At 36.2% G+C, this 286,928-nt stretch overlaps 12 protein-coding genes and 2 long non-coding RNA genes across 72 annotated transcripts; 9 read left to right on the top strand and 5 right to left on the bottom strand.

The window, feature by feature from the left end:
- The first annotated feature begins 18,499 nt into the window (after positions 1–18,499).
- On the top strand, positions 18,500–28,617 carry mien1 (migration and invasion enhancer 1). Its single transcript, NM_194417.4, has 4 exons — positions 18,500–18,586; positions 22,485–22,582; positions 22,659–22,735; positions 26,184–28,617. Exons 1-4 carry the CDS (start codon positions 18,558–18,560, stop codon positions 26,265–26,267), a joined length of 288 nt encoding a protein of 95 aa, NP_919398.1. The 5' UTR covers positions 18,500–18,557; the 3' UTR covers positions 26,268–28,617.
- Positions 28,618–30,615: 1,998 nt separating this feature from the next.
- Positions 30,616–33,091, top strand: selenow2b (selenoprotein W, 2b). Its single transcript, NM_194418.3, has 4 exons — positions 30,616–30,770; positions 31,589–31,686; positions 31,835–31,911; positions 32,311–33,091. Exons 1-4 carry the CDS (start codon positions 30,742–30,744, stop codon positions 32,389–32,391), a joined length of 285 nt encoding a protein of 94 aa, NP_919399.3. The 5' UTR covers positions 30,616–30,741; the 3' UTR covers positions 32,392–33,091.
- Positions 33,092–44,878: 11,787 nt separating this feature from the next.
- On the top strand, positions 44,879–70,976 carry slc4a1a (solute carrier family 4 member 1a (Diego blood group)). The gene is given in 21 exon segments (NM_198338.1): positions 44,879–44,927; positions 48,186–48,263; positions 48,345–48,400; positions 50,639–50,736; positions 51,242–51,288; positions 52,914–53,079; positions 54,907–55,042; positions 55,644–55,713; positions 56,446–56,488; positions 57,439–57,623; positions 58,402–58,603; positions 59,658–59,861; positions 61,704–61,852; positions 61,941–62,135; positions 62,237–62,485; positions 62,968–63,057; positions 64,217–64,383; positions 65,418–65,659; positions 67,901–68,070; positions 69,974–70,147; positions 70,288–70,976. Coding segments are annotated over 20 exon segments (2,718 nt in total). The 5' UTR covers positions 44,879–44,927; positions 48,186–48,236; the 3' UTR covers positions 70,336–70,976.
- Positions 70,977–73,197: 2,221 nt separating this feature from the next.
- Positions 73,198–94,918, top strand: ubtf (upstream binding transcription factor). Of its 4 annotated transcripts, none has more exons than XM_087242294.1 (22): positions 73,198–73,228; positions 74,024–74,122; positions 78,400–78,450; positions 80,053–80,225; positions 80,362–80,445; positions 80,550–82,291; positions 82,440–82,706; positions 82,783–82,906; positions 83,869–83,979; positions 84,065–84,198; positions 85,531–85,672; positions 85,992–86,033; positions 86,268–86,381; positions 87,003–87,158; positions 87,236–87,382; positions 88,564–88,674; positions 88,786–88,874; positions 89,284–89,473; positions 90,709–90,756; positions 90,925–90,990; positions 91,104–91,214; positions 92,788–94,917. In XM_087242294.1, the coding sequence occupies exons 7-22, from the start codon at positions 82,684–82,686 to the stop codon at positions 92,893–92,895; spliced, it is 1,716 nt and encodes a 571-aa protein (XP_087098420.1). In that variant the 5' UTR covers positions 73,198–73,228; positions 74,024–74,122; positions 78,400–78,450; positions 80,053–80,225; positions 80,362–80,445; positions 80,550–82,291; positions 82,440–82,683; the 3' UTR covers positions 92,896–94,917.
- Positions 94,919–96,200: 1,282 nt separating this feature from the next.
- Positions 96,201–112,927, top strand: atxn7l3a (ataxin 7 like 3a). 2 transcript variants are annotated; one of them, NM_001040341.3, is given in 13 exon segments: positions 96,201–96,420; positions 97,048–97,161; positions 98,496–98,628; positions 98,708–98,879; positions 100,500–100,597; positions 100,721–100,743; positions 100,829–100,874; positions 100,961–100,998; positions 101,361–101,429; positions 103,324–103,367; positions 106,932–107,003; positions 109,836–109,972; positions 110,050–112,927. In NM_001040341.3, coding segments are annotated over 12 exon segments (1,104 nt in total). In that variant the 5' UTR covers positions 96,201–96,420; positions 97,048–97,110; the 3' UTR covers positions 110,271–112,927.
- tmub2 (transmembrane and ubiquitin-like domain containing 2) lies at positions 103,621–123,965 on the bottom strand. Of its 4 annotated transcripts, XR_015479599.1 has the most exons (5): positions 123,821–123,962; positions 121,087–121,593; positions 115,297–115,753; positions 107,036–107,107; positions 103,621–106,231 (listed from the first exon to the last, which is right to left on the bottom strand). XR_015479599.1 is itself a non-coding variant. In NM_001005573.1 (3 exon segments), coding segments are annotated over 2 exon segments (876 nt in total). In that variant the 5' UTR covers positions 121,578–121,593; positions 123,821–123,965; the 3' UTR covers positions 115,366–115,368.
- Positions 123,966–125,072: 1,107 nt separating this feature from the next.
- On the bottom strand, positions 125,073–157,627 carry asb16 (ankyrin repeat and SOCS box containing 16). 50 transcript variants are annotated; one of them, XR_015480005.1, is made up of 13 exons: positions 157,517–157,627; positions 156,453–156,762; positions 156,274–156,372; positions 156,019–156,169; positions 155,507–155,543; positions 148,165–148,247; positions 134,958–135,308; positions 133,105–133,372; positions 130,665–131,084; positions 130,077–130,175; positions 128,478–128,561; positions 128,245–128,358; positions 125,078–125,544 (listed from the first exon to the last, which is right to left on the bottom strand). XR_015480005.1 is itself a non-coding variant. In XM_087243319.1 (12 exons), exons 7-12 carry the CDS (start codon positions 135,292–135,294, stop codon positions 125,359–125,361), a joined length of 1,398 nt encoding a protein of 465 aa, XP_087099445.1. In that variant the 5' UTR covers positions 135,295–135,308; positions 148,165–148,247; positions 155,507–155,543; positions 156,019–156,169; positions 156,274–156,372; positions 156,453–156,762; positions 157,517–157,627; the 3' UTR covers positions 125,078–125,358. The 50 variants fall into 50 exon arrangements, 14 of the variants coding, with proteins under 14 accessions (NP_001035458.2, XP_087099445.1, XP_087099444.1 ...); XR_015480001.1 differs by having other exon boundaries at positions 156,453–156,635; XR_015480014.1 differs by having other exon boundaries at positions 130,676–131,084; positions 156,453–156,635.
- Positions 140,180–148,624, top strand: si:busm1-163l24.3. Its single transcript, XM_088649564.1, is given in 7 exon segments — positions 140,180–140,281; positions 140,370–140,569; positions 144,240–144,346; positions 144,447–147,227; positions 147,327–147,544; positions 148,140–148,209; positions 148,211–148,624. Coding segments are annotated over 6 exon segments (3,396 nt in total). The 5' UTR covers positions 140,180–140,281; positions 140,370–140,385; the 3' UTR covers positions 148,247–148,624.
- si:busm1-163l24.4 lies at positions 156,087–156,923 on the top strand. Its single transcript, NM_001005315.1, is given in 1 exon segment — positions 156,087–156,923. A coding segment is annotated over 1 exon segment (837 nt).
- A 7,520-nt stretch (positions 157,628–165,147) lies between the features above and the next one.
- Positions 165,148–222,591, bottom strand: vat1 (vesicle amine transport 1). Its single transcript, NM_001007051.3, is given in 6 exon segments — positions 165,148–168,021; positions 174,417–174,658; positions 182,324–182,413; positions 188,908–189,078; positions 210,404–210,611; positions 221,860–222,591. Coding segments are annotated over 6 exon segments (1,455 nt in total). The 5' UTR covers positions 222,313–222,591; the 3' UTR covers positions 165,148–167,730.
- On the top strand, positions 167,667–174,658 carry LOC141381174 (uncharacterized). Its single transcript, XR_015480636.1, has 3 exons — positions 167,667–168,119; positions 171,470–172,700; positions 173,240–174,658. It is a non-coding gene; the product is annotated as an uncharacterized LOC141381174 (long non-coding RNA).
- Positions 222,592–237,018: 14,427 nt separating the features above from the next.
- Positions 237,019–286,246, top strand: rnd2 (Rho family GTPase 2). Of its 3 annotated transcripts, none has more exons than NM_001045364.2 (5): positions 237,019–237,384; positions 238,920–239,007; positions 267,565–267,674; positions 278,260–278,394; positions 285,743–286,246. In NM_001045364.2, exons 1-5 carry the CDS (start codon positions 237,283–237,285, stop codon positions 286,010–286,012), a joined length of 705 nt encoding a protein of 234 aa, NP_001038829.2. In that variant the 5' UTR covers positions 237,019–237,282; the 3' UTR covers positions 286,013–286,246. The 3 variants fall into 3 exon arrangements, 2 of the variants coding, with proteins under 2 accessions (NP_001038829.2, XP_087099455.1); XR_015480042.1 differs by lacking the exon at positions 285,743–286,246 and adding an exon at positions 282,508–282,768 and having other exon boundaries at positions 237,103–237,384; positions 278,260–281,716; XM_087243329.1 differs by lacking the exon at positions 278,260–278,394 and having other exon boundaries at positions 237,103–237,384; positions 285,743–286,241.
- On the bottom strand, positions 239,486–246,721 carry LOC147845591 (uncharacterized). Its single transcript, XM_087244209.1, has 3 exons — positions 244,688–246,721; positions 241,174–243,272; positions 239,486–241,081 (listed from the first exon to the last, which is right to left on the bottom strand). Exons 1-2 carry the CDS (start codon positions 246,525–246,527, stop codon positions 242,182–242,184), a joined length of 2,931 nt encoding a protein of 976 aa, XP_087100335.1. The 5' UTR covers positions 246,528–246,721; the 3' UTR covers positions 239,486–241,081; positions 241,174–242,181.
- On the bottom strand, positions 275,752–277,695 carry LOC141381175 (uncharacterized). Its single transcript, XR_015480639.1, has 4 exons — positions 277,602–277,695; positions 276,860–276,917; positions 276,680–276,744; positions 275,752–276,565 (listed from the first exon to the last, which is right to left on the bottom strand). It is a non-coding gene; the product is annotated as an uncharacterized LOC141381175 (long non-coding RNA).
- Positions 286,247–286,928: the final 682 nt, after the last annotated feature.

The following is a 286,928-nucleotide window of genomic DNA, read 5'->3' as shown; positions in this document are numbered from 1 at the left end:
TGTGGAGATCATTTGCACCTCCATGACTTACTGATGATGCGATTACAAGGAGATACTCTGTGTGGATTTATTCTGAGGTGTAAACTTATGCAGCAGGTTTTTACGCAGCGGATACCCTTTCAGCCGCAACCCATCACTGGTAAACGTCCATTCACATTCATTCACACACATACACATTATCGTTGTTGTTGTTGTTTTTATTATTATTATTATTATTGTTGTTGTTGTTGTTGTTGTTGTTATTGTTATTATTATTATTACTATTATTATTATTATTATTATTATTATTATTATTATTATTATTATTATTATTATTATTATCATCATCATCATCATCATTATTGTTGTCGTTGTTGTTGTTGTTGTTGTTGTTGTTGTTATCATCATTATTGTTGTTATTTTTATTGTTATTATTATTATTATTATTATTATTATCATCATTATTATTATTGTTGTTGTTGTTATTGTTATTGTTATTGTTATTATTATTATCATTATTATTATTATTATTATTTGTGAAATTGTGAAAAAAAATTAAAAATATTATTTAAATAATATTTTCATAAACAAAAAATGCATAATGATGCATTCACTATCAATGTGCATTTTATTCTGTATTGTATTTACAAAGTGGTGGTGTTAATATTTTGATATTAAATAATAATTACAAACTATACAATTATTGGAAAGAAAAATATAAAAAAATAGAAAGAGAATAAAATACAACATATAAAAAGAATACATGTTGTTAATATTGTTTAAATTAATAAAAAAATAAAAAAAAACACAAACACAAACAACACAACAACACAAATATTGTATAGATTACAATATTGATTTGCTAAATCCAAAAAGGCACAAAATAACAGAAGACTTTGTTAATACAATGTATAGTATGGGATTATATCCTACTCCTACTATTACGAGACCTAGTAGAATCACTTTCACAGTGCAATAGTGATAGATAATATTTTCATGAAAAACATCATGGAGTGTGGTTTAGAGAGTGGATTACTTTATAATGACATACCTGATCATTTACCAGTTTTTATTGTTTATCAATGTGAGTATAGAAGGTACGAGCATACTTGTTATTCTACATACAAAAGGTTACAGACAACTTCAACTATAAATGCATTTAAAAGTGAATCATTGAAACAAAATTGGAGAACAGTATATGAAGAGGTTGATAGCGATAAAGTATATAATACAATTTTTAAATATTTTTGCTTCATTATACGATAAACATTCCCCAATAGTACATTTTAATAATAAAAAAAAGCAAATAATAAGTCCATGGGTTACAAAAGGTTCATTAAATGCATGCAAAAAGAAAAATACACTTTACAGACAATTTATTTAGCATCGTACCCCAGAGGCTGAAAATAGATATAAAAAGTATAAGAATAAATTAGTTACTATTATTAGAAAAAGTAAAAAGGTATACTACAATAAAATATTAGATAATAATAGAAATAATTTGAAAGGCTTATGGAATATTTTAAATAAAATTATAAGAAATGGAACTGATAGTAAAAATTATCCTGAATATTTCATTGAAAGTGACCATAAAATAAATAATAAAGAAGAAATAGTAAATTGTTTCAATAAATTCTTTACAAATGTGGGACTAGAATTGGTTAAAAATATCAATTATAGTAAAAACAGAAGGGGTGGATATTGATGTGATTGAGAGAAGGCTAGCGCTGAAGCTCCATTGAATATACTGGGAGAAAAAAATGCTCATATTTTAAAGACATAGCAGTGGAAAATGTCACTTAATGCAGGGTTTCTTGTACAATCTGAAACCCACTATATATTGGATATCACTCAGCCAGTGGAGATCGCTGCTTTTTAAAGAAAACAGACCTTAAACGCGCCTATCTTGCAATGGCATACAGTTCATCAGAAGCGTTTAACCCTGGTTACTGACAAATTAAAAGTCCTTTAGCATACTTCCGCATATACCCTATTATTATTATTATTATTGTTATTATTATTATTATTATTATTATTATTATTATTATAAGTAGTATTAGTAGTAGTTGTTGTTGTAGTAGTATCAGTATTATTCATTTTGTTATTATTAATCTAATATTTTGATTTATTATTATTAATAATAATGATAATAGAAATAATAATAATTGTTATTATTATTGTTTATATTATTATTATTATTATTATTATTATTATTATTATTATTATTGCTGTTGTTGTTGTTGTTGTTATTATTGTTATTATTATTATTATTATTAGCAGTAGTAGTATTATTATAAATCTAAATATGATTTACAAAAATGAATAATATCTTTTTTAAATAATAAAAATTTTAAATAAATAAATAAATAAAAGCCTGTGGTTTTTATTGTCAGTGTATATTTATCTCTATCAAGATCTATTTCTACCTCAATAAAATGTTTTCTCTCAGTCTTTCAGAAAAGAGCTTCTGATTTGGCCTGACAACTGTTGTTTTTTAATGATATTCATTAGTGATGATGCTTCATTTCAAGTGTAATGCTATTATGCTATATAACAGTCTCTAATTGTACAACACCTTTTCATCCACATGAAAACAATTAAAACCTGAAATCAAGATCACTTTCTTTGCTGATTTCTCATTGAGGAAGTCTACCAGAAGAGGAATCTGCTCTCCGATTAGCAAGACACTGATTGTGAGGTCAGTTTGAGGCCACAGAATGATCACACTATCAGCATTAAAATAGTGGTCGCAGGCGTAACGTATCAGATGTCCATCACAGTTCATCTGACATTCGTCCTTTCCTCTTCCTTCCTTCCTACCTTCCCCCAATAACACCCGATCTCATGTCTCCAGTCCTCCTCGTCCATGCGTTCGTCTCTGTCCATGCTAACAAAGAGCTAACATTGTAGTTTGGAACGGCTGGTGTATCAGATGCTTTGATAGGTTTCCCTCTTCCAGATGAATTACACTCTCCGGAGAGCTCTAGTCCCTAATCAAACCATTAGTCGAGCGAACTTCAATGCTAATGCACTGTCTAAATATCAACAGACCAATTAGTGCAACTTTAATGGACATATATTCATCAGGCATTAAGTTGTTTAATATGTTGAACGATAGATTGCTGAATAAGAGCTCCTTTCAAACGGCATCAATCATGATCTTTTGTGTTTTATCGGCCTTCTGTATGCAGCATTAAGGAAAATGCACTAGGCAAGACATGACATGAATAGTTTACAAGATGAGTTTCCGTCTTAACAAGAAGCGCATGGTTTAATGTTTGCAAAACAGGGAAAAAAAGTGACTTAGGTCTTGATTAGGTTTCCATCAAGTTCTTAGAGTGGATAACTGTAGTATTGGTAACCTAGCAACCAACAGTAAACAATAGAGACAGCTGATTATTAGCGAAATCCCTTTAAAGTACCTATGAACTGGAAGCTGCGACCAATTTTTTTCATTATCTGACGCAGTTCCTAGGGAAACACAATATTAAATGAGAATATTGTGGGCGTGGCTTGTATTTTCTACTGCTAGCTGATTGGATGTAGCATCTACATTGGAAAGATCTGTTAAAGGGTTTCGGGAGAGTTAGTACAACCTAACAGACACCTAGTTATTATTAGTTCTCAGATCTCTTTACCTGCTGGTTTTTAGAATAATATATTTGGTGACATACACTGAAAACTCTAATATTGTCTTTACTTAAACAATCAAGTAGGGTTGACTGAACATTATTTAGCTTTTTGGTCCTGTAACCTAAAAATATGAGTTATTTTAACTTTTATACAATAAAATGCATAAACGCTCTGGTTACTAAAGTAACCCTCGTTCCCAGAGGAGGGGAACGGAAATGCTATAAGTGGATTTTATCCACGAATGGGGATTTCGTTCAGAAAGCCAATCGTCTGAAAGAGTATGTAAACGGGCCAATGAAATGCCAAATGAATTGGCAGCGTCAGCTTGCGCACATGATGCTTGTTGCTATCAATTTAGCATAAAAGCACAGCGAAAGCAAGAAGACACTTACCTTTTTAAGCTGAAGAGACTGATACCTACAGCTAAGGAACAATCATTATGGCGATGCAATATAGCATTTCCGTTCCCCTCCTCGGGGAACGTGGGTTACTTTAGTAACCAGAGTGTTCCCCTTTGGATGGGGAACTTCAATGCTATAAGTGGATTTAATCCATGTATGGGGAAATGTCTGGAAAACACCATAATGACTGCACCTTACCTTCGCCTCTGATGAGAGGAAATAGCCAGGCATAGCGCGAGCACTCCTGCATCATACTGAGGCGCAGTCTTCCAACGTGATCCCTGGCCCTTACTTATCCCACTTCAAAGAAGATTTACGGATTTAGATATAAATTTTGGGAGCCGCAAGCGTCTAGATAATTTCTAGAATTTAATACGGCAGTGCGTTGGGAAAGCGTGCAGTCCCGATAGGGAGGATGCTGCTGAGGCCACCTGCTACCCAATGAGGAGATATGATGATAGTATATATGGACTAGCCCTGAAAAGAGGGAGTACGCATATAGTAAGATGGTTAGCGGAGAGGGAAGACACGGGTCCGCCCGTGAGGGGGGACTGCACCGTGGCTGAATAAGCATATGGGATCGCCTAGTGGGGATCACGCATAGCGGGCACCTATACCCAAAACGCAGGCTGACCATAGGGCAGACCTACAACGTAATGGGCCAGCGAGTGAGTGAACTGGACAAAGTAATGAAAGGACTGGGTCTGCCTCCTCCGTGGGCAGCGCTTGCAGGCTCACTACCTGGTCTTTAAACGGTGTGGTAAGAACCTTGGGCACATATCCGGGCGGGGTCTCAGGACCGCCCCCCCCCCCCCCCCCCCCAAACACATACACACACATCTCAGTTTGATGTCTATTTGGTGCATCAAGCATTAATTATGGGGGTCAAACCCCTATGCAATATTGCAGTCTGTGGATGTTTCAGAAGTTTGCAAGTAAAGAGCTGGTTGTCTGAATGTGCTTCACTGATGCTCATCAAAGCCAATGTAACCTTTAGGGAGCACAGTCTGCACTCACGCTCTAGTGAGTGTAAATGCTCTGGAAATCCTCTGTGTGTGTGTGTGTGCGTGCGTGCGTGCGTGCGTGCGTGCGTGCGTGCGTGCGTGCGTGCGTGCGTGCGTGTGTGTGTGTCTGTCTGAACTGACATATTCATTCAGATTACTCAAGTTTTTGTAAAATAATATTTTGTGTAATAAACAACTAAGGCTCATGTGTGCCTATAGCTTTTGTTTCTTTTCTTTTTTCTTTTCACACCTATTATACAGGGACATATTTGATGAATATAGAATTATTTTGGTGGATTTATTTATTTTTTATTTTTTGCAAAGCACCAAATAAATACCAAAAAACAGCTGAATAATCTCTATGATTTGTAATTGAATAAGTTTGCTCTGTAGCTCACTTTGTTGCAATTTAGGTGCCATAGTGGAAAACATTTTAAGAAAAAAAAAAACTATTTTGGATATTGTCTCATTCAGTTTAAAGTTCTTCATATGCTTCTTCACTCCGTGTAAATTCTGATTGACATTCCGGTTGAACCAGATCAATCCTATATATATATATATATTATATTTGGAGTTTCCGAAGAATTTTTGAGACTACAACGCGAGTACAACAACAGTTTGTTTCACATAAGTTGATCTCTGCCAAAAAAAGAAGTTCTAGCTCTTAAATTGTGGTTGACAGAGTTTACGGGTACATTACATCTGGAAAAAATCAGGTATAGCCTAATAGACAAGATTTTGTTAATTGAAAAAAAATGTGATCCCAATTATTTACTTTCTACAAACTTGTGATTAACCTGTTTACAACGTTTCCCAGTGTTAGTTTGTGGCTGGAGGGACATCTGCTGCGTAAAACGTGCTGGATAAATTGGCGGTTCATTCTGCTGTGCCTACCCCTGATTAATTATAGGACTAATCCGGAAAAAGAAAATAAATAATTGTTTTCTACGCCTTTAGCACCTACTTTTACCATTGGATAGCACTGGTGGGTGGGTGGTTGGTTGGGTGGGTGGTTGTTTAATTATCATTTTTGGTTGTGATCATTTTTGGTTATCATTTTTTGACTGTTGGTTGTTTTTCATTGTCTTTTCCCTTTTTTAAATGTCTAAATGTTGAAATGTAAGTTTTATATTTGTATTTTTAAAAAGTGTATTTACGTTATTGAAAATGTCTGCTAAAATTCTTAATAATAAAAATATTGGCATGAACAACATTAATCTATTAATCTATTTTAATGTATTAATGTACTTACATTATGTAAATTAATATAAATAATCTATTGTGTAATGAAAATGCATAAAACCATCAATGTCAAAAATGTTTAATTAAACTAATGCAGCCTTGGTGATCAGAAAAACACAAGTAACTGACCAAGCATTTGTGTAAAATATCTCATGTATACTGTACTGAAGGGAATTAGATTTGCTGACAGTAATTCCTCTGTGCTTCAGGTGAAGCAGACAGCAAAGAACATGATCTTCACAGCAGCAGGAAGAGCAGGATAATGTTATACATGTTGTTGATTGTGCAGCCCGACTCAACCGGACACAACAACACGACTCAACTAATGCTGTGAGTATCTGTGTGTCCAAATAACACAAGACAAGGATGATGTTTTAAAAGTCGTTCAGTTTCTGGTCACACTTCCCCTTTAAAAGGCATGTGGCACAAACATGCTGATTCATCTGCATGTTTTGTATCTATTATAGAACAGTTGGCCGAGTTCAAAGAGTTTTGCACATTATTCCCTTATGATGCCTGGTTACAGTCTTTGTTAATCGTGGAACTCAAACAACAAGTTTTTATAGCCTGTCTTTTTCAGTGCATACATGCTGTTTTTATTCAATCTAAACTGTTTCATGATCATTTTCATATGAATTGTAAATAGGGGACATCTCGTAATGACAAGGACCAGTGGTGCGGGAATTTCCGTTGTACACTCTTAAAAATAAAGGTACTTTATTTGCATTGATGGTTTCGAGAAGAACCATGCAAAGTTTCTTTTGCCTTTTTATAGTGGGGAAAAGATTATTTGTGAGCCTGGACAACAAAACCAGTCATAAGCTTTTTTTTTTTTTTTAACTGATATGTATACATCACATGAAATATGAATAAATAAGCTTTCTACGGATGTTTGGTTTGTAAGGATAAGACTATTTGGCTGAGAAACTACTTTTTGGAAATTCTGTGGTTCAAAAAACTAAAATATTTCACTGGCTTGGAATGTTATCAATAAATGTGTCAATGATTTTTGGCATGAAATAAAACTCTATAATTTTGCCATTGCCAATAAATAACCAATGCAACATAAGACCTCTTTTTTGGTCCAGGTTTACATTTAAATCACTAAAATATTTATTGCTCTAAGATGATAATATTTGACAAAAAAAACAAACAATTACTGAAAGTAATAGTTCAGATCTTCTTGCAACACTTAAAAAACTATTTATTTTATAAAATGTTGAGGAAATGCTTGTGTACAGTACAAATTTATTATTAAACTATTATAAAAAAAAAACTTTATTATTAACCTGTCATAACCTGGGGGGGGGTCATGTTTTTTGTCCTATACATGAGCTTCCTTGTCCCTTTTTTTCTGCTACATCATCAAAAATTTAAAATAATCGTATAAGAAGCCAAAAATGTGTGCCGAAAAGCAGCCCTTAATTAAGATTATTTTAATACTAGGCTATTGTTGTTATTTATTGCTTTTCAAATTCATTTAAAAGGCTGAAAAATTGTGATGCATTTATTAATATTATGTTTGATTTATTTTTATTATCCAAAAAGACAAATTCAAGTTTTAAGGAGTGTTAAGTGCGCTGGCCAGTGTATTTGCCTAATAAATAACAATAGACTGCAGTTTAGATGTTCAACCAATTTAAATGTTTGTTTTTTTAATGACAGATTAATAATAAATTTGCACTGTACACAAACATTTTCCCCAACATTTCAAATTTCTTTATTAAACATTTTAAATATATATCATTATGAATATTATATATATTATTTATAAAGCATACAATTCAAATACATAATTAAATACTTTAGTAGTAAAATAATAGTATGGTAAGTAAAAATTTAGGAAATACTTTTGTGCATAAAAAAGCATGCATATTGTGATACCAGGAAAAGTATTTATACTTCTAGTGTAATTTATGCAAAAATTCTTTTCACCAAGCTGGCTACGGACCTGAACAGTATATGTTAAGATCATAACTGCTGCATCAAAAAGGAATAAAAAAGCGTTTCTCTAAAACATTGAATTTAAATGGGAAAATTAAGTCCACTCTAGCTAGCATTAGTCAGATTTGACATTTGCCCCGAATCGCCAATTCAACACATCATTGAACTAACGCACAGATTGTTCTGATTTATAAATCACTGACTGGTGCTTCAACTGAAATGCTGTTGGCAGGATTATGAAGCGCTTGATCCACCATTCGTGCCTATTCATTCAGAAAATCAAAGCTGGTGTAGTCTCTGCCATCACACCACCTCTAACCACCCATAATTGCTTCCTGACCTCTGACCCGACAGCCTGACCTTGACCTGTCACGTCCTGTTCTGGTTCCCCAGGGGTGTCCAGTTGGTGATCAGGAAGGGGGACCCCTGAGAACCAGACATGCAGAAAGTAGTCCCATAGGTTTAGGTGCCTTTAAGACCCGTTTACATCAAAAAACAGTAACAAAAACTTGGATGACCAGCTGGTTACTGTTGTGTAGAAGGTCAGCAGATGTGATTTTGCAGGACAATAAAGGACAGTGACAGTGGAAAGCTACATATGCTACTGTTAAACTATTGAAATATTGATTTACACTATATTCTTTTAAATGCCTGTAACAGTGCTATTTGTGACTGACTACAATCATACAATGTAATATCACTACTATCAACTGAATATAATACGCTTGTTTTCACTAGATTTAGTGCATGTTGAAGTTGTATTTTGTGTTGGATCTGGCAGTTTTGAGTTAGATATTCTTGTGCATTATGTATATTGGGTTAGGTGTAGTGTTTTTTATTTCTATACTATTTAAAAATTTGCTGTACATTTCAATAATTTTATTTTAGAATGCAAAACATCATCACAAGCACATAAAACGGGCTCTGATATTATTTATTAAAGCTGAATGAAACATTTTTATTTCTCATACAAACGTGTAGAGGACATCATTCAAGACTGTAAAGGGGTTACGTTCATTTTTGTATGACCCACTTTCCCAAAAACAAAACAACTTGCCTTTGTAAACGAACAAAATGGTATGTGTTTTCCATTTTTATTATTACTTTTTCCATTACTCCATTATTAATTTTCCTGTTTTCAGGGGTACAGGTACAGCGGGGAAAATAAGTATTAAACACGTCTCACCAACATATTTCTTAAGGTGCCGTTGACTTAAAATTTTCCTCGGATGTTGATAACAACCAACTGAATCCATATGTGAAGTAAACAATATTAATTACTTTACAAATTCAGTTATGCGTAATAAAATGAAGTATTGAACACATGAAGAAAGGGAGCTGTAGAAAGGCAGTGAATGCCCAGAACATTTTATATAAAGTATTAAATACATTTCGGTAGGTCAGTTCTTCGTCTTGTGCCATGTTTGAATTGTTTGGGTTTATAACAAAAACTGGTTCAATCCCAATTCAACAGCTCCTTTAGAAGCATTATTTCTAGGAAAAAAACATGACGTGTTTAATAATTATTTTCCCTGCTCTGTTGTTAATGCTGACGTTTAATATTAATTTACTATTAAATTTCATAATTTCACAGTCAAAAATAAAAAGAAACAAAAAACAAAAAATAAAAAGAAACTAACACCTCAAACTGTCATGTGTGGTCTTGCGTTGCTTGTGCTTTTGCACTTGTATAGTACATATAACCCACAACATGTGCTCATTTATTTATTTAAAAATTTTATTTTTGTTTTTTAGGAGAAGTACAAATTTACAAATGTGGTTTCAACATCCAGATGCATTTAGACCTGTCCAGTTTGTCTAAAATGCATCCCAGAACACCTCCTGAAGTTGTTTGACTTGGTCAGATTTAAATCTAACCCTGGCACATTCTGAAAATGTATCTGTATATACATTCCTGGAGAGCGCCAAATACGTCTTTTGCATTTTTGTTTTCGCGAATCCACCAGAGGGCTCTGTGTTCACTTTTTCAGATCTCAATTTCTCTTGAGAGTGCCATTCGCACCTGCTTGTCTCACATAAAACCACCAGAGGCCGCTGTCAACTGACTGACAGGTCAATCGACTGACCCACCCCCATTTTTCCCTAAACCCAGCCGATTCAAAAGCACCAGCGCTAATCCACTTCCCTAAACCCAACTGCAGTGTTGCCAACTTAGCGACTTTGTCACTATATTTAGCAACTTTTCATACCCCCTTAGTGACAAATTTTCAAAAAAAGTGGGTAGCGAGAGATTTTTATTGACTCTCATGTGTCCTTACTCTATTGTCCCTACTCTTCTCAACGAGCTGCGGGTGATGCTGTCGGCCCCTCCTCCGCCTCAGAGCACTGACAGTTGGCCCAATCCTCGTACAGCAGTCTCTCACAGAGCAGCCCAAGAGCAGATCACCCCTCTGCGTACCAACGGCAAATGATTTAGCACCGATAGTGTGAAGGTACAGTCAAACCGATCTGCTTCTCCTTTATTTCAACAATTTAATTTGACCTTGTTCACAATCACAGATATTTTAGTAACAGTTTCGGATATTGTCTGAGAGATTACTGCAAAATCAATACACATCTATATTGATATACTTTATTCAAACAGCAATATATTTTGTTAAATTGACATCCATATAAAGCGTAGTGCTAATATAAATACCCCTTTATTACCCATAGGCTGTTAAACAGTATAATGTGATGACGTCAGTAATTTGCAAATTTACATATGATGTAATCTAGCGATATTTAACGACTTTTCAGGCAGAGCTTAGCGCCTTTTCATTAAAAATAGTTGGCAAAGCTGCCCAACTGACAGTTTTAAAAAGCCATCCAGAAAATGAAAAGCCCTTGCATGGTTTTTACCATGTTTTCTGATTTTACCAAATTCTCACCCTGTTATTTACTTGTTCATTGTATTTTTTGTCTTCTGTTTTTGTCTTACCCACTTTGTGTCTTACTTTGCCGGACTCAAACTCCATCGTCATGATAAACTCCTCTCTGTCTGAAATGCCGACTTTAATTGCGAGCTAACTGGGCAAACTCATAACAGCAGGAAAGCTATCCATATGGAGGTAATCTGTCAGCTGGTAACACAAAAAGGAATGTCGTCATACCGCCCGTAACATTTGTTTTAAAGAAAAAATGCAGCCATACCTACTTCTGGCTAACTATTTAGCAATCTCCAGAAATGTATACAGGGCTACGTTTTTTAGAATGAGCCTATGTTGACTTTAAATACGTCTCGAATGCATTTCGGGGGGAAAAATGCACAAAGTGAGCAGCCCTTTAGTTACGCTTTTATTTTGTGAACACATTTCTATTTTAATTTCTCATCTATTTAGTTTCAGTTTGAGTAATTCTAGTTAAGTGCATGTACAGCGCTGTTGTTGAAGTTTGCCCATGTGCATTAAAACGAAAATATTCTTTGGGGTTTATTAGGATGAGAAATACGGGTGCTGGAAAGCATGCTGAGAGAACGCAGGCTGCAGGTGGTTTATGTGCAGGCCAGAAGCTTCCTGGTGGTGGGAAAAATAAGGGTCGACATCAATGAAGCCCCTCTGGATTCTGAAACCGGCGGGTTTTACAGGGGCATGAATGGGACAGGAGACGCAAACGCACTATTTCAAGTAGTTCTAAGTGAAGCTGGCCTTTGAGACGGGCCTTCCCTGTGGGTTGTGGCACAAGAGCGCAGACAGGAAACTCGGGATGGATGACTCTCTTTCGCCAGCGTCTAAATCATCCCTCGTTTCTCACTCCCTCCTCCTCTCCCTCCACCTGGAAAAACAGTGGTGAGAGAAATGCGATCCTGACGGAAGGGTAGGGTGCGGAGGGGTGCAGTTGTCTAAGCTGCTTTACGCCATTACGCTAATGGAGATGGATGCGGCCTGGACTCATCTTCTCCTCAGGATGGAGAGAGCAAGAGAATATCTGCTCTGATGAATGTGAGAGAAGGAGGGAGAGATGGGAATCTGGGAGTTGACGACTGATTGTCCATCTCCCATCGCACACACCTGCATTAGTCTTCACACCTTTGTAGAGAGAAAGAGAGAGAGAGAGAGAGAGAGTATGGCCCTGGTCAATCGAGAATTTGACTTCCATAAGTCTCAAACTAAGAGAAGCCGAGAAATAAGCCACTAGAGATGAAGATCTAGTAAACGTTATTAGTTCTGAGCCTCTCCTCAGCACTTAATCTGGCATATCATAATTTAATACACGGCTCTCTGGAATACTTGATTCTGATTGGTGAGTCACAATATTCTAAAGTATGTTATTCCAAGAGTTCCAAGAATCGCTGAGTTGTTTAGTGGAGACTCACTCTGAATGAATCATTTGAATCATTGAGTTGTTTTCTGGAGACTCACTCTGAATAAATCATTTGAATCGGTCAGTTGTTTACTGGAGACTTAAGGTGCGTTGGACATGAAGCTCAGCTGCAGCTGGTGATATACAAGATAAGCTGAGCGCAGGCAGAGGCGAAGTTGAAAACGGAGCCGTCAAGCCAGACAGCTGGACACTTCGGGGTTCAAAGTTGCTGCAGTCATGATGACCGATCACAATCATCATCATTTTTTATTTATTTTTTAATTATAACAAAAGATTTACAAATAAAATAGAATACAGTCTCTACAAACTATAGTTCATTTTCAACAATAAGGGAATTATGAATTAATTATAGAACAAACGCATGGGAGAAATAAGGGTAAACGAGAGTGTAATAAAAACATAAAAACGAACAGGCCCAATAAATACACAGCAATAAGCACAAATTCTGAGAGTTAAAACATCACTCTAGGCTAATACTTCTTGTTTGAATATGCTAAAAAAGGGTTTTACATTTATTTACATTTATAGATATCCGGACAAAATTTCTAACCAGCATTAAGACAGATTTCGATCGATCTGCGCAGCGCTGGATGAAGTCTAACGCACCTTCTCTCTAAATGAATCATTTAAACCAGTTTAATTGTTTACCGGATACTCACTTTGAACGGATCATTTGAATCAGTCAGTTGTTTATTGGAGACTCACTCTGAATGGATCGTCTGAATCAGTGAGTTGTTTACCAGAGACTCTGAATGAATCATTTAAATCAGTGGGTTATTTATTGGAGACTCACTCTGAATGGATCATTTGAGTCAGTGAGTTGATTATCGGAGACTCACTCTGAAAATATTATCTGAATCAGTGAGTTGTTTACTGGAAACTCGCTCTGAATGGATCATTCGAATTAATAAATTGTTTACTGGAGACTCGCTCTGAATGGATCATTTGAATCAGTCAGTTTGTTTACCAGAGACTCACTCTGAATGAATCATTTAAATCAGTGAGTTGTTTACCAGAGACTCACTCTGAATTAATCATTTGAATCGGTCAGTTGTTTACTGCAGGGGTTCCCAAACTTTTCAGCCTGCGACCCCCAAAAATGACAATGTGACTCACGACCCCCAATATCCTCTGAGGTGGTTATAAATTCAGAAATCTTGCATGCAATAGCACACACACACAAATAGACCCAAGTCTATTCTCCGTTAAATTTTTTAAATGTATGTAAGTGCTGTAAATGGGCCAGAAAGTTTAAGCTGGTGTCATAAAATCAATCTGCTGCATCTGACGCTATTGCTGTCTTTAATATAATGTAATTACCCCTGGGGGCGCAATCCAATACAACTAGTAACTACAGGAGGATAAGCTACTATGGTTACTATATAGCAGGGGTTCCCAAACTTTTCAGGCCGCGACCCCCAAAATGACAATGCCAGTGAGTCGTGACCCCCAATATATTCTGAGGTGGTTATAAATACAGAAACCTTGCATGCAATGCAGCACACACACCAATGGACCCAAGTCTATTCTTCTTTTAATTTTTTTAATGTATGAGAGCTGTAAATGGGCAACAAATTTTTACCAGGTGTTATGAAATCTGCTGCATCTGACACTATTGCTGTGTCTTTAATATAATGTAATTACCCCAGGGGTTGCAATCCAATAGAAGTAGTAACTATAAGCTACTATAGTAACTATATGGTATAAACGACTATTTTTTCTCTTCAGTAGGTTATGGATAAAATATGGTAATTCTTATGGTTTAATAAAAATAAATTGATTTTTGGAAATCACCAGGCGACCCCCCTTCATTGTCCCGCGACCCCTCGGGGGGTCCCGACCCCCACTTTGAGAACCATTGCTATATAGTATATAATAACTATAAATGACAATTTTTTTCTCTTCAGTAGGTTACGGATAACATATTGTAATTCTTATGATTTTATAAAAATAAATAGATTTTTGGAAAACACCAGGCGAGTGGAGACTCACTCTGAACAGAACATTTGAATCAGTCAGTTGTTTTTTGGAGACTCGCTCTGAATGGATAATTTAAAGTTTTTTTTTTTCATAGCTATTGTCGTTTACAGCAATAATATATTTCTATCTTTAATTAGGTAGTGTTAATAATAATAAATAAAATAATAATTAGCATATCACATGACTATTAACCTACAGAAGAGAGCAATGAATGTGTATACATAACTTAGCTAACAAAAGCCATTGTGAACCCCAGTGTTAACAGTAATATTTGAACTTAAGGTTTGCGGCTAAATCTCTTAAAGAAATGTTCAAATTTTGAAATATTGAGACATTAAGCAGCAATCCATTTAATCATTTTGCAGGCATAATAGGAATGTTAATGTTGGCTTTTCTCTGAATTCTTAACCAATAATAAAGTAGCATTTAAAAAACCAGTAGACAAATGTGCAACTATATTCCCAGAAGAATGTTTCCCAGAACTTTCTGAGAATGTTTCTTGTTATCAGTTATCTCTTTCTAGTAATTCCCCTCAGCGTTAGCCATGTAGATTTTATTCTTTTAATCATCATTTCTCATATTTTCATCATCATTTCTTGGCATTTGGATACACCGGACTATTACACCATTTGTTCATAATAAGATAAAAACGTTGGAAACTAGAAATGAAATAAAGCTGAAAATGGGATGCATCTGCGCCTCTCGTCCCTCTCAAACTTTTCACTTGTCCTGTCAGAACGACTGCGCTGTGGTGTCAGTTGTGAGCCCTGTATGACATCATCATAATGAGCCCATAATGGTGTAATGCGGCTCCAAATCACCATGTCTCATCTGAAAACCCACCTGGTCCTTAATAACAAATGACACAGCAAATCAGTGCACTATTCTGTGAATATGTTTTCAGGGGTGAGTCATCGGCAGAGGCGAGCCATGTTCAATCTTTACAACAATCAAGCTCATTTTAACAAAAGATTTGCCCTGTTATGTGCTTTTTTTACACAGGCAACGACAGAGCAAATGATCTGTTCATGTTTGAGATCTCTTGGTACTGTATGTTCTCTTTATGTCTGTGCCTCATGCATGTTGTGTATGAAATCCCAACTCTGATAACATTTGAAATAAATTAAAGAAAAACTATACACATGATGCATAAATAAAAAAATAAAATGTCAAATTTTTGTTTTATTTGTGTTTTCATTTTCTTTTAACATTTATTTATACAAATATTTTTTTAGAATAAATAAATACATTTATGGAGATAAATGTCCAAAGAAAAGAGAAACACATAAGTAAAAAATTAAATGACATTTTATTTTGAACAACCTTTGTAATGAACAGCAATATATATTTCATAATTACATGCCTAATAATTATTTTTTTTATTTTAAACTCCAAGTTACAATAAAATATTTATACCTAAATTTGAACTTTGATTGCTTTGAAATGCTCAGCTTTTTTTTTTTTTTTTGATGGTGTACTCGTGAAATGCTGTGAAGTTCTGCAAACAATCATATTGTACATTAATTTACAGATCCCATTTTTTGGGATTTACAATTTTTATTTAGGGTTAGAAATTGCATTATGTGAAGCTGATCTCTGCTCTGCCATTGTTTGAAGTTCAACCCTGCAGTTTAACAAATTGACTTTTATTGACAATTTAGCTTGAATTGATGAATTGTATAAGAAAAATATATATAGGGAATTGGGTCCATACAATAATATAAAAAGGCTCTAGAAGTTTTATTACCAGGCTTTTTCAACACCAACCCGGACAATATACAACTTCACTATTAAAAATGTCAATAAAAGTCTTTTACAGAGTTTTCAACAACAACTAATGCAATTCAAAAGAATAAATACATGGGGAAAAAAAGAAAGCTTAATTTGTGGATATTTAATATTTTTGTTTGCTTGTTTTTTGTACATTTAATTATTTCTATATTTAAATTTTTGTCTGGGGCGACACAGTGGCGCAGTAGGTAGTGCTGTCGCCTCACAGCAAGAAGGTAGCTGGTTCGAGCTTCAGCTGGGTCAGTTGATGTTTTTGTGTGGAGTTTGTATGTTCTCCCCTCGTTCGCGTGGGTTTCCTCCAGGTGCTCCGGTTTCCCCCACAGTCCAAAGACATGCGGTACAGGTGAATTGGGCAGGATAAATTGTTCGTAGTGTATAAGTGTGTGTGTGTGTGTGTGTGTGTGGATGTTTCCCAGTGATGGGTTGCGGCTGGAAGGGCATCCGCTGCGTAAAAACGTGCTGGATAAGTTGGTGGTCCATTCCGCTGTGGCAACCCTAGATTAATAAAGGGACTAAGTCGACAAGAAAATGAATGAATGAATGAATGAATGAATGAATAAAATTGTCCTCCATAGTGTATGAGTGTGAATGGGTGTGTATGGATATTTCCCAGAGATGGGTTGCAGCTGGAAGGGCATCCGCTGTGTAAAACATATGCTGGATAAGTTGGCGGTTCATTCCGCTGTGGCGACCCCGGATTAATAAAGGGAATAAGCCGAAAAGAAAATAAATTAATAAATGCTTTTCAGGCTGCAATTCACCCAGGGTTATCTATCTTCATGTTAATAATATTACTATTAACTTGAGGCAAAGCAAAATTTCATACCTGTAATTTAGAAGTGATGTTAGCACAGCTTTTTACTCATTGTTAATAGCTAATTTAGGCTACATTGTTAACTCTGCATTATGGTGCCAAATTAACAATATGTCATTAACATGCAACAATTGATGCATTTTTATAAGCACTAACCTAAACACCGCCACTTTTTTAAACTTTCTTTTCTATCTATTTAGTTAAAAACTTTGGTCCTGTTTGGGTCAAATGTGGACAAACTTAACTGTTGGCCCAACTCATGAAAAATTTTATATATTTATATGATATATTTATAGTAAATAACAATGTTTTTTAACTAGCTATACCAACTGTATTATACTGTATATAATATAGTATTTACAAAAATATAATATAGTATTTACAAAAATCATGAATGCCGAACCATACTTTAACATTAACTATAGTGACCTGATCAACTGTAATAATATGCATTAGTTTTTACTACAGTAAACTGTGGTGCGTTGTAATGTAATGTATAGAGCGAACTGGCTAACTTGATTGCTACTGTGATTGTAATACTACAGCACATACATTACTACCACAACAGATTATTACAACAACACTCAAAGATCTTAGACAATGTTTGACAGCCATAATTTATTTCATTTTGAAATAAGCTGTATATTGAGATGTGGTGGAATTGACATTTGTTCAGTTCACGATGGAAAAAATGGTTCTCTTCTTACATTTACATCTACATTTAATCATTTAGCAGACGCTTTTATCCAAAGCTACTTACAAATGAGGACAAGGAAGCAATTTACACAACTATAAGAGCAACAATGAATAAGTGCTGTAGGCAAGTTTCAGGTGTGTAAAGACAGTGTAAGAAGTAAAACATTAGTACAGGTTTTTTTTTTTTTTTTTTTTTTTTGTAGTTAGTGGAGGAGTCAGAGGGAATTGCATATTAGTAAGGAAAGTGGAGACAAAGTTTGTCCTCTTTGTCCTGAAAGTGGAGACTAAGTTTGTCCTCTTACAGATCTTAAAACTAGATAAATTGTTAAAATTTATGAGGCTATGTTACATTAATTTTCAACAAGATTTTTTACTCAACTTTACAAGGGTAAAAGTGCCTGTAGTTGAAGAATGGCCCATGTATTCTTTTAGTTTATCTTACAGCGGTACCTTCTAACACAAACCGGCTCTCTACTGATTATTAATTACATGGTTTTCATTCGTAAGTCGTTGTGGATGTAAGAGTCTACCACCAAATGATGTCATATGAAAGGTAAAATGTCAAACCAATATAAGAATGTTGGGTTTAATTGGTTAATGCCTGCTGCCATCGTGTGGATTTCGACGAAAGGTTTCTACTCTCTGTAGCGCTGCCTCTTCCAGCCGGTAGTTGGCGCTGGAGATTTAGATTTAAATAAGCGGTTTCACAGACGCGGAAGCAGCAGCACGCAGTGACGCAGCTCTGCAGATATGGGTGTACAAATAAAAGTTGAATATTGGTGAGTGATTTCACAACAAATGCATTAGTAAATGATGTGAATGTAATGTGATTTACAGACGCCTTTCTGCAACTGAGCACGATGTTCTGAGAAATTGGGTGACGTAGATTATCTAGATCATGCTGTGTGCTAGCTCTGCTCTTTGTTATTAACGCAAATTTACGGATAAATGGGATAACAGTTTGTCATGCGTCCGTTTAACACAGGGCTGTTATTTAAAATGACCAATGAGGCTCGAATAAGTTATTATAATGTTAGTTTGGTAGAGAATTGTTGTAAATTTGGACCTGGTGTTGGAGATTTAATGCTCTATGCTTAATACCTTCTCTCTTTAAATATATATATATATATATATATATATATATATATATATATATATATATATATATATATATATATATATATATATATATATATACACACACACACACACACACACACACACACACACACACACAGTGGTGTAAAGTAACTAAGTACAAATACTCAAATTACAGTAATTGAGTAATTCTTCTCAGGAATTGTAATTTACTGAGCAGTTTTAAAAATGTGTACTTTTTCTTTCCCTTGAGTAAATTTTTAGTGCAGTATCAGTAGTTTACCTACTTTCCTTCAACCTTCAGTCACTACTTTATTTTTTCCTGTCTATGGCGATTAGAAAAATCAGTCCTGTAATTTCTGTCCAATTAAATCACACATAGAAATCTCATCAACTACCTCAAGACATGGTTGATTTATAATTGAAGCAATCTGTTTGGAAGCATTAAAAGTGTCCAAGAAGATGTCAAAATTCTTTACACGCATTGACCCAGAGAATGTCTAGATGCATGTCACTGATTAGAAGATGATGGGTGTTTACGGTATGATGACCGAAATGGCCTTAAACACCCGTCAGGCACAAGACATCAACATTATGTCGGATTGAAGTTGTACCCCAACGTCATGAACGTTGCATTTTCTTTGGAAATAAAAATCTGGTTGACGTCAGAACTCAAAGTCAGGCCAACGTCAATGTCCAACGTCCAATCTAAAATCTATCAAATATCAACATCTGATGATGTTACAGCTTGACGTTGTGTGGAAGTTACCAATGTGACCTCTATCAGACATTGGATTTTTTTTTGCCATAAATAAATGTCAGTATTTGATGTCAATAGGATATTGGTTTAAGATGTTGGCTCGACGTTGAATTTTGGTCACTTTCTAACAACATAAAATCAACCAAATATCAACGTCATTATTGGACGTTATTATCATAAAAACATTGTCATTAGATGCTGGCTAGGCCTTGAATTTTGGTCACCTGACATCACAACCTAAACCTAACCTAATAACCTAATATTAACGTCTTATGATGCTCTGTCGGCTGGGCAATAATTAAATACACTACAGAATGTTACGTTTACACACATTCATAAGTTACATGTAAACGCATCAGCTTTTCACAGTGTAATACTCGCTACTCTTCAGTACTTTTAAAAGGTCTAGTGTTTACTCATACTTTGAGTAATTTTTACAACAGATACTTTTACTCTACTTCCACTACTTTTTTAGGCAAGTAATGCTACTTTTACTTGAGTATGATTTTTCAGTACTCTTTACACCACTGTAAACATTTATTATTAATATATAAGCATTTTTTAACCCTACTGAATAAATGTACTTTTTTGTTTACTTTTGTTTGCTCAGAAAAAAACAATGAAGGTATGCATTTTTAAAATAAAATTCAACTTAAAACTAAATGTTATTATTTTATAAATGCAAATCAATCAACCAAATTTAATTCTGTAGGTTTACAAACAGCTGAAAAGACAATCGTTTTAAAAGGTTTGTATATTAGTGCAAAATTATGTGTTTAAATGTTACTTTTTCTGTAATTTTGAGAGTGTCTGCAGGGTTTTAAAATGTATTTAATTTCTAAAACAAAATTTTAAGCCCTAAAAAGACTTAAATCCACTGAAATATTGGGTTGTAGGTCTTAAATCATTTTAAACGGGTCTTAATTTTTCTATGTTGATGTAAAGCTACACCTATCCAATTACTAACATTCTGTCTTAATAAAAGTTTTAACAAAAGTTTATTTATTAACTTTATTTACTAATATGGTTTAATTATCTTGCCTAAAATTACAAATGTTTTTAATGTTTTTTTATGTTTTAACTGGGACATTAGAAAAAATTTTGCGTTTAGCCTTGTGTAAGTCTGAAATTTCATTCATTATGGTCTTAAAAAGATCTTAAATTTGACTTGATGAAACCTGTAGAAACCCTGATTTTAAATGATCTGAACATTTGCTGTAAAGTGCTAATATTTATAATTCATGTACTGTAATAAATTATTAACAGCAAAAGTAAATTTAAAAATGTTTTTATTGTAAAAATCTTTAATTTATTGTTTAAGCTTTTAAAAATAAATAAATAAATAAATAATAAAAAGATACACTGGAAATTTGAATGTCTTTGTTGCATCAGGTATATATAACTTTACTAACAGATGGTTGCACAATTTTTGGGTTTGCCATTTCTAACCAAGGAAAAAAACTTTATATAAAAAAAACCTTATGATGGCAATAAAATCTGCCCAAAACCAACCCACTTTTTTGAGCCCAAAAATTTAGAATTTATTCAAACTAAACGCTAACTTACCAGAGTAAAAAAAAAAAATATATATATATAATATTAATAATCAGCTTTGTGCAGCAGGCTTCTAGTCTGGAGACCAACATATGTTTGCATAGCAGTGGTTCCCAAATGGTGATCAGGGGACAATAGAGCAGTGTTAATTTTGACAGCAGCTTTAGTCTTAGTCTTTTGACTAAAATTCCATTTCAGATTTTATTCAGCTTTTAGTCTTATGAATCCTTTTAGTTTTAGTCGACTAAATTTTGTAAGATTTGGTTGATTAGTTGACTTAAATATATTTGGTTTAATTTAAGTGTAATTTAAATAAATATTGTATACGTTTATTTATACAAAATATTCTAACCTAAAATTAAATGAAACAGTCTAATTAAAATGTGGAATATAGCTTTTCCATTGAAGACCAAAAATTAGCTATGCGTTGTTTATTTATATCATAAGTAATATGTAGAATGATGCATCTGCAATTTCATATTCCAATCACGTTCTCATCTTGTTTTTATTAGTCAACGAAAATGTCAGTATATATTTATTATAGTTGTCGTCATCATTACTTTTTATTTAGTTTTCGTCTGTAGAAACTTGTTCATCATAAAAATTATGACGAAAGTCTTTTGTCAACGAAATTAACTGATTGACAGAGGGTTGTTTGATTCTAATAGTCTAATTGTATTAAACTATTAAATTTACCATTTTTATCTGTAACCGACAGAAGATAAAAACTGTAGTTAACAGTTAGATAAAAGAAACATGCTAAACTTTCAATAATTTTTCTCATAAGATTGGTGTGTTTACGTTATATTAACAACACAGCAATAGCGATAGCTGCAGCAGATTGATTTTAAAGCACCAGGTTAAACTTTCTGGAACCTTTATGGTAATCAAATACATTTAAAATAAATACTGGACACAATTAAACATTGTGGATGATCTTTGAGTGGCGCTCTCCAAAATTAAACCCAGAATAGACTTGTGCAGAAAACGTTGTGCCCACAAATCTCTGTAGGTGAGGTTAATTGTAAATTAAACTAATTAATAAATAACTATAACAATTGTTAGAGTATTGCGCTTTTTTGTGTTGTCAATATGCCTGTGTTTATATATGCCTATTGAAGTGTGCACAACGCTTGTATATTTATAACCACCTCCAATGAATGAGGGGGTCGCAAGTCACTGGCATTGTTATTTTGGAGGTCGCTGGCTTAAAAGTTTGGGAACCCCTGGCATATAGCATAAATACATGGTCTATTGCTTTGCAGTGGTGGATGAGGGTACGAGCCCCGCTATCAGGAGCTCAAGCGGGTCGTCACTGCTGAGTTCACTGATGCGGATGTGAGTGGCTTCGTCGGCCGCCAAGGTACGTGGTAGATTTATTTCCATCTATGCAAAAAAATTCTTTGAATAAGTGCATCATCCACCCTTTCCTGTTCCAGGGAGCTTTGAGATCGAGATCAATGGACAGCTGATTTTCTCAAAGCTGGAAACCAGTGGCTTCCCCTATGAAGATGATGTGAGTAAATGCCTGCGTTTACATGGAAATCAGTGGTCTAATTATTTGCCTTAATCTGACCTAGACAATAATATAATTGAGGTGTTGCTGTTTGAATGTTACTTTCCTGTTCCCGTTTTATATGTTATAGTACATGTATCGATTAACACCGCATGGGTTGGTATAAGATTGTGGCAGTATGATAACGTAGGACAAAAGATCACAGTATTGTGACTGCTGCTCCAAAATAAAAAAAATGTAATGTATGGGTAAAAAAAAATTAAAATTTGACCAGTTGAACACAATATTTTTTTTATTTTAGAAACATTTAAAATGTTTTGGACCAGTAGCTTTTGATGTAGAGGTTTCTTTTCTACTGAAGATACTGTTGCCCTAAAAAACTAAATAAAATAGCAGAGAAAAAACAAGTATAAAAAAAAAAACTTGCATATACCATAGGAACAGTATAACAGAAAACGTTGGCAGTTTTAAAACCTTGACTTTTTAAACCGCGATGAACCTTGAAACTGGTTATCATTCCATGATTATTAACGTCCTTACGCCACCATTCGACACTAATTTCTGCTGGCGTTTCATGCAACAATAGTTTGTGTTCGTCATCGAACCATAGGGGTTTTTAGGTGTTTCATTGTTTAAAGTTTAACTGCAGCTAATTTCTCACACTATGTGAGCAAGCAGGCGATGGCGGATGCACATTCTCAAATAGCAGGCCACCTCTAAAGTCATATACTATTGGGTTTCATTCACAAGTTGTTTTATTAATGTGTCAAACTCTAATTTACTGTATGAAAGCATAGGTATCGTTTCCCACTCGCACCATAGATGTGCTCTCTTTCTGTAAACAAGTTGAACTCAAATTAGGGCGATAGTGTAGCTTATTATACAAACAAAAGAAATAATAATTATAAAGGAACAGAAGACTCAGCAAACTAACATGGCTGAAACAACTGAAATTTTGCTTTGCTGTTGCTTGCTTCTAGATTGAGTGTCACTGGCAATACTTTCAGTTGACTTTTTAGCAAGACACTCATCACTTAATTGTGCTCACTCAGTTGCCTTGTAAGACTATCACACACAGACGGAAGTCACGCATTTGCTTTCGGTGGGGGATATTAAATAATACAAATCTATTTCTTATCGCAGCCTCTTGCGATTTAGCTAATTGCAACATTTTCGAGTAATCGCACAGCCCTGGTGTCCATGTAAATGTACTGACTGTGTTAAAGTGGTTAGTTTACCCAAGAATTCATATTCGGTTATTAGTTCACCCTGATGTTGTTACAATTCCTTGATTCCTTTGCTCATCTTCAGAACACAAATGAAGATATTTTAGATGGAATCCGAGAGCTCCCTCCTTCTCCATTGACAGCAACAGTCCAGAGAAGTTCAAAGTCAAGAAAATGACAAAACTAAATTAAAGACCTATCTTTTTAGTAAAGCATACACACAGTGCATCACATAACAATATAATTAATGCACTAGACATTCCTTTAGAAACACTCCTATGCTTTACATGTTTGATTATATAAGTCAAGTAAAACTTTTTATTTATGGAGCACTTCACAAACACAGAAATATGCCTGTATATGAAGTGCTGTACAGAAAATACACAACAAAATGAGCATAATAATTTATGAAATACAAGATAAAATCTAGCAAATTTACCTGAAAAGGCACATAAATTAAAATAACCAGGTATTAAGATCAGGTGTCAAATGTTAATGAAAAAAAAAAGTTTTAAGAGCTGATTTAAATGAGATCATGGAAGAGGCCCGTTTTATGGGCAGTGGCAAATCATTCCAAAGCCTAGGACCTACCACAGCAAAAGCACGATCCCCTCAAAGCTTACGCTTTGTTTTTGGCACAATCAAGAGAAGTTGATCAGCTGACCTGAGAGAACAAGTGGGCTTAAGGCTGATTTATCCTTCTGCATTGAGTGATCGTCATTACCCACAGCACATGCTTTGCGTGTAGTCGTGCATTTATACTTCTGTGTGCAGTTTGTGTTTCTCTGCAATGGCACTTTTGAAACGCTAGTTGCCAGTAGGCTTTTATGTTCCTCTGTGTTGTGTTTCTTCTCTGGTGTTTTGTTTTTTCTAAACTCTACCCTAATGTACAAGAAGCTAAAACTTGCTCATTCTGAGGAGGAAATTAGTGGATGTGCGAAAACATTAATCATAAGGTAAACACACAACAAAGGTTTCCCTTTGAATTTACTTTACGGGACTCGACTCTTGTAAACACTCGCTCCAACAGGTTCACACAGCTCTCAGTCCCACCCACACTCGTCAGCGTTATCATGCCGACCAATCTCAGAGCTTGTGCTACACGTCGTTGTGACGTGTAGTTAAGTTTTTTGAGAGATGCACGTGGGCATCAGCCATTGTGAGGGCTATGCAACCGTGCAAAGGCTGTGCCGGCACATACGCGTATGCTTGTTGCAAGAGTATAAATCGGCTTTATAGGGGTGTATCAGCTTAGAGACATAAGGTAGGGCAAGAACATTTAGAGATTTAAAAACAAAGAAAAGAATCCTTAACTGTATTCTAAAATGAACTGGCAACCAATGAAGCGAAGCTAACACGGGAGAAATGGGGTATAACTGCTATTTTCGTTTTATAGCACTTTTTTGCACTGATATTTAATATATTTTGTTTAAATACACTGAGAATTACCCTCAAGACAGACCATATACCTTCAGTGGTTCAATTGAAATATTATGAAGCTACATGAATACATTTGTGCGCACATGAACACAAGGGCCCTATCATACACCTGGCGCAATAAGGCGCAAGATGTGTTTGCCCCGACGTGTTGCTATTTTTAAAACCCATGCAACCTTAATTTTCCTGTTTTCCGCCATGTTGTTTAAATGGCAAATCCATTTGTGCCGCTTTGTGGACTCATGAGTGTTACGATCTAGAAAAAAAGGTGTTGTGGCGCATTGTTGGCACGTTGCTATTTTGGTAAACTACAATAGACTGCGCAATAGACCAAATTAAATATGTAGGCTAATGGATGTCCTCAGTGGAGAATGTCCAACAACGTTTCTTTATCCATGAAAAAGACAAAGTGAAAGTAAAGATCAATTGGAGCTGATTGCCACATTCACAAGAGTGCTGTGCTCTTTAATCTGTTGAATAAAGTAGGATGTTTTTCTTTTTTTGTGCATGCGACTATTCCTGTAGCTTGTTAATGTTCCGATGGTGGGGGGGTATTTTTCTGTACTTGAACGAGTATGGATCATTGCTAGTCATTGCTGTTTTCGGAGGATAAGGGAGCTCTCAGAATTACTCTAAAATATCTTAATTTGTGTTCTGAAAACTATCTAAGGTTTAGAGGGTGATAAATTAATAACAGAATTTTCATTTCTCAATAAAACCCTTTAACATTTTCACATGTAAAGTGTTTTATCTTTGTTTATGCTTGCTTCTCCCCTCTATCTCAGATCATGGGTGTAATCCAAAGAGCCTATGATGGCCAGCCAGTGGAGAAGATCACCAAGAGCCAACCACCCTGTGTCATCCTCTAATGCTACACATTTTAACCCTTCACTATTGGCTCTCAATTGAACATCTTCATGTTAAAGAGATAGTTCACCCAAAAATGAAACAATGCTGTTATTATCTCATCCTCAGGCCACCCAAGATGTAAGGGACTGTTTTTTTCTTCTTCTTAAGTATAACATTAAAGAAGATTATTAGCTAAAACAGTTGTCAATAGCCCCTTTCATGCATACAGACTTCTCTGATTTTATTTTGTGGCATTTAGAGGTTGTGTAACATTACAAAATAATGTTCCGGTAATGTTACAGGAGTTTGTTCTGTCTGAAAGAGGCTTTGATGATAATAAGTGCAATTTCAATAAGTGCAAGACAGTGCTGTAGTCACTTAAAGAGTAAAAAAAAACACATACAGCCAAAACAAAAGTATTACCCATGGGCTGCTGATGGCACATTTATTGATCAGATCATCAAGGACCAAGGTTTCTGTTTAAAATCTTTACTGACAAATCTCTTTGATGACCTGGGATGACTAAGTTAACAGCAAGTTTTATATTTTTGGTTGCACTATTCATTTAAGATTTCAAACAATTCAGTCTGCATAACTTTATAAGGGAAGAAGTATAAACATCTAGAGATCCTTGAATGTCACCTGCTTCACTCTGCCTGTCTGGATGCTGGACGTAAATGATTACCGTAACTCTAAAATAAGCAGTTATGGTATGAGAACTAAAGTCCACGTATCCATTAAACAGAAAGAGTAAGACTGGTGATGGTGAGGAGGAGGCCAGTGGAAGGGTTAATGAATTAACTAAAAGGTTTCTTTTTAAAGTTAAAGCCACATTGCCTACTGAGGTCACTGTTCATCTGTGGCTGGTTGTTTTTTGTGTGTGTTTGTGGGTTTATATACAAAAATATATGCTATGATGCACTAAAGTACTGGTCACACTTTACAAGTAAGCTTCTTTTAGTAACTGTACAGAATTTATTAATCCTACTTCAACATCAACGAATGTGTTATTAAATTCCAATGTTTTGCTTGTTAACACGAATTAATGCAACTTGAGATAAACAAAGATTAATAAATGCTGTCATAAATCTATTCATGTAAGTAAATGCACTAAATAGAAACTTATTGTATAGTGTAACCAATGTACTGAATCTTTTGCTGCAAGAAAGGAATGTCTAAAACAGGGGTGCCCGAACTCAGTTTTGGAGGGCCGGTGTCCTGCAAAGTTTAGTTCCAACCCCAATCGGTTACACCTGGGCTAGCTAATCAAGCTCTTATTAGGCTTTCTAGAAACAACCAAGGTGTTTTAAGACAAGTTGGAGATAAAATCTGCAGGACACCAGCCCTCTAAGAACGAGACAGCCCTGGTCTAAAGCTTGAATGCCTGAAATCGCAATAGTTTAGTGTGTCTGAGTGGAAAAAATGGTCATTTTTCTAGTGTCCTTTTTTTTTCCATTATCTCATATCAGCATGAAAACATCTTAGATAAATTACTTTCATATTGGTGATTAATTGAAATGTAAGTGTCAAGTACTGTAGGGCATGTTTTGGGCCAATTTTGCTTGGATGTCAAAGCTCAGGGTATTGCCTCTCATAAGCATTTAAGTATTAAAGCATGGGTCGCAAACTCAATTCCTGGAGAGCCGCAGCTCTGCACAGTTTTGCTCCAATTCTAATCAAACACAGCTGATCCAACTTATCAAGGTGTTTTAAAGAGTCTTGAACAGCTTGGTTAGTTGCATCAGCTGTGTTTGAATAGGGATGGAGCAAAACTGTGCAGAGCTGCGGCTCTCCAGGAATTGAGTTTGAGATCCATATTACCCATAGTACCTCCAGATCAAACCAAACAGCAAGACTTGTATGATCTACTGCCCACATGTTTGTTTTGTGTTTTTAGAAACTACTGAAGTTCCCAATTATGTAATGTGAGGTTAGTAAAATAATTCGGCTCCTTAAATAACATGTTTGATGCATGATTTCATTAATTTGAAACAATTTAAAATCTCCTATGACCTGAATGTGCCTGTACCATTGCATTTTACATAATCTTTATTGTTACACATGTTCTGCATACATCATCATATTCTGTTATTCCAAATGAACGGTTAGTTTAATTATAGGGGTGCTGGCATTATGTTCACATGGTCTCATGCACAAAGATCTGTAATTACATGGGTTTTAATTGAAGTAGACTGCAATAGGAAATTACTGTCAGGAATTAATAGTCTCTTTAATTATTAAACCTAATTCAGTGTAGTGGAATGGAAGTTTCTTGTAGTGTTTGAGAGCATAGTGATGTTTAGATGCATATTTAACTTTGTTTTGTCTTTAAATATGTTGTTGATTTCAAATAAAAAGAACTGAACAATTTTCTGTGATTTCTGGTTTGTAGTTGAAGATTTTAAATTGGGGCATTTCTCTGTGGAGTTTACATGTTCTCTTTGTGTTTGCATGTGTATCCTCTGAGTGCTTCAGTTCCCCCCACAAATCCAAAGATATGCGCTATAGGTGAATTGGGTGAGCTAAATTGGCCGTAGTTTATGTATGTGAATGAGAGTCAATGGGTGTTTCCCAGTGATGGGTTGCAGCTGGAAGGACATCCATTGTGTAAAACATATGCTGGATAAGTTAGCAGTTCATTCCGCTGTGGCAACCCCTAATTAAAGAAAGAGACTAAGCCCGAAAAAAGAATTTGAATGAATGAGATGTTAAATTTTGCCGGCCACTTTATTGGGTACACCTTTTTGTTCTTTTACTGGGTTGGAGCCATGTTTTCCTTCTCTAATCAATCCACGCAATCCTTTTGTGGTGTAGATTTAATAACTAATAATCACCCATTCCAGCAATATTACAATAGTACTCGACTGTATCTTGTGACTGGAGGCCAATTGAGTGTAGAGCATTATAGCATGCTGCTCTTCTGCTGCTGTAGCTCATTTGGTTCAAGGTGAGTGGGACATGTTGTGTGTTCAGAGATGCTCAGTTGTAATAAATGATTACTGTGGATTTCTCCAAGATAAAACCATTATGCACACAAAACTGATGTTTACTCTATATTCTTTTTATGCTTTTCAAGCTGTGGTCACACTGGACTTTTCTCCCCATAAACTTTCATTCATACACACGCAAATGCATCAGAGCTGAAGCACAAGCTTGTGCGACAAGTTTCACAGTTCGCTGCATTTCAAAGTTCAAGCTTGGTGAACTCTGACTTGTGAAATTATATCACTTGACTGCATGAGACCAATCAAGGATCAAAACATGACCTCTCTGAACAGAAATTGTAAATATGAACCAATCGCTTGCTTTTTTAAAATGTCAAATCATCCTGTTTAATCGCACCCCTTTTCACAGGCCGTATGACAGAATTTCTTAAGATCGAACTCTAGTATGACTGCGGCATTAATCAAACACAGCTGATCCAACTAATCTAGGTGTTCAAGATTACTAGATCTCAGCTGTGTTTGATTAGGGTTGGAGCAAAACTGTGCAGAGCTGCGGCTCTCCAGGAATTGAGTTTGAGACCTATGCTGTAAATCCTATATATGGTTGTGCTTGAAAACCCCCGCAGATCATCCATTGTGAAATAGTCAGACCGGTCACGTGGCAACATTCCATGTTCAAAATCACCTTCCTTCCTCATTCTGAAGCTTAGTTTGAGCTTCAGTGGATCGTCTTTATCACATGTGTTCAAGTGGAATTTCTGAAATGTGATCAATTGTAGAGATATTTGCATTAAAGGGATGTAGTTCACCCAAAAATGAAAATTAAAATTACCTCACCATTGACTCATGAGGTTTTTAACATTTATGAGTTTCTTTCTTCTGCCATATACAAGATATGTTACGACGAATGCTGTCATGGGTGCTATCAACCAGTATTCTTTAAAATATCTTCTTTTGTGTTTAGCCATGAATCTCTAACAGAATTAATTTTAGGGTTAACTTTTCTTTTCTTGACAAGTTCCCTGATCACCCATATCACAAAAATTTCTATTCAATGTTTGTTCACATCTGAATGTTATATGAATGTTTCTGCAAAACGTCTATCAGATGTTTTTCAGACCAATAGTTTTTTATTATTATTATTATTCAAATGTACTTGTGCTAGCACACACACAAATTGACTAATAGTGGCAATTGTATGCAAACTATTGCACTTCATTTTTACATTCAGTGTCATGAACATTTCTGAAAAGGGCTTAAACAAGCCGGATGGTCTCGTCCTTGTAGGCAGAGTGCTTTAAATGATCTTAGTGTGATTTATTTGTGTTAGTATCATTGTTTTGGTTAACTTAAAAGAATTGCATAGCTAACATTAATTTGGCTGTGCTGAAAGGTTGCTCAAGAGTTGCAGTGTCATTGTGATGTGATCTAGGTGTGTAGGGCAGGTGCAGGGTGTTTCCTCTCACACAGGTGTCTCCAGTGGCGAAGAGTGCGTGTGTTGTTTTCAGTCTCCTCCAACAAGGTAACCAGCAACCTAAAGACAAGAATCATGGTCGTGAAGGTCAAAATCGAATACTGGTAAGCTGTATTTGCATTTAGACTACCTGTTTGTAGCCTACTGTTCAGTATTTTATGTGGTTTTAAATCATCTGTTAGCACTGTGAATACATTGTGTTCTAGCTGAGGTTTAATAAAAAAAATAAAATAAAGAAAACGATGTATTTGGTCATCAAGCACGTATTTTGAAGTGGCAGTCGTAACCATAGGACGTCTGTAGAATACGCTTGTTTACTCCGAATCGATTCTTTTGAAGAGTTTGCTTAAAGAGTCGATTCGATGACCGATTCTGTGCATGTTTACTTTTTTGTGTCGTGACACGTTTAGTCAAATATTTTAAACAGTTTAATCGTTCCTATTTTGGTGAATCTTTATGAAAAGTATGTCAAGTTTGTTTGCGTTGGCTATCTATTATCAGCTGTTTAAGTTTTAACGTTACTACAAATAAGCCTACTATGGTTATGGTCAAAACCATAGTTAATCTTCGTAGGTGCAACGTTAGTCTAAACGGTTAGTTGGTCGTATAAATTTTGTTCATATTAGTTATAATTATGAATACGGCCAGAGCATAACAATTGTTTTATTTATATTAAACAGTAGCCTACTCGGAGTTTATTTGGTCTAACGTTCATTAGCTACCAAGTAGCCTAAATGAGTTGACTTCAACCGCCTGTTGTGAACCGGTTCCGTCGAATTCTTTGGAAAAGGAGCAACTGTAAATGAATAGTGTTATCGTGCGATGTGGAAAAACCGGTTTAAGTGATCATGCACAGAAGCTTTTACACATGAAGAACGTATTGTTCATTTTATAAAAGATATCTGCTTTTCTATCACACAAGTGGTGCATGAGGTTACGAGCCTCGCTTCCAGGAGCTGAAGCGAGAAATCTGTGGAAACTGTCCTGATGCTGAGGTGTCCGGCTTCGTGGGCAGGAGAGGTGAAGCACTTTCTATATATATATATATATATATATAATTAGGTACAGTTTTATGTCATCATGTTTACTTAAGACCATACGTAAATAACAGGTAGGCTACTGTATGTGTATGTGGCCTGTAGGCTAATTTACTCTCTCTTTCCTATAGGATGCTTTGAGATACAGATCAATGACTTTTTGGTTTTCTCAAAGCTGGAGTCAGGTGGTTTCCCTTACAGTGAGGATGTAAGTATTGTGAAATATCATATTTTGGGTTAATTTGTTTATTTGAGTGGGTGAAATGTGCATAAGTGCAGACAGAGACATGTTTGAGTATTTTTAAAGTACTGTAAAATACTTGCTTGCACAAAAAGCTTAGAAACAGTTTCTCAATTGTGGTAAACTTTTTTTTTTCCTGGCAAGATTGACATTCGCATGGAATTGCTCATATTTTTTTAATTCTCTTCAAAATCCGGGACTGTCATTCGCTCCTATTCAATTGATTTTTGGTTCAGCACTGTGTAGTTTGTGTTGGTCTTCCTGATTACAAGCTAAGCCTTTAACTAAATAATGCTTTTAATAGCTGTACTGAGTGTTGTTGAATTCTTTTAATTTTTCTTATTTTTCTCTGTATAAATCCTGTAGATTATAGAGGCCGTTGTTAAGGCAAAGGATGGGAAGCCTGAAAAGATCACCAGGAACCGTAAAGAGTGCATCATCCTCTAAGGCTTTGACCTGCGATCCCCCTTACCATCTCAGCGGAGATCCTTATCAGCGTCTTATTGGTCCACTGCACAACATACAGTTTTAAAGCTCTTCACTTATCTGCTTTAATGCTCTAGTTTTTTTAGACATAAATGACTGCCTTGGCTCAAAGTTCAAAAGTTAAGGTATGAAGCTTCAGTCTCTAAAAACTAAACCTAAGAGTAATAAAGAAGAAAGTGAAGAGTACACATTATATTATTATTTGATTAATTTAAAACCAATGACCATTTTTGTTAATAGAATAATGATTTTATTCATATCCTACACACCTATAGCCTCATTCTTATACTTACAACTTTCCAAGCATGACTTAAATATATATTTAAAAGAATTTCAAAGATAACCCTTTTTAGCGCACTTGTTGTAATACTCATTGGGAAAAATCTGTAGCATGACTGGGTGTTATGACAAGAGTTTTATGACTATATGCACACATATATAGGCATATGATTGTAGTGTGGTCAGTAAAGTCATGCTATTAGAATACTGCTTAATTATTAAAAGACTAAATTAAAGTTCTAAATGTTTTTCATTCTTTGTAATAGACCAATAATTTTAACCATAGCCTGAAATATATATACAAAATAGAAATATAAACGTATATATGAATCTGTGAAATGATTTCTGTGCCCATGTAATCAATAAAATCCATAAAATAAAATCCTCTGAATAGATTTGCATGTTTTCTAATAGGTTAAGAGTCGTCACAGGCAAAAAAATAAATACACTTGTTGAACTTCTGCATTAAACTAATAAATGTACAGTATATATTTTTGTAAGATTTAATACTTATGTTTTTTAGAATTATGATTAATTAGACTTTTAGTTCAACTTAAAATAATTATGCATGTAAACATTTTCCACCAACAGCAGAGGGCATTTCTCTTTGCTGCTGTGTTTCAGTTCAGTGCCATTGTATTCATATACTGTACATGCATTAACAAAATGGAGAATGGAGCTCTTTTTAAATTAACTCATTACAGGCAATAGATCGTTTAATAGATAACTGGCAGTTAATTGAAGTGAAATTATTTAAAATAATGCTGTAGTTGCAAGCATTATAGTTTTTAATAATAATAGTGATTACAGTTGTATATTCTCAGACTCAATATAATATATATGTGCCTGTGTATTAAGGACATAATTTCATTATAAAATAAGCATTAAAGTACATGTGTTAATCATGATTTTATGCTTGTGAATAATGTAAGTAAAATTCAGTGAGGAGTTTCCAACACTGCACTGTAATTTTGTAAATGAAAACGCCCTTAAAACAGCCAGTGATGGTTTGTGTGTATGGTTATCACAGAACAGTCGAGTTGGTGTTTTATCATGAAACTCCAGAGACTGCAGGAGGGACACACCTACACACTGTTTCTGTAAAATATAATTTGCGCAATATAGCATCACCGCTGGGGAGTAATATCATACAAGGCCTTCAGTGTAAGGTGTTATTGTGAAGAGCAGAGATGATCAATTACTCTATTATTAAACAGTTGATCAGTTGCTCTTTTATTATTGTAATACTACACTCATTTCAGTGTAAAACAGTAGAATTTTGAGCAGGTTTTTAATTTTTTTTAGTCCTGTGTTTGTAGGCTCAGTGATTTTACTTTTATAGTGATAAGTTCCTTTTATTGCCTTTAAAGTGAAATAAATGAACATAAACATAGGGGGCTGAAAAAAATACATTTAGATGAAACATTTAGAGGTTTTTGTGTCTATACTCTTCATTTGCTCTTTAAAAAATAAGGTTCCAAAAATGTACTTTGTAAAGGGATTCAATGGAAAAACATCTCTGGTTTCCTGAAGAACCTTAAAGTGAAGTTCCTAAAAACAATTTTTTTTTTTCTTAGAGTTAAGAACATATTTAGTCAAAATCAAAATGCCTTTTTTACTATGAAGAACATTTTGTGCGATTTTTATATAGTAAGGTTTCACCTGTATATAAAAAAAAAGAACTTTTTGTTTTCTATAGAAGTACATCTCTGCTTATAACAAATGATTAATGAAAGATTAAAGAGCAAGTAAGATAAATAAAATATAATTAACAATTGGGTGGATGCAACATAATTACTAGGATTAAACAAAAGAAGAAGGATTGGTAACACATTATTTCAATGGGCCATCTGAGTATTAGTAGACTGTCTGCTTAATATCTGTTGATACTGCTGCCGAACAGACATTTAACTGACTATAAGAAACTTTGTATTGTACGTGTCATCTTAAACTAACCTCAACCTAACACTCTATTTATAATTTGTTGAGAATTAGTTGGCATGTAGATGCAATGTAACTTAAATTCAGTAAACGGACCATCAAAATAAAGTGTGACTGAAGGATTTGTTTGCCATACTTCCGTTTAGCTCTGTTTTCCATGGTGTTTTTTACATAGTTAACTTTGAGTTGACTACATGTAAACCAAGGTGTGGATTTGGAATCTGCATACCTCTAGTAAGCAAGCTTTAGGGTAAATTAATTAAGAGTTCACAGTAAATATGATGACAAATTCATGTGAATTTTGTACAGTTTCATACCTTTTAGTACGATTTGCCCCTCCCCCAGTGGACCTTTTTCACAAGATTGTTATGACACTTAGCAGTCTTTATAATCTTAAATCCTTGAAAGTTTTTAATATTTAGGTTAAAAAAAAAATTCTCAACTTTTTACGCATTTATGTTTGAATTTATGTCCAAAAAAGAATTACCACTAATATTAGGGCCCAATCCCAATTTTATTTTTATACCCCTTCCCATTGGCCCTTGAAACAGAGTGTCAAAATTTACCCCTAAGAAATGAGACACGTGATGACACACGTCATCGTATGTCATCACAATCTTTTGCTTCATATGAGATCGACGATCATGACTGCTGTATTCTTTTTGCGTTATTTTTTTATATTTATCTTCAGGAAACTACTGAATGCCTATATTATGTTATCATAATGATAAATGATTGGTAATAAGATCATAACTGTACTGCGCATTTACACAGTGGCCTTATTCATCTATGTAAACACACGAAAACAACAATGACATTATAGCAGACACTGTAAAAAGGTCATTCGCAGCCACTAGACTTTTCTAACAGGATATTCGAGTGTCAGAATGTTGTGGCACTACTATACAGGAGTTAATATTAGGGATTGTAGGTAGCGAAATTTTGCGTTTTTATATTAGCGGTTTTGTTCAAAAGCATGACTGGAAAACATGAACACTGTTATGAATGTTATGAATTTGTGGATTTCCTGACTTCCATGTGCAACCATGCTGCCGTTGTGGCTGGTGTATACTGTGAAATGTTCTTACCCCTCAGTTTTGAGTGTGGTCCTGAAAAATCTTCTTTTTTTTAGAGGTATAGCCCTTCCCCTTAGCCCTACGTCTTTAGGATGAAGAGAATTGGGACACCCCTATCTCTTCACGTGAACATGCAAAACGAGGGGTAAGGGGAAGGGCTAAGGGGTAGAATTGGGATTGGGCCTAGGTGTTTCTAATGCAGTGTCTATGGGGGAGTACAATACATTTAATGTTGTTTTCTCTTCTGGCTGCCGTTATTATTCTCACACTTTTTTTTTCCTTTTTCTGAAGGTCTTGATAACACCATCGTAGAGTTTTTCTTTCATTATTTCAGCAAATGGGACTGTAAAAAATGATTTGTTGTACTCTTCCATTTACTGCACTCTGAGTTTACCCCACTGTGATGACTTCTGCACACTTGTTCTCTTATTTTTATTTTTTCTACATTTCAATGAAAGAAAAATGTAGTATTTAGTCACTTTTCTGTCAACATGTAAAATAGGTGAGTTTCCTTGTTAGAGCAGGCTGCTTACTCTTGCTCTCTTGTATACCATATATTCATTTACTGTTGCATGTGCTGTCAAAATATTCCACAGCAACCTGGATTCTTCATGACCCCTGAAGATGTTCTGTAGTTTTTCCAACCAGCAGCTGATTCTCCACATTCCTTTAGGTTGTAAGGTGTAGCTTCCGTTAGATCAGCACATCATACAGGTGCTCACATGGCCAAACACAAATACAGGATAATGTTCTCTTGCTCCATGGTTAAGTTTTGATTCTTTCAATGTCAGTAGTAGAAGCTTTTCATTGCAGACTGAGAGGGCATGATTGGTCTGCAGCTTCATACGCAGCAGGTTTGATACTCTGTGTTTTGTGACACATTGATATTTTGTCTGACTTGTACCAAGGACTTTTTGTTGGTGAGACAGGAAGGGCTTTGCACATCAATGATCTTAGGCACCCATCACCATGGTGGCAGTTTGTGGTTTCCCCCCTCTGTTTACAGTTGATTAAATCTCACCACTGCTGACTGACAGCACAGTCATACAAATAAAGGCGCCAGGAAGAACTACAAAAGGGTTTTTTCAAAGGGAAGTAAACATTTTTGTTTCCTTAAGAAGCATTTTTAAAGAAGTGGTTCAACCAAAATTAGAATTTTATTAGTAATTGTTCACACTCGTAATGTTCCAAACCCCTTAGACCTTTATTCATTTTAAGAAATCCACAAATTAAGATACAGTATGTTAAGGAAATCTAAAAGTCAGCTATGGTTCTGAGATGTTAAACGTCCAAAAACATTTTATGTCACTTCCCTGGTTCAACTAATCAAAGTTCTTTCCAAGTTCTGAAGAATTTTAAATTTTAGGTAAACTAACCCAGTAATCAGGGGCGGACTGGGACTAAAAATCAGCCCTGGCACTGTAGCCACACCAGCCCATATTACCACACCGACACAGCCCTATCCACGAACAGGCACATTTACTACTTATATTGGTGCACAGATGGTGAAATAATATAAGCAGTACCTTTTGTAATATATATTTAAACTTTTAATGTATGTGACTGGAACAAAAACCCATTTATAACAAATTTATACATCAATCATTTCATTCATTCAATTTCTTTTCAACTTAGTCCCTTTATAAATCTGAGATCGCCACAGCAGAATGACCCACTAACTTTTTCAGCATATGTGTTACCCATATGTGTAACCCAATTCACCTATAGCTCGTGTTTGGACTTGTGAGGGAAACCTACACGAACATGCAAACTCCACATAAGAACACCAACTGACTCAGCCAAGGCTCGAACCATTGACCTTCTTGCTGTGAGGCGACAGTGCTACCCACTGCGCTGCCCCCTTTCGAGACTATTTCAGTTAATTTTATGCATCTGGCAGCGTCTGATTTTAGAGCAATCTTTTGCTTTCTCTGAGCTTTTCGGCAACACCTTTCCTTTTCTACAGTCCATCTCTGACAATTAGCTTGTGCTGCACTTACTGTTTGTTTGACATTCTTGACAGATTTTGATTACGTCCACGTAACCTCTGATTGGGTCGGCCCCTCTCGAAACCAGCCGGCCATTGCCGATTGGGCCAATGCTTAACATTTATTATTATAATAACTATTATCATTATCATATTCACTTCTTGCAAGAGATAAAAGCTGCCTGCATGTAAAAACAATACATAAAAATTTTTTAAAAATAGCACACCGGCCCACATTTTAAAATAAAAGGTCCGGCCCTTCTGGCATTTGCCAGAATTGCCAGATGGCCAGTCCTCCCCTGCCAGTAATGAAATGTTTTTCCATTTTTCATAGTTTATGATCTAAAGAGCTTTAATTTACTATAAAGAAGCTTTTGCAGGACAAAGTAATTTGATCGATGTTAAACCTTCATCATAGAAACATCGATGCGAAGAACACATGCAACCCACAAGCCATATCGTTTAGGGACAATTTTAGAAAAGTTTACAATTTTACAAAATTACATATAACGTTATTTCTTTTTCCCATTTTTACAGCCCACAACATGTTGACTATGAAAACAGGCTGTTAATTTACCATTTAAAATAAAGGTGACTTGACTAATCTACCCAGACTTTATCATGTTGCTTTGTTAGAAATGGTCAATATTCACTTCTGTAATTGGTCATTATACACTATCGGAAATTAAAGTAAAAGATAAAGGTGCTGTTGCAGTACAATTTTAGAAAGTGCAGAGTATCTTAAAGGTACACTGTAAAAGCTATAAGTCAACTTTATCAAATGAAATGAGTGTGGTTAACTCAAAATTGACTGAAAGTTAAATCTACTTATTTGAAAAGAGTTTTGAACTCAGTGTTGAAGGTAATGAGTTATGAAAATACCGCATAACTTCAGCTTAAACGGAGTAAGTACATAGTACCCTTAGATTACACTGAAAAAAATTATTCAAAGATGATTCCTTGAATTTACTCAATTTCTTTATGTTAAGAGGTGGTAAACAATTTATTTGGGCTGAATTTAAACAAACAAATTAAGTTGAACTTTACTAAACTTAATTTGTTTGTTTAAATTCAACACAAAGAAATTATTTGCAACAGTTCTGCATGCAACACTTTTTTCAGTGTAGTTTAACTCAAATGGTTTGAGTTGCCTTAACTTATTAGGTTTTACAGTACTCAGTTGGTTTACTCATAGTCAAATCAGGAAGAAAATGTGTGTGTGTGTGTGTGTGTGTGTGTGTGTGTGTGTGTGTGTGTGTGTGTGTGTGTGTGTGTGTGTGTGTGTGTGTGTGTGTGTGTGTGTGTGTGTGTGTGTGTGTGTGTGTGTGTGTGTGTGTGTGTGTGTGTGTGTGTGTGTATTATTTTGTATATTTTTATCAGAAATATTTCACTGTTTTATGAAAACAAATCCAGTAAAATGTACAGACTACATTAATATACAAATATATAAAAGAAGGTTGAGTGATATAAGAAAAAAAACAGCAAAATAAATTAATAAAAATACAAAAGGTGCATATTAGGATGGTTGTGCACCATGGCTATAATCTCTTAGGGCCCCCAAATAACTAAACCCGCCCCTGTATATCCTGTAGTATACATTTTCAATTGTGATTATGTTTTCTGAATATTTGTTAAAAAATAATCATTAATTGTTCCAAAACAATCAAATCAAATTTCCAACTCAAATGTGGGTAATATATGCACAAACAACTTTTTGGAGAACATTTTAAACCGACAATGACGTTTGCTTTTTGTTCAAACTGCTTATTACAAATTAGCTGAAACAACATAATTCTTAAGGTTTTTCGGGAGGACAACTTACTTGTTTTATGTTCAATCCCATTTCACTGTAAAAAGTGATGAGTTACCTAACACGAGTAAACCAATTGCTTTAAAAGAAACAAGTTGAAAAGTTTAACAAAAAGTAATGTAAGTAACCCCATTGTAGCTTGGAACTGTTAAGCTGACTTAATTGTTATTATTATGCAAATTGTATTCACTTTATTTTAAATAAAAGTTAACTAATCACTTATTTTCCAATACACCTTTATTTCCCAGTTTTTCTGTATCTAGCAAAATGACAGTAACCAATAAATCTGCTCTCTAGTGTGTCTTCTAAATTCAGAGCAGGCTATAATTGTAGATTTTATAGACTCAATGAAGCACCAATTAAGTAATATTGTAATGAATGTAGTAATTATTGAAAAACAAACGTGCTAAAATACTCTGACACTGTTAAAAGAGATTGGTTGACTTTTAAAAAGTGAGTACAATTAGCATAATTATAAAAATTAAGTCAGCTTAGCAGTTCCAAGTTACAATGGGTTTACTTGCATTATTTTTGTAAAGTTGTTTAAACTTGTTGCTTTTAAGACAATTGGTTTACTCAATTTAAGTAACTGATCCCTTTTTACAGTGTACATTTGTAATAAGTTAACTTAATTTCTTTATATTGTCCCAACAAAAACCGATTAAGTGCAACCCAACATTTTTTTTACGGTGCGGCGAATGGGATTTTCAACACTTTATCCAAATTTTGGACTAAAGTATAGTTTGTTAAACATCTTTACATAATAACCAACAAACTGAAAACAGTGTCTGCAGTCTGCATCAGTAAACAATCAGTACAGGATCTGCTCATGTGATGCTCCTCTCTGGAGAAGTTGTTTTTCCATCCATTAATAGGTCTCATAACTACAGCGCTGAGCATTAATTACTCCCATACTCCTAAAAAAAAAAAAAGTGAACGCGTGTGTTGTCAGTGGACTGCAATCATTGCCTCACGTCCTCAGAGAAATGCTACCCTAAAGCGCCTGCATTTCTCCCCATGGACTTAATCTGTAACAATCCATATTTATTTTAAATGAACACTTTGTGAATTACAAGTTGACAGTGAGTGTGTGCCTCTTTCATGCATTGTCTTTTCTGATTTCAGCTCTCTAATTGCAGACAGACCTGTCCTATCTTGCTCATAAAGACCAATCTTTGTGCAAACTTTTGCTTCAACCTGCCTGGAAGTTTCTGGTAATCTTAAAGACCTTCATTAGATGGTTCAGATGTATTTAAACTCTGCAGGAAGGTGGATTCTCATGAGAAGCATCACTTCACTGTCTTGAGGGCAAACACTGAAGATGTTTAGAGGGAATTTTCTCAATCTATGTCTGTCTTTGAACCTTTAGCCTTTCTAGATAACCCAAGGCCCTTGAACACTGGGCAACCATCCTCTCCATGCTTCAGGTAATTTATATCAGTATCCTAATCAATAATGATTATGATATGTCTTGTTGGTAGAGGTTCTTGGGGTCATTCTCAGTAAATGGTACCTTTTTTGCATATTTGTTTACCTGACATTGATATTTATATTAGATTTCTTCATTATTGACTTGCATGTTGTATGTAAAAACGTTATGAGGTAGAGTACAGTTAATGTAAAGTACAAGTTTATTAATTAACGAATGGTTTAAGGGTGGGTAAGGTCTAAGGCTCGATGTATGTAATAACACATGTAACAACAGAGAAACTTGCAGGTATTTCTTAAATGTATGACATGCAAACATGTATGTATCTAATGATAGGTGACCCTCATAGTATCCAATGAATTAAAATTTTAGTGCTTAGTATTATATATACTTTGTATATTATATATATATACAGTTGAAGTCAGAATTGTTAGCCCCTAATGATTTATTTTATCTTTGTCATGATGACAGTAAAAATATAGTACTAGATATTTTTTCAAGACCCTTCTATACTTAAACTGAACTTAAACGCTAAAACCTGAACCACACTGTTCCAGTTACTATGACCATTTATGTGAAGCTGCTTTGACACAATCTACATTGTAAAAGCGCTATACAAATAAAGCTGAATTGAATTGAAATTGAATTCTATACATCTTAAAGTGACATTTAAAGGCTTTACTAGGTTAATAAGGTTAATTAGGCAGGTTAGGGTAATTAGACAAGTTATTGTATAACGATTGTTTGTTCTTTAGACTATCGAAAAAAATATAGCTTAAAGGGGCTGATAAATTTGTCCATAAAATGATTTTTTTTAAATGCTTTTAATCTAGCTAAAATAAAACAAATAAAACTTTCTCCAGAAGAAGAAATATTATCAGACATGCTGTGAACATTTTGTTGCTCTGTTAAACATAATTTGGGAAATATTTAAAAAAAAAGAACAAAAAGTTCAAAGAGGGGCTAATAATTCTGACTTCAACTTACTATATTTAATATCTTGACTTAGTTGATCATTTGGAAAAGTGGCAGAAGGTAGATTTTTCTGAATTATTTGTTGAACTGCATCCCAATGTGTCTCATGAGGCATGGACCCAAGATTCTCACAGAAATCAGTCAAATTTGGTGAAGGAAAAATCATGGTTTGTGGTTACATTCAGTATGGGGGCGTGCGAGAGATCTGCACATCAAGATTAGTTTTTGAACTTAATTAGTTTGAGTTGCCTTAAATTTTTGGGTTTTACCCAAAAATAAAACTATGTGTAAATAAAACTATGTATCACAAAATACAGGCATCTGTTCATTACCTTATACGTTTAAAAAAAACAAAAAAAAAAAAAAATTTTTATTTGTTGACAGGTCTTAAAGAGCTCTCATTGGCTGAAGGGGCAGCAGTGTTTCCGTGACTCAGCGGAAAAAAGGGGCATATCAAACCGATGTGAGGGCCGTGCAGGGGGAAACCCCTTCAAACGCCCCCCAGACACCTTCGGAGGGGTGTCCACCATTTCCCCACGTGAAGGAAATCCCAAACCTACACCGTCTGATGTCAGAAGGCAAGATGTTGCTTTACTGATTAATTTAGCCTTTAACTTTAATACTTCATATACCCCTTACCTCTCTCTCTTTCTCTCCCTCTCGCTTCCTCTCAAAGAGTCATTTTTTATCCAAGCTGAATATTTCCTGGCAGTGCTACTTTTACTCATATGGTTTTTGCAGATCCCTCCTTTCCTCAGTTGCTTGCACTTAAGTTCAGAACTGACCTGAGCTCATGATTTTTATAAAGTCGGTCTAATAAAGACTAACTAGTACAGCTAACTGAGTCTAAACACTCTTAGAAAAGTCATTGGGATGATGCCTTTTAAACAGGTAGACCTTTGTATGCAAGTGCCCATCAAGCTAACACTTTAGTTTAAGGACCAATATTAACTACTGGCGTTTTACCTGCTTATTTTTATGATAGTATAGTTTTTAATAAGTGTTTATAAAATATGATGTTATTCTGTATCCTTAATCCTACCCATTACATAAACCCAACTAGTGCCTTAATAACTGTTGACTAATTTATTGAGCTATAAGGTTTGTTAATAGCGGGAACTGTAAATGTGCAGGTTTTTTTCATATAAATGCACATATAAATGACTTGATTACAGTTTTTAAATCGCTACAGCAAATGATAAAAAAAAAGTCCACATCAGCGGTTTATGAGGGAAAACCTGAGAAATGTCAAAATACAACAAATGAGCCATGATATAAGTGTGGTTACTGTAGTAGAAGAAAAATAATTGACTCTGGCCTGTTGAATTGTAAGAAAATAATGCCTAAACGAGGTTCGCTTTGCTTTATAACCGCATCTCTATTTTGCATATGCATTATTTTCTGGTATTTAAATGGCCTGTCATCAATTAGAATAGCATGATGTCTCCAAGTACATGTTTCTAAAACAACATTCCAGTCAGCCAATCAGATTCAAGGGATAGGTTTACAGTTTAAGTTAAGCTTAGGCTTACAGTTATGGTTGTGTGCTTCTACATCATTATCCAGCTATTAAAGCCCTCTGGTTAGGTATGGATTATATTTTTGAACAGAAATGATATCATTGTTCAACATATATTTTAATTTAGGATCACATTCTACTTGGTAAAATCACACCCATGCTTTAATTATTACTTGCATATTAGCAGGGCTTAACGGATTCATCAATCACAATCAAAATCATACTCCATTAATCTGCAACATTTTCTTTCATTCTTTTTCTTTGCAGCTTAGTCCCTTTATTAATCAGGGGTTGCCACAGTGTAATGAACCACCAACTTATCTAGCATATGTTTTATGCAGCTGATGCCCTTCCAGCTGCAACCCATTATTAAATCGATAATTATATATGATGATTTAATAATTCAATAATTTAATACGCTGTGTAAAAATGTGCTGGATAAGTTGGCGGTTCATTCCGCTGTGGCGACCCCGGATTAATAAAGGGACTAAGCTGACAAGAAATTGAATGAATGAATAAATGATTTAATTATACGAAGATTTAGTAATACAATAATTATATATGATGATTTAATAATACAACAATTTAATACGATGGTTTTATAATATGATAATTTAATACGATAATTTAATAATACAATGGTTTAATATGATAATTTAATACAATGATGTAATAATACAATAATTTAATAATACGGTAATTTAATACAATGGTTCAATAATACAATAATTTAATATGATGATTTAATAATACAATAATTTAACATGATTTCTTTTTACGATAATTTAATGCGATGATTTAATAATACAATAATTTAGACATTTAATTTGATGATTTAATAATACGATGATTTAATAATACAATAATTTAATACCATGATTTAATAATATGATAATTTAAGAAACTTAATACGATGTTTTAATAATACGATAGTGTAATACAATAGTTTAAAAATACGATAGTTTAATACGATGGTTTAATAATACAATAATTAAATCAAATCAAATTAACCTTATGATTCCCTTGAACTTATATTATAGAACATGATTAACTTAGTTCAATAAGTAACAATGACCAAAGCAACCAAAGCAACTGTGACTTTGGTTGTACCTTTATTTCTGAGAGTGCTCAGTGCTACAGGCCTCAAACGGTCTCTTTCTATGTCCGGCTGACAGTGTTTGGGAGTGGTCTTAGGGTTGGGGTATTCCTGCTGTCAGGTGGCCCCATCGATAAGACAGTTTCTCTGATGATGGGGCTCTTATCAATCTCTTCCACCCCTGGGTGCTCTACGCAAGCCATCGTGTTTCGGGTTGCCGCGCACTACGTGACTTGTTTTTTACGTCTTTAACTCTTTTTTTCCATTAGCTTTCCATTAACCCACCCATGCCTTCAGAATTGGTCCGAGGTCAGTCTTGAGTTGGCACTCGACGTGAAGACGTGGAAACCCAGCACAGAGACCCGCCAGGACCACCTGGGCTCAGGTAAGAGTGAGAAATTGACAAATTCTGTGTTTATGAGGTCTGAATGAAGAAAGTTGGTTAGAATGGGACAGAGATCACTTGTGTACAGGGGACAAATGCATAAAGGTCCAAATAAAAGCGGGACAGATCTGATTGTTAATTGTGCCAGTCATTTTTACATTGTTTTATTGTTGGAAGTGAATTAAGTTTAAAACATGTTTGTTTTGATTACAAATTTTAGTCCTGTTGTTATTTTTTTAATGCATCGAAGGCAAAAAGATGCTTTGAAGCATCAGAACTTTAAAAGTGTAATTCAGGATTTTCTGTACATTAGATTTTATTAATATTTTAGTTTCTTATTAATATGCTTTCAGCAAAAAATTATGACTTTCATACAGTTTTTTTGCATGATATACAGAAGACACCCCCCTGAATGTTATTTAGTGAAACATTAGTTTATACTTTCCCACTATTCACTACTTTTACTCATTTGAGTTTTTTAATCAATTTAAATGTTGTTATTTTCCAATGTTGACTTTTTATTTTTTTATATAATATTAACAAGTGCAGATAATTTGTATGTTGTTTTGTTTGTACATAAATTCATTTAAACTATGACAATTGAACATTATTTCACAATGTTTTGTTGAAAAAGTTATTTGAGACACTAAAGTAAACACTTAGCTAGTATTTCATGTCTTCTGTCTTTGTAAAGTCACATTTGTGATACAGGCACCAAAATGCTAGTTGAGTTAAGGTAACTCAAACCGTTTGAGGAAACTGATTGCTACAAACCATTAAAGTTCAAAAACTAATCCTAATGAGTACTGTGAATTTAACCCATTTGAGTAAACGAAGCAATTTTGAGCCCAGTAAAATATGATGAATGAAGATAACTCAAACCAACTGAGTACTGTAAAACCCAATAAGTCAAGGCAACTCAAACCATTTGAGGAAACCGATTGGTTCAAACCATTTGAGTTCAAAAACTAATCTATATAAGTACTGTGAACTTACTCCATTTAATTTGAAGTAATGAGGTATTTAATGAACTCATTACCTTCAACACTGAGTTTAAAACTCTTGTCAAATGAGTAAAATTACCTTGATCAGTAAATTTTCAGTTAATTACACTCATTTCAGTTGATTATGTTGACTTGGGTTTTACAGTGTGGGTGTTATGGGGTGAACATCTTCCAGTCATGACGTCATGACAATCTAAATGATGCTGTTTAGAGTTGCATGTAAACCTAAAAAAGTAATAATGTTATTCTTACTGAAGATCGGCATTGAAACATGCATGTCATGGCTTATGTGTGGTGTAATTTTTCATTCTAGTGCACATTTCTGTCTATTGAGGGACTTTCTCCAATGTATGACTGGTTACGAGTGGCACATTAGCATTTTAAAGTAATATGCTGCAGTGTTTCCTTCTCTCTTTACTAAGATAAAGGAGAAATTAATCTGCAATAAAACAGACAATGATCCTTGATGACCATTTCTGGTGCATACTTGTTACACTCACAGATATTACAGCTATAAAAATGGCCTAATTCAAAATATGGGAAAGGATGTAAATCAGTCAATGCAGAAAATGTCTTCATATGCACAGTGCAGTCTGGGTTGAAGTCTTTTTAAACTGAGAATTTAGAATTTCTCACAGGTTTTAGCACAAATCAGCCAACAGCAATTAAATGACTTAAGCACACATGAACAAATTTTACATTTCATTGCAAGTAGTACGTTTACATGAATTCATTTTTCTGTAAGTGAACTTTTTGTGTTTGCCGCCTTTTATCATTGTGTCGTTGTTTCTGAGCTAGGTTTGAAGTGCCAAGGCTGTTTTTCTCTCTATCTGCCTCTGTCCATGAGGGACACAAGAGTCCTTATCGCACCGTATAGAAGTTCAGTCTTCAGATAATTGTCTGTTTGTGGCTCTTCACGCCCTTGAGCTGGCTGGCTCAGGGTGGGCCACAGTCTTCAAGCTCTGAAAAACACCAAAACTGAGTCCTCAGTTTAATTCCTGTGGTCAAACTCTTGACCCTTATAACCTAACTGAACCAATCAAATATAAACAGAGCATGAAACGGTTTTCAGATTTAATAAGTTTAAGACAAAATTATAAGCTTTTCTTTGATTTTTTTAAACAATTATTTTTCATTTATTTCCCAATTTGTAACACAAAATAGCCATAATGACCAAATTCTGATAATTATTTCTTTTGTCTTTGCCATGATGGCAGTAAACAATTATTTTACTACGCTCAAAAAATAACTTAAGCTGCTTGTTCCTATTTAAAATGAGCTGAAACAACACAATTTTTTGTGTTTTTTTGGGACAACTTTATTGTTTCATATTCAATCCACTTAAATTAGTAAAAATTCCTTCATGTTGTCCCAACACAAATTGATTGTGTAGAACCTAACTTTTTTTCGAAGACATTTTAAAGGCTTATCTAGGTTAGACAAGTCTATATTGTTTAGATTGTTTAATGGAGCTTAGCAATTTTTTTCTCTCTCTCTCTATTTACTCTATTTATACATTTTTTTCTCAATTTGTTTTTACTATTCCAGCCAAATTAAGAGAAATAAAGAAAAATCTGAAGAAACAAAAAGTATAATAGGAAATGCAATGAAAAATGTCCTTGGTGCATTAAACATCTCTTGGAAAATATTTGAAAAAGAATTTAAAATTCGCTAATAACTTCTAATTCACTAATATCTTCAACCGTATATGGTAATATCAGGTTAATTTAACACTTTTAAATAAGATAGTCATCATTTTACCTAAATTTAAAAAAGTTCAGGTCAGAATAAATGTGTTACTTTTATTAGTACAAAAAATATTGTTATATTTTAAATTATTATACATTACTTTATTATTTTGATGTTTTATTCACACAAAAGTTGTCTGAAAGATTAAAGTAGACACTTTCTGTGTTTGTAAAGTCACTTTTTACATTTAATTTGATGTTGTCAATTCAATGGAATGTCTCATTTTTGACCAAAACATGTACTGCATTTCTCACAGCAGTTCAGAAGTAAATCAGTTTGTTTTTAAAAAAAAATTGCTTTTCCAAGTCTGTATATTCAAATTCTCTGATTATCCTATTTTCAAAACTATTACCAAAAAGAACTAACCAAAGAGCATAAAACACTGCATATTTTTATAAAATACTACGTATTTCAATATGGTTATATACGGTTAATTTAACACTTTAATGAATGAGTGATAAGCAGTCTGACTGTGTTTTGTTTTCTTTCCGTGTGTGATTTTCAGGTTATGAGCGAGACTTTCTGAAGTTTCAGGGACAGAGAGAAGACAGTCTCGATGATGGAAGCTGTTTCATTTGATGGGGTGAGCAGAGCATCTCATGTCACATAAACTAATTTATGTTTTATAGATCATTACATTAATTCATTACTTTTCTCCATACAGGACAATGACATGTCCTATGAGGACAGTGAGTCGCCTCTACCCTCTCCATTTACCTTGTGAGTATCACACAATAGAACACAGAAAAACTGTGGAGAAACTGATTTCACATTTACACCTTTAGACATTTTTAGTTTACAAAGCACAATTAGTGAGAAGCATTTTGAATTAAACATGAAATGCTTAGTTAACAATAATAACTAAGCATTTCAAAAGCATTTTATAAAAAAGTTTTTTTTTTTTTTTTTTTGGAAAAAGGGGCTTTCTTTGTAAAGCATGCTTCATTATTTAAAAAATATATATAAAAAGATATTGTATAGTGTATGGACATGCATATCATACACTGATAAAAAAGCAGCACTAATAAAACAGCAGCTTAAAACTGGACGGATTATTATCTTAAATCAAAAATTTAAAAAATGAAAGAAGAAATTTTTTTTCGCATTTCTTTTTTTCGACAAGCTAAATTAAGCCGGCTTTAATCATCATTTTAGTTTGCAATTTTTTTCACCTTGGAAAAAGAGTGAGATCTTTTACAGTACAGAATTGTTTTTGTTAATTTTTTTAAATGGTGATTTGCCATTGTTGTGCTGTTTGTTATGATAACTACAACTTTTTTTTTTTTAATTCATCAGTTATTTGTGAGCCAAATTAATTAGTCATCTAAAAAAAAGCATCTGAAATCTGTCAAATCCGTATACTGTGTTGTGACATCCCAAAAGTTATTTCATAACAAAATAACTAGTTTAATCTTTTTTAAACAATTTTGTATCTGATCAGCAACATCTTAATTAATGATTGAATATGAATCAGCGTTTTGAATGTTACCCTGCTTTTACTATGGTATTCCTGAATTTACCCCTTTGGTATCACTTTATTTTGATGGCCTTTTACATTGCATCTACATGCCAACTAATTCTCATTAGATTATAAGTAGATTGTGAGGTTGGGGTTAGTGTAAGTTGACATGTACTTGCAAAGTTTCTTACAGTCAGTTTAATGTCTAGGAGCAGTATCAACAGATATTAAGCAGACAGTCTGCCAATACTCAAATGTGAAGTTGGCTTGTAGTTGCAATGCAACTTTTAGTCAACAAAATGTGCAATAGGGACCATCAAAATAAAGTTTTACCACCCTTTTTTATTAAGCGAAAATTAGACATTCTTTGAAATCTCAATTCATTCATTTGAGGATTCAATTCAACATTTAAAAAAAAAAAGCCAACCAAAACAACATTGATACAGCATAAATATTACTAGCTACATTTCTTTTACACAAACGTGCACTTACAGATGTATGGGGAAAAGGCTGAATAAGTTTTTTGGTTGATAGTTTGGTCTGTTTGTTTGTTTTACAGTGATATATCTTTATTTTATTTTTTTCCTAGAAGTATTTTTGGCCCCCAGAGATACTCCATTAACACCCAGGTTTCAAATTACAATACAAAAGATTGTAAAATGTTACACAAAATATAAATAAAATAAGTGTTTAAATGGTTACATCCGAAGAGTCCTGAAGATTGTTTTTTATCAGGCATCCTTTATTTTCTTATGTTTAGATTCAGTAATTTCCCCTAATTGGTAAGAAAACGGTTGTTTGTAAGTTAATAAAAGGCCTTATTTTCATGCCATTAAAGTGAAATGACAGACTCCAAACTTAAACTGATGAAAACGATCATTTAAAATAAAAAGCATCAGACGAACGATGTTTTCACACACTCGAAAAAGAATGTTTGCTGCTGCTTCAAACTACTTATTTAAATTAAAATGAGCTGAATCAACATAATTTTTCAGTTTATGGGGAAAACTTAATTATCTTATGTTCAACCTTTTTAAATTTGCGAAAACTAAGTTAACAATCAATTTATGTTGGGACAACATGAAATTATGTGGAACCAGCATTTTTACAGTGCATCTAATCTCTTCGTCTATTCAAAATCTTGTTAGAAAAAAAATGAAAAAGAATAAATGATGAAATCTTATGATTTGATGCGCTCTCAAACTGAATTTTACTAAGGTGATGAATGCATTTGCCTCCAGAAATGAAAGATTCCGCATTACAGTAGGTCAGGCTCACAGACAGTAAATGTGGCCCCCTCTTGGCCGAGCAGGGCAGTGCGAGGGCTGGACAGAGTGAGGCTTATGTTTCTTGTGTCAGGAATGGCTTGAGTCGCTTTGTAAGAGGACGGAGCTCAGGCTGGCCTTTGGTGCGTAAGATCTGGTGAGTGTGTGGAGCTGAACAGGCGAGTCTTCAACCTGCTGTGTGCTGTAGTTTCTGTTCTCTGTCTCCCTCTGCAGGACGCCCGCGGCACACAAAGGCAGCTACGATCTAGAACAGGTCAGACAGCAAGGCGAGGAGCAGCCACAGACCTTCACCTTCAATAGAGACCTAGAGGGTGGGTTTGCCTGTATAACAAAATATAATTATATATTAACTATATACTAAAATTCGGCTATATGTTAATTTTAAATCAGACAATTAAACTAACTAAAATCATGTCCACACCGAGACATGACAACTAAAATCAAGCCCACACCGAGCACATTTTAAGTGTTTGTCTCAGAATTTCATATATTTAACCTTTTGTTAACCACAAAAAAAAAAAAAATCATAATATTAAATTGGTTTTGTTGTCCTTTGGAGTGACAACCTGTTAAAAAAAAAAAAAGAAGAATTTTTTTTTTCATAATTTCATATAAAACAAGTAGCACTATATGAAGAAAAGTGGTCAACAATGAAGGTGTATAATGTGTATAATATCATGTTGTTGTTTTTTTAAATTTCACAATGTCACACCATAGCATGCATTTAAGGTACGGTTCAGTAAAAATGTAAAATAATAAACAAATAAATTGAAAGCACCCCCATATATAATCAAAATGTTCTGTTTTTCCTTTCAGCCGCTAGAAATACCAACACCAATGCCATAAAGAGAGGAGATGCAGAGGTGATGCACATTCATTTACTTACTCACATGCAGTACATTACCATTCAGAAGTTTGGGATAATTGTATTTTTTTAAACAACCTTTTTTTCTCCTCACCAAGGATGTATTTATTTGATCATATATACAGTAAAAGCTGTAAAATTCTCAAATGTTATTATAATTTAAGAATGTATCATATTTTAATAATTTTATTATATTTCTATTTCATTATTGTATGTAGCTTCAAATTGAATTTATTCCTGTGATATAAAGCTGGATTTTCAGTTCTATTCCTCCACTCCTAAATGCAAAGATGCTTCTGTTCTGAAATCATTGTAAAATGATGAGCTTCAAAAAAAAATAATAATAATATTGGGCTGCTTCATTTCTTTGGGCAACTGTAATACAAATGGTATTCAAAAGTAACATTTTTTACAACCTTATTGAAGTCTAGGAGTTTTTACTTAAAAGGTGTAACAAAGAAGACCAAAATTTGGTAAGTAATAATGAATTAAAACCAATTAAAAAAAGATAAGCATGGAGAACACACTTCAATCCTCATCCCCAAAGTGAAGTCAACACAAAGTTTAGAAAAAGTAATTATGAGAATTTAATACAAACATAGGACTTTTAACAGAAACTAGAGTTCAAAACTGATTGAGTATAGCCTAAAACAAAAAAAAAAAGAAAGTAGCTAACTAAAGTTTAGAGGACTAGTTTACCTAAAGCAAAATTAAAGATGAAAATCAACAACACAAACTTCCCTGAGCTTCCTCTCTCTACCATAAACAGGCGAAAAGATATACAAAATAGTCACACTTGGAAGTACACAAAATAATAAATAGAAATGAAGGCACAATATAGTTAATTTGGCATTAAAGAATAATCCAACTACTGCAATAACTTGTGAACTACAACACAAGTGAAAAACATCACAAAAACCAACTGTTGCACTAAAGAGTTGGGGAGAAGTGTTCTTTAGCTCAGTAGCTTCAGAAGCCAGTATTTATAGCCAAACCACTCCGACTCAAGCAGGTTCACAATGATTAGCAGCTGGGAGCTAATTAACCTGAGAGCCGGGGGGAGAGAGAGAAAAGCAGGGTGGAGCACAACACAATATGCAAGGCCTGCACACAAAATTGTGTTTTTGGCTGTAACACATTAAAATGTATTTACACTCATTTTTAAGATGAATGTAAAGTCATTTACTAAGTAATAAATAATATATTTCTGATTAACCTTATATTTATTTGGGATTTAAATGAATTCTAAATGCAATATTTTTAATAAATATTTTTTATCAGGAATTAAAGTTTCAACATTGTTAATTATAAAAATGATTACCATTAAAATCAAATTCCAGTAATATTTGATCAAATTAGAATGATTTTTGCACGATCACAAGACACCAAAGCTGAAAATTCTGCTATGAATGTCAAAAATAAATTAAAACAAACTATGGAAACAAACAGTTTTTGGTCAATTGTAATATTATTTCACAATTTGTCATATAATAAATGCAGCCTTGGTGAGCAAAATATCCTTTTTTTAAAGATTTAAAATTTCCAGTAATCCCAAACTTGGAATCTGTAATGAATCTTCTTGTTGGTCAAACCCTTAACACTTACCTCTGCTCATCTTGTCAGTCATACGTGGAGCTAAACGAGCTGCGTGGTGAAATATGGCAGGAGACGGGCCGCTGGGTGGGTTTTGAGGAGAACTTCAGCCCTGCCACGGGACAGTGGAGCCAGTCCCATGTCTCCTACCTCACCTTCAAAAGCCTCATTCAGCTCCGCAAGGTCATGAGCACAGGTGAGACGCCAAACTAAAAGTCTAATGTAGCTTTACAATTTTCTTTCCTTTTCTTTTTTTCCATTAATAATGATACATTAATAATTATTTTATATTATAAATTGTCATTTATTTTATTCATTTCCCAAAATTAATGACCGTTATCCAGTTTGCCTAGATTCACAGAAGAAACTTGCTCAAACATCCTTCTGTTTAATTTAAATATAAAAATGATATCAAGTTACTCTAAGTATCACAGTGTAGACCTTTTTTTTTTTATAAAGTTACATTTTTATTTATGCTTTATGCTTTATTTATAACACCTGGTTTTGCACTTGTGAGCAACAATCATTTAAATTTCTAATTAAAAGTTTGAATTTCATTAAGTAACATTTACAGCATAGCATTGGTTAACGTGAAGTTACTTTTAAAGGCTTATCTTAATCTCAGCATGTATTAAAGAGAAAGTTCACCCCAAAATGTACATTTTATCATCATTTTATCACCCTTAACATGTTCCAAACCTTTATGAGTTTCTTTCGATGGTTGAACTCAAAATAAGTTATTTTGAAGAATGCTGAAAGCCTGTTACAATTAACTTTCATGGCATTTATTTTTCATACTATGAAAGTCAGTGGTTACATATCTTCAGCATTCTTCAAAAAAGAATCTGTGTTCAGCAGACACTCATAACAGTTTATACAGTGTTTACAGTGAAAAAGTTTTTTTTTTTTTTAGGTGAACTATCCCTTGAATACTGTACATATTTAAGATCAAATCTCATCATCTTCCTCTTCTTCTTTGGCCTTAGTCCCGTATGGTTGCAGGGTCGGCTCTTTGGAACAAGTCCTCCATTTAGACTTGTCCATATGATAACGACTTTTTTACACATTCCGGCCGGCCTGTCGTCTGGGCCTGTCACCCTCATACACTCACACACTCATACACTACGGACAATTTTAGCCTGCCCAATTCACCTGTAGCATGTCTTTGGACTGTGGGGGAAACCGGAAAACCCGGAGGAAACCTACGCGAATGCAGGGAGAACATGCAAACTCCTCACAGAAATACCATCTGAGCCGAGGTTCGAACCAGCGACCTTGCTTTGAAGCGACAGCACTACCTACTGCGCCACTGCTTCGCCCCTGTGTGTGTGTATGTGTGTGTGTATATATATATATATATATATATATATATATATATATATATATATATATATATATATATATATATATATATATATATGTGTGTGTGTGTGTGTATATATATATATGTGTGTATAAATACACACACACATTTTTCTAACACATAAGCTATTTGATACATTGAATTTGACAATTTCAGTGTTCATAAAGTCACTTATATATATATTTATATATATTTATACCATCACCTTGAAATTATAAGGTTCTATCTGCGTTCTGAATGATTTTAAGATATTGAGCAAACAGTATGTGTATAACATTTGTTTTTAAATAAAAAGTCCTAAAATGTTAACAACTTATAAAAAAAAACATCAACATCATTTACAACATAATGTAAATTAAATTTAATTTAATAAGAATATGTCAATAATTAAATTTTGACAAAAATGTCAAATAGAACTTTTTAATTCTGTGGTGACGAGATATGTACAGTATATAAAATGTAAAAGCGGTTTCCCAGTACTGGATTGCTTCTGGAAGGGACTAAGCTGAAGGAAAATGAATGTAAAGTGCATTGCTTCTTGCTAGTGTGTGTTGCTTAATACATTCATGTTTACAAACATAACATTATTGTAAATTAATGCTATTAAATGAGTTCACATTCATGCTGGTTAAATGTGATCTTGATTGTGGCTGTAATCAGGGGCTGTGCTGCTGGATGTTGATGACAGCAGTTTATCCAGCATTGGCCAGAAGATGGTGGAACAACTTCTGCTCAAAAAAGAGATCCGGCCCTCTGACCGTGACGCTCTCGTCACCATACTGCAACGCAAGCGCAGGTATGTGTGTGGAAGGAAGTCATTTAACTTTTTCTTATTTTCAGTGTTAGATTTTTTTTCTAGTGAGCCCCATTAATTGGTATATAAGTATACAGTTGAGGTCAGGATTATTAGCCCTCCTGTTAAGCTTTAATTATTTTATACACATTTCTAAACAGTAGTTTCATTTCTAATTACTGATTTCTTTTATTTTTGCCGTGATGACACTTCATAATATTTTACTAGGTATTATTCAAGACACTAGTATTCAGCTTAAAGTTACGTTTAAAGGCTTAACTGGGTTAACTAGGTAATTAGGCAAGTCATTGTATAACAGTGGTTTGTTGTGTAGACTATTGAAACAAATATTGATTAACGGGGCTACTAACGTTGACCTTAAAGAGGTTTAAAAAAAATTAAAAACTGCTTTTATTCTGGCCGAAATAAAACAAGTAAGACTTTCTCCAGAAGAAATACTGTGAAAAATTCCTCGCTCCGTTAAATGAAATATTTAAAAGAGTATAAACATTTGACAGGAGGGCTAATCATTTTGCCCCGCAACTGCATGAGTCACGGTTGGCCAATATTAATATTAGTATGACTCATTGTTTTTGTGTTACAGCCAGTTAGAGCCTGTTGTATCCCCTGGTTCAGCAGACCTTGAGCTGCAGACGTTCTCTGTCACCAAACAGGTATGTATGTATCGAAGTATCTGTCTGTCTGTCTGTCTGTCTGTCTGTCTGTCTGTCTGTCTGTCTCTGTTTGTATGTCTGTCTGTCTGTCTGTATGCATGTATGTATGTATTTGTCCTACAGAAACATTTCCATCAGTAAATCAGATTTTATTTTACTTAAAAGTGGCAAAGGCTGAATTTAGAGACCTGTACAGCTTATAAACAGTTAATTTTACCTCGGTTTTTAAGGCTAGTTCATGTTTTAGGGTGACATTTGTGATTAGTACTGTTAATGCAGGACCACCAAAATATCTTAAAGGGATATTTCAACCAAATTTGAAAATCCTTAACTTCTTCTAAACATTTGGATTTCCTTCTTTTGATGAACAACAAATAAGATTGAAACTGGCTTTTGTAGTATTTGTTTTTCTATTCTGACAGTCAAAAAAATATTATTTTTTGTTCAATGGGAAAAAAAACTCAAAAATGGCTGGAACCACATGAGAGAGAGAGGGTAAATTGTGAGTAAAGTTTCATTTTGGGTTGAACTGCGCCTTTAAGCCAGGATGTCCTGCTTATTAAAATCCTTAAACACCAAATCCTTGCCAACAAAACATTCAAATCTCAATGTAGACTCCTAATAAAAAAGAAAAAAATAAATTATTGTATTCACTTACCTTTTGTGTAATCTTGTCCAGTTATATCTTGGCTTTATTTCACATCAGTATGTTGTTCTGTTCCTCCTCCTCAGCGAGATCAGGTTGACCGTGTGGAGGGCTCTGTGGTTTTGTCAGGTGAGACTACATTTTTTGATTCTTTAAAAACACAAATGTGGCCCTGGTCTTATGTCTGACTGGTATATTTTGATAATTGTCAAAAGTACAATGTCAAAATAATCAACAATGGCTAAAAACATTACAATATTAATTAAAGCTCATGTGACATGAAGACATTTTGTATATTTCAAATATATAACTATATATACTCAATAAAATGTTTGGGTTTTGTGCATTCCTAAGAACATAATTAGGACAAAATTAAAGATGATTTTCTCAGTATTTTTGATTGTATTAAATCCTCAGATTGCAGGTTTTTAAATTGTTGTATCTCAGCCAAATATTGTTTTATCCTAACAAACCATACATCAATGGAAATCTTAATTATTTGAATTTCATAAAATGTAGAAATTGCAACTTCTAAAAATGTACATACACTTAAAGTCAGAATTATTAGCCCCCATTTGATTTTTTTTTTTTATATTTCCCAAATTATGTTTAACAGAGCAAGGAAATTTTCACAGTATGTCTGATGTTTTTTTTTTCGGGAGAAAGTCTTATTTGTTTTATTTCAACTACAATAAAAGAAGTTATTAATTTTTTAAAAACCATTTTAAGGATAAAATTATTAGTCCCTTTAAGCAATATATATTTTTCATAGTCTACAGAACAAAACATCATTTTACAATAACTTGCCTAATTACTCTAACCTCCCTAATTAACTTAGTTAAGCCTAAAAAGTCACTTTAAGCTGTATAGAAGGCACATTTATATATATTTGAGACCCAAAATGTCTGATTTAGCATTAATTGCTTAATTTCTCATGTTTTGTGGTAAAAATTCACAAAAATCTTGTAAATTTTTGGAACAAAAAGAACAATTATACTTGCATAATTCTTCAGACATTGATTTATTATTCAGCACATTTCATGCTCTCGATTTGTTTTAAACCACTTCTTCATCTCAAGGTGTGGTGGAGAACCTACAGAAACCAGTGGTGGCGTTTGCACGTCTGCGGGATTCGGTGGTGATGGAGGGGGTCCTGGAAGCTTCCATTCCAGTTCGTTTCGTCTTCTTCCTCGTGGGCCCCAGTCACAGCGGCATGGACTATCATGAGAGCGGCCGAGCCATGGCAGCACTGATGGCCGACTGGGTGAGGAGCAGCTACACATTGGGCAATAAGATGTTTTGAAAAAATTAATGAAGATGCAGGCTCTTCTAATGTCTCTGTACAGGTGGTGGAAAGAGTACTGAAAATCACACTCCAGTAAAAAGTACAACTACTTGCCCAAAAATGTAGTACAAATAGAGTAAAATTATCTGTTGTAAATACTCATACTCAAAGTATGAGTAAAAAGTAGCCCTTTTAAAAGTAAATAAGAGTAGTGAGCATTACACTGTGAAAAGTTAAAGCAATTGCTTGCATTTAAAGCATGTGTGTGAAAACGTGACATTCTGTAGTGCATTTAGTTATTGTTTAAGGCCGTTTGGCGATTTCAGTCATCGAACAGTAGGCATTCATCATCTTCTTATCAGTGACATGCAGTCTAAACAGTCTCTCGACCATTTCATGTAAAGATTTTGGACATCATCTAAAACACTTAATGATTCCAAGCGGTTTGCTGCATTTAAAAAGCGCTGATGTCTTGAGCCTGTTCAGTATGCGATTTAGTTTGTGCGATTTGATTGGACAGGAATTGCAGGACTGATTTTTCTACTCTGCCAATCACCATAGAGAGCAAAAAATAAAGTAGTGACTGCAGGTTGAAGGAAAGTAGTGGAGTAAAAGTAAAGATATTGCACTAAAAATGTACTCAAGGGAAAGTAAAAACACGCATTTTTAAAACCTCTTAATAATTTACAATTCCTATGAAAACGACCTAATTACAGTCATTTGTTACTTTACACCACTGCTCTGTATCCGCAAACAGGTGTTCTCTCTGGAGGCTTACTTGGCCACTAATGAGAGGGATCTGTACAATGCCATGGCAGACTTCATGGACTGCAGCATCGTGATCCCACCTACAGACATCCAGGATGACAGCATGCTGAAGCCAATTATCAACTTCCAGAAGAAGATGCTACATGACAGAGTCCGCCCATATGACACTCGAATCATGGTTGGGGGCAAAGGTCAGCTTTTTTATAGCATTTACCATGTGCAATTACACTGTTAAAAGTGTTTAGCAGACTTTACTTTTTAAAACCATTGCTTTTAAGGCGATTAGTTGATTAAAATTTAAAAAGTGAGTAAGCCTGTTACTATGAAAATCTTAAATAAATTAACTATGTGCATAATTTAAAAAATAAGGTAAGTCAACTTAACAGTTCCAGGTTGCAAGGGGTTTACGTTTAGATTTAGTCATTTAGCAGACGCTTTTGTCCATGGAAGACAAACTCGTGAGGACCCGTCGGGTAAATCTTCGTGGGAACAGTGTACTTTATAACATCATTCGCATCTTCGTGGCGGTTATTCCCTCTCTCAACACTAAAATGAAAACATGATACAACTGCCTGTGTTCATTTTGATATTAACAACATGTTAATTGTTGAGGTGTCATCCTGACTGTATGCATGTTTATAACATAACAGAGCCTACAACATTACTGCTTCCTTTCATTTTCATAGAAAAAACGTGTAACATACCATCTCTTTTGTTGAATATCAGTTTATATAATCAATAATGGCAATCAATAATACAATGAGTTTATACAATATAGGAAATAAAGGCAAGTGATCAGTCAAATGGTGTTAAGTGGTTACATATATTAGCTCATCTTTACACTCAGCCAAAACACGTTAGGCCAACCTGAGAACAAGTAATTGATTTAAAAGACCAAAGAGTCATTAGATAAAGAACAGATGAATTAAATATCCCGTTTAACAACTCAAGTGAGATAAAATCCAACAGTAGATCCTTGATGAACTGTCCAACGTGCACTGCTCTTACCTGAGAGAGAGATTCTACAGGTGGTTTGTCAAGCCCACTCATCTGTGTGAAGCACACTTCATAAATGCACAGTGTTTGTTTCAGTTATTGTGTCCATGGGATGAATGAGTGCATTTTCTACAGGTGATTTTTTTTAAGTCCACTCATCTGAGTCAGTCAGTCAGTCACTTTTAGTTAGTGCAGAAATCTGGAGACAACCCTATTCTGAAACTATATCAATCTGAATTGTTTGTTTAGCCCCAACTGGACCTGCAAAGCCAAGAGAGGATCCACTGGCCCGTACCGGCCTTCCATTTGGTGGTATGGTCAAAGACATTAAACGCCGCTACAAGCATTACCTTAGTGACTTCACTGATGCATTGGACCCTCAAGTGCTGTCTGCTGTCATCTTCATCTACTTCGCTGCCCTTTCTCCTGCGATCACCTTTGGAGGACTTCTTGGTGAGTGCTTTTACTGCATGCATCAGATGATCATTTCTGGAAATCCCGCCCACATTTGCTCTAACACCATGTCCTAAGCAGAAGTGATAAGAGAAAAGGCATAAAAATGCAGTCACTCAGTGTTCACATAAAAGGAATGCTCTACTCTATTTGGAAATAGTTGAGTTAACCATTTTTTAATCCATTCAGCCAATCTCTGGGTTTGGCGGAAGCACATTTACCTTAGCTTAGCATAAAAAATAGAATCAGATTAGACCATTAGCATCTTGCTCAAAAATTACCAAAGAGTTTTGATAATTTTCCTATTTAAAGCCTGGCTTGGTTACATTGAATGCTAGGACTGACAGGAAATGAAAAGTTGCTATTTTATAGGCTGACATGACTAGGAACTATACTCTCCAGCATAATAATCAAGGAACTTTGCTGCTATACCGTGACTGCAGCATTTAACATTACTGCATGGTATCATTGCTGCAGCCATGGCATGGCTTATGACAGAATGAGAATATAGTTCCTTGTGATATACTGACCCAGAAAATAGCTTTTTCATTTTTTTTTTTATCAGTCCCAGTACATGATGCAATTACAAAAGTGTCAAGCTTTAAATGGGAAATTATCTCTTTATTTAATTATTTAAACCCTTTTTTTTATTTTCGAGCGAGATGCTTATGGTCTAATCCATTTCAATAATCTATGCTAAGCTAAGCTAAAAATGTTCCCACCTATACCAAGAGATTGCCTGAATGGATTGAAAAAGTGGTAAAGCTCAGCCTCTAGTTTGAAACAAGTCTGTAAAGTGGGTGCAAACTCTAAGGGATATGTAAAATCATCCTATTTACCCAAAAATTAGTGTTCCATTAGTGCGTTGTGTTTTTGTTTTTATTTGTCGAGTTCTTTTTTTCCTGATTTCCTACATCCTTTGGGTTTAAAAAATTCTACAATTTAGAGTTTTTACATTTTGTTTTTATTTTTAATTTTACAGCATGTCCACTGTAGCGGACCACAGGACCATTTTAGTCGAAACGACCGCCACTCAGACAACAAAACTGTACAGGAAATGGCTGTAAAGGGATATTATTCCAATATTGATGTAACAAAAACAAAAGAAAAGCCATTTTTTCCTTTTGTATTGAAATTGAAACAGTTTAGTCTGAAAGAGAGCCAAACTAAAAAGAAAAAAAGAAGTGATGGTTATCCTAAAGAAATTTAACATAAAAGTGATTTAAAACAGATTGTCATTCTCTAATTTTCTCTAATTCTCTAATTGTCTGATTGTCAGACTCTAAATCAGAGTCTCAATCAGCTAAAGAATCCTCTCCGCTTCAGTTCTGCCCCCTACAACATGCAGTCCTTAATTACATTAAGATGATCCTGGTGTCTGTCCACTATAGTGGATATTTAAAAAAGGATGATATTTTGAAACACAAGCACGTTAACACTTTAAAAGCTAATTTTATTGTTAATGACACTTTAATAAACAAATATATATTTAATAATAATAATTAAAAAAAAAACATTTAAAAACCTAAACTTTATGCCTCTCTCTTTCTCATAAAATGTGCTTTTTTGTAAGTCGGCCATATTGGATGCAGTGCAAGAAGTGGTTCTTAGCATGCCAGCCAATCAAATGACATCTCACTAGAAAGCCCAGGATGTCCTCTGAACAGTACAACAGGACTTGGCAGAGAGCTTAAAAAATTAAAAGAAATTTCATGAAAATGCAATGTACAGAGGACACAAGTCAAAGGGCGGGGTCTCAGGAGGATATATTACATTGAGTAAATTCTCATTGTTTTATAAAACTTCTATATCTTTAACATTCAATCCATTCCTGTGTTTTAGCGGATAAGACGGAGCACATGATGGGGGTCTCTGAGATGATGGTCTCCACCTGCGTGCAGGGTGTCATCTTTTGTCTCTTTGCGGCTCAACCAGTTCTCGTCATAGGGTTTACTGGACCATTAATGGTGTTTGAGGAGGCGTTCTTTCAGGTGAGGCCTTTATCATTGAGAATTGAGATTTTAACAATGCGTTTTACTTTGCTCATCAATCAAAACACTTGCATCATCTTCCATTCAGTTCTGCAAGGGGTATGGCTTTGAGTACATCGTTGGCCGTGTTTGGGTGGGTATGTGGCTGATCGTCATTGTGGTGATCATTATGGCAGTGGAGGGAAGCTTCCTGGTCCGTTTCATCTCGCGCTTCACCCAGGAGATCTTCTCCATTTTGATCTCTCTCATTTTCATCTACGAGACCTTTTCCAAGCTTATCAAGGTATTTGCAGGAATCCTGATACACACATACTTCGTTAGATTAACACACATTATTTTTTCGTTCTCACATATTTAGTTTTTGTTTGTTTTTGTACTTCTCAGATTTTCAAAGCTCATCCTTTGATCTTGAACTACGAACACTTAAATGATTCCTTGGATGACCCATTCCATCCAATCAAAAAAGTTATCAACGTCACTCTTCATCCAGATGGCAATGTAACTGAACATCATGAAATAATAGAGAGGGCCTATCCTAACACTGCCCTGCTGTCCATGTGTCTTATGTTTGGCTGTTTCTTCATTGCCTTGTATCTCCGTGGGTTTAAAACAAGCACCTACCTTCCTGGTCCTGTAAGTATGCTTCTATTTTTATTTTATTTAATTGTAAATAAAAACTCTTCTACTGCTTAGCCTCCCAAAAATATTAAGTAAATAACAAATACTAGAAGAAGAAAAAATCTTATTTTGGCAACCCAAGAATGAAAATTACTTCAGCATTTTATGAGTTTCTTTTTCTTGATGAACACAAAAGAAGATATTTTAAAGAAAGCTGGTTGCTGGCACCCATTGACTTCTATAGTAAGTAAAAAACAAATCCTATGAAAGTCAATGAGTACATTCTTCAAAATATCTTCTTTTGTGTTCAATAGAAGAAAGGAACTCAAACAGGTTTGAATCAAGTGAAAGGTGAGTAAATTAAGGCACAATTTGAACTATACCTTTAAGATTTCCTTAATTTAAGTTATTTCATGCCATAATCAAGGCAGGGTGTAGAAAAATATAACAAGCAAATATTTAATTTGTGTGATTCTTACAACTCTGTACACCACCAGATCCGTCGGATGGTTGGAGATTTTGGTGTCCCCATCGCCATCTTCTTCATGATTGCTGTGGATATCAGCATCAGTGATGCCTACACACAGGTTCGACAAACACTGTTCTTTGAAATTCTTTGCTGTTACATTCATTCATTTATTTTCCTTTATTAATCAGGGGTCACCACAGCGGAATAAACCGTCAACTTTTCCAGGATATTTTTTACACAGTGCATGCCCTCCCTTTAAAAAGAAATTTCAGGAAAAAATGTATACCCACTAATGGGAAACATTCATACACACTATTCACAAACATACACTACAGACAATTTAGCTTATCCAGTTCACCTATAGCACATGTCTTTGGACTGGAGCACCGGAGGAAGCCCACGTCAGAACATGCAAACTCCACACAGAAAGGCCAACTGATCCACACGAGGCTCGAACCAGCAACCTTCTTGCTGTGAGGCAACAGTGCTACCCACCGCGCCTCCCCTCTTTGCTATTAGTTTTTCTTAATTACTTTGGTTCATTTATTCATTTTAAAAAAGAAATTTCAGGAAAACATGAATAACAAGACATTACAACCCAATGTCTGCAAAATGTTAGATAGTAACTTAGCCATATTCACTTTGTGCTTGTAAACCTTGTTATTATGTCAGGAAATTGGCCAACTGTAATTTTACAATTAAAGCATAACAACAAAAAAGCAAAAACACAATCATTTACATTCTTCTCTATTTATTTTATAGATTTAGAGTTAAATATTCTTTTGCTTTTATCAACATATAGGCTCATTCTAAAAATGTAGCCCTGGAGATCGCAAATTATGTATCCAGAAGTATGTATGGCTGCATTTCATCTTTAAAACGAAAGCTATAGGGCATTATGGCATCGTTCATTTTTGCACTAAGCAGCTGACCTCTTATCTCCATATGGACGGGTTTCCCGGTGTTACCAGTTTGTCCAGTTAGGGGTGATGAAAACAAAAAACTGCAACAAAAAAATACACAGCTTCTGGGATGTATTTGGCACTCTCCAGAAATGTATATAGCAGTAAGTTTTCAGAATGAGTCTGGATTGACTGGATCTTATCTTATTTTACATACTTTTAATCCTACAAAAAATTCAACATTTTCTTATTTACCAATTCGTAAATACAAACTTCCCAGAAGTACCTTAATTGGTGTAAGATTTGTGAGACGATTGTGGGGAAGCTGCTTGTGAAATAAGCTTTCATAAATAATTTTTTGTCCTCCTGCTTTAGAAACTGGTGGTGCCAAAGGGTCTGACCGTGTCCAACACTTCTGCCAGAGGCTGGTTTATCAGCCCGTTTGGTGAGAAGAAGACATTCCCTGTCTGGATGATGTTTGCCTGTGTTGTTCCTGCCATGTTGGTCTTCATCCTTATTTTCCTTGAGTCCCAGATCACCACGTGAGTGCCTTTCTTAAAAAAAATACCATCATATAAACAGTAGTTTGTACATTAGCAGTATTGGATGAAGACAAATATATTTCTGGTGGCGATCCACAATTTTTATTTTTATTTTTTTTCAAGTGTACAGAGGTGGCATTAGGGTAATGAGGGATGGCAACTCCAACACTGCATCTATACATAGTTCTTGTGCATCTATCACTAGAAATACTGACTTTTGTTCATGAATATACAAAAATAATCAGCGGTTTGCAAAACTTTGCAAGAACAAATCTTTAAATGCAAGGACTTTAAACCTTAGCAAAGTGCATTTAAAATCCTTTAACACACAGCAAGCTGCTCATTACACAGCTTGTTCCTTTGTCATTTGTCAAGTTGAAGATAAGTTAAAACTACTTTTGCTCTATTTGACCATGTTTTCATCAGTTATGACATGTTAGATTGCCTAGTCCCCTCTTTGAATCAGTCACAAGCAGATGGGGAGGGAGCGTGCGCTAGAGAGAGATCATGTGTGTGCATGTATATGACACAGGCATATCTAATAGCTCATAGTAACATATGTTAGCTACTTCTTCGTATATACTTCTGAGCATATTTGTTGGTTGATAAACATCGGCTGAGCTATGTTCCACCCTCTCTTCATGTTTCGGTTGGGACTGTGTCAAACATCGAATAAAAACCTTTATTGCTCCAGCAACTGTCACTGAGATACTATGGTACTATTGATGTTTATGCTTTTAATCCGAACTGTGATCAAAACTGACTGGAACTACCTGTGCATTGAACGATTTTATTGTACACCCTCCAGCCAATCAGATTCAAACAGACCATGGAATAATTATAAATATCATGTAGGCCACATGCATTATATATAGAACCCATTTTAGTACAGGAATACCTGCATGTATTTACATTTTAGATTGGAATATTTCCGGGATTGCAGATAATATTACAACCCTTTTACTGAGATCTACTCCTGAATTCATTCAAGAATCTTGGTCATCTCCCAACTTTTCCTTTTCCATACTATCCAGGCTGATCGTGAGTAAACCTGAGCGGAAAATGGTGAAGGGCTCTGGTTTCCATGTGGACCTCCTCCTGCTGGTGTTCCTGGGAGGAGTTGGATCTCTGTTTGGTGTCCCGTGGCTCAGTGCTGCTACTGTGAGGTCTGTGACCCACGCCAATGCCCTAACCGTCATGACCAAAGGCCCCAGACCTCAGATTGAACGCGTGTTAGAGCAAAGAGTCAGTGGGATTTTGGTGGCGGTGATGGTTGGTGAGTTCCAAACCCTTTATCTCATCATATATTTGTTTAAATAAACAAATGCTGCTTGCTTTTACTAGAGTACATTAGCATCTGCTCACTTTTTGAGAAATGACACTTCTGGAAGTATTTTGACCTGTAAAAAAAAATAATAATAATAATAATAATAATAATAATATATATATATATATATATATATATATATATATATATATATATATATATATATATATATATATATATATATATATGTTTTTGATAAGCGTTATTTAACTTATGAAAAAGTAAGCATATCCATATATAAAGTTGATAGCAAAATAATGCAAAACGAATTAATAATAATGAACTCAATACCAAACACAACTAATTTCTATTTACACATTTTTTTGTCTTTGCCATAATGATAATACATAATATTTACCAGTATTTTGCAAGATACTAGTGTTCAGCATAAACACCTTTAGAGAATTTTTAAATGTTTAGTTTTATTTATTTTATTTCAGTTATACGAAACAAAATAAAACCCCAAAAATGTAGTTTAATTTAATTTAATTTAATACAATATAATATATGAACAATATCACACGAGTAGCAGTGCGATGTGGCCGTGTAACGGCACTGGCTGGAAGCGTGTGTTGGCTCGAGGCCACAGTCCGAGTACCTCAGTGTCCCACCAGTGATGATATACACCCACATCGCACTGCTATGAGTGTGATATTGCATTTATTCAACAGTTCGACGGCATAATCGGGTGTATAAAAAAATCAAACGCGGAGAGTCATAAAATTCTTTTGTAAGAGGAACTACTTTCTTCCGCCATTCATTCACATCTGCAGCTGACGTCAGAACAGCAGAAGGCGTTGCTACTTCACCAACGTCACTTTAGAGCTAGTATTTGAATACTTATCTTAATTGAATAATTAAATTTAAAAATTTGAAAATATGTCTGTGATGACAAAACAGGTGATTTTGCTTACATTTTAATATTATAAGGCTGAACAGCATGAAATGCCATCAGTCTACAGACATTTCCCAGTATTTCTCTGTTGAAATCGGGAGATCACAATAATTAAACCTGAAAAAGCCAAAGCAATGCAATCCCTACCAGATCACTGTTATGTTTGTGATAAGGAAAAACGCTAAACACATGTGGCCATTTCTTCTTTCTTTCTGTTTTCTGAACTAACCTGCAGTAGCGAAAACGGGAGACGCATTAAAACCAGATGGCCATCTCTGGTTTTAAGTATTTAAGATGAGTCTCATCTCACACTTAACATACTACAATTACTATGGTATAAATACAGCACTACAAAAGAGAGAGATCGACTGAGAAAGTCACTTACCAGTTTCATAATGATTTTTTTTTTTTATAATGATTTGACTTGCTGTAGTTTCCACCTTTAAGGGCTTATTATGCGGTCTCTGTCCCCATCTTATAGATAGACAACGTCAACCGTCTTTGGTCTGCTCAATGACAGGCTAATGGCCGCTGACAGCTGTCTCTCAGAAATTGCAAGTATTTTAAAATAGGCACTACCCTTATAAATAAACTGCATTGTTGCAATCTAAACAACTACATACTTGAATACAAAAAGCCTCAAAAGTACATTATGTTGTCCAACAGCAGCAATATTTGTCAAACTGTAGAGTGTCCTCTGCTTGTTGCTGTATGTGGGCGGAGTAATACACAAGGGTGAAGGGTGAGGAGGCTGGACTAGTGTTGTTACTGGCAGAATATTGCACAGCTATTAGCCATTCAGATTCAAGAACCAGACAGAACTGTTGTATGATATGAAATAAAATAAAATAATATAATATAATATGATCAGTGGTGAACGGTGACTGGTGTGTGTGAAACGGGATGCTGGAATTTTTAGTTTGTGAATGACGTGTTGTTCACTAGCAATCTACCAGGAATAGATTGTTGGAGATCATGACAAATAAACAAAAATAAAATAGCAAATGCTGTGAAAATGTCCATGCACTATTCAATATCACTTGAAAAATATTTGAAAACAAAAAATAAATAAAAACTTTATAATTTTTTTCTTAATGATAAAAACATTAAACATTATTGGAGTATTTACTACCAGGTTATGACTTAAAACAACAGGTTTCTACTAAATGGCTTCTACACCATTTTGTGTAAAATTAAAAATGTAATAATAATAATAATAATAATAATACAATTTACATAAATAGCATAAAATAAATAAATAAATAAATAAATAAATAATAATTCCTCACCCACAGGTGTCTCAATTCTCATGGAGCCCATTCTGAAGATGATTCCTATGACTGCTCTGTTCGGGATCTTCCTCTACATGGGTATCACTTCACTGAGTGGCATCCAGCTTTGGGACCGCATGCTCCTGCTCATTACGCCGAAAAAGCATCATCCGGCTGTTCCATATGTCACCCGTGTAAGTTTTATTTATACACAGTTGTCTCCACATGGGGCAGTCCATGAAATAGAAAATATTTATTCAGCGAGTACTCACACAATTATTTAGTGCATAATGCTACTATTACAAAGTACTCCAAATCGAGTTATTCTGTCTGTCAGTAATTACCATTCCTAAAGCCAATGATAGTCCTGAGTTTTCTTCCAGACAATGCATGTCAGAATGTCCCAAATATAAATAATTCCTAACCAAAGTGTTAAGGAGTTGTGTTAGTGGTGTGCTCTTTACATATGCAAGAAAAAAAAAATTGTTTAAACTTTATTTTAAGTCATTGTTGTTACATTGTAAATATTCATTTAAAGGTACAGTAGGTGATCTGCCTAAATGCTAACTGGTTAGCATAATATCTTTAAAACACAGTGTCCCACCCTTGCTGTCCAAAACTATGCTACCTGAAATTGCAGATCATGTCTATTGCCTGTTAAAAAACAAAGTACTTTATAATACTACAATTCTGATTGAAAAACTGTATTATATCTAGCACACTTTCAGCTATGTAGTTAGCAAGCGAAACTTGTCATAATGTTCAATATGTCATGCAAGCAAGGATCACTTGGTTTCACTCTCTCACACTTTGTCCTAAAGCAACTACTGTATAATAGTGCTATTTACTGATGTTTTGTTGTCAAACTAAATAAAAATCTACATTATTGAGGCTGCTAAAGGAACCTTATGATATTGAAAATAGTCACATCAGTCTTTCACTGGAAGATTTCAGTGGCTGAACAGCACTTCTGTGCAGCCATGTGTCATCCTTCCTGGATGTTTTGTACATTTACAGTAATGTATCAATAATATACATTGCTGAAAACTTAATTTGAGCACATTTAAATGTGATTTTCTGAATAGATATTTATTTGAGCCCTCAGATTCGTATGTAGTTCTAAATATTTCCAAACAAACCGTTAATTAACCAAAAACCAAACTGAAATTAATCAGCTTTCAAATTATGTTTAGGACTGAACCTTAAGATTGGTATCGTGTAATTATGTAATATTAGTTCTGTAATATTTGTGTTATAATACACTCACCTGCCACTTTATTAGGTACACCTTACTATTACCGGGTTGGACCCCCTTTTGCCTTCAGAACTGCCTTAATCCTTTGTGGCATAGATCCAACAAGGTGCTGGAAATATTCTTCAGAGATTTTGGTCCATACTGACATGATGGCATCATGCAATTGCTGCAGAGTTAGCAGCTGCTCATCCGTGATCCGTGAATCTTTCATGCAATGTTTTTCAATCTTCTATCGTCCAATTTTGGTGAGGCTGTGCGATTTGTAGCCTCAGTTTCCTGTTCTTGGCTGACAGGAGTGCCACCTGGTGTGGTCTTCTGCTGCTGTAGCCCATCCACCTCAAGGTTGGACTTGTTGTGTGTTCAGAGATGCTCTTTTGCATAGCTCGGTTGTAAAGGTGGTAATTTGACTACTATTGCCTTTCTTACAGCTCCAGTCTGGCTATTCTCCTCTGACCTCTGGCTTCAACAAGGCATTTGCGCTTAGTGGATGTTTTCTCTTTTTCTGACCATTCTCTGTAAAACCTAGAGATGGTTGTGCATGAAAATTCCAGTAGATCAGCAGTTTCTGAAACACTTAGACCAGCCCGTCTGGCACCAACAACCATACCACATTCAAAGTCACTTAAATCACCTTGCACATTCCCCCATTCTGATGCTCAGTTTCAACTGCAGCAGATCGTCTTCCCCATGTCTATATGCCTAAATGCGTTGAGCTGCTGCAATGTGATTGGCTGACTAGAGATTTGCGTTAACAAGTGTACCTAATAAAGTGGCCATTAAGTGAGCAAATAAAAACCTGTCTGTTCCGCTATTGATCAATACATCTATCTGTTTCTTTGTAGGTGCCAACTATGCGTATGCACTTGTACACTTTGATCCAAGTGATGTGTTTGGCGTTGCTGTGGGTGGTAAAATCGAGTAATTTCTCACTCGCCCTTCCATTCGTTCTGATCCTCACGATCCCTCTGAGAATGTTCATGACCGGTCACGTCTTCACTGTTATGGAAATGAAATGTGTAAGTATCCGCTTTAAGACATTCACACAGTCACTGCACATAGACAGGATCTTCATAACCAACAGTATTCTAATAAAAAAACTAACTATATTAGCCAAATGAAATGATCTGATTACATATATTTCATTATTCTTTTGCAGCTGGATGCTGATGACGCAAACGTGAAATTTGATGATGAAGACGACTAAAAAAACAATCTCTAGATTCTTGATTTCTGATTCCAAACCACTATGAATTCATCTCACTGTGTGCATTACATGAGAATAATTTTGCTTATATTTTTTTAACTGTTGTACATTCAAATCCCTTAGTTTAACAGGTCAGAAATGTTGAAGAATGTGATCAATGCACACCTAAAGTTCATAAACTGTTCATATACATTCCGTAGTTGTTTATCCGAATAGTATGTTTTCTTACTTTTGCATAGAACATTGTGCTTAAGCTTTTGATTTTATTTTATTTTTGTGTGTGTGTTTGTGCCTTTTAAGATTTGGGATTAAAACATCATCCTGTTATTTATTTATTTAAAGTATTCAGGGTTTAAAGCAGGAAACTTCACGTTGGAGTGAGGCATGTCAACTATGCACCAGCTCGATTGTACCCCCGTCCTGTTTCCACAGGTGATGCCAATGCAAAATATGTGCCTTTATATTTCTTATAAGAAGTTGAATGTTTCTGAATTTCGAACATCATACCTGTAAATATATTAGGCTTATGATTGTTAGCGTAGGATAGATTTTACACAGTATAAATGATTCATTTGCTTTATGTATGCTTGGTATGTTATGGTGTGTGACTTTGTTTATTGATTAAAATTCTTTAAAACATCCTCAATAAGTCTTGTTAAACTAATATTAGTGAAGGAATGCAGACAAATCCACATTTCTAGAAGTCCCGGCTTTATATGAGGCCTGGGCGGTCCTGTCCCACCCAATCAAGAGCTCGGCCCACCCTGATATTCCACCCACATTCTCAAGAGTCCTGCCCATTCTGAGAGTCCTGTGACATACCTGAAGCTAGACCTTTAGTCTGACAAATGTGATTTCTTAATCTGGGGTACTTGGGGTACTTAGCACTTAGGGAAAGTGCTATTTAGGGTCTGTAAGATATTTAAAAGAAGGTTATTTTACATTTTCTCATTTAGCAGACGCTTTTGTCCAAAGTGACAAGTGAGTTATGCTTACTGATGCTGCATTTATTACACAAATATAGTGCAAACTGTCATAATATTACATATTCTTACCATTTAAAAGATCCATCCTTGATATTAAAAAGTAAGCTGGATTAAAAAGATGGATGAATAGAAAAGGCTGCATTTATTTATTCAATTAATATGTTTACAATTCAAAATATTCATGTACATGTTATTTATTTCTGTGATGAAATATTTCAGATTTATTTAGATGACAGCTGAAAATATTTATTTATTTGAAGTATATGTTTTTTGTAACAATATAAAAGTCTTTATTGCTACTTGGAAAAATAAATCCATCATTGATATTAAAAAGTGCATATATATATATATATATATATATATATATATATATATATATATATATATATATATATATATATATATATATATATATATATTCACAGACAGACAGACATAGAAGATAGATAGATAGATAGATAGATAGATAAATAGATAGATAGATAGATAGATAGATAGATAGATAGATAGATAGATAGATAGATAGATAGATAGATAGATAGATAGATAGATAGATCTGAAACTACATTACATTGGATAATACTAAATAATATTGCAAACTATTAAAAACATATGGCTAATAAATAAAAAATTGGTCTGATAGTGACAAACTATAGATTTAAAATTACATTTATTAATTTAGGCATACTGTGTTCATAAAATAGTGTTTTAATATGTCATTAAGTGATTTTTGTTTCTCTCTCTCTCTATAAATAAATATATAACTATATATAAATAAATATATTAACAAGTTGTCTTGTCATTAAACGATTACATTCTATACGTCAATAAACTTTAACTATAAAAGACACCAATCTATGCATATAAGTGTTTTTGGGGTGGATAATAATTGTAAATACTTCAATACAGCCTACTAGTTAGTATGTATACGTGAATCTCAATAGTGCACAAAAAAATTAAACATGTTAAATGATTTCAAGAGTTAGCATTACAGCTCACACTGGAAACTACAGAGGTGAACATTAAAGATCTTTAAAGTTGTCCTAAATCTCATCAGTTACCCCCAGTTTTGTCTTGGAATAATTTTGAACATTTATTTTGATCTACTTCAAAAGTTGACAACTGTTATACAAGGTTTGAGCTGTTCCACCGGCCTGTATTCGGTTCCCCGAGGCACCGGCGTGGGACTGAGGCGTTCATTCCGATGAAGTGCGCACGTCACCGCTCTGATGTTTAACGAATCCGCGCGCCCATTGGAAAATCATGTTTTTACCAAATCACAACGTCTTGATTGGACATTTCAGGTGACGCCCACAAACAGACAAGGTGGGGTTTAATTATTTAACGTGACAAAAAAGATGAAGCTGTCAGACTGAAAATGCTGAAAAGATGTTTAATGTACACAACAGTTCACTCTTCTTTCACACCGTGCACGCGCTCTGGGAAAGCAACCTGCTTGACTAAATGTGTCTTATAATGATAATAGTCATCACAAAACACAATGCAAGCATATTTAATAAAGTTTATTGAAATATGCATGATCAATCAAGAGAAAAATGTGTTCAAAACAAGTCCGAAGTGCAACACGCGCGCACCACTGGGTTTGATGGCGCCTCGGTAGCTCCGTGTTTATAATGCCGAATGGAGGCGAAACGGGCGAGCCGTCCGTGATGAGAGCGGCGAGCAGGGGAGAGATTGAAAATGCGGATGTCTCTTTGGAAAGAGAAATGAGCGGATCGAGAGAGCTGCGCGTTGACTGGAAGGAGAGCGAGAGAGATGGAGGCGGGGGGAAGTCTCTCAGCTCTGCGGGGACTGGAGCGCCCGTGCCCTGGACCGGCGGCGCAGTGCTGGCTAACATTCAACCCTCCCCTTGTTCCAGCACCAGTTCCACACACAAGCAGCGACAGGTAAGGTCTAACCAGCGCCTCATCCTACCAACCGTTGGGTAAACAAACATTGAGAAGAAAAACAACATCAAAAGCAAATATAAACATTTAAACTTTAGCTCACTGATGGGGTTTTTGTTTAAATTCGCGTTGACTCGGTGCAAGGCACGGTACATTCCGAGGTCGCCTTACCCGAATTTCCCGTCCTGTGACTCGGGGAAAAACATCCTCCGCTTTAAATACCAGAACCGTTAATTTTCGAGTTTAACTCCACAAGCCGTTAACCTCGTTTTAACGCGCAAAACGTGCATCTTTGTCGTGTTTGGAAGTAATCCGCGCGGTCGTCTTCATTTCCGAGTCAGGACTCCATGAGGCTCGTGGAGGGAAGAACCAGCCGCCTCTGGTTCGCCATCAGGGAGCTTGGTTGTCTCACCGTGTGGGCTTGTTTTCGCTTGTGCTTACCGTGAAATCATAGCTCGCGATCATATTTGATCGTTTTCCTCGGTTATCTGTGCTTGAGGAGCGAACCGGGTAAGTTATGGGTGATTTGTGGTCGTTTTTTTGTCGTTGGGGTTGATTTGGGCTTGCAGCGTGCATGGAGGATAGTATGGCGGCTCTAGAACAGTCGTCACGCCAGTCAAGCGTCCTCTCTCTCGGCTGTTGCGTTTTTCCATTGTGACCACGAACAAAATTACACGTTTGCACACGGGATTGAGTCGCTTCTCGCCGAGATGATTTCGTTTGTTTTAATTGTGCTTTAATCGCCGAGTATTGATTTACATTAACAGTTTATTTCTTTCATTTCTGTTTTTCAAGCCTTTGAAGAGACTGCTACCATACGGCTGCACACACCGTGCTTTCACCCCGCTATCCTCGACACTCGAAAAGTCGGGGTAAAAACCAGATTTCTTTACGGTAAGAGGACACTTTGGAAATAATTTTTAGCATTAACTAAATAACAATGGCTTTTTGGGTTTAATTAAACATAATTTCTGGATGATTTCTTTAACGGGAGCTGGTTCAGCTCTCACCAGAGAGACTGGCTGGAGGGGGATTCAATGCTAATTCTAGCCAGCTAGCTCCGGTGTAGGTCAAGTCGTAGGTCGGTTTAATAGTGTAACATTTTAACTTTATTAAAAGATAATTGATTGAAAGCTATCGTTTGTGGACATGATGAATCCATTTATTAAGGTTTTCACTTGGATAAATAAGCTAAACTGTTTTAAACATTAAACAGCATTAATTGTATGATTTAGAAACGTGTTTGTAATATCCGAAACCGAATTAAATGTATGAAACATGAATTTTAAATGAACCCTTATAAATACTTAAAGACTAACTTTGACGTATTTTCCTTGAACCTGGAGCTCCGTTACCAAAGCTTTTGTTCTTTAAAAATCTTATTAAATCAACCAGCTTTTCTGGACATTTTTGTGATTGTAAAACTCAATTCTGCTTGAACAGGGTCACAAAGCAATGCCACCCGGCTGCCTGGGGAGCATTTCAGTATGGTAAGAAATGCCCTTCAGTCAGGGTCTATTTTAAAGCTGGACTGAGCTGGCTCACGCGCCGCCATTACACACATTCAGCGCAGCTGCGACGCCTCGCCCTGGAAAAAGCCTCGTGCCATTTTGTGACTAATTCAGTCAGTGCACACATTTGCTAAACCGCATCAGATTAGGACGAGCCCTCCAAAACAGTCGAGCGTTTTTAATACTGTCGCAATGAGGCTGACCCAGAGCGCGTCCGCGGCGGAAGCGAAGCCCCGCGCCCTGTCCCGTGTGGAGGCAGACGCTGGTGCTGCATGCTGAATCAGTCACTCATGATGATGATCCATCCCTAGCTGTGTTTCCCCCTCTCGACGAACACCGAAAGCAGATCCCGATCCGTGGTCAGCTGGTCCGTGTAGAGGCAGCTGCCTGCCTATCGCCCGAAACGCTCCTTCCTCCTCCTGTCCTGTAGTACCTCCCAGTATCCACTCGTCCGCCGAAAATATACTCCATTTTTGAGGCTCCGCAACGAAAGGCTCGTGCCAAAAAACGCGAGTCGAGCGCTGGAGATGCCGTTTTAAGTCTTAGTTCAGTAGACAAAATGGAAGATTAGACGGATTGGCTGCTCTTGCTGGTGTCGACTGCAGAGTTATTTGAGATTTGAAACCGTCACAAGCAATGGGCTCTGTCTCACGATGGAGCGTAAACGCTTAGGGGCGGTGTAATGAACATCAACCATTATGTGTCGGGCTGGATTTTAATTCCTCTCTTTAGGCAGCAATTCCTGATTCGGGGAATTCGACTATAAATGAGGATTTTTTAAAAATATTCGTTTGAAAAGATTTTAAACGCCGTTAAAGCAAATACAGCCTTAGAGAGATAGAGATAACCAAATATAAAAGTTTTATTTTTAACTGCTGCATGCATTTTCACGCCATGAAAAAAGCCATAGAAGCTTTGATGGTTTAAAAACAGACAAACAAAACACCCATATACTTGTTTAGGTTAAATAGAAAGTCAGGACCAACAGTTGAAGTGTTCTTGTTTCTTTATTAATTTCACGAAAAAAAGTGATAACTATGTGGGCTTCACTTTTTTTGTCTCAGATGTTTGTCACAATTCATTAGTTTTAGTTTTTTTACTCGAGTGATTCCCTAGAATGAGTGTAAACACTTAGGGGTGGTGTAATGAACATCAACCATTATGTGTCGGGCTGGATTTTAATTCCTCTCTTTAGGCAGCAATTCCTGATTCTTGGGATTCGACTATATATGAGGATTTTTTTTAAATATTCTTTTGAAAAGATTTTAAACGCCGTTAAAGCAAATACAGCCTTACAGATAACCAAATATAAAAGTTTTATTTTTAACTGCTGCATGCATTTTCACACCATGAAAATAGCCATAGAAGCTTTGATGGTTTAAAAACAGACAAACATAACACCCATACACTTGTTTAGAGTGGGTTAAATAGAAAGTCAGGCCCAACAATTGAAGTGTTCTTGTTTCTTTATTAATTTCACGAAAAAAAGTGATAACTATGTGGGCTTTACTTTTTTTCTCAGATGTTTGTCACAATTCATTAGTTTTAGTTTTTTCCTCGAGTGATTCCCTACAATGAGTGTAAACACTTAGGGGTGGTGTAGTGACCATCAAACATGCAACATTTGACCATAATGCACATGTTCTCACTTTTAAAATAGCTATTGAACCTTAAATGGTGTTGAACACAAACAAACACTTGAAAAACAGCATTGAAAAAAAAGTGAAAACTTAAATTTTGTCTCAGATTTTTTAGTCATGATTATTATTATTTTTTTCTCAAGACTGATTCTCTACAATGAACATAAATGGGCTGGTGTAATGAACATCAACATTATGTGTGGGGCTGGATTTTAATTCTTCTCTTTAGGCAGCAATTCCTGATTTAGGGAATTCAACAAAAATATATATGAGGATTTTTTTTGTAATTCGTTTGAAAAGATTTCAAAGGCTGTTAAAGCAAATACAACCTTACAGATAATCAAATATAAAAGTTTTATTTTTAAATGCTGCATGCATTTTCATGCCATGAAAATAGCCATAGAAGCTTTGAGTGGTTTAAAAACAGACAAACAAAACACCCATACACTTGTTTAGATTGGGTTAAATGGAAAGTCAGGACCAACAATTGAAGTGTTCTTGTTCCTTTATTAATTTCACGAAAAAAGTGATAACTATGTGGGCTTTACTTTTTTTCTCAGATGTTTGTCACAATTCATTAGTTTTAGTTTTTTTTACTCGAGTGATTCCCTACAATGAGTGTAAACTCTTAGGGCTGGTGTAATGAACATCAACCATTATGTGTCGGGCTGGATTTTAATTCCTCTCTTTAGGCAGCAATTCCTGATTCTTGGAATTCGACTATATATGAGGATTTTTAAAAAATATTCTTTTGAAAAGATTTTAAAAGCTGTCAAAGCAAATACAGCCTTACAGATAACCAAATATAAAAGTTTTATTTTTAACTGCTGCATGCATTTTCACACCATGAAAATAGCCATAGAAGCTTTGATGGTTTAAAAACAGACAAACATAACACCCATACACTTGTTTAGAGTGGGTTAAATAGAAAGTCAGGCCCAACAATTGAAGTGTTCTTGTTTCTTTATTAATTTCATGAAAAAAAAGTGATAACTATGTGGGCTTTACTTTTTTTCTCAGATGTTTGTCACAATTCATTAGTTTTAGTTTTTTCCTCGAGTGATTCCCTACAATGAGTGTAAACACTTAGGGGTGGTGTAGTGACCATCAAACATGCAACATTTGACCATAATGCACATGTTCTCACTTTTAAAATAGCTATTGAACCTTAAATGGTGTTGAACACAAACAAACACTTGAAAAACAGCATTGAAAAAAAAGTGAAAACTTCAATTTTGTCTCAGATTTTTTAGTCATGATTATTATTATTTTTTTCTCAAGACTGATTCTCTACAATGAACATAAATGGGCTGGTGTAATGAACATCAACATTATGTGTGGGGCTGGATTTTAATTCTTCTCTTTAGGCAGCAATTCCTGATTTAGGGAATTCAACAAAAATATATATGAGGATTTTTTTTGTAATTCATTTGAAAAGATTTTAAAGGCTGTTAAAGCAAAAACAGCCTTACAGATAACCAAATATAGAAGTTTTATTTTTAACTGCTGCATGCATTTTCACGCCATGAAAATAGCCATAGAAGCTTTGATGGTTTAAAAACAGACAAACATAACACCCATACACTTGTTTAGAGTGGGTTAAATAGAAAGTCAGGCCCAACAATTGAAGTGTTCTTGTTTCTTTATTAATTTCACGAAAAAAAGTGATAACTATGTGGCTTCACTTTTTCTGTCACAGATGTTTGTCACTCTCATTGTAAAAACATTTACAATGTAAAGACCTTATAGAATATAACTACAACATTGATTTTCCCACCATGAAAATAGCCATAGAAGCTGGCATGGTTAAAGTCAAACAAACAAACCACTTTTATACACTTCAGATTTGGTTAAAATACATATATTTACCACAGGAATATAAAATATTTTTGTTTACTTAATAATTTGATGGTAACAAATTGCATTGAAATAACGTGAAACAGAATGTGAAGTGTGGGTTTTTATCTTTTTTGCATCTCAAATGTTTTAGTCATAATGCAATCTGTTTGTTTTTCTCAAGAGTGTTTCCGGACAATGAATGGAGAAATGGACTCCTCTGCTAAAGCCACTGGTAAGAAACTTGTCATTTAGTGGTTTCCGCATATTATTATTATATGTTATATTTTATTAATGGCAATAAATATGATTTTAAAGTCTTTAAAGTCATGGTTTTTATTTCTGAATGCATCTTTAATTATCTATGGTTCTGATTAATCTGATTAGAAACTTTCAATCTGATCAAAGACAAAACTGTTTTGGTGTCCATGTCAAGTTAGATTTACCAGAGTGTTTTTGTATACATGGCCAATTGTGTGCAAGTAAAGTATCTGCTGTAAAGGGATAGTTCATTCAAAAATGAAAACGACGTCATAATTTCTCCACCCTTGACCTGTTCCTAACCTGTTTGAGTTTTTTTCTGGTGAAGATATTTTAAACAATGTTGAAAAAAGTGAATCTCCATAGCATGAAAACCAAACACTATGCAAGTCAATGGCTACAGGTTTCCGGCATGTAGCTTATAAATTGTTTTAACAAGTCAGTGGGTAAGTAAATGATGACAGAATTAAATTTTTTGAGCAAACTATTCCTTTAAATATGAACTTTTCTAAAAACAAATGTGAAAATAATTGCCTTTAAGTTTAACAGATGACAAAAATGTCTTATTCTGATCTGTACTTACATACTTTTAAAAAAACTTGCTACAGACAAAACCTAGTTAATTACAAAGTAAAATATTTTAAATGACAAATAATTTAATATGTCATTTTAATATGTCATCATATGAAGATTATTCAGAATTTGACAGACAATAGTTTTTATATACATGATATTGTTGCACTTCATAGGATTTTAGTGTCTGCTGTTTTCTCTAAATGATGGTAACTGTGTTTAATAGTCTGGTCTAATCTAGTTAGATTTAATTTTGTTACCCTGTACTCTGTGACGATAAAGTTGAATCTAATCTAGTATTTAAAATATAAACTAAATATAATTTTTTAAAAATGTTTTGAAGGTCCCGTGACCCGTTTTTAATAATTTTTAATAAAAATTATTTTTAATCATTTAAATAATTTTTAAAAAGTGTCCATTTTTTAATTTGATGTTTGACGTAATCTCAACTAAAAATGATGAGAGGGTGGGACATCACCTGTTTAAAAATAATAGCCACTAGTGTTTTGTTTTATCATAGCTCTGCCAGTGAAAGTTTTTGAGCTCAAATACGTCAAATGAAAATAGTCTTAAAGGGGGTGGGACATGTCAGATGCCAGAGAACATTTGATTGGTCAAGATTTGATGAGAAAATGTGCAATTCTCATGTGAAAATTGTTGATTGATTTAGGTGGAAGTGCCAACTTGCAAGCTTTACACGCAAATTTTGTTGCTGTTTTTGGAGCACAATAGCTTATAAATATTCTTATAACTAACAGACTGAAACTAACATCTAAAAATATATACACTTTTCATCCGAGACCAATACCTTGAATGAACAATTTGAAAAGAAACTGTCCTGAAAATGACTCTGCTCAGCATAAACCATGTTTACTCTCACAATACAAGTAAATGTGTATTGATTGTTAGTATGAAATCTATAAATTGCTTTTTTTTTCTTAGATTGTCCGATGAGGAGTGTGCTAGTATTTAGAAATCATCATATTATGTTTTATTGTTACAGTTTGGGTGCAGGATGATGTGTTGAAGTTGTTGGATGCCATGAAAGTGAATCTGCCAGAAAAAGATCTGGCCAAATACAAGACATCCGAGTCCCATTTGGATTGGGAGAAAGTGGCTTTTGATGCTTACTCTGCAGAAGTGTGCAAACAGAAATGGCAAGAAGTTTCCCGTGAGGTACGTTAATCAGTGACCAGTGGGTTTTATCCAGGACTTTGATTATCCTAAATGTTTTAGTGATCAAAAGGCATTAAATTTAGAGTTTATTTTTAGATCATGCAATTGTCACATAAAATTCCTGTTCTTTATATAGATACGCAAGTTCCGCACCCTCACCGAGCTGATCGTGGACGCACAGGACTACATTAAAAATCCATACAAGGGAAAGAAGCTGAAGGTAGATTGGCTTATGGCTCAGTACAGAAACAGTGGGTTAAGATTTACAGAGCTTGTCCTTTGTGGCAACTGTTGGTTAACTTTGTTTATTTGTTTTCTCTGCAGAAACACCCAGACTTCCCCAAAAAGCCATTGACACCATATTTTCGTTTCTTCATGGAGAAGCGTGCCAAGTATGCTAAGCTACATCCAGAGATGAGCAACCTGGATCTCACAAAAATCCTGTCCAAAAAATACAAGGAGCTCCCAGACCGTAAAAAAGTGAGTTCAATGAGATTAAAGGAAACATGGCCAAAGTTTGGACAATCATTAAAGAATTTCAAGAAAGGAGATCTGACATGGACTTTTAAAACAAACAAATTGAAAATATGAGGAAATTGTAGGAAAATCTCTTTTTCCTTTTTAGTTTTTCTTTATTTTAATGAAAGAATGCATTTTAATATTCAAAAAGTACATCCAATTTATTCAATTCAACTAAACCTATTCAATAATTTAAGGAACTCTGAGTATGTGTACATGGACACCAATACTCTGATTTTAATAAGATTAGGACAATGCTCTGATTAAGAATCTACCATGTAAACAGCCTTTTTTGATTACCTTGATCCAACTAAAGTCATAATCGAGGTAAACAGAAATGGATTAAGACATGTGGAATATGCTGATTTTAGTTGCATTGTTGAAGTGCAGCACAAACATGTAAACACCTTGATTGAACTACATTCACTGCATTTTTCGACAGCATAGTTTATACATACATGGTTGTTTAACACAATTTTCTGCACCTCCTGAGTCAGAAAAGGACGGCAAAATGCAGAGCCCCCCCATACAGCATGCGGTATCAAATTCTATTAAAACGCCAGTCCTTACTTCGTACTCTCATCTCAATACCTCAGTTTGTCTCGGGGGATTAATGAAATGCTCCTGAATGAGAGTGACTGCCAAGCTACAGCTAAAGTCGACAAATTAAAAATCAAATACCTGAAACTACAAGAAACTCCGGAGGAGATATGGATGGTGTAATGACGTACTGACGTTAATCGAACTATGTGCCATAACATGTAAAATGGAATCATGAAAAGAACATTCAAAAAGCAACTCATGTAAACACCTTAATCATATTATTGTTACATATTAAGGCAAATAATTTGATTACTGATATCATGTAAATGTAGGCAATGATATTTAGGAATTACGATTTAGCAACAATTAAGAATGCAACAATTCAATTTTTTTTCCAGTTGTTTTATTCTTGTTAAATAAATTGCATAATTATTCTCCAACAATTAAATCCTAATTTTATGATATAATATTTTAGTTATTATTTCTGTTAATTTTTTTTATCACATAAAATGGCTAAATGCTTGCAAAGTGAGCAGCTCTAGTGATAAAGTTAATCTAAAAAGTTTCTAAGAAGTTTGTCAGTAAAATCATATAAGAACCTCAATACAGGAGATTTGCAGTGCTTTCCACATATTTGAAAAACTTGTGGTGAGTGGATTGAAACACACCATTTACCCACATCACATAAATAGTTCCCTATATGCGACAAACAGTACATTATTTAATTTTTAATAATAATTGTTTATTATGACACTCTTTCTTTTTAGTGGTTTAATGTAAAAAAAAAACTGATTTTTAACAGATTAAAATAATAAAAGAAATACTTTTATGCTATTCAGAAGCCATGTGCACCCACTGACGTTTATAATCTGGTTCCTTCTCTCTTTCAAGTTCAAAGCAAACTTGAATGCCAAAGCATTTTAGATGTGTATATAAAATAGCCCATATGTAATAAATTAGCATTATCAAGAAGTTAGGACGATTCTAAGGGCCCACACATTTTGGTGGCCCCCCCAAGACATTATTAAGGGCCCACGACCCGACACCAACCCCCTCTCTTTATTCCACCTGTTACATCAAATATTAGCGGATCACCTGACAGGTACCAGCTTGCATGCAGGACTCTAGGGTAAATGCTTGTAAAGTGAGTAGCTCTGGAAATGAAGTTTAGAGACATTAACAGGTATAATTTGCATCTAGTGTTCAGTGGATTTCAAATCTGTTGCTGCTGTCCAAATATTTTGTGTTTGGTCTAGATAGCCTGTTGTTTCGAGTGGTACTTTCTAGATCAGTCAACAAAGCGTGCATTGTTTAGACTAACCCCGTCTGTTCTGACTGACCTTTTTGTCAACAGGAGAAATACGTGAAAGATTTTCTCAGAGAAAAGGAGACTTTTATGCTGAGCATGATGAAGTTCAAGTAAGTGATGCTTTCCCCTGACATTTACATTTCTAAATCAGCACTTTTCTCAAGGAAAATGTTTGTGTGTCATTAGGCAGGAACATCCTGACCTTTTGGAGAACGTTAACAAGAAGTCCAACGTTCCAGAGAAGGCCAAGACACCCCAACAACTGTGGTACAGCCATGAGAAGAAGGCTTTTCTTAAAGCACACCCTGATGTAAGCTCTACACAGCGTGTACATGCATGAAAACAATGATATTACATCATGTGAATGAGTTCCCAGCTAGGTCACTAGGTAACAGTGCTGCGTAATATGATTGCTGCCATGGTGCAACAGCAAAGTTCCTTAATTATTATGACAGAAAGAGTGTATAGTTCCTATCCATAGTGACCTAGAAAATAGCAACTTTTCATTTCCTGTCAGTCTTCTTACACAATATGACTAGAGAAAGAGTAGCTTTAAATAGGAAAAGTATCCTTTTTTTAGAGCGAGATGCAAATGGTCTAATCAGATTCAATTTCATATGCCAAGCTAAGCTAAAACTGCTCTCGCCAGACCAGGATATTGGCTGAATGGATCCAAAAGGGTAAAAATAAATGGTTTAACACTTGGGGAGTGTATTTTCAAGAGAGTGGAGTGGAGCTCACAAATGGCCTAAACACAAACCTAATGTCTCAGTTATATTTTTAGCTCTTATGCTGATTTTACCCAGCATTTAAACACATTGGCCTGATTTCTGTTCATTTAATTTCAACTTTCATTCACTGAAAGATTTCTTTACTTCAGATTAAAGCACATCAAAACAGAGCAAAAACTTTACAGTATGAGAGGAGGAAATATAAAGCAAACTTAGACACTTTCTTGACCCAAAGAATTAAAAAATGTGTTCTGAGCTTGTGGAGTTTAGGTGGTAAAAATCAAATGACACATAATATCATGAAAGCAATGTAGATAGTAAGTTTAACACATATTTTGCAAATTGTAATGCCTCATTTAACATGGCGACTAATAAAAAGTAAATACTCTGAGTTGGATTTAGAAGTTATCGCATTTTGCCAGCATTTTGAAAGAAATTATTTTATTAATGGCTCCTTTTATACATGGGTTACTTGCTTTGCTGGTTTATTAGTTTATACACCTGAATAACATAACATTGTGGCTTTTTTTTACCTCTCCAGGCGACCACCAAAGACATCAAGGATAATCTTGGCAAGCAGTGGCCACAGCTTTCAGATAAGAAGAGGATCAAATGGATCGCAAAGTCTCTGGAGCAACATAAACTATATGAGGTAAAGATTTTACCATTTTACACTGGATATTATTCATCACTAGCAGGCTCCTTTATAATGTGCAATCGTTTCTGTTTGTGTGTAGGAAAAGATGCGTGAGTTTATCCAGCAGCATCCAGAGATGAACATGACACAGGGAGACATCGTCAAATCCAGTCTGACCAAAGCAGAACGTCAGCTCAAGGACAAGTTTGATGGGAGGCCAGACAAACCACCTTCGTAAGTTCAGTTTTTTCTTTATGCAAAACATAGTCTGTTGTTTGTTTCTTTTTATTTTGAGGTAAAATGAGTTGAATGTTTATTTTATTTTTTTTTACAGAGTATTGCAGGGTCTGAAAGTCCTTAAAATGTCTTTAAATTTCAAACACAACATTTTTAGGCCTTAAAAAGTCTTACATTTACTGAAATTTGGGGTTGCAGTCTTAAATCATTTTAAAGGGTCTTAATTTTCCTTTGTTTATGTAAAGCCAATTAGTCCAACACACATCCAATCACTAACAACATATCTCAATGAAACTTTAGCAAAACTATTTTTTTTAAGTTATGTTGATTAAAAAAAGTATGTAAACAACTATGGCTTGTTTTGACACATTATTTAAAATATGTGGCTAAGAAATGACTAATTAGATATTATTTTCTGCTGGGCCATTAAAAAATCCTTGGCATTAGCCCTATAGCAGTCTGAAATTTCATTCTTCATGGGCTTAAAAAATCTTAAAGTCTTAAATTTGATTTGGTGAAACCTGCAACCCGGTTTTAATAGAAATTTAATTATTGTAACTTTCACACAGATCAAATGCCTACCTTCTAAATTGCAGGCTTGTGACTCACAGTTTTGAGTCTATTATTTAAATAAAGTGAGAGCCTATAAACTAGCAGTTCTGAGACAATAAAGTCGATGAATTATGATGAGAATTATGAGATGGAAACTCTATTTGCAAGAGCAAAAATCAGATGCTAGAAGCACGTTTTTTATTTCATAGTGAAAAAGGGCAATAATACAAATGTAACTTGTTTTTTTCTGTTGCCTTTGTAGTGTTATTGTGTTTAATATTAATAAAATTATGTATTTCAAAACATTTTCTTTGATTTTTTTTTTTTGTATTTTTATTAGCCCTCATTTTTATTTTAGTAATTGAAATGCTTTTGATTTGGTTACATGGTTTACTTTGAATCCTGTTTTATTCTGATATGTCGGTAACATTTTTTTTGATGGCCTATTTGAGTATTAGTAGACTGTCTGTTTAATATCTGCTGATATTGCTCCTTCAACAGACATTTAACTCACTATAAGGAACTTTGTAAGTACTTGTCAACTTACACTAACCCCAACCTCACAGTCTACTAATAATCTAATGAGAATTAGTTAACATGTAGATGCAATGTAACTTAAATTCAACAAATGGACCATCAAAATAAAGTGTGACCAATATTTCTTATCTTTCAAATGACCAGAATTGTTTTTTTTGAAGTTTTAGTTTTTGTACAGTGTGTATAAAGTCAAATCTCTCATCTTTTTTTTTTTTTTTTTTTTTTTTTTTTTTTTTTTAGAAACGGTTATTCTTTGTTCTGTGCTGAGCTGATGTCCAGTATGAAGGACGTTCCCAGTACGGAGCGTATGGTCATGTGCAGCCAGCGCTGGAAACTCCTCAAACAGGCCGAGAAAGACGCATACCAAAAGCGATGTGAACAGGTCTGTAATGCACTCATTCAAACAGTGCTTTTATTTGGCACACTTCCATATGTTTGTCACCAGTTGATAATCTAAACCAGAGGTGCCCAAATGCAGTCTTGGAGGGCCGGTGTCCTGCAAAATTTAGTTCCAACCCCGATTGGACACGCCTAAACTAGCAAAACAAGCTCTTTTTAGGTATACTAGAAACTTCCAGGCAGGTGTGTTGCAGCTTAACTATGCAGGACTCTGGCCGTCCAGGACTGGATTTGGACATCTCTAAACAAACCTACGTTGGTGCATAAAAAGTAATTTCTTGCTTTAAATTTGCTCTACACAGAAAAAGAAAGAATATGAAGTTGAGATGAACCGCTACTTGTTAGTAAGTATACCTTAATCATAATCATTTTTATTCTTTGTTTTTATTTTCTTATACTTCTCTCTTTTATTCCTGTTTATGTAAAGCACTCTGAATTAGCTTTGTGTATGAAATGTTCTATATAAATAAACTTGCCTTGCCTTAATGAGTATAATAGATGCTCGCTTCTGTTGGTGTGTTGTTTGTACAATTTTGCTGCTTGGTTTGCATTTTAAACATGCTGTCTGTGCGTGGCAGAGTATCTCAGAGGAGGAACAGCAGAGAATACTGTCAGAACAGAAGATGGGCAGCTTCAAAAAGGCCGGCGGAATCAGCAGCCCGGCTTCAAAAAAGAAAAGCTCTAAAGCAAAGGTCAGAGCACCTGTCAATCATCTTGAATTAGCTTACAGTATGGTTGTCACGATATTATCAATTCAGGCCACGATACCATACCAGCTGAAGTATGACGATACCAAGTAGTATCGCAATACTGTGTTAATTCATAACTCAAATCTATGAAATAAAGCAAATTGTCCGAAATACTATTTTATATGTCAGAATACTTAAATTCAATTCCCTTATTATTGAAAATAGATTATTTGTAGCAGCCTTTCACTGCTTTTTTTGAATATACTATGACTATAATAATTGATCACGCCATATGATCCATCATGACCGCAGCAAACTATGACCCGTATGCAAACAGGTAAAATGAAAGTAAAATAAAGTGGTCTATTGATTATTTGCTTGCACAAATGTTTGAGCATTTTAGTTTGTAAGTTTAGTTTAATGTTTGATTTTTTTTCCACATGCAACATATTGTAGAACCGTTAATGATAATACTACCGTTTACAAACTAAAGGGGTGCCACCAGTATTTTGGAGCCATAGTATCGATGTGCTACCGAAGTACCGGTAAACTGTGCAACCTTAGCTTACAGTAAGATAAACTTAATTTCTGTAATGGCCTTTTTTTTTCCTGTTATCCTAACAGCCTAGCGCAGAAAAGCCCAAGCCGCCCATTTCTGCAATGTTCATATTCTCTGAGGAGAAGCGTCCAAAACTTAAGCAGGAAAAACCTGAGCTTTCTGACATGGAGCTCACCAGACTGCTGGCCCGCATGTGGAATGAGCTTACTGACAAGAAGAAGGTAACGTTACCATCTGGCATTGTCCTCATAACATCGCTGTATTAGTTTACTTAATTGTTTTCTAATCTTTCTAATAGGAGAAATATAAAACCCTGGAGATGGCCCTGAAGGCAGAGGCTGAAAAACAGAGCAGAGAGGAGAAAGGGAAGCTACCAGAAACGCCCAAAACAGCTCAGGAAATCTGGCAACAGAGCGTCATCGGAGACTATCTGGCCCGGTTTAAGGTATGCAGTTATAAATGAAATTCACTAAAACAGTGTTTTGTTAAAAAGATTGCACTTTCTTACTAGAGTTGTCATGTGAAACTGACAAAATGAAAAAATTATATTTGTGCATATACATTAGATTAGTCAGTACTGAATCCAAATCTGGAGCTTATCTAATGAAATAACTTAGGAGAACGGTCCAAAAACTAGAACACCCAAATGTATATGTTTTACAAAAAAAAATGGATAAAATTTTGTAGTTTGTCATTTATTTTGCAATGTTTTGCTTGAATTCAATTGTATTATCTTTAAATTGCTAAATATGTTTGGTTTGTTAAAATATTATTTTAATAAATATATGTTTAGTTTAAATGCACCAAAATACATTGCCTATATTCAGTGAGAAATGGAGAAAAACATTCATTTTCAAAATGGGGTGTACTCGTTTATGCTGAGCACTGTATACCTGCCTGTATAATCTTCATTTAATTCTCATCTTTGGTTACACATTTTTAAAGTCTTAAATTACTTTTTAGTAAATTAAGTTTAATTTTAAATCATAGTAACAAGTCTTAAGTTCGTTTAACTATAGCATTAGTTTTTATGAGAATTTCATTTTCCTTGTGCTTCATAATAAAGCAAAGCGCTAGCATAATTTCTGCACTGAGGCTCATTGTCTTCATTACTGGCACCTTCAGTGTTCAACATGCTCAAAATTGAGCTGCATTACAGCTTCATTCAGGACATCATTCAGAGATGTTTCTTAAAATTGCAGATTTCCTTATTTATTTTTTTTAAGTCTGTGGAATGTGCTGTGTGTATAATCATGCTGTAGTGGTATATAGATATGCAATGAGTCACAACAGAAAGTAAAAGATAATTTAAATTACTCAAGTGGATGAATCAGGAGTGTCCAAGCCTTTACATACTTTATATATAATTAATTTAATTTTAAGTTAAATAATGTATTTGTATGTTCCCTTTAAAATATTTCTACAAACAAAACTCTTCATGTGCTCTTTGTTATATGTAGTTTGCAACATATTGGTGTTGTGTTTTCCCTTCTTTTTTCCTGTAATGTACTTTAGTTGGTCTAAAAAGGATTTTTAAAAAGTCTTAAAATGACCCTCATAAAACCTGCTGAAGCCCTGATTATATACTAGTATATAATATATTAATCTCCCTCTTTTCTTTCACAGAATGATCGGGCGAAAGCTCAGAAAACCATGGAGGCCACCTGGAACACCATGGAGAAGAAGGAGAAGATCGTGTGGATCAAGAAAGCTGCTGAGGACCAGAAGAGATATGAAGTGAGTTCTGAAAAATTCCAAGAAATTAGTGTCTGCTGCCTACATTTTTTCATAGAAATGTAATGTGTGAAAGTATTCACCCCCCTTTTTTTATTCTTCTATCTTGAACAGAGAGAGCTGAGTGAAATGCGATCCCCTGCCCCAGTGATAACCCCTGGGAAAAAGATGAAATTTGACGGCGAACCTAAGAAACCACCCTCGTAAGTTTATTCAGTGTGTGTGTGCAAGAACTGATTATTTACAATTCTCACATTTAGACCTCCTAAATGAAGAACTACTAGTGTATGAGGAAGCTTAATTGACATGCTTCATCTATCTCACTGGTTCTACTTAAATCATTTGTACAGTTAAGTATACAGTTCTACCATACAGTTCTACCACTAACAATGTTTAGAATATTTAAATATATTAATACATATATTAATCAGTAAGTTACTGGTTTGTAGTGTATTTAATATATTAGTTTTATTTTGTAATTGAAGCTAATATGGCATAGTTCACCTTCTGTTGAACTGAAGAAAGCTGCAGATCTGTAACCATTGACTTCCATAGTAGGAAACATAAAGATGTACCAGTCTTCTTAATAATTCTCTCTTCACGCTTCTACAGGAATGGTTATCAAAAGTTCTCTCAGGAGATGCTGTCGAATGGCGAACTCAACCATCTGCCCATGAAAGAGCGCATGGGTGAAATCGGAGGCCGCTGGCAGAGACTCCCTCAGAAAGACAAGGACCGCTACAAACGCATTGCAGAGGAGAAACAGAGGCTTTACAAAGTGGAGCTTGAGCAGTGGCTCACGGTAACTTCATATCTTTACTATTATTTACTAAAGATTTCATATTTTTTTTTTCCTTTGGCTTAGTCTCTTATTTATCAGGGGTCACCACAGCGGAAGGAACCAGCAATTATTCTGGCATGTTTTTTTTTTAATTAAATTTTTTGCAGACACAGAAAAACATATATAAAACATATGACCTATAAAAAGACACAGCAATGCATATAAAGAGAGAGAGGGAAAAACTTACAAATCTTTAGAAATTAAACAACACTATTAGTCTTTGTTTATGGATCCCACATTTTATCAAATTTTCCCAGAAGAGGTCAATCTAATTCTTTCCAAATGTGAAGTGGAGTTGAGTCCAGGATGCCAGTCAGAAAAAAGAGGCCTAACATTTTTCATCCAGAAACAAAGGATAGCTTTTTTTTTAAAGCTATGATCATGCCATACTGGACAGGTAACAGTACATTTCAGTTCAGAGTCTCCAGAAAATCTGACCAGCCAAAAATTGCTATCATTGGGTCAGGGAGTAAAACACAATCGTAAACCTTAGCAAAGAACTGGAATATTTCTAACCTAAAACTCTGAACTTGAACACACTGGCATATGTTTTACGCAGCAGATGCTCTTCCAGCCAATACCCAAACACTTACATTCAAAACTCATGCGCTACTGCCAATTCATCCAATTCACTTATACCACATGTATTTGGACTGTAGTGGAAACTTATGCCAGCATGTAGAAAACATGCAACCTCCATACCAGGACTTGAACCAGCAACCTCCTTGCTGTTAGGCAACAGTGCTTGTTACTAAGCCACTGTGTTGCCTTTACTAAAGACTTTTCACCCAAAGATAAAATTCTGTCTTTTGCTCATCCATCACTTGTTGCAAACTTGTTTAGGTTTGGGTTAGGATTAGGGTCAGATATTGACTTCCATTGTTCCTATTTTGCTTTTTTTCTCGCCAAAATTATTTAGGAGATTTTCATTTTTCTTAAAAATGAAATCTTAAACCTTTTTAGATGTTTCTCTTGTGTATTATTTATTGCTGTTTATGTTTTAAGTGATATTTATAAAATATTGTAAATTTGATCTGGTTTTGCAATTAAATAAATAGCCAGAGAAGCTGATGTGGCAATAAAATTCAAAGCTCTCACCGTTTAGCATATATTTAACCATTTGAGGATTAATTTCTAAAATTGACTGTTTAAATGTGTTGAACTGAAGAATAATAAAATGAATTTCTCCCCCACAGAGTATATCATCACAAGAGCGAGCTGCGTATAAAGAATACAATTCTCTGGTGAGTGAGAAACATATTCCTTCTCGAATCAGACTTGAATCATCTACCACTTAAGAGTCTTTATTATTATTATTTACATTTTTATTAACTATTAAAGGCAATACTCTTAATTTAAATGTGACTATTTCTGCCTATTGATTGATTTTTATTTCCCCTGCTTTTCTTTAGAAACGGAGGAGTACAGCAAAACCAGGTGGCACCAATGCTAAAGTCAAACCTAAGGCTAAAAGATCGGTGAGTTTGATCACACGGGCTATTAAATCACTCTTTATTTCAACATTTCATTAAATCACATTTTTATTGTTGGTATGGTTTTATGTATTATTTCATTTTGTTCTTGTCAAAAGGACGATGAAGAGGATGAAGATGAGGACGATGACGATGAGGATGATGATAAGGACTCTGACGGATCATCCTCTGATGACAGTGATGATGACGATGATGACGACGATGAAGATGTAAGATTCATAGCTTAGCTTTCCTCGCTTATGTCGGCTCAGACTTTCATTTTTACTATAAATTACTTTAGGATATTTTCATGTGGGTGTCTCACAACTAAAAATAGATCTGGTACTGGATATCGTAGCCTCTGTTACTTTTTACCTAGCACTTTTTTTTGTTAACATTTAATATAATTTACTTAGGATATGCGTTTTCACATTCCAATGCCTAATTATTAAATAGTTAAAATGACTGTAATTCAATTAAATGTTCTCAAGAATAAAATATAATGTGTTCTTTGGAACAGCACACTTACATTGTGTAACTACCCGCCGGTTATTAAAACAGTCCACGCTTCCAAATACTGATGTCCATCATACGTTTTATTTATTGAACACCGTGAAAACTAAAAGATAAACAAATAAACAAACCAAATGTTTCACACAAACACAATCAAAAGGACCTCAAAATAAACAAATAAAATATAAAACTATGTTTAGTTTACGGTGTTGGCCTGATAACCAGCTGTAGAGTAAACAGGAGCATTTAACAGGTGCTTGCATTGAGATCTCACTATGCTGAGTGACCATACAAACTCTCGCAGGTTAAATCAATCAAAGAAAATCATGTGACCTCCCACTGAAGCTAACCGGAAACAAAGAAATTAGTAACATAAACGTATACCAATAAACATTTAAATACTGAAATACAAATCAGTAAACAAAAATACAAGCTGACCAATCAGCGTCAGCTACACATTGTGAAGATCAGTGTTGTGCTAGTTACTGAAAAATTGTAACTAGTTACAGTTACTATTTACTTCGTTCAAAAAGTAACTCAATTTCTTTATCGATTACTTACGCCAAAAAGTAATGCATTACTGTTAGAAGTAATTTTTGAGTTGCTTTTCCAAAGAACATTTTTAATGCTTCCATTAATGTCATGATAATGTGACTTCAGTGGTGCATGGAAAATACACTGTTGATCAGCTTCAGTTCCAATTAATTTGCATTCTCACAACCAAAACACAAGACCGATTTAAACAAAAGGTCATTTTAGACACTAATTCATTTAAGTCAGACCAGCAGCATTTTTAAAAATTACAATGTGATAAAGCAGCTAAATAATAAATTTGGAAACAAAAAAGCCAAAACTAAAGCTGGGTTAGGAGTGGGTCCTGCTGCCGATAATGTCTCTCGGGCCCCCCTAAATGTATGGTTCCTTAGAATCGTCCCTAGCGTCGCCCCTGTTACAGTAGTAGTTACTGTCAAAAGTAATGCTGTTACAGTAATGCATTACTAGTAACATGTTATTGCTCACCACTGGTGAAGATATTATATTGTCATTCTGGCATTATTTAGTGAGTGGCATAAAATGGTCTTAAAGTGACAATAATATTGTTTAGCGCAATATTTTTGGTGCAATATATCATACAACAAAAATAGACATCCTGACAGGCCTAGTTATTTTGGCTGAGCACACTTTTTTTTTTGTTTGAAGTGCATTTTCTTACATTTAAAATGAATACATCTGTTTGTTTTTGGTGTGAATGTGCCCATCAACATAATCATCTAAATTATTCCCTTCCAGAATGAAGAAGACGTAGAGGACGAAGAGGTGGACGACAAGGAGAACAAATCTGAAAGCAGCAGCAGTTCTTCCAGCTCTGACGATTCATCCGCTTCAGACTCGGACTGAGCCGGAGCCGAGTCAGGCTGAGCCCACAGACTGCCAGAAACGCTGTGAACTGAGCCATGAGCCGAGGGTCTGAGCCTGCTCCCGCACTGCGCTCCTCCCACCACAGGAGGGAGCTGTCACACATCTGCACACCTTCTCTTCTTTTCACCCCTGCACTTCTGCTTTTATTCCTTTCTCCCGCATTCAATTTGCTTGGCAGGTTTTTAGAACTAATAGTCTAAACCGACACCAGATCATTGGGAAAGAATCAAAAGGCTGTAGTGCTCTGCTTTTTGGCTTGACGTGTTATCAGGACGTCCTGCGTTTAAAATTAGAAGAACAGCAAGCAGCAGGCACTGTTGTCTTTTCAGTGAATGAGCCAAAGAGTCTCTTGGTTTTGCAGATTTTATCTTTTCGTTGTTGTTCAGGAGGTACAGGGGACCAAATACTTGCACTCTGAAGAATGTCTGCTTTCTTTTCCTCTGTCTGTACCTCTCCTGTGTTTGCCAGCTGCGTCGTTCCGCTCCCATTTTTGCTTTGGCGTTTTTGTTTTCCTTGCTTTGTCGGTTCAAAACAAATGTGGTATTTCAGGAACAATGAAGCCATTTTTTTGAATGTCACCGCATGGACCCCGCTGGTCTCGGTGCTTGTTCGCAAGGCGTTTGTGCCCTTACCTGCACCCGATGAGGGGGTTAAAGGTGAAAATGGACTACTTTTTTTGTTTGTCCTCTTATAGGAATGCTGCCCGTAGCCGTTTCTTTGTGATGTGGTGAAGCCACAGAGGATTTTGAGTTGAAGTTCTCTGTTCATTCAGACTGATGTTACATATTGAGGACTAGTTTATCAGAAGTTCGTTAGCTTTTTTGTTTGTTTGTTTGTTGGGGCACCAAACTTGATTCCCTCCTGTTTGTTAAAAATGGTTATCTGTCGTTTGAAGCTGACTTTCGTTCCTCTTTCCAACCACTGTTTATTTGGTGCTCCAAAAACCTAAAACGTGATTTGATATGTTTTAAAATATGATGGATGTGAGTTACCCCACAATTCAGTGCACTTATGATGGAATCCCTAGTTCACTATTGCCCATTTATTATTTACATATTCAGTATGCCTCCTGCATTTCACTCATTAGCCCATAATGTCGACCACTTTACAGATCTTTCATGCACCAGCTCAAGGAATGTAACGGAGAAGTTTTATTTAAGAGAGGGGTACCATTATTTGTTGTGTGTGTGTGTGTGTGTGTGTGTGTGTGTGTGTGTGTGTGTGTGTGTGTGTGTGTATGTATATACGAACAGTTTTGAGGGTGACTGGTATATTCTCTCGTTCCAACACCCTGGCCGGAAATGGCAACTAAGTTAAACCCACAACCCAGCTTCCTGCACTGAGCTAAAACCTTTTACTCAGTATTTTTTTTACGCATTGGGCCACTGTAATTTATTTTTTTCCTCTGATTGCGTTCAATGATTTGCATATGAATACAAACTAATTATTATTTACGGAAGATTGCTATCAAAATAGATGCTCAATTTGCTGAACCAGGCGTGCAATCTTTGACCGAGGCCTGTATCATGTGTGATGCTGCATTATTGGGGGAAAATAAAAATACCCGATGGTTCTAGATGATTTGAAAGAAGGGCCGGGATAAGAAACCCAGTGGAACTTTCAAGATTTGTTGATATTTTATAGGATTTTGAGACTTTCAAATAGATTTGGGTTGGGTTCAGTGCTGTTGTAAGGTATTTGTACATATAGATTTCTCTTTTTTTCTTTCTCCCTTTGTAATGAGTGAATATTATTGCGTTTGTATTTTCAGTTGGCTACACTGCCGTAGCCTCAAGTTAGTTTGTCGATCGGGGGACATGTTTTTAATTTGGTAAGTTTTAGTTTTTACGCCTCCCCATGTTTGTTTATTTGTAGAAATGGCAAGAAAAAAAAGCTTAAATTTGTACTGCAGATTTGAAACATTTGGACATTTTCTATAGCAAAAGATGTTATATCCCTGCAATTTACAATTTGAGCAAATAAACCTTCTCTTAAACAGTTCTTCTGATTCGGTTTTGTTTTTTCACTCACCGATTTGTTCTAGATCGTTTGGTCTTGTTCGTTCTACACTAAAAAAAAAACGTTGAGTTATTTATTTAACCCTTTTTGCTACCCCATCAAGAAAAAAATATTTGGATTGCATTTCTTAAGTCATTATGTGACTAATTAACACACTCAAAGCATTTTTTCACATCTCATAACTTCTAAAATATCAAACTTTACCAAATGGTTGATATGTTGATTTATAGTAAAAGTACCAGAATTAATATGAATCTGAAAAATATGAAGTGCAAGACAAATTTACTGAAAAACAATAAAAAAATAACACATTTTCGGATAATAATCTTTTTTAAGTATGCCATAAAATATTTTAGATTCTCATTTAACACGTTTAATTCATTTTTTCTTTTTTTTTTTTACAATAAAACCAAAATCAAGTTTAGTAGTGCAACAGGATTTTTTTAAAAAATTTTTTTTAAAGATTTTTTTTGTAAACCAACAATGCTGTGTGGTAACCATTATTTCAAACAGTCATACTTTAAATGACTTTAAAAACATTCACGAAATGTTCAACCATTTGGTAGAGCAGGCATTAAAAGGGTTAACTTAACGGTTGAGTTAAAAAAAAAACAATAGTGCTTGTTTGGGTTTTTACCTTTTTTGGTTATTTATTTATTTAATAACATTTATCAGTTGCGTTAAAAATTTAGATTTTCAACCGTTAACTGATTTAACTGACATATAAATACACATATTTGAGATATTCGGTCGTCATGCTCGCCGTTAGCTTCCTTGTTTAGTCCATGTTGTTTATTTGTTCTTTATATCATTAATTCTGCCTGTCGTCTTGGTATTATTTTCCAACTGTTTTTTTGTTTATTGTTTTGTATGTTGTTTGAGATTGTCTGTTGATTGTTCTATTATTCATTTCTTCTATTGTTTATGTTCTTTTGTTGATCTTGTTCATCATGTTATTAGCTTTTATTTTCCTTTGTATTTTTTTCCATCAATCATTTGTTGTGATTAGTGTTGTTGTATTTGTCTTTTTCTTTGTTTTTGCTGTGCCTTTTTGTTTGTCTTGTTGATTTGTTTCATCTGTTCATTCCGTTTTCTCTTCTTTGTTTATTTGTAGCTTTTCTTCGTTCCCTCATTCATTCTTTTTATTTTATTGGATTTCTCTTTTTATCTGTGAACTACACGTGTGCCTATAGGCTATACAACAGAGTGCATGGGAACGAATTCAAGGCGAAAGGAATCGATGGGTCACGTTGGCTCTGCAATACACTAGTGATGTCTGACAGGAGCCAAAATGGCAGCGTTGTTTTATTTCCAAACATCATTTTTTATTCGTGTGACCTATTCAGCCAGGCGCCTAACCGTGTTTGTTAAATAACGTTTCCGTTACCTTCATACGCACGTTTTGAGTAGGTTTGTTCTCTGTTGTCGTTAACCAGAGGAACGGCTGGTTTGTGAATGAGGCAAGACTGGGGCCGTTTAGTCTTGGTAAGTCGACACATATTAAACAAATGCGTTTCAATGAGCGCGCAGTCGGTTACTTTGTAGCTTTACTACACATCACTGCAGTTTTGAAACAATGTTATTAAAACCCGCCCGAACGGAAACGCAAATGTTTAGTCAGTCAGTCAGTAAATGCTGTGCTGTAGTCAGTACCTGTCAACTAACATTATGTTGACGTTGTTGGTACGTGTGTTCAACAGTTTTATTAAGTTTATGACGCGGTGGTTATTAATTACAGATCTTCATTTGTTTTATTTGCCCTCTGTTGAAATTGATAATCGCTATGCCCGTTTATTTATCCTAATCCCGTTATAGCTTAACGTTATATATCAACGTGGGTGTTGAACGAGCTTTTGACAGGCATCTACTGATAAGGATAAAATGATCTAGGAAATGGGTGTGCGTTTTAGATAGGGCCTTTAATTTCTAACAAATAATTTACTGTACATCCTTTTATAGCGCTACAGTTTGTGTATAGTGTGTATTACAATGCTCATTAGCATATTATTTTAGCTACGCATGTTTCGCCTTTGGCGCTAAACGACGCAGTTTCATTTAGACGACGATGCAGATTTGACCATGATGTAATGGGTTTTTGTTTGTGTTTTTCAGTGTTTTCCACTCCTCCTCCTCCTGTTGTCAACAATGACAGCTCCCCTACCATAGTTGCTGCAAATGAAAATGGAGGATATGTCTCTGTCAGGCCTGGATAACACCAAGCTAGAGGTACTGGTAAATGATGACAGATAATAAAACAGTTTAAAATAGCTAAAGTTGGGGTTTTATACACGTTCACCACTAGCATTCACAGGGTACACTCTAAATTTTATTACAGACTTAAGATTTTCTTTGTCAGTACAAATATAAGACTTTTAACTTTATTAAACTCTGTTACAAGCACTGAATAAGACAATCAAATGCAATAATCACATTGTAATACTTAAAAAATAAATCATAAAACCTTTTTCTTGGAGAATATCTTGCACAATACTGTATTTTATTTGCTTTTGTAGTCTTCAGTTATGTGTATAGTCAACTTTTTTTTTGTTTGATTGATTACTGCTCCACTATGTTAGCTATGTGTGATTTTTAAAATTGCACATCCTGTGTAGGAGTCATATTCATTCATTCATTCATTCATTCATTCATTCATTTTCTTTTTGGCTTAGTTCCTTTATTTATCTGGTGTCACAACAGCAGAATGAATCGCCAACTTATCCAGCATATGTTTTACACAGTGGATGCCCTTCCAGCTGCAACCCAACACTGAGAAGCACCCATACACTTCCATTCACACACATAAACACTACGGACAATTTAGCCTACCCAATTCACCTATACTGCATGTTTTTGGACGTCTAGGGAAAACCCACGCAAACACAGGGAGAACATGCAAACTCCACACAGAAATGACCAACTGACCCAGCCAAGCCTCGAACCAGCGACCTTGCTGTGAGGCAAACGTGTTACCCACTGTGCAGCCGTAGTCATATTTATTATTTTTATTATTTATTTTTCATGTTGCACTGTAGTTCTGTGAGACATGTCTTTTAATTTCACTGTATCTCCACATGTAGCAGAATACAATAAAACTCCACATGACTTGACGTATCTTTCCATTTACATGTTCAGAAATACAGGCACAGAAGTTGTCACTGAGGAAAACCATTTCTAAAGCTAAACATTTGTACCTAAAAGTTTATATTGATACCTTAGATTCATATATTAGTACCTACACATTACAGTAGTACAACCTTTGAACTTTCAGCAGTGAAAATGAAACCAAACTGAACTTCAACTCTGAAAACTGGACTGAAGCTGTTTCAATTTAATACAACTTCTATGTTAAGCTGCTATGACACAATCTACATTTGTGAAATAAAGTTTAATTCAATCCTTTGGAACATCTAGGTACTAATTAGCAATTTTAAGGTGTCATTATGAACTCTTTAGGTACAAATTTCCACCATTTTAAAGGGAACAGTCAGTGACAGCTTGTGTATCTTTATTTTTGAAAGTAAGTGTATTTAGTATTATCAATGATTTATTTATGTTTGTAGGCCTTGGCTCATGACGTGTACTCTGACCTAGTGGAAGATGCCTGTTTAGGGCTGTGCTTTGAGGTGCACAGGGCCGTCAAACAGGGCTATTTCTTCCTGGATGAAACGGACCAAGAAAGTATGAAGGATTTTGGTGAGTAAAAAAAAGACAATTTATTTTCTAAAACCTGGGTTACGTGCTTTAGTTTGACATACTTCTCTCTCTGGCGTAGAAATAGTGGACCAGCCTGGTGTGGACATCTTTGGGCAGGTGTACAACCAGTGGAAGAATAAGGAGTGTGTTTGTCCCAACTGCAGCCGGAGCATTGCGGCCTCTCGCTTCGCTCCTCATCTGGAGAAGTGTCTCGGCATGGGCCGCAACAGCAGCCGAATAGCCAACCGCAGGTGAGCTCACTTTGGTGTCACAACATTTAGCATCAGAATTCATTTCCTTTTAAAATTGCTTTAACTTTTTCCTATACAGTTGACCAAACATTGCTGCAATATAAATAATGTTTTTTTTGTTGATGATCTGAAATGGGTTGACATAATTTTATGCAAGTACCATTCCACAAAACATGCAAAATTACTTTGGATTTATGTCGAATGGTCGTCTTTCTTATGTAGGCAAATTACATAAGACATTTAACTGCATAAAGACTACCTTACCTGCTCAACCCTCCATCGTACAATCATCCATCAACTAGCAATTAAAATATTTAGTGAAGGGTAACATGAACAAAAACCTATTCTATTTATTTCCCGTATTATTAATTTTGTAATATTTATTTCAGATATATATTTTTATATATATAATTTTTAAAGTGATTTGCATACAATACAATGTGTGTGTCTATATATGTATTGGTACCAATGGGCCCAAACTGTGCCAAGAAAATGTCCCCCAAACCATTACACTAGCACTACCAGCCTTAACCGTTGACAAAAGGCAGAATGGATCCATGCTTTCATGTTGTTGACTCCAAATTCTGATCCCATCATCCGAATGTTGCAGCAGAAATCGAGACTCATCAGACCAGGCAACCTTTTTCCAGTCTTCTATTGTCCAAATTTGGTGAGCCTGTGTGAATTGTAGCCTCAGTTTCCTGTTCTTAGCTGACAGGAGCGGCACCCGGTGTGGTCTTCTGCTGCTATAGCACATCTGCCTCAAGGTTTTACGTGTTGTGCATTTAGAGATGCTCTTCTGCATACCTCGGTTGTAACGAGTGGTTATTTGAGTCACTGTTGCCTTTCTATCAGCTAGAACCAGTCTGACCATTCTCCTCTGACCTTTGGCATCAACAAGGTTTTTGCGCCCACAGAACTGCCGCTCTCTTTTTCAAACCATTCTCTGTAAACCCTAGAGATGGTTGTGCGTGAAAATCCCAGTAGATCAGCAGTTTCTGAAATACTCAGACCAGCTTGCTGGCACCAACAACCATGTTACATTCAAAGTCATTAAAATCACCTTTCTTCCTCATTCTGATGCTCAGTTTGAACTGCAGCAGATCTTTACCATATTTAAATGAATTGAGTTGCTGCCATGTGATTGGCTGATTGGAAATTGGCTTTAACGAGAAGTTTGGTGTACAGGTGGTGTACCTAATAAAGTGACCGGCTGGTGTATATATATATATATACGTATATATATGTATATATATATATTTTTTTAATGGATTTGTGCTCTAAACCTTAAAACTTTTCAGCTAATATTTCTTTATTTTATTCTACAAAATTCTGCACAGAAATGACAAAAAAAGTCTGCAGATTCTGTCTGGCCTTGCTCATGAGTTGTGATACACCAATGAGACTTGTTTGGTTTTATTTAATTTTTAGTTTTTTGATTTTCTTTTCACCGGTGTCAATTTTAAAGCTCATTAATGTCCCGACGAAACTGTATGCTATTTTTTTGCATGCTATTTAAAAAAATCTATTTCATTGTAAATCTGTTGCTATGTACTGGTGGGAAAATTAGAAATTTGGTTAATAAAAAGTTTAAGGCCATTTTAACTGTTGTTTCTACAGAATAGCCAGCAGTAATAACACAAGCAAGTCAGAAAGCGATCAGGAAGACAATGACGACATCAATGACAACGACTGGTCCTATGGCTCAGAGAAGAAAGGTCAGCTCTTCCCTCTATCAAAACTTGCTTTGAAACATTTACCACATTTTTTTTAGCTGAACAAAATAATGCATTGGTTTCAACATGCATCGCTAACAGTTCATTATCTTCTTGTGTACACAGCCAAGAAGAGGAAGTCAGAAAAGGTATAGTATTTCTGAGACTTGAACCTGTTAAAAACAGAAGCCAAATATTCATAATTAAAATTCAAATGAATCTCTTGCGTCCCAGAATCCAAACTCTCCCAGGAGATCCAAATCCCTGAAGCACAAGAATGGTGAGTAAACGAATGTAGTTTATCTTTCGTGTGCTGTTCTTCACTTGAACGTGTTGCGAGTGTTTTTGTGTCTCGTCTCTCTGCAGGAGAGCTCAGCGGCGGTGTAAATCCAGACATGTACAAGGTGAGAGGATCAGCTGAATTAATTTATTAAAGGGATTGTTTACCCAAAAATGAAAACTCTATCATCGTTTACTCATTCTTCTCTTTCTGAAAACCTCTTTCTTTTGTTGAACACAAAGTAAGATATTCTGATGAATGTTGGAAATCAGTAGCCATTGACTTCCATCTTTATTCCCTACTATGGAAATCAACAGCTGCCAGTTTCTGTTTGGTTAAACAGAAAACTAAACTCTTAATGGTTTTTAATCAAATAATCATTTTTTCATTTTTGGGTGAACTGTCACTTAATCTTTTCTCTTGTTCAATTTTGCAATAATTCCTGTAGTATTACAGCAGTATTGTTTCACTCTGTCACTCATGCAGTATAACTACAGCTCTGGCATAAGCTACGAGACACTGGGACCCGAGGAACTGCGATCCATTCTGACTACAGTAAGTAGCTTTTTATACACGTGTTTTATATATCTGTGTTTTACACATCAGTCAGTGTATATACAGTCTTAATCAAAATTAAATGCACCTCTGATAAATATAAGCAAGGTAGTTTATAATTTTTACAAATATTGTATTATTAATCTCACTCAATGAAATAAACAATTTAATTAAACCTCATGATGAAAGATTTTTCTCAAGTACAAGTTGCTCAGAATTATTGTCATCTTTTTACTTAATATTTTTGTAACCTCCACTTGAACAGATAATAAGTCTGATTTTAGTACCAGTTGTGGCTGGTAAATCCTGGAAAATGCGAATTCTTTCATAACGAATATCTTTAAACCTTTCAAATTGTTGTTGGTGAACTCTTGCTTCAGTTTAGCACAGTTTCTGCATTGTTCATGTGGACTGGGCTGGCAATGGCAAAACTGTACTTTTGTGCTCAGTGACCCATTTTTGTATTGATTTCAACATTTGTTTTGGGTCATTGTCAGTGTACAAATATGGCCCATAATATGATCTCAAGCCGTGGCATTCAGCTTTGGATTTTTCTTTTATTATTTGACAGAATCCATAATGGCACAAATCCCAAGATGTCTTGGACCTATAAGAACAGACCCATAAGATTATATAGATCCTGCAGTACGTTTGATGCAAACCCTGGGTGTATTTGATGACAAAAAAAAAAAAAAAATCTTAGTTTGGTTTGACCATTGAACCTGTCCTTTCTGAACATCCACACAGAAACAATGTAGGAAAGAACTGAATATGCTGTTATTGATGGAGAGCAAAGAAAATATTTTTTGAAGCCTTTCCAATTAACTTTTGGTGATGAAGCTTGCCGATTGATTTTATTTTATTTATTTATTCTTTTTTTATAAAGGAATTTTAGCCCTGACAAGCAATTCATTTCTACAGTTCTCCAGCTTTAAACCTTGGAGTCTTTGGACACTTCTTTGTTCAAAACATCTTCCCTTGACTGGAGCTTACTTTTGGGCTTGATTTTAGAAATGGGAGTTTTCACTGCAGTTTTTTATAGACTTTGATGATATTTTATTTATATGAATTAAGGAATTCATTCAACATTTTTTGCTGCAGTTCAATCTTTGAATTGTTTAATGACAGCTAAAAAGTATAAGCAATGCAATTTTTTTACAATTTCTTTTTTTTAATTATAATAATGAATTCTAACTAAAAAGCTCAGAGGTGCATCAATTGCATATACATTAAGTACATTACAAATAAAAGTCTTATTTAGCAAGCCTTTTCTTAAAAATGCAGCTTAAAACAATAAAAAAAGCTTTGCATTTTTGTTATGTAGTAAATGTAATCATTTAAAGAGGATCTTCCATTTAAAGTTTTAAACTATTAAAACTTTGAACTATTTATAAATTAATATATAAACCTTTATTATATACCTGAATTAAAGATAATACTTTAACAGTGTAACTGTGAGCACTCTTAGTGAACCAGGCCGTAAAGCCTGAATTCTCTCCAGTTTTTTCCCCCTTTACTTTCATCAATTGGTGAAGTTTGTTCTTCAACACTGTCGCCACTGGCTTGCTTGGTTTGGGACTTGTGGAGCTGCACATCAATGGATTTGCTCTTCAGTGTTTGGACTCTCAGCAGTGAATATTAAACCACACTGAACTGAACTAAACTGAACTTCAACTCTGAAAACTGGACTGACACTTTACTAGAACTTTTATGTTAAGCTGCTATGACTCAATGTACATTGTAAAGGGCTACAGAAATAAAGAGAAATGTAATGTGTTTCAAGAGCACTTTTTGAAATTATTGAAAGTAATAATAATGAAAGTATTAAATTAGGCTATTGATTTCCACTGTGGTTTCTTTCTTGCTAACACACACTCTCTCTCTCTTTCCTCAGCAATGCGGAGTTGTGTCAGAGCATACAAAGAAAATGTGCACTCGGTAAGATTTCAGTCCATGCTAGTGAACTAACAGCTCTTAAACATCTGTGATTCTACTCGTGCAAATTCACACTGTGTGGTACACTCAAGACACTCATATTTAGGGCTTCTTTCCACTGCCTTAGTCACTGAAAAGATGCAGTCGCCAAGTTTGTTGTCTTTTCTTTGCCAGCAAAAGAAAGTAAATATTTTATTCCACAACAGCCAAAAACTATGAGGGGTAATAACTTTGAATCTTCATTTTTAGAACTATTTTATTTTTTCACCTCCAGGGCATCCGTGATGCAATTTTTTTTCTGAGCAGAACATTCATTTGAACTGAAACTATTTTTGAGAGTAAAAAAAAAAATGTGTACAAGCAAAACAATATTAAACCTGTGGCACCAGATAGCACATTGAGGTCTCATGAAACAATCAGTCTGTGCAAGAAACCCTGATTGCAACAGTGATGGGTGGGACATGTGTTGTTTTGTTAATCAAAATGGTGCAGCTTGTTCTGCAGGCTGCCATGAACACGCTCAGGACCGTTTGCCAAGGCTGAGGTTTAAGGGTAATAGCATTGTTCAGTGTCTTGCACAGACTAGATTGTTTGGTTTCAGATGACCTCAGGGTATTACCAGGAGCCACAGGTGTTCATTTTGGTTTGCCCTCCTCTTTTTGAATCTATAACATATCAGTATTAGCAGTGTTCTGTTTTGTGATTCCTGTTTTAATTTTTCCCCATTTATTTATGCTTTTGATTACATTACAAGACCTTGATTTTTCTTCCAACAACTTTTAACCTTGAAAAGTGTGAAAATTTGACTTTTTATGTAGAGCTGCACAATATATAGTTTCTGCATCCATATCGCAATGCAATGTTTGTATTCGCAATAGTCACATTGCAGGATTTGTAATCTGGATTCAGGGTTATTGTTGACCAATAGCCACAGTTGAAAAGCATGTGATTTATAGTTACATTTTGCACTGATCAACAATATTAATTTTAGCATTTGCATTCTTTCTTTAGGCCCATGTTAGCATTTAAAGCCAGTTCAAGCATTCGGGCATTATGAATTATAATGTTTGTTTGATTGTTTAGGAATAATTGTATTTATGTATATACTATTTTACATTTGATTATTCAGTTTGTGTTCCTTAATACTGCTGGACTTCAAGAAAACAGTAAAGCACTCTTGATTTTAGCTGTATCTTTGCTCTACTGTATTTATCAATGCTTGTTATTGGTTTATTATGGTTTCTGCAAATGCTCCACAAAATGATCCCAATTACCCTACCCGCGATAATTACATTTAAGTCATCTAGTGTCAGTTTTTTTTTCAAATATCGTGCAGCCCTAGTTTAAAGTGATACGTTGTTGGTGTTTTATATGATGCTACACAAACCATACATTTTCAGTACATTGTTATACAGTACACTGTTATACCAGTACATTTTCTGTTATTTTACAGACCAATTTCTCTATTTATTATTTCCAATACATCATTTCAAGCACTAAAATGTCAATAAAAGTCACTTAGTTAAACTGTAGAGTTGGATTTGCATCATCAGAAGTGGACAGAACAGAGATCAAGGTCCCCAAATGCAATTCACAACTTTAAATAAATGGCAAACACTTGTGAATCACAAAATATGGACACTGTTAATAAACAGATATTTTGTTTTACAGTGTGTAACTATTGATCTAACCCTTTTAGCTTTAGAACTTTTTAACCCAATATAAAGCAACATATCGATGCAGATGTATTAGATATAGATGCACTGAACAAAAGTCATAAACAAACAAGGAACAGTACATGGTCACACTTTATTTTGATGGTCTATTTGTTGAATTTAAGTTACATTGCATCTACATGCCAACAAATTCTCATTAGATTATAAGTAGACTGTTAGGTTGGGGTTGGGTTAGTGTAAGTTGACAAGTATTTGCAAAGTTTCCTCTAGTCATAGCAGTATCAATAGATATTAAGCAGACAGTCTACTTAAATGGACCGTCAAAATAAAGTGTTAACAAATACATTTATGACTAATAACCAAGATGAAAATGGATATTTAAAGCAAAAGAAAGTCAAAGCACTTGAAAAATGTAAAAAAGAAAAAGAAAAAATGAAAAAGCCTTAATGGACACGGCTATTCCTTAAAACTGCATCTAAGCATTTATCAGGGTAAAAGGATCAGGTGCAACTCCAGTTCTTTTGAACTGTGAGTCATTAGAATATCTGAAGAATACTAAAATAATATATTGAACACAAGGTCAACTCAACACAACCTTGAAAGAGAGAAAAAAATTAATGAAAATAAAAAAGATGATGAGTGTTATATTCTTTTGCTGTTTATTCTGATGAATCTCTTACCTAAAGAGCACAGATACATTAATTACGCAACCCCTGATCACTTTTTGTTTGATTTAAAAATGGTTATTTATTTGATTAGTTTGATGATGAATAAAATGCATTTCATTAGTGAGCTGTTTCCACACTCAAAACATGACGTTTAATGTTTGTTTAAAGTATTTACTTAAAATAAGCTGAAACAACACAGTAAGTAGTGCTGTCACCTCACGGCATGAAGGTCGCTGGTTCGAGCCTCGGGTGGGTCAGTTGGCGTTTCTGGGTGGAGTTTGCATGTTCTCCCTGCGTTCGTGTGGGTTTCCTCCGGGTGCTCCGGTTTCCCTCACAGTCCAAAGACATGCGGTACAGGTGAATTGGGTAGGATAAATTGTCCGTAGTGTATGTGTGTGAATGAGTTTGTTTGGGTGTTTCCCAGTGATGGGTTGCAGCTGGAAGGGTATGCGCTGCGTAAAACATATGCTGGATAAGTTGGTGGTTCATTCTGTGGTGACCCCAGATAAATAAAGGGACTAAGCTGAAAAAAAAGAATCAATTCTTGAGTTTTTGGGGGCACAACTTAATTGGTTTATGTTCAATCCACTTCAATTTCTAAAAATGAATATGTTAACTTAATTCCTTCATGTCATCCCAACACAAATTGTGTGGAACCCAGCCGTTTTATTACAGTATGTAATAAAGCTTGTGTCATGTGATCAAGGATATATATATATATATTTTCTTGCAATACAGATGTATGTTTGTAAAAGTGTTTGAGCTGCTGTAGAGGTGGAGATTGTGCATGTGATGTGTGAGTGCATGATCTTTTTCATTTGGGCAAATGGAAATGATCATGTTATGTTGGGACTGATTTTACGGAACACAACTGGCAACTCCATACAAACCACTACGTTTTCAATTGGTGTGCGCTTTTCAGTTTTCTGTCATTTCATTTGGCTTCTCCATTTGGTCTGTTAAACATTTTTCAATTGAAATAATCTGCCTACATTCCAATTTGACATGAGGAGTAACCCATAATTTCCCAATTTGGATGGGTTGTTTCAAAGCACTGCCTGTTTTTACAAAGCAAGAGATTTTTTGAGCATCAGCCAGCACTGAAGCCCCCTTCCCTAATGGCTAATATCTAACCCCTTCAAACACGGCTGCTGGTGCTCACTGAGTCTCTCGCTCATCACTGTCTCTGGTGCAGTGCGTAATGCCACGTTGTGTCCTGGCAGGTCCCAGCGGTGTCCCCAGCACACGGACGAACAGAGGAGGGCAGTCAGAGTCTTCCTCCTTGGGCCGTCCGCGTGAGTTTCACCCCTTCTCCCCGAACCCTTACCTCAACCAGTCCGAAAAGAATCCACATGCTTTCTTTTCCTTACATCTCTCCCTGTACATCCTCTTCGTCAAGCTTTTGATCATTTGTAGCAGGAACCAAAACAAATAGTGAAAAATGAAAGGGTCTGAGTATTGAGAGCTGCGGTACACCAACCATAGCTGCTTAGTTAGCTGCTTCTAGTTTTTGTGTGTGTGTCTGTTTTAACATTAGCTAATGCAAATTAACAAGCATTTATTAACCTTGGTGTTTGTTAATTTCCACATTTTCTAATAACTACTTTGTCTGTTAGCATAAGCTCATTCATTATGAACTAAAGCCTAGGATACACTACTTTCACCCCAGATTTGTATTCCAGTACGCAGTCAGTGAGTACATTTACATGGACACAATGAATCTGTTAATTTTAATATGATTAGGACAATACTCCGATTAAGAGTCTACTATGTATACAGTGATGCTTTAATCTGAAATGGAATTAAGACGTGGAGTATGCTGATTTGAGTCACATTCTTGAAGTGCAGTACAGACATGTAAACACCGCAATCATACTATTACCTTAGTGTAGGACTTTCGTCATGTTTTGTGACAGGATAAACGATACACACACGGCTGTTTGACACTTTTTTTATGCCTCTACCAAGTCTGTAAAATGCAGAGTTCCCCCCCCCCCCTCTTCCAGCACTTCATACTCTCATCCAATATCTCGTTTGTCAGGAGGGGCATGCGTGAAATGTTCCTGAATGAAGGTGAAAGTGCCAAACTGTAGTTAAAGTCAACAAATTAAAATTGAAACGCCCAAAATTACATGAAACTCCAGAGGAAATGTGGATAGCGGTGCAATGATGTTAATCGAATTATGTGCTATAACATGTCAAATGGGATCATGAAAGGAGCTCAAGTTATCATTAGCTTTAATCATATTATTGTGTTATTCAGATTATTCACTGATGTCCATGTATATGTAGTCACTGAACATCACAGATAGTCAGCAGATGTTGAGTAGATTTCATAAAACATTGCGTAATCCACAGACTTATACAATTTCATACAGTTGGAGGATATAAAACTGTATTTGGAGCCAATTTGGAACAAATTCCCTGTTAAATATGCCAGCTTCCATACTGTATAGCGAGTCAAGTAATATGTCTGAATTCATAGCATTTATTAAAGAGTTGGAGAAAAGTACCTGGGTAACCAACATCTCCCACTGATGCTGATGTGTGTAACTTTTAAAAACTTGGGATAAGATTGCCAAACAAATGTCTGAATGTTTTTCTTCTACACGATTTTATTTATCTAAAAAAGCTTTAAACCAAATGAAGTGCCTAATGTACAGTTGCTATATAAAGCAGCACTAATGTTTTTATTTCATATCCATCTCCTAGTAACATGGTGTATGTTTCTGTATGTGGTGTTTAGAACGATGTTAAAATGATCTTTTAAATGACTACAGAGAGAAACATACCCAAAGGCCATTTACAGGAACACAAACACAAAGTTCTTTGATAATTACACTGGAATGATAATATAGTTCCTAGCCATGTCAGCCCAGAGAAAATAGCATATTTTCATGTTCATGTAACTACAGAACTGTCAAGCAAACTCAACTGTTTAACTGTAAATGACTTGTGAAGTGATTTTCAAAAAAAGCTGGAGTGTTCTTTAGAAACTTGTATGCTTACATTAAGAGTAGTGTAATTAGTAAAGGTTATTGCACACAGAATCTGACATTTTCATCAATAATTTTTGCACGTAAAAACATTTTACTCCATGTTGTGTGCAATGCATTGACACACTGCCTGCAAAATTTGCACCTGTCTCTCTTTCAGCTGCTTTTTGCATCCGAAATAGCAGATTAAAAGGTATTTTGCTAAATACAGAATGTCGTCATTTGAGCTACAGATTACTTTATGCACTGTTTTTCATAAAGTTAAAACAGAGTGAGTGGCGGACAGTTAAGTTATGCTGGATTCAGTGACTGGCACATTTGACGTACTGCCCATGGCATTATCATAATAGACGGAGGCCGGACTGAAAGTGGACCATGCTTTATAATGTCTATGGTATTGCCAGTCTCCGTTCAGGATGTTTACGTACGTGAATGTGTGAAGTCTCAAGCAATGTATCAAAATTCCACTGATTTCCTGATAAATGTTGCATTCTGGGATAATCCAGCGCAGCTCTTTGATAATAAGCTGATCTCTCCTTCCTCAATGCAGTATTGGATGAACACAATATGCAGCCTATTCCTCTTGCTTTTTCTACTTTGGAGAAGACAGGAGAAGGTATCACTGCTTAAACTTACTCCGAAACGTTTTGCGTTTTTTCATAATGGATTAATGAATACGCGTCAGACTGGATATGCAAAAACGCATGCAAAAATGTCAGACTTCAGTGTGCAAAAGACCTTTAGGCTAGTATAAAAAGCTTCTTGTTAATTTGTTAGCTATAAAATAAGACCCTGTCTGTGTTTAAATGACCTCCTCATGCTTTGTGTTATGTCATGAGGAAGCTTGATTCCACCTCTCCTTTTCATCAACTCTGCATGTTTCCATAATCCGCACACTGATGTTGTGGTCTAGTTTCTATTTAAGAAAGCAGCTGTGAGTCAGATTTGAAAGATGTTAATTTCTCAAATTAAAGCGTTTCAACTCATAACATAATTGCTGACAAGAAACCAGGTCAGATCACTGGAAAATGTAGTTTAGGTGTCATACTCCATCTGTCGACTTTTTCCTTGAACTGAGGTGCCAATTCAGCGTTTTTGACGAGAGAGTCATTTCCTGTTTCTGTTTACCAGGTCAACACTACCAGACGCTGACACCATGCTGGAAAACGAGGCCTATGAACCCCCTGATGGCCAGCTCATCATGTCCCGTCTCCATTGGGACGCTTCCTCTGACATCTCCCCATCAGACTCGGCATCTTCAAAAGCCAGTGAGTTTCCTGAAGACTTTTTTTTTTTGTCAAGACGCCACATGTATCTGCTTGTCATGACATGATCTCGTTCTCAGGCACCAATAACTCTGAATCCAAGAGACCGAAGAAGAAGAAGCCCAGCACGCTTTCTCTGACTCCCGCAGGAGAGAGGGATAAAGCACAGGAGCGAGACAGAATAGCAGGCAGCGGGAGCAGCGGTAGCAGCTCCCAGAATGCTCTGGGTCTCTCAAGTCGGAAAAAGCGACCAAAACTTGCAGTTCCTCCAGCACCCAGCATCTATGATGACCTGAACTAAGGCACATGCATCCCACACACACACCCACACCCAATCATGACTGACTTGATGAGGTTTTATCTGGTCTTTAGTTTCCCCCATTTCAGTGCACGTGAACGTGACGTGTGTGTAAAGACTGGGCCCCTTTTCAGACTTCTGCAGGCATGAAGAGATCATTTGTTACAGCACAGTGTTGCACAGTGAGTGATTTAACTGAATATATATATATATATATATTGTGTGAATGGAACTAGCTTTATTTTGATTTTACTATGCAGTTCACTGTCATCTCTTAGGAGATTTGGGTTTACAGTGATGTGTGTGTGAGAGTTGGACAGTTTGTATGTGAATGGGTTGTTGCAAGTATTTTGTCCCTGGTGGCTCATGTAATTCAGTCAGGTGCTTAGTGGTTTTTAAAGGACGTCTCTGCTTCATGTTGTCTTGCTAATCTTTCTGCAACCTGATAGGCTCGGCTATGCTCTTTTAATGCCAAACAATATACTCTCTTTTGCTCTCCCTTAAAGGGACAGTTCACCCCAAAATGAAAATTCTGCAATCATTTACTCACCCTTGTTTAAAGCCTTTTTGAGTTTACACAAGAAGATATTTTGGAAAATGAGAGTATGGAAATCAGTGTTTTCCAGCATTCTTCACAATTTTTGTGTGTGTGTGTTTAAAAGCACATGAGCGTGAGTGAATAATGTGAATTTTCAATTGTGGCTGATCTGTCTCTTTAATGAACTTGGTTAGCGCTACCAGCAGCTTTCTGCCAAATCTGTGCGCACACAATCTTCTGCCTTGTGTGTTTTGGAGTTTGCTGTTCTTGTTTGCTGTCATGGTTAATATATTTTGCCTGTATTTATTTGATCTGCTGTGTGAATGTTGTTTTGTTTTAAATCATGATATGTGTATGCATTTCCTCGCATTATGGACTTAAAATGAGTTTGTTGATCTTCAAAGCACTTACTATTTAACGTTAGATGGTTTTGTATTAAATATAGTTTGTTAAAGTCTAATCAGAAATGCGTATAGCAATTGAAAATGCACTTAAGATGGATCAAATCCAGCCCCTATGGACGCCTTGTCTTTTTTAAAGTGAAAATGTTGTCATTGTTTGATCGTTAGTGAATTTTAGAGTTTGAAATGACTTGAGCTTTTGTGTTTGTTGTGAATGGACAGAATTGGTACAATTCACACTGTCCTTGCTGTGAGTGGATGTTTCGTCTGTGACGCCGAGTTCTTGCTGTCTCTCAATGCACTGTAGTGTCTTTGTAATGGTTGAAGTAAATATTCATTTTGAAGTAATTCACCATTTAATTTCTGAAGTCTGAGGAATGAAAGAGTCATTTGTTTGCTCACATTAAAATATGCTCAACAAGTGTCTTTCAAATATGAGCTATTTTATTCTCAAGCAAAAACAAAGCATTAAAGAGGTGCTAGTTGTCTGTTAAAGCAAACAGAATAGGTAGTTTCCCCTAAAACCATATTCAATTTCTGACAATATTGAGCAAAAAAAAGTGCAACCCATTCAAACAAGAACCAAAGTATCCAATGCTTTGTGGTTCCCACACACGTCTTGATTTATCTACAGTAAATACATTGCATATATACAGATTTTTACACAGGACACCAAATGTGTGGCTGTTATCGCTGTCATGTATTAATGCCTATCAACACAGTGAGTTTTCCCTATAGTCTACTCCAGTCCTGATACTGTTTGAGGGTTGCATGTAAAATCTTTATCAAGTATAAAACTCTTATAACTAGAAGCGGATGTGCTGAACCAGTGCCATGTAAAAGACAAAGGAAATAAATAGATTTCAATGTAACTGGCAAAAGAGAGAGGGAGAGGGGGGAAAAGGACAACTCAATAGTGACTAAGCAGTACATCACATATGGGTGTTTACAGTATGCTTTAACCGCATTATCGTCCTTTTTATGCTACTTTAGAAGATATTGGTGTTGTTACCAGTGAACATTTAGATGCAGTAAATAGTTAATTCACCCAATAAACGTCAATTCGGATATTTATGATCCTAAAGGGATTTTAAACTTGTTTGAGTTAACAGAAAGACATTTTGAAGAGTGTTGGACACCAGTGGCCATTGAGTTCCATCATAATTTTTTCCTAGCATGGATGTAGGGTAATGATTGTAACAATTTTTTTGTTGTGATTAATTATTGATTATATGTGGAGTTAACAAACATGCACACTATTGGTTAATGCAACTAAACTAAAGCTTGACTATAAAAGCTTTAATTTAGGAATCACCTAAGATTAATAAATGTCTAATGACACCTTCAATTTGTAGTCTTAATCGAATTACAAGTTGTGTTCTTTGTATTATTTTAAGTTAACTAACTTTATAGTCCTTTTGCAATTATAACTGGATTACTATTATTTGTAGTATTAGTATACTCTAAACATGTATACTATAAATCGGGTCTGCACAAAATATGGTTTCAGCATCGAATCGATATTGTAATGTGCATATCCGCAAGTCACAGCGCAAGATCTGCAATGTTTTTATATATAACTATAAGGAGCTACAGAACACTTGATATCTAGAGTTACTCCTTTTAAGTTTAACAACAAAGATTTATCATTTGGAAGTTTTTTTTTTTTTTAATAAAACCTGTGACTGAGCATTTCAAAAGAGTTATAAACATTTGGGCACAAAAATAATTTATAAAAAAAAAAAAAAAGGTTTTCTTATTTTGTCTTGTTTCTAGTCCAATTATCTACATTTCAAAGTGAAAACAAGATTATTGTATTTACCCTAATGGCAGATCATTTAACTTGTTTTAAGGACAAACTCTTCATTTTGAGTTATTTCTCAACAGTGAAAAGATTTTTTACTTAATCTAAGATTTTTTTTTTTTCGATATTTGAACTAGAAATGCAACAAAGCGAAGTAAGAATTTGTTATTACTGTACCTGAATAATGTCAGTCTTCCCAGAAAACTGCCAAATCGAGCTTTTCATTTTGTGCAATGTTTATCACAGAAAAATTAAATATCGCAATATCAGATTTTTCATGCAGCCCTACTGTAAATATATAATCTGTGATTATACCTGTAAATTAACCATTTTTGCAGCTCAGGTAAATATTGTGATATAACAATATATATATATATATATATATATATATATATATATATATATATATATATATATATATATATATATATATATATATATATATATATATATAGTGGTAAAAGCTTTAGCAATTATAATTTGATACCACTATAACTCTATACTATTGAAAAAAAATATGATGGAATGTCTAGAGGTTAACATTCTTCAAAATATCTTAAAATCATAATAAAAGTTTAGAACCTAATGGTCAATAAATTAGTACATTTTCGTTAAAATAATTAAAGAAAATTTAAATATACTCACATTCAAGTGGTTCCCCATTCAAAAAAACTCTATGGAAGTCAATGGCTTTTTTTCCTTCCAACATCAGGGTTTCTGCAGGATCTTCAATTTCAAAAAAACTAAAAGCTTTAAATCCACTGAAATATTGTGTTTTGAGTCTTAAATCATTTTCAATGGCTATACCCAATTGGCCCAACACCCACCCAAAAAACAACAATATATTTCAATAAAAGTTAAGAAATGTCTATTTACTTATTTAAATTGTTTAATCATCTTCCTTACAATAACATATGAAGAGTTCCGATGCAAAAACATCTTAAATGCCATCTGAAACTTCCATTGACAATGAACATTTTTCTCAGCCTCCTTTGTTTGTGTTGAGATATTTCATTTTACAGACCAGGAAAATTAATTTGCCATTCTTTGTCATAAGTGATCTTACTGAACATACACACAGGAGCCTGATAAAAAGCTCTATTTAGAGGAAACTTTCAGACGGCATTTAGAGGATTTTGCATATAAACTCTTCATTTATTTTAAATTGTTTCCAGTCTGAAGGCTGATTTATACTTCTGCGTCAAACACTGGCGTAGGCTACGGCGCTGACGCATAGCCCTTCGCCGTGGCCGTCGCCGTCACTGACGTGCACCTCTCAAAAATTGTAACTGCACGTCGCAACAACGCGTAGCGCAAGCTCTGTGATTGGTCGGCTTGCTAGCGCCGACGAGTCTGGGCGGGACCGAGAGCCGCGCGAATGGCGCGAGCGAATGTTTACAAGTGTGGAGTCCCGTGAAGGAGCTCCGGATGGAAAGTTTTGTTCTGTGTTTACCTCATGGTTAAAGTTGTTGCACGTCCGCCGGTTCCTGCCTCAAAATGAGCGAGTTTGAGTCACTTGTACATCCAGGAAGTGTTCAGAATAGCAAAACAGAAGCGAAGAAACTCGACACAGAGGAACATTTACACCTCACTGCCAACTAGCGTTTCGGAAGTGTTAATGCAGACCAACGGAGACAGCGCGCAGAAGTATAAATGCACAGCTGCGCGCGTTGCCTGCGCCGTGAGTTGCGCCGGTCACTTGACGCAGAAGTATAAACCAGGCTTGACGCATTTGCGTGCGTATGAATGAAAATCTATGAGAAAATTTCATTCATTATGCTATTAAAAAGTCCTAAATTTGACGATGAAACCTGTAGAAACCCTGTACTTGTTTTAGCATATAGAATAGAAGAAACTCGAACAAGTAGAGGACGAGTAAACGATAACAATTTTCATATTTGGGTGAACTATGCCATTAGATCAGTGGTCTCAAACTCAATTGCTGGGGGCCACAGCTCTGCATAGTTTAGCTCCAACCCTCACCTGCTTAATAGTCTCTAGTAGCCTTGAACACCTTGATTAGTGGCATCAGCTGTGTTTGATTAGGCTTGGAGCAAAACTGTGCGAAGCTGCGGCTCTCCAGGGATTCAGTTTGAGACCTATGCATTATATGACCAAATCAAATAGGATCGACACAAAATTCAGTTCCTCAAATAAAAAACACGAGAAAACATGGGATCCTGGCTAAAGATAGACTTCAGATTGAGATGAAATACTTAAAAAGCTAACTCTCTTTCTCTGATGAGCTAAACTATACAGCAGTGTTGAAGCTGAAAGCGCACACACATGACTGGAGTTGTCTAAATGGCACCAGAACCCGTGAGGGCTCCCTGAGATCTGTCTCTGACGGCTCGCTCCTCATCGACTGTGCATTCCAAAGATGAGAAAGCTGAAGAAGACAGTGACCCCAACCAGAGAGATGGTGGCCGGGGCAGTGAAGAGCTGGCGGTAGTTGATTCGGAAGTACCAGACAACGGCGAGCAGCACCACGAACACGGGGATCACCAGACCGCCGGTGCTGAGAGCAACACCGGCCGAACGCAGGCCTCCGCTGAGGATGGACACTCTGCTGGCTCTGGGACCGTCCTCTGCCGCCTCACGCTGAGCCTGCGCTTGAGAGATGTGGCAGTGCAGGACGCTGTTGTGGGTGATGTTGAGGGACAGGAGCGAGCGCTGGGGGTCCTGCAACAGCTGACCCTGGTAGATCAGCTTAATCTGATGCTCTCGGCCAGAGAAGTACTTACTGACAGAAACAAACACGGTGAAATCAGCAAATGAGTGCAAGAATGACTGACTTTAACCATTGTGTTTCTTAGTTTTACAACCTCCTCCTGAACTGCAGTTGTTGTAACACTAGGACAGATGTTCTGATTGTGTATTTATGTTCAAATGTGATACACTTTACGATACGGGGAACGTAGTCCATTTATTGACTAGAGCTGCACAATATATCATTTCAGCATTGATATCACACATCGCAGGAAGAGCAATGCTGAGTTTATGTGTTGGGATTACAGTTGAGCAGGAGCCACAGATCAGAACACACTCCATTTATGAGGTCACTGAAGAGTTTAACCATAACGGAGTAAAAGCTTATCATTTGCATTTGTTTTTAAGGCCTCTGACTGTGTAAGCAGAGACATTAAAGTGTTCAGGCACATGAAATTGTACTGTTTGTAACTAATAAAGATGTAATTATTCACAGTAATTATACAGTGTTTAGTTGTAGAAATAACTACATCTTGTTGTATAGTCAGTGTTGTTCCAGTGTTTGTACACTTGATTATTCTGTATGTGAATAATGCGATATAAACCATTTCAATGTGGCGATGTCATTGGCCATGAACATTTCCTGCTTGTTGTCAAGCTATTTTGTAGCTACAAGAGGCAATACAATCATATCAAATGTTAATGCATGTTAAAACAGCTACCATAACAATATTTATCAGTATCTGGACCTTTTTGGATTCTCTGAAGCAATAAAAATGAAAAAGCTAAAACAGGAAATAGGTCAGGGCCCATGGTTATTGTTTACATCCCTCAAAATGGTTTATAAAATATTTCACTACTATCTTTCCAATATAATTCCAGAACAATCCTATAAACTTCCAGAATAATCCCAAATAAGTCTAAATTAATTCATTCTTTCCAAAAGAGCTATTCAAGCTCTATTGAAATTGTATTCATATCACAATATGTTGCAGCAAAACAAAATATTGCAATGTCCAATAGTTTCAATATCATGCAGCAGTAGTATTTACTAATATGAAATGCTTTATTAAGATCTAACGCTGTGCTTGTTAACATTGTTAAATGCACTGTGAGTTAACATGACTAACATTAACAAATACTTCAATAAATAACTAGTATTAAGGTGTCACATATTGTAACGTGGTTTACCAAAATCTCAGTGGCAAGTTGAAACACAATTCATAAAGACAAGCAACAATTTAAAACAGGAGAAAAAAAAAACATGATTTCTAGCAACAAATGATACCCAAACTATTTCTTTCTTTTTTTCAAAAAGACATTGCAAAACATCAACAAAAGTAACAAAAAAAAGTAACTAAAATGCACTATACTTCACCAACTGACTGCAAGTGCATACATTTAAATATGCAAATCAATCTATTTTTATCTATTTTTGCTAAACAACAATTGAATTAAATATGTACTAATTTGCATAAATGTATAGCACTAAAAAGTTTAAGGATTGTCAAGTTAGGATGAATTTATGTTTGTTGATACTTTAGACAACATTTTGGCCTCTTCTTATCACTCCATCAATCAGACAGGATAAAATAATAATAATATTGCATGCAATAATGTCAAATATTGTATATAATCAGCCAAATGATGAATGAACAAATTCCTCTTTTGAAAATCTTTGATTTAGATATGAATAAAACTGCTTGAAAACAATCTTTTTTAAACCATGTTCTGTTTAGGACATTTTGACAAAAGATTTCATTCTGAAAGTAATAAATAATAGTTAATGTTGATGTGGTTATCACAGTGGACTTTATCAAAGGTTCTGACTTTGCCCACATGGGGGATAACCATTGTCATACTTTGTTTTGCAATTTTTAAAACAAGAAAAATTTCTGGTTGTCGATCGAGTTTGGCATGGGCCGGTATAAGATTCTGATGGTCTGATAACCTTGGATAAAAATATCAGTTATATGGTATTGTGATTGCTGCTCTAAAATATATTCTTTCATAATGTCTGGGTTAAAAACAACTACTTTTTCCTCCTTTGAACTTTGAATATATTTTTATTTAGAGAAACTTTTAAAATATGTAGCAGTAAACATATCAGCCTTAATAATCAACTAAATTATTGACTTCCGCTGTCTTCATTAGCTTCTAAAGCACAGATTTCTTTACAATTTAAATCAGCATCTTTGGAGATCTTTTCTGATGGAGATACTGTTGTCATAAAAAAAGAAAAAAAAAAAAAACAACTTACACATACTGTAGGAACGGTTTAGCAGAAAATTTTGCGGTTTTAAAACCTTGAATTTTCCAAACCGCAGTATACCCTGAGAACGATAATCATCCCATGCCTACGACTGAGTGTTTGAAATAAAAATCAAGCAGTTTTGATTTCTTGCCAGTTGACCGGGGTATCAATTCACAATGCATTTCAACAAGCAAACTTCTAAATGACATGTAAAAACAAAAAAGGTGCATTCCAGCCTGGTACAGCTGGGTTTCAGGGCATAATTGCCTTACATAACAGGTACATCGTGGCTGCATTTGACTGAAAGTGGTAGCTAACCCAAAAATGTCAATTCTGCCATCATTAACTCACCATACACTTGTTTAAAACATACAAACTCTTCACATTTGTTGTCACTTTCTTGTAAAAGGGTCTATTTGAGTTTCTTTGTTTTTTTTTCTTCTGTTGATCATAAAAGAAGATAATCTGAAGAATGCTGGTTGCTGGGGCTCATCAACTACTTTTTTAAATTTTTCTTCCTGTTTTGTAAGTTGATGGTTCCCAGCAACCAGGATTCTTCACAATATCTCCCTTTGTGTTTAACAGTACAAAGAAACTCATAGGTTTAAAACCACAGGAGGGAAAATAAATAATGAGGTAATTTAATTCAGGATGAACTATCTATTTAAGTGATTGCTGGATGACAAGCATGAAAGGAAAAATAATGTCACTAAAAATAGCCCAACCATAAACACCGACAAAACATAAAACAACGGGGGAAAAAAAAAAAAAAAAAATCAACATCACAATACACACTAAAATCCCTGATCCAAAACATAAATAGATCTAAAATCCCCTGACTTTCAATATCAAATTAGACTAGGCTTCTCCAGGTATCCAATGTTCATGCTATGATTAATTGCCGAATCTTTAATCACAGTATGCGGTATTATCATGACATTGATCTAAGTTGCAAAGAAGATGACTTTCAATACAGAGATATCACTGGCCAAAGAACAGTTCTTGTTTTCATACTATTGCAGAACTGTAAGAAAAGATGATTCAGTCATAACAAATAAAAACACAGCTGTCATATAACTTTTTTTAATCAATATGTGGACCTTTTTGGATTCTCATAGGCTTTAGAAATGAATAATCTAAAGCAGGAATATGTTAAGACCACTTTTATTGTTCACATCCCTCAATATAGGGTCTATAGTGTATTGCTTTATTGTATATGCATGTATAGAGTAAACAAATGCTTTAAATAACTCAAATTGTTTAAAAATTATAAAGTAAAAATCTCATTACTGAATGTTAGTTAATGGGTTAAAAATCAACAGTCAGAAATAGCCATATTGTAGATATGATAAAGTTAATTAAAAATACAACCCGTTATTTAATCTATTTAATAAAAAAATTACAACTTTTGATTTTAATGCATTATGACACACTAAGAAATCAACAAAACCAAAGATAAACAAATATTCTTGTAATTGCATTAACTTTAAATTAATTAATATTAAATAGCACCTTACTGTACAGTTAACAATCAAAAGGCCTATAAATATTTAGCAGAAATTTCAATGTCGCAGGACAGATTAACATGAGAAAAGAATTATATCAGAAAATTAATTACCAATTAAATCTTCAAGCATTTGGTGCTGTGATGAACAACCACTGTCAATAAAACATTGGATATTCTTAAAATACACTCTAAAACTTTGAAGGGCCACTATTTTGCATTATAAAAGGTGATATTTTAGTTTTGGGGGTCTCCAACAACAGTTTGATATGCATGCAGAGTAAAAAAACACTTTCATTGTCTTAGTATTTGCATTTATTTTTAACCATTTATCCCAACAACTCCTATAAGATTTGTTCAGTGATTCATTTGTTCCCAAACCCCTTGTGAGCGCGAAGCTAATCTGCGCTGATTGGTCTGATCACCCAGTCTGTTGTGATTGGTCAACTGCATTCAGCACGAGACAGAATGAATCGCCCACCACGGCTTATCAACATTGCTGAAGTAGTCAGAGTGCAGAGTATATATGTGAGCCCAATGCAGGAGTGCATTAAAGCATTGCAGTTAAACATCAACATATTGCTCTATTTTTAACCATAAGTAAAGTCACGAGCTCACAAATGCATTGAAATCAGTAAAGCGGCACTCGTTGCAGTTTTAACGTGGTTTAAGACACGATATGTGAATATAAAGAGTTAACCATATACAGTACAAGCCACGTGGAGCAGTTACAAGTAACAAAACACAATTAAATACATATTTTGCAAGCTAGAGAAAACAAGGAGGCAACCATTTTAATAACACTTACACTTGTGAAATGGAAGAAAGTGGTTCATGAACTGTACTGATAAAGTTCCATACATCAAGTCTTTTCTGATCCTTCCTTTAACAAACAGCTGACGAATCCCCCATTGCAAAGTACATTATTACTTTAATCACCAGAAAGTTCACTCATCTTCAGTCATGATCAGTCCCACACATCCACACTGCTAGTGTCTGAAGGGAAAGGTGTGTTCACGTTTTACCGGATCCAGTACTTTATATTTGGTATTGTTGTGTCATTGTCAATATGAACAGGCGAACAATCGGGATAAACTATTTTATTTGTTTTTCTTAGGGTAACGATATCTCCAGAAGAAAAGGAGCACCCACATCAAAAGTACTGGTTAGCCAATGTTTCAGCAAACATTTAAAAAACAAATCCATTCAAATCCCCAACATTCAAGCATGCTTTATGCCTGAACAGTGCAGTTGCTTACTTTATATCCACAGACAAGAGAGATCTCCAAAAATGCCTTTTCAAGTTGTAAAGAAACAAATGAAGACAGCAGAAGTCAATGATTGATTTGAATTATTTGGCCTGACATGTTTACCATTACAACATTTTTGAAATGTTGCTTAAAATAAATTCTATTATGTCCAAAGACGAAAAAAGGTTTTAATTTTTACCCAGACATTAAAAAAAAGCAGCAATCACAATACCGTGATACCATGAAATTTTTATCCAAGGTCATCATACCATCAGGATCTTATACCGGCCTATGCCAATGAGCATTTGGATTTCACCATTCATTTATAAAAGCATTTCATAAATAAAATTTCAACTGACCTCTTCAGCAGGCCGATGGTGTCCTGTGGTCTGAGCACTGCAATCTCCTCCGTGTCGTTCAGAAATTTCAGTCTCACAGTAATACTGCTGGCTTCATCCTCCACTTCCTCTTCCTCTTCATCTTTCTTCTCATGGTCCTGAAGGCAGCTCATCTTCTTCCTCCCGCTTTGAATGTCCAGCAGCTCTTCTCCAGCCACATCATCTCCTCCCTCTGGCTCCTCCTGCTTGTCCTCCTCTACGGGCTCCTCGTCCAGCTGCTCGCTGGCCTCTGAGCTGGACGGAGGGCTCGAGTAGCTGTCGTGACCCCCAAGACCGATGAGGGAGGCATGGGCACCCACGGTGAGAATGGTCCCCAGAATGTGATCTCCTCGGTCGGCCACGTGGGTGGACAGCCAGGCCAGAACCAAAGCCAGGAATAGGACGACCACACCGCCCAAAGCTGTGGCTTCCTCCCCGAGCCCGTCCAGCACAGTTAGAGCACACACCGCCATCCCTGCCCCACTCGACCTGCAAACATAAAGAGAAAAAAAACAACAAGACAATGTCAACAACAAATACAAATTAGCAATATGTGTTTAATGACAAAGTGTTTGATCCAATGAAATACTGAAATTAGGTGTTTTGGGGAAGATTTATTAGTGTTGTTTAGATGACAATTATGTGTTTCCGTGTGAAAATGAAACTACTTGTACCTGATACTTACCTAAAGAGTGGTAGGTCCCTAAAAGGGCTATTTTGTTGTTACTTTGAAATTTTGGCGACTCGTGTGTGTGTGTGTGTGTGTGTGTGTGTGTGTGTGTATATATATATATATATATATATATATATATATATATATATATATGTGTATATATATATATGTGTGTATATATATATACACACACACACACACACTCACTTCATTGTGGATTGTTTTTCACCTGCCAGCACTGTAAATAAAACTAAAGTGCTATTGAGTACACCATCATTGTACTGTCAACTGTAATTGAATTATCTAAAAATAGAAAGTAATCCCTTCACTTTTTCAGCAAAAAAAAGTAGTTTAATGAGAGTAACTAGATACTTTGGAATAAATTACACCCAACACTGTTTCTTGAAGATATGAAAATGTGTCAACAACTGATTTGGAGAATAAATTCTTTTAAATGTGACGTCACATGACCAGATCAGCTTTTACATGTTAGATCATGTAAGAATTGTCCATAATATATCATTTTCTAAACTTTTAATGAAATCATGAATATGCAGTCTCCCATCGGTCACTAATTTTTGATAAAACCTATTTTAACCAACATCATATCAAAGAAACATCAAGTTTGTAAGGTCTAATAAGAAAAATGTCAAAATTATCAAATTGAACTTGATTTAACAACAACAAAAATCGGCTTTAATTAGTGGTAACTTCTGTCATTTTAAATCTGGTAATTCTTATCTTTCACTATTAATTTTAAGTAAAATAAAAAAATCTAAACAATATTGTCTGAATCTTAAAGTGATAGTTCACCCAAAAATGAAAAATGTACACACCCTTAAGTGGTTCTAATCCAAACCTTTATGAATTTCTTATGTTGAACATCTTTAGAAGCTGAAAACCACTATGGCAGTGGTTTAAATTAAATTAACACTATGGCAGTGGTTCTTAACAGTTTTAACTTTTGAAAGCACATTTTAATTTAAATGTCGACCTTTTTATTTTATTTATTTTTTTCGTATAAGCACAGTACAGTCTCAACGTTCAGACTATTTGTAATGTTTATATAAATATAATAAATATTCGTAATAACAGTAATTAATCTGCCACGTTTTTGAACTGTGCAGAGCTGTAGTTGCTTGAGTTGGTCTACTACGCTACTGTATTTCAATACTGCTCATTATCCTGGCACTTGAAGAGACTATTTTTTTCAGAGGTGGTACTAGATGAAAAAATTTTGAGAACCACAGCACTATGGCAGTCATTGGTTACAGGTTTCCAACATTTTGTGCAAATGGATTCAAATCAAATGTCTTCTTTTGTGTTTAACAGACGAACCTCATGAATGTTTGAAACAAGTAAAGGGCGAGTAAATGACAGAATTTACTTCTTTTTTTCCATTCTTTAACTAATCTTGACAAACTATAGCTCTATAATATAACCTATAATTTTCAAGTGGTGTATCAAATTCTGTAATATTTGACTTTAAGTGTTAAATAGCATTAGCAACTCAGGTAGTTCATCTAGCAGCCAAAAGTATGTTCCTTAACGTTAACTCTGTTACCTAACATAAAGTGGCACACTTCTTAGCAGTATTAGGCAATAAGCTGATGACATAAACTACTGTGTCATATATACGCACACACATGCACATTGCACGTAAACACGAGGCTTTCTAACTACAATTCCTCTGTTACATTATATACAACTTCAATACTTATAAATACAGCGTTCTCGCACACTTTGTCCCGTTTTGTTTTGATGTTCGCTAGCGGTTTACGCTAAAGCCATGAAACCCTTAACAAAACTACACCGTTGTACATTTAATGTCTCCCACGAGGCCTATAAAGGAATAACAGTTAATCTTCAACAGAAACGTGAAAGTAAAACGAGCAGAAATGGTATTTAATGAGAGTATTTGCTTTGTTTGGCGTGTCTTGAAGGAAAGGCAGCTAATCACGTAGCGGCGGTGTATGACGACCTTGATTAGCGAGTTTTAACAACACAGACATGCCGCTTAAAAATATATTACAGCACACTTACCTTCGCCTTTTTCAAACCATTCTAAGTTGATGCCGTTTTTATCTCTACAACGGTTAAAAAGCACAACACTTGACTTGGAAGTAAATAAACACACGTATAGCCTCACAGGCACGCGCACGCACACAGCTGACGCCGTGGAGTCAGATTGGAAAGGTCACGTGAACGGCAAAACCAATTGTCACTGCGCAGAATCTCCCATAAACCTTTAAATCAGGGGTGCCCGAACTTTGTGTATAAAGGAAGGTTAAATATCATTGAGAGCTGATGGCCGAAGTATGTGTAAATAAATATATTAATTTAAATATATTTGAGATGTAGAACGCAGGGAAAGCGGCCGCATAGAGATACTGCAGTGTTGCTAAAGATTGTGGCTGTTTACAGGGGTTTGATGCACAAATATGAATTTGTAGCTATATTCTTAATGATTCCAAACAGCATTTCCTGTTGTTTACATCCTCGCTACAACATACCATTAACACTAGACACTGTGCATATAGTTGATTAATATTACCAAATAAAAACACTTACAGGTTGTGGCTCACAATCCACAGCTTCATCGGTTGGAGGAGTTTTTAGCTGAATCCAGCACTGAACCGGGAGAGATTCTAAAAGCTGTGCTGTCAAATGCTAGCTATATATTTTTATAATTCTCTGGAACATAATTAAAATTACATTGTAAGCACTTCTCTCTTTGCGTGTCCTCTGGAAGCACAAATACAGAAACAGTACAAGCTCTGCAGAAATTGCAGTGTTTGGAAGGCATATTAGCTTCCTCTGCTATAACATTAAAGGGCATCTGGCCATGCCCCTTTGCTGCGCCGCATGCATGGGGTGTATGTGTGTCGTGAATGTGTGTAACCTGAAGTGTTTATGATCTTATTAACCGGGATGTATTTTTTGTAGTCCCCAAACTTCGTCAGCTGTAGGCTTTGCTAAGCTAACTCTGTAAAAGCCACTGTCTCCCTTTGCATTGAACTTACATTCAAAGTTGTTTATGTCACCACAGCTACATTACACATCAACTAAAGTTTAAAATATGATATCGTAGTGGACCATCCTTTTAAAAACTGATGATGTAGGTTAAAAACTCCAAAAAGGTATATTTTAAATAACCGCTGCAATGATCTCAGAATCATCAGGAATCTGAGAGAAATACAGAAACAATAATGCCTCAGTGATGATACTGTAGATTTAGAAACACTGTCAAAGCAGCATAGGTTATTGCAAAGTAAACAGTGACTTACTGGAACAATCTGGTTCTCATTTGTTTGTTTATTTCACATTGTGAGAATAGCCAGTGGCACATTTTCAACCACTATCCATCAATCAATATTTGCAGTGCATTATTTCTGTGTGTCAGACCACTGTGGGCATCTCGGTATAACGGGTTAATGGACCAGTTCAACCAGGCCATTATTTCCCCTTAAATGGACAGTGTCTACTGAAAGCAGCAGTAAAAATCTGTCACAGCTGATAAAGATAGCTTGTAAAAAGATCCAACCCACTGTTTCCAGTCGTTTATGTTTTGTTTGTGCAACTCAGCGGAGTTGTCCGTCATTGTGCAGCAGCAGATAATCTTTTAAAGTGCTGGGGATGTTAAGCTGGCTAATAGAGATGTGGCACAGGGACCCCAGGTGGCGCCGGAGGGCACATCGGCAGAGGTGTTGAAGAGAGCGAAGCTGACCGCTCATCTGCCGCACCGCATCCAAAAAACACTGATGATCCTGACAACACAACACATGCTTTCATTAGGCTGAAATATTCAACTCAGAATGGAAAAAAGCCAATTTCCAGTTTTTCCAGTTTTATTGAACACACCGAAGATGCTTGAAAGGGCACCTATGATGAAAATCATCTTTTATAAGTTGTTTGGACTAAACTGTGTGTAGGTATAGTGTGTTCACTGTCATAATGAAGCAATATAAACCCAACAAGTATCTTTTAAAAAAATTTCTGATGTTTAATAGGATCCAAATCCCAGTGATTTTGAGGCTCACTATAACGTGACTTAGGAATGCGGATTTACACGCCCACTGAATTGATTGACAAGCGTCATGTCTTTATAATAACATGCATACACATATCCACAGAACATTTTTTTGCAAATAAACTGAGATTAAAGTATCTGTTTCAACTCTCTGCAATTTTAATAAGCTTTATTAGTTTAAAATGCTTTTAAAACAGAGCATATTTGTAATAAAGTAAAATTGCTATGTAATTCTTAACCGCTATAATCACCACAGTTCCATGGTGTCAGTAAACACTAATGTGTGTGTGTGTGTGTGTTTGTACAGCAAACGATATTTGTGTAAGACTCATCGTTTCAGAAAGGCTTGAATAAACTCCAATATAAATACATCAGATTACTTATTGGTATTTTTGAGTAATGAGCTGTATTTCAGCTTCATCCGAGTCTCTCTATCACTGACTGCTGTTTATCTGACGTAACGCATGGTGAAAAGCAGACATACACGAGGGAACAATGGACTGGGAGAAGCAGCTCATTTGCATTTTAAGCGACAGGCTACAAAAACTACAATGTACATCATGCTGTGGGGATGTTTTTCAGCAGCAGAAACCGGAAGACTAGTCAGGATAGAGGGAAAGATGAATGCAAGAGACATCCTGATTGAAAACCTGCTTCAGAGTGCTCTTGACCTCAGACTGGGGCAATGGTTCATCTTCCAGCAGGACAATGATCCAAGCCAAATATCAATGGAGTGGCTTCACCACAACTCAGTGATTATCCTTGAGTGACCCAGCCAGAGCCCAGACCTAAATCCTATTGAACATCTCTGGAGAGATCTGAAAATAGTTGTACACAGTCGCTTCCCATCCAACCTGATAAAACTTGAGAGGAACTGCAAAGAGGAATAGGCAAAAATTCCTAAAGACAGGTGTGCCAAGCTTGTGGCATCATATTTAAAAAGACTTAAGGATGTAATTGCTGCCAAAGGTGCATCAACAGAGTTAAGCAAAGGCTGTGAATACTTACGTACATGTGTTTTTTCAGGATTTTTATTTTTAATAAATTTGCAACAATTTCAAAAACTCTTTTTTTCCACATTGTCATTATGAGGTATTGTGTGTAGAATTTTGAGGAAATAAAATAATTAAATTAATGTTGGAATGAGGCTGTAACATAAAAAAGTGTGGAAAAAGTAAAGCGCTATCAATACTTTCCGGATGCACTGTCAATTTTCCTAAATTTTTTTTTTTTTTTTTTTTTTTTTACAAAATTGCACTTATTATTTTACTATTATTGTTTTTTATTTTATTTTTATTTAGTTATTATTATTTTTTTGCATGTATATAGTATTTGGTTACTAATACAGTATGTATGTATGCATCACATTTTTCTGAAACAATAAAAGTATAAAAGTATATATATATATATATACTATTATATTTACTCATATAGCCCTTCAACAAGAGACTTTATATGCAATAATTTTTGTGCTCCATGTGGTTCATGTGCACTTTTCATATAGCAGCAATACTATAGTTGTGAACTCATAAAGATAAGAAACAAAATAACAACTGAGCGAATGAGGAAATAATCATGCATCATCAGTGATGAGAGGTGTAGATTTGGAGAAAGCTGTCAAAGCTGCAATAATAACAGTTATTACTAAGTAAACAGCATCAACGAAAGACTGATGCCACTGAAAATACAATGCATGCTTTCATTAGAGCTAGATATTAATTTCAGAAAGAAAAAAGGGAACAGATAAAACATTGTTCAGAAAGAAATGCCAGAAGCATGGCCAAGGATGAAATACTACTGCTGCTAATAATATATTAGATTTCACAGTCATTTAATTTCAGACACAAAATGCAACCCATTATATATAGCTATATACACAGAAAATTACAACTCTGAAATCTTCATTCTTTTTCAAATATTTAAATATGAGTGGTGTCATTAACACATTCATTTGTTCATTTCATTCATTGATTTTTCTTCGGCTTATTTTCTCATTAATCAGGGGTCACCACAGTGGAATGAACCATCAACTATTTTTTTTTGTACACCGCAGATGCCCTTCCAGCTGCAACCCAGTACTGGGAAACATCCATACACCATCACATTTACACACTACAGCCAATTTAGTTAATCTAATTCACCTATAGTTATGTCTTTGGACTTTGGGGTAAACAAACTAGCCCAGCCGGGACTCGAACCAGCAACCTTCTTCCTATGAATGCATACCACTGAGCCACCTTGCCACTCAACACAATTTTTGTTGTTAAAAAAAATGAATATATACAAATTCTCCATGCTGTTTAGTTTAGATGGATGTGCTTCTGTGTCTGTTTTAACTCAACTCATTGTACATGTTGATCCTTCCCTTAAACTAAGTACTTGTGCATTCTCTATGATGGGATATATTTCCCCATGATCATATTTCTCTATGATTTACCTTGGTTATTTGGTCTGTTGTGTCTTCAAGCCACTCTTCACAAGCTGGAATGACTGGATAACAATTCAGCATCACCTCCAGAGTGGCAAGAGAGGGCAAGCAGAGTTTCAGCATCTGGGACATACACAAACACAGATTCATCCAATATGAATTAATTCCAAAAAGATGATCTGAACGGTTGTTTAAAAAAAGAAAGAAGGTAATAGAGGAGACACACAGCAGTCTGCACTTACTCTAGGGGATGGCGGCTTTGCTCCATAGTTAAGAAGAAACTGGGCCACAATCTCTGGCTGCTGCTCGGGATAATCCTCTATTACCTGCCAAAATACACAGTCGAATTCAAAATCTAAATTCTTCCAGATGAGACTTTGCTTTTCTAGCCAGTATATTATATGATGACCAAAAAAAACACTCTTTACACTGCGAAACAGATTTTTCTTAACACGTTGGTCTTGTTTTTCAGTAAAAAATATATCTTAAATGTTCATGAATCAAGATTTGCTTATGAAGAAAAATGACGCAAGATAATCTACAAGGTACTGAAATGATGTGCTTTCATTTAAAGTTGACAATAGAAAGAAGACTTTGCTTTACATTCGATATGAATTTTAAAAGTTTTAAAGTTTATTTTGCTTATTCCACAGGCATTTTTTTTTAAGTAGGGCTGGGTGTCACTTCCAAAAATAATTCAATAGGGAAAATTGACTTCTCTTTTCAATTTTTAGTTATCAAGTTGTAATATCCAAATAATAACAATATAAACGTGTTTAGCCAATTATTACATTTAATTCTTAACGTCATTGAAGTAAATGGTGTTTATTTACCACAATAATTTATCTACCTAATGCACACACAGATGTTGATAGACAAATGGTGTTTGTTACACATGCCCTATTAAACAGCACACAAAACGGAATTTTGAGCTCCACTCTGAATGAATAAATGGTTAACAGATGAATGATGTGAGGGCTTTTCATCTCTTTTGTGTTTTTACTAAAATTCTGTTTTTTTTTTGTTCATAACTTCAATGATTTTATATATTTCATAATTTTTTGTGTGGTTGATTGAGCTCCTTTTTAGCTTATTTAGTGAAAATTCGATTCTCAGAATTAACTCCATGAACGCCAGAAGTTAGAATTTTAATCAGAATTGATTCTTTTTGAAATGTTAAAAAATTTAACTGCTCTAGTTTTAAACATAAATTGACTTGATTTTGATACCTTTATATCAATTAAGTATAAAACATGTAGCTTCTCAAATACATTTATCTTGGTTTAAAGCACAACTATGATGCACCTATGAACTTTTGTAAGCTGTTTGGACAGAACTGTGTGTAGGTATAGTGTGTTCACAATCATATTGGAGTGATATAAACCTATATATCACTGATTATATAAAGTCTTTTTTTAATGTTCTGATGTTAAAATAGGGCACATCCCAGTGATTTTGAGGTGCAACGTGATGTAGGTGTGCGATGTTCCCCAGCCATCGAATTAATTGGCACCATGTTTCTATAATAACATGTATACAGATGTCCCAAGATATTTTTTGTTAATAAACTGGGATTAAAATATCTGTTCCAACTCTGTGAGAATTTTATAAGTTTTATAATTTAAAAGTTTTTAAAACAGAACATGAACATGTTAGAACAGAACATGTTTGTAATAAAGACAGTAAAATTGATATCTAATTCTTAACCGCTATAATCACCACTGCCGCATGGTGTCAGACACCGCTAATGTGTGTGTGTACTGCAAACAGCAGTTGTATGTGACTCATCATTTCAGAAAGGCTGGAATAAACTCCACCACGAATACATCAAATAAACTTACTCTGTATTTCTGACTAATGAGCTGTATGTCAGCTTTATCCGAGTCTTTGTCACTGACTGCTGTTTATCTGACGTAACGCATGATGAGAAGCAGACGTGCCTGTGGGAACGATAGGAGGGGAGAAGCAGCTCATTTGCATTTAACACAATGTGTTAAACTGCACTGTATTCAGACACCAAAATGGGCAGATTCTGAAGGCTAAAATAAATGATCTGATGGGTATTTGGAGCTGACATTTTACAGACACATTCTAAAGACACCAAAGGCTTAACTTACATCTTGTAAAAGGGGTAAACTAGGTGCTCTTTAAAATCTCTCTTTTTTCAGTAATAATGTAAAAGTTTTTGTCTCCAAAAAAAAAAAAAAATTGATTTTGCCATCAGCAATTACAGTCTTACTTCCTGAACAAATTTACATAATGATCTTCATTGCCGGCTCACAAGCAACTTATGCTATCACAGCAGTCAAACTCGGTAGTTGCAGCCGAGGCTTGGAAGAAGTAGTATATCGCACAAAATCTAAATATAACAGTGCAATTTTTCCCCAAAATCGTACAGCCATAATAATGACCATCATCATCATCTTTACCATGAGCGCACCTGCAGCAGGCAGTCCATCGGTGTGTATCCGGCACAGTTCTCCACATCAGCACGAGCCCCATGTTCCAGCAGAAGCTTAACAATGCGCGGGCAGCAGTTTCCACAGGCGTTATGCAGGGCTGTGTGCTTCTTTCTACCACATGTCTGTGCATCAGCTCCAGCCGCTAGCAGGTTCTGGACAATACGCAGATAGCGGCCCATTTCTGCAGGCCTCTCCGCTCCAGCACAGGCTGCGTTCAGTGGCGTCTCTCCTTCCTGGCTGCGGGCCATCACGTCTCCACCATAGGACAGGTAGAGCTCAACGTGCTCCTCCAGTCCTCTCCTGCAGGCCACGTGAAGAGGGGTCAGACATGAGTCCCGCTGGGCCACGTTCACTAGCGCGCCACTGCTCACCAACAGCTCCGCACACCTGCACACATGAGAGTGTGATTGGTGGTATTTTTATTGTCTGACAGAGGGAAATAAGAAAAATGTGAAATGTAAAAGGCAGCATGGTGGCTCCGAGGTTAGAATTCTCGCCTCACAGCAATAAGGTTGCTGGTTAAAGTTCAGGCTTGACCAGTTGGCATTTTTGTGTGGAGTTTGCATGTTCTCTCTGTGTTCGTGTGGGTTTCCTCCGGGTGCTGTGGTTTCACCCACAGTCCAAAGACATGCGCTATAAATGAATTGAATAAACTAAATTGGCCATAGTGTGTGTGAATGAGTGTGTCAGTGTTTCTGAACTGGCTTGCAGCTGGAAAGGCATCCGCTGCGTGAAACATTTGCTGAAATAGTTGGCGGTTCATTCCACTGTGGCGACCTCTGAAATAAAGACTAAGGTGAAGGAAAATTAATGAATGAATAAAGTGTAAAGGGTTAGTTCACTCAAAAAATTAAATTCTAGAATTGCTTTAATGTTTTTTTGTTCATTTTCTGCACTGTGACAGCTTTTGAACAATCATTTCGGAATGTAGATACATTCTTTTTAAAATGTTGTGTAATTTAATACTCTTGTATTAAACAAGGTTTCAGTATCACCTAAGCTTCAAATGATAATCTAATTCTGTTAATATCAAAGACTATAGAATACACAAGACCTGTCACTTGTATAGTTTTAAATGGGGAAAAGTGTAACAGTCAATATGACGAATAAAGCCCCGCCTACTAGTACATGAGGCAATCATCGATTGCTATAGACTGATGTTACTCCATGAGAGAAGCTCAGACCAGACACGTGCTTTAACTAAGTTTGGTGGTCAACAAACACACTGGAATCTCAGCGAATACTTGCTTAATAGACAAGAAATAGATCTAAATAAAGTTGGACATCTGAGCTTTTAAATGAACAAAGTGCATTAGAAAACAAAAGTTTCTTAGTTTTGTAATCTGTATGAAACGAACGCGAGGTAAAGTCCATTCTGTCAAACGCATATCACATGACAGTAACTACTCAGACGTCCACAAACCTGTAAACAAACAGTCACTGTCATTTCTGGAGGAATTTCTCCATCAAGACCAAGTTGTGGATTACTCCAGAAGACCTGTGCGAGCATTATTCAGAGGATGATAAGGTGTAAAACAACTATAAATGAGGTTGGTGTCGTGATCTTGTTCCTTTTGAGTGTGCATGCGCATTTACTTGGGCAACCTGAAAATATGCCAGTTTTATTTGATTCAGACATTTAGAAATGAAGCTTACGAGACAGCTGTTGTTTAATTTCATTGGTGATTCCAAATATGTAATGTAATTATAAGTTTTGGAGAATTTGATGTTTCCCCATTCAGACAGAACGCCAGAGAGAGATTTTAAAGATGGCCGCAGAGTGAAATGACTTGCCTTAAAGGGACTTTGGTAAAGTCTACATGGGATACTTCAATATAGCATCATTTTTGTGACAACGTACAACAATACTGCATATTTTTTCATTACTATGTAGACTGGGGTAGGGGTAGACATTAATAAAATACAATTTAAAGGGCAATTTAATAAATATATATAAAAAGTTGTCGTTATAATAACTGTTTTTACGTACTCTGAGGATTGGGTTCAGGGCTGTGGTAAATGTTAATAAAATACAATGTAATGGGTAATTTAATAAATAATATAAATACTTCTCATTATAATTACAGTTTTACATTACTGTGAGGGCTGGGGTAGGGGTAGACGTAAAAAAATACAATTTATTGGGTAATTTAATAAACAACAATATAAATACTTCTCATTATAATTACTGTTTTTACATTACTGTTAGGGCTGGGGAAGACAGTAATAAAAAATAATTCACGTTAACTTTCAGCCACAGCTGTATCCCTTCTACCAGCAATTCCTGTGGTGTACTGGACTCCTGCTCGTCTTGTTTCTAGTAAGGAAGTGTTAATTTAGTGAAGGAACTAAAATGTGCATGACAGTGGACAGGACTGGACACCACTGAAGCCCTTGGAGCACTCACTGATATGTGTGCGGTGCATTGCAGAGGTGCAGCGGGGCATTGCCATCCATCGCCAGCAGGTCCGGGTCAGCGGCGTGGTCCAGGAGCAGACGCACGCAGACATCATGGCCTCCGGAGCAGGCATCATGTAAAGCAGTTCGGCCACCGGGGTCTGCGTCCACCTCTGCTCCCCTGAACAGCAGCTCCTCCACACAGGCAGAGTGCCCCCTGCTGGCCGCCAGACGCAGCGCAGACGTCTGCTTGATCTTGGAGCTCAGAGTCCACATTCCTGGAAGGCAATGCCTGGTGTGAATTCACCCAAATAAAACTTTGTGATTGTGTTTATGTGATGTGCATGGATGTAACTTTCCATACAATAATGGATGTTTTCTGACCTTCGTGGGATGACCTGTGCAAATTGCATAAACATGATGATTTTTATGTATTCAATAGGATGCAGCTCCACATGTCAAATAAGCTTTTTATTATTTGTCATTATACATATTTTACCAAAGAATACAGTTGAAACCAGAAGTTTACATACACTCTAAAAAAGGAACATAACCATTTTTTTAAAATGTCTAATGGTAAATCATACTAAACGTTTACAATTTTTGGTCTGTTAGGATTACCTAAATGATTTACTTTTGCTAAATGCCAGAATAATGAGATTTTTTTTTTTTGAGAATTTTTTATTAATTTCTAGACAGTCTAAGTTTACTTTCATTTCCTTGGCATTTTTTCAGCTTTTTTCAGTATTCTTTGAACTGTATAACTTTGGTCAAATGTTTTGAGTATCCTTCCTCAAGCTTCTCACAATAGTTTGAAGGAATTTTGACCCATTCCTCCTCACAGAATTGGTGTAACCGACTCAGATTTGTAGGCTGTCTGCTCACACAATGTAGACTCTCTGCCCACAAATTTTCTATAGGATTGAAATCAGGGCTTTGTGATGGCCACTTCAAAACATTTGCTCTGTTGTCCTTAAAGTACAATGAATATATATATATATATATATATATATATATATATATATATATATATATATATATATATATATATATATATATATATATATATATAATGAATATATTTTCTGACATAAACAAAGAACAATACATTTATTACAGTGCTTTTCCATCTTTGTTAATGATAGTAAATGAAAATTTAAAAATTCATTTATTGTTACTTGTTAGCAGTGCATTAACACATTTTAACAATCAAATTTGGATTTTATAAAGGCAGTATAACATGTTGAATTATGCTAAGAATTATGTTATTAATAAATGCTGTAAAAGATTTTTTCAAATCTTTTAATTGTTTCAAGAGGCAGTGGACGTCTCAACATGACCCTCCTGTGTGCCAGGCATCCTCCCAGTCCTTTGGACAGCAGGGAAGGGACTGTGTTTCAAATATATTATGCTAACCGTTTAGCATTGTGGCAGATCATTTACAGCTTTAAAGCTTGCTATTTTAAAGTCAGTTAATTAAGTTGCCATTAAACTAGGTTAATTAAGGCAGGTTAGGTTAATCAGGAAAGCAATTGGACAAAGTGATATGATCTGTAGCCAATAAAAATAATAATTTAACAAAGGGATAATAATATTGACCTTAAAAATGTAAAGATTCAAATCAAATAAAACTTCATGCAAAAGAAAAAAATTGTCAACGAAATGCTGTCCTTGCACCGTTCATTATTTTTAAAAAGAATAAAAAGTTCCCATCTGTCTCTATAATTTAACTGTATTTCTAAAGTCTTTTTTATTTATTAGTATTATGCTTCTAATAATTTGCATTAAAGTGTCTGTTATTGTTTATGACATCATTTTTGTCTTTGACCAATCAGATTCCTGCTAGTAGCTGCTGGGTCTTACCCATCTCCGGGGTCCACACCATCTCCTCATGCACGGTCTCCATCAAGGCGTTCACCATGCCCGGCTCTTTGAGGACGGCGTACACTCCCTTCATATCTCCGCACATGAAGGTGTTATGGATGGCAGTGTCTCTGCACTTTATTTGGGGTGGCGGAGCGTGGACGGTCTGGATCCTCTCGTTCCCGTGCCGGAGCCTGGGGGCGGCAGGCAGCGGACGTCTCAACATGACCCTCCTGTGTGCCAGCGCCCGCCTGGCATCCTCCCAGTCCTGAAGCTCTTGCTCCAGCCTCAAGGAGCGCAGAGAGGCGGAGGAGAAGGCAAAAGTGTCCCGGGACATCTAAAGGAGAGTGACTACAAATGTTTGAAAAATAAATCAGTACTTTATGATCAGTTGCATGTTAGATTATTAATTTGAAAGAAGAAAAAAAAACATCAATATTTGCTCAAAAAGTATTTTATAGGGAGTTAGGCTGGGCGCTATAGCAAAAATCTCCTTTAACGATATGTCATCTCATATCCTGATAATGATATATATCACTATATTGTACCATTTCTGTAGATTCAATCAATCATTAGTACATATATATATTGGCTTAAATGTACAAAAAAAATAAGTTTACATGTAAAGTATATGAAGAGTTCATGTGCATAGGCCTAAAACATGCCACCTATAACAGCTTCTGTTGTTATTTAAAGAGCTCCTATTATTTGTTTTTGAAAATGACCTTCCATGCAGTGTGTAAAACAACTTTAAGTAAAGTGAAACATCCAGCTAAGGCTTAAATCTGAAAGTGCATTGATTCATCTATAAAAGAGTTGACTCAGAGTGGTTTAAACAAATCGGCGGGGTAACAAATCTTTATCCGTGTCAGCGTGACGTCAATATGGAACTCAAGCCCTGCCATTTGTTGCCCGCGCAGACCCGTGAAAATTGAAACCCCCGGCCTCGCCCACAAACAACTTTCAGCCATGGCCCTCCATCATTTGATTAAGATCATCAACAGGACCAACCAAATACATTTTAAAAATAATTCCAAATGGATTCGACTGAAAGTCACATACACCCGGGATGCTTTCCTAGAGAATTCATGGAATATTTATTTTTTTTGGTGAAATTACCCTTTTAGTACTTTTTAATTCACTTAAAAAAGCTCAAATGGTCACTCCATAAACAGCAATATGTAAATAACTTTTACTGACTTCAAAGAGATGCATTTCCTCATGATGCGTTTCTACAGTACAAATGTCTAAATATTCAAATTTTACATTGTTAGCAAATTGATTAATCAAGTTTTATATAACCACAGTTTTATTACAAATATCATGGTTAAACTCGGTGTTGGGGAAAGTTGCATTTTAAAATTGAGGAACTCCCCAAAAAAGTAACTAGTTTTGTTACTTAGTTATTTTTAATGGTAATACATTATGTTACTTGTGAGTTTATTACCTGCTGTGTTTTTTTTTTCGTTTCTTTTTTTAATTGAGGAGCTCTGCAATTAACAGTGTGCTGTAGAACCTACACCCACATTCACAAAATATTTTAGGATAATATTATCTGAGAACTTCCTCAGAGCTATACATACCATATATACAGATTATTGAAAGTTTAAAAGCAACGTGTTTGCTAATTTTGTGCTATTTGTCTCAAGTAAAATCACTGTCCATTGAGTCTCAATGACTACATAATTCATTGTTACTACTTTAATTTTAATTCAGCAATTTATTTTTGAAAAACTTATTAAACTAACAAGTAACTTGGATAAATTTTTTAAAAAAGGAACTCAAACATTGTCACTTATTTTTGAAAAGTAATGAGTTACTTTACTCGTTACTTAGAAAAGTAATATTATTACATAACTTGCGTTACTTTTAATACGTTACCCCCAACACCATAGTTTACCCAAGATATTTGTAATAAAATTGTGGTTACTACAGTGAGCATCAAATGACCATGAATGCAAATTTTTCTGCTCAATGACTTGATACACCACTTTTACATTTCATATCCCCGTCTGCATGCAACTAAAGAAACCGTAAAATAGTATAAAAACGTGAAATAATGTGGCCTTGTGCAGTAATTTAGTAACTACACATAACTAAAATGGATTTATCAATAGTATGAGTAAAAGCATTTTATTTATTTTTACAAAAGAGGTATTTCCCCTTCTGTATTAATGGAACAGGCCTAGACATTACATAGGGGCAGGCTGTAGTTTATTGTGTTCTGCAAATGGCTGAAAACTGTGTGGTAAAGTTGACCTACCTTAAAAAGCCCCTCAAGTTCCTCCTTTTCAGGCTGTACTTCAATAATCTTGCTAAATGTGTATAAAGTGTTAGATTCTGAATGTGGATGAGACTATTCTTATAATAGTTTTCTCTTTCTGTTAATAAAACGACCTAATGTCTCTTCAAGAACGAAGCTGCCAGTCACAAGATATTGTTGACCTGACACACGGTGGAGCTCGGGGTATAAATAGACCAGTATGAGAGCAAATATGCACATGCAATACCACTATATCACCTGTAGACGGCGCATTTAATGATAATTACTCCGCTTCATTATTGGTTCTGTGTATACACAGAATAAGAATAACACAAATAAACAAATAAATAAAACAATGTAATAATAATAATAATACATAAATAAATAAAATAAGATAATTACACTTTTATTGTGTGTTTCACCACAGTGACCTTATTCCAAAAATGCCAAATGATTTGCCCATCTTCTTTGATAAACATCCAATTTATCAAGTTCCCCAGTTCCCTAACCCTTTCTTGAAATGATGGTAAACCTGCTGAACGTCATCCCCTCATAATGATTTGTCTTCTAATCATAATACTTATTTGAATCCACTCAGACATGTTCACACCAGATCCCAACAAAAAACAGGTCTCCCAGTACATATAACTTAGGACAAAACGAAAAGCAGCATACGGAATTATTCTGTAATTGTGCACTTTAGTCCAGAATTCCTATTTTAGAACAGGACACAGGGCATGCATCAAGTCTCCTTCTTTGCATTTCACATTTCCAGCATTCAGCATTGAACATAAGCCTGAAATCCCTACTCAAAGTCCAATAACAACAATTCAAAGTTTTGAACTACTTTACAGTTTTGGCAAATTTTCTTCCAACGTTCAATGCTAAATGTACAATTTAGATCTTTACTCCAAACAGTTTAAAGCACACAATGAAAACTACCAAACATCTTTTCTATTTATAATACATTGAAACTTCATGCCTTCTGCCATATGCTCAAAGAATCACTGATAAATTGCAGTCCTCATCTGGAGCTCGACTACCTGTCTTAAAAGTTGGTTAATTGCATTTAAAAAAATGTATTTGCTCTTTGAATGTACCTTTGTCCCATTATTATTCCACTGTAAAACCCAAAAAGTTAAGGTAACTAAAACCATTTAAGGGAAACCGATTGCAACAAACCATTTAAGTTCAAAAACTAATCCTAATGATACTGTCAACCTAATCCATTTGAGTAAACGAAGCAATTTGAGTACTGTACAAGCCAAGAAGTTAAGGCAACTCAAACCATTTGAGGAAACCAATTGCTACAAACCATTTGAGTTAAAAAACGAATATGAGTACTGTGAACTTAATCCACTGGAGAGGAAGTAATGAGGTATTTAATTAACTCATTAGGGGAGAGCGGGGCACAAAGTAACACTTTTTTAGCTTTGGCCAAATAATGAACAAAGTAATGGGGTTAGACAAACAATTTGGTTTTTTTCACCAACAAAACACAAGCCTCTCCTACAAATTAAATTAATTAAAATCCAGCTTACTTAAAAAAGTAGCTTTAACTCCTTAGTACTTAGCTCAATTTATGTTTTTATTCTACATAGTACAGTATGTTTACTTATTTATTGGATAAATACATTTAAATTTATTTGGATTATTATCCATTATAATACAATACATTTATTTGTAGTATTAGCAATAAAAATGTTGTCTATTAAAAATATTTTCTAATAAAAACATTTTATTTAAAAAATTTTAACATTACACTCAAAATTCAAAAATTATTTTGTTAGTTTAGTTGATGTTCAACAGCGTGTGGCTTAATTATAACACCCTGTTACAACTAACCCCGCTGTGTCAAGTTTTCCTCAAAACTGGCTAGCAGTCACTGTTTGTTTTACATCTTTCAAAATGGTTTCATGTTTTAGCCTAGAAGGCGGTAATGACAACAATATAAGATCTTATGTACATACATTCATAGATTTAATATATATAACTTTGTGCCCCGCCTCCCCTACCTTTAACACAGAGTTCAAAACTCTTTTCAAATGATTAGAATTAACTTCAGTCAACTTTGAGTTAACCACACTCATTTCATTTGAAAAAGTTGACTGTTGGGTTTTACAGTGTAGTAAATAGGACTTTAGTATAAGTTTATTATAAAAAAGAACTCAGTGTTAGCTTTGTGGTGTCAGGAACACAGCTTTACCAATGAAATTACTTCCTTAAACTGGAAGTAATGGGTTTGCAGGCTATGGCAAAAAAGTGCATTGACATTCATATGATATGAGTACATATGGTCCAATATATTTCATTCAAAAAATAAGTAAGCCTATCATAAATTAGATCCTTAAATGTGCAAAAATAACCTAAAATTTACCATGTAAAAAGTTGCATTTTCTTGCTTTTTTACCCATAAACCTTAGTTTTATTATTGCTAAACTATTACAAGTATTATTATCATCGTAATAATGTATTAATTAGATTTTCTGTTGTGTTAAAAACGCAAAATAAGCCATAAAAGGGCCATAAGTAGGCTATAAATAGGCTACATAAACAACAATAGATACTGTCTACAATAAATAGATATAAACAATATAACAATAAATAAATGAATCAATAATGCTAACCATAAATACTACACTAAAAAACTAAACTACTCCACTTTTAATTTTATATCCCGGTCTGCATGCGACTCAAGTCATAAAACCTTTACTTTCACTTTTATTTTTCATGTAAGATTCGCAGTCACGAAATGTCTCTTTATAGGGGAAAATAAAAAACGGGAATCCTCCGTTTGGAAGGAGAATTGAGCGACTAAGTCCTGATATCGAGATAAGAAGCATTACATCTTTAATAACTGTATTAAAAACGCAAGTATAACCGTCTCTCTTTCTCTCCCTCTCCTTCTCTCTCGAGCTGTGTTGTTAGATACACTTCCTGTGTGTGCGTGCTCGGGCTCAGATGTACACAAACGCTGGACACAACAGCGACTTTACGCCATTATACTGATTGTAATGAGAAACTATAAGGTTGTGATTGAATATCTGGAAAATATTTTAGGGTAGGGTCTATATATCTGCTCGAATGGCTTGTGGTGACGCGGTAAAAATGGTAACCTGATCTGTGTTTACTTAAAATCAAAGTTACAGGTGTCAGACGTGAGGTATGGCGGAGGAAGGCCGTGCCGTGAGCGTTTACGGTTTGCCAGCAGACGTGGATCATGAACGGCTCCGGGACAAACTACTGATCCACTTCCTACGACAGAGCAACGGGGGAGGAGAGGTCAAGTCGGTCAGTCTCATCGGCCGGACACCCCTGCGTGCCCTGGTCACGTTTGAGGAGAGCAGAGGTCAGAGAATCTATTTGCATAATAACAATTGTAATAATAACTGCTTTCAGATCGTGTAAATGAATGAATGGGCTTTTGTATTAGCATACTCCCTAGGGGAGAGCAGAGTAACTGCCAGTTTGTCAGCATAAAATTGTCTTCTAAATTAAATGATAAAGGAATAATTGTGCTTCAGAAAGGGGAAATGCATCTGTACAAAGCAGAACAGTCCATCTATTTTTCATACTAGCAATCATTTCTTCATTTTTTTTAATGTCCTCTCAACACTACGGTGGCCGAGAAGTGCAAAACAACATTACAAAGTTTGAAACACTTTTATAAAGCTCGAGACAAATGTACATTTTGAAAATTTTTTACCTGTCATCAGACACAATTACATAGGAAAAACAATTTTACCAGGGACGAAACAAATGTACATTTTAGAAAACAAATTAACAAGACGCAAAACACTTTTACAAGTCCTGAAACAAATTTACAATTACAGATACCTTACGGAAAGGGAATGTACCACACACCGGTAGTGACCCGGAATGTAACAGTTGGACTGAATTTGTGGATTTATCAATAAAGCCAATATATTCCACAACTTTAAGGATTATTATAAAAATGTATTCATTCATTTAACTTTGGCTTAGTCCCTTTATTCATCAGAGGTTGCCAAAACGGAATGAACCACCAACTTATCCAGCACATGTTTTACGCAGCCGATCCCCTTCCAGCCGCAGTACTAGGAATTGATTTACCACTCTAAATTAATAAATTTTTATAAAGTAAATTGCATCTCAAAGCTTACTGGGGTACAGCATTTTTTTACTAGGGCACAGAATATTTTATTTATTTATTTTTGCACCATCTCACCGTGCCACCCCCTGCAAGAATCCGCCCATCGTCCATATATTGCCCATGCCACAATCTGCCACTGACACACAGAATGGCCAACTAACCCAGCCAGGGCTTGAACCGGCGACCTACTTGCTGAGAGGAGACAGTGCTAACCACTGAGCCACTGTGTTGCCCTATTATATAAATATGAAAGTTCTAACTCTAATTTGTTTTCTATGTACTCAACCATTATTTACAACATTAATATCTATGATTATTGTAATTATTATTATTATTATCTACAGCCTCTCCAAGTGGTTCTTAAAGTGTTCACAACAGTTGTGTTTCCAGTCTCACAATGAAGTATATCAAACATTGGGAATCTGTGAAAAGTTAATCTTCCTGATTGATATGGCACACATAAACATAATCTTACTTTTTGTTGTTGTTGTTGTCGTCATTTAAACATCTGGGCTAACCACAAGTACCATGTTGATTAAGAACACATGCATCTGCTTGATATTGATATTATAACAACAGCATCAGTTTGATATTTTATTTTGTTTTAGGATAAATTGAGATGCATCTACACTACTCTTTAGAGGTCTGGAAGATTTGGCCTAAAATCAAAATCTCAATTAATTGAACATTTTAACTCCATTACGATTAATAAACTATTATTTTAATTCTTTATTTTATGTTTTTGCCCTCATAGTTCAGACAGGTTTTGTACAGAAAATATGCTCATATGTCACAAATGAGAATGTAGGGTGAATTACCTGATTTTAAAATAATTGAAGTAAGCACACACTTATCTACTATCTATGATCATTTATTGAACGTCAACGCTGAACAACTGAAATTAAAACACATTGCCTAAAACGAAGCTCTCTGCGCTGCCCGCCCTCGTCACCATTATCAAACCGACCAATCGGAAAGCTTGCACTTTGTGTCATTGTGACATTTAAGTAAATTTTTTTGAGCGGAGCACAGATATGCGAAGGCTGCACCAGACTGTACACGTGCCCCTGGCAGAAGTATAATATCAGAATAACATAATAAGCATAAATCATTATCAGTGGTGTAAAGTAACAAATTACAAATACTCAAATGACTGTAATTGAGTAGTTTTTCTCAGGAATTGTAAATTACCCAGTAGTTTTATAAATGTGTACTTATCCTTGAGTAAATTTTTAGTGCAGTATCGGTACTTTTACTCCACTACTTTGCTTCAACCTGAAGTCACTACTTCATTTTTTCCAGTCTATGGGGATAAGAGAAATCAGTTATTCGATTCCTGTCAAAGACATGGACGATTTATAATTGCAGCAAACTGTAAGCATTAAAAGTGTCCAAGAAGATGTCCAAAATCTTTACATGCATTGACCCAGAGACTGTTTACATGCATGTCACTGATGAGAAGATGACGGATGTTTACTGTATGATGACCGAAATGGCCTTAAACACCCAGCAGGCACAAGACATCAACATGACGTTAGATTGACTAGCCCAATGTCGTGGGGACGTTGCATTTTCTTTGGAAACGAAATCAGGTTAACATCAGAACTCACGTCAGGCCAATGTCACTGTCCAACATCAAACCTAAAAATCAACCAAATATTAACGTCTAATAATGTTACAACTTGCTGTTGTGTGGATGTTACCACTATGACGTCTATTATATGTTGGATTTTGGTTGCCATACCTGATGAATAAATGTCAGTGTGTCATAAATATGACATTGGTTTAAGATGTTGGCTCGACGTTGGATTTTGGTCAGTTTCTAACACAACCTAAAATCAACCAAATATCAACATCATTTGACGTCGTTATTGGACATCAAAATAATGTTGTCCTTAGACGCTGGCTAGTGATTGAATTTTGGTCACCTGACATCACAACCTAAATCTAACACAATATTAACGTCTTATGACATTGTGTTCCTGCTGGGCAATAACTAAATGCACAACAGAAAGTTACGTTTAAAAACATCCACAAATTACATGTAAATGCATCAGCTTTTCACAGCATAATACTCATCTTAAGTAATCTAATCTTAAGTACTTTAAAAAGGTCTAGTGTTTACTCATACTTTGAGTAATATTTACAACAGATTCTTTTATTCTACTTACACTATATTTTTAGGCACGTAATGGTACTTTTAATTAAGTACGATTTTTTCAGTACTCTTTCCACCACTGATCATAATATAATACGTGTAATTCAGACTGAACAGAGTGGGGTCACGTGACTCCAAAAATGGTAGGGAAAATAATTGAAAAAATTTACCTGGAAAAATGAGAGATTATAGGTTCTGAAAATTTTGATTTATTGATTTTTTTTTTTGATTAATCATCCAGCCCTAACTCTTCATATTTTTTGTCATTGTCAAAGTAGTTTGTAAATTGGAAAAAATCCAAAATACTTTGATTGGCAGCCAGGCGGCTGGCATATGCCTAATGAAGTCTCTGGCTCTTGCTAGCTGATTGGTCTGCCAAGGCCAAAGCAACATTTTAGTTGTGTAGTCAGTTTGCTGATAAAGTGCATGTGCAGGGGTGAGCAAGTTGTGAGGGAGTGTTCTTTATGTCCTGTCAAGCCTGATTGAAGTGAGTTTTCACTTTACTTTGTGTGTGTGTGTGTGTGTGGATCACAGCAGTCAGTTTATTAAAAACAAATATCAATGTCTGTGATGATAAAGACAGAAAAAAAAATATATAATTAATACTTTCATAGATCAAATATTATAAAAAAAAAAAAAAAAACTTCCATCTGTCTGTTAGTGTGCAAGCTGCTGAGCCAGATTTTGCATTTCTAATGAGATTGATCGTCTCTTTCTGGTTTCCTGCAGTGGTCCAAAGTGTACTTCGTCATCATCCCCACGTTTTACATCTGGATGGCATAAAATATGAACTCTCCCTGAGCCTCCCTAACCAAGAGCCACTCAGTCTGAATAAGGTTTGCGAACAGTATAAGCAAATACTCCAAATACAAATTCTACATCTACTCTACTGTTATTTAATTAGGACATTCAGCTGATGTTCTTGCACTCCTTCAGGTAATCCTCAGTATGACTGTGACTGTAGATTGCAGTCAGCTTCCTCAGGGTGCAGACACACTGAATGCACTGCAAAGTGAATTCCCAGATCTACGGATGGAGCGTGACTTTCTACGGCCCACATGCACCTTGCAAGGCAGCTATTCTGATTTTCAAACTGCATTTCCTTATATGCAGACATTATTTGCTCATCACATTTCACAAGCCAAAAATCAGAATTTTATTGGGGACAACGGTCATGGTCATAAGGTAAGGGAAGACCCTGCAGGTGCAAAGAAGTGGGACGGCTTTACATCCCAATCACCGGCCATTCATGCAGGAGACTTCAGCTTTAGGCCCAGAGAGGATTTAGGTCAAGAAAACTATAGATTGCAAGATAACAATGAAGCTCTCACTGGACGCAGTACTCAGTCAAGAAGAGGTAAAATCGAGGAGGGAGCAGAGTGCAGGACAGATGAAGATGATTTGGAAGATCTTTCGATAATCATGGATGCTGATGTGTTTGCATACCTGCAAAACATCAAAGAGTACAATCGGATACTGCAACATCATGGAGTACAAGTGGTTCATGTTACTTCCGAGGGGGTCACCACTGTGTACCTGCAGTCAAGCAAGTCAGAGGTTAAACAGAACATTAAGCAAGCCCATAAGGAGCTAAGGCAGCTTTATCAACAGCAAGAGGCTTTTCTAAGAAAAGACCAGGTAAAAAGGAGTGCCCTTTACATGGCCGATGGATTGAACACAACATTAAAACAGGTGCAGTTATTACTGCCCAATGTTCTCCTCAGCTTTGACCAGGACAACATTTATATAGTTGGAGAGAAAAGTGAGGTATCTCAGGCCAAACAAATGCTATTGATTGGGGTGGAAAAAGACCTGATGAGTTTGACAGAAATTCCACCATCCTCTTCTAGTTTTCCATCAGCATCCCCTGAACCCTTGGAGAGAGAGCAACAGGTTATGGGTGCCCCTCAAACATTAGTTCCCCCCAAACTAATTGGTTCCAGCACTGAACGAAAAGGGGAGATTGGAAATACAAAAGAATACAAACTAGCTGCTCGGTTTAAGAGAGAGGAGATAGGTGGAGACATCAGGAGTCTCACTACAAAGATGGACATGTTAAAGTTAGCCCAAAGCTCTCAGTCAACAACACCACCCACACGGCCCTTGTTTGGCACCACAGGCGAACTCAGTATCGAACTGCCCAGGGAAGGAACTGAAGCATTCAGGATGACAGAGCCAAGCTGTACAGGGCAGGATATCCTGTTTAAAAACCAAGACCCGCTATCTCTGAATACATTTGGTGGAACCACCTTCAGCACATCCAAGGCCAAACCAAGTACTTCCGCTGGACTCACTTCAACACTGGGAACAGGAGTCATGGCTTCAGTGAGCACAAATGTGAATTCCCTATCAGCAAGTAATACAAAAGTGAAGACAGCTGCTCCCTCATCAACATCTAAATCTTCATTAAGGAGGTCCAATAGTTTCTCTGGTCAGCCAAGAGAGCAGGTAAAAAATAACCAGGTTAAAGCTGAGCCAACGATCAATGCAAATTCACATAAAAGAGCAAGATCCAATAGCATTAGTGGTGGAAGACCTAGTAAAGATTGTCCAGTGACTGTAGTTGAAGCAGAACTTACTGTGTCTGGTCTAATGTGGACTTACATAAAGGATGCATATCGTTCTCAGGTGCAGGCTATGGAATGTGACTTGCAAATGTCTGAGAAACGACCAGGCAAAAGTCATATAAGTGTTACTCTAAAGGGAACAGATTCAGCAAAAGTTGAAGAAAGTCATCGTGAGCTTCAGAATCTAGTGGCTATAGTGGCCAGCGACTTTGGCTTCTATGAATTATGTTTGAATGAGCTTGGTGTGGATCAGAAAGATGAACTCTTTTTGGCCTGCTGCTCAAGTTTAAGGACACATATATCTAAGGTTAGCTCGTACACCACAAAGAGACACCTTGTCTTGATTGGTCCAAAATTCCTCTGCTCTCAAGTCAGTGATATATTTAAGGATGTATTTTCTGGGCAGAAGTCACATTCCTCATTCCTTCTGAAGTTGAAGACCTTGCAAGAGTGTGTAGAACAAGGTGCATCCAAGGCATTTTTGAGCATACGATCAACAAGGGCCGATCACTCTAAATCAGATCAAAGCTTAAAGGAGTTTTCTTTTCAGGACACAAGTCAGGTGGTTCAGTCTAACGGCAGTCTCAAGAGTGATGGTCATTTGACCAAAAAGAAATCAGACACATTGGAAAAGTTGGAGCACTCTATATCCACGGAGGACAAATTAAGCAAGGCAAACACATTAAGCCAACTAGCTAATGCCAAAGAAGACACACAAAGTGATAAGCCAAGTTCTTTACCACTTGAAGCAAAGAAAAAACAAGATACCTCAAAGATTCTGAAACAGACTAACTTGCTGTCCAGTATCACTTCAGAGCAATGCGTGTGTGGAGCGATTGGTGCAAATGTGAAGCGCACCTCCTGTGGTGTCATCCTTTGCTCTGACTGCAAACTGCTGCATTCACACTGTCGAGTGTGTGGAAAAGAGGAGGTATACGCTCAGAAGATGATACAGGGGCAAAGTATTGAGTCAAAGAACACAGAGCAAGATAATCAGGCTCAAGAGCAGTATTCAGGACAAGAGGACATCAAGGAACATAAGGGCATCCAAGGCACGATGACCTGTGTGGAGATGCCTCTGAGTCTTTCAGGCTATAATAAATACACAATGGCCAAGATCAAGTACAGCATACCTGATGGCATACAAGGGGTACTGACTTACGTATAGTTGCTTAAGAGCATATTTTCAGAACATACAGAATATTGTTATATATTGTAATAAAGTTTAATTTCCATACTTTTCTTCTAGGATAAGGATCCCCATCCTGGTTCACCATTCGAAGGTGGTCAGTTTGTGGCTTATTTGCCACTCGATCCAAAAGGAAGAAGTTTATTGCCCTCCCTGAAAAAGGCATTTGATCAAGGGCTAACATTTGTTATTTCAACCAAGAAGGCCAATGGTGGAGATGCAAAAGTGAGCTGGGGCAAGATCCCACACAAGACCAGCATGGAGGGGGGCAGGGGCAGGTGAGTCCAGGTGGATGATTCTGCCATGGCAGGTGGCACAGACATGTTAATCTGTGATTTCTGCCTTTTAGGTGAGACATAATGGACAATGCACCATTATCTTATTAGATAAATACTGCACAAACATGGGTTTTTTCTATTAAATCAATGAACCGGAGTCAATTATTCCACTTACACTACAGCTACCATACCTAAAAACACTGTTCATATGTTGTAAATCAAAACATTTGTCCGTTTTTTTTTTCTCAAACAGCTTCTTTGTCTATTACTAGTTAATACAGCCCATCTAAAGTCTTCTGTATTAATTGTAGGCTGTGAAGTAAATGAAATCTTTCAGCACAGTGGCATGGAACTTAAATGCGGTCAAGAACTGCCTGGAAAAACTTTAGCTGTGCATTTCTTTGATAATAATTACAAGCCATAGATTGTTTGTCAGACAAGCAGAATCAAGCGTTTAACAGCATCATATGATCAACTGTTTTAATAGTATCATTTGAAACATTTCAAAACTGTATTAATCCATGAATGGATACTTGATATTGCATATTTATAATTTAAGATTTCCCATGGACATTAAATGTTTGTTTGTGCGCAGGAATGGATATCCAGACTCTACATACCTTGTTCTCTTGTCTGAGGCACTGGTGGCTCATGGAATTGAAGGAGTCCCCGGCAGTTAGTCAGGATGAAGCCAAAATCTGACCTTGCAAAAAGCACAAAATCATTAAGACCAAAAGACTACAGTTTATTGTGTATTATTTTTTGATACAGTTCCAAACTACACATATCAAAATGTAATCCATGTAAATGAAGTTTTAAATATACTGACTGATTACTTAACCTTTGGGTTGCACCTTTTTTGCTAACTATTTTTTTTATTCAGTATTTCTGCTTAACTGTTTTTGTACGGTATGTAATCAATTTAGAATGTAAATTAAATTGTTTTAGGATCATTTTTTTATTTTAGAATCAGTGTTTTTTTTCTATAATCTTTATTGACATATAGAATGCAACAACATAACACTCTGTATATTCTGAATCAGCGTACAAGTATGCTTTTTAATAAAACAATAACCTTGCTGTGGGGGTTGTTTTTTGTGCCATTTTTAAATTAAAGGTCCCATGAAATTAAAATAGCGTTTCTTTTAGATGTTAGTATCAGTGTTGTTAGATTTTAGGATATCTATAAGGTAGTGTGCTCCAAAACAGTGACAAAATTTGTGTTTAAAAGATATAAAACAGATATAACTATGTTAAGCTTGTAGTTTGTCACTTCCACATCACCGGTTTTATTCATGTCCCCTCATACTTCAGTTTCTCATCAAATCATAACCAATCAAATGCTCTCTAGTATGACATGCCCCGGCCCCTTCAAGACACTTCTCATTTAATGCATTTGAGCTCAACAACTCTCACTGGCGAGCGAAATTGGGATTAATTGTTGAAAAAAATACCACACTACTGGTTGTTTTATTTTATTTTTTAAAGGGCTACACTGTCCCACCCTCTCTTCATGTTTCAGTTGAGATTATGTCAAACATTGAATAAAAATACACATTTCAAAGCACTTCATGGGACCTTTAAACATTCTTAGGCCTAGCACATCTCTAATCTGCACCTCAACTGATATCCCCATGAAAAGAGGACACATATAGCATAAATCTATTTAAAGGGGTGTGTTTAATGGGTTAGCTTGGCCAAAAGGAAAACGTTATTAATTACCCTCATGTCAATCCAAAACCCTTGGGACCTTCATTCATTTTTTTAACACAAATTAGGATGTTTTAGGTGAAATCTGAGAGCTCCCTCATCCTCCATAGACAACAATGTTCGAAAGTCCAGAAAAATACCCAAACATCCTCAAATCAGACCATATGTGATCAGTGGTTTAATCAGAATATTGTCAAGCCCGTTTTTGTGAGCACATAAAATATAAATAAACACTTTATTCAAAAGTTTTTTTTTACTCCTCAGAGTCAGTATAGGGCGCACATTTCATGAAAACGACCAGGCGCAACAGGTTAACCCATTCGATAAGTTGTTTATGCATGTGGTTTGATGTATTCATTTTCTTTTTCTCATTTTTTGTTAGGTTTTTCTTTGTTGTTTTAGGGGGGGGTTATGTTTTCTCTTTTATGCATGTAAAAGAACAGTAAGAAGCTGCTAGTTCACTTAAGTGCACAAAACATGTAGAAATAAATCATATTTTTTCATGATTTATGTATTGCATTTTATTTGCTTTGAGTGACTTATGACATTATTCTGCTATGTTGTTGTAATGTATTTGTGCACGGGTGACCCCTCAGTCACTTTCATTAATGATGCAGTCCCGTTAATATAAGACTGGGTTTTTGTGGTTTAGTTTGGGAGTTCTTTTTACTATTATTTTGGGTTAGGGACATCTTTAACATTTGAGCACAGAAAACAGGACTGAGGTTTAAATGATTTGGTTTGGCTAAGTATATTTTTCCCCTCTTTGTAAAAAAATAAAATAATTTATTTAATTGCAAGTTATGTTAACTGTTTGCTTGTGAAATGCTCAGTTTTTTCACTTACACTTACTTTACGTCATGTAAATAGCAAATGCGCTTAAAGCGTGACACAACTGGCTCTTAAAGTGAATGGAAGATGAGACTCAGATTGGTTTATTCTCAAAACACACCTATAACTCACCGCTTAAACTTAACCCTTTTAGACCATGCGCCACAGCGCAAAGCGGATTTTTCAGTCCTTAAATTAGCAATAGTGGATTCTGACACGCCCTGAAAGTTTTAGCGCCCTGCGTTTTGCACTGAGCATGGACCGTTAAAATAGAGCCCAATAAGTCATTGGACCCAGACTAAAAGGAGAAAGTGTTTCCCCAAAAGCAAAAATTATGCTGTAGTCCATCTGCTGTATTTTTCTTTAGTTTTTCGATTATAGCTAGATTATGTAAAGAACAATAATAGATCATGTAAAGATTACTCATGTAAAGATTGATTATGTAAAGATCGATTATACATCAATTATGAAAAGATTAATTATGGATAGATTATGTAAAGAATGCTCATATAAAAATCGATTATTTATACATTCATTCAATTTCTTTTCGGCTTAGTCCCTTTACTAATCTGGAGTTGCCACAGCATAATGAACCGCCGACTTACTCAGCATGTTTTACGCAGTGGATGCCCTTCCAGCTGCAACCCATCACTGGGAAACATCCATACACACTTTAATTTTAGCTTACCCAATTCACCTTTTGCACGTCTTTGGACTTGTGGGGGAAATCAGAGCACCCAGAGGAAACCCACGCAAACACGGGGAGAACATGCAAACTTCACACAGCAATGCCAACTGACCCAGCTGAGGCTCGAACAAGTGACTTTGCTGTAAGGCGATTGTGCTACCCACTGTGCCACCATGCTGCCAAGATTGATGATGTAAAGATTAATTATAGATGGATTATGTAAAGATCGATTATAGATAATGTAAAGATTGACTATAGATGGATTATGTAAAGATTGGTCATGTAATTATTGATTATAGATTGATTAGGAAAAGATCGATTACAGATCGATTATGTAAAGATCGATTATAGATTGACTAGGTAAAGATCTATTATATATTGATTATGTGAAGAATGATTATAGATAATTTCTTTAAAGATGAATTATAAATAGATTATGTAAAGATCAATTATAGATTGTGTAAGGATTAATTATATCTAGATTGGGTAAAGAGTGCTTATGTAAAGATTGATTATGTAAAGATCGATTTTAGATCAATTATGCAAAGATCAATTATAGATTATGTACAGATCAATTATTTATAGATTATGTAAGGATTGATTATAGACCATGTTAAGATCGTTTATAGATCAATTATGCAAAGATCAATTTTAGATTATGTACAGATCAATTATTCATAGACTACGTAAAGACCGATTACAGACTATGTAAAGATCAATTATAGATAGATTTTGTAAAGACCAATTATAGATTATGTACAGATGGATGTACAGATTAATTGTAGAAAAGGAATAAGACTTTCTCCAAAAATAAAAATTATGCTCTTTCAGTATTTTTCTTTAGTGCATATTTTCGTTTTAGCTTCTAAAAAGACTTGCTGGATAGACCCTTTGGCTCCTATAGGCTGAATAAAATTAATTCCAGCAGCATAAGGTTTTCCTGTACAGTATAGAGTACATACAGAAAGGAAATCTTATCTATATTTTCCTTGTTCCTTCTCTCCACTGCACAAAAACAAGCAGAGTAACATTCCTGCACTTTTTCCTAATACGTCAAAAGAATCTGAGAAACAGGGTCATATTCTCTCTCTCTCTCTCTCTTTCTCTGTAATTTCGCAGAGGCTGGAGATTCACTTAGACCCGCAGAGCATCTGGACTTTCTCCAGGGTGAACACAGCTACTTTACGGCCTGCATCAGCACTGGGATCAACAAGAAGCCATGAAGTAAAGCTGACCTGTTCTCAACCAAAACACTGACTGATACGCCGATTGGGACATTTACAGAGACACTGATTTCACCCTCAAATATACTATTATGTTCAATGTCAAATAATACCACAGGGCATTAGAAGATGGTATTAAGCTTTCATCTTGATAAACTTCAGGAATTTGAATGACATTATTTGCATACATAAATCTCTCACTCCCCCATAGCTTAGAGAACTGATGTTTGCCTTGTTCTTTCAACTACAAATTTGTGTTAAAGTAGTAATTATTATTTGTTTGTGTGTAGTATGTAGTTTATTAACAATAAAGCTTGATATATAAAATTTCATCCAAATGTATTTTAAGAAAATATTATTAAGCAAATTTATTTTAAATGTCTGCAAAAAAAAGCGTAGAAAATAATATATATAAAATATACTAATCCAAAGATCAATTATAGATTATCTAAAGATCAATTATAGATTATCTAAAGATTAATTATAGATTATGTAAAGATCAATTATAAATAATGTAAAGATCAATTATAGAATATCTAAAGATTAATTATAGATTATGTAAATATCAATTATAGATTATGTACAGATCAATTATAGATTATGTAAAGATCGATTATAAATAATGTAAAGATCGATTAGAGAATATGTAAAAATCGATTATAGATTATGTAAAGACCGATTTTAGATAGATTAAGTAAAGATCAATAATAGATTATGTAAATATCGAATAAAGATTATTTAAGGATTGATTTAAGGTAAATTATGTAAAGATCGATTATAGATCAGTTATTTACAGATCGATTATAGATAGTTTCTGTAAAAAATTGATTATAGATTATGTAGATTAATTACATAAGGATCAATTTTAGATCCAATTATGTAAAGATTAATTATAGATTATGTAGAGATAAATTATAACTTATGTAAAAATCGATTATAGATCCATTATGTAAAGATCGATTATAGATTATGTAAAGATCGATAATAAATCAAATATGTAAAAATCGATTATAGATCCATTATGTAAAGATCAATTATAGATTATGTAAAGATCGATAATAAATCAAATATGTAAAAATCGATTATAGATCCATTATGTAAAGATCAATTATAGATTATGTAAAGATCGATAATAAATCAAATATGTAAAAATCGATTATAGATCAATTATGTAAAGATCGATTATAGATCGTTTCTGTAAAGCTCGATTATAGATTATGTACATATCGAGTATAGATTATGAAAAGATTGATTATAGATAATGTAAAGATCAATTATAGATTATGTACAGATCGATTATAGATTACATAACTGATTATAGATTAATTTTGTCAAGATTGATTTTAGATCGGGTGATGTGGTGGCGCAGTGGGTAGAACGATCGCCTCACAGCAAGAAGGTCACTGGTTCAAACCTCGGCTAGGTCAATTGCCATTTCTGTGTGGAGTTTACATGTTCTCCCTGTGTTCACGTGGGTTGTTTCCAGGTGCTCCGGTCTCCCCCATAAGTCCAAAGACATGTGCTATAGGTGAATTGGGTATGTTAAAACTGTCCGTAGTGTATTTGTGTGAATGAGAGTGTATGGATATTTGCCAGTGATGGGTTGCAGCTGCAAGGGCATCCGTTTCATTAAACATATGATGGATAAATTGGTGGTTCATTCTGCTGTGGCCACCCCAGATTAATAAAGGGAATAAGCCGCAAAGAAAATTAATGAATAAATGAATGATTTTAGATCAAGTATGTGTGTGTGTGCGCAGATACTGTAGAAGGATGGATGGATGGATGGATGGATAATAAAGAATATACCATTTGACAAAAAATATCAAGGTTTATAGAAACCACATAGAGTTTGATTTCATGTCATCTGCTAGCATGCTAGTAACTTTCCAAATACTGTAAATGCTTAGGATCTGTGTAAAACCAACTGTCAATACCATGTCACAACATATTGAACATTTTTGAGTTTGTACCCTCCGGGATGTTTGTACGTGACAGTCGGCCAGCACAGGCTCGACCCCCACAGTCCACTGCTTTCAGAGCAGAAAAGCAGCCTTTGGCAGTTTTCTGGGTCTCTGCACTGCATTGTCTTCATGAAACAGCTGAGCAGAGAGAAGTGCTGCAACTCAGCGCTCCTGCAATCATTCCCTGTGGACGGAGACTCTGCATGCACTGCATCAGGAGCTGAGCGCCTACTAAACTACTGCTTTAGTGGAGCAGGCCGACTTAAAAACTGATGCTAATTTCATTTTCATTTTTTTATTCTAACACTTTGTTTTTTTTAAAATGTCCCTATACTGCATGAATGTTTCCAACAAAACTTATTAAATGAATGTATATTGATGTTAAATATATAGTTATGTTTGTAACTTACAGGAATAGGGGTGAGTTGTGCATAAATCAAAGAATTGAAAAAGCTGTCAGATGTTCAAAATTTATAAATATAATAATATATTTTAATATATTAATTAATTTAATAATATTTAATAAATGATAATATATAATATAATAAATGATATTATAAAAATATTTATATAATAGTAAAAATATATATTTATATAATAATAAAAACAACACATATAATAATACATAAATTATATATTATAAATATCTAAAAATGACTTGTTATTTTGTTTTTTTTTTGGAGCACGTGGATGCTATATAATACAGTGAAGGTATTGGTTTTTAGGGCGGCATGGTTGCACAATGGGCAGCGCTGTCACCTCACAGCAAGAAGTCAGTTTGCATTTCTGTGTGGAGTTTGCATGTTCTCCTCATGTTTGCGTGACATTCCTCCAGGTGCTCTGGTGTCCCCCACAGTCCAAAGAAATGAATGGTAGTTGAATTGGGTAAGCTAAATTGTCCGTGGTTTATGTCCTGATTCTCCAGGCTGGGGGTTGAGCGTTAGGCTAACGACCCACCTTGTAAAAAATTAGATGTTATGAAACACTAACATGGTGTGGCTAAATATCAACTTCGATATAAACGGCCCTGGGGGTGAGTAAGTAAGGTATTGTTTTTTTGTCTTTACTTAAATGTTTTAGTTCAGCTTACTTGATCATTTAAAGGTGCTTCAGTTTCCTAATTAATTATTTTGAACTAACTAATTATTTTGAATCAACAGTACTGAAGTTTACTTTATTAAAAAGTTGTAAATACAAACCGTTTTAAGTTACACTCACTTAAAATTAATACACTACTTTATTTAGAAATTTCAAGGCAATCGGTTACAATTTTAAGGTCAAACTTATTATATTTTACAGCAGCACATTATTAATTTGTATGCTGTAATTTACATGACCAATCCAGGCAACTGCTTTAAACTACAAAAAGATCAGTGAAAGTTATACTTTTTAATATCGACAAGTTGTCGAAGCAAGAGATCCAGTTCCCACAATGCAAATAAAAAAGTAAAATGTGAAATAAATCCCATGAATCATCAAATATTAGAAAGTGTTAATGGGATAGTTTACCACAAAACAAACAAAAAAAAAATCACTATTAACTCACCCTCAAGTGGTTCCAAACCTTTACAGAATAATTTTTTCTGTGGAAAACAAAAGAAGATATTTTGAAGAATGTTAACCATTGACTTCCATAGTAAAAAAAAAAATAAAAATATTATGGAAGTCAATGATTACAGGTTTATAACATTATTCCAAATATTACGTTTGTGTTCAACAAAAGCAATAAAACTTGAACAGGTTTGTAACAAACGAAGGCTGAGTAAACGATGACACAATGTTTATAACTGGCTGCACTTGAATACTTGTTAATCACTTTAATAACCAGCATTTTCAGTGCATATTAATAAAACAATTGTCATAATCATTTCAAACATGCTTGTTGTTTTGTGGGAAACAATGAGAAGGGCATTACAATAGATAAGAAAATAGATGTCATGGTAAAACGTTTCATTGGTAGTGTATTATCTCAGGAAACATCAAAGCAAAAAAAAAAAAGTACATCGCTAATAGGGTTGGAAAACTAGTTAAACAGGTTATAAGTCATCTCAAACACACCTGTTTACTCTTCTCTTTCACTTCCACACAATTCCTCCACATACACCACAACCACAGAGCTCAGGATAATGGCAGACAAGAGTTTGGAAGACCTCGACCCCTTCACCTGCCCCATCTGCCTGGATGCCCTAAAAGACCCTGTGACGATTCCCTGCGGACACAACTACTGCATGAGCTGCATTAAACACTACTGGGAGAAAAACGGCAGCAGAGACACGGGTTACACCTGTCCCGAGTGCAGAAAAACCTTCTCACCTCGACCTACGCTCAACAAAAACACCATGTTCGCAGAAGTGGTGGAGCGCTTCAAAAACACGGGCCTTCAGGACACTTCACCTGCACGCTATATGACACCTGTACACACGGAGAGACAAAACTGCACTTCACAAAACCCCAAAGATTCAAGGATACTCCCAGAAATGGACAAGACTCACCTGAGGTATGACAGTCCCAGAGAAAAGCACACGGTTATTGTTGTTGCCGGAGAGCCCAAAGGAAATATTTGTTCACGCCACAGAACAGCTCCTGGTGTTTGTTCTCAGTTCTGTGCGTCTTGTTTTGATGAAGCCTGGCGGGAAAATAAAGCGTTTTCGGCGGCACCTCAGATGACACAAAAGCTGGAGAGCAGGACGACTCTTGTCAAACACGAGCACAGGAGTAGAGATAAAACTACTGGACGCGACAGGAAAACATCCAAAAAGAGGGTTCATGCAAGTGGACACAGGAGTGGACATACTCGAGGTGCTAGAAAAGGGCGCGAAAGTCATCGGCGTAAAAGAAGTGGACACAGAAGGGGCTCTCATGAACACAAACATCATGCTGGACACAGAAAGAGGAGACTGGGAGTATTGGTCATGGCAGGGAATGGCACTCAGAGAACCATTCTGGATAAAATTGGATTGTAGGCTGGGATTCAAGGGTGCCATTTACTGCATTGGTTTAATAACTTAAATTGTTCTCCACATTTACATAGTAGGTTTATGGCTTTGATAAGTAAAAAAAAAATCTCCAGAAACAGTTTTAAAAGGTTATTTATTACTTTCATAGAGTAATTCATTATACCCATAGAATCAAAAGGTCCATGATTGACCATATATGGCTCGTGTCGTGAATATTAATGAGCTCAGCTCTGAGTGCAGCTCTTGCGCACGCACGCACGCACGCACGCACACACACACACACACTATGATGTAACTTTACACTGACAAAAAATTAACCCTTAACCTATTTTGCTCACCAGATCTGTTGTGGATAAAGGCTAAATTATAATTAAACCTGACAAAATATAGTGATAGAGATGTACGACATTGAAATTTGAAGCTATAGTGAAAGAAAACACAGCCAGAAATTAATATCAATCTCTGCGTGAACATATGGCAGTTGAGCTAATGTTAAGTGAATTGACACCATTCGGCAGTCTTCATGTGTTTGGTTAAACACACGCATGTAGACTGTACAATAAACATGATAAATTAACAAAAGATTTAACTAAACATACCTTATACCTCTTCAGAGTGGAGATGAATAAATGTATAATCTGTAAATCTTGCATTTTGCGTCCTGGGGCCAGTTTGAACGTACCTCGTGCTGACGTTGCACAGTAACGCACAGTAAACTAATTGGCGCTCGCGTTTTCAAAATAAAAGTCCCACACACGTAGTAAGTGAAATGCTTAGAAAAAACTTGAGAGAGAAAAATTATTGTTTTAGTCTCATTAGAAAACGTTGTTTCTAATCAAACACAGCATAAGACGCGCAATATTAATGATCTCATAGCTTTCTTTGTGATCCAAGTGCTTGATGACATGCTCGTCAGGTCTGGATGAACAACCCAAATTTGCAAACATTATAATATATAATATTATTATAATATATTTGTTTATCAAATAATATTTAAGGTCAAAATTGTATTCTTAACTCTCACCATATAAAATATGGTAGAAAACAATGTTTTATATATATATATATATATATATATATATATATATATATATATATATATATAGTTTATAGGTATAATTTATACTTCTAGCTATTTATTGGGGGGCCCCAGATTTCCTGGATCCATAAGTGGCCGCTTACCTTACTTATTGGTTAAATCCACCCCAGTTGGAGTTTATATGAAAACAAGAAATCTGTGGTGTCTGAGGCTCACAGTATGCCCATTTCCATATACTGACATTTTATTATTCTACTATGCCTGGGTATACCCAGATTTCATTATAGGGCATCTTTAACACTTGAAGTGTTGCAGATGCTGTGATGATATGTTGGTTCTAGATTCACAGTTCTAAAACTGTGAACCAAAAACTCACATCACATTTCTTTTATGAACCACAAATTGCTTTTCTGCCACATATTTGATGTGCATTGATTAGCACAAATGTTTCATGATGTTTGTTATTAAATGATGAGGAAAAAACAACAACTTGTACATTCAATTTTATAGAATGCAGCTATCAGAATGTGAGGCTAAATTACAAAACAATTTGCTTGATTTTGAGACTTGATGGGATAGTTTACTTAAATGTAAATTCTGCCATCATTTGCTCAGCCTTCACTTGTTCAAAACCTATTTCTTTTGTTGAACACAAAAGGAGATATTTTATAGAATGTTGATAGCTGGCAGTGGCACCTATTGACCATAGAAGTCAACGGGTGTCACTGACCAGCATTCTTCAAAATAACTTGTTTTGTGTTAAACAGAAAAAATAATAAACCCCCATAAGGGTTTCCAAACTATCTAGTACTCAGATTCCAGTTCATTATTGCCTTTTCTAAATGTTGTTAATCATTGCACTCATAATCCTCTATTTCTAGTCTGTAAGTTTCACATCTGGCACTGGAAGTCAATTAAAAACCAACTCTTATGTGATCTCTTTGTTAGTGTGCTATGTCATTTAAATAAGTGTAAATGTTGACACCCAAAGCTTGGTGTGAACAAAACAGGATGAGTCTGCTTCCAAACTGACTCTGATGGGGTTTAACTGAAAGCTGAACACAACACAATCATTTAAATGAGCCATAAAAAGACTTGGTTACAATATGAGACCCTAAAAAGGACAGAATAAAGAAGCATACCCGTTTCTTTCTTGTCATGTTCATGATGCTGCCATTTACGGTTCAAGACCGGCATCAGAAACTCATCTCCTTGCTGCAGATCTTCATTTATGTGTGATGGAGGAATTCCTAGAGTGGTTTTGACAGCTTTACAGATTTTATACGGTTGTCATGGGCTCTCAACTGGTAAACATTTCACATTTATACACATAAAATGACTGCATTTAGCCCAGCTCACAGCGTTTTTCTTTTTCCCAAACGACAAGATTGAACACAATTTTCCTTCATGTTTTCAAGTTGTCCATGCCTGTGGAAACAACCCAACTGTGAATCAAAAAGATGACAGAATGTGGGGTAGTTAATAAATTGCAATACACAAGCTAAATTGTGCATTCACTGTTGATTCAAATTACGAGCAACCTTAAATTCACCCATAATGTAGGTAAGAGGGTAAACCAACGTAATTTCAACAGTAAATCAACAATGATAGTAAAATAAGGTGACAATATTAATGTTGATGCAATTTCAAAAGTTATTCGACCATTGTACCAGACATTGTTTCAACTTTAATTTAAAATTAAAATTCTTACCAAGGAAGGTCTTAATGTTATTTCCTTTTGGATTTTTTTATTGATTTTTATAAAAATTAGTACTTTTTTCATATTTTCCAAGTAAAATGTCCTGTTATGACTTCAAATAAAAAAAAAAATCTACTTGTTCGCTGATAATCATGTTGAGTTAAGTAAAAAAAAAAAAAAAAAAGATTTAATCGTACAACATCCAGCTTAATCTTATGAGGAAACAACTATTTGACATTCTCAAAAAAGTAATTCTTCTGAAAACGTAATTTTTAAAATGTGGTGTGCATCCAAACTCCACCCTTAATCCCAACAATCATTGGGAATGAGTAAATAATACTAAAATGAGACCATACAAATTGTATGTGTACTTTTTGGGTGTATTTTTAAGGTTTGGTTGTGTTTATAAGATGAAAAGCAACATGTGCTCACGCTTCACTTGAATAAAATCTGGTTATTCTTTCATACATCTTACTTTGATTATATACTGCTTCTCAGCTAACATGAAAATGACTCTCATATTCCAAGGTTTCTCCGAAAGATCGCCCTCAAGAGGCTCTGATTGGTCAGCTAACATAATGTGCTGTGATTTGTGGATCGGCTCCATGTCACCAGGAAAAGCGTCAGGCCTCTAATAGCATGTTCTGTGCCTCTGCTGTGTTACTACTGTCAGTCAGAGTAGCTGTTAGGCGCATCAGTTGGACCCTGAATCAGACAGAAAATGAAGAGCACACAGCTAAACCTCACGTCTGTTATCTAAAATAAAACCTGACAAGTGTCTTCAGAATAAGCGTGTGTAAGTACTATGAAACATTCACATATCTTTTGCGAGTTTGTTATTTGAGATGTAGAATGCAGGGAATGCGGCCGCATAGAGACACTGCAGCGCTGATGAAGATTGTGACTGTTTACAGCAGTTTGACTTAAATTGAAATTGTAGCTAGTGCCAAACAGCATTTCCTGTTGTTTACATCCTTGTTTTTATCCCCGCTACAGCATACTTTTAAGGTAACCATAGGAATTGTGCATGTAATAGATCAACAGCCGCGTTTCCACTATTGCGCCTAGAGCGATCGAACCAGTGCGAGCCAAGGCCAATCGCGTTTCCACTATCACTTCCGGGGCCTAATTGGGCCACAGCAGGGCTTTCTCGGGGCTAGCAGCCGGCATTTTTTCGGCCCGAAAACCTTGGGCCAAAGAGGGCCAGCTGGGGCTTCGGGGCAAAATGAAAGGAGAGGCGGACACTAGTTTTCTGATCGCACACCAGTACATGCGCGAAACAAAAAAAATAAATAAGGGAAAGAAAACATCTAGCCTTATAGGCTGGGGTATTTTTGCATATGATCGCCCTTATGTTTCCCTTTTAAATGTAAGGCTGTTGCATAAAATAATAAAGTTTTAATTTATAAGTGACATTCTTTGCTGTGTCCTCCTTGATGTTTCAATAACGCATAACAATCTTTACACCATATTAAAGACACAGCAGACAGTAAAGGTTTTCAAGAGTTTTTGGCAAGTTTAAAAGGTGTGTTTGTGTGTGTTTAGATGCCTGTATGTGAATGTGAGACCAAGCAAAAGAGTGCTCCCTTCACAGCTCTGTTGATTCAGCGAGCCGCTTTTTTAAAAATGTATTTGTTTTGGAGATAATACACAATATAAATACAACAAAAAGACAAAAAACAAATGATGTGTCCACTTTTGCAGACTCAAAACAAGAGTGTCATATCTTAATAAAATAATATGCTATATTGAAATCATTTAAAGAATTACAAATATCGGATATAATAAAACTGCATTAAATAAATAAACCAATATAAAATAAACAAAAGCTAGCTATCACAATTTAGGTATATGCAATACATAAATCAAACCATTTTAAAGCCATATTAAACTTTAATTTTACAAGGGCCTCTTTGAGAAAAAGATTTTAGATATTTTCTTAAAACAGTAAACCACGAAGAAGGTTTGAACTATTAATAAAGTATTTGGATACAATGATATTAATCAATTCGTAAGAACAGAGCTTTTTTTGGGTGGGTGAAAGCAGAAACTAGGCTACCTTTTTTCTGGCTTCCAGTTCTGCACGGCGCCTCTTTACAAACTCATCGGAAAAAACTGTAAATACAAAATGTGTTCTGTGTCCTTAAACAAGTGTTTGGTTTTATATGATGTGGTAAAATTTGAAAATTAAATTTTAAATACATGTAGATCTTTATTAGTTGATAGCTGCTGAGCGCTATATTTTATTACTTGCTCTTATGTGCTGGAATACTTAACACTTTCCTTTACTTAAGATCACAGAATAATATGCAACGTATAGCCTATAGGAAAAAATGAATCTGTTTCAGGTCTCTCCGGAGCATGAGTATGCTATAAAATACATTTTCTACCGAGTTATTAACAGAGAATTTCTGTCGTTTTTTTATTATGTATGGGTGCGCTCACTGCGCTCGGCCCCCTTCGTTAGTGGCGAGACCACTCGATATTTGATGCCAACAGGCTGTCGGCAAGTAAATGAATATGATGAATGAGAACACATAGGCATGTGCGTATAGACATACAATGTAATGCTGTACAGTAACGTGTCATTTGTTTGTTTCGGTTGTCTTAATTTTACTTTCATGATGATGTGAAAATGTGCTTTACCTGTCTGATTCCTGCTGTAGTGGGCGGGTTGTGTGACGTTTGATTCGGGGGACATTCTGAGGGCGGAGTTTGCAAGACGCGCTGCGAGCTACTAAACCGACAGTGGCAACGAGACATGATTTCAGCCTCATTGCTCAACCTTCTGGGTTGACCCAACATTTAAAAAGCAGCTATTTTGAACAAATAACAATAGTAACAGGTTGTGGCTCACAATCCGCAGCTTCGTCTATTATGGTTGGAAGATTTTTTAGCTGAATCCAGTGCTGAACTGAGAGGGCTCTCCTTTGTCAAATGCTAGCTATTTAGTTTTATAATTCTCTGGAACATAATTAAAATTAAACTGTAAGCACTTCTCTCTTTATGCGTCCTTGGAACACCGAAACACAGAAACAGAACAAGCTCTGTAAAAATAGCGTTTGGATGGCATTTTAGCGGTCTCTGCTATAACATTACAGCACCTCTGGACCACTCCTTTAACATCATGGCTTTCGCCCTTGAAATTAAAGGTGCTATTTAATTAAAATTAGTTCTTCTTAATTTAATAATTAGTTAAATTATGCATCTGTGCTCTTCATTATTTTGATAAACATAAAATTTGCCATCATAATTCAATCAAATACCATAACCTTCTTTGCCATTTGAAAATGACTTCATTTCTGGTCACATAGGATGCCTTTAGGGCGGGGCTATCAGATTGTCTCTCGTTTCTGTCATGCATTCATCCATTTCTCAATCTTCCTTCCTTTTGTAAGCAACACCATTTATCCAACAATCCAATCAGTACCCAAAAAACAAGATCATGACCCACCTTCCTTATTTCAGGACTGTTTAAATTTACTGTACATCACAATATTTTAAAAAAGGACAATCTTAACTTCTGTTTCATGGTGACCTCAGATCAGAAGAAAATAAGATCCTCTTTGATAAACCTAAACAACGTATCCCTCAATATGCGTGCACAGCAAAACAAACACATTCAATAAAGACTCTGCAAACACCACATTTTAGTTATGCTCTTTAATTAGTCCTGGAAAACATGTAAGGCAAAATGGTCACATCACACACAGAAGCGTTATGAACTCTACGGTCCTCATGACCACACGCAGTCCAACCAACCCAGAGTCAAGCACAGAAACAGCAGCACTTCAGATTCTCGAAATTAAATGGAGAACAATCTGATGGAGGGTTTTTCCAGAAACAAACAACATCAACACAAACAACCCGTGGTGCTTCTCTGACGTGTGTGGAGGGGGGAGGAGCCTTAATGCTGATGAACAGGGGTGGGGCTTGAATTTACAACCAATCAGGTATGTAAACTGGTGCCTCTGATTGGCTCTTTAGTCAAAAAGCCGATACTTCGCAACTTGCGATGTTTCCGAAATGTCACCATGCATCTTCGTTCTCGCAAGTATGCATTTGAAAGTGCATCAAAAGTGATGTGCGCAGCTTACGTTTGCGAGACAAAGTTACGATGAAAATGTGGGAAACAGTCCACATCGACTTGTTGCTTAGTGTGTGTGCCAGAAAAAGACAAGGCAAACACATCTGCTGTATAAATGTTGATTTAAAAGTTTCATTTCATTAGCATAAACTAATCAGTTAATTTCATTGTAGGCACAACAAACTGCACTACGTTTGTGTATCTAACATAGTAAATGAAGTCTAGGCGTGATGCGATTAAGCGCTGGTTAAGGCTGCTTTTGTGGCAGGAATTCTGCACTCTGAGGGGCGTTTCCTGTTCTGGGAAAGCTATTGGATTGAGAGACTGAGGAAGGAAGCAGCTAGGCTCGATCTGAGCCTCTCTCTGGCTCCCAGTCGCACAATTCCATATCCACGAGAGACACACACACACACCTGCAGCTGAGCTCATTGTGGAGCCGTGCATGCTCCAAATAAAAAAGGAAGAGGAAGAATACTCCAAACCATCATCCCATAATAATGTTGAAATCTTGAGAGATTTAAAAGAGAGCATTCCCAGCCCAGATGTAGTTGTTGTTGGGCGTGTGTGCTCTAAATTGACCCAGCAGCATATAGCGTTAGCCAACTCAGACAGAACTAGGGACAAAACCGAATTAACAGCTGCTCTGATGTCATGAGCAGCCGAGATGAGTTCCAGAACCGCAACGTCGCAGCTGGATCATCTGTAAACGAAGACACAGCAGGGTTTCACTTGTGAACAGGGCTCTAGGACTAGTACTCAACATTAAAAGGATAGTTCCAACAAAAATGAAGACTCTGTGATTATTTATGCACCCCCATATTTTGTTTCAAACCTGTGTGAATTAATCAAGTAATCATTAAATTAAGTCAATTGCAGAATATTCATTCTGGCATAAACCATCCTTTTAAGACCATGACGAATTACTGTACATTCGCTGAGCAACAAAAATAGCCAGCAAATGCTTGCAGCTTAAATACTACACCCAACATTAGTTTGTTCTGACTGCTGCTGGATCTTTTTGTCGGGTTACCACCGGTCATATGTTTGCAAACGTGCTCAATTACCTACAAACGCTCACATGACACACAAAAGTGCATCCGTAAACAACAGTACACCTGATCTGGGGGGGGGGTTTCAGATCAGTGGGAATGAGAATTCAGCCCTTCAGGACAGCAGAGCTGAGACGGTATTGGGGATGAACTAATGTCTACGTGTGTGTGTGTATATATGCATTCGCTTGTAAACATGCGTGGAGGCAATCTGGTGTTGGTCTACGACTGAGGCACAGTGAGAACGAGAGGTTTTGCATGGATTCAAATGTTAGCGGAAAACAAAAAAACAAGTCGGAAATCAGTCAGCACCAATAACATTCAGGGCATAGTCGACCACACACGACAGGAGCGAATTCAGAATCTCAAGATCTTTTTACTGCAAGGTCATTTTGACAGTAACCACAGACGTTTAGGTTTTTTTTTTTCTTCATCTTTCATTGAATTTTTTTTTTCTCTCTTCAAAACAGTAAGCACAGTTATAGCGAAGGTCACGCCTTCACGAAAAAGTTTGGCACACTCGGTCAGGACCAACAAAATCACATGATTCATCACATTTTAGAGGAACTGCAGCAAAGCCTTTTGAACTCAAATCTACTGAAATGCAGACCACAAAAACAAACATACAGAACAAAACAGAACCAAAACACAAAGAGGACGGATATTTTTTCACTGAAGTGTTAGTTAGGGTTACTTGGTGCTCTGAGTCACCATCCACAGGAACACAGGAAGAGAACCAGCGGAACACAACAAGAAACTCAACCCCTCGGATCCGGAACTAAAAACCGAACCGGGATTTAGTATGTGACTCTTTAGACTAGAACAGTGGTTCCACTCCCGTCCTAGAGCATTCTAGGCCTGGACGGATTTCTGCACTCATATAGTGATTATGTAAACAGGAGCATGCATCAAACAATGCAGCCTTGTGAGCAACTCCATGCATGTTCAAACATTTTTAGAGACGCATAAAGAGTGAGTGTGTTGGTGGGAGAACGAGTATTGAAACGGAAGGTCTGAGTGAAAACCTGGATCAGGAACCAGCTTTACTGGAGGATCAGGAGTGGAAACAGCATTCTCTATAAGTGCAAGCTGAGTGCAAACGATAGCAAACCAACGCAGGCCGTTGATGGGGGCCGGAATATTCAAGAGTTAGAAACTGACGGAGGAGAAGAAGAGAAGACGGTTAAAATGCCAGACGGTAGCATAAAGGTAGCATGAGGGAGGTAGAGAGACAGAAAAGAAAGAACATTTGAATCTAAATCCGACAACAAACCTGAGGACAAACGGTCAAATACAGAAACACACACACACACACTCACTCACTCACTCAAACAGACTTACATATAAAAGAGGGGGTCTGGTTTTGATTCACAAAAACACTCAACGAAATGAACCAGACTCACGGTGTGAATAGAAAGAGAGTGGTCAGCAGGTGTCTTGAATGCTTGAATGATAGCACTGCAATGCATATAAATCACCAGTGGAGGCAGCAGATCACTGCTCTCTGACAGACAGGGGAGGAGCCAGAGGGTTTGACTGACGGGTCTAAGAGAGGGTGTAGAGGGAGTAGCCACATTCCTCAATGTGCTGAAATAAAACCACTGTAGTTTCATGAAAAAAGCAGCCGAGAGTGCTTGTATAGGTCCGCATGGGACTGTGAGGGGGTGAGACCTAGCTGTCATCCCGAAGTAGCCAAGCTGCTGTTGCTATGCCAACCTCTATGAGGAAAAATGATACGGACAGAGTGAGTTAGAGAGCCATTCAGACTTAAATGTGAGCTGCAGGTCAGCATGATCGCGTGGTAAACCATCACGGGGAATGAGAGGCGGAAAGCGTCAGGATCCCGAGGAATCCTGGAGGAGGCTCTGGAATGAAAGGCCACTCCTGTCTTTATGCATCCACATCTGATAGAAGGCAAAACGATGGGAAAAAGCCTGGAAGAATGTTCTCTATAATTGGTCCTGCTTGCCAAGCTAGACTCATTAAAACCCTGGCGCTTACCGTTTTAATGACATGGCACATTGATCAGCTGAAGCCTAAAACACCCTTGTTAGTAGCGTTGGCGGGCTGTTTGTGAATTTGGTGCACATGTGTGCGCATGAAAGAAGCTTGTTGTCCCTCTCAGCCAATCGGAAACCACCCTGACTCCTCCGTAGAGGGGCGGGGCTTGAGTGCATGTCAGTGAGTCTGGTCCAATGGGAGGGAAACAACACAAACAATGGGAGTGTAGGTGGGTGCTCTTGTTTTTTGTGCGCCAAGGTGGGCAGAAAAATATCACTTTTGATGACGTATGGCAAATTAAACAAGCGCACTCACTTCAGAGACAAAAAAATAATAATAGGGAATGGAAACCCAGTCTTCACAGCAGATACGCAAACACACGGAGGGGTGTAGAGAGCGAATGAGGTGCTTTTTGGTTTGCGTCTACAAAGATAACAAAGACTTCAGTGGAATACAATTACTTTTCTTGTTATAGTGCATTAGTTTGGCAGGAATAAGGTTAGAGGATATGAACTTAAAGTGTGCAGAATACGGTTACTTTGTTATATAATTCAAGAGTAAACACTGCGGTGATACTTATAAAAAGGATAATACTGCCCTAACACACCTCAGTGGCGTGCAGTCATACGAAAGAGTTAGAAAGGCCGCAGCAGAACTGGGAATAAATACTACCGGGTTACAACAGAACAAGAACAAGTGGTGTGTTCCCTTGCTGTATAGTGTGTGTGTATGCATGTGTGTGAACGTAAGTGGAGTGTGAATTGTGTTGAGTGACAAATGCAGATCTAATGTCAGGAATCACCTGGGGTTAAGCTAATTACACTATACACCCCTCCATAAACACACACACAGAAACACACACGCACACATACACACACTCAGACGACTCCCAACCCGCTGACACAGACAAAAAGCAAATCCACAATGTTTCTCTCCACTCAGTTCTCCTCTTTCTTGACTTCTTCCTTCTTTTCTTCCGCTTTCTTGTCGTCCTTCTTGGCCTCTTCCTTCTTCTTCTCATCCTTTTTCTCCTCCTTCTTGGCCTCGTCCTTCTTCTTGTCTTCCTTCTTCTTGTCGTCCTTTTTCTTGTCGTCCTTCTTCTTGTCGTCTTTCTTCTCCTCGTCTTTCTTGGCCTCCTCTTTCTTCTCCTCTTCTTTCATGGGCTCGGTGGTGAGGATGATTTTGCCGATGTTGTTCCTCTCCTGCATCCTACGCATGGCATCACCAACCTGAGATAGAAAGAGAGAGAGAGAGATTGAGAGAGGGATTGGTTGAGGGTGTGGATGAGGAACGGCAGAGAGAGCAGCTTGACTGGCCATCTGCTGCGGTAAGAATATCTAACAAGCTGTTGACAGTTGATCTAATACTGAACTTTACGCATGCATGAACGCCATTTATGAGATTGCATGTGTCTGCGATGTAGTAGACCTATACCGCGTAGCCACAAGCCATTAGATTTAATGTCAATATTTTCTAGTATTGGTATTCTAAAATAGTATTTTATTACATAAAAAAAAAAACATGCGTCCCGGAATATTTGAGACGTGTACTATGGCTATATCAGAAATCAGCCCTTATTTCATCATTACCTATGTTTCCACCCAAAAATGCAAATTCAAGAGTTCACACTTAGCTGATGATTAATTATAAAAGCTTGTTTGGCATGCTGTCCTGGGAGAGAGCCCTGAGCTCATGAGATCCTCGAGCCCAGGGCTCCCTCCCGTTGCAAGGCGGGAGGGGAGTTTGAGCTCAGGTAGATCTCAAGAACTCCCCTGCTGTAGCAAGTGAATGCTCTTGAAATTAATTACTAACTAGAAGCGTGTCTATGTTGGCAATTTGGATTGTTCAATTGACTTAATTGCATGTTTTTAGGCGGTGGGAGGAAACCGGGGAACCCGGGGGAAACCCACGTGAGCACGGGGAGAAGTGCAAACTCCACACAGAAATGTCTGCTAGTTTTGGTGAAGCCAGGAACCAGAGACATTCTTGCTGTGAGGCGACAGAGCTAGGCACTGGGCCACCGTGTCACCCGTCTAAGAAGGAGGAGTAGGGGAGGAAGGGGGGACTCTTCAAAACGAAGATAGCAATGGAATAAACCCCAGGGTATTTATAGTAGTTTAGGAGTCATCTGATTGGATCGTAGTGAATTAGATAATGCGGGTCAGCTGCTAGCAATCATAAGCACGTGATCCTCTCGAAATTTGTTTATACATAAACTTCACTTAAATTTATGCACAAAACTGGAATATGGCATAAAAGACGTGCAAATAAAGCAGCGTTTCCAACCAATGAGTCAAAGCAAACAAAATCACTACCAGATTAACTGGTGCCAAATATCAACAGTACAAATGGAATTTGCTGCGGAAGGAGAAGCCGTGTGAATCTTTTCTTCATTTAGTAAATTATTTGCGCCTCAGAAGACAAATGCAGATGAGCAATGATCAGGTGGTGGCGTTTGAAGGCTTGAGACGCAGCGCACAGATGCTCTTGACTATTCTGGAGGTCATTAATAATATAATAACACTAATACTGAAACGGTTACGGAATTTTAGAATGGCCAAAACATTTAAAATGTTTTACAATGTGCACAGCCTGCTGGTTTGTCCATTCACACATATATTTATCATCACATGATCTGTTATAACAAAATCAAATGACATTTTTTAATGCCCATACTGGAATTTGTTCAGTAAAAGTGTTTCATCATAGTTGATGTGCATATTTTCTTATAGAATAAAACATTTTTCTACTCAGTTATGCCCAAATGCAAGTGGGGCTCTAGCGTCAAAGCTTGACGAAGGGCGTGTCTGAAGTTAGGGCTGACGTGATAGTCATAGCCAATGAAATAAGTCCGCAATCAGCTACTGTCTGAGCTGGGGTATTTGCATAAAGAGATCTGATTGATTAAAGCTTCCATTGGCGCTTGAAAAGTTGAGAAATCCCAACTTCTGCAGCGAGCAATGCCACTGAAACAGCGCCGACACACCTACAATTCAGATCGGCAATGCTTGACGTCACCCATTCAAAGTGAATGGGAAGCGTTGACGCTGACGTCCCATGTGAATGTGGCGTTATAGGTATACGTTTTTTTATGCGCATCCAAAATACGCATACAATTAGGTGGAAAGAATCATAGCTATTAACTGTGCCCCCATTAGTCTACTAATATACTTCACTTAGGGAATTTGTATTAACTAATTTCGAGAAGAGCAAGTGATATGATTGAGCACAGCTGGTCTTTCATTTGTAATCAGTAATAATCCAATCGAATTGACCCAAATCTACAATAAATAGACCGATTTTACCCTACTGTCTTATCTTCGTTTTTAAAAAAAATCCTCCTTCCACCCCAGCTCCTTCCTTATCTTAGGGGAGCTCTTGAGACCTACCTGATCTCAGACCCCCTTTAAATGCTTATTGACTAGGTGGGAGCCTGGAGCTCAGGGTTCTTTCCTGGGACAGCATGTCAAACCTGCTATTAAAGCCAAGCATATCTAAGTGTGAACTCTTGAAAATCAGTGAATGAAAATGAGTGAGTGAATTTTTGTTTGTGCTCTAAAATCGATTGAATTAGATTTTCAACTTCTTGGTCAAACCATATGATGGTTATTTCACACTTAGCGAGCGGTCTATTAGTGCTGAAAAGTGCTTGAGTTTTCTCATGTATACACTCACAGTGCATTACAGGAATTCTCTAGCCGGTAGGCGCTTATGGGTTGTACTCTTGTTATTGTGGTGCATTGTGTGTTTAAGTGCAATTCAGAACGTCCAACATGGTATCGCTTATCACAATAGTGCACTAGTTAAGGGTACAGGGGGGCGATTTCAGATACAGCCCACATGTCCTTGCTCTTAAATGAACAGACATTAAAATTCACAATAATCCAATTACTTGAACTTAAACTGTGCTTACTGGAGATATTAAATACAGAACAAAATTGAGGGGTGACACGGTGGGTAGTGATGTTGCCTCAGCAGAAAGGTCGCTGGTTCGGGCCCCGGCTGGGTCAGTTGGCATTTCTGTGTGGAGTTTGCAAGTTCTCCCCGTGTTGGTGTGGGTTTCCTCCGCATGCTCCGACTTCCCCCACAGTACAAAGACATGCACTACAGGTGATTTGGGTAAACAAAATTGGCCTTAGTGTATGAGTGTGTGTTCCACTGTGGAGACCCCTGATTAATAAAGGAATTAATCCGTAAAGAAATAGAATGAATGAAAAAACAAACAAAATTGATAAGAACCATGGATAGATGGATGGATGGATGGATGGATGGATGGACGGACGGACGGACAGACAGACAGACAGACAGACAGACAGACAGACAGACAGACAGACAGACAGACAGACAGACAGACAGACAGACAGACAGACAGACAGACAGACAGACAGACAGACAGACAGACAGACAGACAGACAGACAGACAGACAGACAGATAGATAGATAGATAGATAGATAGATAGATAGATAGATAGATAGATAGATAGATAGATAGATAGATAGAGACAGACAGACAGACAGACAGACAGACAGACAGACAGACAGACAGACAGACAGACAGACAGACAGACAGATATACAGATGGATATAAAGATATATAGATTTCCTTCTCCAAGTATTCACTGCATCTCATCTAGTCTCTGTTCGGTTCACCTGTCTACATCTCTATTTACCCCCCAGTTCACTTCTCCTTTACTACTCTACCTAACAACCAGTACCACGGCAACAGTGAGTCATCTCCTAGCAACGGGAAAAAGCAACCTGGCCCTGACGATTGACTCGTGGACACACTGAGGGAAGAGAATGAGACCGGAAACCAGAGAATAAACACATGCTTCTCTCCCCCCTTCAGCTCAAATCTCAAAGAATGGCTTCACCACTTCACAATTCCTCACATGAATCTTCAATAACACCCAAGTTTGATGAGGCTGATAAAAGGCGGGATCGTCATAAAAACATCAGCTCGCACTCGCAGTCACTTACTGTATGCAGGAAGAGACGTCTCCATAGCAACAGCAGAGATAAGAACGCAGAAGAAATAATAGGAAAAGATGGATGAAAGAACGAGAGAGGGACAAAGCAAAGATGCCTGATCAAAGGGTGGAGAGGAGCACAAGACGTGGATGGTGCTTTAGGTGATGATCGTGGAAGTTCAAACATAAAGATTTATCAGCTCATGGTGGCATCTGTCTGATTTCCACATCTTAAAGTAAATACACTCACAATTACACTTATCAGCCCTCTCTGGACACCTTGGTAATTGGTTATTCACCAAACAAACATATGAAGAGAGACTTCTATTCTTCCCAAATACACCACTACTAGACATAATTTTTTGATAACTTGAAACCTTCATTAATTCATTTTTTTATTATTTAAATGACTCAGAAAAACTTTACCATGTACTCAGAGAGGATGAAGTGACATCTAAAATATTTATATATGCACCATCCACACAATAAGAAATGGTTAATCTTAACTCATGTCTTATTTAAATCTACATTTTTATTTTTGTAATTTTTATAATTATGAGAGATATTTTATGTTTTTATACATTTTTTACGCTTTGTCATTTATTTTTTATTCACAGAATAAACTATTAACTTGATGTTAGTGTATTTTGGCCTGTTAACACTGAGTGGTAGGGTGTGGGTCTGTACAGGTCACCTTTATCAGACTTGCGTTTCCACTGCTAAAAGGGTACCAATGGTACTTTTTTGGTGGGCATGGTGTATGACAAAGGTTCAGTCTACGTCATTCTCGCTCGAGGAAATGTCACATAAAAGGTTTACAAGTCGTTCACACATCTTATGAGAAGCACTTCTGACAAAACAGATGCTACTGTAATGTCTGAAATTCTATAGAATAAATAAATAAATGCAACTTATATGAACACATACAGCCCCTTAAGGCTGATTTATACTTCTGCGTCAAACACCGGCGTATGCTACGGCGCTGACGCATAGCCCTTCGCCGTGGCCATCGGCGTCGCTGACGTGCACCTCTCAAAAAATTTAACTACACGTCGCAACGACGCGTAGCGCAAGCTCTGTGATTGGTCGGCTTGGTAGCACTGACGAGTCTGGGCGGGAATGAGAGCCGCGCGAATGGCGCGAGCGATTGTTTACAAGTGTGATGTCCCGTGAAGGATGGAAAGTTTTGTTATGTGTTTACGTCATAGTTAAAGTTGTTGCACGTCCGCCGGTTCCTGCCTCAAAATGAGCGAGTTTGAGTCACTTGTACAACCAGGAAGTGTTCAGGAAAAGCAAAACAGAAGCGAAGAAACTCGACACAGAGGAACATTTACACCTCACTGCCAACTAGCGTTTCGGAAGTGTTAATGCAGACCAACAGAGACAGCGCGCAGAAGTATAAATGCACAGCTGCGCGCGTTGCCTGCGCCGTGAGTTACGCCGGTCACTTGACGCAGAAGTATAAACCAGGCTTTAGGCTACATTCACACTACGAGGCTTAGTGCTCAAATCTGATTCTTTCTCAGATCAGATTTTTTTGCATGGCTGTTCACACTGCTCTTATAAATGTGGCCAATATCAGATTTGCAGTGTGAACAGATCCTGTTCCTAAACTGACCCGCATGCAAAAAAGTGCATTACAGAGAGCACAAAATGTCTAATTATGCACACAATGTGTATACTGTATAAAGTAAACATGTTGTCAGATCATGCTTATATGATTATTACCCTTTTCACAGACAACCGTGGTGTATTTCATGAACTGTAAATAGTAGTAGCAGAACAATCAATGTGTATTTTAGCATTTGAGACCTAAAATAAGTCCCTTGTGATTGAAAACACTGATCATTTGTGATTTATGACAACAGCGGTGCGTGGCGCTCTAACCAGTAGTGTAAGTGAACTCATCAAGGGTTAATGAGCTGTGTATTTCAAAATAGTGGTTCCTTGAGCGAGTGACGCATCTCTGTAAACCAATGGTGTTCAGTTGCACGCCTTACTCCACCTTTTGGTATCCTTTTGTTGAGCAAAACAGTTTTTGTTTGTGGAAACAGGCCATAGATATTTTACACATATTTAAAATGCTTTTGGCAAAGAGCCATAATGCTAATAAAGTACCATTACTACTAATAATCTGTAAGGCTTCTGAATATTAATTGAAATGTCTACATTCGCTTGAACTGATGTGTTAAAATCAAAATATGAATGGCAATACATAAGTTAGTCCAACACAATACCAATGAAAGATGCATCAAAGACAGTAGTTCTTTCAATTCTTAATGTAAGTGAGATTTTCTCAAATGAAATCTAAAAATATCCTAAAAATCTAAAACAAATTGCTTAAAATACATATTTAGTTGCCCCATTGTAAAATTTGGTTGCAAATGCATGTAGAGCATAGGTCTCAACTTCCTGGACGGCCGCAGCTCTGCACAGTTTTGTTCCAACCCTGATCAAACACAGCTGATACAACTAATGACTGTGTTCATGACTCTTTTGAACACCTCGATTATTTGGATCAGCTGTGGTTCATTAGTGTTGGAAAAACTGTGCAGAGCGGCGGCCCTCCAGGAATTGACTTTGAGACCTATGGTATAGAGGGTTGAAAATATTTATTTAGTTAGAAAAATTCCATCAAGGACAGATTCATTCACCTGCTCTAGGTGGTAGGTGGAGTCGATTCGGGGCTTGACCTTGCCCTGCCTGTACAGGTCCATAACTGCCGTCATGGCCTGATCGATGAGCTCGGTCTCAGAGTCCAGGTACCCCAGATGAAATCCACACACCGAGCGGTTCCCTTGGATCAGGCTCAGGGTGTGAACGGAGAACTGCTGGTACCAGGTCTTGGCCACTGCAAACAGGTTCTTCTTCTGGCCCGCCAACATGTTAGCGGCACCTGCAAGCCCAAAGACAGATAGAAGAAACATGTCAAAAATGTCAGGTCAATAATTCACAGTGGGTTCCCTTGAGATTTTCCAACAGGGTTTTACAATAGGGATTTGTCATCTGTGATCAACATAATTTGATGATACTTTTATGCATATTAGGCAAGAAATTAGAATTAAGTTATTATATTTGGTAATAATAAAAGCAAATTGATAAAGTTTGAGGTGAGAGTCTGTGGAGTTGGTTTGCTGAAAACAAAACATGAGAGTATTGTCTTATATTATTAGTATGTGCTATGAGTTGTGTTGAATTAATTTAAAACACCCATTATAAAGAAATAAGCAGCAAAAATGTGCCATTTTGAACAAATTTTTGCACCACCCTATATACACTACTGCTATAAAAACATTTTCCATTACGAATGCTTTAAATTGATTAAGGGGGTCATTTTTTTTATTGATTTGATTTTTGAAACTCAAAAATTTCTTGCTTGTTTAAAAGCAACTTTAAAGCCAAGTGTCTGAAATGACTTGAAAATTAAGTTGTTCATCACAATATTACTTAATGCTGGGATAAAATCCGAAACAAGTTTACATTATGACCCTTTAGCCCACCCACCGATTTGTGCATTGGTAGGAGCAAAGTAAATACGAGTGATGGAAACCCAGGATTACTCCAGCAACTAAATGATTGAGATGCCTTGGAGGATTACAAGACGTGCAGTGCCAACCAAGTTGTGCAACAACAATCTCTTCCTTGTCTGCCTTGTGATCCTAACACTGTCTACACCAGACACAACCAATGCTGCATCACACTGGAAGTCCATTTCTCCGGCACTTACGGAAAGTCAGCACATAGAATGAGGCAACAGTTTACTGCCGGGAAGTTGCAATGTCGCATCCAGTGCAGTTATACTCGAAACACAATGTAATGTGTTGTAATGTTTCATCACTCCACTTGTAGACACAAGAAGAGTGAGTTTGTTTGCTTCTGTGCCTTTTGTTATTTATTGTTTGACACCACCTGGGTGTTTATACATTTTTAGAAACCTAAATGACACATTATTTTCAAATCAAAGAAGAGGCAATCTATTATTTCTAACATGCAAAATGGCTACCCAGACACAGCAGTAGGGTGTTTACTACCAAATCTTGAATTTGGCATGCTTATCAAAACAAATGTTTTAAAATGACTCGTTTAAAAAAGCAGTCAATGATGGTACGTGCATGTGCATGTTACAAAATGTTTCTGTAACACTTGATTTTAAGTACCAATTCTCGCTATTAGGTGGCTTTTTACCTGCCTATAAGTTATGTCTGTTTATTACTTAAACTTATAAAGTCCGTACTGTGCATGATCTTATTCGACATTCCAATCCAATCCCCACTTTAAACGTTCAGTGAAATTAAAATATCTTTTTTAATTTTAGCATCAGTATGTTAGTTAAGGATATCTATTGACCTTATTCTTCAAGTATGAGTGAGCGCATCCATTGGAATCATTTTGGCTCGACACATCCGGTCTCATTCATTTCCATTGATTTTTAGACATTAAAAACAGATTGTTAAGTGAATTGATGTTGCAAACAGATACGTCCTTATTATATCCTTCTTTTATGTATAGTCATGAACACGCTTGTTTATAGAGCATGTAGTTTGACCATTTATTATTCCTAGTCATTTCTCTGATCGGAATCGGAAGTTCTAAAACAATCGCAAAAAAGAGCACATTTCCACATTTACGAATAAAGTCAAAAGCTTGTGTGCAACAAAATAATGACAAAATTCGAGTTTAGAAGTAATAAAATTGATATAAACATCTAAAGCTTGCAGTTTTTCACTTCCGCCTGAATGGATCAATATTTTGTTTTGTGTTTTCAAGTCACCTCAAACTTCAGTTTCTCATTAAATCTTGACCAATCAAATGGATGTCTATTTTCTGAAATACACCACTTCTTTCAAGAAGCTTCTTATTTACTTTTCATTTGATGCACTTGAGCTTAACCACACACTGGCAGAGCTGTGATAAAACAAAACGCTATTAACTGTTTTATAAGAAAAGGGAGGGGCTACTCTATGTTCCACCCTCTCTTCATGTTTCAGTTGAGATTAAGTCAAACGTCAAACAAAAATGCTAATTTCAAAGCACTTGGCTGGACCTTTAACTATTATTAAGCAGCAAATTATGAGTTTAAAGTGTAAGTCATAGATAATGGTTTGTTAATAGCAGGAATTGTACCTTAAATCCATGTGAAATCAATTTACATTATTGTTCTAGTGCACATTGTTATTCTTTAGATAGACAATCAAACTGAAAACGTGTTTTGGTAATCCTTAATCAAAATCTGACCATTTGCAGTTTGATGGCAAATTCTTAACCACGCCTCTTATACTCTCATGTCCAAAAAGAAAGCCCCGCCCCCTACCTAATATTCAGTTTCAGCTGGAAGTACATCAACATACAAAAATAAAATAAAAGTTCACGCAGACTTTAAAATGAAGTGTGACCAGTGTTTCATTTAAAGGTCACCTACTTTACCCCTTTTTCAAGACAGTAGCTTCTGGGGGAATTTAAACAGAACATAATATAATAGCCTTTTGCAAAGTTACACGGACTACTTGTAGGTTAGTATTTATTTCAACATTACTATGAATAACGTCATGTCTTGGTAATCATGATGTTCCACCACAAGGGCGCTGAAGATTTGGGCCATATGCATTTAAGCATGTAAAATGTTTCAGAGTTATATTGTTCTCTAGAGTAAGATGGGTCTCTTGGAGACAGAAAGCCAGGGGATTATAAATGCAAGCAAGACGTTGTAATTCAGAAAAATTGGCTCTTATGCCACAACAATTCCACTGTGCTCCTACTACAAGTTTTTTTTTTTTTGTCTTCTGACATTTCAATGTCTTTTGAGCTGCTGGTCTTCATCTCCTTATGCTCTTGGCTTGTTTTTTCTTTTTGAGGATTTGGTTTTATTGTCATTTTTACTTTTGGATGAGTGTTGTCCTGTAGATGAATGTTCTTTGTGATTTACTTGAGTTTGATGAAGCACAGTCTGACTTTGATGATCAACACACTTTGTATTTACTGGAGTTTGAGATTTTATTTCTTCAAAATTTTCATTTATCCATGTCAAGCCTGTCTGAAACACGACAGACTGTAGTTTTGGTTTCATCACAGCAGCAAAAGTCTTTTCCGATTTAAAGAACGGGGAATTCTCTACAAGTTTGCGAGCCTCCAAATAGCTCACCTTCTCAGTGCACTTGATTTTCTGGATCTCTTTTTCTTTAATCCAGGTAGGACAGTCTTTGGATGAGCTTGGATGTTCTCGTGCACAGTTGCAGCGCTTGGGTGTGCTTTTTTTTACATTGCTCACCATGTTTTTCTCCTCCATAGTTTACACAGGTAGGCCTGTTTTTGCAAGCAATCAATCCATGTCCAAACTTTTGGCAGTTGAAACACCTGAGTGGATTAGGTGTAAAAATGTCAACATTGACACTCAAGTATCCAATTTTAATCTTTTCTGTAGGTAGAGGTCTACTAAAAGTTAGGATATAGGTTCCTGTTTTTATGAAATGATGTTCTCTCATGATTGTGATTCTTTTAACATGTATTACATCTTGAGGCATTAACTCTGTAGTAATATCAGTCTCTTTCATGTCTTCTAGCTCTCTGGTACGGATTACTCCTTTGCTATGATTTAAAGTTGGATTGTGAAAAGTTTTCATAGCAACACCAGCAAGCACATTTGCACGTAGTAGGTTTTCTGCTTGGATCTTTTTGGAGCATTCAACAAGAATTTGTCCAGATCTTCGTTTTTTTTAACATCTTTCACTGTTCCAGAAATTCCAGAGATGCCATTTTGAATAACAAAAGGATACAATTTAGAGAGTGGCATTTCAGATTGTAGAGATTCTAGAAGTATAAATCTCTGCCAGTTTTCACTTCTGGGGAGTAGACTGATGCCATTTCCAAAGTTACAATCCAAGTCCTGATCCGATAATTTTCTTTTGGGTTTCGTTTATTTGACATTTTAGTATGATTTCAGATTCATCACTCTTACTCCTCACCCACCTCGGAGCCCAACAAGTGGAAGCACAGAGCCGCGGATCTCCACCGGGTATACATCAAGGATATAAGAATGATCTACTCAAGCAGGCATATTTAAAAATATGCATTACTCAAATGACCCTCAGCCAAAGCCTTCTGGAAGTTTGCTAGATGTTTAAAAATGTTCAATAATCTAGGGCAATTCTTGACTAGCCGATTGATTGGACCGGGCCCTTCCAACCTCCCGTCTGAGGCCCCGTTTACACTAATGCGTTTTAGTTTGAAAACAGATAAGTTTTGCTACGGTTACACCATCCGTCCACAATACGCTGGAGTTTTCGAGCGCCGAAAATGGAGCGTTTTGGAAACGCTGAAGAGGCCGATTTTATTCTAAAACGCTGCTGCTCTATCTCAGTGTGGATGGGGGGAAAACGGAGACATCTGAAAATGGAGGCGGGGCTGCAGACATTTGCCTCTTTGATTGGGGCTTTTTCTCAATATTAAGTAGCCTCACACACAGTTCTGCATCCTCTAGTTGTAAGTTCAGACTTGCGAAGTTTGATATGGAAAACAGACTCCCGAGAACATATGTACTGTATAACCTTATTCATTTTGATATTAACAACTTAACAGACAGCAGAAATGTTGAGACGTTGTGCTGCATATATGAGCGTCATCTTCACTGCATGCGTATTCATAACAAAACGAAGCCTAACATTACAGCCTCCTTTTATTTACATTGAAATTACGATACCCTCTCTTTTACTGAATATTAGTTTTAATAATCAATAATGGCCATTATAAAAGTATAATGTACAATAAGTTTATACAATATAGGAAAAAAGGCAAGCAATTACTCAATATACAGAATGTACGTGGTTAGATTAATTATTAATTTATCTTTGCGCTCAGCCAGAAGACGTTACCTGAGAACAAGTAATAGATTTAAACGACCAAAGTAGGGGAATAAGTTGTTAGATATAGACAACAAGATGAATTAAATATCACATTTAGCAAATATAGTAAGATTAGATCCAGCGGGAGATCCTTGATGAACACTCTCATCTGGGTGGATGGGCTGCAGCGCATGCCAGAGAGTGTGTGTGTTTGAGCCACGTGATGTGCGTTTTCAGTGTTTTGGTGTAGAGGGAGAGCTGTTCAGAAACGCTGGGTGAAACGCTAGTGTGGACACGAATCGTTTTCATTCTAAAACGCTGTTTTAAAACTAAAATGCACTATTGTAAATGGGGCCTAAGTGAAATAGGAGCCAAAGTACTGTGTTGGATCTGCAATAGTCTCTACAGTTAAATTTCAATTTTCAAATACCAGGATCTCTATTTCCACTGACACGGGTGACAACTCACGTCTGAAACAAGTTGTCCCATTTGTCGGCTCTTACAATCAGCAAGGAGGTGCTGGGGACCTGTTCTACCTCGGGTCCCCACTGGGGTCAAGATTCAAGAGAAGTCTTTAATGTCTCCAGAATGTGTCTGTAAAGATTCAGCTCAAATCACCCATCAGATTTATTAGACCTTTCAGAACATTAGAATGTTCTTCTCTGAACACTATTTAGCTGTTTTTGTTGTCTGTGCCTTTAATGCTAGTTCTACCCACCCACCATTCTGAGTGTGCCTTAATCTCCGCTTGGGCTGTGTCAGATAAACAGTACAGTGACAGAGATAAAGGAAGGAGATCTCACATATGTTTATGAGAAACACTACAGTAAGAACTTTTCCAATAATTACTTGATGTATTTGTTGTGGAGTTGTAATGATGAGTCACACGCAATGTTGTTACAAAGTTCATGCACACCGCCTGGTTTAACTTTGCACTGTTTTTGAATGCAAATGTAACCGGATACACATTAATATCCACTGCTGTATGGATATCCGTTATGTTAATATACAAAATAAACCCAATTTAACATCAGCAAACTGTATTTAGGCGTCTTCTTTTATAATTGTACTAAAATGCGGCTGTGGTGATAAAGACGGTAAAATAGCTGTAATTCATTACACACATGCACTGTTTTAAAAACATTCTTGATCACATTTGATGATGACTGATGATCACAGAGAGCTGAAAAGATCTTTTAATCCCGGTTGCTTTGCGGACGTCCTGTCTTGTAGATATGATTATATGCATTACTACTGAGGTATGTTAATACGCAGCAGTCAATCAATTCAGTGGGCAGGGAAACTGCACTCCTACCTTACATTGCCGTCTGCCTCAAAATGGGAGAAATTTGGATCCTCTTTTAGCATCAGGAAATTTAAAAAGAGGCTTATTGTCTTTATATCACTCCAATATGACTGTGGACACACTATACCTACACACACACCTCTGTCCAAACAGCTTACAAAAGATGCTTTTCATCATAAGTGCCCTTTATAATAAATGCTGTTTAATGGTTTCCCCAAGAGTATTAATGTAGTAATATAATAATTCTGCTGCCAATGTATGATTACTTTTATAATCACGTAATCCATAAGTAACTGTAATCTGATTATGAGCCATGACATGATTACATAATGCTCAGTATAATAAGCAATGCAAAAGCCCCTTAATAACAAGCTCTTTCCTGTTTGCATCCCATTGTATTGTTGTAATTTTCTGTCTTGAACAATGTGCGCAAATCAAACCTAAAACAGCACACAAAATATCACAGTTCCCCCATCATACCACCCATCCCTACGTCCTAGCATGTAGAAAAATGCCTTTGTGTGTGTGAGCCGAGCATGATCCCCGAGCATGAATAGATATTTTTGTGTGAGATTTCTGCATGTAAAATGTGTGTGTGCGGTTGACCGAGGCTTGAATTACTGCTTAATGGCTCCCACAGTGAGCGTTCTTCATTTACAGAGGAATGACATGCCTCTCCAGCCCTCCTTCTCGCTCTCTTTTTCTCCGCTTTTTCCAACACTGCACTCTTTGACCCGTCTTCATTCGCTCACTGTCCGCACATCCTCTCACGTCGCTTCCCATGTCTGTCACTCCCTCGCTTGTCTTTGCGCGATTATCCACGTCCTCTTTCGTTCTTAAACCACATCGACCCTCTCTGTTCACTTCAAAGGTGGCTTATTAGCATGAAATAAGATAAGAACGCCACATATTGCGAAGACAAAGGATATCAGGCTAAATTACACTCTATAGTACCATTAGCGAGAGGGAAATGAGAGTATAAAGCGATGACAACCCTCTCTGTCCGTGTCCCTGCTTCACACACACACACTGACACAAAGCGAGCTCAGAGTTGGCCTGTGATTTGGACCTGACCCAGTCTGCTACATTCGGACACTTTCTGGGTTCTGTGTCAAATAGAGGAGCCATTGTTCTGATAAAGCAGGATAGAGGAAGAGAGCGAGCCCGAGAAAGAGATGGAGGGACAAAGACAGTTGGGTGGGACTACAGGACGCCATGTTGTTTAAGGGGTCTCGTTCCGGGTATTGTGTTTTATGAAGTTGATTTACTGTTGTACGTCACTGTCAAGCTATTCAAACGTGTCTGTTGGGATTTAGTCAATTTTAACCAATTCGGTTTTATGGACTGGACGCCAAGTCGAAACTAGTATTTGGTCAAAGTGACCTGAAAGTGAGTGTAGTGGGTTTAAAGTGTCCCTCACCGTAGCTGATGAGCTTTCCCATTGGTTTGAGCAGGTTGTAGCCTTTATGGGTGTCAGAGCCTCCCAGAGGATCCAAAACAATATCCAAGCCTAAAAAACAAGAAAAATACACATATTAACACAAAAATTTACTTTTTACATTTAATATGCTTATATGAACTATATAACGGCAATTAAGATTTTAGAGGCTACCTACTATGCCTCTTTTTACATGATCTATAAAAAGTATGTCAAAACTTCAGCTAAAAATAACACACAAACAGTTTTTTATAACTCTTTTGAAACTGTACCTTTTAGGCTTTGTTCCAAATTATGCCATTTTGGTGACTGTCGCTTAAAATGCAAATGAGATTGTGCTCTGTTTAAAAGTGGGCGGGACTACAAACGCAATTCAAAACAGGACTAACATTGTTTCTGGATTAAACCTAGGATGTCAGAAGATGTGGTTCAGAAGAAGGTAGTCTATGGAGGCTAGAGTGTTTCCTACGCTGGCTGAGAGAGCTTAGCGTGCTACAATTTAAGACACCTTCAATGTGCTTTGACTATTGCTCAGTAAAGTTGTAGGTGATTTTTGGAATGTGAGGTTTTTGTTTGTTTATTTTAATACCCAGATTCTCGTGTCTTTAGTATTTATTAGCCTAAATAACCATAACCTAAACAGCTGGGACCGGCACAGGTGTCAAATCCATTTCCTGGAAGGCCGCAGCTCTGCACAGTTTAGTTTCAACCCTAATTAGACACACCTCATCAAACTAATTGAGTCCTTTAGGCTTGTTTGAAACCTACAGGTAAGTGTGTTGAAGCAGGGTTGGAACTAAACTGTGCAGAGCTATGGCCCTTAAGCAACTGGATTTGACACCTGTGTGTCAAACATTTCTGTTGTGTTGTGAGAAAATGCAGTGTGTTTTCATTAAATGTTTGTATTATGAGAAAATGCAGCATGTTTCATTAATTTGTTTGTGTTGTGGGAAAATGCAGCATGTTTTTTAAAATGTGTTTACTTGTGATTATTTGCAGTATGTGTGCTGTCAAACTGATGTTTGACGTTTTTTATAATTGCATGTGTTTTTTTTAATTGCAGCACGTTAAACTCTCTCAGCCACTGTAGATTCCACATTTATAATGTCTCTAAATTGCTGTCAGTGTCTTCAGTATGCGAAAACTCTATTGGTGTAGGCTGCTTCTCACTCATGGTTGTTTTTACTAATGAGGCAGAGATCATCAATAATGGGCAGGGCTTTCCCCCTCTGATGACAAACAAAATGATATGTCAAGGTGTTTCAGACTTTTTTTTTAATCTCATTTTATTTTATTTTATTTTTTTCACTGTTATTATAAAAAAATATAAAGTTAATACATTTATTACCATTAGAGGCTGGCTATATTTACACATTCTTGTCACACAACGGTGTTTAAATCCATCATAAAAGTGATTTCAGCAAAAGAGGTCCCGTTAAAAGGTTATGTAGAGGTGTGTGATATTTAACATCTTGGATAATATCATAATTTCAAAGAATGTGTGAGCTGACATGTTTCCATGCAAAAATGCTAAATGTGTCACTTCCTCATAAACCAATGTTAAGTATCGAACAGAAAAAATGTAATTTACTATATATTTTCTTATTATACATATATAAACATTTTATCCAACTCAGTTGTGTGCATGTGCCCATTTTAAAACATATTAACATCTTGACATTTCTATTTAGTAGGGGTGTAACAGATTAAGGTTTATCAGTGATCCATATGGATCACTACCCACAGTTCGGAACACCCGCAGATTAATAATTTGTTTATTTACTGATCGATTAGTCCTAAATTTGTAATGATCACAGAGACGCCTCTTGCATCATTCAAATCACATGTATGACAGCATTTAGGCTTTCCTGTAAAATATAATGATGATGGAAGATGTTGTGGTGGGTTATTCAGGATGTGGTGTATTACATTAATGGCGTTTTCTGTCACTGCTTGTATAGCATGCATCAATGCATTCAATGTAAGCTGCACGATTAATCATTAAAAGTTCGGGATCTCAACACCCACGCAACAAATTATAATATATGGTGATTTTCATTTGTTTATTAATCTTACAAGATTTATTCTTTTGAATTAGTTATGAAGTTAAAAACAGTAAAAATAACACATAAGTACAGGGATAACAGATTATAGTTTAGATAACTGATGTCAATGGCAAAGATTAAAATCACCGACATATGCATTTTACTTGACTAAAAATTGAAAGTTGTAGCCAGCAATTACATTATTTTATCAATAGGTGGCGACAACCAGCCATCAAAAATATACCACTGAATAATTCTTCAAAAATGACACATCTAGCAATGAAACATGACGTTTGAGTAAATAACTGCATCATTTCTAGAGAATGAGACAAAAAAAATATAAGTTGTACAAATTATAATGTTGGATTTAGTGTTATCAGCAACAGTAGTAGTAACAGCGAGTTTTTCGAAGTACTGAATATTTTACAATAAATTTTTATTCAGCTGATTATTTCTTCATTTTTAATACAATGACAGGTTTTAAGTTCTGTTTGTTGAAACCAAGTGTCTTGAAGTGCTATTTTTGTAATAAAATGCAAAGCAAATTACATTTGTATCCTCCTCTTTTTGTCTGATTCGAAAAATGGTCCAATCCATGACGAAAAAACCCAATGTGATCCGAAACGTAAGATTTGTGATTCGTTATACCACAGCCATTTAGCATTTTTTTATGCAATAGTCCAGTATTCTCATTCAAATAGGTGGATGGAAACATTTGGAAAAGATGGAAACCGTTTTTAATAAATCATTTGACTGAATCATTGAATGACTCACTAATCAAAACAAGAACTTGTTGCCACCTATGAGTGGTTTTGATGTCATAATTATCAATAACAGACTCAAAAACCAGCCAAAATAGTAGCACAAAAACACTCAGAAAAATACAGTTACTGATTACGGTTATGAATTTTGCATGGTTGGTTATAAACTATTTTAAATAAAATACTGTTTTGTGTCACAAAAATAAGCAGCACAAATCTTGTCAACATTAATATTAAGATATGTTTATGGAAACAGGATGATGTGAGGACTGGAGTAATGCATCTTCATTTATTGTATTTTTGACTAAATAAAAGTTGCCTTACAGATCATGAAGTCTTCCCCAATATATTTGCATTGTTTTCCTGTACGTGTTTATTTTGATACTTTAGCAATGCTTGTTCCCTATGCTGTTCTTTCCGCTGCTAGTTTGCATTACAAAACACTCTCCATCTCTTGAAACACTTCACTTTCCCTGCTACAGTAATACACATTTACATAAACACATTTAGCACTCACACTGTTTTTGTTGTTGTTGTTGCTGCTGTTGTATTTGTCCAGAATCTGTATCTGAGAATTCATATGTCTTGATTTTAGAAGTGCAAAGACTGCCGTTTATGGGTTAATTCTGCTCCTATGCTGACCGGAGTGGAATGTTGTGGATGTGATACTGTGTTTCCCAATTTCTAACATTGTTATGGTCAGGAGTACATCAAATAAAATGTTCGCACAGTGAAGACAGCTAAACAAAAAAAAAAAAAAAAAAAAAAAAAAGAAATTAATTTGTTGTGCTGGTTTCTGTGATAAGACTAAAATTAAACAACATTTCATCTGACTGCTTAAGAGTTACAGCTGACTCAAAACCACAAACAAAAAACAACAAATTTTATGCATCAGAAACACAAATGCGGAGAGAAAAGTGGACTACAAAGTGATCCCCAAACATCTGTTAAAGACTTCTTGGGTCATACACTAGATTAATTCTTATGCTTGATTTCCATTTTGCTTTGGATTGAGGTCCATGCACAGGGCTATTTGTGCACAAAGCAGTCAAAGCAGAAGAATTTTCATAGATTTATTTGTGAACATGCTGCATTTAAATTGTTGCCTAATAATAAACATGTGGCCTTAAGCTCATCAACCACAAATAAACTACTGTTCATAAGCCTGGGTAAGGTCTTTATTTTTTTGTGTGTGGGGGAAAAAAACAAACAAACATTTACGCTCATCAGTGTTTTAGTTTTAAAGAGAAAAAAAATGTTGATTTGCTAATTCCTAATAATTCAGTATTAAAATATTAAAAACACATGGGCAACTTAATATTTACATAAAAAAATAATAAAAATGCATAGGAAAGAAAATGTAATGAGCAAAGCTATTAGTTACAGGGAAATGTAGCAAGCTAAGCTCAAAGCTTCATGGCAAAAGTAGTTTAGCTACATAGCTACAATTAGTATTTTAAATATTTGAAAAGTATTTACATTAAACTGCATAACTTTTTTCATGTAAACGCACTTGGGCTCATTTGCAGAACAAACTGTAAATAAAGTTGACAGTTGCAGTCGACGTCATTCACACTTGAGAGCGGGTCGATCATGGCTCATTATAATATATAATATAAAATATTATCATACTTATTATTACAGTGTACGGTCTCGGCTGTGTATTTAAATATGGCGGTTCCTTAGTTTTAATTCTCCTGGCTTGTGCACGCGATTGATGTTTCTATGTAAATAGCGTTCAGATGTGCGTCTACAGTAGCTCCACCTTTTGCTACCTTTTTTTGTGCAAGGTACCCTTTGCAAAGGGTATCCAAAAAAAGTGGTATCGTAAGGTTCGCTTTTTGGTACTTTTGACAGCGAAAACGGACATAAAAGCGTACTGACCCATATTGCAACATACCACTCAGTGAAAACGGTCCATAAGACATGTACTTGGAAGTATGGTCCTGCTTCAGAAATAAATCCTCTACAGTCATCTTTCCATAAAGTTTCTTTTTGTCAGCCCAATGATTGATTGGCGACGTCACCGCCTGGAGCGAGAGGTGGCATTAACTCAATAAAAAGTTTTTCAACCACGTTAACAAAGTAGGAGAATTCGCCAACCTCGATTTACTTTCATCGGCCTCACATCTTTGTGAATGGCGGTGGCGTCATTTACTAATCTAAGATTGGTAAATGTAGCTTATGTGTATGCAACTGCGCTTCTTGCTTATGCCGAGTTCAGACTGCACAATTTTTAAAGTAGTGGCGTCACAGAAGTTTTCACACTGCATGACTTTACAATAGGAAAAATCGTCTACAATTTGCCTCAGTCTGCAAACTATGTTTCGCAGCCAAACACACGTGAGAAGTAACATGGAAACAACATCATGGTTTCCGCTACATTTATTCTTCCATGGCTGGGCGCCACGCCAAAATAGATCCCGCCACGGCTACACTGCTTTTCATTCAAAACATTCGGTCGTTTTTTGTTTTTTTATATAGCGGGTGATAATCACAGCAAAACATATTAAAAGATGAGTGAATTATAACACCGCAAACTTTTCTGTAATCGTAGTAGTGCTGTGCAGCATTTGTTTAACCCTTTAAGGTTACGTGCTGACTGACTGACTGGCTGATTGACAGGTGCGTGATGCGTGAGGCCAGCAAACACGATGTATAGCCGTTTCACTTCACGTCAGGATGCATTAATATCGCTCTGTAGGTCTATTGGAGACATTCATAAACATTCCTAGCAAATCTGATAAATGTTGGAGACATACTCGCTACATAAATGCACTAAATCGCACTTCAGCAACGTTTACTTGAGAGCGCACAAGAAGATCTGCGCTTAAGCAGTGTATATTTGAGGGCGTCCAAAATGTTTTGTGCACGAACAGAGGAAACTGGCATGCAAGCAAAAAGATTTGCACGCTCGTAGGCTATAACATAAATGCGATCTCGTCTTGTAATACTGCGCTCAAGACATTTGTCATTGAAATAACGGCATAGGTAGTTGGTAGATCTGTGTAAAAAAGGCCTGCCGCCACAGCTGGAAGAAATCCTAGAGGAAACACTGAACACTTGTTCTCCCCCAACCTTCCGCTGGCCTGCAGATACCCAAACTAGTGCATGCTGCTCTCTATTATTTTCAATCAGATCACATTTCACATGGCATGATTTGAATCGTCGACAGGTCCAGATATTTTGCATACCAAATATCTCATGGGTGTTGGCGATTTATCTGGGATTCTCTTAGATCGCCTCTTTGATAGTTCGCACTGTGTGATTGATGCTCTCTTGAATGAGCACTAATTTACCTGATTTCAAGCATCTGTCTGCGATTTCTCAAAACCTGTTGATGAGTTAAAATCGAGGCTAAAATCAAGCAGTCTGAACTCAGCATTAAAATATTAGCTTCGCTACTGAAAAGCCATTTGATTTAGTCACTACTGAAAAACGTAATTAAGCTAGTGGCATCAACACTGAATATAAAGTTACAACTGTTTTCACATCCAAACAGATAAAAAAGAAAGAAAGAAAAGATCTGTAAGAAAAAAAGAAAAAATCTGTAAGCATTATTTGTAATTTCTGTATTTATTTACCTTTAGTTAACCAGGATATCTTGTTAAGATTTAAAAAAATACTTTACAAAAGACCTGGCCAAAGTAGTAACCATACAGTAATTTTTTTTAAACAAAAACAAAGAAAAACTATAATAATAATAAAAAAAAATGCTTCAAACTTTAGAAACTGAGTCATTTAGTTTTTCTGTGCTCACCTTTAGGGCTTATTTTGCGGACCTCCTCCACGTAATCGCGCGTCCTGTAGTCGATAGGGTGAGTGACTCCACCCTGACTGATGACCTCATGCTTGCTGGCGGAGGCGGTGCCGAACACTGTGACATCATTCACCGTTTTACACAGCTGAGTGGCTGCGATGCCCACTCCACCTAGACAGGGAACAGAACAATTTAGGAAAGGAAAAGAGTTTATTTCCAGCACTTTCCATCTCAAAGCAAAAGCAGAACCATTAAAGCAAGGGTGTACAAGAGGACAGACTCAATGCAGACAAGATGAGCCTAAAGACGAACACACACCCACACATGAACAAACATTAGGACCATTGTAGCAATCCCATCATCCTCGTTTATCTTGCAAGCGGTTTCAAGGGCAAATAAGTTGAATGGATTTTCTGAAGTGTATCATCTCCTCTAATGGAGGAACAAGGACTTTATTTAGAAATAAACGGACGTGGATTTATGTACATCAAATAAATCCCTGTGAATTAAAGTTTTCCCACTAAAATCTGCCAAAAACTATCCATATTTGTATAGGAAAAAAACTCTTTTTAACTATTTATAATCTGACCAATCAAATACTCTAGAATCTGAAGTGTCCTGCCACTACAATACACTATAACTGCTTTTACATTGCATGCTACCGTACAGTTTGGCACAGGTCGGCCCATTTCGGTTTGCATTTCCACTGCAGTTTATCACCACTTTAAAGGCACAGTATGTCATTTTGTCATATTCACAACAAACAAAGGCATACTTTGATGACGCCATGAGTAAGCGTGGATTAATAATACATGCGGTCTTCATTACATCTAAATGCTGATATATACTTCTGCATTGAGTGATCAGCATGACCCACAGTGCCTGCCTTGTGCATAGCAGTGGATTTATACTTCTGCGTGCTATTTGTATTGCCATCTGCATGCACATGATGCAGAAGTATAAATCAGCCTTAATGGGACTGCAATAAAAATCATGCTTTGGCTTATCACACTAAAACCTGATTGTAGGAAGCCTTTGAAATTAAAACAAAACTGCTGAAGCAATTTCTGATTAGAAAAACAAACAGGAAATCGTGCTTGTGTGACGTCTTTTACATGGCATTGCTATAGTTAATATTGCTTCTTTCTCTGGATTTGAACATTCTTCGCAATATTTGGTCTAGTAATTCTTTGCTATTTTAGTTAAATTATAAATCTTAAATACTCTGCCTTTAAAGTGGGTAAGATTTTATTGCTATAGTTGTGCTACCTCTATTTCTATTACACCAGCGCAAAATAGACCCTTTTTTTACAAGACTGTCATGACACGTTTAGATTAGATTACATTAGAATCTAATCTAAACGTGTCATAACAGTTTAGCGGTCATCAGCATCCTAAATCCTTCAAAGATTAATCTTTAGATTTTTTTTTAAAACATATGAACATTTATATGTATTTATGCATGCATTATATAATAGTTGCGTTAAATAATAATAATAATAATAATAATAATAATAATAATAATAATAATAATAATAATAATAATAATAATAAAAACTGTGCCAGGCTTTTGAAATGCAGAATGTATAGGCGGGACAGTAAATTTTACGCTGGTCTCTCTTCTGGTTGCCGTTTTCAGTCTCACACATTTTTCTTCCTTTTTCTAAAAGTCTTGATAACACCATTGTGGCATTTTTCTTTTAATATTTCAACAAACAGGGTTGTAAAAAAAATAATAATAAAATAAATTCTCTATCTGTCCCATTCATTTACAATTAGCATAATTGAGTATAGGCCATTTAGAAAATTAATATTTTTCTCCATTTCTCTGTAAATATAGGCAATGTATTTTGGTGCATTTAAACAAAACAGATTTATTAACAGATTTTAACACAAGCTAAATTTAGCAAAAACAAATTACAACCTAAAAAATTTCAACAATTTTTTTTTTTTTTTTTTGCTTCTCTTGATTTTTCCTCTTTTTAAAATTTTTATTTATATTTTTCTGTAACAAATTTGGGTGTACTAGTCTTTGAACCATTATCGCAAGTTATTTTGTCAGACAAGCTTCAGGTTTGGCTTCAGTACTGACTAATCTAATGTATATACACGAATACAGTATTGTATAGCCTCCTATTAACAATATGAATTAAAAAAAATGATTTGTGAGGGGTGTACTTATATATGCTGAGCACTGTACAGGGAATAAACATTCATATATTGTAAATATGGTTTATGTTTGATTAAAGAAGTTTGGTTTTACATTGTCTCGTGAAGTGCCAAAATGGCACATCCACTCACTTCTGTGTTCAGAGACAGCAAAGAGCAGATCATGTGCATGAATCGGCATGCACCACAAAATGCATTAGATCCATTTGAACAAAATACTGAACACTGCATTTTAAAGTAGTGAAATGTTTGGAGAGACTATAATAAACTGTGGCAGTCATGAATCTAATGCACTTTACCTCAAAGAACCTAACTTGCAGAGCTGTGATGGAAACAAGAAGATATTGGAGGTTTTCAAAAAGGGGGAGGGGCTACACTATTGCCCATCCTCTCTTTTAGTTTCAATAGTAACTCACATCAAACATGTGAATTTAAATGCATTTCAAAAGAGCTTTAACATTAAAAAGTGGTGGTTTATGAAAGTTTTAAAGAACCGTTTATGGTCTACATATTATGCTACCGTCACCAGTCATTTGAAAGTATAATATTTTTGGAAACAAGCTTTAACTTCAAAACTGGCTCCAGGACAGCAGGTCACCAATCATGATCTCTGCCTGAGGTCTAATGTCTTAAGGATGCCATTTAAATCAGCCATAGACCGTCAGTTGATCGTTTTTAATCTGCGCTTTTACTGTGTACATTTCTAAGAGAGAGGTAGAGCAGTGTCTTAAAAGGTCACTAGTGCATGAACCTATAAAGGGTAAAGCTTATCTAATGGCAAAGTTAATAGAGCGACCATACATACAGTGATACTCATGAAACGTGATCGAGTGCTTGGGGAATCACATTGTGGCAATTTGCATTTGCAAGCGCACACTTTTATTTAGCAGAAATAGCATTTTATAAATGGGACATATACTGTACACTCACCGGCCACTTTATTAGGTACACCTGTTCAACTGCTTGTTAACACAAATTTCTAATCAGCCAATCACATGGCTGCAGCTGCAATAAGCCATGTGGACATAATCAAGATCTGCGAAATGCACAATACTTCCCAAAAGTTTGAAATGTACTTGTGGTGGTGGCCGAATTGAAACACACCATTTACGGCAAATCACATAGTCAACTACATGTGACAAACACTACATAAATTAATTTAACAATAATTTTATTTATTATATACTGTATCTTTCCAATAGGTTAAAGTTAAAAAAAAAAAAAAAAAAAAAAAAAACGACATTCACAATTTCTCTTAATTTTTTTCCTATGCAGGAGCCATGTGCACCCACTGACTGGTAAAATCTGCTTTCTTTCAAAGTTTAAAGCAAACTTGAATGCCAAAGCATTTTACATATGTATATAAAATAGCCCATGTAATATATTGACATCATCAAATTAATAAAATAATCAGCAAATGAGAAAAAAATTACTGAAAAAGAAATAAAAACAGACAATTATTACAAGATTAAAATCTGTAGATTATTTTAATAAGGCAAATGCATTGATTTACCATTACAAATGTTGTACATATATTTAGCAGCCAGTTTAGACCAGTCATTTTGTCCTCTATCAGTATTTAGTCAAATTTTTCGGAGTCGTTTAAATAAAAAAATAATTATGTTTCTTTTGCGAAAGTAGGCTTAAGTAAAAAGATAATGCAAAAACCCATACGAGCTTTAGAAAGTAAAAGCAGAAGGTAAATTCCGAACATTTTAGGACATTTATAAAATTCTTTAAATCCCAAAAATGTGCGTCTCTGTGGGTCTGCAGAGCACATGAGTCTGTCTGTGTCAGTGTTGACAGGTCTTGTGCACGCAGAACTAGGTAAAGGAGGGAAGATTTTCCAATACTTAATCGATTGCTAATGTTTGGTTTTTGGGCGGATACAAGAAAACGTAAAGGATGATAATAACAGTAAAAAATAAAAATAAATAAATAAGGCTTCATTAAATATACTTGGGCGGCCGTTAATATACCTTTGGCCATATACATGTCTCTGCTAAACAGATGTTAATCTGATCTTCAATTGTGCTATATGTTAATTTAACAATGTTCCGTAGACTTGTGGTACATCTAATCCTAATTACAGAAACACATATATATATGTGTATATATATATATATATATATCTTATTCGACATGCATTCAAATGACTTTTCATGCAGGCTAGACTTTGTAACTCACTCCTGCTCTAGTAAAACGTCATTACACAAGGCAGGCTCCGCAATTACGGTCATTACAGGCTAAATGCAACATCTGTCAGACAGATACGTGCAAGACATCATTCAAAACTAAAGCATTTACATTTATTTGTGCTTAATACTCTCAAAACAACCAAAACACTGTTTCTCTGTACAGAATGAAATGCTATATTTTTCCTCTCCATTCACAGAAATAGGCTAACTACAGGTGCGTGAGAGGTCTCTGTTGTTAATGCTGACACTGAATATTAATTTAACATTCTAGTTTGATCAATTAATAGTTAATGACAGTCAAAAATAAAATGAAACAAACAAAAATAAATTAATAAAAACATCCCAAAAGATCATCTGTGGCATTGCTATTGAATTTTGCATTAGTTCTGCTATATATGACTGTTACATATTAGATTAGATAAGATTCAACCTTATTGTCAATACACATGTACAAATACAAGGCAACAAAATGCAGTTTAGGTCTAACCAGAAGTGCAATAGCAGCAAGTGCAGGATGTAGGTGTATAGATCTTAACACACTTTCACGTTTATTTTAGTACATTTTGGGTGGAATAAACCTTACATGTTTGTTTTCGACAACCAAATGCATTTAAACCGGTCCAGTTTAATCTGAAATATGTCCCTGACCACCATCTGAAGTGGTTTCTAGTCATCAAACGTCATCTCAAATGCATTTCTGAGGGCATTTACTGTACACCTCCTGCCATTTTTCCAAATGAAAAGAAGAAACTGAAAGTGACCAAATATGAACAGCTCCAATGTACCCGCACAAAAAATAATAATAAAAAAATTTATATCAAACACTTCTAATCTTAATGATTATTTAATTAATAATATTCACTGAACTGAATTGCACCATATGGAGAGCTAGTAAATCAAAATCCAATCAGGCCAATCTGATGGTGAATGCTCAGTCCTGACATACAGTATATAGTTGTGCTCTATCACTTCATTAAAGTCTGCCTCATTCACTGGCTGCTGAATGAAGTTTGTGTTGCCTGGAGACTCGGGGAGAGCTGGTCTCTCGGAAAGCAGCAGGCCGCCATTTTCTCTGTCAGACAGAACACAATGCAAGGGAACACGCGTTTCTTTCACATCACACTTTTTAACCTGGTGTCTCTTCTCTCCCGTCTCCTAAACCTCGTGGGGCAGAGGGGCTGCAGTGCCAGGACGCCCCATGACCACTGAGCTTCAGTCACAAGACCAGGGCCAACAGATCCCCTCAATCTCTCTCACAAACACGCGCACGCACACACAGAACGGAGCTTTCATGTGTGCACATATCTGCTAATCTTCAAAAATATGTGCACTTTACTCTCCTTGACTCGGTCTCTGCTATTCGCTAAATCTTCTGTGTGAATTTCACTGCACCTCCACATGCAGCTTCAGGCACGAGAAAATACTCACACAGGTCTAGCAAGGGAGGTAAAGTCTTCATTTTCCATTTAGATAGTAAACAGAACATTTTATTCAGCAAATATGCATTGAAAAGTGACCATCAAGACATTTTGAGATTCGCAAAAAGTAACATTATTTCAAATAAATGCTGATCTTTTGATATATATATATATATATATATATATATATATATATTTTGTTAATCAAAGAAACTGTAAAAAAGCGGATCATGGTCAACTTTTATTATGCTTTTATATCATTTTTGAAGGCGGGCTGAGGTTGAAAATATAAAAAGTTTGTCCTTGTCTTGTCCAGATGGCCAAGAAGGACCAGGGGTGTAAAATAACGAATAACGAGCACAGAAATATTAAGCAACAACTACTTTTTTATATAGATAATAATCAGAAATGTTTCTTTAGCAGGAAATCAGCATCTCAGATTGACTTCTGGAGGATTGTGACAACTTGAGAAATGACAGCTGAAATTCAGATTGGACAAAGTAATAAATTACAGTGTCATAAAAAAGTTACTTTAAATTGTGATCATATTTGACCAACCTTTACTCTGTTTTTGATGACAAATGTAGCCTTGGTGAGTATAAGATTCAATTTTTTTATTTATTTAAATATTTTTTAATGAGATATTTCATATATAATTTTCTCTCATAATTTAGACCAGAGATGACCAAACTAAGGCCTGCGGGCCAAAGATAGCACATGTTAACTTTTGATATGGCCCGCCATCCAATCTGAGAAGAAAGGGAGAATGATAGGGATGGCTTAGACATTGTCAATTCAAATTTAATGTAACCCTTCAATTGTTTGTTTGTTTGTTTTATTGTTAAAAAAACTGAAATTAAATATTTTAATTAAATGGTGTAAATTACTCAGATTTAGTTTAAATACTGTCACCCGACAATGGAGAGACTTTAGTGAGCAAATCAAGTCAAATGCAAATTCTTCTTGACTTGTGAATTCAGAATTGAACTCTGCTATTTTATAAACGTGATTGGTAATGATTTATTGCTATAAGTTATAATTTTAAAAGTTATTCGGCATATAAAGGCTGATTTAAATCATGTGGTGCAGCCGACGAATGGTATCATAGTCCTCGCTGTGGCTGATGCCCACCTCTCTTCACAATAACACGTAACACAAGCTCTGTAATTGGACGAGAGACACGCAAACCGATGGAGTGAGTGTCTACAAGTGCCGAGTCCTGTGAAGGAGCTCCAGATGGAAAGTTTTTTTTGTGTTTACCCTATGATTGAAGTTGTGGCACGTCCACCGGTCCCCCTGCAATTGAGTCCGCTTAGAACCCCAATTAATCATCTGCGTTGAAAGCCTGATCAAAAGTTATTGATCTTGTTAATCCTCTTTACAAAATAGTAGCGCACATTAAATATAAAGTACTAAGCGAAACGCTAAATATATCTCATCAAAATGTCTAATGTTAGACTAAATTGGATAGATGGATGTAAATAGATATTTCTATATTGGGGAGAATTTTATTGATAAGTGTGTGTACATGTATGTCTCTCCTATGTGTGTTCTATGTATTATAGTACTTTCATCATTGATTTTAGCCTACACATACAAGTGCATCACTTCGCACACATGTATAGTTTTCAGGATTGTTTGTTAAAGGGTTTTTTTTTCAATAAAATGACATCTGATACAAGTAGCAGGATTTAAAATGGTTTGTATGGCAAACCACAGAAATACACAGAAACACTACAAACTATATCTATTACAACTCCAGTGAATCAATAGGATCACCCAGGGTCCTAAGTGGACCCAATTGTCAGGGGGGACTCGATTTCCCACCACACCAGTTTAAGCCACTTGTTCATTAAGGTAGCTTTCAGAACAAATAAAACACCAGCGAAAAAACGACACAGAGGAACATAAAAACCTCAGTGCCAGCTATTGTTTCGGAAGTGTCATTGCACAAACAGCACGCAGAAATGTAGTATTGCACGGCAACGCACAAGGCATGCACCGTGGGTCACCCCGATCACTCGATGCAGGACCAGGATTAGCACAATGAAAAATTATATTTTCATATTATTTTAAAATATTCTGACTTAAATTAAGAAATTATGCACGGCATATTCAATGTAAAATAGGTATATTTACATCATAGTATAGTATATTTACTTTCGGTCCTTGGCTCTCAATGATATTTGGTTTTTGGCCATACATACGAAAAAGTTTGGCCATCCCTGATTTAGACAAACTCTTACAATAAATAACATGATAAATAAATAAAATAAATAAAATTACTACATTTTACAATAACAGTACAAACGTTTACCGTGCAGATTAAAATAACTAATAAAAAATTGTACTGTATTTTTAATTAAATAAATACACGATTAGTAAAAAGAGACTTTTAAAATGCATTTTAAACATGAAAATAATAATAAAAAGAATATGAGTAAGAATAAGAATAATTTTCCAATAGTACAAATATTTACAATGGTAATAGTATCAACAACGCAGCTTTCAACAGTCTTTTCCCACATTCCAATAATTGTGGCGCATTTCAGATAAACAAAAACTACCCTGGTCCCTTTAGTGTGTCTCTTTCTGTCCAACTGGGCAGCTCTTGGCTAGAATTAGCAATAGTGAGGATCAGTTCATATGTTATTTATTCAAAGGCGTCTGCTTTTGGCAATGCTATAATTCAGAAGCGTTTCTAAGTTGTTGCTTGAATGTAATGTAATGTATTTTTTATTTAATGTCATGTCAGTAAACAAGGCTTTACAATTTAAAATCAACAAACAAATGAATACATAAATAATATTTTTAGTTTTAATACATGATTAAAATTCGAAAATCTTTTCCGATGTCAAAAATGTCCTTAGAGTTCATTTCATAAAAAACTCTTCTGGAATCATTAAAGGAGGACAGTCCAGTAAAATGTGTTTTATAGTAAGGGGAGTTGTGCAGCACTATTAAAAGTTGTGCAGCATCTACTAAATTACCAATAAATTGTATTTTTTAACGCCTACCCCCACCCCAACCCTAAACCCAACAGCCACAGTATTGTAAAATTATTATTTATTGTTATACAGTGATTAATGTGCATATCGCACTTCTGGCCAGCTGCATATCAGATCCAGACTTTAGCATTTCTGAATACAAAGTATTTCCAATCAATTCAATTCATCTTTATTTCTGTAGCGCTTTTACAATGTAGGTTGTGTCAAAGCAGCTTAACATAGAAGTTCTAGTAAATGTAATATTTTTATGGTTTAATATATGCACTCTGATCAAACTGACCAAGGTCTTGTGGAGTGAAAGAAAGAGCACGAGCACATGAAGAATCCGTAGCTACTTAAGCAGATTCTCCAGTTTAATTCCATTTGTTGCGCTCGGATTGTGTGGAATTTTTTATTTACCAAAATTAAGCGCAATGTTCATCTAATCAGGTTGCTTTACACAAGGGCACATGAGGGCGAAACACACACACATACACACACTGGACTCTTTATTTTTCCCTCTATCAACACATTCATACTCACGCGCACAAACACACACACACTAAATTGGCAGCCAAGAGTCTCGGCCACAACAATATCACCCTCCTCTAGCGAGAGGGAATTTTCCCCCAAAACACGGAGGAATTCTGCAGATTCCCTACATTCGAGCACTCAGCCCACACCCTCAGTGCAAACAGAGGACAGAAAGAGAGAGAGAAAGAGGGAGAGTTATAGACAGCTGTTTTACTATACTAGATTTGTGATATCTATCCATCTATCTATCTATCTATCTATGGAGGGATATTTTAATTTAATTTGCTTACCAAGGCAGCATTTATTTGATCAAAAAAATAAATTATAAAAAACAAAAACAGTCATTCTAATTTCATTTGCGGTTTCTGATTATTATCAGAAAAGTTGAAAAAGGTTCCGCTGCTTAATATTTAATAGTTATCTGAAAAAGTACTATCAAGAATAATATAATGGTAATGCTTTAATTCACTAAAAACGCAATAAACTGATCAAAAGTATAACATTATAAAACTTATTTCATATAAATGGTGCTTCAAAAAAATCCTACAAAAAATATCAGTGCTGATATTGGTGAAAAAACTCTTGAAGAAGACCAAATCCTGAGCACCAATAATAATTGATCATAACAGAGCAGCAAATCAGCATATTAGCATGTTCTAAAGGATCATGTGACTGTCACGACTGAAGTAATGATGCTGAAATATTTTGTTCTGAAATAAATAGCAATTTTTTTAAATACATAAATGACAATTTATCATATACTCGGAAAACTATAATATTCAAATTGTAATAATGGTTCACAATATCTCTTTTTCTATTGTTTGTATTATCAAATAAATAAACAGTCTATACAGCTGAGCAGAAGTGAGTTCTTTCAAAAGAATTTCAGAAACTTTACTGATCATAACACGGTAAAAAAAATGCTGTTAAATACTTTGAAAATTCATTCATGTTGTAAAATACTGCACAAAACTGTACAAAAAAAATCACTAATGTTGTAAATTACAAAAATACCATAACAAATCTTTCAAGTTGTAAAATACAACAAAATTACTGTAAAAAAAATCATTCATATTGTACTGCAAGAATACTGTAAAAATCACTAATAATGTAAAATACTGCAAAAAACTTTTAAAAATCCTTCATGTCGTAAAATACTGCACACTGTAAAAATCACTAATGATGTAAAATACTGCAAAAATACTGTAAAAAAATATGTAAAATACTATAAAAAAAACAGCAAAAACAACATAAAAATCCTTCATGTGATAAAATACTGCAAAAAAATTGTAAATAATCTAAAACTAAATCTATGCCAAAACAAAAAAGTTAACTTAATCATTTTATAAATTGAAGTAGATTAAACATTAAACATTTAAACTGTCCTAAAAACCTTAAGAATTGTGCAGCTTCGACTCATTTATATAAGTAGTTTGAACAAGCTGCAACTGCACTTATTTTTTGAGTAAAACTTCTTTGCGATAACAGCTTCTCTTATCGGAATCTCGTCCTTGAGTTCTTTACTATGAAGCTCAAACCAGCACTTAAGCTGATGCTCCATCAAGTGATGGTCAGACAAATTGAAATGAGTCACACAGCAGTCAGACAGATAATGGTGCAGTATTCAGCATGAGGTGCTGTGACAATGAACATGCTGTACTTTTGTTGTAATTTTGTAGAAAAATCACCAGCAGGCTCCTACCTCTATATCACAGTTTAAAGTCCTCCTTATAGGAGAGTGAGCGAATACCGAGACACTGGAATGCTAGACATGTAAACGTAACACAAGATAAAGAAATATTTCAAACAAAAATAAGTGTCAAGCAAGGTGAAGTTTAATATGTGAAAATGCACTCCATGAGCAACTTCAATAGCTTTAAACGAAGCGTAAATTAATTTCAAGGATTATATGAAAATGTTAATCACATTAATTAAAATACACTGAAATGGTAAAATTCCTAGGACTAAAACTAAATAAATCAAAGCTAAAAATATTTAACTTTTGTTCACTGTTTAAATTTACTACTATATATATATATATATATATATATATATATATATATATATATATATATATATATTTTTTTTTTTTTTATTTTTTTTTATTTTTTTTTTTTTCCCATAAATCTTTTAACCTCAGTCCTGATAAAAACCACTAAACTGTTTAGAACATTACAGGTTTTTAACTCTTTTAATTGCCAGGTTCACAAATGATGTTACTGATTTGGTGAATAAAAAATTAAAAAATAAAAAAAAACGCACAAAATGTATTTTCAATATAAAAGTAATTGTGGACTGAATTCTTTTATACCTTTTGTCAATCTTGGACATGTGAACGATTAGTAACAACATTGGGTTTGATGCATTGTTAGATTTTCTTTTATTCTCCCTAATTTACTGTTGGTTGCTGTTTTTGACCCATTGACCTCCATTTTAACCACATTTGATAGTGCATAAATACAAAATCTTTTTGGTTTTGTTTTCTTCATGTAGTTCTGACAGCTGAGATGCATATTTTGATTTTCTCAAACATATCAAGTGTGTAAAGGTCACTCTCACAGACACGCATTTTAATTTGCTGTTATACTCTATATGAAATCCATAAACTAAGCTTTTTTCTTTTTTTGAAGAAATTTGCTGTTATCCCTTTTAAAGTGCCAACTGATGATCAACAACAAATCCACCAAAAATCAAAAATGCATGATTATTTGGTGTCATGGCTTTGTAATTAGAAAATGTGGTTACAATGAAAGTCAATGGGGCAAAAACAGACACAAAAAGTAAATTAGGGAGAGAAAAAAAGAAAATGAATAAAAAACATCGCATCAAAGGCAATGTTGTTTCACATGACCAAGACAGTGATAAAAAGTAAAAATAAAAAATTCAGCCCACAATTACTTTTTTTATTTAAAATACATCATTTTGTGCGTTTTTTTCACCAAATCAGTGACATCATTTGTGAATTTGACAAGTAAATTGTTAAAATCCAGTAACTTTATAAACAATTTAGTAGTTTTGACCAGGACTGAGGTTTATTAATGGGTGATTAAAAGAATGATTAAAAAAGATTGATCTAAAGCATTTCACAGCAGTTTAATTTAGTGGATGTTTTCATGCCTAACATAACAAATGAGTAGTACATTTAAACAGTGTTGAGTTGGAGGGGAAAAAAAAAAAAGAAACATTCTCAAAATGTGTGTCAAAACAAGATGTCACCAAAAATCCTCCCGCTAAATGAAACAAAAAAAAGTTATGACCAAATTAAGACACAAAAATCACCCAACATCCCCATCCCCACAATCATGAAAACATCCCCAACAGCACATAAGGGTTAAAGTTTGCGAAACTTATTTATTTAAAAAAAAAACATAAAAAATTACGAAAAAAAAACAAACAAAAAAAACAGATAAAATGACAATCAAAATATCAGTGTGTACGTTTAGGGGTATGACGAGCCCCAAAATAAAAATAAATACTAAAAGTTAATGGATAACGAACAAGTACAACAGTAACATATAAAACCACATTTTACTTTGACCTTTTTAATTTCCATTTAGGCTTTAGAAAAGCGCCACAAACATTACTTTCAGAGGAAACACTGTCTGCTTTCCCCATATGGAAAAATAGTGTGCCACAGATTAAAAAAAGTCAGATTTGAAACAACAAAGTTGAATAAACAATGACGGAATTCATTTTTGGATTAACTAACGCTTTAGAGTATCATAGGACAGGAGGACTCTAAAACATCATGAGAAATTGATTTCCTAAATCACAGCAGACGCCGACTGCTCTTCCTGGATGTTGTAATCCTGCAATGCTGTTTTTGGTGCGGGTGAAAAGTTTGCTTTACTTTACAAGCACAGCACCCAGCATCAACGTCTTTCCTTCAAGGTTTTCCAGATACAACACACTATTAAAACAAGTACAAGGTTCATCGTATATGATGCATTTAGTCAAAAGTGCTTATCCTGCTACATATGCAAAATGGCCTTTTCAACTAAAATCAAGTTTAGTAATTTTGACATTGCTCTGTCTCACATCTGTATAACTGTCAACTTTTATTATGCTTTTATATCATGTTCAAAAGGCGGGCTGAGGTCGAAAAGATTAAAGTTTGTCCTTTTGTGTTCCCCAGAAGACCAAGAAGAACCAAGGGTGTAAAGTAATGAGTAACAAATACCAAAATTGCTGTAATTTAGTACATTTTCTGAAGAATTGTACTTTAAGTACTTTAAAAAAAATGTGTTCTCTTTTTTAAGTACATTTGTACTTTACTAAGCTATTGTCCTTTCAATTGCAGTCACTACCCACATAGCAAAATTTCTCTGGCCCAGCTCTGGCCCCCACAATCAGGTTTTGCTTCGCCCACATGCCGCAGTGAATTACGGTACATGACTGGACCAAATCTGGCTTCCAGACAAGGGCCAAACACAGACCATATCTGGGCCAAGTCTCAGCCAAGTTAATAACTCATAACTGGGCCTGAACTGGGCCAGATAGGTTGGTGTGCCACGATTGCAATGAAATTGATAAACCCTTGGAGTGATGCGCTTTAGGCACACTCTGGGCACGCTTTGTCTCAAAGTGACCTGATAGGTAGAATTTTTTTTCTTTATTCAAAAATGATTTTAATGTATTTTAAATGTGGGTCAAGACTGGCCAAACTCACATGGCCCACTTATCAAATTTTTAAATCTGGGAAAAATACTACACTTTTCATCTGGCCCAAATCTTGTGTGCCGCCTTAAAGACTGTGTCACCTCTGCCAAACCCGGGCCATGTTTGGCCCACATGCTGTATGCCAGTGCCGGATGAATGCCTGCTGTGCAAGCTTTATGCCAAATCTGGGCCAGAATTCTTTGCTACTAGGGTAGTTTATGTTTATTTTTATTCTTTGTGAGGATTGGCCAAGTAGAATATTTCCTATCCAATTGAATTGGGTATAGAAAAATCGAAACACAGACCAACGTCAAGACAAGTGCAGAAATGTCCAAAAAGACATGTGTTACACATAATGATCGAGAGTCTATTTAGAGCGTATTTAGAGTATCTGGAGGTTTCAAAGTGTTATATTTCACTTATCAACACATCAACCTGCTTTCTGTTGGCTTATTATAAGTGCAAACATTAATGTAAAAGTATTCTTAAAGTAGTCACATTTTAAATGGCAAATAATTTAACTTTAAAATGAAAATTGTTCTGATGTAAACTACATATTTCATTTGCAGGGTATAAGGTGGAGTCATTTTCACAGCGTAAAACTCACTATTCTAGTATTTTTAGAAAGGCTACTATTTAATCATAACTTAAATGCCGTTTAGAACACGTAATTTTTTTGTACTTGCACTATATTTATTTGTCGTCAAGCAATGGTAGTTTTAGAATTTGCCCGAAATCCTCATCATGCTCATCTGCAGCTCGCTCTCAGTGAAACTCAGAGGAAACACATTTCCAGTTTTACAGTGAATTCAAAAAACATCCTGTGCACTGAGATACCAAGGGCTTCCTGAACACACACATACACACACACTTGAGCGTTCATATACACACACAAACATTCTCAAGAACAAGAAAACATACAAGCCGAAACAAAGAGAGATGGTTATAATTATGAGAAACATGATGTGCTGCATAACTACAGACTACTCATCTATGACTGACGCCTCCACTCCACAGATGACAGACCAGAGATCTTTATTTATTATGAGGGTTTTGGCTTGATTTCTCTGCAAATATTTGCGACTACTACTACGTTTTGTCTTAAAACATTCTCGTTCAGGGTGTGGTGGTGGTTCAAGGAGACGCTTTAGAGACCGTTTGAGAATTCGGGTTTTTGCAACACTACAGTTGGACGAGAGCGTTTCCTTCAACACTAGAGCCAAAGCTTCATCCACACCCACACTGTCTGATGCATATGTCCACCAATATTCACAGCGACAGGGGACATCAGACACTTATCAGAGAGATGGAGACGGAAACAAAAAGATTTCAGCATGTACACTACACTGTAAAATAAAAAGCTGGGTTCCACATATTCACAAAATGTTGGGACAACATAAAGGAATGAATTTAACTTATTAGTTTTTTTATATTTATGTGGATTAACCATAAAATAATCAAGTTGTCCACCCAAAAAACTCAAGAAATTTGGTGTTTCAGATCAATTGAAAAACAAAACAGCAAATGACATTTGGGTGAAGGCCTCGTTTTTGCAATTGAAGCAGAAATATTAAGCTGCGTTCACACTATGAGCGACTCAAAGCAGTAGAGGTCTTCATTCCCACAGCTGTACTGCAGGACCTGACCAGAATTCTTGTGGCGTGGGAATACATTTCTGAATAAAACGTAGTAGCGGTCAGTAACTGCAGTGTAATACAAAGAGGAGTGGGCGGGCTAACAATATAGAACAGCATTTCTTTCCTCATCCTTATTGAGCACCAGTACAGCCAGTGCTCATGACTGTTACACATGATAAACACATGACCAGTGCTTTCTGCACAGTCTGTGCGTGCATCATCTGCATAACAGTCCTCAGAGAGGGCTTTACCAAAATGGGAGAGCAAAGTAAAGATGCGCCGTCCTTCAGTTTGCTTTAGAAATCAGCCAGTTTACTGTTAGGAAACGCACATCCGGCATATCTGATGTATAGGAGTCTTTCATGTGTCATGGACACAAATGGAATAAAATTACTCTTTGCGCGGTGTGATAATACCTTAAAGTTGAACCCTTTAGCAGTCACAAGACTGAAAATTATTCCAAGCGAACAGCATGTGAACAAAGGTTGAACTTACAGTGGGGGAGGTCGGGTGCAGAAAAAACCTTTTTGGAGTAGGACTAAAACATTTGTCCCGCACAGACCTCTACACAAAGTGACAAAACAACTAGCGACCATTTATTTCAAGGAAGAGAGAGCGACTTCCGGCGATCTTAGTCTATGTGAGTGAAAGTGACCATTGGCGACCAGGGGCCTCAAGTATCATTGTTGCGTATGCACAAAAAGGTTGCGTACGCCAGGTTTCACGCTCACATTTGGATTTACTAATAATAAAATGAACGTGGGAATGTGCGCTAGTCCAAGCCAACTTCATGCCTGGCATACGTGCATCTCTTGTTCTTGTTTGTTTTTTTCCATTGGTGACTCCTAGAGGCAATTATGTTAAATTGCACACTACAAAGTATCTTTGAGCCGTGCACTGCCTGCTGTATGGGACTACTCTAATAAGCAAAGAAAAATTGTGCTTTACACACGCAAAATCTCATGTGCTTTTCTAAACGGTGTGCCTGACTAGCCCTGAATAGAAATCCTCCAAGCACTTCTCAGAATAAGTTAATCGGCTAATGCAGAAGCGCTGCGTTTCAATTGAATTTCAAAAAAAGCTTTTTTAAACAGGCTTTTACAGCAGAAATTCATTTCCAGCATTCTGGAGGCAGAAAGCTTCTTTGAATCCATTTGTATTAAGAGAGAGTATTGTTTCTGCTACAACCAAAAGTTTCTGAACACCAGAAATAAATCCATGTGTTTGGTAATTTGTTTTTTCAAAGTCATGAAATGGATCCCTAGGTGGTGCTGTGCATAAAATGCGCAGAATAAGGTAGGAATGATGACATTTCAGTCACTATGCTCAAGCTGATTCTGAAATAGACCTGAGAGTTTCCATCCACTATAAAGAGTAAATGCACTATATCGGAAGTCCACCATTTAGTAATGACGATCAAATTCAGAGAGAACAACTGCTTTTTACCCACAATATGCTTCAGACTTCAACTGAACATCTAATAATCAATACTTGAAGCCATATTTAACAAAATCAAACATGAAGCAACAACAAAAGTGGAAATGCAGCTGATTTGAATGCTGGAGGTGGAAAATTTGGTTCTTAATTTAAGCCCAGATTATCAATATCTGCAAAAAATAAAAATTAAACTTCTGATCATACATGTTTATTAGTTCTTGTTGAATTAAACAAAACAAAATAACTTACGATAACGGCCCAAAAAACGAGCACACCCAAATTTGTATGTTATAGAAAAATATTGAATACAAATTTTTAAAATGGAGGAAAAATCAAAAGCAAAAAAATGTAAAAGATTTGTTGAAATTTTGTAGGTTGTAATTTATTTTTGTAATATTTTGCTTGAGTTGAATTGTATTATCTTTCAATTTCGAAATATGTTTGGTGACTAAAATATAATTTTAATAAATATATCTGTTTGATAAATCTGTTTTGTTTAAAAGCACCAAAATACATTGCCTATATTCACTGAGAAAGGGATACAAATATTCATTTTCAAAATGGGGTCTACTCAATTATGCTGAGCACTGTATTTACTATATTGTATATTTATATATTTTAAAATAATAATTCATGTGAAAAGTGCATTAAATGTACATATTTTAAAAAGTAAAGAAGCATGACATGACAAGCAGATGCTTCTGTTCTCTTTGCTATGAATAAATACAATAAAATGACTAAAGCATAAAGCCAAAATTCTAAATTCTTAAGCTAAAAATGAAATTTTACTGTCTGGTATAGGTACAACGTTCATGACGAAATTTCATGCAACAGACTGTTCTCTGGATAACACTATATACACATCACCGTCAAAATGATTAAAATTTATAATAATTTATATTTAAAATTAATTTATGCTCCCTTCTTCCTGATATAGTTTACTCAAATGTCACTCACTATAACTAAATTAGTGTACAATGTAATGTAATGTATTTTTTATTTAATGCCATGTCACCAACCAAGGCTATTTTCATGGTAAGAACATTTCAATAATAAATATACAACAAACAAACAAATACATAAATCAAATAAGATTTTTAGAGCTAATACTTTTAGCATTAATGCTGAAAAAGTCCTTGAGCACTTAGAGATTTCATTTCATAAAAAAAAAAATCTTCTGGAATCATTAAAGCAGGACAGTCCAGTACAATGTGTTTTACTGTTAGAGGAATTGTGCAGTACAAGATTAGTGAACAAGTGAAGAAATTGGAGTCATAGACAGCTCTGGTGTAAACTACAGAAACGTTGCCATCCACCATATTACACTTTTTGTGTAATGATGCTTCCATGAATGCATACCAGTTGTACAGTTTAAATCAGAGTGGATTGTGTGCATGAAGAAGTTAACCAATGTACCATCCAGTGGCCAACTTAACTAAATGATCCATTTATGCAAGTAATGTAATCAATGTACTGCTGAACACAGACCACCAACAGCACATACAATACTAATAACCATACACAATATATTGAATTTTTAACAGTGCCAGTTTAAACACATTTGAATTAGACATATGGCTTCTAAGCAGTACTAAGGCTGTTCTTCATTACGCTGGCATTTTGGTGGTATTTCTTCAGTATGTGTAGGGTGTACCATGTTGAAAGTTTGCAAATTCTATTTGATGTATCGAGCTACTCCCCAAAGTTGGAGTCCAGCTGCTCCACTAGCATTTTTCTTATAAGCAGATGTAATATCACTTTAGTTTGTCAAAACAGTGATTTGTTTACAGTGATACCACAAAAATGTGTTCATTACTCTGAAATTTATTTTTTCTCTCTCACACTTAAGTCGTTAAACAAAACAGCCCCTCATTAATAAAAAAAAAACACTTTGATAGAAATTTGAAACATAAATATCAATTCACACATTCCCACAACACCATTCAGTTCCAACTAGAAAACCCTTAATCACTTGAAATGTTACGTAATTAAAGGAATAATCATGTAATCACAGCTCCAAATAGCTTTCATTTTAATGCCGTTTTATCAATGCAGCCACAGTACAATCACTGCAATCAGAAAATGTGCCCCATTATACACCTGATGCAATGCAATAAGGCGCAAGATGTATTTGGGGTGATTTGTTGCTATTTTCAGACCTAATTTTTAAATTGTTTAAATAGCAAATCCATTTGCACCACTTTGTGGACTCATGGGTGTTCCAGTCTAAAAAGGATGTGTGTTTGGGTGCACTGTTGGTGCGTTGATATTTTGAAGGACTGAAATAGACTACGCCATTGACCATTGGTCTAAAATCCAGTGCAGAGCACATTTGATTTGCACCTATACAGGTCTAAAATGCACACACATTGCTTAATACATACAGGATGTACATCAATATACAAATATCTTTACATATGAAAATAATTAAAGGACTAATTAAAAGGACTAAAAAAAATATTATTTTCTGCATAAATATGAAAACCACCATGCCTTCCACATGTTAGGGGGATTTTTTCAGTTTATTTAGACAATTGGCATTTGTAAAATGTTATTTTCATTAGCAGTATTGTTTATTATTTGTATATTTAGAATAAAACAAGTGTGTATTTGTCCGTCGGGTTTAGAAGAAGTATGTGTCTCTATATGGGGCATAAGAATAGGACGTGTGTTTGGATATAACTCTATAACACTTCGTTTTTATTGTTCATTTATTCATTTGCTGGAAATTAGAACTGAACTTAGAAATAGATTTGAAACAAATCTTTGCGCTTAAACTAAATTAAAAATGTAGATCAATGGATATCTTCATTGGAGTGCGTTTCCTTATCCACAAAAGTATTAAAAGTAAAGCAAAAGTAAAGAGGCTGAATGGAGGAGGCTTGTTCTTTATCCTTGCGCTGCAGATGCCCTGTTTAATGTCTGTTATGCATAAAACACCCATAACTCATTAAGAGAATAAGGACAAACCTGTTAGGCTGCATTTACACTGCAGATCTTGATGGTCAATTTCAATTTTGTGATTGTATCCGATTTCTTTGATGACCTGCTTACATCATCTTTTAAAATTGACTCATATCTGATCGTCTGCATTTACACAGCACATGGCAAAGGCGCAATGACCAGGAGAAAAAAAAAAAACGAGCAGGCGCTGACTAACAGCTGATAATTAAAGAGTGCTCTTTTCTCTAGTCCTGCATGTAATCTGTTTGCAGCTTTTGACAAGTCGTTTTACTACAGTTTATGACAGAAAGGTTCTCATTTGTCCATCTTCTTTGATTTTTTTAAACCTTTAGGCATCTTAATGTGATGTCCATGGCGTGATTTATGCATGTGATGTATGCACCAGTTTTATATTAGTTTATATTGGTTATGTGGCGGACATTGCGCTCTCTCGCTCTCGTTAACATGCTTAAATACCTGTGCTATATGACAATAAAAAGCTGTTTAAGTCCTTGTGTATGAGATTTAAGGTTTGGGACTCTGCTGAAGTCTGTTCTGAATAAAAAAAAAAAGTGTCAAACTTGACGTTATTCGATATGATTTTTAATGATGCGTGACTCGCATTGACAGGTGAAAATCCGATCTACCTGCTTACACTGCAGACACGAGAACACGGATCCGATTCCTATCGGATAAATTTCAACATATGAACAAGGCCTGAATCTGATTTGAGTAAATCGGAATCCATGTGATTTGTTCCTGCTAACACGTACATGGGCCATATCCGATCTGTGCCACATGGGAGAAAAAAAAAATGTAAAAATTAAAAAAATAAATAATCGGAATTAAGGCTCTTGAACAGTGCAGTGTAAATGCAGCCTTAGAGCACGTGCCAGGTGTGCAGAGCATATTTTTCCATCCTTAAAATAGCAAAAGTGGATTCAGATCCGCACTTAATGCTTTTGCACCATGCGATTTAGACTTTGCGCCTAGATTGTTAAAACAGAGCCCTAAATGTTTATAAGCAAAACCCAGAGAATTTATCAATAAGAGATTCATTTGACACCTGCAGGAATATTCTCGGAGAACTAATAAAGTATCCAAACCTGCACCTGCACTCAAGAGTCTTCCAAATGCTAATTACTTGGTGAGCACAGACTCCCAAAACCCCCCCCCCTCACATACATTACATCCACCTGCAGTACAGTACGAAATCCTTTAGGGATGACACTTGGAAATAGTTAAATGGCTCCTGGGACTCGCTGATCCACTCACAGGAATGATGATGGGAGAGCATAAGTAAATGTAAACCACTGCTGTACTCCCTGGCCTCCATTAAAAACCCCAGGGCTCCCTTTTAGCCAGCTGCAGGAGCCGTGCACACAAACACTTACGCACACCTGCATGATGGATGCGTCCATTGTGCTGGAGCTCATGAAATATAACTGGCTGCATGTAATCCCTGTTATGTAGCCTGTAATACATTTGCATAATCTCCACACAAATTCACTTACCTGCGGCCATATGGACGAGGACACTCTGGTTTGGACGCAGGTGCCCAAAGTCGAAAAGCATCATGTAGGCGGTGATGTAATTGACAGGAAGTGCTGCCGCCTCCTCAAAGCTCATGCCCTCGGGCATCAGGAAGGTGTGTGTGCTCGCCACCACTACTACTTCCTGCCACATCCCGCTCCGGTTCAGAACCAGAACCTTATCACCCACCTACACATGAGAAAACGAGATAGAGGAAAACATTGAAGGAATATCAGGGAAAAAAAAAAACAGCCCTGGAATTTTTTCTGAAACAATACGCCTTTCAGTGTTTGTTGCATAGTCACCACAGCAAGCACTGCAACAATGTTGAGTGTATGTCAATGAACATTCACAAGTAAGTTGATTTGTTCGCTTGCTGTTTTGCTTAGCACTGGCGTTTTCAGAGACGTTTTTGGCCAAACAAATGCACAGCTGCGCAGATCAGGGGGATCTCTAGTGTACGTTTTGTTGTCGTTATCCTTCATGACGGTTAGCATACCTCAACGAAATATTTGAACCTGCACTGCTGGCCATCTGCACTGTTTTGCTAATCTTTATCTTGGAGCAGATAAATGTGTACCATTTAGAGCCGTGTGATAATATCTGGTGTAACTGAAAATCCTTCAATTACCTTGAAGACCCACACATACACACACACAGAGATACAGGAAAACTCATTGAGCAGACTTCCACTACTTCCTTTGGAACGATGATACACACACACACACACACACACTTAAGCCACCCTAAGAGTGCTTAAAAAATGAAGGTAAAAAAGCTACAATGACCTGTTGCACACTCAAACTACAGTTTTCATCTGTTTTAGTATACACATGACACAACATGTAACAAATCAACAGTGAGGTGAATGCTTTTAAATGGTTAGCTCACCCCAAAAATGTATTTGTTATGAATTACTCACCCTCATGTCATCTCAATCCCCTGAGACCTTTGTTTATGTTAGCCACAACAATTAAGATATTTAGATGAAATCCGAGAGCACTCATCCACCACAGAGAGCTACTGTCCCGAGACATTTAAAGTCTAGAAAAGGGACCAAAACCATTGTCTAAAGATTCCATGTGACTTCAGTAGATCAACTGTAATCATGCAAAGCTCAAAAAAGAATTTGTGAGCCAAAAGGAGAGTAAAAAAAACTGTTCTCAATGTATTCTGCATTAGATGATGGTGAATGTTTACTATGAGTTATATGATACTTATGTGTTGCACTTCATCATTCATCAATTCATCAATTCATTTGATTGCAATACATCTTATTACCAGTGAGAGTAAATGCTCACAGAACAGCAGACAAATGCGAATAAATTTTTATGATTAAATTTAAACCATCTAATGTTTTTGGTTCTCAGGTCCATTGCATCTACTGGTGCTCCTATTGGCTGTCGCTTAAGAAAGTCACTATTCATTTGCATAAAGTTGAAGGATTCTCAACTTTGTTGCAATGCTCAACACGCCCACCTGCTCGCCAATGGTCACTATCGCTCGTTTAAACCAGTTGCCGAAAGTTGCTCACGCACGCTTAGTGGAAATGAACGATCGATTGACACTTTGCCGCTGTGAGTCCCTCGTAGTGTAAACGCAGCTAGATACTTCTGCTTGAATTTCAGAAAGAAGGTCTACACTCAAATGACATTTGCTGTGTGTTTTTTTTTTACTGAAACAGCAAAATTCTTGTCTATGGAGGATGAGGGAAACTGCTGCCCTGCACAGTTTAGTTCCTACCCTGCTCCAACACATTCACCTGTAGTCTTCAAACAAGCCTATAGGACTTAGTAAGACTTAGGAATTAGTTTCATTAGATGTGTTTAATTGGGGTTGAAATTAAACTGTACAGAGCTGAGTTTGACATGTGGTTTATATATCTTGGTGCCCTGAACAACAGAAGTGGAAGCATTTAATAGGGCTGCATCTTTAATTAAAGTAATCGAAACTGACATTCAGAACCTAAAATCGATTTAATTTTTTCAAATAAATTTTTTTAATTACCTTCCCTACCAAGTGTGGAGTCACGTGACCCCACTTTGTTTACACTTTTGCGGGGCACCGTCAGCGTCAGTCACAGCGAGGGGTATACAACCTTGACCCCTCAAAAAAATTAACTACACGTCACGATGATACACAGCGCAAGCTCTGTGATTGGTCAGCTTGAAAGTGTTAACAGGTGTAGGCGGTGCAGAGAGGGCAAAAAAAAAAATTCAAATAAATGAATAAAATAATCGTTCATTAATCGTAATCGAGGTAAAATGTTAAATTAATCAAGGTTTTGATTTCAGGCCAAATCACCCAGACCTCCAGTAGTAGTTATCTCTTGTTAACAAACTGGTCAAGCTGCATCATCTTGGTCTATTTGTCCAATTGACAGGTACAATTTCAGTCAGACCAAAGCATTTGGTCCAACTGTTGCACCCCACTAACACTACATGAGTAAAAAAGCTCTTTAAAATATCTCTGCGTTCCACAGAAGAAAGTCATCAAGGTTAGGAGCTACATGAGAGTAAACAATCCCTTTAATCACAACCCCAACAGCAGTCCAAAACTGTAAAATGCTTGTTTTCAGATTATTGGTTGACTTGGTGTCATTATTTCTCACCCTATTGAGCCACTCAAACAAACAGATTGCAACTCTCTCTTCACTTGGAATCGTTAGCGCCAACAAATGGCACACTTCACCTTCAGGCAGTGCTCAAATTGCAGAAAGGCTTTGACACTGACTGATCCGACCTTTGTAACAAGCACAAAACCTCTCAACACTTCGCTCGTCCTCCACTTTAGCATTTTTCCCCCCAATCAGTAGCATCATAAACATCCCACTTCCGCCAGCACTCTTTCCACGTCTATCACTTCTTTTCATCTCTCATCTCCCCTTCTATCAGGCTCTGTCTTTCTTTATTTCTAAAGATCAGTTCCTCTCATCAGGGGGCAGGCAGATCCTTCAGCCTCAATGAGCTTAAGACAACACACACACATACACATAAACATGGCAGGAAAGCACCTCTTTATTTCTCCTTCCTAGGATGCACAAACTTGGCACAAATATCAAGCAGAGCTCCACACACACACATCATTTCTCAAAAGCAAAACGCAAACACTAATATACCCAGCGCTTCCCTCGCAGACAGGAAGACAGAGAGTCTAATAGGCCCAAGGGACGCATGGGCATCTTTGTCTATACTGTCCAATTAGAGAATGGGACTACTCCCAAGTCGATTTGTCTGTGCCCCAGTTCATCTTTCCTCACAATTTGCCATTCTCTCTCCCTCTCTTTTCATCTTCCATGTCTCAGTTTCGCTTTCTGTCATTCTTCTTCCTCTTTCTCCTTTAATTGGACTTTCTGCACACCACAGATGGATCCTTCAAGCCTTGGTCAGGAACTGTGATCATGATTCACCATATGGAGAAATCAACCCTCTCTCCCCTCCTTTTCCCTGTCTCTCTCTTTCCATCCAACTTGCAAAACAGCCACACTTGTGTCACAAACATATCATACTTGGTATTCAGTGCTTGCACGAAAACAAACACACTTTTCAGCTGAGGTTGCAAAGATCAAGGCCAGCCGAAGGTCTTGTGAGATGTCTGTCACTGGCTGTGACTCTCTCCCGTCTCCTCCTTTCCTGTAAGCGTGCACGTACACACACACACATGCACACGCTTTGAAGGGTAAAGTGGCTCTCTAGTGCATTAGGCTCATGCAATACATCTGTCGGCGAACTTCTAATCTTGTTGCTGTGGAAATGAGTGGGATTCTGCCTCCATAAAGCTTTGCTGTCTCCCAGCACTGATTTTGTCCTTTTTATCGGTTTGTTTGTTTTGTATGTGACGGCAGTAGGCCTGTGGTTAAGGCTCTGGGCTGCAAAACACAAAGAATGGTGGTTCAGAAAACCCAAGCGGGGCGGAGAGATATTGAGATCGCAATCCTGTTTTTATCACCACTGTGCCTTTGAGCAGGACTCTTAACCCTGGCATGCTCAAGGTGGGGTGCAGTCCATTCAAATGAGACCATTGCTTTTTAAATGATTGCATCTGAAAGCAACTAATTTTGCAGTAACAATTAAAAACTCTGTATTTAAACTACTGGATAATTTACTTTTGGGATGTCCTGCAACACAAAGTGCTTTTATTAACGGCATAAACTGCAGCTTGAAACTTGTTGCTTGTGTTTGCACACGTTAGATACCAGAGACTGAATGTGACTTAATGTTCTGATGTACATTAACTTTTTTTACTAAAAAGTAAACCATTAGATGTGGGAGATGCATTACCTGCTACAAAAAAATGAGAAAAACATCAAGGTGCAGTTAAAGATAAAACTCTGAGTTACAAACAAAACATTCATTTTGAAGTCAGAATTATTAGCCCCTGTTTATCCCATTTCTGTTTAACGGAGGGAAGTTAACATTTCTAAACGTAATAGTTTTAATAACTCATTTATATTAACTGATTTATTTTATCTCTGTCATGATGAAAGTAAATAAAATTTAAACTTAATTTAAAACATAAGACAAGACTTTCTCAAGAAGAAAAAATATTATCAGACATACTGTACTGTGAAAGTTTCCTTGCTCTGTTATAAATCATTTGTGTAATATTTTTTAAAAAAGGAAAAAAAAATACAAAGGTAATACTACTAATTCTGACTTGAACTGTACATACAGAAACCAGTGAGTACATAAGAATATAAGGGAAAAACTATATACATGTCAGAGAAGTACATAAATTAAGAGTGTCTTATGAAATTATTATGAAACAGATCAAACAGACAAAGTAATTTGTTGTCACCTATATCTGCAAAGACTCTCCTAAGTCAGTCTAATAAATGACCTGAGTTATAATAATGGAGATCGAACTATCATCTATTTGTTTCTACTGAATAATTGTTGAAATCGTTGCTCTTTTAATTAAGGTGGTGAATTGCTACAGTCGAACAACGTCTCTAAAATAGTACAACCATTGTTGACAGGAGATTAGGAGAGAACCTGAAACTGATGATTGTTTTCTTTGCAGCTTTTAATACGGAGTAAAAAGTTTGTCAGGGTTATTAAAGTCAGGGTTGTTGAAGAATCATCATTCAGAAAAGCTAAGTCAGTTCAAGATTAATGGTTGTTTAATAAGATTAATGGTTGTTTAATCAAAAATTACTTGATCCAAACCTGTTTGAGTTTCTTTCCTCCTTTGAACACAAAGGATGACATTTTGTAGAATGATAAAAACTGATAACCTATTTACCCCAACTACAGAGACCAGTGGTTAATAGTTTCAAGCATTCTTCAAAATATCCTCTTTGTTTTCATCAGAAAAAAAGAAACTCAAAAGTCTGAATCTTTTACACAAGATATTTTAGCACAAATTTAACGCATTTCCCTGCTACGTTCTGATTGCCAGTATATAATTAGCTCTGATTAAAAAAAATAAATAAATCAGCCAATATAATTATTGAACTAATCCGCTAATACCAATTATTGGCATGTACATCAATACATCTATAATTAAATATGGAAAAAAACAATGTGCAAAATTAAACAGCACAGTTCGCCTTCCTCCTATTAATGAAATAAACACAACAAGAGTGAGAAAGCAGTAATCATGACAGCATCTGAGAACAGAAATATGAATTTGTTTTTAGTTGTAGACCCAGAGCTCATTGTGTGCACCATATTTAAGGCATATGCAGTATCAGAAATCGCCCCCAAGGGTCTCATTCACTATTCCCTACATTAGCCCAATAATATACTAAGAGTGAGAGAAAAGGACTGAGTGAATTTAAGCACCAGAAAGGAGTTTGTGCTTTGCTGGTTGATAGATCCCTTCTCAGGTTCCGATTGTTTGTCAGACCCTGTGATAGTTATTTAACACTTAGTGTGCTTAATACTGAATACTGAAACAAAGTATGGCAAGGCAGTGGCGCAGTAGGTAGTGCTGTCGCCTCACAGCAAGAAGGTCGCTGGTTCGAACCTCAGCTCAGTTGGCGTTTCTGTGTGGAGTTTGCATGTTCTCCCTGCCTTCCCGTGGGTTTCCTCTGGGTGCTCCGGTTTCTGCGTGAGACCAATCGAAGATCAAAACATGACATCTCTGGACACAAATTTAAAATGTGGAGCAATCGCTTGCTTCTTAAATGTCTAATCATCTTGTTTAATCCCGCCCCTTTTTGCTGCGCCATATGACAGAATTTCGCATGCTCAAACTCTAGTGTGGCCGCGGCATTTGACTTGGGTCATTTCTGCCTGACGCTTATTTACTTTCCAGTTCTTTAAACTGCCGCAGCCGTAAGTCAAGGAAAAGCACAGAGTTTGTTTTAAATGAAACAACAGTGTGGTGGAGTTGCTCCTGCGAGTAAGACAGGAGCATAACCTTGCAAATGAGAGCAAGGAACATAGACTGGGAGATGTGCCAAAACAACAGCTTTGAGTAAACATCCCTGTCCTTTGAAGAAAATTATTCTTTAACAATGCTGTCCAAATAGACAGCATCCAAATCAACTGCTGTACAATGTCCTCCGAATTGGTCACATGACCAAAAATGAGTCTTCGAAAGGCTCCATTTGTACCATTCCCACTATTACTTGAAAATGGAGAGTTTTTTTAAAGTCACACTAATTTATTCAAGTTCAAAAATATGTGGACATGGACATACAAAATGTGCAGAGGACAGGACTTGGGAACCACTGACCTAAGATGTCAAGTCTTATCTATTATTATTTCTACATTACACATGGTCTAGATAGTTATTTGTTCCTCATTCACATTATTTAAACCCCACAAATGCAAAATTAGGTCATATTTCCATCATAGCACTAGTACTGTCTCCACTTCTGTAAGCCTTCTCTCCCTATCCTGCATCCCACTCTTGTTCTACTGTGAAATTTTGGTTTAGTCAATTATTTTTATTATTTCCCAACAAAGACACAGCTCTATTATGTTGATCACACATATAGTACCACTAACTGAACAAATCTCAGCTTACAAGTCATAAAACCATAACTCTTCTTTTACAGCGCAGTTAAATCACATGGTTAAAACCCTCTCTCAATCTCAAATGTTACACTATCGGATTCAGCTAAAACAGCCTGTGTCCCTACAGTTCACTTACTGATATTCAACTGCATCGCTGTTTATCATCGACCTGTCAAATCACACACACACACACACACACAGGGAGGGAGGGAGAGAGAGAAAGAGCGAGAGGAAATTCCAGGCTGACAATGTGGTCCAGAGGAAGATAATTGTGAACAGATGCATCTGATTCTCGCAGCAGAACTCTGATAAATATAGTGTGAGTGTATGTGTGTGTAAGCAACAAGTTATATGAATAATTCATAACCAAAAATGCTAATATAGGTGGAGAGTGGGCACAGGAGAGTAGTTTAGGAATAACATCTGTCAAGCCATGTGAAAAGATAGCATGGCTTTTACCATCCACCTATATGACTCTCAAGAGCATGGTGCGAATTACAGGATGGTTGACCCTCCCCCTAATTAATTCTCAACCCCCCCCCTCGAAGGATGTCAAAAGTAAATATGTGTGGGGGGAGGGGCATTGATCATCTAACAGACTGACACTGAATTCATCAAAGACTTATTCTTTTAGGTTTGTATTTATAGAGCCTAAATGTGAAGTCAAATATAGTGTGTATTTTAATAGACACCTACAGTGGGCAGCATAATTGAATACAGCCCATTTCGAAAATTAATATGTGTATCCATTTCTCAGTGAATATAGGCAGTGTATTTTGGTGCATTTAAACAAAATATTTATTAAAATAATATATTAGTCACTAAACATATTTAGAAATTGAGAGATAACACAATTCAATTAAAAAGATTTACAACCTGCAAAATTTCAACTAAATTTTTTTTTTTTTTTTGTTCTCTTGATTTTTCCAGTTTTTTTTTATTTATTTATTTGTATTTAATATTTTTCTTTAACATATAAATTTTGTTGTACTAGTTTTTGGACAATTATCGTGAGTTATTCTATTAGAAAAGCTCCAGATTTGGCGTCAGTACTGACTAATGTAATGTATGCACAAATATAATATTGTATGGCCTCCTATTAAAATATGAATTTAAAAGAGAGATTTGTTAGGGGTGTACTTATATATAGCACTGTCTATCCACAAATAGTAAGTGAGATATTTTATGATTATCCATCCATTTATTGGTGAAGGGATGTAAACTTTAAAACTATACATATATTGCAAAGTTCACCTTTTGTTTTATCAAACGCATGTCGTCTTTGATCATCTTTTGTTGAAATAGCCCCATTGAGCTTCTACCTAAAAATACTGAAAATAAGTTTAACAAATTAGATGTAAATGATTTAAATATTACGAATATTTAAATAAATTCAAATATTATGAATTTGGTTAAGATCATTAATGTATTATTCGCACACTAGTTCAAAGTTTCACCCCCTAATTAATGCTTAAACCCCCTCTACAGGATGTCAAAAGTAGATGTGTGCAGGGGGAGGTGGATTGATGATCTAACTGGCTGACACTGAATTCATCGACACTTTTTCTTTTAGGTTTGTATCTATATAGCCTAAAAGTTAAGTCAAATATAGTGTTTATTTTAATAGACACACGTCCACATATACTAACTGCGATGTTTTACAATCATCCATTTATTAGTGAAAGGATGCAAACTTTATGCATTTATTTATTTTTTTTTTTGCAAAATTCACCATTTTATATCAAAAACAGTTCGTCTTTAGGGATGCTGCGATCAGGATTTTTGAAGCAGATACGAGTACCGATTCCTCGTCATGTCTATCGGCTGATGCAAAGTACTGATTCTGATGCTTCAAGCTTTATATAACTTTAACAGTGCATAAAGCACATTCTCCATCTAAGTATGATACTTAAGTGGAGATCTCTTCTTTCCTAAGACAATAAATGACGTTGCATATAATGCTTTAAACATCTCGTAAGCATGTCATGGTAAAGAGCAGCTTTACAGAAAATTATAGATAAAACAGACAAAAATTGGTAAGAAGAATTACTAACAATGCAATTTGGAAACATTGCAAATGATGGAAGAATAATTCAATGTGCCTCAATGAAGAAAAAGTTTGGAGTGCATCCTTGATACATAAGAAATTGCATCTTCCTCTGCTTGTAAATCTGTAAATGAACACTTGTGGTCGGTTCATGTGATCGGCCAGATTAGTGAGTACCGACTGAGTCATGAAATGTGATTATCGGCCGATATCAATCTCTAGCCGATCAATCGGAGCATTTCTAGTCGTCTTTGATCATCTTTTGTTGAAACAGCCCCATTACACTTCTGCCTAAAAACACTGGCAATAAGTCTGACTAATAATTGAGATGTAAATGATTAAAATAATATAAATATTTACATACATTTAAATATTATGAATTTGGTTAAGCGCATATTACACAAATGTATAACTCACACACTAGCCCAAGGTTTAACTACCCCCCCACCCCCTGCCCCCCCAAATAATGCTTAAACCCCATCTGAAATATGTCAAAAGTAGATGTGTGTAGGGTGAGGGGGATTGATGATCTAATAGACTGAAACTGAAGTCATCAAGACACTTTTTCTTTTAGGGTTGTATCCAAATCGCCTAAAAGTAGTCAAATATGGTCTATATTTTAATAGACACATATTCACATATAGTAAGTGCAATAATATATGATCATCCATTTATTTTACATATATTTTACTTTTTTTGTTGTTGCAAAATTCACCATTTAATATTATCTTTGATCATCTTTGGTTGAAAGAGCCCTATTACACTTCTGCCTAAAAACACTGTCATTAAGTCTGACTAATAACTTAGATGTAAATGATTTAAATATTATGTATTTGGTTAAGTGTGGCATGCATATTACCCAAACGTATACTGGCTCAAGTCCATTAATGGTGTAAAATGCACAGACACTCGCTCAGTCTTCTCCATAAGAAAGAGTCATTTTTCCGGACACCACAATCAGCAGATTCCTCACCTCACATGCTCAACAAACAATGTCAGCTCTCCGAATGTGAGAAGAAGCAATTGTTTGCTTGCTGACAAGATAATATAGAGAGCGAGAGATGGATAAAGAGAGAGCAATAGGGTGGACGATGACCTTTTAAATTCAATATCGTTGACAGACGAGGCGGAGGAAGGGCTGAACCATTATCTACCTCCTCCGCATCACCCACCAGCCAACGCCTAGTGCTTGCTTACTCTTCTTTTCTCTCATATAGTAACGCAGACTATTTAGGTTTTCCTCAGCATTTCACACAATTCTGTGAACATCTTACCTCCACTGCTTCTCGTTAAATGTCTTTATTCTGCTTCAAACAAAATGTCAAATCTTTTCAACGCAAGAGATGTGGCGTTGCCATGATACGTTGCCATGGAGACCGGCTCAGCAACCACTAGGCATGACTCATCGATTTGTTCATATGGAGCACATAGAAAGTCGATTAGTCCACGTCATACTAAAGACTTCTATGAACCGACGGGGCTGAATGAAAAGTAACCGGAGAACTGGGTTTATTTACACTATTCGTTCGCCGGCCAACCAAATCAAATATGGTAATACTAAGAAATTGTATTTCGCTGGCGCGATGCCTACAGAAATAGGCGTTGACGTTTATACAAGCGGGAAGAAAAAGTTTAATTATTGTTTAAAGAGGTCAAAAGGAAGAAAAAAAAAAGATGGCACGGATGATGAATGATGTCAGAGTGTCACAAAAGCGCGAGGCTGATGACAAAGGGCGCGTGCGATTAGCATTTTCCCCCCTCGCGCGCCTCGCCCTTTTTCCTACGCGCGGGGACAGTCTTCCACGCGCCCGCGAGACACCGGGGATCAATCAGAGAAAGTGGTTTATTCAAAATAAAAGCCTTATTAGATTACTTTTTTTGAACATTTTGTCGACTAATATAACGCATGCTGATGATGCGCGTCTCAGGTGCGACTTTTCAAAGCCAGTCAACCTCTGAGAGAAAGAGGGGCGGTGGTTCCACATACAGCTGAGGCGACGAAACTAAACGCTTTCTTTACAATTAACGACGCTGCTTGCGTTGGACGCGACGTAGATCAGTTCCAGCGTTCTTGCTTGGCTCTGTGCATAAAGTATCACGAGGTTGTGTTACTTTCAACTCGCCGCGCACACAAGCAAAGCTCGCTCTCCCGTGAACGTTTAACGTTCCGGCCCATTGCACGGGTCAGCGCGACAAGAGCTCCGGTGCTCCTGAAATGAGGCTATCGGCGCCCCTCCCGCTTCTCTTTTGTCTCCGGTGGAGAGACAGTGTGACAGGAGTTTGACTGGGAGTTCATTTACTCATTCTTGCAGAGATTATAAACCAATGGATAAACATTTTCAAAGCACATTTGACTGATGAGCAATTTAAAAAATGCATGCATGCATGCACAGGATAAATAAATAACAAAGCGTTTACTCACTTTTCTGTCAGTCACTTCTTCACCGACAGCCTCGATGACGCCCGAGCACTCCATGCCCGGGGTAACCGGCGGGGACGGCAGCCGGTCGTACAGTCCCTGTCTCGCCATCAGATCGGCGAAGTTCAGCCCGCACATTTTCACGCGCACCATCACCTCGCCGCTCTTGAGAGCAGGTTTCCCCTTCTTCACCTGGAGCTTCACCTTATCGTACCCGCCATAGCCGGTGAGCACCAGCGCCCGGTAGGTGAATGTGTCCTCCTCTGGGGCTTTCTCGGCGGCGGGCGCCGGGGTGTCGGCGGCGGCAGCAGCAGTGGCGGCGGCCTCGGTGGACGCGCTGGTGGGCGGTGGGTCAGGTTTGCTCTCGGTTTTTGGGGACTCGGCGGGCGTCTTGGTCTCTTGCTGCTTCTGCTCCTCGGCGTTTTGCTGCTGAGCAGGTGCGTCTTCGCCGGACATGGTCGGAGTTTGAGTGGAGGAGAACTTTTGAAGAGAAAAGACTTGCGTTTGTTTTCCTGCCTCACTCAGATGCGGCTACTCAAACAACCTCAGAATACACGAGCTGCTGCGCGGTCCACGGTTTTCTCAGCCTTTGCAAAACTGGGATGCTGGAGACTTGAGAAGGTGGAGGACAGGGAGACAGAGAGAGAGAAAGAAAGGGAGTGGAAGATGCCTCACGACGACTAGTGAGTGACCCGAGGCTCTGACAACTATTGAGAAAAAACGAGGCGAGGCGTGGCGAGCTGGAAAGCCCGGAGAAATGGAGTCGAGCGGTGGATTGAAGAGTCCAGTGAGGGAGTTTGCTCGCTGACTTCAATTTAGTAAATGCAGTGAAGCTGTTTTTACTAGTCAGCTGAAATTCAGAAAAGAGATTGAGAGGAATTCTGGCAGTCTTGAATACACTTTCAAAGATTAATCCTTTTCTTTAGGAATGCGTACAAATGTAATTTGTATTTACATTAAAATGCACTGGCTCTTTTATTAAATATATGTATGTGTTACATATGTTAGTATGTTAGTTTAAAATGATATAAAGAGGTAATTCAACCAAATATGATCTTCAGAATTTCTGAACACAAAACAATATATTCTGAAGAATGTAGTGGAAAAGCAGCCATTTACATCCAGGAACAAAACATATGGATGTCAATGGCTGCTTTGTTCCCAACATTCTTCAGTATTATCTTCCTTTGTGATTACACTAAAATGAAACTCAAACCGGTTTTGAAATTAATTTTTTTTTTTTGTGAACTATCCTTTTAAAGGGTGTCCAATCAAATATTTACTGTTTAGTTTACAGAAAAGTTTAAATTATTTAGTTTAGTTTAAACTTTGTCTTTTCTGCTTAGCACGAAAAGGAAATTTGTCTTTAACACTGGATTTAAGACAACAATAGCATACATACAACAATCACACAATAACAACACTCATCAAGACAACAACATAAGTTAAACATGTGAAAACCAAATTAGCCCCATATTACTGCAGATCATTCTTGACAACCACCCCATTCACTTTAAACAGTGATCCAACTTAAAACAAGAACTGCAATTGGGATAAATGACTTTTTATTAGCATTTCTTCGGGCTTTAGGAGTTCTAAACTTGTGTCTTGATGGTAGCATTTCAAAAGCTGAGTGAACGGGAATTTGTATTATCTTTAAATTGCTGTTTTGTTTTTTTTCTATAAAGGAGTCAAATAGAATCTGTCCTGGATGTTGTTTGTGACCGCTTATCTTATTTTGCTCACATTGTTTTTCTTTAGGTGAACATTTAACCTGTATAAGTTAATTCACTGAAACAAAAAGAGTTTGTTTTGGTAATCTTCAATCAATGTCTCATGATTTGCATCTGCATTTGGAGTGGAGGTCCTTTGACTTCTGCCATAATACTTAACTGCTTAACCAAGCCCTTATATGTCAGATAATGATGTGCAAAAAGAAAACCACACCTCCTACTTAATATGCAGTTTCAGTTGAAAGTAAATCAACACACTGAAATAAAGTCTCAGCAACATCTGGTTCACGCGGACTTTAACCCAAATAATTTTCTATTAAATGTGCAATATACACATATTTTGCAGTGAAGACCTCTCAATAAAACAAATCAGCAAAATCACAAACAAGAATGCTGACTATGCACTGGTCTGATTCTGCCATATATGCACAAAGCTGCTTAAGTTACTTCCACAAGTAATTCATGTTTCAGGCAAAACGTGTCCAGTTGGTTTATTTATTTACTGCTGACGTAAGCTGCACACATACTGGAATAGATTGGAACTCGTGGTGTTAATCATTGTGCAAGCTTCACTCCATCATGGTTTGATCCTATATAGATATATACATAACACAACATTACCTCTAATAGATTTAGACACTTAAAAGTGTTTCCCCAAACCATTTAAAGAGGCAGTTCACCCCCAAATGGCGATCCAAGTGGACTTTTTTCTTCAGTGGCATCCGCTCCGTAAAACAAATAGTGGATTAGTTGGCAGTTCCTTCACTGTGGCGACCCCTGATAAATAAAGGGATTAAGCCGAAGAAAAATGAATAAACAGTGATACTGACACCTTCAGAGTCAAAATTAATTAATTACTTAATTGATTAAAACAGACAAAACTTGACTATTTTCAGAGACTGTGGATTGAAGGAAATATCTTAATTAAGTAAAGTCCAGTTGCTTGTACAGACTGATTATTTCACTTTCACAAGATCTCAATGTATGTCAAGAGCCGTAGAATTAATTCGGGTTTGCCTGTACATTTTTCTGACTCAAAGTTTTGACAGAACTACCAACAATCATGATTTCAGTTTCAAATCTTATTTAATGTTCCTCGAATGAAAAAAAAAAAAGTATAAACTATCCTGAAAGGCTACTGGGTAAGTATTTCATAGGGCAAAATATAATTTCTGAGAAATCCATAGGCCTAATTTCCATGTCAACCCTATAGTTGATTTTTTAAATGACCAGTACACTGTACAATTTCAGGCATTACTAGGGAAAAAAACACATGTAACAATAGCAATTTCATTGGTCGTGTCTCCTAAAAGTGTTCAAACACGAAGGCCCACTTTTGAGCCTTTGAACAATATCTGACAGTATCAAAAATTTAGGATGACTGTCTCACAGTGTGCCTGATGTAAAAAGCATATGCTGAACGACTAGCCAATATAAGTGAAACATGAGATGAAGTATGGGTCAGTGTGAAGAGGCCTACATTAACTGCAAAATTGTTGGCCCTTATTCCCCTTGCCATGATTTGGTTAAGATTGACTTCATCTTCCACCACCTCCTTTTTTGAATTTCCAAAGTTAATCTTAACAACGTTTTAATGCTCTTCTATATCTTTCATCCAGTCTCATACAGCCAGATGTTCAGATTGACAGCAGAAGTCCGGACTCCTTCATAATTTTCATTAACCAAGAACTGCCCAGAAGCCATCTAAGTGACATGTAAACCAGACCCTTAAGGATTTTGCAGGGATGTTTTTCAAAAACATATTTAAAGCCTGAAATGACTACTTTTCTCAAAACATAGGACATTCTCGATTCTCGCGTTTTGCTGTGAAAATACCAGCCTGATCTCAGAAGGAATTTTTTTTTATAAATTGGCAAGAAAGTGACTAATGTTTACAAATTCATAATACTTATTTCACATAAAAACGCATGATTCTTAAATGAGGATATGCCCCAAAAACCCTAAATGCAACCACTATTAGGGTAGGCATGAACCATAATGGAAAAAATTGACATTGAGATATTTTTCCTCTGCACTTATATATTGCAATATAAATTTTCACCAGATGACTTAACCAGCTTTATTTGGAAAGTCACAAAACACAAGTCAACTGATACTCTGAGAGTCAAAACTAATAAATAAAAACAGACAGAATTAAATAAACTCCTGTGAACGTTTTGGAGACTGTGGATTGAAAGAAGTACCTGAAGTAAGTAATGCCGAATTTCTTGTACACTGATTATTTTCACTTTTACAAGATCTTACTGTATCATCAAGAGGTAAATAATTAATTTGGGTTTGCCTGTATGTTTTTCTGATTCAAAGTGTCAACAGAATTACCAAGGGCCATTCATTCATTCATTCATTCATTCATTCATTCATTCATTCTCCTTCAGCCCAGTCTCTAATTTAGCCCTTGAAAGGCCATTGGGTAAGTCAATTATATGCCAATGCTGCTCTATAGCTAATTTTTTATGGCCACAGTACAATTTTAGGCTGTGTTAGAGAATTTAAAAAAAGATCAACTTGAAATAGGGGATCCTTTGGTCATGTCAGACCAGGCTACGTTTTTCCAATCTTCTATTGTCCAATTTTGGTGAGCCTGTGTGAATTGTAGCCTCAGTTTCCTGTTCTTAGCTGACAGGAATGGCACCCTGTGTGATCTTCTGCTGCTGTAGCCCATCTGCCACAAGGTTCAACGTGTTGTGCATTCAGAGAGGCTCTTCTGCAGACCTCGGTTGTAACGAGTGGTTATTTGAGTCACTGTTGCCTTTCTATCGGCTGGAACCAGTGTGGCCATTTTCCTCTAACCTCTGGCATCAACAAGGCATTTGTGTCCACAGAACTGCCGCTCACTGGATATTTTCTGATGGTTGTGCGTGAAAATCCCAGTAGATCATCAGTTTTTGAAATACTCAGACCAGCCCGTCTGGCACCAACAACCATGCTACGGTCTAAGTCAGTTAAATCACCTTTCTTCCCCATTCTGATGCTCGCTTTAAACTGCAGCAGATCATCTTGACCATGTCTACATGCCTAAATGTATTGAGTTGCTGCCATGTGATTGGCTGATTAGAAATTTGCATTAACAAGCAGCTGGACAGGTGTACCTAATAAAGTGGCCGGTGAATGTATATCCGTTTAATAAATGTTGGGGTGGGACAATACATTCTGAAATTCTGTACTGTTCACTTGTTTTGTGTAACAATAAAGTTAACATGAAGCACAGAAAAAAAAACACGCTCTTCAAAAAAAAAAAACCACTGCACTAGGAAATCAAAACAAGTGTGTGTGAACTAGAGATGTGCGTTAACCACAGCTTACAGTGGCTTCAGCGTCGACTGCTTTATGTGTTGTTTTGTTAGTATGAACGGATGTGTGCATCAGTGTGCATGTGTGTATGTCCGCCGCGTGCCTGTGGAGCCGTGCTTACCAGCATGTTTGTTTGCAACCAGAAGGCCAAGAGGAAATGTCTATTTATTCCTTCTATTATCCAAGAGCGATCTGGAAATCACAGTAAATTCACAAAGCATTGTTAATATTTGAAGGCGGTGCATTTTGCTCATGTGTTTGTAAGTGTTCTGACATAAAGAAACCACGCAAGTGACATCTCGGGCCAAAGTAGGCATGCATTTTGGCACAGTAAATCACACACCACACCCCACACACACACAGCCACCCACTGCAGCAAAGGTCACTGAAACTGCTCTCTGACTCATCAACAAGTGCACAGGAAGTGCTTGAGAGAAACAGGAAGTGAACTGTAGGTCATGTGGCTGAATGTGTTTAGTAGCTATGCAAGATCACGACAGGAAAAATGATTAAATATGCAGAATTCTGTTTCCTTTTGTCAGCTTCTACGAAATACTGATGGAAAGTGCTTAGCAGTGGTTAGAACTGTCACTTCACAGCAAGAAGGTGGCTGGTTCGAGTCCTAGCCTAACCAGTTGGCATTTCTGCGTGGAATTTGCATGTTCTCCTCGTGTTCTTGTGGGTTTCCTCCGGGTGCTCCGGTTTTCTCCCACAGTCCAAAGACATGTTCTATATGTGAATTGAATAAAAAAAAATTGACTGATGTGTGTGAATAAGTGTGTATGGGTGTTTCCCAGGACTGAGTTGCAGCTGGAAGGGCATCCACTGCATAAAACATATGCTGGATAAATTGGCGGTTCATTCCATTGTGGCAATGAATAAAGGCACTAAAAAGAAAAAAATGAATAAATGAAAAGGCTTTAGAAATCTACTAAATAAATGGCAGTGCGCTTGGAAAGCAGCCAGTGTGGCTTAATTGATTGAGCTCTGGGTTTAAATCTTTTTGCAAATAATGTCTGGTGTTTGTGCGCCAGTCTGAGTGTATGTGCCAATGCTGATATAAATCCCCTAACGGCTAAAGAGTCGGGCAAAGTCCTGCTGGCAGACCAACCCTGAGTGCCAAATGATATAAAACAATTGCCTTGAGCAGGTAAAAAGAGAATAAATAGACGTCTAGTAAAAGGATAGCATTATAGAAAAAGGAATTTCATTAGGGTAAAAATGTCATCATTCTTAAAAATAATTTATATAATGGGTGTGGCACAGTGGGTAGCACTGTCGCCTCAGAGCAAGAAGGCCACTAGTTTGAGGCTCGGCCGGGTCAGTTGGCATTTCTGTGTGTAGTTTTGCATGTTTTCCCTGTGTTGGTGTGGGATTCCTCCAGGTGCTCCGGTTTCCCCCCAAAGTCCAAAGACACGTGTTATATAAATTGCATAAATTAAATTGTCTGTATTGTATACGTGTATGGGTGTTTCCCAGTGATGCGTTGCACCTGGAAGGACATTCGCTGTGTAAAACATATGCTGGATAAGTTGGCGGTTCATTCTGCTGTGTCAACCCTGATTAATAAAGGGACTAAGCCGAAAAGAAAATGAATGAACTAGGGTTGGGTCGATAGACAACGCTATCCATGGCCGATAGACATCACAATGCTGAGCTGGCATTGTTATGCTCCGCCTCGACCCCCATAGCAACCGTAACCCGCTTGCGGAATTACACACTTAGACCCCGTTTACACAAATACGTCTTAGTTTTTAAATGGCATTTTAGAACAAAACCGATCCACGTCCACACTGGCGTTTCATCTAGCATTTCTGAAAAGCCGTCCTTCCACACTATACCGTTAAAAACGCACATCACGTGACCACACACACACACACACACACACACACACACACACACACACACACACACACACACACACACACACGCGTTGCAGCGTATGCATGTGTCTGAGCTCCAGCTGTCAGTGGGTGCTTTAAACACAAAACCCCAGAGAGCAGTGCACATCGGGCAGTTTATCAAGGATGTACCACTCGATCGCGTCTAACAATAGTTTTTAAACATGATTTTTAAATAATCTTGCCTTCATCTAACAACTCTTCTGTCTTTAATTCATCAGGTAACGTGTCACAGCATCAGTACACTGCTTCAATCTTTCGCCTTCACGCTTGTACTTAGTAACTTTAACGAAACCTCAGATACTGTTGGTTGGTTCCAGTTGGATGTGCACCTTTTTTACCAACCAAGTTTGTCGACACCATTGTATTAACACAGATCACTCTGTCTATTCAGGCCAGAGTCTTGCGGAAAAATTGATTGACAGTTGGTAATCTGTGTGTAACTTCTCTTTATTTAATTTTGATTTGGTTATGGGTAAAACAAAGACCATGCGGGTCAGGTAGCTGAAACGTTGGCTACAAATAATTAATTTGTTATGAATTAATTAATTATTCATAAATAATACATTCACCGCCGCCTACGACGACGATGCCGTCGTCCATTGTGAAGTTTCACATTAGACATTGTGCGATGCCAAATTAGTCGACATCCCTCAACCCTAGAATACACTGTGGAGGAGCATCAGAAGGAAACCCACACAAACACGGGGAAAACATGCAAACTTCACACAGAAATGCCAACTGGACCAGCTGGGACTCGAACCAGTGACCTTCTTGCTGTGAGGCGACAGTGCTAACCACTAAGCCACCATGTCACGCATAATCTTATTCTTTTAAACTTATTCAAATCTATTATCTTAAAAAATCTATTATCGCATTCAAGACGTCTTCTACACTTACTGTTTTAACAGAATCATTTGCAACTTTAAAAACTGTTTACAAAACACATTCATTTGTTCATTTTCTTTTCGGCTTAGTCCCTTTATTATTCAGGGTTCGCCACAGCAGAATGAACCACCAACTTATCCAGCATATGTTTAATGCCGCAGATTCCCGTTCAGCCACAACCCAACACAGGGAAACCTATAGCACATGTCTTTGGACTGTGAGGGAATTCAGAGCACCCAGAGGACACCCTCACAAGGAGAACATGCAAACTCCACACAGAAATGCCAACTGACCCAGCTGGGATTTGAACCAGCGATCTTTTTGCTTTAAGGCGATTGTGCTACTCACTGCGCCATTGTGACGCCCCTTTACAAGACACATCGGAGTCAAATTTCCTACTTAAAACCTAATTGTCGGAGGACTCCTTTAAATCTCTTGAGCCCTGAAAGAGCAAGCTCTGAGCAATAACAGTTTCCTCTGGGTTTAACCTTCTGGTAATTACAACATCAGCCTTGACCTCATTGCTCGCTGACATATAAGGGGTAATAAAGTTTACAAGGGCATTTGTGGATTGATATGGAGAAGATTGGAACTAGACAGAGATAGAAAGAGACACACTGACCGTAAGATCGCTCTGCAGTCTGGATGAGCTGTAAAAGTGGGTTACGCTGCCAGTACAGCAGTGCATCTGAAGCTTTCTGGGCCTGATACACACACACACACACACACACACACACACACACACACACACACACACACACACACACACACACACACACACACACACACACACACACACACACACACACACACACACACACACACACACACACACACACACAAAGTAAGACAGAGAGAATGAGGCTGAAGCGCTGTATGAAAATGAGCTTTCCTTCATCCCTTGAGATCTGTAGATGCAAGGAACATGAACACACACTTGTAAATTAACTGGGATACTTGCTGAGACTTGTTCAGACTTGTGCCAGATTTGCATTCACACTAAAAAGCGAATGGCATTATCGTTAATAAAAGGCTCACTGATTACTCTCTCTCTCTCTCTCCTCCTAAAAATAAAGGTGCCATAAAAAACCAAAAAGGGTTTTTGAACCTTTTTTGGCTCCTCAAAGAAGTGTTAGGTGCTTCAAAGAACCATTTTTACAGTACAGTTACATAATCTACAAATAAAAAGTCCACTGTAAAGATCATTATGTGTTACAAATATATCTGCTTATTTTAATTACAAATCTTTATTTAAAAGATCTAAGCCCCTCTAAAAGAAGCTCTTGAAGTGAACACCTTGGGAAAACCTGTCTTGACATCCATAAATCAAAGCACTTTTATTAATTTATTTTTTCATAATCTAAGGAACTTTTTTACACAATAAAAAAATCTTTGTTGTGATGTAAACGATTCAATTCATGTTTATTTATATAGCGCTTTTATAATGTAGATTGTGTCAAAGAAGCTTAACATAGAAGTTCTAGTTATGTCCAGATTTCAAAGTTAAAGTTCAGTTCAGTGTGGTTTAAATTTCACTGCTGAAAGTTTAAACACTTAAGAGCAAGTCCATCAATGTGGAGCTCCACAAGTTCCAATACAACCAAGCCAGTGGCAACAGCAGCGAGGAATAAACTTCACCAATTGATGAAAGTGAAGAATAAAAAAAAAACCTCAAGAGAAACCAGGCTCTGTTGGGCACCACCATTTTTCCTCTGGCCAAACTTCCAGAGGCTGGAGAACGCTGGACATCCATTATGGAAAACTGCAGGTGTGAGTAGGTTCCTGGTGGGTGATCAAGCTGGCCCACAGGATCAATGCGGGGACTCATTTGGCATGTCTGTAGTCGTTCAGAAATCAGTCAATGCGCTCCACTCCTCCATGAGCATCACAACATCAGCTCAGGATACGGCCTGGTCCAGGATTATGGATACCTTGGCATCATTTTTGCAAAGGTCTTAGATCGCATTGATGACGCTGCATAATCTCTGGGGGCCTCTGGATGAGTATCCCCAAGTGGAAATTGAGACTAAAGAAAGTAAGCATCTGATGAACATTAAAGTTCCTTTATGGAACCATCAACACTAAAGAACCTTTTTTTTTTAGGCAAGACAGTGCAGGTGAATTAGGTGAAATTATTAGGTATAAACTATTATACTTTATTGCCATTTCAAGTTCTCTAAGTTCTCTGGGGCTTTTAAAAAAAGTGCTCATTTGCATACATTTCTAGCATACAAATCTGAACACATGATGAAGTCAGGATCAAAACTCTTTTTGACATTTTTAGCATTTTAATTTAATCAAATTATGTTGTAAATAGAACAAACAAAATACAAATGATAAACGTTTTCACAATTTTATTTAAAAGAAAATGTATAAGGCAAAATATGTAAGAACGAATACCTCTATAAGAACTTTCAGAATATAGACGTGAATAAAAATGTGCAGTTGCTAAAGTGAAGAGTTATGGCTCAGTGCAGAAATAAAACAAAATTTTGACAAACAACACAAAACATCCTTTAAAATATGTATTGTAAGTGAAATCTACAAGAAACAAATCACTAAAGATTGACAATAGAAACACAATTTTTTCTTTTCGGCTTAGTCCCTTTATTAATCAGGGGTCGCCACAGTGGAATGAACCGCCAACTTATCCAGCATAAGTTTTACACAGTGGATGTCCTTCCAGCTGCAACCCATCACTGGGACACATCCATACTCATTCAAACACAAACACTATGGATAATTTAGCTTACCCAATTCACCTACAGCGCATGTCTTTGGATTCATGGGGGAAACCGGAGCACCCGGAGGAAACCCACACGAACATATGGAGAAAGTGCACACTTCACACAGAAATGCTAACTGACCCAGTCGAGGCTCGAACCAGCAACCTTCTTGCAGTGAGGTGACAGCGCTACCCACTGAGCCACTGTGCTGCCCCGTTTTCTTAACAATAGATTGAAGAGAAAAAAAAACACATTGTGAAGAGCCAAAAAGCCCAAAATCTCAAAATTGTTGCACCAAAGAAAGAACAACAACAAAAACAACTGTGTTTCCAGCTGCAGCTTCTAAAAGTGCAACAGCCCAACCACAGGCTTCTGTGTGTCCAACTGGAATATATTTAGGCATAAAATGCTTTACATAACCTGATCCACAGCACACTCATGCAGTACATGCTCAAATAAACTTAATTACCTGATCAGTAGGCCTACAGTCATTCATAAAATCTTAACAAGCTAACCTCCATGCAATCTCCCAAAGCAGTTGCAAGCTTTTCCTGAATTGCGCGCCCAAACAAAGAAACATTACAGTAATCTTATGAAAGCATGTTTAAGTGGATTAGCATTTTTAAGTTTCTAAAAAGTCTCAAATCTTTCCTCAACATAATTTTTTTATTGTTATTTTTGTTTTTACGTCTTCTTTTCATCTAGAAAACAACACTGTAAAACCCAATAGGTTAAGGTAACTCAAACCATTTGAGGAAACCGATTGAAACAAACCATTTGAGTTCAAAAACTTATCCTAATAAGTACTGTGAACTTAACCCATTTGAGTAAACGAAGCAATTTGAGCACAGTAAAACCCAATGGATGAAGAGAACTCAAACCAGCTGAGAACTGTTAAACCCAATAAGTTAAGGCAACTCAAACCGTTTGAGGAAACTGATTTCTACAAACCATTTGAGTAAAAAAAAAAATATATATATATATATATATATATATATATATCTATACGAGTACTGTGAACTTACTAACTCATTACCTTCAACACTGAGTTCAAAACTCTACTTTAAATGAATAGAATTACCTTTCAGTCAATTCTGAGTTGACTACACTCATTTCATTTGATAAAGTTGACTGTTGGGTTTTACAATGAAGCTATCTTTGTAGTTGTGTTTTCCCACAATCAATCAACCATACGGCCACATACACAACAAAACAGACCACAAATAATAAAGACAATATAAATGCAGCTAGTTGCGAAGATCATAACCCTCACTGTGTGAATGTAAACATTCATGGACAGCAGGAATGTGTAACCTCCCGTGGTTTGTAGAGGATCGTTTCTTCTAGTTTCTAAAACTACTTGCGACAACAACATTCATTGTGTAATTGTGTGGTTTTTCGATGACAACACGGTGCTATTTACAACAACACAAAAGCGCAGACAATTTACTGGCGTGTTGGTGGTCTGGTGGCAGTATTTGTCTCCCCCTATCGGTGAGAGCAGGGCGGCGCTAAACGGGTGTGGCGCCCGCTGGAATTCAGCTCCGGCCTCCGGATGATGGTTTTGACTGAGTTTAGGGTGTGAAACGAATTCCTTTTTTTTTTTTTTTTTTTTTTTTAAGAAAGCTGGAAATATGTAACCACTGACTTCTATAGTAGGCCTATATGTTTTTACTATTCAGGTGTAAATGTTTACAATTTTTCATCTTTCTTCCAAATTTCTTATTTTGTCTTTGACAGACGAAAGTAACTCATAAAGATTTGAGGATAAGCAAAAAGTAATTAAATCAAATTTTCGGGTGAACTATCACTTTAATACCACATTTTAAACAAGGTTAAAGTGAATGTCCACCCAAAATGTTTACCTATGGATCTGTCAATTACTGGCCCTTCACTACAATGAGTTATCTTTTTATAGTTTTTTTATATTTCTTCTTTTATTATAGTTCTTTTATATAGTTTTTTTTTTTTTTTTAACCAAGGAATGATATTGTGAAAAGGGCTAGGGTATACTGTTTGACTTTCCAATATGGATGACAATGGTTTCAAGTTTTAGGGTGATTCCACATCTCCAAACCTGACAAGCCCATATAAAGAACTTACGATGACAATCAAAAAAGCATTCAAATAAATATTAACTAAATGCATGGATATCCCTCTTTGCAAGCAGCTGTTTTGCTGGACAAAATGAGCACAAAAAATAAATTCAATAAACCATGTGATGAATCCAAACAAGATTCCCAGAGTGAAGAATGTGCAATACCGACCATAAAAGGAAGATGGCAGCATTACTTCTACAATGAATGCGAAATTCATTTGGAGCCATAAACTTGTATGTTTACCCTCATGGGTCCGTTCTGGTGATAGGAACAAATTTGTACACTGGAAAAAAAATACTGCTACCTTAATTTTTTTAGGCTGAATCAAATTGACCCTATGAGTCATTTAAATTTACAGATGGAGTCAGAATTATTAGGCCCCCTGTTAACAGAGAGACGATTTTCTCAACACATTTCTAAACAAAAGTTTTAATAACTCATTTTTAATAACTGATTTATTTTATCTTTGCCATGATTAAAGTAAATAATATTTGACTAGATATTTTTCAAGACACTTCTAAAGCTTAAAGTGACATTTAAAGTATTAACTAGGTTAATTAGGTTAACTAGGCAGGTTAGGGTAATTAGGCAAGTTATTGTATAATGATGGTTTGTTCTGTAGACTATCCAGAACAAAAAGCTTAAAGGGGCTAATCATTTGACCTTAAAATGTTCAAATTCAAAACTGCTTTTATTCTATCCGAAATAAAACAAATAAGACTTTCTCCAGAAGAAAAAAATATTATCAGACATACTGTGAAAAGTTCCTTGCTTTGTTAAACATCATTTGGGAAATATTTAAAAAATAAAAAATAAAATTCAAATTCAAAAAATAATTCAAAGCATATTATTATTATTACGTCAACTGCATATTATACTAAACTGACTTGAAACAATTTGTGCAACTTATAAATAGAAATATAACTTATAAAGAGAGCGTGATTAACTTAGTTTAAAAAGTTACAATGAACTAAAAACTTATTTTGCCATGATTAATTGATCATATAAGGTTTTACCGTGTATTTTTCAGAAATGTGCCGTTTTGGGAAATCATGAGCTTATAAAGTCAAAAGGAATTTATACTCAATTCATTCCCAATGAGAAAATATTGGTATTCTCGGAGTGTAACCATGAAACTAATACCTTATTTTGTGTGTATAGCCTACTTTATTTTATGTCAGCTTGTTTTTCCCTTTATGAATTATTATTTTAATTAAATTAATAAACAGCAGTTTGTCTTTTTTGCAAAACGATTAATAGGCCTTAACCAAGTAGTGTTCTCCATGCTTTCAATAAGATGTTCCTCAAGTATTAATGTTTTGATTAAACTTGTGAGTCATTAAAGGCAGAAAAGAAAGTCACAAAACAACGATTCCTTGAATTATGAGCATTAAATGTAAAATTGAGAAATGAGAAAACAAAATGCTTTTAATTCTTAAACACAAAAGTTCTCCAAAAATTCCAAATGTAAATAAAAAAAAGGTTGGCAGCAACAAAATATAGGCCTAGCAGTACCACATATTGTATTTTGCCTATTTGTTTTCTTGATTTTGTGGTTAAAAAGATAAATTTAAATGAATCAAAAAAGTTGCTGAAAAGGCAATTTAAATCTTCAAAGACAGACAAAGTGACTCTTGAATTTTAGATGACTTAAGCTATTCTTTAAGAAAATTTCCACTTTAAGAGATGTGCTTGCAAACTTTTCTAATTTAATATAGACTATTTTTCTCTGTATTAGATAACCTCACCTGAACTTCTTCGACTCTGCAGCACAGAATATTAAAGCCTTCCAAACTGCACCTGTTAACTTAGAAATGTTCTGGCTTTTTGGCTGGTCATAAAGCATTTAATTTGTCAGGTTAATGTAAAAAAAAAAGCACACAAAATGCACTTTTGTGTTTCTTTAGTTGCACTTGTTCATCTTGGCAGTAATTTAAATGTTGCATATTTAAAAAATAATTACACCAGCACTAAGATATAGCTCCACTTCAGCAGTACTTACAGATTTACTCATATTCTAAATATTTTATTTTTTACAGAGAGATTTGATTTGATTGCATTCAACATGTTATACAAATATTTGTCTGGCTGTTTTCTTTTTCCAGAATTATGGAATGCTAAAAAGACATTTTTGTGTACTAAAAATGTAGATTAATACATGAAGTAATGTCTAATTTACATTAAGATATTTCATTTCATATTCAAAGCTAGTTTGGTAATAGCAAGGTAATTTACCTTATTCACCAGTATTATCATGGCTCAATTTCACAAATGTTCCAACCTAGTGCTTTATATTTACTTTTTTCTTTATTTCTCTATAATTTCTCATGACCTTGGAAAACCCTGAATGAGCGATTCAGTGATGCGTTAAATCACGTCGTTAAATCAATTTCCACACACGAGCCCGAGGGGTCGTTTAATTTACACCGTGGCCAAACCACAGTAGGAGGGCGAGAGAGAACCACGTCGTGACATTAAAAATCAAAGCTGCCGAGTCAAGAGGCGGCGGCGGCTGCACAACACGCCCGCCCGGCTCATGACGCGGCAGAGGCGGTGAGTCCAAGCGCGTGGTGTCGCCGGGGGAACCGGAGACTGACAAGCGGGCAGGGGAGGGTGGACTGACTCTCTCCCTGGCACAAACCCGTCCACTCACAGTCACAGCACAGACACAGAGCCACCGTCTCTGCCGTGAATCATTCATTTGGCGGTATAAAGCATTGGTGTCGGGCGGCGGATGGTGCTTGTAAAGCCTGTGATGCTGATGATGATGGACGGACAGCACAGCCGCTGTAAGGTCGTGGTGGTCGGGGACACGCAGTGTGGAAAGACGGCGCTGCTGCATGTATTCGCCAAGGACAACTACCCTGAGGTGAACTCAGATTATTAATTGGCGTTAAATGTCTTAAGAAGAACAGAAAATAAGTTGGATGAGTGAATTGATGATGATGGTGCCTGTCAGAGTATGTTAAAGTAGGCGGCTATGGCTGTTTAGTGAACAGTAGGTTGTATTGAAAGTTGCAATTTTTAACGAGGTAAATAAATAAACTGCATGATGTCCCGTGCGTGTGTATTAAGGGACTGGTCATTCTTGAGCGCAGCATGATAAGAAAAGAAGGAGTCAGGGGTTTTGGCACTGAGGCGCTTGTGGCACGAGCTGTTAGTAACAGGGTGCAAATTAAGACGTGAAAAAACAAAAGTTTTAGCGTTTAAACGCTTCACTAGGCGTACTTATCTATACAAGTTATATAAAACAGTTGGTCATATTCAGAGATTAAGTCAAAAGCTGGCGTTGTCTTTTAATTATCGTGTGAAACATACTGTTGATTTATGTGGAAAAATAAGGGTTTTGCTTTGAAGTGGGCGATATCGATTTTCTCTTATTTTAATTCGTCAACTGATATTGGTTACTATTTAAATGGGCATGTTTTAATGTTACATGTTAAGATTATTACTTAAGGGCAAATCATATATACAGCAAAAGCTAATATGATGGCAAATTAATTAAAATGTTTGCTTAAAATAATTTATTTTATACAGAATATTTGGACAAAATATTTTTATAGATAAAATATATTTTTTTACAGTAGGCTAGTGTGATTCAAACAAACTAAAATACTCATCCTTTCCTGACAGTCCTTACAGACTAACTTCAACTTTGTACATATCTATTTAAACATGCAATGTGTTTTGTTTTGAAATATTCTCTAAGTTTATGGCTGCTTGAAAATGTGATCTTTTTGAGTTACATTTATAGGTGCGATTCCCTACTCTCAGTGATCGCAAGATGCATATATATCTTAGTATTCAATCAAGCTTTAGATTGGTGTTTAAGAAAATTAAAATGTTTAGTTTTAAGTCAATTTCACATCTAGCCTTAGAAAATGCTGTTTCTCTATACATTGAGGGTGAGATACTGCAGTAATGATGTGCCCATCTCTATAGGGGTAAAATTAAAAGCATGTGATATTTGTGTGCTCAGAGAGTCTCTTATAAATTGTATGACAATGTTCAACACAATGTCTAAATGATGTGAAAAAAATGTTCAGCTTGTAGACTGCAGTTCACTTAATGGCCCCTGGCATCTTTCTCATCTCAATTCTATATATATCAACAATTCGTTCTAAGTTTGCAAAGTTTTTAAGCAACTGTTATATTTAAAAAAAAGAAAAACAAATAGGTGACTGAGTTGTAAGCAGTGCACAACAGGACAAAAATCATGCCAGTAAACGTAACAGTAGTCTGCACAAAGTTGGTACATTGATTAAACATAAACATCGTCATAATTTACAGGTTTATTATTTATACCTCCCTAATAGATGGCATAAAAAGGTTGTAAATAGTTAAAAAGAAAGTTGAAATAGTTGTTCTGTCATGATTTAACATTAATTTAACTTTTTATTGTAGAATTATGTGCCTACGGTGTTTGAGAACTACACAGCGAGTTTTGAGATCGACAAGCACCGCATTGAGCTGAACATGTGGGACACATCAGGTATGGCATCAATACAGTCATGCTATCACATCACATTTCTGCAGGCAGTTTGATTATATGTTTAGAATGTGAAATTGGACAAATTTTTAGATATTAAAAAGTTTTCTATCTAGAATCCTAGATTATATTGCTTTGTTTTCAACAGCTTGTAACGTACAATGGGTTAACAGGTAAACAATATTCATAAACTGACATTTCACTATGAGCGTAATAACATGCGCGCCAATATGCTGGCAATTCACAAATATCAGCTTACTGAAATAACCCGGTTGTCCTGGTCTGCATGCAAACCAATAGCCTGGCACTGCAAGCAAACAGCATTTTAGACTTTTATTTTCCCATGTTTATTTCCCAGTAGTGACATCAAGTGAATAATTTGCAAACTTGACTGAGTACTGTATTTGTTTTGTTAAATAAATCATTGGAAACCAAAGAACAGTACTGCAACGTCAGTGGGTATGGCTCTAATATATTATCCTTTCAAGAGTTCACACTTAGCTGATGATTTACAAAGCTTATTTGGCATGCTGTCCCGGGAGAGAGCCCCGAGCTCAAGGGCTCCTCGAGCCCGGGGCTTCCTCCCGTTGGCAGAGCAAGAAGGGAGCCTGAGCTCGGTGGATCTCAGAACTCCCCTGCCGCTGTAGCTAAGGGAACGTAAGGAATTAGACCAGCTTGATTGTTAAGTATGTTGAATGTCTTTGGATGGTGGGAGGAAACCGGAGAGCCCGGGGAAAACCCACGCGGACACGGGAAGGACATACAAACTCCCCACAGAAACACTCACCGGTCCTATCGAACTAGGACCGGCAGTATTCTTGCTGTGTGGTTCACAGTGCTAACCACTGGACCGCCGTGCCGCCCAATTACAGGTAAAGGAGGAGAATAGGGGAGGAGGGGGGTTTCTTCCAAACGAAGATAAAGTGAACTGGAAACTTAGACTATTTATGGTGCCTTAGGGCTCGTATGATTGGAAGATTAGTGATTAGCAAATGCGAGACTGGACGTGATAAATCATAAGCACGTGATCCTCTCGAAATTAGTTTATGAATAAACTTCACTTCAAGAGTTCACACTTAGCTGATGATTTACAAAGCTTATTTGGCATGCTGTCCCGGGAGAGAGCCCCGAGCTCAAGGGCTCCTCGAGCCCGGGGCTTCCTCCCGTTGGCAGAGCAAGAAGGGAGCCTGAGCTCGGTGGATCTCAGAACTCCCCAAAATGCAGAATTAATCGCTCGGGACAGCAGCCGCGTATTCGAAGAAAAAACCCCCCAAAAGGCAGGAAATTTAGAGCTATATCCGGCTGCTGGATATAGTAGAAGAAAAGAGGTTAAATGCATGGGCATTAATTAGATAGGATTAATAAGGGTGAAAAGAGGATTCTAATAACTCTTGCTGGAGTTAGAGTTTGAAGGAACCCCTGCGGGGGTCATGGTTTTCGGGGTTAAGAAGAAGGGGAGAATAGGTGGTTTGAAGCAGTGAAAGAGAACTTTGAGAGAATCTTGTAGGAGTTGGAGCTCTAAGTGACCCCTGCGGGGGCCAGAGTAGAGTGAAGGTATGGAGCAGAGAGTGGAGGAGAGTAGCTCTTACGAAAGATGGAGCTTTGTGAGAGTTTGAGTTTAGAGCGGCCTCTGCGGAGGTTAGAGCTTGAGGGTAGGGTGTAGATAGGAGTGACCTCTGCGGAGGTTAGAGCTTGAGGGTAGGGAGTAGATAGGAGCGACCTCTGCGGAGGTTTGAGCTTGAAGGTAGGGTGTAGATAGGAGCGACCTCTGCGGAGGTTTGAGCTTGAAGGTAGGGTGTAGATAGGAGCGACCTCTGCGGAGGTTTGAGCTTGAAGGTAGGGTGTAGATAGGAGCGACCTCTGCGGAGGTTTGAGCTTGAAGGTAGGGTATAGATAGGAGTGACCTCTGCGGAGGTTTGAGCTTGAAGATAGGAGCGACCTCTGCGGAGGTTTGAGCTTGAAGGTAGGGTGTAGATAGGAGCGACCTCTGCGGAGGTTTGAGTTTGAAGGTAGGGTATAGATAGGAGTGACCTCTGCGGAGGTTTGAGCTTGAGGATAGGGTGTAGATAGGAGTGACCTCTGCGGAGGTTAGAGCTTGAGGGTAGGGAGTAGATAGGAGCGACCTCTGCGGAGGTTTGAGCTTGAAAGTAGGGTGTAGATAGGAGTGACCTCTGCGGAGGTTTGAGCTTGAGGATAGGGTGTAGATAGGAGTGACCTCTGCGGAGGTTAGAGCTTGAGGGTAGGGTGTAGATAGGAGCGACCTCTGCGGAGGTTTGAGCTTGAAGGTAGGGTGTAGATAGGAGCGACCTCTGCGGAGGTTTGAGCTTGAAGGTAGGGTATAGATAGGAGTGACCTCTGCGGAGGTTTGAGCTTGAAGGTAGGGTGTAGATAGGAGCGACCTCTGCGGAGGTTTGAGTTTGAAGGTAGGGTATAGATAGGAGTGACCTCTGCGGAGGTTTGAGCTTGAGGATAGGGTGTAGATAGGAGTGACCTCTGCGGAGGTTAGAGCTTGAGGGTAGGGAGTAGATAGGAGCGACCTCTGCGGAGGTTTGAGCTTGAAAGTAGGGTGTAGATAGGAGTGACCTCTGCGGAGGTTTGAGCTTGAGGATAGGGTGTAGATAGGAGTGACCTCTGCGGAGGTTAGAGCTTGAGGGTAGGGTGTAGATAGGAGCGACCTCTGCGGAGGTTTGGGCTTGAAGGTAGGATGTAGATAGGAGTGACCTCTGCGGAGGTTTGAGCTTGAGGGTAGGGTGTAGATAGGAGCGACCTCTGCGGAGGTTTGAGCTTGAAGGTAGGGTGTAGATAGGAGTGACCTCTGCGGAGGTTTGAGCTTGAGGGTAGGGTGTAGATAGGAGTAACCTCTGCGGAGGTTTGAGCTTGAGGGAAGGGTGTAGATAGGAGTGACCTCTGCGGAGGTTAGAGCTTGAGGGTAGGGTGTAGATAGGAAAACATAGATATCTGTGAGTGGAAGAGAGGATTTGTATAACTCTTGCGAGAGTTGGAGCTCGGAGCGACCTCGTGGAAGTCCGAGTTTGAATAACAAATTGAGGTTGCTGGAATGCTAACTGTAATGGCCATTAGGGGCGTCCTTGGCAAAACCTGTAGGGGTGCCATTGTTGGACGATTAGGCTTCTGCTGAGTTTGGTTAGGATGACTCTAGCGAGAATTGAGGCTCTATTAGGTACCTTTGTGAGTTGGAGCCTTGTGGGAAGTTGCTTGGGGGTTGGTTAGAGCCTTTTGTGCTTCTTTGAGGTGGTATTTACTGAGGCGTATGTAAGATTTAAAAGCTTCAGAAGACCAGCGACCAAGGGTCTGGATCTGATTGTGTGAGAGCCCGTTAGAGGCTGCTGTAGTGGCTGCGCCAATCCTGAATGAGTGGCTGGAAAAAGGCTCTGGGGAAAAACCTGATAGGCGAAGAATTTCTTTAATGTGTTTTTGGAACCAGAATCGAGAAACTGGACGGTTAGCGTCGTCAGTAAAAAGCGGGGCCATAGGGTTAGCTTCTTGAGATTTTCTTAGATTAAGATAGGCTAGGAGGGTTTGGAATGGGCGAGTAGGAGAAGGTATGTCGAAAATGAGGATAGAGTGTCCTTTCTGGGTTTGATCTGTTTTGCTTTGTTTGATAAGGAAAGAGATGGTTTCCTTATCTTGCAAAGCTAGATCTGAGATAGTGGGGTGGAGTAGAGGGTTAAATTTAGATGTAACTGTTAATTCGGAACATCTAAGAAACCCGAAAAATGCTAGATTAAACATAGCATCTAAGGTGCGGGCTGTATGGGAGGAAATATACCCTTTGCGAAGGGTGTAGATGCATGAGGTAAGGATTTTGAGTGTGATGGGTTGTCTGGCATCAGGGCTGGTGGGGTGGTTTTTCTGAATACCCTTGATAAGAAGGGAGGTTTGCGAATTTGTGATGGCGTCGGAAGGAGACCCATGGATTAATTTGTGAAAGAACTGGATCCCGCTAAGGTAGCTCTTTATTGAACTGGCTTGTAGATGATTTGCGGTGTGAAGGTGGGATATAAAGGAAGTGATAGAGAGGAGAGAAAAATCAGGAAAAGGAAGTTGGTGTATAATATGGAATTGTTTGAACGAATTCCATGCTGTGAGGTATGCATTGAGGGTTCTAGGAGCTATTGCTTGCAGGATGAGAGATAGAGAAGTTTGGTGAAGATTATGAAGTGGGTGGTTTATGGCAATATCGTTTCTGAATACGGAGGTACAGGCGTTGGGTGAGGGTCTGCTTCCGGGGCCAGTTGCCAGAATTTCTGTAGAGAGAAGCGAGAGAGAGAGTCAGCAATTTGGTTTTTGCAACCAGGTACATGTTCAGCAATCAAGATAAATTGTTTTTTAGCAGAAATCCAGATAAGGCGTCTTAAAAATGGCATAAGTGCTTGGGAGTGGGAGCGCCTTTTGTTGATGCAATGCACTGTGGCTTCGTTATCGCAGTGAATGAGAATGCTAAAAGTAGACCATTCGTCCCCCCACAAGATGGCTGCTGCGACAATGGGGTAGAGTTCGAATAGGGCTGAAGAACATTGGTCTTTTGGAATGGAATTGAATTGGGGTGGCCATGTTGAGGCAAACCAGTGTCCTTTGTAGTAGCCGCCGAAACCAATAGAGGGGGCAGCATCTGTGTATAGGTTAATGTCGATGGGGGAAGTTGTTAAGTCGCTATAGAAAAAGGAACAGCCGTTCCATTGCTTAAGGAAAGAGATCCATAAGCAGAGTTCGTCGCGACTTGGTTTAGAGAGAATAATTATTTCTTCTAAACCTTGAACTGTGGTGGATAGTTGAAGGAGGTGTGAAATAAAGGGGCGGCCCTGTGGAATGATGCGCATAGCGAAATTTAGATGGCCAAGAATTGATAGGAGTTCTCGTTTTGTGCACATCTGTTTTTCGAGGAAGATTTGGGATAGAGAAATGATCCGATCGATCTTCTCTTTGGGAAGGGATGCTTGAAATTTGTGCGAGTCTAGATTAATGCCCAGAAATTCGATTGAAGTACTGGGACCTGAAGTTTTTTCCTCTGCTAGAGGAATTCCGAGATCAGCGAAAACTTGTTGGGTGATCGCTAGGTGTTTGGCTGGAGGAGATGACGGGGGAGAAATAATGAGAAAATCGTCTAGAAGGTGGATGAGGTATGGAATTCCGTAATTATTGGATAGAATCCAGCATAATGCTTCTGACATCATGTCAAATATTTTTGGGCTGCTTTTGCATCCGAAGGTTAGTCGGACTGCAAAATAGAATTGGTTGCGCCAATAAATGCCAAAAAGGTGCCAGAAGTCTGGGTGGATTGGCATGATTTTAAAGGCAGAAGAGATGTCTACTTTGGCTAGCCAGGCGTTGTGGCCGGCTATTTTAATGAGAGAGATTGCTTGATCAATGTCGTGATAGTTGAGCGTATATTCTTCTAGTGGAATCGTGCTGTTAATGCTAGGGAAAGAGGAATTGTGTGGGGACGAAAGGTCGACTATGAGGCGTTTTTTGCCGGAAAATTTTCGTGTTGCGACACCAATAGGGCTAATGCGTGAAATATTGAATGGAGGAGCCTTAAAAGGTCCGATCATAAATTTGTTGTCGATTTCTTTTTTAATAAGATAATCGACTGTTTCGGGTTCGGAGGTCGCTGACTGCAGGTTGGGACAGATTAAATTAAGAGAAGGGAGAGCTGCAACACCTGGGTGGAATCCGTGGGTTAGACCTGCAATGAGAAAATCAGAAAAGTTAGTGTCAGGGTGAGACTTTAGTTCCCGAGCAAGGTTAGAAATATTCACAGGAGTCGACAAATAATTTTTTGATTTTTTATTATTAGCTCTTAGGATTTGGCAGATTATCTTAGCGTGGGCGCCGCCGCAGTAGGAGCACAGGTGAAGGTATCGGCATGGCATTCTATGACATCTACCCAAGTTGAAGTTTTGGCAGATGTCGCGGCTAGGAAGAGAGGGTTTATTAGGGATAGAAAAAATAGAAGGAATGTTACGATTGGAAGGGTTAGGAACGTAGCTGGTAGATTTAGAAGGAGGTTGAGTTGGATCAGGAAGAGGGTTAACTAAAGGACAGGAGGTAGTGGGGTGCAGACAGGAGCGACAGACAGCACAGGTTAGATTGCGGCAACCCAAAAATACCCTGTTGTGGAGCTCAGTGTCCAAAGCCCCCCAGTAGGGGCACTGATTCCACTGGGTAACGCGCAGAGCGCATTTAGCGGAGAATAGCTTGTGGTAAGTGAAAAAGTGGGTGCCCCCATAGGATAACGCGAGCTCGGCAATAATTGCCATGTAATCGTTAAGCTCGCGTCTCCTATGGGGATATACTGAACAAATTGTGTCGGTGAATCTTGAAAAGGCTATGCAAAATTCGGCTAAGGTTAGGGTGCGGGACTGATTATTAACTGAAGATTTGAGGGATACTGAAAATTCGCCGCAATCAACCTGGCGTTCTGCCGCAGGGGGTGCTATAGGTGAGAGGAGTGAAATGAGGTCAATATCCGCACCTGAGAGGATTAGGTTGCGGGCTGAATTAGAGATGGGTGGAGGTTCCATAGCTAGAGCGTTATTCGGCGGTGGGAGGGGCGTGGCAGATGACAGAGTGAAAGGGGGGCGTGTAGAAGAAACTTGATTAGGAATAGAAAAGGAGCAGGTAGGGTTAGAGTTAGAGTGAGCGAGGGGAAGTGAAGAAGAAAAAGATGGAATATTGATTGGAGGATTTTGAGATGCAAAAGGCAGGTTTTGGGAGGGAGGGGGGGGAGCGGAAGAGGAGGGGGGGGGGAAAGAAGAGGATTGATTTGGAGGAAGAGCAGGGGGAGCAGAAATAGCAGGATGAAACTGAGCATTGGAGGTAGAAGGGAGATGAGGGCTAATGAGAGAGCTAGAGGGGGCGGGGGGCCAGGAGAAGGGGGTAGAAAGAGTTAGAGGGAGAGGGAGAGAGGCTGGGTTCTCTTGAATGGAGTCCTGCTGTGGGAGAATGAGTGACGTCATCGGAGGCGGCTGGGTTTCCTGGTGTTGCGATCTTGCGTGGGAGTGGCTTGCTGTGTGTTTTTGTTTTGACTTCTTCTTTCCTGGTTGTGAACGGGAGGCTTGCGGGTATGGAGTGAATCGAATCGGATTTTCCTGAGCGGCTGATCTTGGAGGAGGACTTGCAGAGGGAAGGGAGTCCGATGTTGCGTTTTTGTAAAGTTTAAGGAGTTCCGGTTTTTTGAGATTTTTGGGAGCGTTGATTCCGAGGATGGCGAGCTTGTTCCTGATTTCTGATACGGTGATTCTACTTGGATGGATGACTGAGGAGGTTGCGGAGATATAAGATGAGGTAGGTGAAGAGATTTGTTGCCTTGGAGTGGATTGCGTTGGTGATAAGTTTTGACGGGACCTAGTAGCGGTGGAGCGTGTCATGCGTCGGCCTCTTGTGACGGCCTCGGGTTCGGGTTGAGAGCCAGGCGGAGCGGGGAGAGGTTGGTTTTCGGAGGGAGAGTTGAGAAGGTCTGGCTGGTTGTTAGCTTGCTCGTTGATGTTCTCGTTGTTCATGATGGCTTGTTTTGTTGGAGATATTGATTGTTGGAGGGAATAGAAGATAGCGGTAGCAGTTGCGGATGATAATGATGTTGATGATGATGAATAAATGCTGGATCTGTTTGTAGAAGTTGCTGTTTTGGAGATGAGCGGCTATAATTGGATAGCTGGAGCACAGTCTGAGGCTGAGCGGTCTTCCAAACGAAGATAAAGTGAACTGGAAACTTAGACTATTTATGGTGCCTTAGGGCTCGTATGATTGGAAGATTAGTGATTAGCAAATGCGAGACTGGACGTGATAAATCATAAGCACGTGATCCTCTCGAAATTAGTTTATGAATAAACTTCACTTATTAGCATTTTGATTGAAGCACTTTGTACTTCTGCTTAACAATATGAGAACACAATTCATTTTTTGTTTTAGTTCATGTTATATTTCCTCATCCCCAACTGCAAAGCATTTGCTTTGTGTGAACATTAAATCCACATTAAGGATGTTTTGGTATCACACTTCAATCAAGTTTAATAAACGAACAGAAAGAAGTTCAAGGTGTAAATTGGCGTAAGACGCAAAAGTCTTTTTGTCATGACCAGTTAACACCTAAGCTGTTTATGACCTAACTCTAAATTAAATCAGGTTTAGAATGTGCATGTAACTCTTAGGTCAATGTAAGGTGGTGGAGAGAGCTGAAATATGTTGCAAGTTAAAGGGGAACTATTATTACAACTCTGAAGTCCCTAGAGTCTCTATGTGAAGTTTCAGCTCAAAAAAACGGTACAAATGTTTTAGAAATCGTTGAAACTGCCTCTTTTAGGCTTTGATCCTTTAAATTCAAATAAGATTGTGCTCTTTTTAAAGAGCAGATTAAGTCAGCATAGTGGCAGATTCAAAACAAGACTACATTCATAGACTGTAAAAGATATAGACGTAGTATCCATGACGTCTCTCATAAGTTTCTTAAGAGCGCAAATGAAGCTACATGTGGGCGTGACCAACCATCACCATTTTGTCCAAGCGTCATCGCACCGACCGTTGGTAACCAAACATGGGCAAAAAAGTGGAGCATGAGCTGAGCTACAGATGCCTGCTAGCATTTTGCCTAGATACTTGTTGTTGTTTTTTTGTGGGAGAAACGTTTGATACTTCATTACCTGCAACTCATTTGTGTTCTGAATACTTGTGCTTGATTGTATACTATATCAATAAATTCTCTTTGGTCTTTTAAAAACACCGTTGTAATACATTGAGCCAAGAAGCATTGTTCTTATAACGTTTTTTTATAGGAGGAAAACTTTCAAATACTTCCACTATAATCTGTGTTAGTAAATGCAAGGCTATTTATGAAATCCAGGCATAACACTTTACGAAAACTTTTCAGATGACTGTTCTAGAATTTTCAAGAATTTTACTCTGGGAAATGGAGACAACTTAAATGTTTTGTGATCACAAAAAAACACACTTTGTACAAGGCTGTAAACATGTAAACATCAGTGGTAAAAATGGCCAATTTAACATAGCAGTCAGTGAACATCTTGAGTTCCAGGAGCCAGCCACCAAAGGCCAGTCGATGAATTGCAGTTTCAGTTACTTCCGTATTGGCTTCACGTGGAAGAGTGTGATTTTGCCACTTGACTACTTCCTATGCTAATGATAGAGAGAGATAGTCATTAATTGGCGGGACTTTTTCTGATGACTTTTACTAAGGGAGATTGCCAGTGCAAGTGTTTCTGTCTTTATGAAGTGTGATTATTAAAACAAAATTTATCGATTTTTTTTACAGTTTTAAGCAGGTTATATTCACAGTCTGTAGCCACACAACTGTGTTTAAACCCCTTACAAAAGTAATTTTTGCATAATAGGTCCTCTTTAAGAAAGCACGTGCAAAAAAAAATGCAAACATATAAATCAGTTTGACAACACATAGGCATGCAAATAGCAGAGACTGCAATGCAAATGTGTCAGGGGACCCCAAAAACCTGTTTAGAGTTTAACAGTTCATTTTAGATTAGGTGGCCCTATCACCAATAAGACTTAATAAGACACAAGATGTGTATGGTGTGATTTGTTGCTATTTTCAGACCAGTGCAACCCTAATTTTCATGTTTTGTGCCACGCTGTTTAAATAGCAAATCCATTTGGGCCACATTGTGGACTCGCGTGTGCCGGTCTGAAAAGGAGATGTGTTAATGCGCATTTTACGTTCATTTACGACAATCTGCATTTGTATAATGTTATTATTATTAGCAGTATTATTTATTATATGCATATTTATGTTTTAATACATTTATTTGTTTGCTGGGAATTAGAACTGAATTTAGAAATAGTTTTGAAACAAATATTTGTGCTTAACAAACTAAATTAAATATGTAGGCTAATGCAGTGGTCCACAACCACCGGGCTGCGGACCGGTACCGGTCCATGGAACAATTGGTACCGGTTCACATAAGAAATCATAAATTATTTCTGTAGAAAATATTCCCCCCGCGACTTGGTTTCTTCCACTCACCCCGCCATCTCACGTTAAATGGACTATGCCAAAATCCACCACGGAGCGGGAAGAACGATCGCTACAATATCTCAGTGGTGGTTGTTGATAGTTTAAAGTTATAAAACAGGTATTATAGAGTCCAAGTCAGCAGAGCATTTAAGGACTGCATATATGTGTGCGTGCATCGCTAAGTAAGTACCTGAAATCATTGCAATTTATCTACATAGAGTTTCACATAATCATACTCATTAGGGCTGTAACATGCCAATGCATACATTTAATTCGGCTGTACGTTTGTATTATTGTTAATATGTTTGTCAGTTGAGATGTTTGACACAGATGTTATGTATTTGATGCAAATAAACCTTGTTTGAAACATAATCAGACCGTGATAGTGCAACTAGTGCATGCGCACTGAGTTGTTCATGATTAACCTGGATGTACGAGCGCAGCAGCTGTGTTCACGTGAAGACACTTACCATTGTGTGACGCAGCTGACTCTATGGGAAATGAGAATCTGATTGGTTTAATGCACGTTATACTCAAAACACACCCAAAACTCATTAAGAGAATAAGCACAACCCTGTTAGACCATGCGCCGGGGCGCAAACCGTATTTTTTCATCCTTAAAATAGCGAAAGTTAATTCGGACACACCCTTAATGCTTTTGTGCTATGCGCTTTACACTGCGTGCCTAGATTGCTTAAACAGGGCCCTAAAAGATCTAAAAATATACAAGCAATAAGGAAGCGTTGACCAGGACATTAAAATAACCTAAAACTCACCTGTCAGATCTCAGACAACACCACTGTCACTAAACAAAAAGCAGTCGGATTTATCACTTTGTAGGGTCCCTCAACATATTTCCCTTGTGGTCTGAATTATTTGTAGTGTATTTCTGTATTTCATGTGTTGTGAAAGTTAGTGTGCGCACGTGGTGTCCAATTGAGGAGGATGTTTGAGCTCTCCTGGCCATCATATTAACGTCTTTATCTGCATATTTAGCAGAGTCACTGATTAGAGGAATGTAGCATGTGACTTGTCTACACAAAGGCTATAGTGTTGCACATCTTCATATATTATACATGGCCGACTTGTAATCTTATGCCAGCCTCATCTATGCACGGACATGGTTCATTTCTATGCCTGCTGACTGCTGTCCGCTCACACGGCCTGAATGACCTCTCATGTTTTTCTACAAGCGAGTCTGAATACGCCTCTTGAGGTCTCTGGAGCGACTAACAAGAGTGTTTCAGCAACATTTTCTCGAATAAGTGATGTCTGAACTACAAAGCGAGTCGGCCAGCAGATCTCTTTGATTTAACAATACACAATGGACCAAAACAGACTTTATGAATACAGAGCAGGATATGATCTACTTATATTGCTTTTGATATCTGCGAATGAGATTTGTAATATGGACGTTCTTGTGTGGATTCTAGCAAACGAAAAAAAGTGGTTATCCAGAACTGCAGCAATATGTTCATGGCTGTGCATGTGTGTGTTTGGACTGTGCTGTCAGTGTGGATTTTAGTGCACATTTGCACTGCTGACACACACTCGTCCTGACACACACTTCAGGGGTTTTTCTCTGCAAGTGCGTCCCATAAATCCCCCGCTCGGAGCCTCTGCATGTTTCCCCACCCTGCTATAAAAGTCCTTTATGGGAATTTCTTTTCTTGTCATCTCCATTTTTAAGTTCCTATGGGAATGTTTTCCTGCCGCTGTTGTTGGTCTGCAGGGTTGTGTTGGGCCAGACTGTAACCCTGTCGAGAGTAAATCTTCACTTTACTGTAAGTGCTCTCATACCGCAGTCTGGGAGTCTGCATTTTAGTGTGGACTCAGTGATAGTGAAGCTTGGCTTGTTGTGAACTTTATCGCTCTTTAAAACTGTTGTCGGTAATCTCTCCTGACAGCAGCCAGGCACACAGCAGTTTTTTGTAAATATATATATTTTTTGCGTTTCAACCGTAACATGGATTTATTGTGAACTGATCACAAGTGCTACATCAAGACTCATTACCATTTCCACCTGGTAGGCATTTTCAGTGATGGCAGAAGCACTCAATGGGATGGCAGAAGCACTCAATGGGATGGATATACACTACTGCATGGACAAACTCCTGCAAAAAAGTGATTAGTTTGCTTTACTTAAAAGTGCAGTTTGTAGCAATTATACTTAAAGGTCCAGTATGTTCCTTTGACACACAGTGGTTAGTAGATATCACATTTCTGGATTAAAACAAACGCAAGCGCAAGTTGCCAGATAGAGAGTAGAAAGTCTGATGATCAAGCCTAAAGGCTGCTTTACTGCAAGTCATGTTTGTAATAAAATCAACAGCATGTGATTTAGGGAATATTTTCTTTTTGTTCTAACCAACACCTTGAATTGATATAAACGGCTTCTATTTCTTGCTGCTGAGCAACAGAAAACTGAAAATAATCACCTCAGGTACACCTCATGTGCTTTATTCAGTGTTAAATGCTAATAACGTGAGTTTGAATGCCATTTTACATGACATTTATTGCCATATGCTGAAATTAGCAGCAGTTTACCTTAGACCTTGAAAATAAAATAAACCATTTGAAATTGAACTTTAAAACTGTAACTCAGCGGAAACTAACACATATCAGTGATTCAACATGTAGTTTTAATAATGTTAATGATGTTTAATATGAAATAATTAGGTTATAAACTTTACCAATTTGTTAAAGTGCAGTGAGTGCGCTATTTTGTGCTTCTGAATGGCTGTATTTAAATTTCTGTTGTGTTTTGTCTGGTGCAAACAGCAAAATTGCTTAATGCTTGCCAATTGCATCTTGCCACGTAACATGTTGTTAGGACAAGGCATTACAATCTTACCTGCTCACCTAATGCTTACGCTTCTAATATTTATATTATTTGCTAATTAATGACCTCATGTGGAATTCTGAATCTGCGTCTCATTTCGGAGTCTGCTACTGTCCACTGGAGGTTGCATTTTAGTCACGGACGCATGCTTCCAGAGCCTTTCTGAATGAATGAATCAAATACACGGTTTTCCACCAATATTTGCCCACATACATTGATGTAGCCTTAATGACTGAAATTAAATATGCTGTGTTTTCCGCCGAGGCAACCCGTGGTACTGAAATAAAGTTGGCTAAACTGGCATTGGGCGGGTTAAAAGAACCAAAACAAAGACAGACGTTCCAGCACGGAAAGCATATTTTCAAAGCAGAATATCTGACTTCAGCATTGTTCATTCATTTATTTATTTTCAACAGCTTATCCCTGGCAGGGTCACGGGGGCAGTAGTCTTAGGATAGAACCCCAGACTTGCCTCTCCCCAGACACTTCCTCCAGTTCCTCTGGATGGATCCTGATGCGTTCCCAGGCTAGCCAAGAGACATCAGACTTGCCTCTCCCCAGACACTTCCTCTGGATGGATCCTGATGCGTTCCCAGGCTAGCCAAGAGACATAGTCCCTCCAGCATGTTCTGGGTCTTCCCCGAGGCCTCCTTCCGCTGGGACATGCCTGGAACACATCCCTTGGTAGGTGTCCAGGAGGCATCTGAAACAGATGCCCGAGCCACAGTCGCTGGCTTCTCGTGATGTGTAGGAGCAGTAGCTCTACTCTGAGCTTCTGCCAGTTGACAGAGCTCCTCACCCTATCTATAAGGGTGCGCCCTGCCACCCTGCGAAGGAAACTCATTTCGGCCACTTGTATCCGAAATCTTGTCCTTTCGCTCATGACCCAAAGGTCATGACCATATATAGGTGAGAGTAGGAACGTAGATTGACCGGTAAATCGAAAGCTTTAACTCTTGGCTCAGCTCCTTCTTTACCACAATGGACCGATACACAGACTGCATTGCTGCTGCCACTGCACCGATCCATCTGACAATCTCAAGTTCTGTCCTTTCCTCACTCATGAACAAAACCCAAAGGTACTTGAACTCCTCCACCTGGGGTATGGACTGTCCTTCTACCTGGAGATGGCAAACCACTTTTTTCCGATGGAGCACCATGGCTTCGGACTTGGAGGTGCTGATTCTCATCCCAGCCGCGTCACACTCGGCAGCAAACCGGTAAGGCGCCTGTTATGGCATAGTCGGAGCCCTACCCTAAAGCCAGGCCTGGGGTTGGGGCTCGTATGCGTATGCATCTGGAGGCCAGGTTTTTTCCCATGAAACCTGGCTGGGCTTAGCCCAAAGAAGCGATGTGGGACCATCCTCCTGCAGGCCCACCATCTGCAGGGGGAGCAATAAGACGCTGGTGCATTGTGGAACAGGTGGTGGTCAGAGGTTTGGACCACAGCAACCCGATCGTCAGGCACAGAAACTGGCTCTTAGAACTTCAGCATTGTTTTTTAGATAAACAAGAATGTTCCCTTAGCATGTTCTTTAATATCTACAAACTGGGTAGAACTGGGTTTTGGGGTCCAAATTCAAAATATTGTATAGAATTTTGTTCACCAGGCTCTTCCTTCTGTGACTTGGCGCACATGAAGGTTGCCAAATTGATGACACCACCAGGAATAAGTGTGTCTGATGATACTAAAACTTACTAAGATAACATTTACATTAATAATGTTTGAATTGTTTGCGAATTAAACCCCACCTCATGTGGATTTTTGGATATTTGCCCACATACATTGATGCAGCCTTAATGACTGAAATGAATTGTGCTGTTTTACCGCCAAGGCAACCTGGGGTGCTGAGATATAACTGGGTAAACTGGCAGCGGGAGTGCATTTTAATGCTTTAGAAGAGTCAAAAACCTACAAAAACTTTACAAAACTGAGTGAACCCATTGTCTTATTTTTTTTTTACTAAATCAACTGTGCATAATTATAAAAATTAAGTTATGCCATCTTAACAGTTCCAAGTTACAAAGATGTTGCTCATTTTTTTTAAAGTCAACATGTCACATATGAGAAAGCAGAAAATGAAGAAAGTGTAAAGGATTTGGATGGCAGTTCTGATTTTAACTTTAATCTATATGTAATCCATACCTTGTTTTGATGAGCTTACCCACAACGAATCCCATAACAATCAAGTGTTCAGTCAGCAGTTGGAAAATAGCTGCACTGTAAAACCAAACAGTGAAATTATTTTTTTTTTACTCAAAATGTAAAAAAAAATAAACAATAAAATAAAAACACTGCACTTAATAGGAACACGTTATGTGAACTGAAAACGTTAATCTATTAATGTGAACTTAAAATGAGTAGAAGTAGATTCCTACAGTATCCTTTGTGTAAGATTTTTTTATGACATAAACTGCTTTTGTGTGTTTCTGCAAAAAATTAATACAGCAAGACATAAATGAGTGTATTTTATGTTATACTAAGGTTTAGTAAACAGCATTAGTGAAGAGTAGTGATTCTGTGGTTCAGAATGAGCTGATAAAACATTAATACTGTCTACACAGCATGATTCATAAAGCGTATAAAAATAATCTCTCTGATAGTTACATTAACACACACTATTTCTAAGTAATGCCTAATCGGGAAGTTGATGTGATAAATTGTTTAATTCAAAATTTCAATTAATTTGTTGCAAGTAGTGTGAAGCCAAGAGCTGCGGGAACTGAGTGTTAATGAGAGACACCTGTGTGCTGCACCACTTGTTACAAATACAGTGTTGTAGATTAGAACAAATTAAATATAAGATGAAAAGTGGCAGAAGGTCGATTTTTACAATAAATCATCTGTTGAACTGCAACCAAATCATCACAAATACTGCAGAAGACCTATTGGAACCCGCATGGACCCAAGATTCTCAGAGAAATCAGTCAAGTTTGGTGAAGGAAAACTCATGGTTTGGGGTTACATTCAGTATGGGGGCGTGCAAGAGAACTGCAGAGTGGATGGCAACATTAACAGCCTGAGGTCTCAAGACATTTGTGCTGCCCATTACATTATAAACCACAGCAGAAGGCAAATTCTTAAGCAGCACAGACTGAAAATTTTAATGATTAAAAATATATGTGATTTATACCAGGATTCCAGAGGGCATTCACATTCAAACTCTGCATGAAATGAAATATAACAATGTTTATTTTGTTAGTGCACATTTTTAGTCTTGATAGGAACAACTTATTTGTACAAGTTATTTTACTGAAAAAACAAAGTTTGTTTTGGTAGTCTAATCAAAATGGCAGTCTTTGGGAAATATGCTTAGCCCCGCCCTGCTAACAATTAGTTTACAGAAAAGGAAAGATTATACATTTACTTCTTACTAAAGTAAATGTATCAGCAACTTTCGGTTCACACTGACTTTAAATGATAGTTTTGATTCAAAGCAATATACAATGCATTGTAGGAATCTATTCTCATAATTTCAAACATAAACTGTAGATAAATTGCACACATATAAAGATGAAGCTTTAAAATTGAAATTGAAAAGAGTAGAAGTTGCAAACTGCAGTGCATCCTTAAGCTTCGGTCACACTGGACTTTTCTCTCCATAGACTTCCTTTCATACGCACGCGAATGCGTCAGACCGGAAACATAAGCTCATGTGTCAAGTTTCGCAGATCGCTGCATTGGGAAGTTCAAGCTTGGTGAACTCTGACCTGCAAAATCAAATCACTTGACTGCATGAGACCAATCGAAGATCAAAACATGACCTTTCTGGACAAAAATTAAAAATTTAAAGCAATCGCTTGCTCTTTTTAAAAGGTCTAATCATCATGTTTAATCCCGCCCCTTTTTGCAGTGCCGTACGACAGAATTTCGCAAGCTCAAACTCTAGTGTGACCTCAGCTTAAACTAGGGTTGTTGCGATACCATTGATTCATGTTACAATACTTTACCACCTGAAGTACTATGATACCAATTAGTATTGCGATACTGTAATTCATAACTCAAATTATAAAGAAAATTGTCAGAAATACTATATATCATAATATAATAGGCCTACTTGAATGTAATTCACAATTCTCTTATTATTTAAAAAAGTATTATTTGCACGTCACTTCACCTAAAATGTAATTATTCTTTTTGTTTTTTTTGTAGATAACTGATTAACAAAAAATACATTATAATAAAGATACAAATTATACCAAACGAAAAAGGTTACAAAAAGAGTTTTTTTTTTTTTCCAACAAAATTAGGCTATAGCAGGTGGTCAAAAATTGTTTCGATGTTTCCTGTTGCTATTTTGGGTTTTTCATTTATTTTTATTTATATTTTTGCACCAATTTGAACTTTTTTTTGGATTGTATGTAACAATCCAAAGTAATTCAAAATTTCACTTTGTGAGTCGCTCTTTTTAAGAGATTGTCACAAATGTTGTAGCTAAATCATATTGACAGACACAAATTAACCAATTCAGATGTGTGTTCGAACTGAAGCTTTAGAAAATATGCAATATGTTCCCATAACAGGCGCAAATTTTGCAACCTTAAAGAGCTCCACAGACTATTCAAATAAATTGGTCTATTGTTTCGCAAACGTGTGAGCATTTTAGTGACTTTTCCACATACACCATTATCTATTGTAGATAAACCGTTAATGACGATACTACCGTTTACAAACTACAGTGGCACCGGCAGAACTTTGGAGCCACAGTATCTCGATACTACCATAGTACCTGTTAACTGGGCAACCCTACCTTATACCAAACAAAATATAATGTTGATGTGGCCACTTTCATTCATTCATTTTCTTGTCGGCTTAGTCCCTTTATTAATCTGGGGTCGCCACAGCGGAATGAACCGCCAACTTATCCAGCAAGTTTTTAAGCAGCGGATGCCCTTCCAGCCGCAACCCATCTCTGGGAAACATCCACACACATCCACACACACACTCATACACTAGCCTACCCAATTCACCTGTACCACATGTCTTTGGACTGTGGGGGAAACCGGAGCACCCGGAGGAAACTCACACAAAGGCAGGGAAAACATGCAAACTCCACACAGAAACGCCAACTGAGCCGAACCAGCGACCCAGCGACCCAGCGACCTTCTTGCTGTGAGGCGACAGCACTACCTACTGCGCCACTGCCTCGCCATGTGGCCACATTTACTGCATATACTGCATTATATAAACATACTGTACATTACAGTTTGTAAATTTTGTATGCATGAAGCACCCAGAGACCTTTGGAAAAATGTGCAGTATGAAACCGCATGAAGTACTGTATCCCACAATGCAATGGACTTGACTTGACCTTTCTTCATCTCCTGCAGTGTAATGAAAAAGCCAGCTTTAAAACCTTTACAGTCCTAACCCAAATATGGATTTTTTTTTCTAAAACGAGAGAGAAAGTATATATTTCTCTGCCAATATAACTATGACATAACAAGAATTAACTTTAAGAGTGATTGAATTAACAGGTAACACATGACTTTGGTTTTGTGGGGGAAACTGGAGCACCCAGAGGGAACCCACACAAACACGGGGAGAACATGCAAACTCCACAGAGAAATGCGAACTAGCCTAGCCGGAACTTCTTGCTGTGAGACTACAGTGCTGAACACTGAGCCACTGTGCCGCCCCATAACCATATGCAGTCAAGCTCAAAAATTTTCAGACCTCTGTTGTATGTAATATAATTTTGGCCTTGACTGTAGATAAGTCATAATTTGACATAACATCAAGAGTTATTAGGGATTTAAAGCAAATCTGCATGAAAAGTGAATTTGCAAAATATATACATCCAGTTGAAGTCATAATTATTAGCCCCCTTTGAATTTTTTTCTTTTTTGAATATTTTACAAACAATGTTTAACAGAGCAAGGAAATTTTCACAGTATGTCTGATAATATTTCTTTTTCTTCTGGAGAAAGTCTTATTTGTTTTATTTCGGCTAGAATAAAAGCAGTTTTTAATTTTTAAGAACTAGTTTAAGGACAAAATTATTAGCCCCTTTAAGCAATTTTTTTTCTGGATAGTCTACAGAACCAATGTTATACAATAACTTGCCTAATTACTCTAACCTGCCTTGTTAACCTAAATAACCCAGTTAAGCCTTTAAATGTCACTTTAAGCTGTATAGAAGTGTCTTGAAAAATATCTAGTCAGATATCATTTACTGTCATCATGGCAAAGATGAAATAAATAATTAAAAATGATTGAAATATTAATAAATATTATAAAATAATATTTATAAAACTCATAAAACTCATTTATAAAATAAAAATGAGTTAATAAAACTATTATGATTATAAATGTGGTGAAAAATCTTCTCTCCGTTAACCAGAAAATGGGGAAAAAATAAACAGGGTGGTTAATAATTCTGACTTCAACTGTATATAGCTGGATGAGCGTATTTGGGCTGAAAAGGAGGACAATTATAATTTGATGACTAATGGGAAATGAGTAATGAGAAAGCTGAATGATAATGAGAGAGTCTTGTTTTAACTGCGTATGTGATTTATTTTGTTTGTTATTTTGTGCCTTCAGCACATTTTGCTCTCTGTTTTCAGTTATTTTCAATCATCCTTCAGTTTGTAAAAACCAGACAAATAACATGCTTAAGGAATACATTTACAAGGAGGTATATTTGCCTCTAAGACTTTCACTATAATCACATCATCTGTCAAAAATCAGCTGCATATCAAACATGGGGACAACATGAAAACTCCACACAGAAACGCCAACTGACACAGCCGAGGCTCATACCAGCAACCTTCTTGTTGTGAGGCGACAGCGCTACCCACTGTACCACCGTGTCGCCCCATATCTAGCTTTTCAAATGTAAAAATCTGAATTCTTTCAATATAAAGTCCTTCCTGTAGTTCATCCTTATTTAGCTTTAACCTTTAAATGCCCATTCAGTTGTAGAAAAATGCAAACATGAATACACACACATACACACACACACAGGTTCTCATGCGATGCCTCTGAAGGCTCTTAATGATGTGTGTGAGCTTATGTGAGCTGCTTCTCTGCTAACTGACACACTCACGCTTACGGCTAGATCGTCAACAATCTCTAATGACATCCCAAAGTGTTCTGCTTCATACACACAAAGACGCGCACACACACACAGCTGCACATATTAGCACACACACAAACACACAGCTCAACAGACACATGCACACATAGACAAATGCATACGCACACATACACACACACACACACACACACACACACACACACACACACACACACACACACACACACACACACACACACACACACACACATGCACGCACGCACGCGAGCACACAGACAGGCACATACTGTGTAAAGTATGTGCACACACTCACAGGGAGACACACACACATGCTGCACAGCTGGCGTGAGGTGAATCTGGGGACTGGAGGAAGACAATGTTTTCTGGCAAACATTCAGGTCCATGTCTCAAGCGAACACACTGTCCTTAACAAGATACAAATGATGTGTAGCACTAGAGACATAATCACAGTAATAAGGTCTCCAAAATAAAAGCAAGAAATCAGCTGGCTGAGAATTCTGTGGCGACATTTCACACCCTCGGCAAACAAGACAAGAAATGAATGTTTCTGGAAACGGCCGGCCTGAGTGTTTGTGGGTCGGCAGTGGAGAGTCACTGTTAGAGATATCAAGTTGTTAAACAGGAAAACAAATGAGAACGACTGTTGGGGTGTTAAGAAATGTGTGTATACAAAGAGATTGAGACGTAGAGCAGCTGTACAGTAAACTCAGTTTGTGTGTTTGGGGTTACTGGGCTAAGCTTTTTGGACAAATTATTATTATCATTTTTATTATTATAAATAACAATAATGGTAATAATAATTAATTATTGTTATTATTTAGGCCTATATGAACATGAATAATTATTAAATTAATAATAATAATAATAATAATAATAATACAATAATAACTATTAGTATTACTGTCAGTAATATTAATATTATTAGTAGTAATATTATTATTCTTATTAATAATAATAATAATTAATAATAATAATAATTTTTATTACTGTAATTATAAATACTAATTACTATTATTATTATTATTATATATATTATTACTATCATCATCATCATCATCATTAGTAATAATAATAATAATAATGATAATTATATTAATATTAGACTACTACCAATAATATTAATAATGGTGATGATAATAATAATAATAATAATAATAATAATAATAATAATAATAATTATTATTATTATTACTAATATATGAATGATTATTGCTGTTATTATAAATACTAATTATTATTATTATTACTATTGTCATAATCATTATTATTATTATTATTATTATTATTAGTAATAATATTAATAATAATTATTATTATTTTTATTATTATTATATGAATAATTATTACTGTTATTATAAATACTAATTATTATTATTATTATTATTATTATTAATAAATAATAATAATAATAATAATAATAATAATAATAATTTTTATTATTAATAAATGAATAATGATTACTGTTATTATAAATACTAATTATTATTATCATCATCATCATTATTATTATTATTACAAATATATTAATGATTATTACTGTTAATATAAATATTAATAATAATTATTATTATTATTATTATCATTATTACTATTATTATTATTAGTAATAATAATAATTATAATTATTATTATATGCATGTATAATTTGTTTTCCTATTTATGACAGGGTATTGTTATTGATGTTATTATTATTAACTTATATTTAAAAGATAAATTACTAATATGTAGACCATACTTATAATTGATAATAATGCTAACAAGTATTACTCAATTTAAATATTACCATTGTAATTATTGTTATTGTAATTATTATTATTATTATTATTAACCACAAAAATAATGTATCTGTTCTTTTTCTATCCATTATTAAAAACTATGCCTTATTTTTCCTTATAATCAAATCACCTCTAAGATACTCTTTTCCTCTCTGTATGCGCCAGACACTTTCTACTGGGAAACATTTTTCAATTCTAAGGGCTCATTCACACCGAATGCAACATTACGACCATTTTGGTCGCATATGTGCCCAAAATTTTATCTATGCGACCTTAAAATATATTAGGGAGCATTTGTGCAAGTGCATAAAAATGGATGTCATGCGACCAGTTTTCACAGCAAAATGTTCACCACATGCACGGTATTAGAAGGCATTCACGCATTATGCATCTTTGAACCTAAAAACACCAAAGGCAGCGCTCAGGAATGGTTTAAAACAGTTGACATGTCAACAAATCCGTCAATGCCTGCCCCGCATTCAAGCTCTTCTTATTGGCCCACTGCGCTAGAACAAAACGCGAATGGATTGGTTATTATCAGCTGTCAATCACTTAGTTGCAATGACAGGGATCTACAGGTCTGGATACAAGAGAATAAAAACAACACTTGCAGATTTAGTTTTAGAAACCACCTAAAGTTACAAATAATATCACATCTGATTAGTGATCATGTAATAAATGTCAGTCCAGCATATACACTTTTCCAAGAGTGGATAAAAGACGTCCAGTGGTTAAAGTCCGCTATGACAATGACTAAAGCATTCAGCGTAAAGCCGGTGGAACGAAGTTTTCAGGTAACCGTAGTTGTGCCTCCGAAGGATGCAGACTTCAAAGGTGAGTCCATCAAAGTCCACACAGGCCGAACTGAGCATTTTGAAATGAGACGATATAGCCTACAGAAGATCTGGTCACCTATCAACTGTAACAGCTGCTGTTAATAAGCAGTAATAAAAATTGTAATGATTTTTAAAAAAATGATATGTGTTTACATATCCACATAAAATACACTTAATTTAAACATTTAAAGCTGAGTTTAAAAACATCCTGCCGTTATCAGTGCTCAATGAATCTTTTGACGTTCGAGGCCACGAAGGATCCACCGGTTGCGTCCCTCACTACCTGGGAAACGAAGGATGCATTTGGAGGCTACGTTTGAAGGAGCCTTTAATTTTTTTTATTTAAATGAGACAGCCTTCGTTACTTCGATGACGCGGCACACTTCGAATGCATCATTTGGAGGATGCAGCCTCTGAAATGGAGGCACAGCTGGTGTTTGCCACTGAATCTACACATAAAGCACGAGATGTTCTTATATTATTTAACCCTTCATTTAATCGTCACGATGCTGTGAGTCGTGCGACTGACACCGCGTTCACCATCACTAAAGAGCTCGCATTCACCGAGATGAAACTAGTATTGCAGCTCATGAAAAGACCGTTATATATTAAGATGACGTATGCACATAATAAGTTATATGTCAATATCATTTGTGCAATATCAGACTTCACCAGTAAGAAAAGCACAGTTATTGTTAATTCAGTTCATCTCATTTACGCCAAGCAGTGCGTACAGGGCCGGTGAGTGCATGCAGATTTTTGTTTATTTGTTAGTTGTGATTAGAGTGTTAATATATAATGGAATATGTCAGTAACAGTGCTCATCATTTTTGGTGGGTGTGACTAAATTTTGTCTGGTGCTCCTAAATTTTTGAAGTTAGGAGCACAGGTGTTACCAAGAAAAAAGGTTAATTTCGAGACGTGGTGTGCTTCACACAGGTGAATGGGCTTGACAAACCACCTTTAGGAAACATGCTTGTTTCTCTTTCATCTCCATATGCACCAGACACTTTCCTACAAATACTATGTTTCAAGGACTCAATTTAATTAAAAACTGCTAACTAACTTGGACTTTCTATATATTGCTGTTCCCTGGTGATTTGACCCCTTTTTTATCCCCTTTGTAAGCTGCTTTGAATAAAAGCGTCTGCTAAATAAATATGTGTAAATATCTTTCAAGGTTAGGGTTTGGATAAAAAACAAAACAACACATGGCCCTGCTGTGTCCTCATTTAAATGATGGCTTAACAAACAAGCATGTTTTAGAAGATTTAGTTGTGAGTTAGAAGAGGAAAAAAGTCTCTCTGTTCTCTCTATGTGAAGACAAACAACAAACAAGCAATATGGCAACAGAAGCAGGCTTTCTTCCATTTCCAGCACCCCCCTCCCCTCTCTCTATCTCTCTCTCTCTCTCTCTCTCTCTCTCTCTCTCCCTCTCTCTGTACACTTTTATTAGTTTCTACTTACCCTTATTTGCACTTTTATTTAAGCAATGTCATTTGCCCATCGTTCTCTAGCTGTAGTTGACAGAGCTGCCAGAGAGGATTGTGGGACACACGCACACACACAGGTCTGATAGCCTTGATCAGCGCTTCAAACACTCATTGTCAGTCTCACACTTCCAGCGCTCCATCGCTCTCTCTGTCTGCGTCTGGATCAGTGTCCTCACTGCGGGGAAGGACAGGAGAGCGAGACATGAATGCAGACGTACAGAGAGCACATTAGCAGAGACAGAGACTGTGCCAGTTTCACACAGCGCCATTTACAAGTCTCCTAAAATCACTAAAACTGAAACAAATCTCACACACAACACCATTGCTAAAACAATAAGGGATTAAAAACACAACAAATAATTCTAATTAAAAAAACAAGAGATGATACAAACATAATTAGAAGTTCTGTATTACTTTGGTATCAAAGTAAGTCGTTTTCATTTAAATTGTAGTTTCTTTTTTTAAATATTTCCTAGAATGCATTGTTATAATAGTTTAAATTATGATATGGTTAGTTTTGACCATATTTGGAAGGGTCATGAATATTAATGCACTCTGCTCAGATGCTCAAGCAGCTCATGCCATTATGTGACACCTAAGACTGCAAAGACATGTCAATTGTATAGTTTTGAATGGGGAAAAGTGTAACAGTCAACATGGATTCTCAGGGGGAGGGGCTTGGAACAGATATTTGCAGATTTTGTGTGATTCAAACGTTTAGAAATGAAACTAAAGAAACAGTTGTTGTTTAATTTTATTGATGCTTCCTGATATGAAATTTAATTGAAATCTTGGCAAACAAATTTGGAGGATTCGATGTTTCCTATTCAAACAGAATGCCTGTGCATACTGCCCGAGAGGAGTTTAAAGATGAATGACTAATGAAATGACTTGCCCTAAAGTGACCTCGCTTACTCTCAGACACACACACACAGTGTGATGTAGTCTGAAATACACACTTGAAAAATTATTATACTTCAGTTGTAACAAATTAAGATAATTCCTTTGTTAAACGACAAACTTTTCAAGTGTCGTTTAAGTGTTGGGATTTAAGTTTATTTTAGCTAGAATGAGTGAGTGAGCCACCGTTACACCACCAACACCAACTATGCAGCTCTGGAGTTGTGTTGTGTATGAAAGGGCTTAACATTAACACCCAGCAACCTGCCAAATGCGTGTAGATTTCAGCTCTGGCGGGTTAGACAGTCACTTCCACTAGCCACTTTGGCTGTTTTAAAACAAATTTTAAGTTGTAGCTATCTTAAAAGCAGGGTTTGACAGTAAGGACAACTCAATATGTGTGCAAATGCGATCTTAGAATCGAGAAGCAGCACGACTGACAAAACTAATAGTGTCTGCGCGAGCAAAAGTAAAAAAGCAGGTGAATGCCGAATGAGAGGACGAGCACTTGCGCTAACAGCTGATGTGATGCTTGCAACTGTTTAAAAAGCGTGCACGCTCCCGTTTCCTTGCGTGAAGCAACCAAGCCCAGAAATGCAACTGGTGGGATCGGTTCTCCTTCAAATAGACTAAAAAGTTATGCTCATGCACCCACAGTCCTGCTGCTTTCAAGAGCTCCAGATTTGTGTTTTTGTAAGCAGCAGGTTGCTTTCGCTTTAACCATTCTTTAAACAGATTATTAATGGGCCTTATGTTAATCATGTGCGTGTGATCGTCCTTTTATTATCATTCACCTGATTTCTTTTGCTCACAGTTATTTTTGTTACTATGGTTTAATTATCTTTTTTTTTTTTTTTACAATAACAGTACACATAAATGGGGAGTTATTCCTATTAAAGCAGTTAACTGGTGATCTAGAACCTTTAGCCAGGACCTTTAAAGGTCAATTAATTAATTAATTAATTTATTAAAGATTGTTAAATAAAAAGTATAGTGTTCAGCTATATTTAGCTTGGTTTGACACATAATTTTTTTTGGGCTAAGAAATTATTATTTATTTATCTTTGGACCAATACATTTGGTACATTCTTAATTTTGAGCTCTGAAAAGTGATGTGAAATAAAACTAATTGTAATACAACACTATGAAATCATGACCCATTAGCTTATGCTCAATGAGCAAGCTCATACTGTACATGACACACACAAAAGGGGTGTGAATGAGGAGGCATATGGACATAACCCAAAATCTAAATCAAGTCATTTTTGTGTATCAAAGTCAAATTTATGCATATAAAATGTATTTTCTCAGCAACAAAATTGTGGCTAGTGATGTTGAAAAACAACTAGCCACAGTGGCTGGTGATCAAAAAAGTCAAGCCCTGATTATACCCGACAAAAGGGACAGACTGAGATGTGTTAGAGCTATGTTTTGTGTTTTTAATTGATATGAAAACACAGACAGCAATATTCATTCATTCATTTATTTATTCATTCATTGTTAAAAACCTCTGCATGAAAAGATGAGTTTTAAATAAGTTTACTGGCATCGTTTCACTTCTTTTCAGTCACAGTTAGAGTTGAGTGATATAACACAAAGCATAATTATGCATTAAACATGTACTTTACATGCTGTTTACATGTTGCCTCATTACAAACATATGCGGCAAACTTCGCAACATACATGTTAAACTAACATAAGACCTTATTAAACTGACCTTACGCCTCTGAGTCAACACTAAACTAACTTATAATCCTTAAATCCAGTATTTTGCATTCTGACGTGCTGTAAACAGATGAGAGAGAGAGAGAGAGAGAGAGAGAGAGAGAGAGAGAGAGAGAGAGAGAGAGAGAGAGAGAGAGAGAGAGAGAGAGAGAGAGAGAGAGAGAGAGAGAGAGAGAGAGAGAGTGGTGCTACTGTGTGTGCTTGCCATATGTGTGTGTGCAGTGCTTAATTTGTGAATTGCGAGGTCATGGAACTGATCGGGGTTACGGATCCGGCATGTTTCCCAAGGACGTAGAGGTGTTGTGCATAAAAGTGGAGAGCGGGGTGTTGGATGAAGGAGTGGTGTCGCAGACAAAAGTGAAGAGGGTTGGGGAGTCACAGAAGAAAGTGAAAGTGAACAGCGGACGGGGGAGGATCGGGGGAATCGTTAAAATCAGGTGCCGGATGAGATTTCAGAGGTGGCAAATTAAGCCCTTTATGTGTGTGTGTGTGTGTGAATGAGAGAGAGCGTGCGCATCCACCGTGGTGCTGAGTGTGTGAGTGTGTGTGTGTGTGTGTGTGTGTGTGTGTGTGTGTGTGTGTGTGTGTGAATAAGATAAAGTGCGCACATCTACCGTGGTGCTGTGTGTCGCTTGTTATAGGCTGTCTGGACCGTCTGGGCTCTGTAGCTTTCAGCTGGGTGTTTTTTGTTATGCATATTTAATCGCTGGGCTGTACATTTTACATTCTTCCTTGGCCCAATATGTACCTGCTGTGTGTATAGAACTAATGCTGATATGATATATGAAACACAAGCGGTAGTTGGCAAATATATTGAGTGGATATGTTTGTAAATCTGACTTTGAAAGAGTCAGTACCTCATCAGCCACAAACCTCACCGCACATCACGCAACACTCATGTCTCATCACAAAGGGACAAACAAAACTGACGTTCAGCCTACAATCCTTACACAACCTACACTTTTATCTGTTATCTCTCTCTTTGGGTAATACCCAATTTTAATTTGAGATTAAATCAGATCTAAATTTAGCGGGAACGGTCGGGTCGGGAAGAAAACAGGGTGGGTCGGGCATCGGGTGAACAAAGACTTAATATACGGTTGGAGCAGTCGGGTGCGGAATAAAATCTGGTGGGAGCGAGACTAAAAATTCAGTCCTGTGCAGATCTCTAGTTTGAGTTGCCTTAACTTATTGGGTTTCTCAGTACTCAATTGGTTTGAGTTTTCTTCATTTATTAGTTTCCCTGTGCTCAAATTGCTTTGTTTATTCAAATAGATTAAGTTCACAGAACTCATTAGGATTCGTTTTTTTTTTTACTTAAATGGTTTGTCGTAATCGGTTTCCTCAAATAGTTTGAGTTACCTTAACTTATTGGATTATACAGTGTATATTTCAAAATACTTATCATGGCAAACCAAATATTAGAATTTACTTATTTTATTATTTACTAAAATTATTACGTTTAAAAATATGTCAATTTTATTTCTCTTTTAAACAGCCATTGGGAAATAATTAATTTCACAGAAGGAGGAACTAATGTAATGTAATCTTGGATGTGATTAATCACAATTAATTGTTTGACGGCATTAATTAAAACATTTTCCTTTGGTTGAAGATGCTTTCATTTTAAGAGTCATTTGCATGCTGATGATAGGGTGTCGCTCGACACATTTTGCACGATTAAGATTAATGATTAATCCATTAATGGATCATTAATATAAATGATGATTGATCACAATCAAAGAGACAGAATTGACTGAAACTTAACTAACTCACGCACTCACCACTGGAGTCTTTTAAATCATCTGTCCTGCTTTAAGAGTGCATAATTTGTACGTGTCCCAGCATTGGTGAGCGTCATTAGCTTTGTCATAACGAAGAGCTTTGATGGTGAGCGCCACTGTGCTTGTGTTTTGCAGGCTCCTCGTATTATGATAACGTGCGGCCGCTGGCGTATCCAGACTGCGATGCTGTGCTCATCTGTTTTGATATCAGCAGACCAGAGACGCTGGACAGCATCACTAAGAAGGTCAGAAGATCCTCTTTTCTCTCTTATCTTCTCATATCCTGAAAGTGATAAAGAAACATATCAGTATTTACCTTCTGAAGTGCATTTTTTGCAGTTGCAAACACAGTTACACAGGATGTGCGTACTAAGATTTTTAAAAAAATGTTTAAAAAGTTGCCTTTTCTGCACACCAACGCTGCATTTATTTGATTGAAAATACAGTGGAAATTGTAAAAAAATATTACAAATTAAAATAACTGTTTTTTTAATGAGTGTAGTTTAAAATGTCATTTATTCTTGGGATTTAATAATGTCTTCATAATACTTGTCACATGCTATTTCAGAAATCATTCTTATAAGCTTTTTGGTCCACAATCATTTATAATGATTACAACACAATCTCACGGCAATTTGTAACTTTTTGATTTAGTGGCTTATTAGTATGATCTCATTCATACTATTTGCTTATTCCCCAATGATGGCTGGGTTTAAGGGTGGGGTTGGGTGCCACGCCTCCTTTTTAAAATCGTACATTTTCCTATGACTGATTTTGTATGAATTAGCCACTAAACTGACAAAATGTAAAAATAGTTACGTTTTCTTGTGAGATTAGGATTCTTATAATTGTCAATGTTGACATTTTTCCTGCTTTATTGTTTTAAACTGTGATGACATGTTTAACTTTTTATAATTCTTTGATGAAAAGAAGGCTCAAATAACACACACACACACACACACACACACACACACGCACACACACACACACACACACACACACACAAACACTTTTGTTTTTTGTGAAAAGTGGGGACATTACATAGGTTTCCGTTCATTTTATATTGTCCAAACCGTATATTAAATTGCCCTCACCCCACCCCACCCCACCCCTAAACCCAACCATCACAGGAGACTGTGTGCAGCTTTACTCTCTGATTAAACTCATTCTGTAGGATTTATAAGCATTTTGAGAAATGAGGACGTCACCAATGTCCTCATATTTCACCTCCTTTTTTGTAATCCCTGTGTCATACCCATGTCATTATACAGATTTGTGCCCTGATATGGCACAAAAACACGTACACTCACACAGACACACCGACACACACACACAGACACACAGACACACACACACACACCCACACACACACACACACACACACACACACACACACACACACACACACACACACACACACACACACACACACACACACACACACACACAGTAATGTGTCCTTTACGAATAAAAGTAAACAGTTTTTTAAGGGTGCTTTAAAAGATACTATCTCTTGAAAGATACTACTGTCACAGTTTCCATAAAAATATGAAGCTCAACACTAGTAATAATGAAAATAAATCAGACTCTTCCTGATTTTGCAGAGACTCATTTAATGCAGTGCTCAGCAATAAAAATTTGAGAAATTATTACATTATATTGAGAAATATTCATTCATTCATTTTCTTGTCGGCTTATTCCCTTTATTAATCCGTGGTCGCCACAGCGGAATGAACCGCCAACTTATCCAGCACCTTTTTATGCAGCGGATGCCCTTCCAGCCACAACCCATCTCTGGGAAACATCCACACACACATACACATACACACTCATACACTACGGACAATTAAGCTTACCCCATTCACCTGTACCGCATGTCCTTGGATTGTGGGGGAAACCGGAGCACCCGGAGGAAACCCACGCGAACGCAGGGAGAACATGCAAACTCCACACAGAAACGCCAACTGAGCCGAGGTTCGAAGCAACGACCCAGCGACCTTCTTGCTGTTGCAGTGAATAATGTTCACTAACGTATAAATTTGGGTGTACTAATATTTGGACTGTTATCCTAAGTTATTTTGATAGATTAGCCCCAGTTTTGGCTTCAATACTGACTAATCTAATATATTTGCACAAATATAATATTGTAAGGCTTCAAATAAAAAAAATTAGACAATATGAATTTAAAAGATAGACTTTTGAGGGTGTATACATTTATGCCAAACACTGTATAATTATGATTTTGTGATCGCATTTCCCGAAACATTTAGCAATATTTTTTTTTTAGACTTGAAAATAGACAAAAAATACGTAAATATTTTGTTACTTATAAATATATTTGATTAATTAATTTTATTTTATTTATATATTTATTTATACAATTGGACTTTGAAGGGACTGGTAAATATTTATTGAGCGACAAGACTAAAATAATGATGCTAAAAAATAAATCACATGAACAAATACCAGTTTGAAACTACTGTATATTCAATAAAAAACTATTTAAATTGTAACAATAATTCGCAATTGTACAGTTTCTGTCTTTTTTGATCAAATAAATGCGGCATTGGTGACCAAAATAGGCTTCTTTTAATAAACCTAAAACCTTACTGACCCCAAGCGGCAGTGAATCCCGTGTCTCGCAGTGAAAACACAATGTAATTGTTGACTAAGAGAAGTTTTTGTTTGTGGGTGTTTTGCAGTGGGAGGATGACGACATTGTGGATTTACACAAAAACACAAGCTTCACCTAAACACAGATGCCAACAATTATGTGGTCGTGAGGATGTGTGAGCTTATAGCGATGAGGGCTTTGAATGCATTTTCCGCATTTTTTTTAGGTCTGCTGAGAAAAAGATATTGAGATGATGTAGGAAGAACAGTGGGAGTTATTAATAAATGTCACATATTTATATCACAGTATTTTACAGAAGAAACGCACAGCTATATTCAGCATGGATCTGTTAAATGGATAAAAGGTGACAGTTATCAAGATATTTAGAATCTTTTTACAAAATGTGTCACTGGTTTCTGCAAAAAAATAAAAAAAATTATAAAAGTAAATAAATAAAAATATGGTACACTGATTGCAAAGAATAAATGCTTGCTAATGACCAAATTGTAATATTAAAATGATTTCTGATAGACACTGGAGTATCTATGCTGAAAATTTAGATCTGATATGGCAGGAGTAATTTACAGTATATTAAGATACAGTATAGACCTTTTACACATTTCTAGCCAAAGTCAAAATCAGTCAGCTCTATCGTCAATTTAACCACATGTTTAGGACATACAGAGAATTGAACTTGCATTATCAGACCCTACAGTAGGTGCATAACAGATAATATTAATACAAAAAGTAGAATGAAAAAAAATACAATAGTAGAAGGAAGCAGCTTAAAGCGGAATATGTGAGTATGTCGGGTCTGGAGGTATTATAATGTTTGCACGAAAGTCCAAAAGTGAAGAACTGATGTTATTTATTACTTGATGGTTGAAGCTACCTCACAGAAGTGCTCTGTTTGTTAACTCAGTTGTTGAATGTTAAAAAAGGTGAATTAAATAAGGAACATCCAGGATCTGTTTGTTTGCTCTTCGTTATTCTTTTTTATATATTGTATAAGTATCGGATTGGGTTTCGATATGAGCAGATACTCGAAATCAATTGACTCTGAATCAAGGGCAAAAAAACTTGATTGGGACATCCCTTATTATTATTATTAATAATAACAATAATAACAACAATAATAATAATAATAATAATAATAATAATAATAATTGCAATGATATAGTTTAAATATGTACCAATATTTTTTATCATAGCCTTTTCTTGGCAAAAAAGTAATAAAAAAAGAAGTAATAATTTCCGAAAATACAGAAAAACTACTCATTTACTTCTGTTTAGTTGTTAAGGAATTTTTAACTATTGTTGTTACTTACTTTAGAAAATTATAGCATTTTCAAACGCATGTTACAAGTGACTTAAGCTCACAACTCAAGCATTTGTCATGCCAGTCAGTGCTTCTGACTTCATATTCATTTATATATATATATATATATACATATTATTTAAAAATAAAAAAGTAACACCTACTGAGAAATTTACGCCAAAACAAGGAACATCAGCTGACAAGTTTACACCAAAACAAGTTACACCAACTGACAAGTTTACACCATCACAAGTAACACCAACACAAGTAACACCAACTGACAAGTTTACACCAAAAAAAGTAACAGTATCTGACAAGTTTACACCAAAACAAGGAACACCAACTGACAAGTTTACACCAAAACAAAGTAACACCAACTGACAGGTTTACACCAAATCAAGGAACACCAACTGACAAGTTTACACCAAAACAAGGAACACCAACTGACAAGTTTACACCAAAACAAGGAACACCAACTGACAAGTAACACTTTCATATAGTCTTCAACATCAAATGTAATGCTTGGTGAGTGTTAATTCTAAGTACACATTTTCAACATTGAATTATTATTATTATTATTATTATTATTATTATTATTATTATTATTATTATTATTATTATTATTATTATTATTATTATCAGAGTGATTTAATCTGACATTATTATGCAAAAATGAATCCAGAATTGGCACTGCATTTCATCATTTACCCTTGCCACAAAAGGGGCGGGGCTAACGACTGCTGTGGAATGTTGAGAGGCAGGCAATATACTCTGATTGGTCAGTTAACGATGGCATTTAAGGTTAAAGATCACAGCGCTGTTTGATGGATGGCTGCACACATTCAGAAGCTGTGAAATGGTGACATAGCTGAGATAGCTGAACCTTTGCACCCTCACACACACACAAATGGACTATGCATGCTCACACACAAGCGGACAGTCTGTGTAACTGGCCATGGATGGTTTGCATTAGCAGGAATGTTCCTGAAAACACTGGTGTAAATGAAATCTGAAGCGGTGTTTGTTAAAGTGAATGTTCACCGAATGCTTAAAATTCAGTCGCCATGTACTCACCATCCAAACCTTTTTGCGTTGCTTTTATTTGCTGAACATAAAGAAGATACTTTGTAGAATGTTGGAAATGGGTAGCAATCACTTATATAGCATTTTTTCTGTCACATACAAGTTTTAAATACTCCCGTTGATGCCCCTGCGTGTGTTTTTATGTGACCATTGCATTAAGGTTTCCAGGGCAATAAAGTTTTATCACATGACACGCCACTGCCCTGTTAATTTAAGCATATTTTGTTTTTGTTTCTCTTTTCATTTTAATAATAAGTACTGGCATGTTGGATATATTGCAAATATTGGAGTAATAATTACTGTGAAATGTGCTATACAAATAAACTTGAATTGAAAGAATGTTACACCATATTTATTATGTAAATTTCTGAATATTCTGTACGGTTACCATTATTTATTTATTGCATTTATACTGCCTACAATCAAAAGAATGTTTATGTTGTTATTGTAGGATTTAATTATTCCTTTGCTTACTGATGACTGACCAGGTTATATCTGGGTTGTAAAGAGAGAAAGAGACGGAGTGATGCAGTTTTTTTACCGTCGTTCCATATTGCATTGATATATAAAGATAAAAGATTGTTCCTGCTTTGAACAACAAATAAAAAAAACAAGAAGAAGATAATAACAACTTGGATAAGTTCATCGCATCAGACTGGTTGCTATAAGGATCTTATATTTCAAGCTGGGTTAATGGAGTACCATTATAATGAATATTGACAAACATCCTAATTATTTTGTGAGATTTTATATCATTTTAGCAACTTAATAATGATCGTTTTAAATCCATGGTGGGTTATTGTCTCAGTGATGTTAGTCTGCACTGCAAGGAAAAATGAGAGGTGCTGGATTTCCAACATGATAGCTAATCAACTTCTCTTAAAATACATGAAAGTAAGTGGCTGATTAACTGGGAGAAGCACAGAGTAAATATTCATGTAACCTTAACAGTGTGTATATGATGTGATTGTAGCACATCCTCTGTTTATGTTAAAATAATTATAATTGCCACCTGCATAATTGACATCTTGCTAGTACTTATGTGTATTTAAATGTCTTATAGCTAAAATAAACAGTATTTGTTTGAAACTGCTGATAAATTGTAATTTGCGGCAAGCAGTAAGAGTCATTGCGGAAAAGCAGATTTGAATTTAGCAGCTGATCACATGGGGCACTAAAGGCTTTAATCTCACCAATGTAATCGTACACTTCATGAACCAGACAAGACTGATCGCATTGTTGTGAAAGAATTATAGATGTCAATTCTACCAGTTGCCAACATTCTTCAAAATATCTTCTTTTGTGATCAACAGAAAAAAAGAAACTCTAAACGTTTTTGAACCACTTAAATAATTTCTAGTTTTTTGGTAGAACTATCACTTTAACTGCATGTCCTGTAAAACGGGTGTAAATATTGTCAGATTGGATTTGGATGTGCATCAGTGCGAGTGTTTGTAAGTAATCAGACAATAGCTGTTCAAATTGCTTTCCTAATTCTCTCTCAGATGCAGCGCACAACTACATTATGCAGCCATTATGTGCACATAAATTACAGGAAGGAGCCGGAGCGGTGTTCCTCGCTGTATTAGAGCATAAACAACTACTGCAGGCATTGGCTGGAAAACTAAATAAAATATTGATGATAATAATAATAAAATATTTAATATTTAGATCTATAGAGTATTATTAGATGGACTGTAGAAGCTGGATAGGAGAAAGGATGGAAGGTGAGTTAGAGAAACTGACAGATATACAGTTGCAGATTTAACGCTTTGTTGACAGTTGGAGAAAATCGAAGAAAAGAACGGACAGACAGAAAGAAAAAGATGTTTTTGAACAATATTTATGGTCAGATATTTGATTTATTACGGATTTATTAATGTATTATATTTAATTGATTTATTTCAGTATTGTTTTTTTAATGACTTTAATAAAAATTATACCTTTTTTTTTTTTAGCTGTGCCTTTACAAATTAAGCACTGTGCTACATCTGACAACCACACTGTCTTTCTTTCTATTTTCACTCTTTAAAAACCTGTTTTAACACATTTTAAATTTGTAATTTTTAAATACTTGTATTCTTTATATCCTTTTATTCTTATACTGTACTTGTTTCTTTTATTCCTGTTTATGTAAAGCATGTTGAATAACCATTGTGTATGAAATGTACTATATAAATAAACTAGCCTCGCCTTGCCTTTTTTATTTGATTATTATTTGAGTTATTTTATTATAGAAAACTTAATATAAACTTAATGATAATAATTTTCTAATTTTTTATGTGATGCAAAAGCTGGATTTTCAGCATGATTTCTCCAATGTTACAGTTTCATCAATGATCCTGCATTACTAATTATTAGTTTTTAAAACATTTGTGCTGCTTAATATTTAGGTAAAAATGCTTTTTGTAGAATGTGAAATTGAAATCTGTAGTGTGAAAGTCTTTATGTGACTCTTTAGCATTAAACCTGTATACATACAAGATGTACACTGTATGGGTTAAAATTATATAATTATATATATATATATATATATATATATATATATATATATATATATATATATATATATATATATATATATATACATTGTCCCTGTATAAAAAAAAAAAAAAAAAAAAAAACTAATGAACCTTATTGTAAAGTGTTATCATATATATATATATATATATATATATATATATATATATATATATATATATATATATATATATATATATATATATATATATGGTAACACTTTACAATAAGGTTCATTATTTTTATTTATTTATTCATTTTTACACAGGGACAATGTACAACATGACATGTCGTGCCAGAGTTAGCTATAAAGCTAATTTACTACTGTATTTTGACTAACTAACATTAACTAGCATGAACAAATACAGTAGTAAATGTACTGTTCATTATTTGTTCATGTTAGTAAATGCATTAATTAACATTAACTAATGAACCTTATTGTAAAGTGTGACCATATATTTTATGCCAAAACTCATAAGAATATAAAGTAAAGGTCATGTTCTGTTAATATATTAATTAAATTTCCTTTTGTAAATTACACTCAAAAAAATGATATGTTGGCGTTAATTAACTTTTTTTTGTCCACTGGTTCCACGTAACAGAGTTAAGTTACCTTTAAGAAAGAATATTAATTTTAGTGAACTTAAGTTAGTTACATAAAGGTAATGTAATGTTGTTTAGTTCAATCAACGTAACATTTATAATTTAGCTTTAATCAATGTAGTTATTTAAGTTCAATTATTGTAAAATTGATATTGTTATGTTTAACCAAATAAAAAAAAAACAGTTTCCGTTTCATTGAGTTTATTCAATAGCATTTTTACAGTTTTACACATTTTCCAGCAATAAAATGATTATCAAAATCCAAATACTGTCTTTATCTGTATCTTCACTTATTACAATAAGTTAAAATATTAATACTATTAAAATAATAGTAATACAAGTATGAAGCAAATTGAAAACAATAAATAATTTTAAAAATATGCTTACAAAAACATCATAAAATACACTTTTCATAATAATACTTTTCATATATTACAAAAAACATTCAAAAACAATATTCTGCCTTCAAATGATTTATCAAAAATATACTTGAAAAAATTAAGTCTTCTTTTGTAAACTATTGTACCTTCTTTACACTGAAAAAGCAGATAACACTTCAGTTGTTCAAAGAAAGATTAACATTTAAAGCAAAGTAACACGATCAGCACTATACCATAAATTAGACCAACCATCACAGAACATGCAATAGCTACACACATTCATCTCTCTGACACTTGCACCATTTATGCACATTTGCACCAGACACTTTCTTACAACCACTCCCTATATCTAAAAAACAAAAAAAAAAACATTGTGCATGAAGTCTGCTTTACACAGGTGTGTGGGCTTGACAAACCACATGTAGAAGCATTCTTAATTCTTAAATTTTTTTGTATAATTAGCACATCTTGGGTGTATTGCCACTTCTTGTTGATTTGCTGAATGTGTCCTCAGTTGTAAGTCACTTTAGACAAAAGAGTCTGCTAAATGTTAATGTAACCACTGTAGATTGTTAATGTAACACTGTAGAAGGTTTGCGCTTCATCATGCCCAGCATTCTAAAAATGTCAGGTAAAAAAATAAAACATTTACCAACAGATCAAAGGTGAAAGAAGGAATTGATTTAAGAGGAAAATACAAAATGTTTAAAAAAATAAAATAAAATAGCTTACCATGTACTCCCTGCACTTGGGGGCTTTGAGGATGCATTCACACCTTTTTTTCCACTGGTGATGTTCTAAATGACATGAAATGACAATTAGTAATTTACTAAGAAATTAGTAGTTAAAATTACTAATAATTTTTCCTGTATATCATTTTAATGTGTGTATAGGCGTCTAAAGGCATAGTACCTGGATGATCCACAGTCTCCTCAGCCAGATATGGGACTTTAGATGTTGAGCTGTAAACCTGTGAGGGAGAAAATAGATGTGAGTGAGCAAAGATTTGTAATAATAAAATATAATAATATACATAGCAAACTACTAAACTTAAAAATTTAAACGTGTTAGATGACCAAACAAATAAGCTTACATTAAATATGTCATCATGCTAGATGTCATACTATTTAAGTGTCACATATGCTTTTTTGCTGATTTTTTTTTTTAAAAGTTAACAGGCTTGAATAATACAATTAGATAATAAATAACAATGTGCCAACACCACATTTTAATAAATTGTATGTAGGTTATCAAAACTGGCATTCAAACTTGACAAACTGCTTGACACTCATTTAAAATAAAGACTATCAAATCAAATAAAAAATCAAATCACTTTTATTGTCACATTATCAGCAGCACGTGTGCTATGATGAGTGAAAAGCTTAGACTATTCTAACATGACTATTCCTTACTACCAACGTTTGCAACTTTATTTTGGGGGAGTTAATATATACCAAGTATAAAATTTCACAGGAATGCAAAACAAACTATACATATATCTGTCTATAATGTGGAAAAGACACAGGGAACATGGCAATTTCATAGCAATACTATACACAAACACAACATAGTATTACAAGAGAGTACATTTATGATTAAAATGTTGTCACAGCCTCAGTATAAATACATAATAAGTAAAAAAAAAAAATCTCACCTGTGTCCACAGTGGGGAAAGCTTTGTGAACGTTCTCAATTTGTACTGTAATCTTCATCTTTTGATTCCCATAATATGGCGCCGAGTTGAGAGTGATCGTTGTGGTTTGAATCTTCTTACTTCCTGTGTTGTTTTGAAACTGCGCATGTGCAGATATTTCTCCACCTATTGACCAAAATGCAGTACTGCAGAAGCAACACAACTCCCTTTCATTCATGTTAATTAAGCGAGCTGTTTAAATGTGAAAACTTACATTTTCAAATTTTTTCCAACACAACACTTTTATTTTTAATACACAAACATAAGCAAATTGTTTAATTTAAACATAGTTACATTCTTTGGACCAACTAAAGCCATAATAAATTTTTTTGAGTGTATATATTTGAGAAAAACCATAATAATTAGATTGATAAGCACTTTAAAGGTGATTTTCTTAATATTTGGATTTTGCTTAAAACTTCAGACTTGATTTTCAAATCAAGGTTTAATTAGGTTTTATAATGTATAAATCTTAATGAATATAATTTAACAATAATAATAACACTTCTGTGGTCCTGGGTCATATAATGTTGTTATTGATCATTTTTATTTACCCTTGTTGAACCCCAAGCCCCAAATGTCTATAGTGACTTACAGATTGTTTGTCTGGCTCTGTCAGTGGCAGGTGGAGGCTCAGGAGTATTGCCCCAATGCAAAGCTGGTGCTGGTCGGCTGTAAGCTGGATATGAGAACAGATGTTAGCACCTTAAGGGAACTGTCCAAACAGAGACTCATACCTGTCACTCATGAACAGGTGAGTGTATATATACAAACACTCACACAAATGTTGGCTTTGGTGGTTTATGAGGACTCTCCATAGGCATAGTTCATTTTATACTGTAAAAAACAATTACAATATCTCCTTACCCTACCCCAAACTTTGCAATTTTTTAATGTGAAAAGAACCGGTTAGGTATGATTTTTTAATTCAAGACATGTCCTCATAAAACACTTCAACATTTTAATAGGTCATACATGTTAGTAAACAAATTTGTATTCTCATAAACCACCCAAAACAGTGTTCACACAATATGATATGATATTAGTGTTTACCCAACAGCTACTGCACAAATTTAATAACATAGACAAAAACTAGCCATTTAAAGTGATAGCTCACCCAGAAATTAAAATGATATGTTCATTTACTATATTGCAAATAATTTTGCTCCAAGAGGTTTTTTGTAGGTATTGGCATGTTTGAAGTGTGTTCCAATCAGTGGTGGAAAGAATACTGAACAATCTTATTCAAGTAGAAAAATCATTACTTGTCTAAAAATGTAGCGCAAGTAGAGTAAAAGTATCTGTTGTAAATATTACTCAAAGTAGACCTTTTAAAAGTACTCTACAGTAGTGAGTATTAGGTTAGATTTAGGTTGTGACATCAGGCGACCAAAATTCAATGACTAGCCAGTGTTTAAGAACAACGTTATTTTGATGTCCAATAATGTCGAGCCAACATCTTAAACCAACATCATATTGACGTCAAATATTGAAATTCATTCGTCAAGTTTGACAACCAAAAGCCAACATCTGATAGATGTAATAGTGGTAACATCCACACAATGTCAACCTGTAACATTATTCAACATAGATTTTTGGTTGGATTGACGTCAGCCTGACATTGAGTTCTGATGTGAACCTGATTTTCATTTCCAAACAAAATGCAATATCCCTTTTACATTCCTTTTACATGGATAGATAGGGTAGAGCTTGGGCCAATAGATTGTTTTGTTTTATTTATTTCTATTGTTTGGACGATGCCTGCGTCTCCAACTCTCCCATCTATCTGTTCAAACATCGTGTGTCCCATTTGTTTGTAAATTTCAAAATATCCTTGTAAATATTTAATGTTTTTTATATACATATTTTTGCATTTATTATTATTACCATCTTTGTAAATAAACTCACTTTATTGCACTTATTTAGTATTGGTATTTTGTCCCTCACATGTTGATATTGTGTTTGCGCTTATGTCATCTTTAAAATCGTAACAATCCCTATGACGTTGGGGTACAATGTCAATCTGATGTCATGTTGATGTCTTGTGCCTGCTGGGTTTTCAAGGCCATTTCGGTCATCATACAGTAAACATCTGTCATCTTCTCATCAGTGACATGCATCTAAACAGTCTCTGGGTCAATGCGTGTAAAGATTTTGAACATCTTCTTGGACACTTTTCTAAAATTTTGCTGTGATTTTAAAGCGCCCATGTATTGGGATAGTTCATTATGATGCGATTTACCTTCTATGTGGGATTTGATTGGACAAGAATCACAGGACGGATTTTTCTAATCCTCAAAAGACAGGAAAAAAATCAAGTAGTGACAGCAGGTTGAAGGAAAGTAGTGGAGTAAAAGTACCAATACTGAACTAAAAATGTATTCAAGATAAAGTAAAAGTACACATTTTTAAAACTACTTAGTGAATAACAGTTAGAAGAAAAACTGCTCAATTACAATAAATTGAGTATTTGTAATTTGTTACACCACTGGTGCCGATTTTCGTACATGTGTATGAAACGTAGCTTGGTGGCCACTCTGTCAAACATGCATACTGTAGGTTGCACTGTTGAGCCAGTTTGCCACATCCACCTCCGAAATCTATATCAAACGTAATTTTTTGACACTTCTGGTGTGTGTGCAACATTTTGTGAGTTTTAAAGCATGTTTGGACCCTCAAAAATGTGATTTATTCTAGAGAAGAAGAAGAACAATAAACGGAGCAATATCAATAGGGTCTACTGATAGTGCTCGGTCTCTAATAAACAGTAAATAAAAAAGATGCAAAAGTATCACAGAATGGTCTTATGTGACACGTCAATACTTCTGGGAAATCAAAAAAGTGATGTATTATTTAAACGAAACTGCAAGTTATCATTTTCATCTGTAGAATTTCATAAGTTGTTGTCTTGATTTGTCGGAAGGTGCTTTTTCTGGAGCCCAGTCTGAATTATAAGAACAGAATTTTAAGAACACACAGTCAAGCATTAACTTTAGGTATATGTCACAACAAACCCTAAAGCATAATTAAATACTATTGGTAATACATTTATTTTACTTAGGCAGTACATGAAAATGTTGCTCAAAATATGTTTACAGTAGATGAATTCTAGCATCGCACACTGCAGTATCACAGCTTGAAACATCACATCAACCGCTCTTAAATTGTATCTGAAACTTAAGTGCGCACAGACTAAAAGAAAGCTCTATAATTATACACAGAAACAAAACTGAGAGCGAGAGAGAGAAAGAGCAGCAGAAAATGTTTCTGCAACATTTCATTAGCAAACACACAGTTTCTCTATAATTTTACTCTGTAATGAGAATAATAGACTGCGCAATTCTGTGTCCGCTACTTTTATTATTTTAAGCATTAGATGCAGAAGACAAATAGACGTGAATGTAGACCTTTTGATGGGAAAAACAGAGAGTTTCAGGTAATATTTTTGTTCCCTACCTGATGAATGCGTCATTAAATTATATAAAAAAAAGAGTGAAAACAAAAGAAAGGTGAACATGGATGCTTGTTTAATGCCATACTAGTTAACATTAAACATATTTAAAAAAGCCATTTAAGCCTATATAATTATATTTATAGGCAGCACGGTGGTTAAGTTAATCTCAGAGTAAAAAGGTCTCTGGTTCGAGTCCAGCTGGGCAAGTTGGCATTTCTGTATGGAGCTTGCATGTTCTTTCAGTGTTGGCGTGGGTCTAAAGACATGCGGTATAAGTGAATTAAAAGTTGGCTGTGGTGTATGAGTGTGTGTGCATGTGAGAGTGTATGGTAGAGCTGCACAATTATTCAAAAAAAGACCAGTCTTAATTCGACCCCCTAGATGATCTTAAACCAGCATTTCTACGGTTCTGTCAATCATATTTTCTAGTTCAGTAGTAAAGAAAAGGCGACCCCACAAGTTTTCATATTGTTTTACATACGTTGCTCAGCGACATGGACACCTCCAAATAGTGTTGAAAGTGTCACAAATGTATTTATAAGGTACAATTCAATCAAAAATGTCATTTCTGTCTTCATGTAATGATGTATTCGCGGCCACGAAATCACATGTGATGTGAGCTGCTGACCGTGAGCTGTTACCACAGAGAGGGCGGGCGCGCCCTACTCAATGATAAACGCGTGCGTCTACTTTAGAGAACAGAACCTGCATAGTCTGTGAATAACAGGTAAAAAAGTTGTAATCAACATTCAGTTTGTGGCACAGAGCGATCATCGGAAGACGCGCGGGAAGAATGAACAGCACTTAGCAGTGAAAATGAAACCGAAAGCAGAGTAATTTTAGAGTAAGGATTACGACAAGCATATTATATGTTTTTCTTTCATAGCGAACAAAGTGTTGTGCATGAGAGTAAATGTTTAACAATGTCACTACAACTACTCTAGCAAATATAATGTTTAATATAATGCAAGAGGGAATCTTATAATGACAAATGTCTGATTTTACCAGTGACTAAATGGTCTAATAATGTTCTCAACAACATATTGCAAACAAATGACTCAAACATAATAATTCAACGTCAGAAATATGAATAGTTGTATTCTGATGTCATCACTTTACTCTCCATTAATGACCAGGATAAATTTAAAGTCTATTCAAGTCCACCATTCGAATTATTAATTATTTTCGTTGTTATAATAATTATTGTTGTTGTTTTACCATATGTTTGTGAAATAGTAATAGCCTGCTCATATTAAACGTTATTTTACATCTATATATATACATATATATATATATATATATATATATATATATATATATATATATATATATATATATATATATATATATATATATATATATATATATATATATATGTCAAAGTCAGATTTATTAGCCCCCCTGAATTATTAGCCTCCTGTTTATTTTTTCCCGAATTTCTGAAGAAGATTTTTGCAACACATTTCTAAACAATAGTTTTGATAACTCATTTCTAATAACTGATCTATTTGATCTTTGCCATGATGACAGTAAATAATATTTGACTAGATATTTTTTAAGACCCTTCTATACAGCTTAAAGTGACATTTAAAGGCTTACTAAGTTAACTAGGTTAACTAGGCAGGTTTGGGTAATTAAGCAAGTTATTGTATACCGATGGTTAGTTTTATAGGCAATAAAAAAAAAATTGCTTAAAGGGGCTAATACTTTTATCCTTAAAATCCTCAAAACTTGTCAGTGTTTAATCATTATGTTTAAACTGTGCTCGCTGCATATCCCTCTTTCATTATGCAAGAACATATTGGATGAAAATTGTTAACATGTTAATCAAAACACTTTTAGAGGAGTAAACTGCAGCTTTATGTGGTGTTTGGTTGTTTATTAAAAAAATAACAAAATAATTGTTCATTAATCGTAATGCAGTTAATATGTTCAATTAATCAAGATTTAGATTTTACACCAAATCACCCAGCTCTAGGAAAGTCTTTTTTTCTTTAGTTTCATTACAAGTTTTACAAGCTATTGGTATGTAAACATAATTCTTTGAGCCTCTTTAACCTGAACAATTTATATTAATAAAATCTTTTAAACACTAGAAAATCAATGCTGTCATTGCATTTGGAGCACAGTGGTAGATCTTCATTTGACATTAAGAGCTTGAGTGTGATTCTGGAATATTATTCAGCATTATTTAGACATGATCTGATCACAGCGACTGTTAAAAGAAAAATGCATCTTTAACCCAGAATGATTCATTTAATAACATGTGTTGTTTATACAATGATCCCATTCAGTTTGCCAGTTATTTGATAATGTAAGACATTTCTGGCACTTTTACAGTCTAAAGGGAGGTGAAGAAAAACAGCCGAGGGAACGATAGAGCGTGTTTATTTTTTGCTTTGACATTTGGTTCGTCTTTTTTGCTGTAGGCTAATGCATACAAACACCAAAAAAGGGTTTTCTTTTTGTAGAACGCGAGCGAGAAAACAGTGACAAGGGAATTGTGTTTTTGTTCGAGAAAGCAAATGCTCCTGAATAATTCTGACAGTACAATGACTAAGCATATGACAGTATTAATTTTTAGTTGTTGTGATAATTTCTGAAGCTTTTATCATGAAATACGATATTATTATCACAATATTGACATGAGCTGGAACTGTTGTCATTATACTGTTACTTAAACTATATTTTTGTAAACTGCTTTCAGACTTTCCTTTTATTCAAAAGGATAATAAAGTACAATATGCAACACTTGCCAACAAGAGCTCATAAGTAAACATTGCATTAACTAGCGTAAATAGCAAGACATATCGGTCAGAATTTATTTTAGGGTACAATTATCGCTATTAATAAAGCATGAATCATGACTTTTGCATAAATAATCTCTTAATTTGCTACTTATTAATAGTTACAGTATTAGTTGGGTTTAGGAAATAGGGATGGAGAATAAGATCATTCAGAACATGCAATTTACAAGTTATAATAAACAGCCAATTAGTTAGTGAGAATTGGTACTTAAAGAGCCCCTGTTTTGCATGATAAAAGGTCATATTTTGGTTTAGGGGTTTCCAACAACATGCTGATATGCATGCAAGGTCAAAAAACATTTTCATTGTCTTATAATATGCATTTATTTTTACCTAATTATCCCAGCGACTCCCGTGTGATTCCTTCAGCGATTCATTTGTTCCCAAACCTCTTCTTAGCCTAAAGCTAATCTGCACTGATTGGACCGATGGATCAGTCTGTTGTGATTGGTCGACTGGGTTCAGCACGAGACAGAGACAAATGCCCAACACGGCTACAGTATGAAGTAGCAAAAAAGTATGTGAGAGCCCAATGCAGAATTGCAATAAAGCAATGCAGTTAAACACCAGCATATTACTCTACTTTTAAACCTAACCCTAAGAAAAATACGGTCTAAAGTCCAGCTCAGAGTGCATTAGTTATGCAACTTTGCAGTTTCAAAAGCTTAATACACACAGGACCTATAGCAATACTCAAATATCTTTACATATGAAAAAAAAGTGAAGGATTAAAATGATTATTTACTACATAAATATAGAAACCTTCTTCATTTTAGGGGGCTTTTTCAGTTCATTCAAGACAATTCACATTTTTATTATAATGTTTTTATTATTAGCAGTATTATTTATTAGATGCATATTTATATTTTATTTATTAAAAACAAGTTTAGATTTGTCCACCCGTCAGGTTATGGAGATGTATATTTATCATCATATGGGGCATAAGTATAGGATTTTTTTGACCACACTTTTTATTATTGTTTATTTATTTGTTTGCTGGAAATTAGAACTGAATTTAGACATAGTTTTTAAACAAATCTTTGCACTTAATAAATAAAAAAATTATATGTACAGGCTAATGGATGTCTTCAGATGGAGAGCCTACAACACCATTTCCTTACTCTAAGAAAGTAATGGAGTAAAGAGTTAAAGTAAAGTAAAGAGAAAGAGGCCAAATGGAGGAGGCTTGTTCTTTATCCTCGTGCTGCAGATGGTCTGTTTAACCGTTTTTACACTAGTAAAGCGTTCAGTTTTTCCACTTATAAAGTTCACCATGTAAACGGCAAATGTGCCATGGTGTGACGCAGCTAGCTCTTAAAGGGAATGGTAGATAAGTCTGATGGGAGATGAGATTGGTTTAATGCATGTTATGCTCAAAACACACCCACAACTCATTAAGAAAATAAGCCCAACCCTGTTAGACCATGTGTCGGGGTATTTTTCACACACCTTAAAATAGCAAAAGTGGATTCTGACACTTCCTCAATGCCTTTGTGCCATGTGCTTTAGACTTTGCGCTTAGATCTGTAAAATAGAGCCCTAAATGTTTGCACCTTGACATAGATTTTTAATATAATTAGCTCAGAAAAAAACATCTATTACCTGCTTAGTTTAGTATGATCATAACATAAACAATTAATCTGCTGAAAAAAATAATATTTTGCAAGTTAGTTATCTCAAAACATTATCGCAACACCAAACAACAATACTGCATGTTACCCAGTATTATGCACCTCAAATTATAAGAATATCACTCATGAATATCACTCATGCTAATAATGATATATACTATTACTGAAAATCAGCAACACAAGTCTAACTTCTGTCTTTCTGTCCACCAGGGGAGTCTCCGAGCACGAGAGTTGGGCGCAGTTGCTTATGTGGAGTGTTCATCCCGAATGTGTGTAAACAGTGTACGGGACGTCTTTCACATCACCACACTGGTGTCGGTAAGACGTGAACCTGCCCCAAGCCTGAAAAGGAGCACCTCGCGCCGCACTCTCAAACGCATATCCAATCAGCCTTTGCTGCCAGTCACCTCACAAGCCACGCCCCTCGAAGCCACACCCACCCTCAGGGAGGACAGAGCCAAGAGCTGCACCATCATGTAGTAGACCAATGCTCTACATCAGTATAAAACAGACAGATTCTCCAAACATACGAGACATTGAGGCTCATACTGAGGCCTACGGGACTGTACAGCTGTGTGAATACATTATACAGAGGAGCTCTATTTATTAACTTCAAGTTTGCTTTTATTTTTATCATTGTGGTATGACTTAGCAGACCTAAGTGTGTAAAGCAGATGCAAAGGAATAATAATAAAACAATGGTTTGGGATTTAATGTTTGGACAGCTTTGATGTTTAGTATTACAAAAACAAATTCTCATCTCTGGAGATTACGGATCTAAAACACGCTCATCCGTGTGGCACTAAATCTCTGGAATTCTGGAGTTCTGAGAATCTTTGGCCAGCTTTAGTCGCGATTAGCATCAGCGTTAGTGCCACAAAGACATCTGTGACTTCTGCTGTTCGCTCCTTTACATGTGTGACAGCACCATCAGTCATGCTCTGACTTTACAAAGACTTCATTCACACTATAGTGAAACACCAACGCAAATGCTGTCTAAAGAACAGAAGGGGTATATGAGCAACAATTTCAGTAGTTTACGGGAGAACTGAGAGATTTATTAATCTTCTAGGTTACAGACAGGGAGTGTTGTGTCATTATTTACTCATCCTCAAGTCATTCCAAACTTGTATGACTTAGCTTTTTCGATATATTTATAATTCTGTTGGGTGAACTACTTTTTTAAACTGTAGTGACAGAAGGTTCATGATGTATTGGCGTAAATGGGACAAAATACTAGTTTGATTGCAGCATTGCTGTTTAATATTTTAGCTACTTTCATTCATTCATTATCCTTCGGCTTAGTCCCTTATTTATCAGGGTTGCCACAGCGGAATGAACCGCCAACTATTCCGGCAAATGTTTTACGCAGCAGATGCCCTTCCAACTGCAACCC

Source organism: Danio rerio, chromosome 3 (assembly GCF_052040795.2).
Source record: "Danio rerio strain M-AB ecotype USA chromosome 3, GRCz13ab, whole genome shotgun sequence".
Taxonomy (NCBI): Eukaryota; Metazoa; Chordata; class Actinopteri; order Cypriniformes; family Danionidae; genus Danio; species Danio rerio.
Note: the sequence above shows the minus strand (reverse complement) of the source record. Positions and strands in the feature narration are given on the sequence as shown.

What these genes read in the sequence shown, in the direction of transcription:
- atxn7l3a (XM_087242296.1), top strand. Translation starts at nt 97,111, where the DNA reads ATGAAAATGGAGGATATGTCTCTGTCAGGCCTGGATAACACCAAGCTA. An exon ending in AGAAAGTATGAAGGATTTTG is followed by an intron (nt 98,629 to 98,707) that starts GTGAGTAAAAAA and finishes TCTCTGGCGTAG; the next exon opens with AAATAGTGGACCAGCCTGGT. An exon ending in AGAAGAGGAAGTCAGAAAAG is followed by an intron (nt 100,744 to 100,828) that starts GTATAGTATTTC and finishes CTTGCGTCCCAG; the next exon opens with AATCCAAACTCTCCCAGGAG.
- asb16 (XM_087243319.1), bottom strand. Translation starts at nt 135,294, where the DNA reads ATGTCCCGGGACACTTTTGCCTTCTCCTCCGCCTCTCTGCGCTCCTTG. An exon ending in AATGCACCGCACACATATCA is followed by an intron (nt 131,085 to 133,104) that starts GTGAGTGCTCCA and finishes TCATGTGTGCAG; the next exon opens with GTGTGCGGAGCTGTTGGTGA. An exon ending in CGATGGACTGCCTGCTGCAG is followed by an intron (nt 128,562 to 130,675) that starts GTGCGCTCATGG and finishes GTATTTTGGCAG; the next exon opens with GTAATAGAGGATTATCCCGA.
- LOC147845591 (XM_087244209.1), bottom strand. Translation starts at nt 246,527, where the DNA reads ATGAACAACGAGAACATCAACGAGCAAGCTAACAACCAGCCAGACCTT. An exon ending in AACCCACGGATTCCACCCAG is followed by an intron (nt 243,273 to 244,687) that starts GTGTTGCAGCTC and finishes TTCTCTCTACAG; the next exon opens with AAATTCTGGCAACTGGCCCC.
- ubtf (XM_087242293.1), top strand. Translation starts at nt 78,414, where the DNA reads ATGAATGGAGAAATGGACTCCTCTGCTAAAGCCACTG. An exon ending in ACAAGGGAAAGAAGCTGAAG is followed by an intron (nt 80,446 to 80,549) that starts GTAGATTGGCTT and finishes TTTTCTCTGCAG; the next exon opens with AAACACCCAGACTTCCCCAA. An exon ending in AGGACCAGAAGAGATATGAA is followed by an intron (nt 88,675 to 88,785) that starts GTGAGTTCTGAA and finishes TATCTTGAACAG; the next exon opens with AGAGAGCTGAGTGAAATGCG.
- rnd2 (NM_001045364.2), top strand. Translation starts at nt 237,283, where the DNA reads ATGGACGGACAGCACAGCCGCTGTAAGGTCGTGGTGGTCGGGGACACG. An exon ending in CCAAGGACAACTACCCTGAG is followed by an intron (nt 237,385 to 238,919) that starts GTGAACTCAGAT and finishes TTTTTATTGTAG; the next exon opens with AATTATGTGCCTACGGTGTT. An exon ending in TACCTGTCACTCATGAACAG is followed by an intron (nt 278,395 to 285,742) that starts GTGAGTGTATAT and finishes TCTGTCCACCAG; the next exon opens with GGGAGTCTCCGAGCACGAGA.